The 258,698-nt window shown below is 48.4% G+C and overlaps 4 protein-coding genes across 9 annotated transcripts; 2 read left to right on the top strand and 2 right to left on the bottom strand.

Moving 5' to 3' along the window:
• Nucleotides 1-11,450: 11,450 nt before the first annotated feature.
• On the top strand, nt 11,451-11,887 carry LOC125365196 (40S ribosomal protein S26-like). The gene has a single exon (XM_048365116.1). It carries the CDS (start codon nt 11,468-11,470, stop codon nt 11,813-11,815), a length of 348 nt encoding a protein of 115 aa, XP_048221073.1. The 5' UTR covers nt 11,451-11,467; the 3' UTR covers nt 11,816-11,887.
• Nucleotides 11,888-17,990: 6,103 nt separating this feature from the next.
• On the top strand, nt 17,991-225,111 carry Rap1gap2 (RAP1 GTPase activating protein 2). 5 transcript variants are annotated; one of them, XM_048365115.1, is made up of 25 exons: nt 17,991-18,080; nt 48,531-48,566; nt 126,348-126,432; nt 165,204-165,239; nt 170,550-170,594; nt 171,311-171,343; nt 171,725-171,937; nt 173,547-173,650; nt 181,253-181,331; nt 182,151-182,204; nt 184,968-185,051; nt 198,930-199,030; nt 200,621-200,750; nt 203,069-203,224; nt 207,042-207,113; nt 207,702-207,788; nt 209,560-209,694; nt 215,264-215,401; nt 217,001-217,119; nt 220,481-220,594; nt 220,872-220,989; nt 221,419-221,545; nt 223,323-223,399; nt 223,772-223,810; nt 224,608-225,111. In XM_048365115.1, exons 2-24 carry the CDS (start codon nt 48,544-48,546, stop codon nt 223,778-223,780), a joined length of 2,139 nt encoding a protein of 712 aa, XP_048221072.1. In that variant the 5' UTR covers nt 17,991-18,080; nt 48,531-48,543; the 3' UTR covers nt 223,781-223,810; nt 224,608-225,111. The 5 variants fall into 5 exon arrangements, 4 of the variants coding, with proteins under 4 accessions (XP_048221072.1, XP_048221070.1, XP_048221069.1 ...); XM_048365113.1 differs by lacking the exon at nt 17,991-18,080 and adding an exon at nt 44,291-44,379; XR_007213665.1 differs by lacking the exons at nt 17,991-18,080; nt 48,531-48,566 and adding an exon at nt 83,947-84,115 and having other exon boundaries at nt 221,424-221,545.
• A 13,325-nt stretch (nt 225,112-238,436) lies between these two features.
• On the bottom strand, nt 238,437-239,402 carry LOC125365829 (olfactory receptor 1D2). The gene has a single exon (XM_048366078.1). The coding sequence runs from the start codon at nt 239,400-239,402 to the stop codon at nt 238,437-238,439; it is 966 nt and encodes a 321-aa protein (XP_048222035.1).
• Nucleotides 239,403-246,307: 6,905 nt separating this feature from the next.
• LOC125365611 (olfactory receptor 1P1-like) lies at nt 246,308-254,754 on the bottom strand. Of its 2 annotated transcripts, none has more exons than XM_048365791.1 (2): nt 254,621-254,754; nt 246,308-247,478 (listed from the first exon to the last, which is right to left on the bottom strand). In XM_048365791.1, exon 2 carries the CDS (start codon nt 247,367-247,369, stop codon nt 246,425-246,427), a length of 945 nt encoding a protein of 314 aa, XP_048221748.1. In that variant the 5' UTR covers nt 247,370-247,478; nt 254,621-254,754; the 3' UTR covers nt 246,308-246,424. The 2 variants fall into 2 exon arrangements, 1 of the variants encoding a protein (XP_048221748.1); XR_007213727.1 differs by lacking the exon at nt 246,308-247,478 and adding an exon at nt 250,865-251,162.
• Nucleotides 254,755-258,698: the final 3,944 nt, after the last annotated feature.

The following is a 258,698-nucleotide window of genomic DNA, read 5'->3' as shown; positions in this document are numbered from 1 at the left end:
CCTTTCAATCTTGATATTCTGCCCGGTGGATGCCTAGAATAGGACTCCCGGGGAAGGCCGGGGCGGGGGAGGTGCGGAGACTGAGGAGGGCAGGGAAGAGAGGCGCCCGAGGGGCCAAGAAAGACAAGCAAAAAGGAGACTTGAGTGGAGGGAAACGCAGGAGATAGCAAGGCTCGACCACGGCTGATCTAGGCCTCCCGCCAGCACCGGCCCGGGCCCGGGGCCGGGCGGTGGAGGACAACTTCGGCCGTCGGCCCGCGTCCCGTCCGCCTCCCGCGCGCTGCGGTGCCCGGCTCCGCGCCAGCTCCCGGGGCGGAGCCGGGGCTCGGCCGCGCTGCTGCCAGGCCAGGCCGCCGGCCAGCGCCCACCCTCCGCACCCACCGACCGGCCTTCTCACCTTCGGGACCTCCGGGAGCGCCCGGCCGGCGGGGCCCGGGGCCGGGCCGGTGTGGGGAGCCGCTGTGCCCCCCGCGCTAGCTGCGTCCGGGGTTCCGCAGCGCGCGCCCCGGCTGCGGCGCCATCAGCTGCTGCGAGGCCGCGGGGCGTTCGGGCCGGGGATCCGGGGAGGGGTCCGGGGGGCTCCAAGAGCCCCGAGACCGGGGGGTTCGGGGCGGGCTCCGGGCGTAAACACCCAGCAACGTGACCGGAACTGGCGAACGAGCAGGAGAGGGCGGGGGGCGGGCGAGATAAGGGGGGGAAGGGCGGGACCTGCGGCCGGCGGGGAGGGGCCGGGGGCGGGGCGGGGGGAGGAGGCTGGCTGCGCGCGGGCGGGGGAGGGGGGTCCCCGGGGGCCGGGGAGCCCCAGGAAATGGGCCTAAGGACCCTGACGGGCGGCGCAATTAGCCGAGATGCTTTTGGATGGGGAACCCAGGGAACCCGGGGATTCCATTGGCGATTTTAAGACTTGGAGAGCGAGGGCGAGGCGACAGATCAGCACCGCGGACAGCGCCCAGGCCCGCAGGCCGCGCTCGGCGGCGCTTCTCCGCTGCCCTGGACCAGGGGCGGGGCGTAGCAAGGGGAGACAGTTCCTGGCCGCCTAGGGGAGGGTTAGGGTGGGGGCCAGGTATTCCGGGACTTTGAAATCGGTCCTTTGTTTAGGCACCTGTGAAGCCGCGCCAGACCTGTGTGACCTTGGGTGAGTCATAGCACCTCTCTGGGCCCCAGTTGATAAGACACCCGTTTTCTTCCCAACATGAGAGTCCCCAGGGAAATCATTTACAAACCCTGAAGTCCATTACCAGTGCAAGACACTGATGTTGACCAAGTGCCACATACAGGAGCCTTCCAGAGCCCCACTACATGCTTAGACTTCTCACTTCCCCAATATCTTCTTCTTCTCTAGGCCTTAGGCTCCTTTTCTATAAAATGGAGGTGTTGATGGTCTGTGTAGCTCATAAGATCTTTGGGTCTTATGAAGATTAAATGAATCATTACTTGTAGAGTGCTCATTAGACATTTGTGTTCACCACCGCTGATGACAAGGGACCAGGTGTATTGTGTGAGTGGCAGGTGGTTCAGACCTCCCTCTGGGAGAGCTCATTTTCAACCCTAACCTGAGAGACTGGAGGAAAAGGCAGAAGAGATTTGGATTAAAGGAATGACTTGGCTTTTCCCACTCCATTGCCAGCTACATACTTCTTTTTTTTTTTTTTTTTGGCCAGTCCTGGGGCTTGGACTCAGGGCCTGAGCACTGTCCCTGGCTTCTTCCCGCTCAAGGCTAGCACTCTGCCACTTGAGCCACAGCGCCGCTTCTGGCCGTTTTCTGTATATGTGGTGCTGGGGAATCGAACCTAGGGCCTCGTGTATCCAAGGCAGGCACTCTTGCCACTAGGCTATATCCCCAGCCCAGCTACATACTTCTTGATCTTTCCTCTTAGGCCACATTTTCAGAGAAGCCCTTTCCCCATATGCGTGTGTGTATGCGGGCCCGTACACTCACACATATCTCATTATGTAGGCAAGATGGGCCTAGAACTCACCATCCTATCTGAGCCTCTGAGTGCTGAGATTACAGGAACATATCACAATACACCACACTGTACTTACCTGTAAATCTCTAAGGCTTAACTGGATTTTGGTATCAATGAATAAAAGCTTCAGCTATTCCTAGTATTCTAAACCTCAAAGAGTTGAAGGAATGGCTGTCTTAGGTAGCTTGACTGGCAGTAGAGTTTGTATTTGGTTCAAAGTCCTCTCAAATGCCATCTGTAGGAACTCTAGCTTCTAGCTGTGCTGAGGGTGGCTCCTCTTCATCCTTTCCAGCAAGGAATTCCTGGGAGAAAAGTGGAAAGGCCAGCCTGGTCCTGCTTTCTAGATCCTTGCTGTCTTTCCTACAGGACAGTTCCTAGGTTGAGTGCATCCATCAGGGGAATGGGTTCTGATGAATCACCTGCATGCTCTCAGTCTTATGAGATACATAGATAGATAGATAGATAGATAGATAGATAGATAGATAGAGTAGGGCACTGTGGCTCATGCCTAAAATCTCAGTTACTCAGGAGGCTGAGATCTGAGGATTGCATTTTGAAGCCAGCCCAGGTAGAAAAGTCTGTGAGACATTTATCTCCAATTAACCAGACTTTTTTTTTTTTGCCAGTCCTGGTGAGGTGCCAGACTTTGAAGTCAGGCCCCACCACGTGAACCCCATTTTAGAATCGAACCCTGAGCCAATCAGATTTGTACCTGTGTGCTAATCTTGCTTGCACAGCTGATTGTTGTAACCTTGTTCTTTGCCTTTATAAGCCCTGTGTAATCACAGCTCGGGGCTTCCTCCTAACCTCCGCTGTGTCGGTGGGTAGGACGAGGCCCGAGTTGGCAGCTCGTTAAATAAAGCCTTGCCTTGCTTTTGCATTTCGGAGTGTCTGAATCTCGGTGGTCTTCTTGGGGGTGGTCTTGCGTCTTGGCACAACATTTGGGGGCTCGTCCGGGATAGCCCCAGAGACCCCGAGATCCCAGACTCCGAAGGTAAGAAAACAGCGCTCTTCATTTGTCTTGTCCTGTAATTTGTCTGTTTGTCTGTTTTGCTTTTGCTTATACTTGTAGGGCACGAGTCAGTTTGGTTTTTGGCCGGAACTGACCAGGAGGGCCTCCTAAACGAGACTCAACCCGCCCACCTTGTACTTGGGTCTGCTCCTTCTGCTTATCTGGCAGGAGGTTGTGGGCCAACTCGGGTCCACTCCTCCTGTACCCTGGCAGGAGGTTGTGGGCCAACTTGGGAGATCTCCAACTCGTAACTCGGGTCCACTCCTTCTGCACCCTTGCAGGAGGTTGTGGGCCAACTCGGGTCCACTCCTTCTGCACCCTTGCAGGAGGTTGTGGGCCAACTCGGGTCCACTCCTTCTTGCAGGAGGTTGTGGGCCAACTCGGGTCCATTCCTTCTGCACCCTTGTAGGAGGTTGTGGGCCAGCTTGGGAGATCTCCAACTCATAGCTTTTCTTAGGCCTGTGTGTTTTCCTCCTTTTGTATTAATTGTTTTGTTTTTGTAGCCTTTTGGAAGAAATTTGGAAGTAAAATTGTCCTAAATAATTATTGCAAAGTGAGAAAAGGAGAATTATGGCTACCAAAATGTTTAATTGCCATTCCAGCTTCTTTGTAGGTTTTTTTGTAACAGTTTCCAGCAGGCCCACAGAGAAGCACAGGTGATTCCTACAAGTTTGTCAAGATCTAATACTGACCCTTAATAAGTTCCAGGTAAGAGAGCATGCTTAAAAACTACTTCTGTGTGGACCACCTTGTTGCTTATAATTGGAGTAAAGTGGCCCCTTATAAGACTCATTGATCTGAATCTGCGGTTCGAAGCCAGCCCGGGCAAAGAAAGGTCCCTGTGAGAGACTTGTCTCTAATCAGCCAGCAGAGTGCTGGGAACGGAGTGGTGTGGAGCTCAAAAGTGGTACGGTGCTAGTCTTGAGCTGGAGAGCTGAGGGACAGCACTCAGGCCCTGAGTCCAAGTTGAAAGTCACTCCTCCTGGGACAAAAGTGATGGAGCATCCAGAGGCAGTAAGCCACTGCTTGGATGGCAGAGATGATGTCAGATCCTAGAGTCACTACTGTTGGCCTTTCAAAAGTTAAAGCCGGGAAGTCCTAGAAGAATAGTTCATAAGCATGCCTTTCCAATGCCCATGTCTGTCTACTGGGCAGGAATTTGCCAGTCATCTGTGATAGTGGTTAGTAAGGGTAAGTTTGTCAAATGAGAGGATAGATTAAAATCTCACCCCCCGCATTTACTCAAAGCCCTGACTGGCAGTAAGAATTTTAAGTTGATACATCTGTTTAGGAAAGAAAGCTTGTAGACCTGAGATTGTGTTGTCCTTATTGAGATCTGTTAAAGGCCTGTCAGCTTGCCAATGCCCCCAATCAACAGATTAACCATGGTGGAGGGGACCCTGGATGGCATCGCCACTTGGGTTCATTGCTTCCACGCCAGGCCAGCTGACCCCTTTGCACTGGATGACAACTACCGTGATGGAACATGGGAGGTCTCCAAGCACCCAACTCAGCCGCTTTGCCTTCGTCTCAAGACTGAGACTAAGGTTATAGGTTCCTGGCTAGGTAAGGTCTACGCCCCTGAGTCAGCCTGAAGAAGTTACAGAAGATGGATGATCTTCAGCCATCAGCCCCCCTTTAAAATCAAGGGACCAGAGTTGTTTTTGGGAAGATGAGGCAGGATAAACTAGAGGCATGCAAAACAGAGGTACAGAGACTATTCTTGTAAGAAATGGTGACAGGCCCTTTGGTTACTACATTGGGCCCTACTGGCCCATGCCTTACCTCTATATCATCCCCTAGACATGCAAGCCATTGAAATGGACAGAATGGAGCCATGATTGGCTCCCAAGGTACCAAAAAGAAAAAGGGGGAAATGAGGTGCCAGACTTTGAAGTCAGGCCCCACCACGTGAACCCCATTTTAGAATCGAACCCTGAGCCAATCAGATTTGTACCTGTGTGCTAATCTTGCTTGCACAGCTGATTGTTGTAACCTTGTTCTTTGCCTTTATAAGCCCTGTGTAATCACAGCTCGGGGCTTCCTCCTAACCTCCGCTGTGTCGGTGGGTAGGACGAGGCCCGAGTTGGCAGCTCGTTAAATAAAGCCTTGCCTTGCTTTTGCATTTCGGAGTGTCTGAATCTCGGTGGTCTTCTTGGGGGTGGTCTTGCAACTTGGCACAACACTGGGCCTTGAACTCAGGGCCTGAGCACTGTCCCTGGCTTCTTTTTGCTCAAGGCTAGCACTCTGCCACTTGAGCCACAGCGCCACTCCTGGCCGTTTATCTGTATATGTGATGCTTGGGAATCGAACCCAGGGCCTCATGTATATAAGGCAAGCACTCTTACCACTAGGCCATATCCCCATACCTTAATCAGACTTTTATCTCCAATTAACCACCCAAAAGCCATAAATAGAGCTGTAGCTCAAGTGGTAGAACATCAGCCTTAAATGAATAAGCTAAGGGGGATAGCACCCAGGTCCCAAGTTCAAGCCCTAGTACAGACAGACAGACAGACAGATACACACACACACACACACACACACACACACACACACACACACACACACACAGATTCTAAGGGATTCCAGTGTCTGAAATCCTTTCATTTCAGGTCAGATTCCATGATCTTGGGCAACTAGTTTCACCAACTTTTGGGTGAGCTAAAGTAGGTGATCCCACTAGGGCTGGGAATGTGGCTTAGAGGTAGAGTGCTTACCTAGCATGCATGAAGCCCTGGGTTCAATTCCTCAGCACCACATAAACAGAAAAAGCCAGAAGTGGTGGTGTGGCTCAAGAGGTAGAGTGCTAGCCTTGAGCAAAAAGAAGCCAGGGAAGCTCAGAAGCTCAAGCCCTGAGTCCAAGCCCCAGGACTGGCAACAAAAACAAACAAACAAAGTAACACTAGTCATTTTTTCCTTTATTTATCTTTTTTTTTAACTGATGAGTTCTTTATGTGTGTGCTTTCACTACCAGGTAGCTTGCTCCAAATCATGCAACAAATGATTAAATTTCTAAGAGTTGCCGTGGTTATCTGGGTGAGATTTCCGGCCTGCTCGGATGGACCTTACTGCTGCAGGGCTCCTTCTGTGTCTGGACAGGGGAGCCCGTGGCGGCGGAGGCAGCTCAGCTCCTGTGAGGGGCCAGGAAAGTCCTTTATTTCTCTTAACTCTCTCTTGGTTTTGCCACATGATGCTCCATAATCCATGTTCTGCTTAAATATACCATTCTGTAGCCAGTTCTGTTTAATATTATGATTAATTAGACAAGCATTATAATTATATTCTGGAAAGTTAGGAAATATAGTAACAAAAAGCTTCCCACAAATCTACTCCATTGAAACAGCTCTTTCTGGGTGGTTTGTGGGTGATGAGTCTCATAACCTTTCCTACCTGGGCTGGCTTTGAACTGCAATCCTCAGATCTCAGTCTCCTGAGAAGCTAGGATTACAGGTGTGAGCCACCAGCACCCAACACAACTGGTATTATTTTTGTGTTGTATCTCCTAGCTCTCCTTTCTCCCTCTTTCCTGCCTTTCTTTTTTCCTTCTTTCTTTTGTTTTTCTGGTGCTGAGGATGGAGCCTAGGCCTTTGCACATACAAGACAGGTGCTATACCACTGAGCTGTGTCCCAATCCCTCTTCTAGTGTTTTCATATTCATTCATGACTGATATTTTTTAAATTGTATCATAACATTTTTTCAATTTCTATATATCTTAACAATTCTTGGGCCCTTTTAAATATAATTAGTTTGTTGACATGGTTCTTTTTCCTTCCTTCCTTCCTTCCTTCCTTCCTTCCTTCCTTCCTTCCTTCCTTCCTTTCTTTTTTCTTTTTTGTTGTTGGTAGTGGGGCTTGAACTCAGGGCCTCATGCTTTCCTCTAGTTTTTTTTTTTTTTCTTAAGGCTAGTGCTCTACCACCAAGTGTTGATTATGTTCTCATCCTCTGTTTTTCCTGTTACTTCAGTAGTTGGGACATAGTGAAAAGCCTGGCTGGAGTGTGGGGATTTATATAATCCTGGCATTAAATTTCTCTGCTAGCCAGGTGCTGGTGGCTCATGCCTGTAATCCTATCTACTTAGGAGGCTGAGATCTGAGGATCATGATTCAAAGCCAGCCTAGCCAGAAAAATCTGTGAGACTCTTATCTCCAATTAACCATCAGAAAACTGGAAGTAGTGCTGTGGCTCAAAGTGGTAGCACACTAGCCTTGAACTAAAGACCTCAGAGACAGCACCCAGGCTGAGTTCAAGTCCCACGACTGACAAAAATTTTTTTTCTCTGCTACCAAGGCTGTTCTGGGACTTCTAGGCTCAATCTATCTTCCTCCTGAGTAGCTGGGACTGCAGCCGCACACTACCATGACCTATTTTGTCATCCTTCTGAGATAGGGTCTCCCTACATAGCCCAGGCTGATCTTGAACTTCCTCCTACCTCAGTCTCCCAAGTAGTGGGATTACAGGCATGCATTGACACTTAAGCTTTCATAATTCTGTTTTTTTCTTGACATTGAAGAAGGCATCTATAGATAAAATGACAAAGGTCAGTAGCAGTGCTCTTCAACTTTTCCAGTGATCCTGGGCAGGAGCCTACAGTCTGCACAGGGAGGGAGGTTTCCAGGATCTCTCACCGGGTGCCAGGCTTGTTCTACAGTCTCCATAGTCTCTCTCCTGCAAAGCATGTAGTTCATTCAGCTATGGGAAGCAGGTGGACTCAATGTGTAGACAATTAGTTATTTAATGCTGGTACTAGAACTTGAATTCAGAGCCTAGGCACTGAGCTTTTTTGCTCAAGGCTGGTGCTCTACAACATAAGCCACAGCTCCACTTCTGGCTTTTTGGTGATTATTTGGTAATAAGAATCTTACAGACTTTCCTATCTGAGCTGGCTTTAAACCTCAGATTTCAGCCTCTTGCCCAGCTAGGATTGCAGGCATGAGCCAACCATGTTTTGCTCATAGCCTCTACAGTTCTAAACATTCCGAACTCAGCTGTTCCATGGGAGATTTGGGCGGCATGTGTTCAGCCAGGCTGGTCTCTGCTGCCCTCCGCGAATGAAATTACTCTGGGGTGAAGGGCCCGAGTAGAGCTGGTCCTCGATATGGCAGCGTGCTAGGCCCAAACCATATGGTCTTTAATTGCTGCCACTTACAACACTTTAGTCGTGTGTAGGACACATCCTCTTTTATTTTAGCCATGGAGAGTAGTTTAATTTCTTGTGCATAACTTTCTGGGTTGGTAGAACAAATGTTTTAAGAGAGTAAGGCACAGAAGGATTCAGAGTCAAACTTCCCTCCCAGAAGGACTTGGAGCGAGCGTGGTGGCCGGGCTGTGTCCCTCTCAGGGGCGGGGCGGGCGGCGTGGCGTGGCGGGGATGAGCGGAGCTGAGCGCTGCGCACAGCTCCGGCCGCGCCCCGACACTGGTCCTGCGGCAGTGGGAGCCGGAGCCGCCTCCGCCGTGCGGCCCTCGGTGGGGCTTGGCCCGGCACACGGGCGAGGCATGGCGGGCCGCCGGGCTCCAGGGGAGAGGCGCTGGCAGCTGGTGCGCTGGTGAGTGGACAGCGGGTGGTCGCGGGGCTTGGCGCAGGCGCGAACCCGCGCCCCTGAGTCCCGAGGACCGGTGCGCCCGGGAAGGATTTGGGACCCTGGCCCAAACTTTCTTCCCGAGTGGGAGATCGCGCGGCAGGGTTGGCAGATCGGTACTGGGCTGCGGGATGAAAGTCGCCCGGCGTCCCCGCACGCGCGTCTTTGCCGCTCTCCAGGGAGATTGGCGCGGGCACCCCAACTCTGGGCGTGACGTCAGGCTCTGGAGCGACCCGGCCCCCCTTCCATGGGCACACAAGCGAGGTTCCCCCTCCTTTCGCATCTGTGTACTAGGGGTCCCTGCCTCTCTCCTTTCCTTCGACTGCCCAAAGTAGGGGTCGTGGTCATGGATCCCAAAAAGCCACAGCCCATCCCTGCGTTCAAAGACAGGGCCCAGCTCGGGGACCTTCGGGGAGGAGACTCTGATAAGAGGGTAGGAAGCATGAGGGGGGGAAGGGATCCAGGTGCAAGGGACACTTGTCCCTTCCCCCATCGCAGTCCTGGGAAGGATGGGAAATCAGAGCTGGCCAGGGTCAGGTTACTGCCCCCCCCCCCCCCCCCCCCCCGCGCGGACTTGGAACTCACTGCAGCCCTGTCATGCAGGGCAGGCCAGGCCCCTGGAACTACATGCCCACCCCTACCCGCCATGTCCCGATGGCCTAACGTTCCCAGGTGCCAGAGGCTTGTCCTCTGAATGGCAAGGCTTGGAACACAGGGCAGGCTCCTAGTCCACTATGGCCCTGGGAAAGACTCCAAGACCCAAAGCAGAATGTCTGGCTGGGATTTCACCCCATTGCAAATCATCCCACTCACACTGGGGCAAGAGACCCTGAAGCAACATCCCTGGTACATTCTGTAGCTAGAATACAAACCACAGTAATAAAACCTTCCCCATCCCTCTGCAGGAAGCAAGATTTAGGCATCAACTTGATGGTAATAGCACCCCATTAAAGTTGAGGAAACTGAAGGTCAAAGAAATATTATTAAAATCACACAGTAAACGTGGCAGTCAGGATTTAAACCTAGGTTTTGTTCTAAGGATTTTTTTGGGGGGGAGGCTGATAACTGAGACTTGAATTCAGGACTTGCACACTGTTCCTTAGCCTTTTTTTTTTTCCTGGTTCTAGGGCTTGAATGCAGGGCCTGGGCATTGTCTCTGAACTTTTGTGCTCAAGGCTAGATACCACTTTGAACTACAGCTCTACTTCTGCCTTTTTGTGGTTACTTGGAGATAAGACTCTCTCAGACTTTTCCTGCCTGGGCTGGTTTTGAACAAGGATCTTCAGATCTGTGCCTCTTGAGTAGCTAGGATTATAGGCACAAGTCCCTGCTCTCCCAGCAAACTCCTCCTTTGTTTTGCTTGTTTCCCAGACTGTCCCACCACCTCACTCTGGTTACATGTCAGTTCACGGCATGCCAGAACAGGAAATATCCTCAATGCGTTTCCCATTTAGCAATGGAACATTTTTTTCAAGTGAAACTCCAATATATAAGGTGTATAAATGTAGGATTAAAATTATAGTGTTAAATTAGTAGTTGATTAGAGCCATCAGCTCATTATTGAGTATGTGTGATTTGGGTGGGGGGAAGGGGAGCATTCTTATTACATCTGAGGGTCAGCCTGTGGCTCTGTCCACTTTCTACTATTGAGTCTTAAGAATCTAAGACAGGGGGCTGGGAATATAGCCTAGTGGAAGAATGCTCGTCTCCTATACATGAAGCTCTGGGTTCGATTCCTCAGTTCCACATATATAGAAAAAAGCCAGAAGGGGCGCTGTGGCTCAAGTAGCAGAATGTTAGCCTTGAGCAAAAAGAAGCCAGGGACAGTGCTCAGGCCCTGAGTTCAAGCACCAGGACTGGCAAAAAAAAAAAAAAAAAAAGAATCTAAGACAGGGAATTAATGGAGACCAGAGGCTAGAGTTGCATGAATAGCTAAAAAGCAGTGCAGAGGGGCTGGGGATATGGCCTAGTGGCAAGAGTGCCTGCCTCATATACATGAGGCCCTGGGTTCGATTCCCCAGCACCACATATACAGAAAATGGCCAGAAGTGGCGCTGTGGCTCAAGTGGCAGAGTGCTAGCCTTGAGCAAAAAAGAAGCCAGGGACAGTGCTCAGGCCCTGAGTCCAAGGCCCAGGACTGGCAAAAAAAAAAAAAAAAAAAGCAGTGCAGAGTGTTCTGCCAACATTCTTTTTGCTGGTAGCAAAGTCCTCCATTATAAGTTTGAATAATAATGTCTTTACCCTGCCTCTGCTGATGATCTTGGGAGTGATGGTGGTATTGTGGTTGGAACTCAAGGTTTTGTGCACTCTAGGCAGAGACTGCTGAAGGACAGAGTAATGCATGGTGAGGTGATTTTGCCATTGTGTGCACTCACACAAACCCAGGGAGTACAGACTACTGCACACCTAGGCTCTAGGTAGCCTGTTGCTCCTAGGGCCAAGACAAATGAAATATGACAAGGAAAACTGATGCAATTAAGACACATCATATGTTCAGAAGGACTCTAATAACATATCATGTAATTTGATGACTATACTAAAGAAATCAGGGGGGAAAAGACACATTATAAGGATAGGCTGGTGCTTGTGGTTCATGCCTGTAATCCTAGCTACTCTTAGGCTCATGGTTTGAAACCAGCCCCGACAGATACATCCAAGAGACTTTTATTTACAATTAACCAGACAAAGGTTGCAAGTGAAGGTGTGGCCCAAGTGGTAGAGCACCAGCCTTGAATGAAAACGCAAAGAGAGAACATGAGGCCCTGAGTTCAAAGTCACAGACTCACAAAAAAATAAAAAGACACACCATAAGGAGATGTGTGAGCTGCTGCTGGCAGATTACACAGCATACTGTTTTACCATTATAGAATTACCATATAGGGCTCTCTGGCCCTCGCTTCCAAGATGACGAGAAAAAGAAGGAACAACGGCCGAGCCAAAAAGGGCCGCGGCCATGTGCAGCCTATTCGATGTACAAACTGCGCCCGTTGCGTGCCCAAGGACAAGGCCATTAAGAAGTTCGTCATTCGGAGCATTGTAGAGGCCGCTGCCATCAGGGACATTTCCGAAGCGAGTGTCTTCGACGCTTATGTGCTTCCCAAGCTCTACGTAAAGCTCCATTACTGCGTGAGCTGCGCCATTCACAGCAAGGTGGTCAGGAATCGATCTCGTGAAGCCCGGAAACACCGAACACCCCCACCCAGATTTAGACCTGCTGGTGCTGCTCCACGACCTCCACCAAAGCCCATGTAAGGAACTGGATACTTAGAGAGTGAAGAAAAGCTGTTTTCTGGGGGAAAATAAAGATCAATGGAAATTATACTTAAAAAATAAAAGAATTACCATATAGGGGGCTGAGAGTATGGCCTAGTGGTAAAGTGCTCGTCTAGGATACATGAAGCTCTGGGTTCGATTCCTCAGCACCACATATATATAAAAAAAAGCCGGAAGTGGCACTGTGGCTCAAGTGGTTGAGTGCTAGCCTTGAGCAAAAAGAAGCCAGGGACAGTGCTCAGAAAAAAAAATTACCATATAGGTTTGTTTACCACATAGGTTTATTTATCGTATAGGCTTGAACTCTGGTCCTGGTGCTTGTTAGGCAAATGCTCTTATCTCTGAGCCATGGCTACAGCCCTGATTTTTGCTGGTTATTTTTGAGATGGGTGGGGGACGTCTCACTTCCTGCCCCAATGTGTGCTTGGACTCAATCTATCTATCTTAGGCTACCCATGTAGCTAGGATACCCTGTACCCACCACTGGGTCCAATTCTTCATTGAGAAGTGAGATCTCAGGAGCTTTTCTGTCCAGACTGGTTTTGAACTGCTATCCTCTTAATCTTAGTCCCCACAGTAGCTGGAATTATAGGCATGAGGTACCAACATCAGTCTATATAGTAAGCTGTGTGTGTGTGTGTGTGTGTGTGTGTGTGTGTGTGTGTGTGTGTGTGTGTACACTGGTCCTGGGGATTGAACTCAGGGCCTGGGCACTGTCCATAAGCTTCTTTGGGGGGGAGAGGGGGCAGCCCTGAGACTTAAAATCAGGGCCTGAGCACTGTCCTTGAGCTTCTTTTGCTTAAGGCTATCCCTTTACCAGTTGAGCTACAGTGCTACCTCTAGCCTTTTCTATTTATGTGCTACTGAGGAATAGACCCCAGGGCTTCATGCATGCAAGGCAAGTACTCTACCACTAAGCCATATTCCCGGCCCCTCCATAAGCTTTTTTATACAAGGCTGGTACTCTACCACTTGAACCACAGCTCTACTTCAGAATTTTTTGGTGATTAATTGGAGATAAGAGTTACATAGACTTCCTGCCCAGGCTGGCTTCAAATAACAATCCTCAGATCTCAGCCTCCAAAATAGCTAGGATTACAGGCACCAGCCTCTCACAATTGGCTGCAGTAAACTTTATAAAATTATTTTTAACACTATCAGATGCTCTAGCCCATCTTGTATATTTCCGACCCCAATTCCAGAATCAACCATTTATCCAAGGAGCCATTTTACATTGGGGAATGGTATCAGATTAGATTTCAGAACAGATTTGCATACTATTTATACTCAGTCCTTTGACTTTTTTTCTGTTGCAAATAATTTCTCCAAATTTGTCCATCTATATGCATACATATAGTTTTATATATACATAGATAGACACATACCTGTATATTTATGTGTGTACACAAATGCAGTTGTATATATCTGTTATATTTTAAAACCTCCTGGAAGGATAGCATTTTGGCAGGCAGAGATGGGTAGATGAAGACAGTCCAAGGTGAAGAAGACAAAGCCAGTTGCATCACTGAGGATGTGTTTGGAACAATAGAGCTGGCTGAGGATTAGACCTATGTAGGAGAGAAATATGAAATAAGATTCTAGAGGGTGGCAGGAGGGTTTGAGTGCCAAGCCAAAGAGTTTATATTTAAGTTGAACAATGGGAATCACTGAATATTCTTGAGCATTGAGGTGTGTGTATGTGTGTGTGTGTGTGTGTGTGTGTGTGTGTGTGTGTGTGTGTAGGTATACATGTTTGTGAAGATCCATCCCAGGACTTCATGCATGCTCGGTCCTACTACTGTCATAAAGAGAGAGAACCATATGCATTGGGTGGTTTGGGTTGGAGGCTGGGGGTACAAGAGCATATCACCAGCAGATCTGGTGTAGGTACATGTTCTGGTTCATAGATAATACCCTCTCACTCTATCTTCTCTGGCACAGCTAGCCCTCTAGAGACTCTCTCTGTGTCTCTGTATCTCACTGTCTTTGTCTCTGTTTCTCTCTCTTCATGCTGGTACTCAGGAACTATTCTGCTCAGACTGGTCTTAAACTGCAATCCTCAGATTTCAGCCTTCTGATTGTAGCATGAGTCATAGCACTAGCCTGCTACTCTTCCCTGAGTGTGTGTGTGTGTGTGTGTGTGTGTGTGTGTGTGTGTGTGTGTATGTGTACCAGTCCTGGGGCTTGAACTCTGGCCAGGGCACTGTCCCTGAGCTCTTTTGTTCAATGCTAATGCTCTACCACCTGACCCATAGCTTCACTTTTGATTTCTTGGTGATTAATCGGAGATAAGAGTTTCATGGACTTTCCTACCCCAGCTGTTTTTGAATTTGATTCTCAGATCTCAGCCTCCTGAGTAGCTAGGATTATAGATGTGAGCTACCAACCAGGATAAGGTTTTTTTTGTTTTCATTTTTTTTTGTCAGTCATGGGGGCTTGAGCTTAGGGACTGGACACTGTCCCTGAGCTCTACCACTTTGAGCCACAGTTTCATTTCTGGTTTTCTGGTGGTTAATTGGAGATAAGAATCTCATGGACTTTTCTATCTGGGCTGGCTTTGAACTGTGATCCTCAGATTTCAGTCTCCTGAGTATCTAGGATTACAGGTGTGAGCTACCAGTGCCTAGTCTGTTTGTTTATTTATTGCTGGGGATTAATCAAAGCCATATCAAAACCCTGGCTTCATCTTACTCACACTGGTTTCAGATGTGCAGTGTAACTTCTAATCTAGGAGGTGTTAGTGGACTCCAGAAGGTCATTGTGAGAGCAGCAGAGTATGGCAAAATGATCAGCTTGTTGTGAGCCACTGGTGCCTGGCTGATTATTATTTTTTGGTGCCAGTACTGGGGCTTGAACTCAAGGCCTAACCACTGTCCCTGAGCTTTTCACTCAAGGATGGTGCTCTACCACTTGAGCCACAACTTATGGGTTTTTGCTGGTTTATTATTATTATTATTATTTGCCAGTCCTGAGCTTGGACTCAGGGCCTGAGCACTGTCCCTGGCTTCTTTTTGCTCAAGGCTAACACTCTACCACTTGAGCCACAGTGCCACTTCTGTTCATTTTCTATATATGTGGTACTGGGGAATCGAACCCAGGGCTTCATGTATACGACACAAGCACTCTTGCCACTAGGCCATATTCCCAGCCTGCTGGTTTATTATAATCTGCAAATTTCCTTTACTTTTTTTTTTTTTTCCAGTCCTGGGGCTTGAACTCAGGACCTGGCCACTGCCCTTGACCTTCTTTTGCTCAAGACTAGCACTCTACCACCTGAGCCACAGCGCCACTTCTGGTCTTTTCTGTTTATATGGTACTGAGGAATTGAACCCAGGGCTCACGCATGCTAGGCAAGCACTCTACTACTAAGCCACATTCCCAGCCATGCTAATGTTTTAATGGCTACTAAAGTTTAAAAGGTTGGTCTGTGCAGTTTTTAGTATCCTTCAGTGTACTATTCAGTGGGATTTCCAATATATGGTAGGTTAAAGTGAAAGTATTTGGGATGACTGGTCTGTTTTCTAATTCAGGAAACACATTTACTAAGCTAGCAAATTGAAGTTGTTAGTGATGCTAATCTGTGGCTCACATTCCCTGGGATGGACTGAGTTGATTACTGTTGCTGGTGTGATTTTCATGGCAGGCTGTAATTTCACACACTCTCATACACATACACACAGCCCTCCACACAGCCCAGCTAGCAGGCTGTGGGGCTGTTCAGAGATCTCAGAGCTGGATCAGACTCAGTCTTTTCATGCCAGTGAGGAGACAGACAGACACATAAATAACACATGTACAGCAAGCGAGAATATCACCATGCTGTGATCAAGGTTAAGCAAGGCATCCTAGGAACCTTAGCACAACCTCAGCGTCTGGCTGGGACATGGGGAAGATTTGGAGGCAGAGATGGGGGCTAGGCAGCTTGGTTAGGAGCACAGCTGGAGCAGAGGCTCTGTAAGAAGGATAACTGCATCAGGAATACAATACAGGTCTGTATATGCTGAAGCAGAGAGGGCAGGATGTCATGGTGGTAAGGTTGGAACAGAGCAAGCAGAGCTGGTAGTGTCATGGCACATGACTATAATCCCAGATACCTGGAGCACTGAAGTAGGAGAATCACAAGATCAGCTTGGGCAAATTAGCAAGACAGTCCTAATATAAAATCACAAAGCATACACACACACACACACACCACACACACACATACATAATAGCACTTTGCCCAGTTCGTAATTACACACACACACACACACACACACACACACACACACACACACACCCTTTGGAGAGTTAATAGCTCTGATATGAGAAGGTACATTGTTGAAAGATCACTTTCTCACGCCCTCACTCACCCCATTTTCTCCTCCCCCACCCAGGGAATGACTTTTTATTACTTGTTAATTCCCCAGAATTGTATATATAAAGATAAGCAAGTACAAATTTCTACTTTATTCCCTCCCTTTATTCTCTCTTTTAATGTCAGTTGCCCTCACTGCTCTGCACTCTGTGTGTGTGTGTGTTTTAAATTTCCTTTTAACAATGTATCTTGGCATGATAACATATAGGAATACTAGTCTTTAAAACCTTTCTCAGAGGCTGGGCCCCAGTGGCTCATACCTATAATCCCAGCTACTCATCAGGCTGAGATCCAAAGATCACAGTTTGAAGCCAGCCTGGGCAGAAAAGTCCATGAGACTCTTATCCCAATAAACTACCCAGAAAAAAAGCTGGAAGTGGCACTGTGGCTCAAGTGGTAGAGTGCTAGCCTTGAGCAAAAAGGAACCCAGGGACAGCACTTAGGCCCAGAGTTCAAGCCCCAGGACTGGCAAAAAGCAAAAACAAAAAAACCCAAATAACCTCTCTCAGAGTTAGAGGTGTGGCTCAAACAGTAAAGCCCTTGTAAAAGATCCTGATTTCTAATCTCAGTATGGCTTCATCCTGCAAATTAAGGATGAAGGTGAAAGGACTGGGTGGGAGGGGTGAATATGGTTGCGGTACTTCATATAAGTATATGAATATAGAAAGCCAGGAGCTGGTGGCTCACGCCTGCCAGAAAGTGGAGGTAGGGCTTGAGTTAGAGTGCCAGCCTACCAGAATGTGAGGCCCTGAGTTCAAGTCCCCATATCAGCACACACACACACACACACACACACACACACACACAAACACAAACACAGAATAATGAGCCTGCTAAAGGTGTTTAAAAAGGGAGAGAGGAGGACAAATAAGAGTAATAGAGGGGGGCTGTTTGCTGGTGCCTCAGCCTGCAATCTTAGCTAATTAGGAGGCTGACATCTGAAGATCTCAGTTTGAAGCCAGCCCAGGCAGGAAGGTCTATGAGACCCTTTTCCTCCAAATTAATCACCAAAAAGATGGAAGTGGACCTGTGGCTTAAGTGGTAGAGCACCATCCTTGAGCAAAAAAGCTCAGGGACAGCATCCAGGTCCTAAATTCAAGTCCCACAATTGACACAAAATAAACAAACAAACAAAAAACTAACAAAAAAAGAGAACTAGAATGAGTGAGTTTAACCAAGGTACATTTATGTACATGTAGGGAAATATCACAAAGAAACCTGTATAATGAATGTAATTTAATATATACTAATAAAAAAGAGATGAAAGAAAACCTTATGTCTGTATATCTTTTTGTTTGGTTGGGTTTGGTTTGGTCCTGGGACTTGAACTCTGGGCCTGGGTGCTGTCCCTGAGCTTTTTTTTGCTTGAGGGGTGTGCTCTATCACTTGAGACACAGCGCCACATCTGGCTTTTTTGAATAGTTTCATTGGAAATAAGAGTCTTGTGAACTTTCCTGCCCAGGCTTTCTTCAAAGCGCAGTCCCCAGATCTCAGCCTCCTGAGTAGTTAGGATTACAGGAGTGAGTCACCAGTGCCTTTCTAACTTCTAGACTGCAGTTTTGTCTACCAAGCTGAGGTTTCCTCCTTGTATCTGCCTCCTGTTCTGGGCCTCTAAGTGTAGACATCTTAGTGTAAATATGGCTTTCTGGAAGATGGGTAGGGGGAAGGATATTTGGAGATAGGTCCTCACCTCCAGCAAGTGAGGTCACCTCCAAAGCAGCTCTGCAGAGCCCTGGTCCCCAGTTCACTGCTTCTTGTTTCTGCCCACAGGTATGTGCAGGAAGGGCGGTTCCGAATGGAGGAAAGGACCCTGACAGCCTTCCAGTGGCTCTACAGCCCCCAGCAGCACCGCATTCTCAGCCGAGCTGACCTCGAGTCTCCCTCCAGGTAAAAGGACCTTCTGGTCTTCATTGAATTCTTGAATCTGGACATTTGGCTGTTGTCTCTGCAGCTAGCCCATACTGGCTCATAAATTCACAGTGGAAAACTTGGCCTTCCGTGATGGAGAGGCCTCCCAAGGTCTTGGATGGAGTGAGCTTATCAGCCTGGCCACTGGTCCAGCCTAGAAGGCCCTGAACAACTGGAGAGGTAACTCTGCCTCCACTTTATCCTCTGTAAAATGGGCATTAGCATATATTCTCTGCCTTGTATTGGGGGATCATGAGTCTTCAGTGAATGATGCCTGCAGAGATTTCTTAGGCCTGGAGATCAGCTGGTTCCTCTTTAAAAAGGATGATGGCTGGAAAGTTTGTTGGGCAAGCTGGATGTCCATGAGACATCTCTATAATCCTAGCTATTCAGGAGACTGAGATCTGAGGATCACAGTTCAAAGCCAGCCCAGGCAGGAAAGTCCATGAGACTCTTATCTCTAGTTAACTACCAAAAAACCTGGAAGTGGAGCTGTGATTCAAATGGTAGAGCACTATCCTTGAGCAGAAAAGTTAAGGAACAGCACCCAGGCTCTGAATTTAAACCTCAGTATTGGCACAAATTTTTTGTTTTTTTCAGTTCCAGGGTTATCTTGAATGGAATCAGTCTGCCTTCCTTGTCTGCCTTCTCCCCGTCCATGCCAGACAATCCAGCTGGGATCCTGAATGCGGGAGGGGAGGGCTTTTCCTAACTTTGAGTCCCTAGGCCCTGGCCCACCATTCTTCCATCACTGTGAACAGGTTTAATCAGCATTAGCAGCTCAACAGAAGCATTCTGGGTGACCTGCTGTTGCCACACCCCTTCCCAAGGTCCCTACTGGACCTCGCCCTGACTTTTCTGTCTACAGCTTCCATCAAAACCTTGCAGCCATTTCTAAATCAGCAGAAATCTCATAGCCAGCAAGGCTCACTCTTGCCTTCCAGTACTGGCTGCATGAGACAGGAAAGGAGGGGATGTGATGGTGTGATGGTGTGATGGTGTGATGGTGTGTGTGTGTGTGTGTGTGTGTGTGTACATTACATGCTCTTTCAGAAGGTACAAGGGCAAACAGCTTCTAATGAGGAAGCATTAAAAAATTGCATCATTTAAAATGAAAATTGAGAAGAGACAGGAGCCCTAGCAAGGGTGACTCAGGCCACTTGGGAATTCTTGGTATTTATGATATGTCCTAGACTTCAGAGAGTGGATTTCAAATAATGTAGAGAAAAGACACCAAACTCCCAAGAGTTTGATGCAAGTGTATTGAGATATGTGCAAAAATGAAATTCCAAGCTGGGCGTTACTGTAATCCTAGCTACTCAGGAGGCTGAGATCTGAGGATCATGGTTCAAAGATAGCCTGGGCAGAAAAGGAAATAAAAGTATTTATTTCCAATAAACTACTAAAAAGTAAAGCTGGAAGTGGAGCTGTGGCTCAAGTGGTAGAGCACTAGCCTTGAGCAAAAGAAGCTCAGGGATGCACTCAGGCCCCGAGTTTAAGCCCCAGGACCAGCAAAAAGAAAAAGAAAGAAAAGAAAAGAAATTCCAAGCTGGTTACATAGTCTCTAACCCCAGCACTTGGGAGATTGAGGACTGAGAGGCCAGGTCAGCCTGGGATGTATAGTAAGATCGTGTGTGTGAAAAAAAAAAAAAAAAGATCGTGTGTGTGTGTGTGTGTGTGAGAGAGAGAGAGAGAGAGAAAGACAGAGACGTGCACGTATACATACACACAGACAAATGATACAGAGAAGGAAGTAGAGAGGCGAGGAGACAAAGAGAGGAGACAGAAAGAGGAAAGAGAAAAGGAGAGGAGACAGAGAGGAAGGAGAGAGGAGAACTAGAGAGAGAGAGAAGGTAGCAGAGACAGAGAGAGAGATAGAGAGACAGAGATTAATTCTGTGATTGTGGCTGTGACTGCTTGTGGGGAAAGAGAAAGAGGCTGCCCCAGGAGCACCCTAGCGAGCCATGTACGAGAAGAACACACAATCTAATTTATTTTCAGGCCACCTGCCAAGCCCTCCTGCATGCCAATTGCCAGCTGACATAAGGTGGCTTATTTCCTTTCCTTCAAAGCTCTCTCCATGGCAGATATTATCTTATCAGTCTATTTGTCATTGTCTGTGTCCCCTGCTGGTTGTAAGCTCTCTGGGGCGGGGACTTTTCCATCTTGTTCCTCCTGGTGCCCTAGCACTGGGAGTGACTCAGTGATGGAGCTCATTAAATAAGCAGTGAATAAACCACAGATGAGTGCTGCCAGGCTTGGAAGGCCAGCCCCAAGCCCGAGGTGGGATTGCCCAAGGTAATAGGGAGGGCAAAGTAGGAAGGCCAGAGGTCCCGCCACACAGGTGGTCTGAGGCTAGTGGGGCTGTTTAGCTTTCTGAGCCAGAGAACAAGAAAATCCTTCACAGTCCCAGGAACAAAAGCCAGTTCTCGGGGCTGGGAATATGGTCTAGTGGCAAGAGTGCTTGCCTCATATACATGAAGCCCTGGGTTCGATTCCTCAGCACTACATATATAGAAGAGTCCAGAAGAGATGCTGTGGCTCAAGTGGCAGAGTGCTAGCCTTGAGCAAAAAGAAGCTAGGGACAGTGCTCAGGCCCTGAGTCCAAGCGCCAGGACTGGCAAAAAAAACCCAAAAAAACAAAAACAAAAAAAAAAACCCACAAAAAACAAACAAATAAAAATAAACAAAATAAACACAGCAGGGCTGGGAATATGGCCTAGTGGCAAGAGTGCTTGCCCTCGTATACATGAAGCCCTGCCTTCAATTCCTCAGCACACATATATAGAAAGTTGGAAGTAGCACTGTGGCTCAAGTGGTGCCAGGGACAGTGCTCAGCCCCCTGAGTTCGAGCCCCAGGACTGGCAAAAAAAAAAAAAAAAAAAAAAAAAGAGGTGTCTGGAGCCAGAGGAGATATGTGGGGAGGTTAAGCCAAAATCTCCAGTGCTACCACATCCCCAAATAAGACCCAAATCAAAGGCATCCTGAAGAGGCATGGCTGATAATCACCTGAGTTCAGGGAAGAGGAAGTGGAGAGTTTCAGCTCCTTGGGGACCAAGCTCATAAAGGCCGTAGAAACTTCTGCGTGACCAGGACTGGACCTGGGGTGTCCCCCATGCCCAGGGGTGGGGAGCGGGGGACCCACCCTCCCCCCTTGGTTTTCATTTTGAATCTCTTAGTGGACATCTCACCATGGGGCCCAGCTCAAGTTTACAGCCCAATGTCAGGCCTCCCTGCTTCTAGAAGCTTCCCCGGCCCCATCCCCTGCTCCTATTTATTATTAGTAAATACCACGCAACCCAAGGGAAAAATAGTAAACAATTGAGCAGCTGAGTCAACCCTCACACACACACTTCTTTCTCTGCTTGTCCCTTCCCCCTTCTATATCATATGCAATAGTTATCACTTTTTCTACATTTTGGTCAAAATAAATTTTTACATAGGGGCTGGGAATATGGCCTAGTGGCAAGAATGCTTGCCTCGTACACATGAAGCCCTGGGTTCGATTCCTCAGCACCACATATATAGAAAACTGCCAGAAGTGGCCCTGTGGCTCAAGTGGCAGAGTGCTAGCCTTGAGTAAAAAGAAACCAGGGACAGTGCTCAGGCCCTGAGTCCAAGCCCAGGACTGGCAAAAAAATAAAAATAAAAATAAAAATAAATTTTTACATAAACGAAAAAAAAAAAAAGAAAATGGCCAGAAGTGGTGCTGTGGCTCAAGTGGCAGAGTGCTAGCCTTGAGCAAAAAGAAGCCAGGGACAGTGCTCAGGCCCTGAGTCCAAGGCCCAGGACTGGCAAAAAAAAAAAAAAAAAAAAAAAAGAAGGATAAAGACAAAATAAACACAACAAAAACCATTTATCACTGGAGGAGAGCAGACATCTTCATCCAGGATGGAACCATTTGAAATAACTTTGGATTTCATCCTGGGGAAGGCTACATCCCAGAGAGGTGTTTGCCATAGCATAGTGACAGCTACTTTTCTTTCTTCCTTCCTTCCTTTCTTTCTTTCTTTCTTTTTTTTTTTTTTTTTTTTTGGCCAGTCCTGGGGCTTGGACTCAGGGCCTGAGCACTGTCCCTGGCTTCTTTTTGCTCAAGGCTAGCACTCTGTCACTTGAGCCACAGCGCCACTTCTGGCCGTTTTCTGTATACGTGGTGCTGGGGAATTGAACCCAGGGCTTCATGTATAGGAGGCATGCACTCTTGCCACTAGGCATACCCCCAGCCTTTCTTTCTTTCTTTCTTTCTTTCTTTTCTTCTTTCTTTCTTTCTTTCTTTCTTTCTTTCTTTCTTTCCTTTTCTTTCTTTTCTTTCTTTCTTTCTTTCTTTCTTTCCTTCCTTCCTTCCTTCCTTCCTTCCTTCCTTCCTTCCTTCCTTCCTTCCTTTCTTTCCCTCCCTCCCTCCCTCCCTCCCTCCCTCCCTTCCTTCCTTCTTCTTTTTCTCTCTAGTTGGTCATAGGGCTTGAACTTAGGGCCTGGATGCTGTCCCTGAGCTCTTTTTGCTCAAGGCTGGCACTCTACCACTTGTGCCACAGTGCTACTTCCAGTTTGCTGGTGGTTAATTGGAGGTAAGAATCTCATAGAGGAAGTGGTGCTGTGGCTTAAAAGTAGTAGAACCTGAGCCTTGAGTGAAAGAGCTCAGAGACCAAGCCTGGCCCTGAGTTCAAGCCCCATGACTGATTAAAAAAAAAAAAGGATCTCATTGACTTTCCCGCCTGGGCTGGCATTGAATCTCAATCCTCAGGTCGCAGCCTCCTGAGTAAATAGGATCGCATGTGTGAGCCACCAGTGCCTAGATGTGTGTGTGTGTGTGTGTGTGTGTGTGTGTGTGTGTGTCTGTGTGTGTCTGTGTGTGTATATGCTATGACTGGGGCTTGAACTCAGGGTCTAGGTGCTTTTCACTCAAGGCTAGTGCTCAACCATTTGGACTACAGGTCAATTTCCAGGTTTTTACTGGTTAATTGGAAGTAAGAGTCTTGTGGACTTTCCTGTCCTTGCCTGGTTTGAAACTAGATCCTCAGATCTCAGCCTCCTGAGTAGCTAGGATTGCAGATGTGAGCCACCAGAGGCCTGGTCTGCTTGTGTGTTTTTGAAATAAGGTCTCACTGAGTACACCAGATTGCCCTTGAACTTGTGATCCTCCTGCCTCAGCCTCCCCAGTTTGAGACTACAGGCATGCACCACCATGCCCACCTATGCTTTGTAGGAATGAATCTTCAGAGCAATGCTATGATCTCAGTACTACTCTTCTCCACATTTAACACAGAGGCCAAACAAGCAGTGACTGGCAGTGCTCACAACCACTTTCCTCAAAGACCAAGCACAATCTTGAGGTGGGAGACAGGAGGATAATTTCTACCTCTACAAAGAAGGAGGTACCATCCACAAGCCATGAGTAAATGGGCCCATTATCAGTATTAATGAAGTTTCAGAGTCTGATATTAAAGAGATGATTTGGGGACATTTGGGCAGGAAAATTATAAGTGATCATCAGAGTCCAGTGAATTCCCTGAGAACCTATCCTGCAGAGAAGATTATTTGCTTTTCTGTTTAATTTTCAGATGGGGGGGGGGGCAGCACAGGAGACAGTGCTTGTGGGTTTCTGCAACAAATTCTTCCCATTTCCCATGGAAGCCTTGTAGGTGACCCAGAAGAGTAGGCTGGGGACAGCATAGTTCATGAGGCTGCCGAGTTGGTGGCTGTTAGCTGAGTCTGCTCAAGTGTTTATTGAGCTGGGTGCTGGTGGCTCACGCCTGTAATCCTAGCTGCTCAGGAAGCTGAGGTCTGAGGATGGCAGTTTGAAGCCAGCCTGGGCAGGTATGTCCTTGAGACACTTGTCTCCAATTAACCACAAAAAGCCTGAAGTGGAACTGTGACTCAAGTGGTAGATCACTAGTGTTGAGTAAAAAAACACAACAAAACAACTCAGGGGAAGTGCCCAGGCCCTGAGTTCAAGCCCTAGTCCTGGTGTGTGAGTACACACAGACAGACACACAGACACTGAATCAGTGCTTTGAGGAAGGATAGGGATCGCAAACTCATGACATTTCTTCTGATGGCTGGGACCTGGGCATCATCCTTGCAGGGAAGATGGAAACACTAGGAGCCTCATATGCCATAGAAGCTACATCGAGGTCACCATCAAGTACAGCCACTACATTTGCCAAGAGTTCATTTCCCCATGATTTCAGTTACCTATAGGTAAACATGGGCTTAAATTAGATACTTTTTTTTGTGTCGGTTGTGGGGCTTGAACTCTGGGTCTGGGCACTGTCCCTGAGCTCTTTAGCTCAAGGATAGCTACAGTGCCACTTCTGGTTTTCTGGTGATTAATTGGATATAAGAGTCTCATGGATTTTCCTGCCCGGTCTGGCTTTGAACAGTGATCTTTAGATCTCAGCCTCCTGAGTAGCCAGGATTACAGGCATGAGCCCCAGGTGCCTGGATAGCTACATTTTTAAAAATTGTGTGTAATTCCGAGTAGCCTGATGAAACCTTGTTCCAGAGTACCTTGTCCTGGCTGGGCTGTGAATCCTCCCTTTGACAGTGTATCCAAAAGGTATAAGCTGCCTGCCTGTTAACCAGTCCCCATTTTGGTGATCAGATCTCGGTATCTGTCTAGGTATCATAGTGCTTGTGTTCAGGTAGTCTTAAATGACTCCAAAGCGGTAGTATAGAGATTCTGGCTATTTGGATATGCTGAAGAGAAGCCATAGGTGCTTCCTTAAGTGAAAAGATGAGGGTTTTCAACTTCATAATTGATATGTATAAGTACTGCTTCTCATGTTCCAATGTGAAAACATTAAGTACATTTAGTACACTCCATCTACTGAACATCATAGCTTAGCCTAGGCTATCTTAAAATGTTTTTGGGACACTAACATTAGCTTACAGTTGGGCAAAGTCATCTAACACAGAGCCGTGTGTGTGTGTGTGTGTGTGTGTGTGTGTGTGTGTGTGTGTGTGTGAACTCAGAGCCTGGGTACTGTCCCTGAGCTTTTTTCACTCAAGGCTGATTCTCTACCACCTGACACACATTCCACTGCTAGCTATTTGGTAGTTGACTGAGATAAGAGTTTCATGGGCTTTCCTATCCTGGCTGGCTTTGAACTGTGATTCTCACATCTCAGCCTCCTGAGTAGGTAGGATTTCAGGTTTTCAGGTACATGTCACCAAGGCCAGGCTCCAAAGCCTTTTTTTTTTTGCCAGTCCTGGGGCTTCGGACTCATGGCCTGAGCACTGTCCCTGGCTTCTTTTTGCTCAAGAGTAGCACTCTACCCCTTGAGCCACAGCACCCCTTCTGGCTTTTTCTGTTTATGTGGTGCTAAGGAATCAAACCCAGGGCTTCATGCATGCTGGGCAAGCACTATACCATTAGGCCACATTCCCAGCCCTGGAATGCCCCAAACCTATTTTAAAGTAAAGTATTGGCTGTGTCCTGTCATTTACTGAATGATGGCTGGTCAGTACACTCTAGTATTTCAGTTGTTTACCCTAGCTATATTGTAGTTGGCTGGAAACTACAGCTTTCTGCCACTCAGCATCTTCATGAAGTAGCTTCTGGCATGTCTCCAGTCTGAGGGAAAAAAAAAAAGATCCAAGTTCAAAAAGTCAAAGTAGGAGCAAGGGGCTGGTGGCTCATATCTGTAATCTTAGCTACTCAGGAGGATGAGATATGAGGACCCACATTCCAAGCCCACTTGGATAGAAAAGTTTATGAAACTGTCTTCAATTAACCATGGAGGCATGGTTCAAGTGGTAGAACATCAGCTGTGATTGAAAAAGCTGAGTGGGAGTATGAGTCCCTGAGTTCAAACCCCACTATCAGGAAAAAAAATCCAAGTATGGTTTCTACTGAATGCTTATCACTCTTATACCATCTTAACCTAAAATGGACAGCTTGTAAGGAAAGCCACTGTCAGTGGACATCTTTGTAGAAAAATCATAGCATATGAAGGTCTGGTTTCGGTCATCCTCAGAACATGACCCTGACATTCAGAGAGGAACTACTGTAGGTACAATTTAACAGGGATAAGGTTCAGTCAATGCTGACCTGGAATCCTTTTTGCATCGAAGTGGCCAGACAAGGGAATCAGAGCAGTCTGAAACTTGGGGTTGCCTGCCGGGCCAGCCGGCAGGGGAACAGAAATCCTGACTGAGGGGCGGCAGGGATATGGAAAAGGAAAAATAAGGCAAGAGAAAAAAGACAAGAGACAAAGATGGGGGTACGGGAGGTCTACAGCCGTAAGGTTGAACCTCAAGACTGCAGCAACAGTTTATTCCAACTCCCAGCTTATATGCGGTTTTGGAACCAGGGAATAGCATAGGATTGTTAAAATTCCAGAACATAAAGAGGCTTTGAAGTTTGCAACATTTGATTACAGTAAACACAAGGTAACAAAGCAATTCCGGACAGTGGCTGTGGACTTTGCCTTTAGCATATCCTGGTGGTAACAGCACAGCCAGAGGTGAAAATGAACCTAGGTGCAGGTTTGGCTCGCGACATCTTGGCGACATCGCCACAGCCAGAGGTCAGGATGAGCTTAGCTGCTAGCTCGGCTCCCGACAGGGTTGGTGTGTTCAGGACAGAGCCAAGAGTGAAAGATGGAAAGATCTTTTTGTTTCAGGCTCAGCCAGCCTCTAAGACAAAGACACCTTCCTTTTAGTCAGTGAGCAATGGTAAGCACCTTTCTTCTGCTAGAAATTGTGTCCAAGGTTACCTAGGAATGGCTGGGCTGTTTGCACTTCAGGACCAGCTGCTGAAAGGATGCAGACCATGCTTGCCCCTCCCTCCTTCCCCCCTTCCACCTTTCTCTGCTGTCCATGATGATTGGGCTCCTGCTCCTGGGGTTTTAGTTCCTGACAAGAGTACTGCTGGTATGGGCCACACACTATAGGAGGAGAGACATACATCAGGCATGAACACAAGGAGGCAAGAGACCATCAGCTGGTTGAAGAAAGAAATCAGGGCCCCAGCAGCCAGGGGGAGTGTGGGGACTGAAAGAGGTAGAAAATGACAGGAGAGCCAAGTCCTGGATTTCTTGGTGGAGAAGGTGCTGGTGAGGGATGCTGAGGGGGGAGGCGTTCCCTGCATGAGGGTTGGGTCAGCAAGTGCAAGGTCCTGGGTATGTTCTAGATGCCAGTGTAGCTGGCACAGAGTGAGGCCACGACTTACAAGCAGAATCAAGGAAGATGAGTTTAAGGGCAACTAAAGGAACGAAAGGAAGGGCTTCTTAGGGCTCACAGCCTTCTGGAGGGGGTGAGCTTCTCCTGACTGGAGGTGTGCAAAGCCACAGTCAGAAGCTGCCCTCTGCGGAGGTTTCCAAGCAAGATCCTTAGATTTCCCTCCCCCCCCCCCCACACCCACCCCAAGATTGGGTGGGGGACACGTCTTTCTCTCAAGTCCTTCAAGCTCAGGAGTAAGTTTGAGTTAGCAGAGAAGCTGGGGGGGTGAATGACGAAAGGCGCTGGGCTCCCAGGTCCAGAGGGGTTGGGCGGTCTGCGTGGGTCCCCACTTGCAAGTTCCTATAGTACTGACCCACTCTGGGATCCCCAAAACGAAGGGCCCGATCTTTTCCTATTTTGCTCCCAACCGCGGGGGTCTCCATCTTCTCCGAGCCTTTATAGAAAGGGGGGCTTCTCCTTCCTTCCCCGACCTGAGCCTTTGTTCCACGGGAGCCGTGTCAGGTAGTCCCCAAGGCGGGGCCCGGGACCCACAGTCTCCCCACCGCGACGCCTCTGCGCCCCTCCCGCCCCGCCCCCGCTTCCCGCAGCTGCGCGGTGCGCGCCTCCCGGACCCGGGCGCGGACTGGCGGGCGGCGTCGCGAGGGGCGCGCCTCCAGGTCCCCCCAGTCTCCCTCAGCCTGGTGGGGCGGGGGGGCGGGGAGGCAGGTGTGCGGCGGCGGCGGCGGCGGCAGGCGCGGCCTCGCGCGGACCGGTGCGCGCGTGCGCGTCGCGGTGACGGTGCAGGCGGCCGGGCTGCGGAGGACCCCCACCCGGAGGAGGGGACCCGGGCTGCGATGGAGAGCGCGGGGCGCCGCCGAAGCTCGCACGCCCTGGGCTGAGCCGGCGGGACCGGCTGCGACATTCCGCCTAACGCGGCCGCGGGGCGCGGAGGTCAGTGATTCCGGGGCAGGCGGGCGGACGGGGCTGGGAGTCCATCACCTGCGGGGGGCTGAGGGGGGCTTGGGGGACCGAAGGAGGACCCTGGGGGGGGGGTCTTGAGGGCCTTGGAGGGGAGCTGATGTGAGCGCATGCACTGCAGAGCGCGGTGGACGCGGATGCCTGTGTGGACTCCGTGCCGGGGTGGCCTCAGTCTTGTTTGGAAGGGGGTGACTTGTGTTTGGGAGGGGGGTGACTTGTATTTGGGAGATGGGGTAACCGTCCTCGGAAATCCCGGCCGCGCGGGGCACCGCACGCGTCCCTCTGCGCAGGGGCCCGCGGCGCTCCAGCAGGGAGGTGCTGGCCAGCCCCGGGGAGTCTGCGGAGAGACCCAGGTGAGACGTGGGCGCTTACAGGTGGCTCCAGGAGGAGGGGGAAGCCAGGAGCCCCAAGAAAACCCTGTGAGCTAGGCTGGGTGGGTTTGGTTGTTTGTTTGTGACAGGGCATAAACACCAGCCGGTCCTCACTCCAGCCTGGGCCTGTTGCAAAGGGGGGTGGGGTGGGGGGGAAGATGGGGGTGCTGCTGCTGCCTGGGAGGCCTTGGAGGACCAGTGGTGTTAGGCCAGTCTCCGCTTCCAGCTCCTTTTCAGAGGCCTTGGGTGAATGGGTGGGTGGGTCTGTGATGTGTAGTTTGGGCCCCGGGGTGTCGAGGGCATGTGTTCAGGGGACTCTGGGAACCTGTGTAGACTCCTTACTGCCTGTGCCAACATCAGATACTGTGTCTTGATCTGGGGGTAGGTTGGGGGGCAGCTTCTCTCTATAGCTCCCCTTCACCCTTCTTAAGTCTGAAGGGCATTTCTATGTAAGTGGAGCTTAAGCTCTGAATTCAGATATCTGCTTCTGCTCAGGGCCCCCCTCATCAAACAGCCTCTTTAGAAAATCACAGAGAATAATAAGGCTGACCTAGACCAAGTATGAGCCGGGGAGATCTGCTTTGGGACCTGCTATGGGGCTGAGCTCCATACAGCCTTAGTTTCCCTTGGAGAAAAAGGCTCAGCCCTCCCTAATCCATCCCACTGTGTGCCAAGAGTAAACAGAAAGCTCACCCAGCTGTCTGGGGCCGGGAGTGACTCAGGGCTGTGAAGACCTGGGCAGTGATTTGGCTCCAGGACTTGGGCAAGATTTGGGGGAGGCTCCATCCTCATTCCTGAACAAAGGTGCTAGGTTGCCAGTGCTCTGGGGGTGGGGTTGGTGTTGTCTAGATCTGGCTGTTCAGACTCTGGAAGTTGCTTCAGGTGCCTCCTTCCTGGCCAGGGGTTGAGGAATGGGGGAGGGAGTGGAGCTTGGGACTTCAGGTGGGGGTGGAATGGGGGATGAGCAGGAGACCCCCTATGGTTGATGCTTCTGGAAAGAGGCAGATGCTAACCTTGGGTGGGGCTAGGGCATGTCCAGTAGGGCTTGTGCTCTGCCGAAGATGTTGAGGTGATTTGCCAGGAGGTACTTCCAGTCCAAAGAAGGGACCACAGCCCCCATCTCCCTCTTTCCCCTGATCCTGACTGATCAAATGTGGCAGAACCTCAGTGGCTAGATCTGGGCTAGAATTGAACCTTCAGGGAAAGTGGCCCTAGCCTGGGTTGTGGTAGTTAAACCTTCATCTTAACTGTTCCTGGTGACCCTGTTGATGACTCCCTGCTGTCACACCTCAATGTGGCTCCAGATGTCTGTTCACCCACATTCCCCCACTCCGCTTCCCAAGCAGTGCTTGTGAGAAAGCCATCTCAGGAAACAAGGGGAGGGGGGCAAGGGTATGAAAGAGGAGGAGGAAGGCAATACAAGGGGATACTGTTTTTATTAGTGCCTCCACTCAGACCTGGATAGTGTCCTGAGGAGCTTAGGGACTGCATTTCAGAACTTTTCTGTTGAGGTGAGAAAAAAGGCTGCATTTACCCATTGGTCATCCTCTCCCTCTCCCCTCCCCCTGTCCCTGATACCCCATAGGCCTCTAGTGGTTTCCCATGGGCCCCACATAAAGCTTCAGAGCAGATCTGACTCAGGCTTCAGGCAAATGGTACCTGTAAGATGCTGCTCAGAGCTCACAAGGGATGCAGAAGTGGCTGGAGTAGGAGGAGGCTGCTAGTGTTGGTAGCAGAAGGTTGAGATGCCCAATTTACTGTACAGCCCGGGGCAAGTTATTTCATTCAGCCTCGGTTTCTTTTTTTCCCCCCATTATTTATTTTTGTTAGTCATATGGCTTGACCTAGTGCTCTACCACTTGAGCCACAGTGTCACTTCCAGTTTTCTGGTGGTTAGTTGGAGATAAGAGTCTCATGAACTTTCCTGCCTGAGCTAGCTTTGAACCTGGATCCTCAGATCTCAGCCTCCTGAGTAGCTAGAATTATTGTCAGGAGCCACCAGAGCCCAGCTTACCGGATTTTTAGCTCAAGGCTGGTCCTCTTTGATTTGAATCATATCTCTACTTCCAGCTTTTTGTTGGTTAATTGGAGTTAAGATTCTCATGGACACAAGGCTGGCATGAACTGTGATTCTTAGATCTCAGCCTCCTGAGCAGCTAGGATTACAGGTGTGAGCCGTAAGTGCTGACTTAAAATTTTTATTTTTATTTTTTGAGATGAGGTTTTTGTTTTTGTTTTTTGTTTTGTCAGTCCTGGGTGTTGGACTCAGGGCCTGAGCATTGTCCCTGGCTTCTTTTTGCTCAAGGCTAGCACTCTGCCACTGAGTCACAGCACCACTTCTGGCCGTTTTCTATATATGTGGTGTTGAGGAATGGAACCCAGGGCTTCATGTATACAAGGCAAGCACTCTTGCCACTAGTCCATATTCCCAGCAGAGACGAGATCTTATGTTGCCCAGGCTGGCCTCAAACCATGAGTCTCCTGTCTCATCCTCCCATGTAGCTGAGATTATAGATGAATAGCAGCACCCTGCCTGGTTTCACTGAATTTCTGAGTACAGCAATAGGGTCGTGCACGGGGTCTGGTGGAGTAGATATTCATGCATTCAAGGTGACTGAGTAAGGTGACCTTGTTGGCCCCTTCCTGGTGGTGTCATCTGGGGCTCAAAGGCCAGGCTCCAGCTCTGATCAGTGCCCCTGGGCTGACTGAATCTGTCTCACAGGTTGTGAATTGGAGCCAGTGATGCCCAGGAGGTCAGAGGAACCCTGCACTGGGCAGAGAAGGATGAGGGGACCGGGAGGCTCTGAAGCAGGTGTTTGAAGGAGGAGTGGAGGCAGAGTGGATGCTGGCATTTGGAGCTGGCAGATGGTCGTGGGCACTGGTCTGAGCCACCATCAATAGGGAGGACAGGGCAGGGGGAGGGGAGGACTAGAGAAAACACAGAGCAAGAAAGGAGAGGAGAGAGAGTGGGCGGAAGTAGGCAAGAAGGTTGAGGAACCAGGGCTGGGAATGAGTTGTCGATTAGAGGTGTCTGGGGACAGGCCCGGCTTAATGGAGAATGGTGAGGGGGGCAGGATACAAGGAGGGGAGGTGGTAGCTGAGGAGTCCTAAGGCATGAGTCACAGCAGGCCTTATATTTTGGGGTCCAACTTCCCCAAGCTTTCTCATTCTTCCTCCCCCCCTCCCCCATATGCCCTCATGTCTCATGTCCTCCCTGGCCACCACCCACTTTGGCAGGGGAGATGCCATCTATGCACACTTAGGTCTTGATATGAATGACGAATGGAGAAGTTGTGAATGTGCCTTGCTTGGCCAAGGCCTGTTGCCATGGTACCAGGTGCCCTTGTCTCTCTATCCTCTCCCAGCTCTGAGCCACAGGCCAGCCCCTCCCACCGGGAGAGCTCACAGGGCTGGGAAGGTGTGGCACGGTCGGCTCAAGCTGGCATGACAAAGGTCACTGCCTCCCGCAGGCAAGGCCACACACAGAGGGCTGGGGGAGGGGTTGGTGTCAGCTTGCTCTGGCTTCATTTTGGTCATTTTAAAGACTACTCTGACCTCTGCAGTTAGGGGTGGCATTTGTTCTGAGAAAGTTTAGTAAAAACAAATTAAAAAAATAGTAATGCCAGTCTTTCTGTCTACTCATTTCATGGACGATATTCTTTTTTTTTTTTTTTCCAAGTAAAAAGATGGATTTATTGGGGAATTAAAAAGTATACTGACTGGCCAGGGCCACAGCCCAGACTCGAGAGCTGAGACCACGTGCCCCAGGCCACGCTCCAGGTCGGGTTATAAAGGCAAATACCACATGGTCAAAGCCTGCCACACACAGGTGGCCAATGATCATGGACAATATTCTTGTTGCTTATATCTCTTTCAATGCTTTGGTTCATTTATACTGGGAAAATCTACCTCAGGTCTGATCTCAGCCTGCCATGCTACTTGTGTGTGAGTGTTGTGTGTGTTTTTGTTTTTCTCTGTTTGCTGCCACTTTGCAGGACTTCCAGATGGGGACAGGAGATTCCTATCCATCTGCTGGCAGTGTGAAGCAGCCATAGGGACTTCCGAGGCAGGTGGAATGCCAAGGCAGAGACTGTGTTTTGGGTCTGTCTGGAGACAGGCTGTGATGAGCCCCCATCCCTGGCCAGGCTCTGCTTCTGGACTTGCGTCTTGCTCTCAGGGCCAGGTTGTATCCCATTTCTTTAGTTTATTTTTTTTTCTCAAATTTTTATTATCAAACTGATGTACAGAGAGGTTACAGTTTCATACGTTAGGCATTGGATACATTTCTTGTACTGTTTGTTACCTTGTCCCTCATGCCCCCCTCCCTCCCCCATTTCTTTAGTTTAGATCCTGGTTTGTGGGTCTCCATCCTGGATCTTGCTGGGTGAGCCGGCTGAGCCCTGCCAGGTCTGGGTCAGCAGATGGCATCAGACATGGGCACCAGGAGGACCTTGGCATAGTGACTGGAAGTGAGCAAGAGCAGGGAGTGGTGTCAGGTAGAAGTCAGGCGGATTGAAGTATGCTTTGTGTGTGTATTGTGCTCGGCACTATCTGTGCTCTGAAGACCTGGATTGCTGTCTATGTGGCTCCTCTGAGGATGTCTGTGCACTGAAGGCTCTATCGTTTTTCCTGGCCACTTTTCTTTGGCTGTGTGTTGGCCCCCTGCTGGGCGCTCTCCAGGGTCCTGGAGGGGGAGGGTGTGCCTGTTTGGATGGCAGGTGATTCTTTACCCAGCAGGGTTTCTGGTCCCCAGGGCTCTCTGAGTCTTCTGCCTGGCCCAATTTTACCTTCTCTCTAGGCTTTCTTCCTGCTCCTCCTGCTGTGCCCTTTACTTCTCTCCATCTGGATGTGTGGGCATCCACTGCCTGCAGTGTACGGTCTGGGGAGAGCTGACCCAGTCCAACCTCCCGCCCTACCCGGAGCTTCTGAAGGCAATGGGTGTGGGCCCTGGGTTGAGATGATGAGTCAGGATGGCTGCGGGGTGTGTGTGTAAGCAGCTTGTGTATCAGCATGCTTCAGGGAAGTGTCTGTGCACCCGGACACCTGTGCACTTTCAGTAGCTCAGGCGTCTGCCTGGTGGTGGGGGCTCTCCACTATCTGTGGTAGTTTCTGACAGGCTGCAGAGTGGTTCCTGGGCTCTGGGAATCTAGCTGGAGGAATCTTTGGCCTCTGTGGAATTCAAAGTGTAATCATTGTTATTTATGTAGCAGGCTCAGGACTGCACGCTGCACCTTCGGCTCCCTTGCTTCTCAGTGATGGTCCTGGCCTAGGAGGATGGCAATCCTGAGAAGTGTCTTCTAAAATCATGTCTGCCTCCCAAGTGAGAGGAGGTCACTTTCCCAAGGTCACCTGGCTAGTTGTGGGAGCCCAGATCTTCTTGGCTCTTGCTGCCTGCCATTCCCTGTGTTCTGTGTGCTCCTCTCCCTCTCAGAGAAGCCATCTCAGCTCACCCCCTTACAGGACTCCCAGACATTTGGTCCCTTGTGGGCCACACTAGCCTGTTGTAAATACTGGCTTCAAGTTATCCACCTCTCTTCCCCTACATGAAAATATGTTTTATTGTTCCTTTAAAAGTGCAAAGTTAACAGCTCTGTATGTCACCTTTATAATAACAATTTAAAAAATTCTGGGAGCAAAATGGAAAAAAATGACATATTGAACTGTAACTACTTTGTTTAACTACTTAAAGACAATTAAAAATAAGCAAATCTTAAAAGATATTAAAAGAAGTTCAGGGTATATTTTTTATGGCTTAGTGGTAGAGTGCTTTGCTTAGCATGCATGAAGCCCTGGGTTCAATTCCTCAGCACCACATAAACAGAAAAAGCTGGAAGTGCCACTGTGGCTCAAGTGGTAGAGTGCTAGGCTTGAGCACGAGAGGCTCAGAGACATTGCCCAGGCCCCGAGTTCAAGTCCTTGGACTGGTCAAAAAGTAAAAAAAAAAAAAAGAAAAAATTCCGTTTGACACCATTTTTCTTTCTTTCTTTTTTTTTTTTTTTGCCAGTCCTGGGGCTTGGACTCAGGGCCTGAGCACTGTCCCAGGCTTCTTTTTGCTCAAGGCTAGCACTCTACCACTTGAGCCATTGCACCACTTCCAGCTTTTTCTATATATGTGGTGCTGAGGAATGGAATCCAGGGCTTCATGTATACAAGGCAAGCACTCTTGCCACTAGGCCATATTCCCAGCCCTCACTTTTTTTTTTTTTTTGTAGCCAGTCCTGTGGCTTCATCTTACCTGGGCTGGCTTTGAACTGTGATCCTCAGATCTCAGCCTCCTTAGTGGATAGGATTACAGGTGTGAGCTACTGGAGTCTGGTAGGCATTTTGACATGTCCATATAGGCACATAATGTACCTTGCTCAGTCACTCTCCCCTTCCCGCCCACTTTCCAAAACAATCTCAGCGGCTTCATTGATCTATTTTCTCACAGGGACATAAAGTATTTGACCATACTGCACCCCCTTCACCTTCTCTGTTCTTCCTGCCACCTCCCACTAGTACCCATACCCCAGACAGGACTTATTTTAGCTTCCAGTCATTCATTTTTCAAAGTGTATGCTAATTAGCCAAAGGAGCTTCACCCTAGCATCTCCCTCCTTTCCTCCCTCCCTCTGCCCTCCCTTCCTTCCTTCCTTCCTTTTTTCCTTCCTTCCTTCCTTCCTTCTTTCCTTCCTTCCTTCCTCCCTCCCTCCCTCCCTTCCTCCCTTCTTTCCTTGCTTCCTTCCTTCTTTCTCTCTTCTCTTTTCTCCCTTTCTCCCTCCTTTCCCTCTCTCGCTCTCTTCTCTCTTCCTCCATCTCTCCCTCCTTCCCTCTCTCTCCCTCTCTCCCCCTTCCTTCTTTCTTTCCTTCCTTCCTTGCTTCTTTCTTTCTGCCTGCCTTTCTCTCTCTCCCCCCTCCCTCCTTCCTTCCTTCCTTCCTTCCTTCCTTCCTTCCTTCCTTCCTTCTTTCTTCCTTCCTTCCTTCCTTCCTTCCTTCCTTCCTTCCTTCCTTCCTTCCTTCCTTCCTTCCTTCCTTCTTCTTTTCTTCCTTTCTCGCTTGCTTTCCACAGTCTCACTATGTAGCTCAGGCTGGCCTAGAACTTGCTATGTAGACTAAGCTTACCTTGAACTCAAGATCCGCCTGGCTCTGCCTCCCAGATACCAGGATTAGAGATGTACAATTGTATGCATGGCAGTTTCTTATCCCTTTTTGTTTGCTGGTAGTGAGATTTGCACTCAGGGCCTTGCGATTGCTTAGCTTGCGATTGCTTACATTGGTTGGTGCTCTGCCACTTGAGCCATGCCTCGAGCCTGGATTTTTTGCTGGCTAATTGGAGATGGAATCTAGTGGACTTTTCTGTTTGGGCTGACTTTGAACCTTGATCATCTTGATCTCAGCTTCCCAAGTAGCTAGGATTACAAGTGTGGGCCATTGACTAAGTTATCCCTTTTTAAAATGAAACCTTTACCTCCTCACTCCTTACCCAGAGCAGGGGTATGTTTATTCACCCAAATATCCTGAGTGCCTGGGACACAGTAAGAAGCAAAACAATTTGCTGAATGAATGGATTAATGAGTGAAGATATGTGGGTCTGACTTGTCACGCTTGCTCTGTGTTGTCTCCTACATAGCAAGGCAATGGTAGACTGGCTGTGGGCACAATCTCTGGAGCCTGCTTGGGTCTAGCCTTTGCCATTGTTCCAGTTATTGAATGCTATGTGGTAAGCCACCCAGAAGCCACTGGGTTCCGGCAATGGTGACATTTATTTTGTTTATACTCTCCAGTTTGGATGGGATGTCCACCCAGTGCTGTCCAGAGTGGTTTAAGACCTAGGGATGGAACCACTTGCAGCTCCAGCGCTCACCTCTGGCTGGCTATTGGCACGGGGTCTCAGCCCCTCTCTTCATGTCCTTTCCATGAGCCTTCTACTTCTGCCTTCCACATAACATGGTGTCTGGATTAAAGGCCAGGATCCCAAGGAAGAGAGAGAGGAGCAATTGCATTTTTTCTTAGCTAGCTTTGGACAGAATGCGGCAGGACTTCACACATCCTCATATACTCACCCAGAATTGAGGGGCAGGAAAAGAGCCCAGCACTCAGTGGAGGTCTGTCAGCATCACATCCTTTTTAGGAGTGTGACCTGGAGCACTTAGTCTCTCTGTGCCCCAGTTTCCCCATCTATGAAGTGAGGTCGTCACTGCATCAGGTTATTCCTGGCTCAGTTTTATTCTACCACTCCATGAAAGCTCTGATCCCTTCAAATGGCAAGGGGCAAACGTCCTTGAAGGAGATGCCCTGAAGCTGGAGCTCTAGCAGACTTGCTGTAGGGCTGGGGCAAGGCTGAGCCCCACTGCTGTCCCCAGTGTTATCCAAGGACATCAGATAAATGAATCAGGAATGTGCTGCTTTGCCATTGTAGGCCTTTTTCTATTTTCAAGTGTCTGAAGGAGCTCCCTGCCTCCGCATTGCTGCCTGTACCAGAGCCCCTGTTCATTTGCCGGAGTCATGCTCCCTTAAGTCAGCTGTCCTGGTCCAGGTTGGGGCAGTTCCTCTGTTGCACATTGGTCAGGGGCCCAAGGATAGTAGATAGTCTTGGGGTTTTCTGGAGCCCAGCTTATTGACAAGTCACATTCAACAACAACCTTATTTTGAAGCCTGCTCTGCTGTGTGTGAACCTCAATTATAAGGAAGGTAGAAGGGCTCTAAGAAAAGGCTCTGGGTTTGAATTCTACCACAGACACCCACCAGCCCGATGACCTTGAGCAAGTCTCTGAACCTGAGGCTCTACCTCTTCATCAAGAAACTGGATATGGTTGTGGTTAAGGCTTAATGGAAAGTTAATATGATCCCCCTGGTCCATAGGAAGCTCTTAAGAAGTGAACGAATGAAATTCCTTACAGATGAAAAACTGGATATAGAGGGAGTTTGAGTGATTTCCCCATAGCTACATTTAGTGATGGAGACAGGCCTGGGACCCATGTATTTTTGGCACTATAGAGTTATTGCTTATTTTTTACAACATGGTGAAAGTGACCCCATCTTTATCTCTGTTGCCAGAAGGCAATATGGTTGACGGTCTAGAAATAGAAACAAGATTTTCCCTTGTTCTCCTTGCATCACTCAAATTTGTTTGCAGAGGGCCCTAATTGGTGATTCTCTCTGCTGTGGTATGGGAGAGTTGAGAGGAAACTAGGGGGATGGGGTGGGCAGATGGAAGGAGGACAAAGAGCTGGTCATGTGATCTCCTTTACTGCTGAAGCCCCTTCTGGTACTGCCTAGCGCTCAAAGTCTTCCTGCCCACAGGTAACTACAGGGCTGTCAATGATGAGAGTCTCATGGTGTAGTTTGTTTTAGTATTTTTTTTTAACGGCATCACTATCTTCTGGAGATGATTTTCTAGCTCATGAACAATGGAATATATATATGTATATGTATATATGTGTATATACATATATACACATATATACATATATGTATATGTATATGCATATATATGTATATGCATGTATATGTATATATGCATATGCATATACATATATGTGTATGTGGAGAGAGAGAGAGAGAGACCAGGTCTTGTTTTATGTAGCTCAATTATCTGGCCTCAAATTGCAATTTCTCCATTAGCTTCTCCAGTGCTGGAATTAGAGAATGCCTAGTCCTATCCTTCCTGTCTTCTCCTCCCCTGCTTTCCCCACCCCTTCCCTCTCCTCTCTCACTTCCCTTTCTTCTTCCCTCCCTTCTCTTTTGGTCTCCTCTCCTCCCCTCCCCTCTTCTCTGGTCCTTTTCCCTTCCTTCCTTTTCATTCCCTTTTTCTTTTCTCCTGAGATAGGATGTTGTTATGTTGCCCATGCTAGTTTCAAACTGGTGGGCTCAAGCCCCTCCTGCCTCAGCCTCTCAAGCAACGAAGACTTACAGATGTATGCCACCATGCCTGGCATGGAATCGGATTTTAGCAGTCACACTAGCCAACTGACCCACAGATCAGTCCAGGAATGGCCATGAAGGCTTAGCATATATCATCCCATGTTCCCCCACAGTCCTGTTAATGAGGTGCTACTGTAACCTCCATACACACATATCTGTCTGTCTGTCTTTGTGTATAGATAGATAGGGAACTGAGGCACAGGCAGGTTAAAGACAGGGTAAGGACATTGCCTAAGGTCACATTACTGGTAGTTCTCATGCTCAGCACAGTCAGAACCTTGATGGCTGGATTGGTGCTGGGAAATGAAGCAGGGGTCTGGGCATGCTAAGCATACATTCTACCACTGAGCTACTACCTCAGCCCCCAAGTACATTGACAAACTGATAACACTGAGCCTGTCTGTTTATACTTCCTTTTGTTTGCCATTAACAAATGAAGCTTCTGAACCCAGGGACTCACTCATGTTAGGCAAATGCTCTGCCACTTGAGTCTCACCCTTATCTATTATTATTATCATTATTATTGTTAAAACTGCTTCCCCCCTCCTTCCCATTTGGCCCAAGGCTTGAGAGGGGCTCCAGGACCGTTAAGAAGCACCCAGTGACTGGAGAGAGAGGCTCAGGCAGAAGTGCTGATGCCAGGCTACAAGAGGAGCCCTTCAAAGGCTTCTGGGCTCTGGAACTGCCTATTCCTGCTTAAGGGTGAGATACTTACAGAGAGCTGGCCAGCCAGGCCTGGGGAGCTGCCAGCCTACAGAGTGTAGTCCTCCCATGTTGTAGTTAAGCTTCAGCTCTTTATCTAGGAAGTGGTTTTCCAGGTGTGCTGTAGAACCCAGGCATGAAGATCCAGAATGGCTCCGTTCAGGCTCTTCAGGCTGGGCAGCTCCATGGAATCCAGGGTTCTACTCCATCGTGCCAGTCCTTGAACTCAGGACCCAGACTCAAGGCTGGCACTCTACCACTTGAGCTATGACTCCACTTATATCTTTTTGGTGGTTAATTGGAATCTCAGGGACTTTCTTGCCCAGGATGGCTTGACCTACAATCCTCATATCTCAAGCCTCCTGAGTAGCTAGGATTACAGTTGTGAGCCACCAGTGCCTGGATCTGTCTCCCCTTCTGATGAATGGGGGGACTGTTGCCTCTGAGGAATAGGCCAAATTGCTCACAGTGGAGTTCTGGGGACCATAGCTGAGCTGCACAGCCCAGCCGTCTCATGCCATCTGCATGGGGGCAGATCTAGGCTGCTCCATAGAGTACAGTTTCTCTAGGGGCAGCTGTTTCCTGAACTTCCTGTGACTGCCATATCCCGGCCTGGGGAAGGAGCCTGTCTCATCACTCAGCTCTCCCTGGTGGCCACAAGGTCTGAGCTTCCCAAGCACAGGAAATTACAGTGTTCCTTCCTTCCCTCTTGCCCCAGGGGCCTGGGGACATGATAGATGGGCTGCTACTGACAGGAGTCTGGGCTGTGTCTCCTGTGGTCCCCTCCAGCTTTCAGCTTTTCACTCTAGAACGTCTAGACAGCAGGGTGGGTCCCTTGGAGCTCTGTCCTGGGGCTGGGGCTTGTATTCAAGGCTGCTTTTCTGGGATCACCCCCAGGGTGGGAGAACTTGGCATTTGGCTGTGTCCTGCTTCATCATTGTTCTCTTCCCATTGTTGAACTATGCTCTGCATTCAGGGCCTTCATGTTCCCATCTGTACAACGGGTACAGCAGGAATCATGCATGTATGTAGATTCCATGGGTTCAATGGGGCAGCGGGGTGATGGGGTCAGTACCAACCATCCAGTAGCAGTGCTCTCTCACCATGCAGCAGGACAAATTTTGTGGGGTTCCTTAGTCTTCATGAGAACATCAGGGGTACCGTCTTGATGGTGGGTGGTGGTGATGTGTGGCCTCAAGGCATGGGGGGCTGCTTCTGGACCCCTTGTTGCTGTGGCTCATCCTCATATCCACGCTTCCTGGCTGTAAGTCAGCACAAATCTGGGAGGAAACTGGGTTGGGCTGGGCTGAGGCAGGAGGGCTGGGCTGGGCTGACTTAGGACCTTCCCGCCCCCCCTCCCCCCCCCAGTCTTTCCCAGAGAACCTCTCAACTTCCCTACCCTTTAGAAGAGGAACCAAAGGGTCAGGGTGTTTGTGTGTGGGGGGAGGGGAGAGGTTGGAAACTGAGAGGGACAGAGGCAAGGGGCGGGGCCATAGTAATCCCAACATCTACCACAGCAGGGTGGAGCCTGGTGCAAGTGTTTCAGTCCATTGACAATCTTGTGGGGCTGGTGGCAACCACCTTGTATCAAAGGAGAAAATTGAGGTTCCACCCCACCCCCACCCCAGAGGTTAAGTAACTTGCTTGAGGTCACACAGCTTCAAAGGCTGCAAGATTGCTGAGTGGAGGAGAGTGAAAATGGCTCTAGAATGTTCTCCATCTGCCTTAGAGCCCTTAGAGAGAAATGGGTGTGTGACCTTCCCTCTTCTCCAGGTCCTTGTCCTGAGGATGAGAGGTTCTGGGTCTTCCGGCCTCTCCAGGGTTTCTGAGAGCACCATGTGTGGCTAGGTGTGAGCTCTGTACCTCCCTGCCAACCCATCAGCTTACTGTGGCTCCTTGGCTAGCTGTTTGAATCCCGCAAATGTTTTAGTTTTGTTTTTGACAGTCCTGGGTCTTAGAACTCTGGGCTTGGGCGCTGTCCTTGAGCTTTTATGCTTAAGGCTATTACTTTACTATTGGAGCCACAGCTCCATTTCTGTTTTTTCTTTTTTCTTTTTGGTGGTTAATTGGAGATAAGTGTTTCAGGGTCTTTTCTGCCTGGGCTGACTTTGAATTGCGATCCTCCTATCATAGCCTCCTCAGTAGTTAGGATTATAGGTGTGAGCCATTGGTGCCCAGACACATGAATGTCTTTTGTGACAGCCAGGATGGCATTCCAGCCTCAGGGTGGCAGTAGCTGTGGCTTTGAATGCACTGTCCTGCTCCCAGGCTGCCCTGCTGTCTGTCCTTCTGGTTCTTTGACTGCATCTGAGTCCTTCCTGGCTCTCAGGTAGCCTCATAACTGTGTGTGGTCTTGTCTCAGAGACTCTGTCAGCTGCCTCCTCCTCAGAATAGGTGTGATGGGTATTGTTCACACATGGATGTTGTGGGTACTGGGGTGTGCCTGAGCCTAGGGTGACTGTCACCCCACCTTTTTTTCTCACATACTCACCAGCACTTCTAACCCATGAGTGTAAGTAATCTACAGAAGGGGCTCTGTCCCCAGTAGCCCTGGGACACCACCCCAGCAGTCTCTGGCTGAGGCTGTGGGTGTAGCAGGCTGTCCAAGGAGCTTCCTCTGCTCCCAGCACAGTGCTCAGCCTGGGGGAAGTCTCAAAGCTGTCAGAAGGATCAGGCAGAGCAGGCTGATGGGTTGTTGGTTCTCATCTGTGTTCTGGCCCAGCCATCTCTTCCCTTTAGTCAGGACTTTCCTACTAACTTTAGGAATCAAGGGGTAATTGCTGATTCTTAGGTACTCAGGGGTCAACTGGCTTCGGGCATAGCTGGATCCCCCAGATGATGCCTTTAAACCTCGGAATGGATTTATCTTCCTGAGGGTCAGCTTCATTCCCTTGCACTCCTCACAGCCCCTGGCTTCGGCAATGTGGTTTAATAATTGTGGAGGGATGGAATCCTGTGGGTCTGTTTGGGTGTTCTGAACTCCTCCCTGGGACCAGGAGATCAGAAGCTGGGTTGGGCAAGTCTGGTTGGGAGGCACTTCTGATGTAGAGGTGAGGTAAACTAGTGATGTTTCTCTGCAAGGGAGGCAGGGTGGGAAGATACCTGATGGTCTGTGGGACCTGCTGAGAATCTCTTGGGGGTGGGTTGGGCACAGCAGAAAGAAGAGGTGCTAGTGACTGTATTCAGTGGTCATCCAACAGTAAGCCAGGGGGCTAAAGCCATCCCAAACTGGGAACTTTCCTTCCCAGGGCACAGGTGGGCATGGGGGACAACCTGAAATGAAGACCTTGGACTCCAGCTGGGGGCCAGCTATCTTATTGAAGGGAGCTAGCCCTCACCTCTGCCGTGGGCCAGATCCCTGGCACTGCTCCCACAGCCGAGCCAGTGGCCACCTGACCCCACTGTAGTATCCTCTGCTTCAGAAAGGCTAAGAAAATTAGGAGCCAGGAGTGGTGGCTTAAACGTGTAATTGAGGCAGAGGTTGGAGGATTGTGATTTGAGCCCAGCCTTGGTGAAAAGTTCATCAGAGTATACCTTTTAAAAAATTAAAAAAAATTGTCATTATAAAGGTGATGTACAGAGGGATTGCAGTTACAAGGCAAGCACTCTTGCCACTAGGCCATATTCCCAGCCCGGGTTGCAGTTACATAAGTCAGGTGAAGAGTACATTTCTTTTTGAACAATGTCACCCTTTCTCTCCAGGAGAGTACATCTTAACCATTCAATGGGTATGGTGACACATGCTTATCATCCCAGCTACCCAAGGAAGCACAAATAAAGATTTCAGTTCAACTTGGCCCAGGCATAAAGTGAGACACAATCTAAAAATAACCAATGACAAAAGGGCTGCCTAGTAATCATGAAACCCTGAGTTCAAATCCCAGTACTGACAAAACAAAACAAAACAAAACAAAACAAAAAAGTATAAAAGAGAAAAACAAGAAGGAATCCTTGTGCTCCTTGTCCATGGCCTGGCCTGGCACCTTACACCTCAGTATAGAGCGTCTGTCTCTGACTGCAGGACATTGGGGAGGAGGTGAGGGGTTTCAGAAACAGAGGCTGGAGGAAGCAGCTGGGACAAGTCTATTGCTCTCTCTCTCTCTCTCCTTCCTGGGGTGGAGCCTGGTGTTCAGTCAGTGCCCACACACCCAGAGGGCTGTCATCAGAGAATGCCCACTGTGTCTCTAGTGTGATCAGTGCTGGTGCAAGTGGTGAATAGAGCCCAAATCTGCACCTCCAAATGGAATAGACACAGGTGCCACCCTTCCTTGGCACCCCTGCCCACACAAAGCAGGAGAACCCTCACCTTTGCCTAGGCCCTGCAGAGGGGCTAAGAAGTACAAAGCAGTGCCCACATGTGTGTATATGTGACTGAAGCTCACAGGCATGTGAGCAGTCTGAGTGTGTGCAGGTGCATGGTGATGTGTACGTGTGGATTCTGGCCCACATCAATCTGTGTGTACATGCACATGTCTGTTTGGTCATTTGTAAGTAAGAGTAAGGAGCAGGACCTGCGTGTGTGTGCATCTGTGTAAGTACAGGTGTACTTGTATACGCAGTGACATGTGAGCAGGCACGCGCTCATGTACACCTGTGTGTGTACCTATGTATTTGCACATGTTACACATGTGTAATCTGTCTGAGCCTCAGTGGAGCAGCAGGCAAAGGCCTGTCTCAGGCAGTTCCCAGAAGAGGCATGAGGAGTCCTGGGCTCTGAGGTCCCCGAGGCTTCCAGCTGGGTGCCCTTGCTCTTCCAGGCATGCCTTGGACTCGTTAGTCCTCCCCTGGGTTCTGGGGGGCCAGGGCTATGCAGGGCCAGTGGCCCAATAGGGGCTGTGGTGCAATCTGCCGGCTGAGCCCCTTCCGGAGCTGTGGGTTCCTCCGGGTGTGGGGAAGCTGCCCTGTGTGACCCTGCTTGCTTGCTTGGGTGCCTCTTAGAGAGCAGGACACACCTCCCAGCCTGCAGCCTCACCCACAGGAAGCTCGGCGAGGAGGGAGGTGCCACGCCTGGCACCCCGCCCTGTGCTGTGGCAGAGATCGAGCCACCACGGCCCACTCAGCCCACTTGCTGACAGCCCTGGGGCCATCGCTGAGACCCTGGGCCCCACGACCGCAGCCATGTTTGGCAGGAAGCGCAGCGTCTCCTTTGGGGGCTTCGGATGGTGGGTGACAGATGGATGGGCTGTGGGTGGGGTGGGGGAACTTGGAGGTGGAATCTTGTCCAGGGCTTTGGAGGCCTCTAGAGGTGGAGGTTGTGCAGGGGCACTTTGTGATGCCCAGGTGGGGGACACATGGGAGACCGTGAGCCCAGGGATCCAGAAAGAGCTGGCTGCCTGTGTGGGTGTGGTTGTGAGTGGGGGTGAATACAGTTGAATGTGTGTATCTCTGTCAGTGTTCTTGTAGATGTGTGTGCATGTCTGTGATTACTTGTGTGTGTGTGCGTGCAAGTGTGTGACAGTGGTGACCAGCCTGTGATTGTGTATGTGAGGTGTCTGGCTGGGTAGACAGCCTCCTGTGTGTGATCATGTGTGCACTCAGTGTGCCAGAACATGGTAGGGGCCCTCTGGGAAGGAGTGAGTCATGACAGGAGGGGGGCAACCTGTGTCCAGGCACTACTGTGTGGGGCCTGAGCAGTCCAGTCTGCGTTTACCCGCCTGCCTGTCTTCTGTGCCACCTTTTGCCTCTGAGCTTGTGGGTGGGATAAGGGAGATGCTCTTTCCTCTCCAGGGGCCGTGAAAGTGGTCGCAGAGGTCAAAGGCTTGTCTCTGGTTGCCAGCTGGTGGCAGCTTCTCCCCAGCTGGGAAGTGAAGCCTAGTGGTTTGCATTATCAGTTTCCTTTCAGCTTCTGGGTCTGGGGCGTGGTCAGGCTGGGAAAGGGTGGCTTGGGTGTCAGAGTGGGGGAAGGTGGAGGTGGTATGGAGGGTGGGTGGGAGACACAAGGGGGCTGGGAAGGAGTGGGCTCTGTTCCTCTGGCTAATTACTCGCACCCCTATGTACACAGCTTTGCTGTCCCCTACTTTGATGCCTCTTGGCCCTCCATCCTCCAACAGGAAGGGATTAGGGACTCTCCATATTGAGTGGATGGGACAGTGGCAGGGGTGTCTGTGCCTGTTGAGTGGCTGGGCTGGAGGCCACTGTCCTGGGCTAGGATCCTGCAGGGCAGAGCCCAGGTGTGAGAGAAAGACCCACCTTTTGCTGTCAGATGAGGGGCTTGCAGATTGATGAGCACTAGAGAGCTCCCTCGGCAAAGCTCAGCTCAATCTGGTAATCCTCAAGCCGAAGGACTCCCCCAGCCCTGGGGAACAGTGCTGGGCATTGTGGACTGATGCTCTAGAGCCCCCAAGCAAATCTGGGACTGGGGTTCGAACCTGGTCAGGTGAGGGGAGGCCACTTAGGATGCCTTGATGGCAAAGAGGAGTTGGGGGAGGAGACCTAGTATGCCCACGGGACCCTGATGTGTTCACCAATGTCAGCTAGGCTGGCTTCTGGGAGAGCAGGCCCCACTCCATCACCTTCGCTATGGTCTTTGGGCCTTGGCCTGGCATCCATTCTCAGAGGGTGCTGGTGGGCTAAGCCAGGTGTTTTACATGCAGCAACGGGTTGGGCCTGTGTCCGTCCCCCCCCCTTCTGAGAGGGTGTGGCTGTCAGCTGAGGTGGGGGTGTGTCACAACTGGTTAGCTGGTTGAGGTTAAGTTACAGATTCCTGGAACTCTGGTCTTTTATTCAGATAGCCAGAGAATCTTGGAGTGGGTGTGTGTGTGTGTGTGTGTGTGTGTGTGTGTGTGTGTGTGTGTGTGTGTTTCCTTTAAATTATATTTTTATTACCTTAAAGTAGTTGTACAAATGGTTTCCCATTCAATAAATCAGTTTATAAGTACCTTGCATCTTGACTGATATGACCTCTTTCATCATTCTCCCCCATCTTGGGTGCTGTTTCAAAAGCCCCACAAGCTGCTAGGCTGGACAGCAGGGTAGACTGGGTGAAAGAGGACAGGATGGACCAGGGGAGGGAGGAGCACCTGGCTTCCTGAAAGGGCTAGGCCCAGTCTCACAGCCACTGCCCATCTCCCCTCCAGTCCTGCCCAAACCACAAGCCCTCCACGCCCCAGCCTGGTAGCCCTGGTGGGCAGGTTCCTGGGTAAGGGAGGGATGTGGGCACTGAGGCATGGCCCCCTGTGCCCTGAGCACCAAGGCAGAATGGTGGTCAGGGTGCCCAGAGCCCAGAGGGCACACAAGAGGAGGTCTGGGTCTAGTGCTGGCTCCACCTTGACTCTTGAGAAATGCCAACAGGACACTTCCTCTCTCCGGGACTCAGTTTCCCCATGTGGGCATTTTGGCCTTCCCCATAGCACAAGGGTGCTTGTAAGCACCAGGATAAAATGTAAGAGGTAAGGGCTTATTTTCAGGGGGTGGCAATTGAGTTGCTCAGGTTACAGAGATGTTTCCTGGTCAGATCTGGGGATCTGAATGAGAGGAGGAAGGGCTGCATTCCAGAGGAGTAGGGGTCTTCAGTGAGCCCCCCAGGAACCAGGAAAGGGACCTAGGATGGAGTTTGCAAACCTGGATGTGTAGGGTACAATTTGTTTTTCCATTGGGAGTTGAGATCAGAGATTCTTGGAACTGGGGGTGTGTGGAGAGGAGGCTGAGAGAGAGGAGGAGGGAAGGAGGGAGGAAGAAAGAGAGAGTGTCAGTCCCTAGCTCAGTGCCTCTGTGGGCCTCAGAAAACTTAGGCATCTCTGAACTCACCCTGTGACCTATGACCTTGCCCCTCTCCCTCCTCTTCTCGAAGTTACTCTGGGGAAGCTAGAGGCAGAGCTGAGTTCCCTAGATGGTAGCCCTGAAAGAACTTCTCAGGGCTTTGAGCATCCCAGAGATGGTGGTGATTTTCTTTTTCTTTTGAACTCAATGCCTAGGCTCTGCCCCTTAGCTTTCTTGTCCAGGGTTGGTACTCCACATTTGAGCCATGCCTCCTCCTCTTCTGCTTTTTTGTGGTTGATTGGAGAGTCTCATATACATTTCTGCCTAGGCTGGCTCTGAACCATGATCCTCAGATCTCAGCCTCCAGAGTAGGTGGGATTACAGATGTGAGCCACCTCGCCCTGTCTGCATGGTGATAATTTTAGCAGCACTGAAAGTAATGGTGATACTGCTGGGGTTGTGACACTGTCGTGGCACAGTTAGTGATAGTGATGCAGGTGGTGGCGACCCCTAAGCTGGAGGAGAGCAGTGGGAGCATGGGCCCTCTCTGTCTCTGGAGGGGGAAGGGATCTGTCTTTCCAGCCATAAGGGCTGGCATATGTGGGGGTAAAATAGCAGCTCACACACGCCTCCTCTGCCAGTGTGGGTGGGCGCGGGCTGGGCGGGGGAGTGGCTGTGGGAACGGCTGCTGCAAACCTGATCTTCCCTGATCCCAGCTCCTTGCCTGCTGGAGTCCACCTGCCAGTTCTCCCTGGGGCCTGCTGTTGGTTCTGTCCTGGGACTGGCAAGTACCTAGGTGGGAGGTTTCCCACTAAGGATGGGGGAGGGGGGCTTGCATCTTCCCGGTGTTGAAGGCTAAGAAGTCCTGCTGGGTTGATGATGTCCCTGACCAGTGGCAGAGCCCCCTTGTGTGAGGAAGAGGGTCAGTGGCAGTATCCTCATTCTCTAAAATGGGGAGGAGCCCGGTGCTGGTGGTTCACACCTATCCTCCTAGTTACTCAGAAGGATGAGATCTCACAATTGAGGCTCAAAGCCAGCCCAGGAAGACAAATCCGAGAGATTCTTATGTCTAGTTAACCCTGCAAAAAGTTGGTAAAGCCCTGGGAATATGGCTTGCCTTACATACATGAAGCCCTGGGTTTGATTCCTTAGCACCATATATACAGAAAACTGCCAGAAGTGGCACTGTGGCTCAAGTGGCAGAGTGCTAGCCTTGAGCAAAAAGAAGCCAAGGACAGTGCTCAGGCCTTGAGTTCAAGCACCAGGACTGACAAAAAAAAAAGTTGGTAGAGTGCCAAACTGTGAGTGGAAGAAGCCAAGGAAGAGTGCAAAGCTCTGAGTTCAAACCCAGTACCGGCACACAAGAATATAAATAAATAAGGTGAGGAGAATGACATGTCATCATCAAGGCTACGTGTGCCTCTGCCCTCCCAGATTCAGCCTTCCTTTGCTGGGCTGGAGGAAATCTTGCCCCGTAGCCTCTGTCCCCAGCAGGGCCCTGCCAGTTCGTGTGCTAGGCCGACCCAGGGACCCCTCTCCTGCCAACTCCCTCTCTGATGGAGTCTTCAGCCCCCCCCCCCACCATTGATCACAGTCTTTGCTTTTCTCTTTTCAGGATTGACAAGACCATGCTGGCCAGTCTGAAGGTCAAGTAAGTGCCATTTTCTGTTCTGTGGAGGTTGCATGTGACAGGAGATCTCAGCTGGGGCAGGGATGTGTCGCGTCTCCTCCTCCCCATTGTGAGGAACATAGTAGATGGTGGATAGTTCAGTGCCAGCTGTTGGTCTTCTGGATTGGAGGAGGCTGAGTGGGGATCCTGATTGCTGGCTATCTGTGTTATAAACATGCAGAAGAACAAAGAATTGTCTCATCAAGGCAAAATTTACTTATATGACAGGATGTGCAACCGGGCAAAAATCTGGCAAGCATGTATACAGAGCGGGAAGGCTGCTCCTCTATTTATCCCTGCCACAGCAGACCCTGCCCCCCCTCTCGTTCAGATTGGTTGAGCTCAGTTCATAATCTGCTCAGGATTGGCTAGATTGAATAGGGTATTTACATAAAGTGACCATTAAAAGACTGAAATACGATTAACCATCACAAGTAATCTCAAAGCATACTCACACCCTCTGCTATTTCTTTTTTTTTTTTTTTTTGGCCAGTCCTGGGGCTTGGACTCAGGGCCTGAGCACTGTCCCTGGCTTCTTTTTGCTCAAGGCTAGCACTCTGCCACTTGAGCCACAGCGCCACTTCTGGCCATTTTCTGTATATGTGGTGCTGGGGAATCGAACCCAGGGCCTCATGTATATGAGGCATGCACTCTTGCCACTAGGCCATATCCCCAGCCCCCTCTGCTATTTCTTGAACAAACTGAGGTGTGCCTTCTGAGGCATACCTGAATTCCATCTTGGAAAAACTAGTTAAGACACAGCCTTACATTTCAAAAATCCTTCCCTATCCCAAAGCAGCTCCTCTTTTCCTTTCCCCACTTGCTGATATTGTTTTAGCACAAGAAGCAACGGAACTCTGCTGACTCATGCCTGTAATCCTAGCTATTCAGGAGGCGGAGATCTGAGGAATGTGGTTTGAAGCCAGCCTGGGCTGGAAAGTCTGTAAGACTCTTTAACTACCTGAAAACTGGAAGTGACACACACCATGGCTCAAAGTGGTAGAGGGCTAGTGCCCAGGCCCTGAGTTCAAGCCCCACAACTGACAGAAAAAAAACACAAAATCAACCAAAGCCAAGCCACCAAGCTAAAGCAGGAGCTTCTATGCAACCCACTTTGGTTGGGATGGGGGCTGTAGGATCCAGATGGTGGGAATGTCAATAGACCTAGCAGTGAGAAAGATAGTTGTGTTTCCTATCTCTTTAATTTTTAGCTGGGCTCTGGTGGCTCACGCCTGTAAAGCCTAGCTGCTTAGGAGGCTGGGGTCTGAGGATTGCAATTCAAAGCCAGCTCAGATAGGGAAGTCTATGAGACACTTATCTTTAACTCTCAAAAAGCCAAATGTGGAGCTGTGACTCATGGTAGAGCATCAGTCTTCAGCAAAAAAGCTAAGGAACAGCTAGCTCCTAGACTGAGGTTTAAGCCCCAGTACCAGCATACTTTTTTTCATCTTTTTTTTTTTTTTCTTTTGTTGGTCTTGGGCTTGAACTCTAGGCCTGGCTGTTGTTCCTGAACTCTTTTGCTCAAGGCTAGAGCTCTGCTACTTTGAACCACAGCATGATTTCTGGTTTTCTGGTAGTTAATTGGAGATAAGATCTCATGGGCTTTCCTGCCTGGGCTGGCTTGGAACTGTGATCCTTACATCTCAGCCTCCTGACCGGCATCTGGAATCTATTTTTTTGTTTAACACTATACTCATCATCATCAGATGATCTTCCTGACATTTCCCATTACACAGCTGTAGACCTTCACAAAGCACCCTTGGGGTGTGTGTGTGTGTGTGTGTGTGTGTGTGTGTGTGTGTGTGTGTGTGCGCGCGCGCGCACAGGGATTGGCTGATTTTGGGTCCTTGTTGCTTGTATGTGTGTCAACCAGCTCAGCCCTGAGTTGCGATGAGGCTCCCATGCCAGAAGTCTTGGGGCTGGGAATTACCTGCCTCCATTTGCCTTGTGGCTGCTGGTGTGTTTGTGAGCCTTATAGGCAGACACAAATCTGTCCTGGAACTGTGCCCTCCCATCTGTCCCTCAATACTTCTGCCTTTCTTCTGTTCCCCTCTCGGATCCTGCACACCATTTTGTCTATATCCTCATTTTGTCTATATCCTCATTCTCTTTCTCTCTTGAGACTTAACCAAAGTTTAAGAAACTTCCATTTGCATCCTTCTCTTGAGACAAAGAAGACTTACTGACCACTGCTCTAAACTGAGTGAATTGAAAAGGGGTAAAGGTGACCCTTAGTCACTAGCTCTGAAATATTCTCGTTACATGTGAATTACCTCCTGCATGAAAATCTACCTCCTTCTTTCCTTCCTTTCTCCTCCCACCCCTCCTCTTCCCTCCACATTCCTTTCTTCCTCTTCTCTTCTCCCTTCTCCACTAATCTATTTCATCTCTAGGGATTTTCCTCTTCTAGGCATTGCACATGTCTTTGTCCATGCTATTGTATGTATGCATGTATACATCTCTTTTGATGGCCAAATAATATTCCACTTATAGATATGCTATATTTTACTTTTCCATTAATTTACTAATAGGCATTTGGGTTGTTTTCACTTTGGGTGATTATTAATAATGCTGCCATGGATATTTATGTACAAGCTTTTGTATGGGCATACATTTTTGTTTTTCTTGAGTGTATACCTAAGAGTGATCATATGGTACTCTGTTTTAACCTTTTGAGGAGCTGTCAGATTGTTTCCCCAGGCAGTTGCTCCATTCTGCATCATCACCAGTCATGTTTGAGAGTCCAGTCTCTCCAACTCCTCAACAGCACCGATAGTTCTCTGCCTTTCTTATTGTCACCCTCCTAGAGGGTGAGAAGTGGCACCCACTCCCTGTGGTTTTTATCTACACTTTCCTAGTGGCTATTAGTAGATGAGTGGTTGCATAGGGCTTTGGGCTATGTTGGGAAAGGGGACAGGGGAGTGACATCTAAAAGATGTAGGCTTATTCTGGAGATGATGAAAATGTTTTGGAACTAGATATCATGGTAATGAGAGCAGTAATGGTGGCAGAAACCTGTGAATATTCCAAGAACAATGGGATTGTACACTTGAAGTACTATGTAAATTCTCTCTCTCTCTCTTATGAAACCAGGAATCATATTTGGTATCTGATGCTTTTGCTCATTGGCTAGAACTCTGCTACCTGAGGCACACCTCCAACCCTATTGGTTATCTCTTTTTCTTTCTTTCTTTCTTTTAAAAATTATGTCTCAATAAAGTGTCTAAAAAGAAAAGCTTCTAGGGCTGGGAATGTGGCTTAGTGGTAGAGTGCTTTCTTAGTATGTATGAAGTCCTGGGTTTGATTCCTCAGCATCACAGAAACAGAAAAAGCCAGAATGGCGCTGTGGCTCAAGTGCCTTGAGCAAAGGAAGCCAGGGACAGTGCTCAGGCCCTGAGTTCAAGCCCCAGCACTGGCAAATATACATATATATATATATATATACACATATATATACACACATACATATATGTATATATATAGCTTCTAAAAAATAAATAACAGGAAAATCTGAGCCAAGTGCTGGTGGCTCATGTCAGTAATCCTAGCTACTCAGGAGACTGAAATATGAGGATCTCAGTTCCAAACCAGTTTGGGCATGAAGTCCGTGAGGCTTTTATCTCTAATTAATTCCAAAAAAGCTGGGAATGACATTGTGGCTTAAAGTGGTAGGGCATTAGCCTTGAACACAAAAGATCCTGGACAGTCTCCTGGCCCTGAGTTCAAGCCTTAGGACACACACACACACACACACACACACACACACACACACACACAGAGGTGGGGGTGGGGGTGGGGGAAGAATCTGATTGGTCCAGCCCTTGTCAGTTATGTAATCATGGTCCAATCCAATTAGCCTACGAGATGGTCCTATGAATAAAACATGGTATACCAGGTTACCTCTTTATGTGAGAAGGGTTAGTTTTCAGAATAAGGATTGGTTGTAGGCTGTGCAGATACCCTAAGAGGTTGTGTCCAGTTGTCCCTACTGTCCTTGGAACTAAAAAGACTGCTTCTCCCACCTCCCTCTCTCTACCTTCCTCTCCCCACCACTGGCATGGGATCATCTGAAACTGACTAAAGTTGGTTGTAGGATTTGGCTCTCTTAAGGGCAGCTCATCTGGGCAGCTCACTTGGTCAGTTCAGTGCACACTACAGCTCTTCCCCCTGGCACTAAGGTATTTCCTTCCTCCAGCCTCGGCTGCCCCCGGCACCTTCCCTCCTATAGCCCATTGAATTCTCTGCTGACAGCAAGTACTCCTGGGCTATGGCCTCTGCCACCTGGCTGCTTTGGCTCCCACCCAGGGAGCACTTGTGTCTTTGACACAAATCTGACCAGACATGCTAGTCCTGGAGGTGCCCCTGAGGGCCACAGCTCTGAACACGAATTCTAGCCCTGCTGCTCTTTGGCACATGCTTTATGTTAAGATTCATCCATGCCTTTCTGCCCCCTTGTAGAGAAAGGGACCTTGGCACTGAGAATTTGAGACACAGAAAAATAGAGGCTTGGAGAGGCCAGGAAATGTGTCCAAGGCCATCAGCAAGGAAGCCATAGAGTTGGTATTGGAATTTGGGTCTGAGTTTTACTCTGTCCAGCATGGGTCTGTGGAGTTCTCAGCACCTGCTTCTCACCCTACTTCCTTCCCCCTCCACCTGTTCCATGTATTTTTGGGAGAGGGGGCATTTGTATAGACTCCCTGGCCCCCAAATGCACCACTCCCTTTAACAGTGGCTGCCTGGGGCCCATCTCTCTGTAGGAGGTCCGGGTTGGAAGACTGTGTGCCCAAATGAGGGGGTCCTGAGGCAAGGCCTTAACTGCAGGGCCACACAGGAACATGGGGGGGGGGGGCGTGCTGGCTGCGCCACGCAGGAGAAAGAGGTGTGAGCCGTCGTTCGGCAGACTGCACTTATAGCCCAGGTTAACAAATGAGAAAATCATTAACCTCTCTGGGCCTTGGTTTTCCAATGTGTAAAATGGGAGAAGGGGACTGGGTTAGTGACCTACCTGCTCTCCCCTAGCTTCACCATGCTGCTTTACATGTTGTCAGGGTGGCAGGAGACAGCAGGGGATAGCAGGGGATGGCTGGTGCTCACTGCTGAGATATGCACAATCCAGTGTCTGGGAGCAGGGGCTTTGCCTCCTCCAGCTTTGGCTCTCTAAGGTCTAATGCAGTAGGGTTGGCACACAGCAGGTTCTGCTTGGTATTTGCTGAATGACTCAATTACAGCCCATTACATACATGTGGATGGATGGAAAGCAAAGGGCAGAGGGCATTGAAGAGAAAAGGAAGGGGTGGAGAGAGGCAGGGACAGGTCGGGGGTGGAGCGGTCCAAATGTGAGCCTTTCCTTTTCTCCATGCTGTTCTGAGCATCAGCTGGGGACAAGGGCACCGGCAGTCACTGAGTCATAGTCAGCCTAGGTTCCTGCAGAGGTGAGCCAGGCCGGGCCAGGCCAGGCTTCCTCCTCCACATCCTGAGGCAGAGTGCAGAGAGTGAGGACCAACTGTGGGCCTCAGGTACTTTCCTCTGCTCCCTGCCCTCCTTCAGAGACCCCTGCTGTGTGTGTGTATGTGAGTGTGTGTGTGTGTGTGTGTGTGTGTGTGTGTGTGTGTGTTTCTGCCTGGCTGATGCCTGGCTCCAGCCAGGGACTGGCCACAGGAACCAAAGAGCTTGGAGGTGGTTACAGCATCTGTTTCCTTTGCAGGGTACACAGCATGATACAGGCATGGGATGAGAGTGGGAAGAAGAAATCTACTGAATCTGGGTTTTTTAGACTTCAGGCTTAAAGTCTAGGAGTCCCAGGTTAGGTCCAGCTACTTGCTCCATATGCCAAATAAAAGAGATGTGAAGGACAGAGAAGGGAGATTTGTTTTATGGCAGCCATGGGAAGACAGCACTTCAGTACATCTTCCACCATCTTCACAGGGCAGATTTGGAGGCACAGAATGAGAAAGATATGCACAAGGTTCAAGCTACCCCAGGTCACAGGTGTGTAGCCTGGTTGATAAGTAGCTCTGTCTTTGTCTCTAGAGGCCTGGCAGGTGGTCCTGAGCTTTTGTTTGTCCTCTTCAAGGTGATAAGAAGCTGGCCTTGTCTATCTGAGGGCAAATTGTCTCCTATAACTTCAAGCTTATCAATAACCTTACCTTTCCTCGCCTCCAAGATAGTTGTTAAGTGACTGCAGGAGGAGATTGGTCAGAGAGCACAGATGCAAAGTATGGGCTGGCAGCCCCGTGTTCAGTTAATTCACAGGCACAGCACAAGTAGCTTTAAAGTTTTGCCTCTTCCACAGCTCTTTAATTGGTGGGTACTAGGCTTGGTCCTTAGAAATAGCATGCCTGGTAGGGAGAACATGCACAGGCCCTAGGTGTGTGTAAGAGACGAGTCAGCCTCCGAGGTTCTAGAACAGGAACTGGAAAGGTAACTTAGTGGTAGAGTGCTTACCTAGCATGCATGAAGCCCTGGATTTGATTCCTCAGTACCACATACACAGAGAAAGCCGAAAGTGGCACTGTGGCTCAAGTGGTAGAGGGCTAGCTTTGAGCAAAAGAAGTTTTGGGACAGTGTTCAGGCCCTGAGTTCAAGCCCCAGGACTATAAAAAAAAAGAAGATCCTAGAACATATTTTCAGTACCTGGAGGGTTCTTATCCTTTGGGGATGGCTGGGGTCTTGGAGAGGAGTGGCCTTTCAGATATACTGTGATTTGGCCACAAGAGAGCCTGCCCTCTACTTAAGTTTCAGTTTAACCAGCTAAAAATGGAAGATTCTATTAGAAAGAAGGAGGCCATATAGGGCAGGGGCAGGCCTTTTGTCAGGGTAGCTCCCCTGGGCCCTGAATCACTAATGGAAGCTATACAGGATGCTGGCCACGAAGGACAAGGGCTGTCACCTCTAGGAAGCTCCATTTCTTGCTCCGTGAGAGCCTTTTAAATTCAAGATTTCCACCCCTCTGAGAATGCCATGCAAAGTCTAGGTGATTGTGTTGGTTTCTTCCTGTGTTGGCTCCCCCAGTGTTAGCTAGCCATGTTCTCTTCTGAGAGGGAGTGAATGGAATTGGAGCTTTGCTGTCTGGGCTTGGAGTCTGTCTCCATCTTTCTTTCCAGATTGTAGGTTTCGCTGGACACCAGTGGTTCACAGCTGTAATCCTAGCTACTCAGGAGGATGAGATATGAGGAACATGGTTTAAAGCTAGACCAGGCAGAATATTCTGTAAGACTCGTATTTCCAAATAACCACCAAAAAAGCCAAAAGTAGAGCTGTAGCACAGGTGGTAGATTGCTAGGTTTGAGTGGAAAAAGCTAAGGCTCAGTGCACAGGTTCTTAGTTCAAACCCCAGGACTGGCACAAAAACAAAATCAAAACCTCTCAGAAAACTGGTCTCTTCACAATTCACCCCTGGATTCCAAGTTAATGGCTGTGATCATGCATTGGTTGAAGGCCAAGATCATGGGTTCATTTTTCCATCGTATCCCTCAGGTACAACTGACAAGGTGTTCTAGAACTTTCTTGTGGCCGACTCCTCTCTTACATACTTAGGGTCTCTGCTGAGAGTTTCCTAGGGTTGTCAAGGGCAGGGAAAGCTAGATTTTGGCGGGGGCGGGAGGGGAGGGAGGAGAAGCTTCAGTCTGTTCAATTGACATTCACAAGGTTCTTATATTCCAAGTCCAAAGCCAGGTCAGGGGTGGAGGGGGTGAGGACGGAGGTAAAGAAGACAATCTCTGCCTTCACGGGGAGACAGACACATGGACAGTTGTGGCATGTGACAAGTGCCCAGATGCCCTCCCTTCCTGCAGACCTGGGGCCGCCTGTCCGATGAGCCAGGCAGGGCAGGCTGGGCTGTACTGGAGCCCGGCTGGGCTGTGGGAGCACGCGGCACTGTGGAGGGATTTTGGCAGGGGTATGAGTGGGAAGATTGGAGGATTTCCTAGGACTGTAATTCAGGTGGGACAACCAGGCTGGAGACAGTGGACAGATGGACCAAGTGGACAGTGGTTCCATTTGTGGAGGCAGGGACTCAGCAGCTGGGACTGTGTGGGGGTGGCGTAAGACTCCGCACCTTCCACTCTGTGCACCATGTGTCTCTCCTGGATGCTGACTTGGAAGGGGGCAGAGGATCGTTGTGGCATTGGAGCCAGTGCACGGCAGGGCAGGGATGTGGCAGGCAGTGTCCTGCTGGTTCTGCAGACACAGTGGGGTGGCCTGGCTCCAGCCCTCACTCTGCAGTGCCTGAGGTGAGCCCTGGTCCCCTGGGCAGCCTGGGAACCTCCCTTTGCAGCAGCCTTGCTCCAGGCGGCCCCCACCCACCAGGGGAGCACAGTAGGGGAGCCCGGCTGGTGCTGTGCCTGGCATGGGACCCTGGGTCACCTGTTCCTTCAGAAGCCTGAGAAAGGGGTGTGTGTGTGTGTGTGTGTGTGTGTGTGTGTGTGTGTGTGTGTGCATGTGTGCGCTCACCCGTGCAGGTGGACATGAGCCTCCAGTGCCCACGTGGGGGCCTGTGTGGTGCCTTTTTTGGCTTTAGCAAGTTCCTATGGTAACCACGAACATGTCTGTTTTGGGATCTGGAGTCTGGGGCGTGAGTGACTATGGGGAGAAGCCAGGCAGGCGGGCGTGGAGCTGGCAGTCGGGCTGTGGCCTGATTTCATCTCCAGGCACTGGGGATGCAACCTGCAGGGGCCATTTCCTAGGCGACAAGGTCTGCGAAGTCTACGGACCTATTTGCTCCTGGCCTTCCAACCTAGCTAGAGGCCACCATGCCCAGGAAGCTCTGGTGAGTCTGTGTTCTGGTTTCTGGGTGGACAGATGGCTCTCTGGGCTTTGGCCATGGCTGGTGGATGTCTGATGTGAGGACAGCAGGCGGCTGGCAACCCTGGCTGGTAGATCAAGGGGGTTGGGGGCTTCAGGTTCTTCTGAGATGGGTGTGGACTGGCTGACAGGAGGTGCCCTTCTTGTTCCTAGAGTCCTGTGAGGGTGTTTTCATGGGCTGATGAAGCAGAATGGGACATGGCAGAGGTGTAGGATAGGAGTGTGCGTGCACAGGGTATGGCCTGCCTCACAGCCCAGGGGGTTCCCCAAATCCTTGCACACCCCACCTCAGGCTCCTGACTGTGCACTTGTGCCCCCCCCCCCCCCATGTCTCCCAGGCGTAGGACTGAGTTAGAGGCTCCTGGTTCTGTGGGAGAGGCGGAGGCAGCAGGACCCTGCCCTATGCACAGGGGCTGGATTTGGTCAGGGATGGGGGAGTAATTGCTCCCTTGGGGCTTTGGAACAAGGCCTTTGCTGTTCCAGATTGTACATCCTTATATCCACTTGCTGTGGACCCTGGGGTGTGTCACGACCCACACCCCTCATCCCCCAGCCAGCACTGGAGACCTTCCTAATGGATAGGGGTTCAGGTGGCACCATTCAGAGCAGGGTTGGGGGCTGGGACCAATGGTCCCTCTTCTCCTTCCTCTTGTTGGTAGAGGAATAGGGAATGGGGGGTGCCTCTGGCTGGTGCTGGGTGGGGCCTTCCTCCAGGAGTTGCTCCCTTTGTCTCGTAGGGAGCCTGGAGGCTGTGTGGCAGGAGTTGATGGGTCTAGCTGTGTGTCTGTGGTCCTGGTGAAGGCCAAGGGGAGCATGTTCTTGACATTATCTGGGCCTCCCTGGGAGGCAGAAGCCAGAGCTTAATTCCTAAGAGCTCTCGGAGAAGGAAAGGAAAAGGGGACCTTCAGGAGAGACCTCCAGATCTTTGCAGTCTAGCAGTCTGAAGGCTTGAAACAAACAAGTCCTTATGTGGTTTCCTATGCTTCTGGAGCTAGTCCTAAGCTTGGGCTTGGTTACCTCTAGTGATGGGGAATCTTATTACCTTGTAAGGATGCCTCGTCTACAGAAACACAGCAGCTCCACGTCAACCTTTGTTTCTTCTGAAATCTCTGAAACCGCAACGCTTAGTCAGTCTTATCTTTTGGCCCCCTCTGAAGTCCCACTCCTGAATGAGACGAATCCCAGTGTCTCCTTCATATTGGAAGGCAACTCTTGTGGCCTGAGTTTTCTCCTTTCCCCTGGCTGACCAACTCTGCACCCATCACGACTCCGAGGTTCTCAGTGTCTGGGCTGAGCTTTGCTGGAAGGGTTCAGATTTTCCAAGTAGCCTGTGATAGCCCCACCGAGAGAGGACAGATGGCTGAAGGTCACAGGCTTCAACTTCCTTAGTTAGAGGTCAGTGAACAGAGCCCCCATCCAGATGTTCTTAACTGACAGCACAGCAGGAAGGTGGAGGATGCAGAGCAGTTCGGGAGATAGGAGATGGCTGCTTGCCAGCCAGCCACTGCACTTTTCCTGCTTCTCCATCCACAACTCCATTTTTGCCTCTGTCTGACTTAGGACCTCACCTTCTCTTTCTGAAAACAGACTACCCAAAGGGATCTAGCCATGGAGAGGGGGTCTGGGGACGCTGGAAAGCATACGCCTTGTCTGAGACTCAGCAGCCTGGCTGGGCCCTGGGTGCTTTCCCTAATGTGGCTCACCTCACCTCACCTGACCTCTCCCCACTCTCCCCCTACTCTCACCTCCCTCTTTCCTTCTCTCCACCTCCTCCCTCCCTCCTTCCTGCCTGAGGCATGAACTCAGGTCTTCTGGTCTTTTCTTGTTAATTGGAGATAGAGTCTCATAGACTTTTCCTCCCAGCATATCTTCAATTCATGATCCTCAGATTTCAGCCTCCCAAGTAGCTAGAATTATAGCCACTGGTGCCTGGCCTGCCTCCCTCCCTCCCTCCTTTTCTTTCTGTCTTTCTTTCTTTGCCTTGCATTTGCCAGGCAGGCCTTCAACTACTTGAGTCACATCCTCAGCCCCCTTTAGCATATTATTATTATTTGGATAAGGCTTCTCAATTTTGTTTCAGCTGGCCTCAAACCACGATCCTTCTTTCTGTCTTTGGACCAGCTGGATTATAGGCACAAGCCACTAACTGGCCACTAATTACTTACTTTCTAGCAAACATTTTTTTTTTTTTTTTGCCAGTCCTGGGCCTTGGACTCAGGGCCTGAGCACTGTCCCTGGCTGGCTTCCTTTTGCTCAAGGCTAGCACTCTACCACTTGAGCCACAGCATCACCTCTGGCTGTTTTCTATATATGTGGTGCTGGGGAATCGAACCTAGGGCTTTATGTATACTAGGCAAGCTCTCTTGCCACTAGGCCATATTCCCAGCCCCTAATTACTTACTTTCCAAGAAGAGCTGGAGATAAGGAGTTTTAGGCAAAAACCTGACAACAAACTCAAGATGGAGCAAAAGCAGTTGTGTGTTGCCTATGGAGTTCATCCCTTGGGGTCAACACGGGCCACCTCTGCCCTGGCCAGCCACCTCCCTTTAGGACCAGACTTCTGTTTCTCTGTGACTTTCCAGGTTGTCCCATTCCTTTCCCACTCCAGTCCCTTCAGTCTCAGCCTGGTCATTTCCGCTCTGTTCCCAGACAGCTCTTGTTCCCAGGCTGTGCTCCCTCTCAATTAACCTTTTCTCTTTCAGATCCACTTCTTTCTCTGAGTCATGGGGGGGCTGGTTCTCCTGCCTTCTGGTTCAGCCCATTATCTCCCTCCCAGACAGTGACAAAGGCTCTCTAATTAACCTCCTCTTTCCGTCTCTGCCAGCTCTGACTAATTTCTCATTCCCAAAGCCAGCCCAACTCTGCCCTTCTGTGCCTCCAAGGAGCCAGATCCATGGCGACCTCATTAGTGCCACTTCCACAGGTTGCTGGTGTGGGGACGGCCCCCAACCGCCAGTGGGGCGCCTGGCTGTGACATTGTGTGCACCCCCAGAGACTTCTCTTTATAATATAAGCATATGAAGTCCTAGGAACCACAGCCAACAGTTTGCTTCTAGCTCTTTTCCCCAAGGTAATGACCCCCAAAGTCTTCGGAATTCTGGTAACATCTGATGCTTAGCCAGATGTGATAGAACACACCTGTCATGTCAGTCCCAGACAAGAAGAGGGAGAATTTGGAGCCAGACTGGACTACATTACATAGAAAGGCGCCGTATCCCAAAACAACCAACCAACCTGGCACTGGTGGCTTAAGACTGAAATCCTACCTACTTGAGAGATTCAGAGGCTCATGGTTCCAGTCCAGTCCAGGCAGAAAAGTCTGGGGGAAGTCTGAGAGGGAAGCTGGTAGCGGGGACATTTTCCTGTTATTCCAGCTACAAGGAGCAGCAAAAAAAGAATCAACCATGCCAGTGGCTCATGCCTGTAATCCCAATTACTCAGGAAGCTGAGATCTGAGGATCGCAGTTCAAAGTTATCCCAAGCGAAAAACTCTTGTGAGACTCTTATCTCCAATTAACCAGCAAAAGTCAGAAGTGGAGCTGTGGTTGAAGTGGTAGATCGCTAACCTTGAGCAAAAAAGCTCAGAGACAGGACCCAGTCCCTGAGTTCAAACAGTGTGGGTACAGCTCAGGCATAAAGTGAGACCCTACCTCAAAAATAAGTAGCACAAAAAGGGGCTCCTCCCTAGAAAGCACAAAGCCCTGAGTTCAAGTATTGACAACATGTGGTGGCAGCTCAAGCCTCCACCCACTAGTTATGACGTGAGGAAATGTCTCCAGATTTTTCATTGCTGAACTTCTGGGGTGACAGAATAGAATCCTTCACAGCATTCTTGCACATGGGCAGGAAGAAAAGGGCCTCACCCAGCAAGTCCCATCTGGGCGGGTAGTGTGTGCACTTCGGGGTCAGGCAGCCTCTGTTGAAACCCTGACTCCACCAGCTGAATGACCTGAGGCGCCTTAGCCAGCTTCTAGTTTGATTTGGTTTTCTTGCAATGGTGTCTCCTTTTGGATTTGAGTGCCTGGCCAAGATGGGCTTGGCTCCAGCTTTTCTGCAAGAAATACTTTTACTTCTCCTTCTCATATGAGTGTCTGGTTTTGTACAACACCTGACCAACCTTCCAGGGCCAGCTTAGACTCTGTACCCCTAGCATCCCTTCCTAGGGTGGAAGTGGGGGTAGGGGCTGGAGCAAGGAGAATCTCAGCCCTGCCTACACTGTGGGGGTCAGGCGGCTCCTATCTGTGTGATCTCCCCCTAGAGGTCTGAGCCTCTAAGGTGCCCTGGCTCCCTGGGGAGGGGGAAGCTGTTTATTTCCCAGGGGAGGTTTCTGCCCCCTCCCTGACTCTGGCTGGGCTGTGAATCTGCGTGTGACCACAGTGTCACCCTGCCGCCCGTGCCTAACTCATTCTGAGAGGGTGGAGTGGGCGGAAAGCGGTGCCTGGCATACCACAAAGCCACATAACTGACTTCTGGGGCGCCACCCTGTGGGGAGGTGGGGGTGACAGCCATGTCCCTTTCTTGCATTGTCACTAGCTGACACTAATTGTTAACTGAGGAGCTTTTGGCCATGGGCTCAGGAGCTGGACTCAGGAGGGACAGCCCCTGACTCTACCCAGCTGTGACCTAAACAGCTGGCTGGACCAATTTGCTGCCCATGGTGGAGAGACTAGGTTCAGATGTAGCCTCCAGGATCCTGTGGGGGGTGGGGTGGGGTGGGGGGGATTCTGCTTTGCCACACCTGGGTGGGGCTCAGGAAACCTGCCTGTCACCAGGGTCTGAGATGGTTGTGAGGCAGCTGTTTGGGAACAGTCCATTTGAAGGTCCCTCAGCCTGGCATGGGGGTGCACACCTATCATCCCAGTATTCAGGAGCCAGAGGCAGGAGAGTCATGAGCTTGAGGACAGGGCTGGGAATGTGGCTTAGTGCTAGAATGCTTGCCTAACATGCATGAAGCCCTGGGTTCGATTCCTCAGTACCACATACTCCGAAAAAGCTGGAAGTGGCGCTGTGGCTGAAGTGGTAGAGTGCTAGCCTTAAGCAAAAGAAGCTCAGGGACCAGGCCCTGAGTTCAAGCCCCAGAACTGGCCAAAAAAAAAAAAAAAAAAAAAAGAGTTTGAGGACAGCTTGTCCTACATAGAAAGATCCTATCTCAACCAAAAAGGAAAAAAAAGCCAGGCGCCAGTGGCTCACATCTATAATCCTCGCTACGCAGGAGGCCGAGATCTGAGGATCGCGGTTCAAAGCTAGCCCAGGCAGGAAAGTCTGTGAGAGTCTTGTCTCCACTTAACCACCAGAAAACTGGAAGTGGTGCTGTGGTTCAAAGTGATAGAGCTCTGGCCTTGAGTGAAAAATCTCAGGGACATTGCCCAGGCCCTGAGTTCAAGTGCCATGAGCGACAAAAAACCTCCAAAAAACAACAACAAAAAACCCCACCTCTCTCCCCCTATGATGCCAATTTGGCAGTTAGGTTCATGTGCTGGGGGTGACCTTGAACAGGCCGCCCCCTCTGTCTGTGGCCCAGTTTCTTTACCTAAGGATAACAGCATCTTCATCAACTTACTATTGGGATGTTTAAATGAGATAAACCAGGTGAGGCCTGTAGCATGGTGCCAGCCAGTACACATACTTGGCAAATGTTACCTGCTTTAATATTCCTAGTATTCTTTTTTTTAAATTAAATTTTATTGACAAGGTGTTGTGCAAAGTGGGTACAGTTACATAATAAAGCAGTGAATACATTTCTTGTGATATCTTACTCTAATATTCTTAATAATGATGCTGGGCATTTGATCACACATGGAGCCATGTGACATGCCCTCCTGCGTGCACACATATGCACATATACCCACTCCGATTAACTGGAGTGATACTGAGGACAGACACTCGGATACACAGGACACATGGTCACTGGATGCACACGGCCACGAAATTGAATAAATACAGATATATGGGAATGCACAAAGCCCCACAGATCTCAGCTCTTCTCTTCTTTACTCAGACATTATTCCTGGAGCTAGCAGCACCTGGGCTGAGCACTGGGAGCCCAAGGTGCCCCTTGTTTCTATGGAAACCACTGTGCAGCAAAAACAGGAGGAGGGAAGAGATGCAGAAGCCAGCCAGCTTCCTAGGGCACCCTGTCTGTGACAGCCCTTGGTTCCCCTGGTTCCCTCCTTCTTTCCCTCTCCTTCCCCCCTTTCATCCTCTTCTCCTTCCTCCTCCTCTGCTTTTTGTGTTGGTCTTGGGGCTTGAACTCAGGACTTGGGTATCTTCCCAAGTACTCTACCACTTCTGATTTTTTTTTTTTTGCTGGTTAATTGGAGAGTCTTGAGGATTTATCTGTCTGAACTGGCTTTGAACCCTGATCTTCAGATCTCAGCCTCCTGAGTAACTAGGATTGTTGGCACGAACCACCAGCACCCAGCTTGAAAATGTTTTGTTTTAAATTGTGTCTGAACTGAATATGTTCAGAAGCTTTTTTTGTCCATTGTGGGACTTGAACTTGGGGCCTGGGCACTGTCCCTGAGCTCTTTTTGTTTGAGTTGTAGTGCTAGCACTCTACTACTTTGAGCCACAGCACCCCTTCTGGTTTTCTGGTGGTGAATTGGAGATCAGAGTCTCACGGCCTTTCCTGCCTGGGCTGGATTTGAACGGGGATCCACCGATCTCAGCCTCCTGAGTAGCTAGGATTACAGGAATGAGACAATAGCACCTAGCTTCTTCTTCTTCTTCTCCTTTTTTTTTTTGGTTGTGGGGCTTGAACTCTGGGCCTGGGCGCTGTCCCTCAGCTCTTTTGCTCAAGGCCAGCATTCTACCACTTGAGCCACAGTACCACTTCAGTTTTCTGGTGGTTAATTGAAGGTAAGAGTCTCATGGACTTTCCTGCCTGGGCTGGCTTTGAACCATTATCTGCAGATCTCAGCCTTCTAAGTAGCTAGAAATACAAGTGTGAGCCACCAGCACCCAGCTTTTTTTTTTTTTTTTTTTTTAACTGCATTTCTTTTCTTTTCTTTTTTGTTGCTAGGGACTGAACCCAGGGCATTGTACTTGTTAAGCAAGCACTTTACCACTGAGCTACATCCCATCCCCAGAAGCTTTTCATTGCCATTATCCCCTACACACTGCAGCAAACAAGGACACCCATGGCATCTCCCTGGCTCATGCATTTCAAGTAGTAGAGAAATGATGTAGTGCTTTAGGAGAGAGACTTGGATTTCGGAATTTCTGGAGGTTCGAGAACCAATACCTTGAGGATTCCGAGGGGCAACTGTGTTAAAAACTTACATCTGTAACATTCTTTTACATTTTTACTTTGCTGTGATTTTTCTGTTGTCATATCACCTAGGTTAGAATCTCAGCTCTATGGTTCAGGGCTCTGAGACCTTGGGCAGGTTTCTTAATCTCTCCATGCCTGATTTCTTCATTTTAAAGTGAGAGGAATCATAGGAAAACCTGAGGTGTTGTTTCTGGAATGAAGAAAGTCTGAATATGTCCAGTGCCAGGACAGTGCATGGACACAGTGTATCAGCTGGATGAGTTGTTACTGTTATAGTGGTTTTTATTTTTTATTTTCTATTTATTTTTTGCCAGTCCTGGGCCTTGGACTCAGGCCCTGAGCACTGTCCCTGGCTTCTTTTTGCTCAAGGCTAGCACTCTGCCACTTGAGGCACAGCGCCACTTCTGGCTGTTTTCTATATATGTGGTGTTGGGGAATTGAATCCCGGGCTTCATGTATACGAGGCAAGCACTCTTGCCACTGGGCCATATTCCCAGCGTTACTGTTATAGTTTTACATTTGTACCTTCTACATAGGTTTTGGCATCTGTCAAGTCTCCTTACGAACAGGGCTCAGTAGCCCATGTCTGTAATCCCAGCTATTCCTTACCACCTATTTGTATTCCTTACTGAATCCATTATTGTTCTATTGACCTTTGCATCATTTCCTCTTCTTCCCTTGTCTCTTCTTTTTTTGAGACAGAACCTATGTAGCCCAGGCTGTCCTCCAATCCTCAGTCCTCCTGTCTCTGCCTCCTGAGTGCTGGGATTCCAGGTGTTCACTTTCCATCTTCTACTTGACCCTGTGTGTGTTTGTGGCAAGGCCTCAGGAAGGCCCAGAGGAGCTGGGGGAGGGGTGGGCTGCCACTCTTCCGGGTGTCACCAGATGCCCTCTCAGCTCCTCTAGGCACAAGGAGGATGTTACGAGCGCCCTGTGCCCAGTCCCTACCCACACACTGACGCTCACACTTTGGACTGACAAGAGTTCCTGGCCTCTATTTCCTCTATAATTCTGAATAAGTGAATGAAAGCGCTTCTGCCTGCACACATCCTGACCTCAGTGCCTGTGGCCGCCCAAATCCCCCCGTTTCCCCAAGGGGCTGGAGGGGCCAGAGCAGCCGAGGAGCTGCTGGCTCCTGTTCTGGCTTCTTCCCTCACACACACCACAGCATTATTGCTTATAGTCTCTTTCCCTCTTTTAAAAATAGGGTTCCCCCCCATTATAAAAATAGTAAATGCTCACAATAGACGATTTAGAAAATATGTATGCATGTTGCAATGCAAAAATAAAAATAACCCACGATCAACCACCCCGAATGTTATCATTTCAATGTGTCTCTGCGAGTCTCGCATGCTTCTCACTTCCTTTTAAAACTTGTTATATAAAGGCATGCGAAACCTTAGCTGTTCTTCTAGAACCTGACTTCAAATGTGCTGGACTATGCTCTCATCACTATGTTGGAAATTTAGTAATGATGGCTTTATCTTTAGATATTATTATTATTAAGGCTGTTTTCAATTTCGGACTTTAGATATTATTGTTATTATTATTATTATTATTATTAAGGCTGTTTTCAATTTTGGACTTAAAAAATAATGTCACAGCCAGGAACCGGTGGCTCACACTTTGTGATCCTAGTTACTCAGGAGGCTGAGTAAGTTTCAGAGCCAGCTCAGGCGGGACACGGTGGGATTCTGATCACCAATGAACCAGCAAAAAGCCAGAAATGGAGCTGGGGTTCAAGTGGTAGAGTGACAACCTTGAGTGAAAAAAACCAAGTGAGAGCATAAGGCTCTTAGATCAAGACCCAATACCAACACACACACACACACACACACACACACACACACACACAGTGTTGTTAGAAATGTTACTTAACCAAGATTTGATTATTTCTTTTGGGCAGCTCCTACTAAAGGTAACTACTTACATTCCACCCACCCACCCCCTTCCCTTTTGGTGCTGGGGATTAAGCCCAGGGTTTCATGCTAGGTAAGAGATCTACTACTGAGCTACATGCACTTCTCTTCCTATCACATCCTTGGTTTTCTTTCTTTCATTCATTCTTTCTTTCTTCCTTCCTTTCTTTTTTTTTTTTTTCTGGCTAGTCCTGGGCCTTGGACTCAGGGCCTGAGCACTGTCCCTGGCTTCCTTTTTGCTCAAGGCTAGCACTCTGCCACTTGAGCCACAGCGCCACTTCTGGCCATTTTCTGTATATGTGGTGCTGGGGAATCGAACCCAGGGCTTCACGTATATGAGGCAAGCTCTTTCGCCACTAGGCCATATCCCCAGCCCTTTTTTTTTTTTTTTTTTAAGAAAATGTATTTTAATATCATTGCCTTTTTTTTTTTTTCCTCAGTGTGGGGGCTTGAACTCAGGGCCTGGGCACTGTCCCTGAGCTTCTTTTGCTCAAGGTTAGCACTCTCCCACCTAAGCCACAGTGCTACTTCCAGTTTTTTCTGTTTATGTGGTACTGAGGAATCAAACCCAGGGCTTCATGCATGCTAGGCAAGCACTGAGCCACTACTGCATTGCTTATTTTTTTAATTGGGCTTCCTCCCTCCCTCCCTCCCTTCTTTTTTGATTGGCCATAGGGCTTGAACTCAGGGCCTGGGCTCTGTTCATGAGCTTTTTTACTCCCCCATTTTGAGCCACAGTGCCATTTCTAGTTTTTTGGTGCTTGATTGGAGATGAGAGTCTCATGACTTTTCTTCCCAGGCTGGCTTTGAACTGCGATTCTCAGATCTCAGGTTCCTGAGTGGCTAGGATTACAGGTGTGAGTCACTGGCACCTGGCTTTCTTTCTTCTTCTTTTTTTTAAAATTTGTATTTATTTATTGTAGGTACTGGGGTTTGAACTCAGGATCTGGGCTTTGTCCTTGAGACTCTTTGTGCTCAAGCTAAGCATTCTATCATTTGAGCCACAGCTCCACTTGTGGTTTTTGAGTACTTAAGTGGAAATAAGAGTCTCACTGGCACTTTTCTGGTTTTTAATCTCCTGTTAAACAATAGATTCCCAAGTAATCTTTCTCAGTTTATTCTTTGCCCATAAATTTGGCTCTCTTTTCCCCCTCTGTACTAGGATTCCAACTCAGGGCCTTGTTTTTGCTAGGCAAGCACTCTATTACCACTTGTTCCATTCCTCTGTACTTTTCTTTTTCTTTCTTTCTTATTATTTCTTTTTGTTTTGTTTTTTGGTCCAAGACTGGGACTTGAATTCCATATCTGAGGCTTGCTTTCTCTCATTTCCTGGCACTCTGTGACCTGAGTCACGCCTCCAACTCCTGTTCTTTTTATTATTTATTTATTTATTTTTAGCTTTTCAGGTAAGGTCTTATGATTTGGCCAGCCTTGGACTTTGATCATTCTACATCTGCCTCCCATGTAGGTGGGATTCTAGAGTATATAACTATGCCCTGACCAATAGTACAGAGCCAAAGGTTTCAAAATTTAGGTAGTAAAAGCTTGCAAGTCTTTTCATTTGTCACTTTTTTTCTGTCAGGCATGCATTTTTAATAGTGTATTAAACATGCCCCAAATTCATTATACAATATGATTAAGGGAGCCAGATTGATTGAGAAAACAATGTTCATAATGACATAATAGTAGCCATGTTTGTTGTACATTTTTTCAAGTCTAATTTATAAAAATTCCATGCAAGTTTTGCTATTTGCCTGCTCAATAGACAACCTCATGGAAATTCAGGTCAATATTCAGGTACTAAGGCTTAGGAAGGCAGGCAGGCAGGCAGGCAGACAGGCCTGCATTTTAAAAGTGTATACAGCATGTCCCCAAATCCTTCATACATTGTGTTTAAGTACAGCCAGACTTGTTGAACAAATATTGTTGTTGTTATTATTATTATTATTATTATTATATGTTTTGTGCCATTCCTGCAGCTTAAACTTATTGCCTGGCCACTGTCTCTGAGTGTTTGTGCTCAAGGCTAGCACTTTGAGCCACCACACCATTAATCAGAGATGAGTCTCCTGGACTTTCTTGTGTGGCTGGCTTTGAACAGCAGTCCTCAGATCTCAGTCTCATGGGTTGCTAGGATTATAGGTGTGAGGTACCAACGCCTGACACATTTACACTTGCCTTTTTCTCTTTCCTGGATGATATCTTACCACTTGAACCAGGCCTCCATTCCCATATTTGTTTAGTCCATCTGAAATTTAGTTGGAGAGAAGACAAGAGATTACATTATAAATGTAATTTTGTTCTGAAGAATCATTCGGTTGTTCTAGGACTAGACTTTGCTACATTGTTCCGCTACAAAGTTCTACACATCCTAACTTGTGTTTCTGGGTTTCTGCTTGCTTCCATTTGGTCTGCTTGATGAATGTATATGGTCAGAGGTGAAAAGAGCAAGGAATGCTCAGAGAAGAGGGGGTGAGGCTGGAGTCTGGGAAGAGTGAGGAATGCGGTCCAAAGAGGGGGTTCTGGCTCTGGCAGGGGGCCTTGAGTCAACATGGGCATATGTGTTTGTTGAGCTGTGGAAGACAATGGGAGGCTTTGAACCCGGGGTGAAGGAATTCTTTCCTTCTTCCCTTTCTAGGAAATTGCATGGCTGCTGGGAAAGAGAGAGAGAGAGAGAGAGAGAGAGAGAGAGAGAGTGGAAGATACACACACACACAAACACACACACACACACACACATACACACACACACCCCATGGAAAGCAAGGAGAAAAGAAAGAGAAAAGCAGAGTCCTCCACAGGCCATTGGTGTACCTGGGGTTCTTGTTTCATTAATCAAGACTTCTTTTTTTTTTGGCCAGTCCTGGGGCTTGGACTCAGGGCCTGAGCACTGTTCCTGGCTTCTTTTTGCTCAAGGCTAGCACTCTGCCACTTGAGCCATAGCGCCACTTCTGGCCATTTTCTATATATGTGGTGCTGAGGAATCGAACCCAGGGCTTCATGTATGCGAGGTGAGCACTCTACCACTAGGCCATATCCCCAGCCCCTAATCAGGACTTCTTTAGATTGTGGAAGTTTGGAATGATAATCATGTTAGCTAAAATGAAGCTGTGTAAAATGGTTTATTTATTTATTATTTTCTTTGTGAGATAAGATCTTGCTATGTCATCCAGGTGGGCCCAAAGCAACTCTCTTTCCTCCTGTGTTGGCTTCCCTAGGGCCGGTATTACAGGTGTGTGCTCCCACACCACAACCAAAGCATGTGAAATGCTCTTACACGGACCATCTGATCCTCATTTTATCTCTGCAGGATATTTGCACTGATTCTTCTTTTGCAGATGAGAAAAATGAGTCTCCCAGAGGTTATTACTTCCTAGCAGGTTGCCCGTGTCCACACACGGGCTGGTATCTAGAGGAAGGAGGCACAACATGTCCGCAGTAGCCTTCAGCCATGTTGCATCTCTGTTTCTCCAGGACTGGAATGTTCAGCACCTTAGGAGAATTGCGTGCTGCCGGGACTGTAGCCCTGCTGGAGGTCTGTCTTTCCAGGCCTCAGCACCAGCGGTCTGTGCTTTGTAGTGCCTTCCCTGAGTGTATTTCATACTCAAATGCTCCAGAAAAGGACTTAATTGATCAGGTGGTCATTGTCTGGTTGAAGTCTAGGTAAAAAGAAGACATCTTGGTTGCATGCCTGGGAGGTTTAGACTTGGGCTCTCTGCCTTGAGCCAGACAGCCCAGCACTCCAGCTGTGCTTCTGACTGTGGCTGCCTAGTATCACAGCCTCTGGTGACAAGCAAGTGCAATGAGAAGTTCAGTTCCTAACTCATGCCTGTAATCCCAGCTACTCAGGAGGCAGAGATCTGAATATCACAGTTTGAAGCCAGCCTGGGCAGGAAAGTCTCTGAGACTCTTTTCTTCAGCAAACCAAGAAAAAGATGGAAGTGGCACTGTGGCTCAAGTGGTAGGATGCTAGCCTTGAGCACAAAGAAGCTCAGGGACAGTGCCCAGGCCCAGAGTTCAAACCCTAGGACTGGCAGAGAGAGAGAAAGAGAGAGAGAGAGAGGGCAAAAAGCAAAAATTCAATCTTTAGTGGCACCAGTTACAAGTGCTCAGAACCCTGGCGTGGCTGGGGTTACTGTATTGGGCAGAACACCTCCATCATTGCAGACCGTCCTGTTGGACAATGCTGGTTGAGGCTGAAGACTAGACTCCCCTGAGAACTTCCAAGGGCTGGAGGAGCCCAGAGGCCTTGCTCAGACTGTGGTGCATCACCTGCTGCAGGAAGGCCTCCTCCACCCACAAGAAGAGGTGTGTGAGTTGTGCAGGCCCATTGCCACTAGGTGGTGCCAAAGAGGCAGCCGCTGCTGGTACCTGATGGTCCAGCACAGCCTCTGCCTTCTGGGGCCTGAGGGTTCTAGGCCCCTGGCCTATGTCCAGGCCCAGTGTGATGGAGGCTGGCCCTGGCACCTCCTGTAAACACATTCAGATATATCATGTACACACATACACACACACATGCACACAGACACATGCTTCATTCAGATACGATCATTCAGGTCAGTCAGGCCATACACACAGTTACACCTTATCCCAGAAACATAGTTCCTTAAGCACTCGGCAACATTGCATTCCATTCCCATGGTGACAAAACAGCTGTAGTTCCACAGGGCCTGCCAGGCCCCCTTCCTCCCTCTCTCACTTCCTCCAAAGTGGTTTCTGTCCTTCCCATTTTGAAATGGAAGCAACCTGCCCTGGTCATATGGCTGGTCTTACTGTCCAGTATGTGTTTACTAAATCAGGGTCAGAGCAAGAGGCTTCTGTTCTGTAACCAGTGAGGCAGCTGGAAAGAGTGGCAGCAGGGCTATGGTTGGGGAGTAAGTGAGCCCACAAAATGGGAAATGAATGGAACCAGACATAGTGGATTGGGCAGGAATTCTGTTGTTTAAGCAGAAGTAAGGAGGAGAAGGAGCAGGAGGAGCTAGGCAGGGCCACCTATAGTTTGGAAGGGAATGCCTGGGATGGGGACTCCTATATATAGTTTAATTTCTCCTAAGAATTACTGGACATGGTGGCACATGCATGTCATCTCAGCTACTCAGGAGGCTAGATCAAGAGGATTGTGAATTGAGGCCAGCCCAAGCAAAAAAAGTTATTGAGACCCCATCTCAACAAACAAGCCTATCATGCTGGTGCATATCTGTGATCCTAAATGTTCAAGAGGCAGAGGTAGGATGGTTGTAGCCTGAGGTTGTCCCAGGAAAAAGTCAAGACCCTACTCCCCCCAAACCAAACCAAACCAAACAAAAAAAAACCCTAAAGCAAAAAGGACTGAAGGCTTGTGCAAGTGATAGAGTATCCACTTAGCAAGCATAAGGCCTTAAGTTCAAATCCCAGTACTGCCCAAAGAATAAGATAATATAAACCTTGTCATTTCTTTCACCTGTTACAGCAGGGTCTTTTTGTTTGTTTTTGGTCTCACAATTTGGCAGGAGGAGGGAGGGAGGGGAAGACACATGGCTGCGTGGTAGCTGGGTCAGAATTGGCACAGAAGCAAGAATGCTGATGTGCGGGCCCTTGGGCTGTCAACCGCAGGTCAGAGGCAAGAGAAATGAAGCCTGTCCTTTAGCTCATGAATATTCATTAGCAACCACTTTTAGCCAGCCACTGCTTTAGGTACCCTTGGGGTCTGGGATCCCTTTGTTGAGTCCTGGCTCCCAGTCCACACTGAGGTCACCCAGGGCAATGCAGTGACCCTCTCTGAGCTATTCCTTCACTCACTGGGATGTTTGGGGGTTAGATGAGCTCACATCACACACCATAGGCACCTCGCATGGTCCTTGGCATGGTTAGTGCTCAGGACTCTGGCTGTTACTGAAGACAGCATGGTCATGTGGGAACAGGGTCTGGTGTTGGCATCTAATGGACTCTGATGCAAGACATTTCATAGCCATCGGCAAAGTACCTGGCAGTCCTGGAGAGACATGGAGGATCACGAATTCCTCCCGGTGCAGTTGGGACAGGCTTCCTGAAAGAGGGGGGCCTGTGAAGATTGAAGGGGGATTTCCCAGGAGGGGGACACAAGGGGCAGTCACCGAATGAGGACCTGCCAGGGACAAACAATGGGGTGAGGGTGGGGATGTAAAATGTCTAACAGTACATAAGAATTTACCATGCTCCACCAGCAGGGGACAGGGCAGCGTGGCCATGCTGCTGAGGAGGGCAGAGCCGGAGGCTGTGCTAGGGATGGGTGAAGCAGGGCCATAAAAGTGTCCCATCCAGTCCACATGGAATGTGACAGGAGGAGTACCATGGGAATTGGAAATGGCATCACAGGTTCCAGAGAATTTGAAAAGTAGTAATGCTTTTGACTTTGAACATGTTTTTTTTTTTTTTGGTATGTGTATGTGTTGGTACTGGACTTGAACTGAGGAGCTAGTGCTCTTGTTTAGCTTTTGTGCTCAAGGGTGGTCCTCTACCACTTGAGCCACAGCTCCACTCACACAAGTTTCAAAGTGAGTCTTTAAGTCCTGGAGAGCTCAGATGGATGACTATGGAATCCTCATTGCCAGAGCCTGTCCTGAGTGCAAATCACACCACCACGTCAGGCCTGGTCGGGGCTGGTGACACTTTTCTGGTTGATGTGATATAGACAGGAACAGAGTAAAGAGCCCTGGGGTGGGACTCATGCCTTTAATCCTAACTACTCAGGAGACAGAGATATGGGGGCATGGTTCAAAGCCAGCCCAGGCAGGAAACTCCACGAGATTCTTTTTTTTTTGGCCAGTCCTGGGCCTTGGACTCAGGGCCTGAGCACTGTCCCTGGCTTCTTCCCGCTCAAGGCTAGCACTCTGCCACTTGAGCCACAGCGCCGCTTCTGGCCGTTTTCTGTATATGTGGTGCTGGGGAATCGAACCTAGGGCCTCGTGTATCCGAGGCAGGCACTCTTGCCACTAGGCTATATCCCCAGCCCCTCCACGAGATTCTTATTACAATTAACCACCAAAAAGCTAGAAGTGGAGCTGTGACTCAAGCGGTAGAGCATCAGCTTTGAGTGGAAAAAGCTCAGGGACAGTGCCCAGGCTCTGAGTTCAAGCTCTAACTCGCACAAAGGGGGGGGGCATTAAAGAGCATTGGGAAGGGAATGTATGGGGTTATGAGGAAGAAGATAGGACTAATTCGATTTGTGACTACTGTACTGACTACTGTACTGGCCCTCCAGATGGTGGAGGTGGCCCTCCTTACCTGCTTCCTGCTCTGGAGATGTCTTCCCTTCTTTCTTTGCCTGTCTTATTCTCTGCTACTCCCTCCCAATGACCCCTCCAGGATAATGACTGGCTTTCCTGTTGCAGCTCAGATGTGTGTGTGTGTGTGTGTGTGTGTGTGTGTGTGTGTGTGTGTGTGTGTAATTTAGGGTGAGGAAGCAGCTGTCTCTTGCTTAGTGCCCATCCCTCCTTTCCATTCTCTGTTAAGTGCTGGGGATTGAATCCAGGGCCTTGAGCATGCTAAGTATGCCCTCTGCCTGCATGGATCTGACTTGTCAGTGGAGATGGCCCTGGCCAGAGACTGTTATGGACTCCTGCTGTCCTTTGCCAAGGTCAAGGCTACAAGTTGCAAATCTCAGCCGCCTCCTCCTCCTCCTCCTCCTCCTCCTCCTCCTCCTCCTCCTCCTCCTCCTCCTCCTCCTCCTCCATCATGGGGCTTAAACTCAGGATCTGGGTGCTGTCCCTGGGCTATTTTTGGTCAAGGCTAGTGCTCTACCACTTGAGCCACAGCATCACATCCGGCTTTCTCTGAATGTGTGGTACTGAGGAATCGAACCTCTTTGGTTTTTGAGTGGTTAATTAGAGATAAGAGACTTTTCTACCCTGGCTGGCTTTGAACCACATCCTCAGATCTCAGCCTCCTGAGTAGCTGGGACTACAGATGTGAGCCACCGGCACCGAGCACAAATCCCAGCTTTCTGAGTGGCTAGGATTACAAGTGTGAGCCACTACTGCCCAGCTAAGAGCTTGATTTCTTTATTCTACTTGGTTTAACTTCACTTCTTATTATAAAAGGAAAGTTTATAGGACAGTCCCAGTTTAATATTTTTAACATATAAAACGAATTTTCAATTTTACAATGATGTGAAAAGGACCTGTGTTCAGTAGAGACTGCATTCCACAGTTTGAACTTGGTCTTTTTCTAGGCAAATGGTATCTGTGCTCTGATCCTCTCTTGCCAGGTGGGGTGTGAACAGGCAGCCCCAGCTACCGGCCAGTACTCAGTGCCTCAGTGTCGCTAAGCTAGGCTGTGCAGTAGGTGAGTATGTTCAGTGCGTTGGAACCTGCAGCAGTTTAAGCTTGCAGTGGGTTATTGCAATCCCATTTTATCCTAAACTAGGAAGTATCTGATTTCTTTTGGTTTATTGTGGGTTTGAACTCAGGGCCTAGACATCAATCCCTTAGCATTTTCACTCAAGACTGGTGCTCTATCACTTTGAGCTACATGTAGCACCAGTTCCATATTTTTTTCCTGGTGGTTAATTAGAAGTGAGAGTCTGACAGACTTTTCTGTCTGGGCTGGCTTTGAACTGTGATCCTCAGATATCAGCTTCCTGTGTAGCTAGGATTATAGGCGTGAGCTACCAGCACTCTGCTGAGTATCTGTATTTATTTTATTTTATTTTATTTTTTATTTCAGTTTCCTGAGTAGTTAGGATTATGGGCCTGGCAATATGAGGATCTGAGGATCATGGTTTGAAGGCAGCTTGGTCAGGAAAGTCCATTAGATTCTTATCTCCAATTAACCACCAAAAAGCCAGAAGTGAAGCTGTGGCTCGAGTGGTAGAGCACCAAGCAGTCTTGAGTGAAAATACTAAGGGATCAGCATCCAGGCCCTGAGTTCAAACCCCAGTACTGTCAAAAACAAAATCAAGCCAAAAGTGTTGAGTTGGAATAGGTGACTTGAAAGAAATAGGCCAGGGACAAGATGCAGAATGAACAAAGGTAATATACATTATGGTGCATTTTTCAGCCCTAAGGAGGAATAAATTACATCATTTGGAGGAAAATGGATATAAAACTGGATATCATCATGTTAAGTGAAATAATCCAAGATCAGAGAAAAGTGCTGTGTGTTTTCTGTCATAGGTAAAAGCTAGATCTAAAGAAAAAAATGGGCTGGGAATGTAGCTTAGTGGTAGAGTGCTTGCTTAGCATGCGTGAAGCCCTAGGTTCAATTCCTCAGTACCATATAAACAGAAAAAGTTGGAAGTGGTGCTGTGGCTCAAGTGGTAGAGTGCTAGCCTTGAGCAAAAGAAGCTAAGGGACAGTGCCCAGAACCTGAGTTCAATCCCTAGGACTGGCAAAAGAAAGGAAGGAAGGAAGGAAGGAAGGAAGGAAGGAAGGAAGGAAAGAAGGAAAGAAGGAAGGGAAAAAATGGACATGAACTAATTAAATGGGAGGGTACTTGAGGGCATAGTACCAGCAGGAAGTGGGAGAAATACAGAGAGGAAGGTGAGAAGAGAGAAAGGAAGTCTGTTGTATGCATGTATAAGGTCATAATGAAGCCCATGTAATAATCCAAGAAAGATACAAAAAGGGGAGTGGAAAGGGGCTAAGAAAAAATAAACCGAAAAAAGCTGGAAGTGGTACTGTGGCTCAAGTGGTAGAGTGTTAGCCTTGAACAAAATAGAAAAAAAGAAGCTCAGGGATGGTATCCAGGCCCTGAGTTCAAGCTCCAGGACTGTCAAAAATAAATAAGTAAATAAACAAATGAATGAATGCAGGGGTGGATATGCATGAAGGGTATCCATATGCATGTAAGGAATTGTCACAGTGTTATAATTAATGTGCACTAATAAAGATTGGGGGAGGAAAAACCAAGAATAAGCAAATGAGTATGTGTTAGGTGAGGGAACAGAAGGCTTCACTAGGGAGGTGCCAGGTCTACAATGGAGAAAGCAGATCAGTAAATTTCCCCACAGCAAGCTGGACTTGTTGGTGCCCGTCTATAGTTCCAGCTGCTTAAGAGGCTGAGGCAGGAGGATTGTTTGAGTCTAGGACTTTGAAGCCAGGCCCTGACTTCCCCCAGCACGGCAAACCCCGTGAAACCCCAAAGGGACAGCTTTGTAGGGCCAGTCCTGTGTCTGCAATGATTGGCACTTCAAGGACAGCCCACATTGTGGGGGTGGGGCATTTTATTCCTCTGCACACCTCCTGGTCCTGTGCTGTGGCTCAGTGAGTGAGAGGCCAGGGGAGGGAGGAAATGAAGAGAAAGGAGTTTGGTGCCCTGGGCTGAACAGGAAATGCCCAGCCTAACCAGCCAGGGCTGTGTCTGAAGCTGCTTGAGGATTTGGGCAAGGTGGGGAAAGTAGGAACCACTTTCTTTTTCTTTATTTTTTGATGCCAGTCCCAGGGCTTGGGTGCTGTCCCTGAGGTGTTATTTATTTACTTATTTGTTTATTTTTTTTACTCAAGACCACTGATCTACCATTTGAGCCACAGCTCCACTTCTGGAATTTTGTGGTTAACTGGAGATAAGAGTTTCATAGACTTTCCTGCCAGGGCTGGTTTTTAAGCATGATCCTCAGATCTCAGCCTCCTGAGTAGCTAGAATAATCCCTTACCCTCCACAGAATTGAGAGGTTGCTATGTACAGAAAGAGAGCTTAGACTACAGGAGCAAAGCAGACTAGACAACTGGAAGAACTTTCCTGGTGGATGGGCTTGGGAAAGCAGGCTTGGGAGACAACTTGCAAAGTATAGCTGAACACATGCCCTGGGTGGTTTGGGGTTGGCTTTGAACCTCGATCCTCAGATCTCAGACTCCTGAGTAGCTAAGAGTATAGGTGTGAATCATCAGTGCCTGGCCTAGTTTTTTTATTGTGAGAATTACCCAGTATATTAATAATAATAAAAGAATATTATGAACTTTCTGCTCCTTCACCCAACTTCATCTTGCTATATAGCACAGTCTGATTTTGAACTTATTATGATCCTCTTGTCTCCATCTCAAGTGCTGGGATTATAGGTATACTACCACTTGGCTAGTGTGCCAGCCTAGTTTTATTTATCTGACTACCCAGCCCATCTCCACTCTATCATTATTACTATGGTTATTAGTTTCAGCACAGTTTTTTTTTTTTTTTTTTTTGCTAGTCCTGGGGCTTGGATTCAGGGCCTGAGCACTGTCCCTGGCTTCTTTTTGCTCAAGGCTAGCACTCTGCCACTTGAGCCACAGCGCCACTTCTGGCTGTTTTCTGTATATGTGGTGCTGGGGAATTGAACCCAGGGCCTCATGTATACGAGGCAAGCACTCTTGCCAATAGGCCATATCCCCAGTCCTCAGCTCAGTTTTTTGAAGTATAATTTTCATACATTGAGATGTACACAAATTTAATTATACACACACATACAAATCAAATGTATACAAAAATTGGAATCTTACATTTTAAAGAAGTGAATTTTCCATTCCATCCTGGCTCAGAGTACTTCCTTCCATTTCTGATGTTCTATGTTTTGCACCTTATATTGGCTATTTAAAAATTTCTTAGAAGGGGAGTCATAAAGGGAATATCTTTTATATTTGTCTTCTCTCCCACTAGCATAACATTTTTGAAATTTCTCCTGATAGCTGCCAGATCACTAATTTTTTCTTTTTTATTGCTGAGTAATAATCCACTGGCACATGTATCACAAGTAGTTGAAAGATGCCTGGGCTATTCTAAGAATAGCTATTTTGATTTAAACTACTGTTCATATGGTCATACAAGTCTGTGGACCATTTCTTCCCCATCTCCCCCCCCCCCCCTTTTTTTTTGCGTGGGTCCAGAGCTTGAACTCAGGGCTTGGTCACTGTCCCTGAGTTTTGGCTCATGTGCCACCACTTTGAGCCACAGCACCATTTCTAGCTTTTTGGTAGTTAATTGGAGCTGAGTCCCATGGACTTTCCTGCCTAGGTTGGCTTTGAACCATGATCCTCAGATCTCAGCCTCCTGAGTAACTAGTAGATGTGTGTCACTGACCCGGGGTTTTGTGTGGACCATTTCTGTTCATTCAGTCTATACAGTAGCCCAAGGAGGCCTGTGTTATAGTTCTCTTCCAACTTGCAGATGGGGAGACTGAGTCACAGAAAATTCCTTTTTAGACTGAGGTCACACAGCTAGTGAAGACTGGAGGTGGGATTTGAATTCAGATTTGTCTGTCTACACTATACTCCCTCCCAGGGGTGGGTTGGAGCCATAACTATTTGGGGCCAGTAAGTACAGAGGGACCTGTAGGCCTTTGCTTCCATGGTCTATCAGGTCAGATCTGCATTTTTGGCCCACTGCAGTTGTGATAACTGATTATATGAAACCTGTCTTTGAAAAGGACGATGGTGTGTAAGACACTGGAGAGCAATGTCTAACGAAGGTCATTACAATAACAGCAAGTGAGCAAGCACACACCAAGTTGCGCTACCCAAAGCTCTGGTTGTCTGGAAACCGCTTACGAGTGTCATTCGTCATCTCCCGAAGATGCCAAGGCTCAGACTGCGTTACTGGGCATATAAAATAGGATATAAATAATACATGTAGAAGAATCTGCTCTGTTCTTTTAGAGCCAAACAGAATAGGGTTTTGGAGAGTCTGCCGGTGTTTGCTGTTGCTCCGTGCTGCTGTTGACACAAGCAGACAGTCCCTCATGATCAGTTTCTCAGCCCTGAAACTCCAGCTTGGGAGCAGACCTTAGGGGTAGCAGCAGCTAGGAAATTTGGTAACCAGTCAGATGGGGGGGTCAGGGTGCTGGGCCTCCATGCCCCCAAGCCCTTCTCTATGTTCACCAGGAGTTTCATATGCAGGGGAATCTTTTTTACTGCTTCCATGATGGGAGAAATTATAGCCAAGCAACAGAACAAAAATTTTAAAAGTCCAGCAATGAGCCAGGCACTGGTGACTCCCATCTGTAATTCTAGCTACTCAGGAGGTTGAGATCTGAGGATTGAGATTCAAAGCTGGGGGCAGACAAATCCACCAGACTCTTATTTCTGATTAACTAGCAAAAGAAGCTGAAAGTGGACTGTGGTTCAAGTGCTAGAATATTAGCCTTGAGCCAGAAAACTCAGGGATAGCACCCAGGCTGAGCTCAACTTCTAATACCTGTGTGCACACACAGTGTGTGCAATGAACAAAAGAAAAAAAATTGTGCTATTACCAGGGCTTGAACTTGGGACCTCAAGCTCTTACTTAGCTTTTTTCCCCCCAAGGACGATGTTCTACCACTTGAGCCACACCTGTGTCTGGCTATTTTTTTTTGGCCAGTCCTGGGCCTTAGACTCAGGGCCTGAGCACTGTCCCTGGCTTCTTCCCGATCAAGGCTAGCACTCTGCCACTTGAGCCACAGCACCGCTTCTGGCCGTTTTTTTCTGTATATGTGGTGCTGGGGAATCGAACCTAGGGCCTCGTGTATCCGAGGCAGGCACTCTTGCCACTAGGCTATATCCCCAGCCCTATTTTTTGTTTGTTTGTTTTTGCTGGCTAATTGGAGATAAAAATCTCATGGACTTTTCTTCCCGGGCTAGTTTTGAAGAGCGATTCTCAGATCTTAGCCTCTGAGTAGCTGGGATTACAGGCGTGAGACACCGGCTCTCCACTGAGAAAAATATTTGAAATACCTTCAGTCAGTCAAGCAGTATTTGAAGAAATCTTCTTCCTGTGCTGACTCCCAGCAGGAAAGCAACACACTTGTGATGGACATCCTGCCTTGCAGGCATCCTCTGGTCACTCTGGGTACCAAATCCTGTGCAGCCTCAGGGCTGAATGCTGCTGTTGAGCAGGGCCTGAATTTCCTCAGAGAACCTTCCTTGCCCTGGGCTTTGGAAACACCACACAAGTTACTAGGATCTGCTTCCAAATCCTGAGCCAATTTATCCTCAGAACCTCTGCTTAATAGATGTATGGCTCCAGGAGAGGCAGGCTGAGCTTCGGCTCCTCAGGTTTGGCTTTAAGGCCTCCGGGCTCTGCCTGGAGGTGTGCCAGATGCCCTCTGCTCTCCCTGTCAGACTGGCCAGCCCCTCTGGAGCTGGTCATAAGCTCTGGGAGGGGATGTTAGAAGCTGGGAGGAAACGTGGTATGTTGGCAACTACTGTTCCTGCATCTCTCTCTCTTTTCAAAATAGAAACTGCTCTCCCACCTCAAATGACCTTTTCAGTCTTTGCCTCTCCCCAGCCTGCCTCTGCTGTCTCTACACCCTCTCGCCATCTCTTTTCCTCATATGGTATTCTCCCAGAGACACGGCTGTGCCGTGGGCCCAGCAGAGGGCACTGGTGCACCTGCCAAGAACGAATATCAGGCTGGTTCCTTACAAGTCTGTATGGGAGTGCCTAGTACCAGTGTGGAGGGTGAGAGGGGGGTTTCTGAGTGAGCAAGTATGTGGATGTGTTTACTCCCCAAAGGAGGAGAGAGTGGATGGAGGTTCATAGTGTAACTGTGGTCTTGTGATCCAGAGGATAGCTGGGGCCTCCCCTCACCCTCACCCCCCACTAGGCAAGGCATCAGAAGACATCTATGTGGCTTTCATCAACGCCCTGGTCACACTGGTCTGCCTCAGTCCTAGCCAGGAGTACTGCAGTCATTTTGCTGCACCAGGAGTGTAAGATCAGGTGGGGCTGGGAGGGGCTCCGTCCGAAGCTCTGGCAGTGGGCACTGTCTGGCTTTCATGCAGCCCTGTTTCTAGAGTGGGTTCCCAGGCACAGAAGGCCCTTTTCTTCAGGACCAAGCATGCGTGTCCATGCCTCATCCCAGTGGCCCCCGAGGAGCAGGCTGTGCAGCTGTCTGCCCTGGGTTCATGATTAACTCCCCTGTCCCTGCCCTCACCCTTGACTCCCGCCCATGCTCCGCAGGCTTCAGGCTGCATTGGGGCAGAGACTCAAGCTGGCAGCCACCTGGCACTTTGTCCTCTGGCACTGTGGGCTTGGGGGCCTGTGAGGTTGATGCTGGGGCTAGCGATGGGGTGGGCTGGGGCCTGACTGCTGTAGTCCTCCCAGACCTCCTGTTCTGTGGTTCTATTTTTTTTTTCTTTTCTTGGTTTCCCCCAGAGTGGCTATGGACACCTCCAAAAATGATCCCCTTTCAGTTCTCTTCCAAACTGATTTCTTCAAGCATGTTGGGTTTGTTAGCTTACCTTTTACATGTGACTATCTGTTTTGAATTCAGGGCCTCATACTTGTTCAGCTGACTTTCTTGGTTGGTGTTCTACCACTTGAGCCATGCTTGCAGCCTGGCTTTTTGCTGGTTCATTGGAGATAAGAGTGTCTCATATTTTCTGCTTGGGCTGGCCTCTAACCATGGGCCTGTGAATTTCAGCCTCCTGAGTAGCTTACAGGCATGAGCCACCAATACCTGGCTATTAATCTTTACTGGGAAACTGCACTGAAGTAGAACTTAATAAATCTGTGTTAGTTTACATCACATATATATGTATATGTGTGCCCTGGGTAGAGGGGCATTGTGTTTACTGCCCTTGTGTTTCTGTTTCCTCTGGGCGTGGGGTGTGGAGTATGCTGGCAGGGACTGGAGTAGCTGTTCAGTAGGGGTGGGTGGGGGGTCCTCTCAGTTCCCCAAAGGCAGAGGGCTTGTAGGGTAGGCAGAAGGAAAGACCCACCTCTTAGTGTAATCATAATCAGAGAGGTTTTCCATCATGTTGGAGTTGGGGAGGATTGGAGAAGGCCTAGAACAAGAATGAATAGTGGAACTTGCTTGATGGAAAGATTTCAATGTCTTGTTCCCAGTTGTGCACTTAACCTGACAGTGGAGGATGGGTGGGTGTCTTCCATCCACTCTATCCCCTGCTGCAGCGGTTTCATGAAATCCACTAGGATATACAAAGTACACCCACGCTGAGCCAGGCCTCTGGCCTGGGACTCCACCACCCTCCTTGCCATCCAGCTGAAGTTTACCTGTGATACCCGTGATACTGGGGGCTGGAGGCCTAGTGCTGGGGTTCGTCCCTCTAAGGACACTATTTGCCATTCTTTCCCAGATACACTCTAAAGCCACTCTTGATGTACTCCTGGCAGCTGGCCTCAGCTGCCCATCCCAGGGGTGGGTCCTGGGTCACTTCAATCTGGTTATAAATAGATGTTCATGGTTATATCTGTGATCCCCCTCCCCCACAGGGACAGGGGGACCCAAGGCCATTGCTAATGATGCTTTAGAGCACCAGGTGCGATTTGGAAGCCCTCAGAGGCTCCCTCCTATCACTGCCGCTTCAGAGTTGGCAAGAAGCTGTGCCCGCTGGAGAGACAGGGCTTCTGCCCCAGGGCCCTGGAATTCATTTGCTGCCCCCTCCCCTCTCCAGGGCGGTGCCCTTCCCTGCCAGTGTTTTGTTTGCTTGAACACCAGACTGTACAGAAACAGGGCAAATTGCTTCAGGGACCTCTTTGGCCCCAACAGGACTGTTTCCAAAGATGGACTAATTGGCTTGTTTTAATTCCCTCCAGCCCCCCACCCGGTTCCTGTTCCCTAGGGGCAAAGCAGTTAGTCAGGGCTTCGGAAGGGTGGGAGGGGTCTGAGCAAATGGGAGAGGAGGTGGGTACTTTTGCGCTGAGGGCTTTTGAGTGAGGGGCTGTCCTTTTCCAAAGTCCCTGGGTTCCGTGGCTTCCACGGTGGTCAGCGCTGTGGGGGCGGGGTCGCCCCCAATCTGTGTCTCCGGGGCCACCTGGCCCTAGACTGCAAAAGTTAGTGGGTCGCAGCAGCCCCTCGCGACAGTCGTCTCGCAGGATCGGGGTGAGGGGGGCAGGGAAGAACGTCTTGCCTCACCACAGCTTGGGACCTGGCCTGGGGAGGACGCCTATGGCCATGCCATGCCCGGCCCGGGGCAGGGGCGGCCCGCGGCGGAGGCTGCGCGCGCGTAGGCAGTTTCGCTGGGACGAGGGATTGGATTAGCTCCCGGTCCTTGCTTTTTCTCCGGTTTTAAGCCGGTGACAGCATCGGGGAAGTATCCCGGCGGGCCGGGCTGTGTAGCGCCCTCCGCCTCCGCCTGGAGCAGGACAGGGAGGCGCGAGCCGGCCGCCCCGCCACCGTCCGGCGGGGCCCAGGCGGCCGGGGCGCTGGAGGCGGGGTTGGGGAGGCACCGGGCGCGCGGCCGCCAGAGCCCCGGGAACCTCAGATCTGCCCGCGCCCGGGGAGCGGACGCCGGCGGCCCCGCGGGCCCCGGGAGGCGCTGAAGGTCGCGGGGAAGTGAGCGCCCGCGCGCCCGCCCGCGTCACCTGACCCCGGGGCGCACCTCGGCGGGGCGGGGCGGGGCGCGGGCGGCGGGGCCGGGGTGCACCTGGGCGGGGCGCGGGCGGCGCGGAGTGCAGCGCGCGGGGCCGGGCGGCGGGGACGCGCGGCGGGCGGCAGGCGAGGGCGCGGCGGGCACCGCGGGCGGGAGAGGGCGAGGGCGCGGCCGGGCGCCCCGGCGGCCTCGCCATGTCTCAGCCGGCCGGGAGGATGCACTGCCGGAAGGCGGGGATCCGCGCCGCTGTGGTGCTCATCGGACTCCTGCACAAATCCCGAAGGCAGAATAAGGAGAAAAGGTAAAGCGGCCGCAGCGCCTCCCCGGCTCGGCTCTCTCGCTGGAAATTCTTTGGGATGCACTTCGCCCACCGGCCCTAGGTTCCTTTCCAGGCGCCGTCGCGGGGCGAGCGAGTTGGGACCTGCGCCTCAGAAGCCTGGAAGGACATTGGCCGAATAGTCGGGCGGCCGGGAGGGAGCTTCGGGGTTCACTCCCGGCGGACAGAGGGACCCCAGGTCCTTCGTCCCAGACCTCGCCTTTGCAGATCGCGGCACCCCCGCAGCGCGAGGAGCTCAGCTCCCGCCCGGACCGCCGGCCACCGCTAAGCCCGAGCGGCGCCAGGCGCCGGCGTTACCGTTTGCTTCTCGGCAACTTGGCTGAGCCCTGCCCGAGCCCCGCCGGTTCTGCGCTCGGGGCCCCGAGGTGAGGACCGAGTTTGGGGGTTACCCCTCTCTCGCCCCCACGCCCTGGCTCTCTCTCTTTCTCTCTGGTCGCGGGGTTTCCGTTTGCCCTGCGCCTTGCGTTTGCCTTCCTGTCTGCCCCTCTTGGGTGTTGCAGAGCCCTTCTCCTTGGTGAGAGGTGAGGGGTTGGGGATAGAGTTGGGGGAGAGACAGTTCTCGGGGGGGGCAGCTTCCTGGGCTCCAGTCTCCAGCGGCAGGTGTGACACCCACCAGCCCCCAGGGAGCAGCTTGTTGGCACCGGCCTCCCTCTTCTGCCAGGCACGTGGCAAAGCTGCTCCGCGTGGGGGGGGGTGAGGGGGGGTGGGAGCTGCTGCTTCGGTTCGCAGCCGCCCTGCTGGATAGTAATTTTCAGAGGAGTTTGACGGTGGTTAGAGCTGCACACTGCTCAGGACCTGGGCTTGGACAAGGGCACACGGGCGTCAGATCCACCTGGGTGGTGACTGGAGCGCCTGGGGCAGTGTTGGGCAGCGCAGAGGAGGACCAGTGGGAGGACAGGAGTGGGTGTGGGTGCCCTTGGGGTGGGCTTGTTTCCCATCTTCTCCTCCTCCCTTCCCAAATATCCGCCTAGGACGCTACCCCGGGGGGATGACTTATGCCCGGGAAGCCTGAAATTACGTTGAGTCAGTTCGGGCAAAAGCCCTTCCCTTCGCATTATCTACCAACCCTCCTGATTTCTCCAAGGGGAAAGCTGCAGGTTGATGCTCGTCTGGCTTCAACACTTCTTTTCTTCTTCTTCTATTTTTCATTTTAATTGCCCTCTCTTTTTTCTTTATAGCACTTGTTATGCTGCCTTTTGTAACAGAGAGTGTAAGCAGGCTAGAAGTCTGTAAGTCAGAAAGGGTACCTCATTTTGTTTTTGGAGACTTGTGGTGGTATAGTTTTTCTATTTGTGGCAGTAATATAAAGCTTTATTATTTATTTATTTTTGGTGTTGGCACTGGTGCTTAAACTCAGGACCTCATGTTCTCTCTTGGCTTTTTCACTCAAGGCTGGTGCTCTACCACTAGAGCCACAACTCTGTTTCCAGCTTTTTGGTTGTTCCTTGGAGATAAGAGTCTCTTGGACTTTTCTACCTGGGTTGGCTTTGAACCACGATTCTCAAATCTCAGCCTCCTGAGTTAGCTAGGATTACAGGTGTGAGCCACCAGTGCTCAGCTTTAAAGCATTTTTAAAAATTAAATATAGGCAGTTACTAGAATAGGTGTATTATATGGAAATAATAGTAATAAAGTACAAGTAGCATTGAGTTTTGCAGAAATCTCACAGGTGGGATAGAAGTGGCTGACCTTGAGGACATGTGTTTAAGAGAAAAAGCTTCTTGCAGACTTCTGGGGCCCAGTGCAACAGGCCTGGGCCTCATTTGTCCCTGAACGTTGATTCCTTTCCATTCCTTGCCCTCCATTCCCTGTCTGATCTGTGTGGTGTTGGGATGAACAGCCCAGCCCTCTGGCGTCAAGAGGCTGCCTGGGATGGTTGGTCTGAGACAAGTTGGAGCTGTTTTGTGGCTGGCAAGCGAACCTGCTGGACACAAAGGCAGATGCATGAGCCCAGTCCCTGTACTGGGGACAGAGGGAGTGGTGTGGCTGGAAAAGCCCCTCTGCAGGAAGCTGGAGCCCCAAGCCCTGAGTATCCATGACACTGCCTAGTCACATGCCCCAAGCCTCAGTTTCTGCCTGTTCACAAAGGACTTGTGAGGCCCAAGTGGGGTCTGAAAATGCTGCATGATGATTTGATGGAGAGGCTTGATGAGAGCTGCTCCCCTCTTCCACCATTGGCCTGGGGCCACTGGTGATTAAGGAAAGATATCTGGTGGTGACAACCTCATTCATTGATGGTCAAAGCTAGCCATGTGCAGGACAAGGAGGCAGCCATCAGCTAGGCCAGAGCCTGAAAAGCAAGAATTCCAAGAGAGAAGGAAGAGGGTACAGTGAGGTACAGGGAGGGCTTGGATAGGGGACACAGTGGTAGGTCAGGCCATGATGCCCTGTGACAGCCTGTCTTTCTCCTGGGATGCCTTGGGCTTCTTCCTGTAATGCATGATGACAGTACTGGCTCTCTTGGTCCTCAGCAACTTCATCCCAGTCTTCTGTTCTTATAGCCATCTTTCATGCTTTGGCCATGAACTTACCCCCTCTCTCAGATAGGCTGGTTTCATCTTGTTGCTAACTGACCTTTGCTTCTCTGCCAGTTATCTGGAGTTTCTGTGTCTTTAAACGCTTTAAGCATCTGAAATCAGTGCAGTGCACACTATTGACCCTTGCTCTGCGGGTGCTAGATGCCCACAGCAGACAGGGGCCAGGAGCAAGCTGTGGCTGCCAGCTTTCCTTAAGCTTCCCCCAAACTTCGTGCTGGGTGTTAAATTTGCTGAGTTCTTCCTTCCTCTCCCTCCTCATCAGAGGGTAAACTCAGATTTAGCGCCCCTCCCCCTCATCTTTCCAGAAGCCTCGATCCATCCATCGATCTTCCCAGCACCTCTAATTGACAGGCCTGTCCAGATAACACCCTGGGCTATTTGTCTTCAGGGTTGAAATGGTCACATGTGGCTGGCTGGCAGGGATGTCCCTGTGGTCCTCATCATCCTTCTGTTCACCCTGAGCCACTTAGAAATGAGCATGGGGGGGGGCAGGTGGGTGTGCCAGGGTGGAAGGTAATGGGATGGATGTCACATTGAGGCCCAGAATCAGTAGGACTCCTAGATTCCCTTGGTAGATCCTGGAGTTGTGATCAGAGATCCAGCCTCAGTTTACCTGCTGGAGAAATGAGTGTATGTCTTGGCTTGGCAGTTCTCTGCTGGAATTGTGGGATTGCCACAAGGGAGCCTCTGCCCTTCCCTCAGGGGTCTCCAGGGTTTCAGTGGGAGGGGGATCGAGTGCTGGAATGACCTAGGTTGGGAAACCATGGCAGTACTTTCTTCTCCATGAGGTGGATGAGGACCTCTGCCACTCTGGACCTCCAGAGTGGCAGAAATGGATGGTGGAGAGTCCACCCTGTGTGTGGGGGCAGTGGGCCCTTGGGTAGAAAGGAAGGTGGCTGTGGCGTACAACAGGGACGGATGTTCTCAAGGATGGGGATGAAGTCAGTGAGGCTTTGGGTGTGACATTCTGAACCAGAGAGCAGTTTGAATAAAGGAAAAGAAATCCTCTTTGTGTATGGTTTGAGACCACTCTCCCACTGTGGGGTTTATCAGGAAACAAATAAGGATTCTTGCCTGGTGCTGAATGGCTCATACCTGTAATCCTAGCTACTCAGGAGGCTGAGAGCTGAGGATTGTGGTTCAAAGCCAGCCTGGGTAGGAAAGTCTGTGAGACCCTTTCTTCAGTTAACCAACAGAAAACTGGAAGTGGCACTGTGGCTCAGAGTGCTTGCCTTGAGCAGAAAATCTCAGGGACAGTGTCCAGGCCCTGACTTCAAGCTCCATGATTGACAAAAAAAAAAGAATTGTTTTATAATTAGCAGTTTCTTGGTGGCAGGTACCCAAGTGCATGTGAATCTGCTGCATGGGCCCTGGTTGTGGAATGTGTAGGGTTGGTCGTGTGTGTGTGTGTGTGTGTGTGTGTGTGTGTGTGTGTGTGTGTGTGTGTGATTAGAAAAAGTCTGTCCCCTAGGTTTTTATTTCTGTTTTTAGTACTAGGGATTGAATTTGGAGCTTTGCACTTGTGAGGAAGGAAGGCGCAGTACCACCTGAGCCACGCTTCTAGTCCTTTTTTTTTGGCATTGGTTATGTTCAAGGCATAATCTCAGTTCATGCCTGGGTTAGCCCTGCCGATCCCCCTGCCTGCGATTCCCAGCCTCACTGGGGGTGTCAGGCACAGAGGATAGCTTGGTATGGCCACAGTTCCAGCCACTCTCAACTCATGGTCAGCCCTTGTGGTCTGTCCTATTGCAGTTATTTACCTACCACCCCACTTCCCCAGGAATTATTTCAAAGTAAATCCCAGACATTTGATAAATTCATTTTTTTTTCTTGCCAGTACTTGGGCTTGAACTCTGGACCTCCCACTCTAGCTTAGTTTTCCCACTAAAGAATGATACTCTACCACTTGAGCCATAGCTCTACTTATGGTTTTTTTTTTTTTTTTTTTTTTTGCTATTAATTGGAGCTAAGAGTCTCATAGACTTTCCTGCCCAAATAGGTTTGGAACATCGATCCTCAGCTCTCAGTCTCCTGAGTAGCTAGAATTACAGGTGTGAGCCATGGGCACCTGGCCAGTGGATCAGTTTGTTCTTACTTCAGTTTGCATGTACAAGATAAGGATTATTTAAAAAAAATTGTATCATACCCTTCCACATGAACAGTAATTTCTTAATTTCATATCTAGTTAATTCAACTGTCCTGTACTGTCTCATACAAGTTTTCGAAAGGTTTTCAGAGGATTCACGTAGTCAAATGTGATCAACCTACCTCTCCTAATCTGTAACTTTTTTTCCTCAACTCCTTGTTTGTCTCCCTCATAATCTATTTATTGGAAAGTTAGATTGTCCTTCTTGTTTTCTTTCATGGCACTAGGAAGAGGGTGTGTGTTCACATCTGTAGGCAAACAAACAAGCAAACAAACAAATGTTCCTCCACAGAGCTCCTCACCCAGCCACTGCACTCTTTATTCTGGGGAGAGTGCCACAGTCAGGATGGTATCACCAGCCTTGTGACATTCCTACAGCCTTGTGACATGTTCAACTTACACCAAAGTTGGGATACAGGTCTAGAGGCATCATCACTTTGCTTTTCTATTTCTCCTCCTCCTCCTCCTCCTCCTCCTCCTCCTCCTCCTCCTCCTCCTCCTCCTCCTCCTCCTCCTCCTCCTTCTCCTCCTCCTCCTCCTCCTCCTCCTCCTCCTCCTCCTCCTTCTCCTCCTCCTCCTCCTTCTCCTTCCTCCTCCTCCTCCTCCTCCTCCTCCTCCTCCTCCTTCCTCCTCCTCCTTCTCCTTCCTCCTCCTTCCTCCTCTTCTTCCTCCCCTTCTTCTTCCTCTTCCTTCTCCTCCTCCCCTTCTTCTTCTTCCTCCTCCTCCTCCTCCTTCTTCCCTCTTCCCTCTCCCCCCCTTTTTTCTTTTCCTCTCCTTACTCCTCCTCCTTTTCTTCCCCTTCTCTTTCTTCTTCATCTTTGTCTTTTCCTCCTTGTCTTGGCCAGACTGTGGAGATTGACATTCTGTTTTGTGGGGTTGATGACCATGGATGGCTTTGTTCTGGGGTTCGTACCTGGTGTTCAGGAGGAGGCTTGCCTTTGGGGATGGCCCTCTGAACTAGCTGGACCTGAGGGCTGAGCTGTGGGGCATTCAGGAGTCCTGGCCTCAGAGCTCCAGAGTCCCGGAGCTTGGAGGGGCACCGGGCAAGAGCTGGTCCACTCCCCTGCTCCAGAACAGATGGTGGCTTATTCTCTTGTAAGGGGAGGCTGGGTCCTGCCACTTCTGAAGGGCCTGTGCCGGCTCTCCTTGTCTGATGTTGGAATGTCACCCAGCCTCTCCTGTTGACCAGCCTTCTGTTATTAGCCTCCTTGAGAGTCTGAGAGCTCTACTCTGGGAATTTAAGGGGGAAGAATTTGAGGTATAAATGACATTGTCTGATTTTTCTTGAGCCTGGGCTACTCACTGATAGAGACTGAACTCATGATTCTCCTGTCTCAGTGTCCTGAGTGCTGGGATGACAGGTGTGTGCTGCTATCCCTGGTTTGAGTTACTAATATAATGTCTTATTTGGTATTCTTGTTTCTAGTTTCTCTCATCTAGTGGCCAGAGCAGAAATTAAACAATTCAAATATTCAAGCCTGTGTTTTGTAGAGAGTTCTCTGTAGGTTGATGAAATCTAATGACCTTATCTCCTACCACTTCCCTCCTCCCTCTCCATGATGTCTGTATTTTTACTTTAGAAGCCTTCCTTCTGCTCCTGGAACCTGCCAAGTGTGTTCCTGCCCCAGGCCCTTTGTACTTGCTGTTAACAGAGTCTTAATTGGCTTGTGCTCCCTACCCTTGGATTCTTAACTCCAGGGTCACCTTCTTTGAAAGTATTCCCTGACCATTTCAATCTAAGCAGGTCATTTGGGTTGTCATCGATTTACCCTGATTTATTTTCTCTGAGGTACTTGTGGTTGACTGATGTTATCTGGTTGTTGCAATAAAGCAGCTGATTACCTGTCCCCCTCCCCCCCCAAGAATGTGAATGGAGTCACCTTTGTCACCTCTGAGTCTCCGCTGCTTAGTAAGGGGTGTTCAGTGGATACTGGCTGAGTGATTGAAGACAAGATCAAGCGAAATGTGCCAGTGTCCCTGAGCACTTTCATGATGTAGGTTTTGAGGTGCCTTTTTCTCGTCTGGGACTGGGGAACCTCTCCCTTCATGTTCCTTCCATGAGATCTTGGACAGAAACGCACATGACCGCTTGTACATTTTGTCCTAATTTCTTCCCCTCCCTTCCCTAAGCCTTCTCTGCATGGTCTTGGGACCCTAAGACCAGAGGAGCAGGGCTCAGGGACGACTGTCCTGAGGTTCAGGCTGTGCCCCAGGCTGTCTGGGTCCTTCGCTCTCAGGTCCTGAGGCTGCGGCCTCACAGGCAAAGACAGGCTCCCTTCATTTATGCCAGAGAAGAGCCGGTGGGTATCTGAATTAGTGAACAATGGCCATTAAGCAATATATATATGTAGACATGTAATTTTTTTCTAAATACAATTTTATCTTTGGAATCTGAGTGGTGTACAGATGGCTGCTTACCAGGATGTTGCCAAATAGAGAGCCTGCCAGGCTTGTTTGGTTCAACCAACGAGAATCACTGCTGTGCACAGGGGGGCTGCCTGAGGGCTCAGGAAGTTCCTCAGTCATTGTAAGCAGACAAGGCTCCCCACTTCTGTGTCCTCCATTCCCCCACCCTGCCCCAGAAACTCCGTTTCTTGCCCGCCGAATCTGTATAAAGTAAATGAGGAGGAGGCCTGAGGCTAGCAGGTGGACACTGCTTTTTGTTTTAATCACCATTTAATAAAATAATGAATCCTGACGAGGGATCCTGGTTTTTCTACGCCTGCCAGTTATATAACTCTTGAGAGGAAATTTGTTTAAGTAAAAAACTCAAGTCAGTTTGAAGAAGTAATTGTCAGGTGGTTCTGGGTTGTGGAGAAAGTAGGGAGGAAGCTGTAAGAAGGCCTGAGATTGGAAATGTGCTGCAGGAAGGAGGCATCTTGCACAGAAGCCCAAATAACACCAGGACCCAGGGTTATGGAGGGTTGTGTGTGAGGGTATAACAGGCCAGTACATTTCCTTCCTTATTTTGTAGTACTGAGGTTTGAACTCACAGCCTTGAGCTCTAGCACTTGAGCCATGTCTCCAGCCCATGCTAGATTTGTGTGTGTGTGTGTGTGTGTGTGTGTGTGTGTGTGTGTGTGTGTGTGTAGGGGGGCGGTGGTACTGAGATTTGAACTCAGGTTCTCACCCTTGCTAGGAAGATGTTCTGATACGTGGGCCATGCCTCCAGCCTTGCCAATACATTTGTTTTGCCAGTCCTGGGGCTTGAACTCAGGGCCTAGGCACTCACTGTCCCTGGCTTCTTTTGTTGAAGGTTAGCACTCTACCACTTGAGCTACAGCACCACTTATGGCTTTTTCTGTTTATGTGGTACTGAGGAATTGAACCTAGGGCTTCATGCATGCAAGGCAAGCACTCTACCACTGAGCCACATTCCCAGCCCTCAACAGTACATTTTGAAGTTCTATATTTGCTAGGCCCTGTGCTCAGGATGTATGTGCACATCTGCCTTAATTCTGCCAGTTATTTAATTAATTGCTGTCATTTGCTGTGCTCGAGATGGAACCCCGGGGCCTGAAACATGTTAGATAAGCACTCTACCATTCAGCTACCCCCACCCCCCCCAGTCCCTTTCTATCAGTTTACTGTGTGTATTATTTGGTGCCAGTCCTGGGGCTTGAACTTAAGAGTCTGGATGCTGCCCCTGAGGGTTTTTTTTTCTCTCTCCTCAGGATTAGCTCTCTACCACTTGAGCTACAGTTCCACAGCTCCACTTCCTTTATTTTGGTGCTTAATTGGAGATAAGTGTCTCATGGACTTTCCTGCCTGGGCTGTTTTTTTTTTTTTTTGCCAGTCCTGGGGCTTGAACTTAGGGCCTGAGCACTGTCCCTGGCTTCTTTTTGCTCAAGGTTAGCACTCTACCACTTGAGCCACAGTGCCACTTCCAGCTTTTTCTATATATGTGGTGCTGAGGAATTGAACCCAGGGCTTCATGTATACAGGTGAGCACTTTACCATTAGGCCATATTTCCAGCCCTGGGTTGGTTTTGAACTGCAATCATTAGACCTCAGCTTCCTCAGTAGCTAGGATTACAGACATGAGTGATTGGTGCCCAGCCCATATTGATTCTTAAAAGGAAAAAAAAGAATTTCTTAATTTGTGCTAGTACTGGGGCTTGAACCTGGGGTCTATGAACTCTCTCGTCTTTGATTTTTTGCTGAAGGCTGGCATCCTACCACTCGCCACACAGCTCTAATTCTCCTTTTTGCTGGTTAATTAGAGATAAGAATCTCTTGGATTTATCTGCCCAGGAAGGCTTTGCACTTTGATCCTCAGATCTCAGCCTCCTGAGTAGCTAGGATTACAAGCATAAGCCACCCACGCTGCCTTGTACTATGACCGTTCTTCAGCAGAGGCATTGAGGCCCAGGGGTGAGACTGTCCGCTGGTGCAATCAGAGGCAGCACAATAGGTCTCTAGCCTGGTTCTAGAGGCCATATGCTGTTTTTTTTTTGTTTTTTAGCCTGGGTCTATATTGTTCAGGTGAGTTGGCTTTGAGCCCTTGATCCTCAGGCTGGGATTACAGGTGCCTGCATCTCCATGGGCAGAGACAGTGTTCCTAATTATGACATGATCATGGTTGTCAGTTTTCTGTCACTGTGACAGAAGACTAGAGGAAAACAACCTAAAAGAAGAAAGATTTACGTTGGCTCATGGTTCCACAGGTTTTAGTTTGTGGTCAGTTGGCTCTCTGTTTTGAGCCCAAGGTGAAGTACAGCATGGTGGTGGAGAAGGGCTGCCAACTCCATGGCCACTAGGAAGCTGAGAGACAGAGAGGGCACAGGGGCAAGATTTACTTACTTTTTTCTTTTTTTGGGGGGGGACTTGAACTCACCCCCACCTCATCCCCTCCCCTTCCAAACCCTGTCAGCTGGTGACATGAGCATAGGAGCCATCAGGAGACATTTTTATATTCAAACCATAACAATGATTCAGAAGCTAAGACCAGGCCTCAGTGCAAGCCTGGCTTGTAGTAAATGCAGATCTTAAAAGTCCAGCTGAATGAATTTTCACATGTGTACCCACCCGTGTGGGCATAACTTTCCTGGTTTACTTAAAGTCTGAGCCTCACTCTGGGGGTCACACTGGTGTGACCAGATGGGACCCAGAGCAGCCTTTGTATTCATGAGAGCAGGGCAGGTAGGGCGGTGCTGCCCTGAGCTGGGATTTCTGAGTGGGGACGTCAGGTTTAAGCTGGAAGAGGATGGTCCTGAAGAACCCACGCTGGTTTCTAGGGCCGAGTGAACTTGACCATTCTTCTTGAGACCTTTGTTCTCCTTCCAGACACACTTAGTGCAAACCTGCAGCCGCTACTGTGATTCCTCACTGCCTTTGGAGCAAGGGCGGATTGAAAAATTGTCACTTGCTTTTAAGCTCATCAGTTATGAACATTCTGTTTCATAAAGGCTGGCATACCAGCCAAGTCCTTCCTGGAGGCCCCCTCCCCCCTGCCAGGAGCTGGAGACGTCCCTAGAGATGTGTGGTCCCCAGTACATCCTGAGTCAGCTCACCTGGCCAGTTCTTATGGTCAGTCCTCTTTGGAGACAGGAAGGGGAAGGCCCATGGATGAAGGCAGCCCTTTCATGTCCTTTGCCACTTTCTACTTCCTTCCTTCCTCCCTCTCTCCCTCCCTCCCTCCCTCCTTCCCTCCCTCCCTCCCTCCCTCCCTCCCTCCCTCCCTCCCTCCCTCCCTCCCTTCCTTCCTTCCTTCCTTTTTTATGGGTATGCTACTGGGGCTTGAATTCAAGGCTTCATGATCTTGCTTATTTGTTCTACCACTGGAACGGCAGCTCTGCTTCTGGCTTTTTTGATGGTTAACTGGAGACCAGAGTATCATTGACTTTCCTGCTTGGACTGGCTTCCAACTTTAATCCTCAGATCTCAGCCTCTTGAGTAGCTAAGGATTACAGGCAAGAGCCACCAACACCAGCTGCCTTTTGCCCTTTTCAATCTCCCTCCCTCCCTCCCTCCCTCCCTCCCTCCTCCTCCTCCTCCTCCTCCTCCTCCTCCTCCTCCTCCTCCTCCTCCCCCTCCTCCTCCTCCTCCTCCTCCTCCTCCTCCTCCTCCTCCTCCTCCTCCTCCTCCTCCTCCTCCTCCCCCTCTCCCTCCTCTTCAACTCAGGGCCCAGGCACTGTCCCTGAGCTTCTTTTTTTTTTCCCCCCACTCAAGGCTAGCACTCTACCACTTGAGTCACAGCACCATTTCTGGCTTTTTCTGAGTAGTTTATTAGAGATAAGAATATCATGGACTTTTCTGCCCCAGCTGGCTTCAAAACATAATCCTCAGATCTCAGTCTCCCAAATAGCTAGGATTACAGGCTTGAGCCACCAGCACCCAGTCCTTTTTCTATTTCTTTACTGTGAAGATCTTCTCCAACCAAAAGGAATGCTGTATTGTAGAATCGGAGCACTGGGGTGGCACCTGTGGACACAGCACTTCCTCTCCCCTGACAGCCCCATGAGGGAGGCACAGCGCTCATCCCTGGTTCACAGACAAACATGGGTCACAGGGTCTAGCTTTCCATGGTCCTCTCCTATAGTGATGCCCATCATCTAGCATGAAATTTACCGTGTGAGAGGTAGGAATCTGGGGTGAACTCTAGGGGTGCTTCTCTGAACCCGGATGCTGGGTTTCAGCTTATCTCTGGAGGTCTCTCAGGGCCCCTGTGCTTGTTGAGGGGGCCTGGCTGGGTTCCTGCGGGCATGGGGGCTGCAGAGTGGCTCCGTGGCTTGGCCTTTGGATAGTCGTCCTCCTGGGTCCCCCTGGATTCTCTATATCAAGATGACAGAAATTACGGAAGGGCTTGCATTTGCATGGTGGTAATGCTCAGGAGTTAGGAGAGAAGGAGCAGGAGTGGGGGCCTGGGTGGAGCTCTAAATTGGGGCCTGTGCGGGGCTGGCACTCAAGCCTCTGTTCATTTTGTTCTCTGCATGGCACTTATTACGCTCATCAACTCACTTTTCAATGTCACCCGGGTTGTAGAGTGGGTGCTGGGCTTCAAACCTCACCATGATGCCAAATGCTGTTCTTTCTCCCATGATCTGGGCTGTCTTGACCCCAGCTGAAGTACTTAGCTCCTTGTACTTTGTTTTCATTACCTGCACCCGGGGTTGCGGGCAGCTGGAGGATGCCAGGTGCTTTCAGATGATGAGACCTGTGGCATCTGACCTTGTTCTTGTGTTTTTATTTTTATTTTGGAGGTGCTAGAGTTTGAACTCAAGACCTTGTGCTTGTTTGGCTTGCTTACTTGACCTGGTGCTCTACTATTTGAGCTATACCTCCAATTCTACTTTTTTTTTTTTTTTGCTGGTTATTAAGGATTTTTCTGCCTGGGCTAGCTTTGAACCATGATCCTCTAGATGTCAGGCTTCTGAGTAGCCAGGATAACAGGCATAAGTCACTAACACCCATCTACAATCCCCTATCTATCTATCTATCTATCTACCTACCTATGTTGGTCATGGGGCTTGAACTCTGGGCCTGGGCACTGTCCCTGAGCTCTTCAGCTCAAGGATAGCACTCCAGCATTTGAGCCTCAGTGCCACTTCTAGTTTTCTGATGGTTAATTGGATATATGAGGAGCCTTACAGACTTTCCTGCCTGGGCTGGCTTTGAACCATGATCCTCAAATCTCAGCCTCCTGAGTAGGTAGGACTACAGGTGTGAGCCACTGGTGCCCAGCTATTTTTTTTTTAAAGGCAGAAACAGGACAGATATGGAGGAGCTGAATGTCTTCTGAGTTCTTGGTCTGACCTGGAGCGTGGTGGAGGCTCACACTGGGGAAGGGTGGACCCTGGCAGACCCTACTCAAGCTGAAGTATGTCCCGGCTGCTCAGGTTACTGTCCTCAATAATTAGGACAAACATTCTATGTTAATGGTGCAGCCTGGCTTACCTGCACTCTTATTTTAATAGAACATTTGTTTTCATGTGATATTTAATCCAAAACGCCAAAGCAGAAACAAGTGTATAAATCAAGAGGTAGCTGAGATATAGCTTTTTGAAAACCAGATCTGCCAGTGTGCTGGGAAAGGCTTTTGACTAATGTTCATAAAGGCCAATTTCTGAGAGCTGGCAAGATCCCCAAAGGGCACAAAGGCTGTGGGGTGAGTGATAAGAAGGGGGCTCCCCCTTTTCTGGCTGCCACCAGTCCCCTTGGCAGCCTTTGCCCTCTTGCCCTTCCAAAAACTCAAATCTGCCGGGAGCTGGTGGCTCATGCCTATAATCCTAGCTACTTAGGAGGCTGAGATCTGAGGATCAAGGTTCAAAGCCAGCCTAAGCAGGCAAGTCCATGAGACTCTTTATCTCCAATTAACCACCAGAAAACCGGAAGTGGCTCTGTGGCTCAAGTGGTAGAGCGCTAGCCTGGGGCTGAAGAGCTCAGGGACAGCACCCAGGCCCAGAGTTCAAACCCAGAGTTCAAACCCCTCGATAGAAAAAAGAACAACAAAAAAATCCTCAAATGCTTGCAGCAGTCCTATGTGTAAATGGAGGCATCCCAAGTGTTCATTTACGTTTGTTCCATTTGTCTTCCCTCTCCCATAGGTGTAGTGGGTCCGTGTGTGTGCCAGGTGTTAGACAGCCTGCACTAGGAGATAACATGATCCTCTCTCTTTCCCCTGAGTCTGTCCTTCCTGCTTCAAGCAGGATAGAGCAGCCACATTGTATAGACTTAAGGTGGAAGATTGAGTGTTGGAGAAAGGGTGTGGGGTGGCCAGGAGGCTCAAAAAAAAGGGAAGACCACCAAGGAAGGTTCTGTGGAATTGGCAGCATTTGAGGTGGACAGGATTGCCAAAAATAGGAGGGGTGGGTTGGGAAGGGTGTCCTAGAATGGCTGAACCAGAATATGGGGGTTGGAAAAGCAGGGGGCAAGCGCAGATCCCAGTTTGTGCTGTGGATTTCAGATTGGGGAGAAACAGGAGATACAGCTGTCAGGGCGGTGGCCTGAGGACTCATGTTGGCTTCCCTGCTAACTCATGTAACATGCCAGAACAGGACCAGTCAATATCACACACAAAACAGCTGTGACATTGCTCTTACTGCAATTCTTTTTTTTGCCAGTCCTGGGCCTTGGACTCAGGGCCTGAGCACTGTTCCTGGCTTCTTTTTGCTCAAGGCTAGCACTCTGCCACTTGAGCCGCAGCGCCACTTCTGGCCATTTTCTGTATATGTGGTGCTGGGGAATCGAACCAAGGGCTTCATGTATAAGAGGCAGGCGCTCTTGCCACTAGGCCATATCCCCAGCCCCCTCTTACTGCAATTCTATTTAACAGATTTGCCATCAGATGATCTTTGCCTTGGAGGGGTGGAAGGTGGTATTCTCCGAATGGTAATAGAGTTGTAACCCAGTTCAAATGGATGTAAAAATAAGTTCTTTTTTTAAAATTTCTATAACTTGGACTTTATTTCGTTTAGGATCATCTTATGTGATCATATGTACATAGCTATCGAGCTATTGTGATTGTGATAATTTTTTAGGACCTAAACATTTGCTAATTATTGCAAATAAGGGAAACAGTGGCGTCTATGTTTTAAAGATAACTTCTGTTTAAGTAACTGGAATGTTCAAGGGGAATGGATTCAGGCATGGCTGGATCCAGGTCTTGACTGGACTCCTTGGGAGCTCTACTCCTCTTTTGGGTTGGATTCAAGCCTCAGATCATCTACAAAGATATGCAGTCACGGCTCTAGATTTGCATTCTGTATTTAAACAGGAAAGGCAAATCTATTTCCCAATAATTTCAGCAGAAGTCCCAGAGACTGCTCATGTGGGATACAGTGGGACCCTGTCCCATTTCTGAGCTTTGGCTAGAGGGAAGGGAGGCACTGATGAACCATCTCTGGGTTTTGTGCTCACTCCTGCTCCTGGGAATAGAGCTCTTTGGCTGAGGGCAAAGGAGGGATAGGTCACAGAAGGGAATTTGGTATATTGCTCTCAGAAGGTTGGGGCTGGAAGCTGCGCAGGGACAGCAACACAGCTGTCTGCTGCACTGGTCCTGGTGGCCTAGTTGCTCTTGGTGTTGGCTCAGCCTCACTACATTGGTGGAAGGCTCAGCTCCCATGTTCACTTAGACACAGGGACACGAGGGACACACAGGGACAGTCCGTCCGCCTCTGCTGGGTGAGGCGTTCTTTCTCCTTTGCTGAGGCAGATTGCGTCCCTTGGCCTTCAGCGGTGAGCACACTTCTGGGCTCCTTCTCCCTGCCCCCTCCCCCCAGTCTATCCTAAACATGGAGGCCATTGGACACTGCCTGAGACCTCAGAGGAGGGGGGGGGGCGGGGTGGGAGGGTGCTACCCCAACCTTTATCATGGATGCAATATTGGGCCCTGTTGTCCTGCACCCAGGAAGGCCCTAGCCAGTCTTGTGTGATGCAGTCCCCTGATGGAGGGCAGGGTCCAGTAGAAATCTCAGAGGCAGCTAGAGAACTGCTGTCTTCTAACATATGGTCTGCCGTGGTCCAAAGACAAGAGAACTTTTTTTTTAAATTAAATTTTATTGACAAGGTGTTGTGCAAAGGGGGTACAGTTATATAATAAGGCAGTGAGTACATTTCTTATGATATTTTAAACCCTCATTTTTCTTTCCCTTCCCTAGACCAAGTAGGCATATATACAATATCCATTGTACAAAAATCATATACAGTAACCACGTAGGGTATGCCAAAGGAAATTCACCTAGAACTTTCACGGTAATGTCAACAATAGAATCCTCCTGTGCCCTTCTCTTGGAGTTGTTTTTGCTTATCCTCGTCTTATATGATCATATGTACATAGCTGTTGAGTTATTGTAATCCTCTGATAGGTCTATTCTAGACCTTTTTATGTTTAGTAGTTGTTTGGTTTTAGATACATAATGTAAAGTTGCTGACCCAAACATGTGGAAATACCATTTGAAAAGAAGTTTGTTGTTTTGTAGACTTGGTCTTTATTGTCCCCTCCCCCCAAAAAAAACCAGTCATATATCAAGGAGACCATGCCCCTTTGTTCTCTGTGTTCTAGGCTTGTCTCGCGCAACATTATTTGTTCAAGTTCTGACCATTTCCCTGTGAATACCAATATTTTATCATTTCTAATTGCTATGTAGTAGTCCATTGTGTATAGGTACCACATTTTTTGAATCCGTTCATCTGTAGTGGGGCATCTGGGTTGTTTCCATATTTTGGCTATTGTGAATTGTGCAGCCATAAACATGGATGTGCAGATGTCTTTATGCTATCCTGAGACCTGTTGTTCAGGATAGATGCCTAGGAATGGTATGGCTGGGTCATAGGGTATGTCTATGCTGAGCTTTTTGAGGAACCTCCATACTGTTCTCCAAAGTGGTTGTACTAATTTGCACTCCCACCAACAGTGGAGAAGGGTTCCTCTTTCTCCGCATCCCCTCCAGCATTTGTTGTTGCCTGAGTTCAGAGTATAGGCCAGTCTAACTGGAGTGAGGTGGTATCTCAGGGTTGTTTTTATTTGCATTTCCTTTATGAGAGGACTTTTTTCTTGGGTATGTTTGCCAGTGCTGAGGCTTGAACTTGGGCTTTGTGTTTTCACTTGGCAATATATTTTGCTCAAGGCTGGTGCTCTTCCATGTTTGCCATACTTCTGGCTTTCTGCTGGTTAATCAGAGATGAGAGTCTCATGGATTTTTTTTCTTTTTTGCCAAACTGTGACCCTCAAATCTCAGCCTCCCGAGTAGCTAGGATTACAGGTGTGAGCCACCATTGCCTGGTGTGGATCTCTTTCATAAGGGAATTTATTCCACCCAGGGATGCTCTGAATTTATGACTTAGTCACCCCCCCCACTCCCTAAGTGCAGGGGTCCCTGCACCCCAGGTGCTCTCCCAACCAGCGGGAGAGGCAAGGAAGCGCACCCTGTCGAGTGTGAACGCAGAATAGGTAACGAGCTGCCAGTCGCCCGCACCCAGCCCAACCCAACCTTTTGCTGGCAGTTGGACAATCAGACAACTCGGGAGAGGTTCAAGACTGCTCTCAGTTTTAGTGGGGCAGACCCGATCTTAAGTATGGGCAATGGCAGCAGGAAGAGGAGGGTGTAACATACCTAGCCAGGGGCGATGATTGGCGGGCTGAGCTGTCAGTCAAGGGTGGAAGGCCATGGGACCTCCCTAAGGGGCGGCCTAAGTACTAGCAAGATCTCCCCCAGGTTACTGCTGGCAGCCATCTTGCTGCACATGGTCTTAAGACTGGGAGGCGTGGCCAGCTAGAGCCGCCTTTCCAGTTCTGAACCCGGAAGGCAGGTGGGGCTAACCGGGATCCCTCTTCAGAGAGGCGGTGCAAGCAAGCACGCCCCCAGGGACTGAGGCAGGCCGGGCTCTTCAGGGCCTCACTCCCGAGGCACAACAGCCACACACCTCCGGGGCGTGGACAGGCGGGGCCAGTCCGTGTGCCCCACACCTAAGAACATCCTGTTGGGGGTGAGGGTTTCAACACAGCCCCTGTAGGGGAAGATAGGACCTCTTCAGTCTACAGTGCCCTTTATAGCAGGCACCGAGAATAGGCAAGTTCATGGAGGCAGAGAGTCGAAAGGAAGTGCGCAGAACCTGGAGGGAAAAGGGGAGAGGTTATTGTTTTCTGGGTACAGAGTTACTATTTGGGGTTGTACAGCCCCATGACTCTTGGTGAATCCTACACTCACTAAAATGGCTGAAATCACACAAAAAATCTGAACAAGCTTTATTCAGATCCGTAGTCTGTGGAAGCAGCATTGCAAACACGGCGGATTGGGAGGAACAGCCAAGTGGTTGTGGAACACGGTGGATTGGGAGGAACAGCCAAGTGGTTGTGGAAGGCACAGCCCTGCCCCCATCCCTAACGGTCCAGGTGCTGAGGCTGGGGGCCCACAGGGGCCCTGCTTACCTCCTGTGGATGGTCATGTGTTGCAGGGGCGAAGTCAGGCCAGGGCACAGCTGAGGATCTGGGCTACCCGGTGTGAACTCTCAGGTCCACCTGCGTTTTGATTTGTTGTAGTTGGGGGTCACAGACAGCGCTTTGCCACATTGTGGGTCTCCTTGCAACCTGTCAGCCTGTTTAGAGATGGACAGCAGCTTCCCAGGTGTGCTGACCCTGAACAGCTGCCCTCAGGGTGGCTGCACTGACCACCACTGGGGCTCAGAGTCTTCCTCCAAGTGTGTGTGTGTGAGTGTGTGTGTGTGTGCACACACGTGTGTAAGTGCTGGTCCTGGGACTTGGACTCAGGGCCTGGGTGCATTCGAATTTTTGCTCAAGGCTTGTGCTCTACCACTTGAGTTACAGATCCATGTCTGGATTTTGGTGTTTAATTGGAGATAAGAGTCTCACAGACTTTTCTGCCTGGGTTGGCTTTGAACTGCCATCCTCAGATCTCATCCTCCTGAGTAGCTAGGATTATTGGTGTAAGCCACCAGTGCCCAGATTTTTTTTTTTTAAAGCAGAAATGTGTATTATATTTTTAGAATCCAAATTTCTTTCAGACACCCTGGGAAAACATAGAAAAGTACAGATACTAAAATAAAAGTCATCTGTAGTCCCCAGATGGGGAGATTGCTGAGATAACCATTATTAACATTTAATGTTTTCTTCTGGTCTTCCCTCCCCCGCATCCAAATACACACTCTTCTACACAATGTATTCACATCTGTACCTATTTGTTTTTCTATATTGTAACCAAATTGAGGTTATAGTATGGAGTCAGGACTCTTGATGGCAAGTGACCGAAAGCCCTAACGTGAATTATCTAAACAAAATAGAGACATTTATTGGCAGACGTGACCTATATGTGGAAAGGATTATGCAAGCCTCAGGCACAGCTGGATCTAGGACCATCCACAGTAACTTTCTCTCTCTCTCTCTTTCTCCCTTTCTGTCTCTGTATTGCCTTCATTCTCTTGGACCATCTGGCCTCATGATGTGACTCTAAAGTTGTAGACTGTGGGCTGAATATTTTAACCCCTTTTCCTCCAGAGAGGAAAGAGAGCTACTTTTCTACAGCTCCAGTTAAATTCCAAGAAAGAGTTCTGATTGGCTGGGGTCATATGTCCATCTCTCAGCCAATCCCTGCATCCTGGAGTGGGATGGGGAATGGTGATTGCTCACCTTGGGGGAAGGGCTCATCCCTATGGACAGAGTATGGGGGGTATGGTGATAGAGTCCTTTCTGTGGAGAGGGACAAACTCCTTGAAGTGGGGAGTCTACCAGAGGAAGGGGCCAAAATGAATTGGGGAGACCAAAACCCCAAATGAAGCTGATTTGGCATTGTTTCCAGTGTGGAGGGCTAGCCCAGTGTGTTGGGTAAGGCCTCTGTATCTTACTGATTCCATGGGAGTTCCGTTTGTACCATCCCCCATGCAACAGTTGGCAACAGCAGTCACCGTGATGTGTGTATAGCTAGGTCTGGAGTCTTACAGGTATACCTATTTGCATACATGCTGGATTGAGATGAGGTAGTTCCAGGTCATTCAGCCCAGTTTATTTGAGTGCTTCTTTTTTTTTTTTTTTGGCCAGTCCTGGGCCTTGAACTCAGGGCCTGAGCACTGTCTCTGGCTTCCTTTTGCTCAAGGCTAGTACTCTGCCACTTGAGCCACAGCGCCACTTCTGGCCGTTTTCTGTATATGTGATGCTGGCAATTGAACCCAGGGCCTCATGTATACGAGGCAAGCTCTCTTGCCACTAGGCCATATCTCCAGCAGCCCAGTTTATTTGATCAAAGTAGCAAAGCCCTGGAAACAGCCAAAAACCTATCCAGAAGGCGCTTGGTTACCTTAGCTATTTCATATAAAGGGCACAGACTAACGCTTGATTTAAGAATGAATGGTCTGAGAGAAAGTCACTTCCGAGATATTGCAAATAGTGGAAGGGATGTGCAGAATAGAATAGAGCAGCATACTGCCCTCTGTGTGCAAAAAAGGGTAGTAGAGCTGGGAACCATGGCTCATACCTGGATTCTCAGCTACTTGAGGTAGAGATCAGGAAGATTGTGGTTCAAAGTTAGCAAAATAACTCCAAGTGAATAGTTCAAGTGGTAGAGCACCTGCCTGAGCCCGATACCACTAAAACAGAAAAGGAAACTAGGATTCCATGTTTGTGCTGGCATATATAGTCAGCTTTGTGTGTCCATGGGTTCTGCACTGGTGAATTTAACCAGCCTTGAATGAAAAATATTCTAAAAAATTGAATGTGTACTGAACCCGTCCAACCTTTTCTCTTTCCCCCCTTCCCTAAATGACATGATGTAACAGTAACTGTTGACACAGCATTGATAAGCAATCTAGAAGTTATTGGAGCAGATTACCTAGTTAAAAATCAGCAGACCAGATGTGGAGGTAAGCACCTGTAATCGGCTGCTCAGGATGCTGAGGCAGGAGGATGGAGAGTTCCAGACCAGCCTGGAGAGAGAAGGTGGGGGTCAGGTGGGTGGGGGGAAGAAATCAGTGTACTCACTTGCAACTTGTAGGTGTTGAAAGCATCCATCTTCTGGGGATGACATGAGGTGTTGGAGAGAGCTGGATCCCTGGGGGAGTACTTGGATTCCCCCACTTTGGGGAGAAGTAATTGGCTCTTCTCTCCAGCCAACTTGGACCTTCACATTTAAATGGAGACTCTTGAGGACCTCACTCTTTCTTGACTTAAAGGGAGGAATGGTTGGAATGTTGGAAAAACTTCATAACTCCTCTGTGGTAAGGAAACTGGGCTTGTTCTTCTCACCTGTAGCTCTGCAGGGACAAAGGGAAAGCTTGTGAAAGATTTGAGATGCCTTATTTTCATTATTTTTAATTAATTAATTTTTATTTTTTGCCAGTCTTGGGGCTTGGACTCAGGGCCTGAGCACTGTCCCTGAGCTTCTTTTGCTCAAGACTAGCACTCTACCACTTCAGCCACGGCTCCGCTTTTGGCTTTTAATGTTTCTGTAATACTGTTACCGGATGGAGGTGAGGTTTGGTGAAGTGTCCCTTTAATTGTAGGAACTCTTCACTTAGGGTCCTTGACTTCGATAGCAGAATAAGAATTTCTGGACAAGTCACAATGGTAAGAAAACTTGGCAGAGCTTTATTGACTAAATAAACAAGCAGGCAAGCAGACAGACAAAAAGCAGGCAAACAAAAGGGCTGGGGCACTAGCAGAGTATGAGTGCTCTCATAGGGAGATAGACAAACACACCGAGAGACATACATGGAGAGACCCAGACCCAGACTCAGACACACATACACAGACACCCCCCCCCACACACACAAGGAGACACCCAGATAGACACAGAGAGGCACAGAGACACACACAGCTCCTTGTGCTGTTGGAGTATTTATAGGGTAAAGGCAGAGGGTCTGGCTTGTTCTAACCACACCTGGTGTTATTATCTGAGTTTCCAGGTAAGAATGCATCCTGCCATACAGTTGTTAATCCCTGGGTGAGAAATGCAGCTATTAATGGGCGAGAAATGTATCATTAGGAAGGAATACATCCTGTTGTTTCTCTTTGAAGCAAAGATGGCACTTCTGTTTTTATTTTTATTAAAAAAAATTTTTTTTTTTTTGCCAGTCCTGGGCCTTGGACTCAGGGCCTGAGCACTGTCCCTGGCTTCTTTTTGCTCAAGGCTAGCACTCTGCCACTTGAGCCACAGTGCCACTTCTTGCTGTTTGTGAAATCTCCAGGAAGACTGCAAGCAGGAACCCAGGTGGACAGCCCAGGTGTGCATAGTGTGGAAGTGTGGTGGCTGTGTGGAGGAGGAGCCTGTGGGAAGGAGACTCCTAAGAGGAATTTCAGTGCTGTGCACAATGTTTGGGAGAGGTGAGGAAGGGAAGCGGGAGGGGAAGGAGCGGGGGCTGGATGGAGCTATCTGGACAGGAGGGGAGGAGGCTCCAGGTGGTGGGGCTCCAGGGGGTGGGGTTCCAGGGGGTGGGGCTTGAAGGCGTCAGAGTGGCATTTGAGCCAAAGGGCAGAGGAAACTGTTAAAAGAAGGATGATAAAACCCACTTCATTTTCTTTCTTTTTTTTTTTTTTTGTCTTTTCTTTTTTGGTACTGGGGATCGAACCCAGGATGTTACACTTGCTAGGCAAGCGCTTTGCACTGAGCTACATCCCAGCCCTCTCACTTCATTTTCTTTGATCTTTTGAACCTGTCTGCCTGTGTAGCCCAGGCTGGCCTTGGATTTTTAAAGTACAATTTTATTGTTAATATTAAGGTATCATACAGAGGGGTTACTGTTTCATAAGTCAGGTTATTGGAAAATGTCATCTCTTCCTTTGCTTTCCCTGTTTTCTCCTCCTGTCCCTGCCCCACAAGTGCACAGTTCATTTCCCACATAGTGTATGCTAAACACCATAACTGCATTTGTTTATCTTTCCTTCCTCCATTTCTGCACCCCCTTTGCTCCCCCTAAAAATCAAAACCAAAACCAAAAGAAAATCCAAAAGCAAAAATAAAAACAACGCTACCACCACCACCACCACCACAATTACCACCAACAAAACCCATGTTTCTATTTCCTGGAATTTGTTTTGATAAATAGTATTTTAAATGTTCAGAGGAGTTACTCCTTTGGTTTCCTCCTCTAAGAATAATCCTCCTTTAGTCTGACTATATGTGAATGCCTATAGTCCTGTATAAATTATCATGTCCAGTTGTATTTTAGATCCAACTTCCACATATGAGAGAAAACATGAGCCATTTATGTCTCGGAGCTTGGCTTACCTCATAACATGATTTATCCATCCATTTCCCTGTAAATGACATAATCTTATTCTTTCTAATGGATGAGTAAAATTACACTGTGTATATATACCACATTTTATTGATTCACTCATCTGTGGTGGGGCATCTGGGCTGTTTCCATAACTTGGCTATTGTGAATAGTGCCATAGTGAATATAGAGGTGCAAGTGTCTTTATCATGTCCTGACTTGTAATGATCTGGTAGATGCCCACGAGTGGTATGGCTGGGTTACAGGGAAGTTCTAGGTTTAGTTTTTGGAGGAATACATATTGCTTTCCAGAGTGGTTGTACTAGTTTACATTCCCACCAACAGTGCAGTAGGGTTCCTTTCCCCCCCACATCCCTTGCCAGCATTTGTTATTGTTCCAATTCTTGATGTTGGCCAATCTAACTGGGGTGAGATGAAACCTCAAGGTTCTTTTGGTTTGCATTTCCTTTATGGCCAGGGACGTTGAGCATTTCCTCATATGTTTGCCATTCGTACTTCTGAGAAGCCTCTTTTTAGCTTCTTTGCCAATTTGTTGATTGACTTATTAGTTTTGGAGAGGAGGGCTTAATTTCTTGAGCTCCTTGTTGACCTTGAAATTCTTGATCCTCCTGCCTCTGTTTCCCATTGCAGGTGCGTGCCTTTATGCCTGGTAAGAGTTCACCTTTTATTTTTCCTCTGCTGAAATACACAAAACACATAACTTACCTTTTAACCATTTGAAAATGCACAATCGATGGCATTAGGTACACTCATGACCTTGGGTAACTATCACCGTTATGTTCCAGAACTTTTTGCTGCTTCAGACAGAGGCTCTGCCCATTAGCAGGAATGCCCAGTGCCTCCTCTCTCTTGCCCTGGCAGCTACCTGGCTTCTTTCTGCCTCTGTGGATTTACCTATGTTGAGCATTTCATAGTAAATGGGATCATACACTCTGTGGTCTCTTGGATCTGGCTTCTGTCCCCGAGGATGGCACTTTCAAGGTTTACATGTGGCATGGTGTGTCCCAGCACTTTCTTTATTCCTCTCTGAGTCTGGATGGCATCCCTCATATGGCCACAACATGTTTCCTTATTTCTTCAGCCAATCATGGACATTTGGATCGTTTCTTCCTTTCAGCTATTGTGATCCACATTTGCTACGAACATTCCCGTGCATGCTTTTGTTTTGAATACCTGCTTTTTTTTTTTCAACTCTCTTTAGGGGTGGAATCACTGGGTCACATGCTGACTCTATGTTTAACCTTTGAGGAGTTGCCAAACTGTTCTTCAAAGAGGCTGCACCATTGTACATTGCCACACCCTGGATGTGTGGTCCAGTTCCTCCATCATCTTGCCAACATTCACTACTTTCTGGTTTTGTTGTTGTGTTTGTTAGAATAGTTGCTGTATTTTCCTTCCTAGGGAAGGGTTTGGGAAAGTGCCTGGAATGGATACCTTCATCCAAGTGAGGGATAGTGGGGTGACACTGACTTTGAGTTGTGGGTCAGATAGATGAGGGGTGATGATGACTTCGTGATGTCCGGAGGCCTTGGGTGAGGAAGAGAAGGGCTCCAGCAGGACCTGTTCCTGTCCCAGCCCTGAGTGGTTAGCACTGTACGCACCTGCCTCAACCAGTGTCTGTGGTCTTGGATTGGTAGTCTGACAAGGCCTTGGGCAGCACATCTTTTGAGCAGGCTGCAGGGTTACCATGGACAGGGGTAGGTTAAGGTGGGGGGTAGGTATAGAAGAAGTCTGTAAGGATCATCCCATCTTTCTCTCCTCTCTCTCTCTCTCTCTCTCTCTCTCTCTCTCTCTCTCTCTCTCTCTCTCTCCTCTCTCTCTCTCTCTCGATCAACACAGGCCTTTCTGCATTCTACATAGGCTGAGTATACCCCAGTTCTCCATTTTGCCTTTATTGCAAGATCCTCAACACCCAGAGAGACCATGTTGATGGTGCTAGGAGCTGAATAGAATGGCCTTTTGAGTGTCCTAATGGTCTCATGGGTGGGGGGCTGAGCTGGTAGCTCTGAGGGGCAGGGAAGTAATTTCTAAGCCCCCAAGGCTGGTGTAACACTTTTGGTTTGCAGGTTGACCTGGGATGCGGGGTGCAGCCTTCTGGAGGGACCTCCCAGGGAGCACTGGGCTTTCCTCTGTTCTATGTCCAGAAGGAGCCACAAGGACCTGGCCCAGCCCTCTGTGTGGTTCTTATTAGGTCATCCCTGCCCCCTATCATGCCTCCTCCAGCTAGGCAGCATTTTAATAGATGGATTTTGGCTCTGATGGGGAGTGAAGTGTCTTCTATCCAGAAGCTTCCAAAAGTCTTGGTCTCTTCTCTGAGTTTTTCAGTCTAAATTCTCTCTCCTCTCTCTATTTCTGTCTTCTCTGGTTTTCTTTCTCTTTTTTCCCTTCTCTAGCATAAGTCTGTAAGACAAACACTTAAAGAAATCTCATTTATCTCTTCCATCTGCAGCTTGGCGCAGAATAAAGATATTCTGAGCTGGCTTTTGAGCTGTGGGTATTAGTCAGCCCTGCTCTTGATGGCCACAGGGAAATTGGTATAGATGCCAGGGTAGCTGGGACCCCCAAAACTCTGACCCAGAGAGGTGGGTGGGAGGCCCTTTCTCTCTGTTCCCTGCTCATCCTCTGCTCCAGAGAGAGACCTAGGAACAGCTAGCAGGGGAGTGGGAGGTTTTAGGCTAGCCTTTGAGCAGCAGTGAGAAATGGAGAGGCTCTGAGGGCTGAACCAGAGTAGTGGCATGTAGTACGTTGGAGGCTGGCAGAGGTGAGGCTAGGTGCCCGGATGTCCTGAAACTGGGACCTTGCTTCTCTGCTAGGAAAAGGCCCTGGGACCTCCCATTTCTCCTGCCCATGCCACACCCTAATTTCTGCATCCAGGGCCTCTGTATCCAGGGACTTTTCTGGCTGGTTCAGGAGTGGCCTCTTCTTTATTACCATTGGATCTTGCAAACAGGGTTGGAGAGTGGATCAGGGAGGGGAAGACAGAGACCCTGGGTAGGGACTCTTACTTCTCAGTGGTTCCAGCTGTCTGTGGAAGCTGACTTCATGCCCCCTGGGAGACCAATACTGTGTCCATGGCAGACCCTTCCAGTGTTATTGATGTTGATGCATCGTCCTGTCACTTGAGTAACCAGGGCAGCTGGAAATGATTCTGCAGGAAAGGCCTTTTCTCAGCCCTGTTTCCTGGCGGCAGGTGCTGGGTCTGCTTTCTGGGGCCTGGCGCTCTGGTTTGACATATTGCTTCAGAGAAGCACAAGGCACATGTGGCAGGGCTCTGTCCCCCACACAGACAACCTCATTCGATATCGCTGAGAAATCTTGTTTCCCCAATGAATACACACACACACACACACACACACCACACACACACACATACATGTACACACACACGTATCAGTACTTATAGTACAGATGTAAAGCTCTGAAATAGAATGATAAGTCTGTTTTGCTGAGACCTTTATGTCTCTGAAGAACAGGGCAGAGGGAAGCTTCCAGAGTTCAATCTTTAGGTTCCCTTAGAATCCCAGCTCGGCCACTTTCTTGCTCTGAGACCTCCTATAAATCATTTAGTCTTTTCTGAACTTCAGTTTCTTCTTCTATTAAACAGGAGAATAATTGTGTACCTGCCCTGTAGAGTTGTGGAAAAGATTCAATGAACTAAGGTATGTACAGGGTTTTGGTAGTGTGAAGTCAAGGTGGCAATGGAGGTCTGTCCTCTAGGATCCATGGGAGGGAGCAAAGCAGAGGTCTGCCCAAGGAGAAATAGTAAATAGACCAATTGTGGTAGAGGCAAGACTCAACGGATCCCTCTGACTCTCAGGGGTGTGAAACTTTCCATGCTCTTATTTCTTTTTCAGTGTACTCAGTGCCAGGATGTGCTGGGGGCAGTCAGTGGTCTGGATGCCCATGAGAGACCAGCCAAAGGGCACAGCAGGGGCTCCTGTTCTGGCTGGGTCAGGAAGTGGCTTTCTCCTCATTGCCTGGGGATCTTGTTTATCTAGGGATGCTCCAGCCTGCCCCATCTCTGTTACAGAGGATAGGAGGGGTCAGTCCTGGCTTCTGGAGTGCTCTGAGCCTCTCACAGTCTCCCATCTTTCCACTCTTGTTAGCCTGTGTAGAGAGGAGGCAGAGGTTTACTGTTGGATCTCACCCACCTTCAGTGGGCTTCCTAGGTTGGGGTAGAGCATGGTGTGTGATGGGCATGAGATGGTAGGCCTGGTCCCTGGGCACACAGCCAGCTGTGTTTGGTTGCTTGGCCAAAGCTAGAACCTAGTGCCCTTGAAGTTCATGTTCCAGTGATGTTCAGGTCATAGGCGTGCGCGCGCGCGCGCACACACACACACACCACACACACAGACAAGAGTGACAATGGGCAGCTTCCTGTGTCTTAGTGCTGGGAAACAGCTAAAGGTTGCTTCTGTTTTTGTGCTGGTATTGGAGCTTGAATTCAGGGCCTGGGTGCTATCCCTTAGCTATCTTCTCTTAAGGCTAGCATCTACTCCTTGAGCCACAGCTCCACTTGTAGATTTTTGGTGGTTCATTAGAAATATGAGTTTCATAATTTCCTGTCTGGGCTGTATTTGAACTGTGATCCTTAGATTGTAGCCTGCTACAGTAGCTAGGATTATAGGCACGGGCCACAGGTGCCTGGCTAAGTTATCTTTTTAACAAATGGAACTCTCACAGGTAGGAAATAGCTATCGATTGACTAGACCAGACATGCTTACTTTGAAATGCTTTGGTCTGTCCCCACCTGCATTATTACTTAGCTTGAATCCATGATGAAAACCTCTAGTCTGGCATGTCACTGAGTAATTACTTACTCAGAAGAGTTCAGAGTTGACTGACAGAGTCTTAGAGTGGAATGATGGCTTGGTTGGGAGGCCCAGCAGCCCGGAGGCAGGGCGACTCCTAGTACTTAGATTGCAGAGTGTTTTCTTAGCAAGGTAGTTTCACACAGTCTTGTATGGGCGCTGTGAGAGGGAGACCTACTCTTTGTGCTTTTACTAGGAATTCATTGACAACATGAGGCCCCTTAATATGCAGTATCTACTCCCGGTGGCACCATTTTTTGGTTCAGTGCAATAGTCAATATTTAGTTTTTTATGACTGTGTAACTGTTGTTTGTTATTGAGTCATGGAGCATGCTATGATAATGTTTTCCTTTCTTGTATAGCTTTTCTTTTCATTCTTCTTGGAATTAATGATTAATTCATGTTTCCAGGTTTCCAACATAGCATGGTTTTCTATATACCTATCTATCTTTTTATTGTTTATCATTTTTTTCCTGTTATAATTCTTTCTTCCTCCTTCCTCCCAAGCCCCACTTGTACCTATTGACTATCTATTCCCAGGATAGATAGATCCTAAAATCTTCTAGAATCTTCTATCCTTTAGTGGATAGTTGCTTGTGTGTGTGTGTGTGTGTGTGTGTGTGTGTGTGTGTATGTGTGTGTGTGTGCCAGTCCTGTGGCTTGAACTAAGGGCCTGAGCAAAAAGCTCAAGGCTAGTGCTCTATCACTTGAGCCAGAGCTCCTCTTTTGGCTTTTGCTGGCTAATTGAAGATAAGAGTTTCATGACTTTCCTGTCTAGGCTGGCTTCAAACTATGATTCTCAGATCTCAACTTTCTGAGTAGGATTATAGATATGAGCCACTAGTGACTGATGACTGTTACTGTTTAACAGTAGCCTCTCAAAAAAGATACAAGAGGGTAAACATTGTTTTGAGCTCTTTTATATTTCAGAATGTTTGACATTTGGTTGACAGTTTGCCTGGGTATAAAATTTTAGACTCCAATAATTTTGAGGGTTATTGCATCATTACTCACTAGATTCTAGAATTGGTCTTGAGAAGTATGCTGATGTGCAGATTTACACCTGTGAGTATGGTGTGCATTTGTTCACTGGAAGTTTTCATTTATGCCTATGTTCTGAAAGTTTCTGAGACTGTTTGGGGTGGCTTGTACCTCCTGCATTGTTCTGGGTTCTTGAGGGACTGAGGAATTTGGAATCTTCAGTCCTAGACATTCTTCTTGTACTGTTTCTCTGATAATTTTCTCCTATTATGGTGAGTCAACCACTTTTATTATTTTGTCAACTTCTGTGGGTTAGTAAGTCAGTTGAGGCGTGTTGAAGGTGGGAGCTTGTCTTTGCTTTCATCCTGTCTGTCTGGGAGCTTATCTTAGGTATCTGGGATGCTTTTCTGGGATTGTATTTCAGCAGCCTTAGCTCTGGCTTAGTTCCTAGGTTCTTCTAGTGGCATCGGCTGGGCCTGAGGGTCCAAGATGAGTTTTTTCTTACTGAGGGACTGAGATAGCTGGCACACGTGGCCTGTGTAGCCCCTTCTCATGGAGCCACAGCCTGGCAATCTCAGTCAGATGTTATGCATGCTGGCTTCTTTTCCTAGAGTAAATGTTCCTAGAGATTGGATGGAAGCTAAGAGAGTTCTATGACTCAGCCATGAAAGTAAAGTCGTTTTTTTTTTTTTTCCCTGCCCCATTATCTTAGTCAAAACCAAGTCACTGGGCCAACAGAGATTAAAGGGAAAGGGACCATGGAAAGGCTTTAGTATTGAGAGATAAGGATTAGCTTTTATCAGGAGGCTGAGGTTGGATGCTAGCTACCACCCCACTTCTCCCTTCTTTCCCTACCACTTTCTGAAGCTTTTAAAATTATTATTTATTTTTTGTTGGTTATGGGGCTTGAATTCTGGGCCTGGATGCTGTCCCTTTTGCTCAATGCTATCACTCTACCACTTTGAGCTATAGTACCACTTCTGGTTTTCTGGTCGTTAATTGTAGATAAGAGTTTTACAGATCTTCCTGCCTAGGCTGAGCTTTGAACTTCAATCCTCAGATCTCAGCCTCCTGATAGCTAAGATTGCAGGCATGAGCCATGGGTGCCCGGCCCATTCTATTTTTTTTTTTTAAACATTGTCTTCTTGTGTCATGGACACAAAATACTGCTTTATCTCTCAGAATATTGATTTATAGTGGGCTTTATTTTTTTGCATGGTTTCTTTTCATTGTCTGTTCCCTTTGGGTTCTTCTTATTTATTTTGGCATTTGTTGTGTTCAAGGCTTCCTCAGGTGTCTGACCACCCTTGGATTTCTCTGTATCCAAGAGTGAGGCAGGTGAGAGGGAGTGGATGGGGTGGAGCCCTGTGCGGACTGCCTGGCTTGCTGCCCTGGACTTCCATGCTAGAGATGGTGGGTCAATCAATGGTTGATAGTCAATAGCAGCTGTCCTTTCTGTTGGAAGAATTCAGATATTTTTTTCTGAAGGGTTGTTCAGTTTCTCATACTGGTGGGGGTTTGGAGTATTATTTGATTGGCAGGGGAATTAGTAGGGGATCCACAGGCTCAGTGTCTAAAGCATCCTACTCCCCCTCCCCCACCTTTGGTCCTCAATCTCAGGTGTAGGACATGGAGTCTTCCTGGGGCTCCAGGGTGAAGCAGCCTTTGTTCCTGCACCCTGAAACAGTCCTCCGTCTGTTACCCATCTTTCAAGCACTTACAATCTCCCACAGGCTGGGTTTTCCTCTTCCGGTACATTCTCGCTGTCAGTTCCAACTTTTTCTCTGACTGTTATTCTCTGGGGCTTCAGAGGAAGTAAAATTAATGCATGGGATCAATGTGACATATTCATCCTGGAGTCTGAGGAGGCTTCAAGAATCTATCTCTATTTCCTAAAGGAAGTGAAAGGGCATACTTAGCACTACTTAAAAAAAGATGTTTTATCATGATCAATGTCATATACATACAAAGAATGAACATTCATACCCTCATCATCCAGGTGAGGAAATGCCAGCAGGCTGGAAAATGCTAATATTCTGTGCCTCAGTGACTCTGTGCTTTTGTGTTTGTCTCTAAGCCTGACTGTGACCTTGAGAGCTGGCTGCTGCTCTGACCATGATGGAACTCTCCCTTGGTAGAAGCCAGGTCCTGCCCAGCACCATGTGGGAGCACAGAGCCTGTGAGAAAGCTGCACAGTTGGCAGTTTTGCAAACAGTGCAATGCAAGGTGTTGGCTGCAGGGCAAGGCAGGGCGTGGGGAGGGCGTGTTCTTCAGCACAGAGTGATGGAGCCTCTTGAGTAGCTGGTTACTTGCAGGCTGTTTTTTTCTTGGCACTTGCCCTTCCCTTCATTCTCTCTACTCCCTCCCTCCCTCCCTCCCTCCCTCCCTCCCTCCCTCCCTTCCTCCCTCCTTCCTTCCCTCCCTCCCTCCCTCCTTCCCTTTCCTCCTCCTCCTCCTCCTCCTCCTCCTCCGCCTCGCCTCCTCCTCCTCCTCCTCCTCCTCCTCCTCCTCCTCCTCCTCCTCCTCCTCCTCCTCCTCCTCCTCCTCTTCCTCCTCCTCCTCCTCCTCCTCCTTTTCTTTTTTGTGCCAGTATTAGGGCTTGGACTCAGGGTCTCTCACTAAATCTGGCCTTTACTACTTGAGCCACAGCTCCACTTTCAGCTTTTTTTCTTTCTTTTTGCTGATTAATTAGGTTTTTCCTTCCTGAGCCGGCTTGAATCATGATCCTCAGATCTCAGCCTCCTGAGTAGCTAGGTTGACAGGTGTGAGCTACCAGCACCGGCTTTCCTTTTGGCCTTCTTAGCTCTCCAAGTACTCCCTGGAGCTTCCCTTCACCTCCACCTCTGTTCTCGTTATACCTGTCTCTCTTGCTAGGGGTCAGGTCCTTGTTTCCTCCCCACTTTGGTGTTCTAAGTAAGGCTTTGACTTGCTCTGTGTCCAAAATAAATGCCCTATTACCTGCCTTTTTTTTTTTTTTTGCCAGTCCTGGAGCTTGAACTCAGGGCCTGAACACTGTCCCTGGGTTCTTCTTTTTTGCTCAAGGCTAACACTCTACCACTTGAGCCACAGCACCACTTCTGGCCTTTTTCTGTGTATGTGGTGCTGAGGAATTGAACCCAGGGCTTTATGCATACTAGGCAAGCACTCTACCAGTAAGCCACACTCTCAGCCTATTACCTGCCTTTTGCAAACCCACTTCTCACTGGTCTGTATCAGGGTTGAAACATCAGTCATTCATTTTCTGAAACCTGAGCCTTTTGGGGTGTTTAACTCACTTCTTCCTTTCCCTTCAGCACTAAGATCTCTCAATTTTGCCCCTTACATGTCTTAGGAATCTAACCCTTGGCTTTTACTTCTGCAGTCATAAACACAGGGGAGCCTCCACTGTCATGTTCCTCCCTCTGCCTCTGGTCTTCTGGGCTTTTCCTTCCCCTTTGTGCTGTTGGGGATTGCTCTGTCTCAAAGCCCTGCTGAACCCCCAACCCTCAGGCAGAGCTCAGATTGTTTAGCCCACTTTCCCACTTCACCATCCTCAGATCTTTTCATGGTTCTTTTTTTTTTTTTTTTTTTTGGCCAGTCCTGGGCCTTGGACTCAGGCCTGAGCACTGTCCCTGGCTTCTTCCCGCTCAAGGCTAGCACTCTGCCACCTGAGCCACAGTGCCGCTTCTGGCCGTTTTCTGTATATGTGGTGCTGGGGAATCGAACCTAGGCCTCGTGTATCCGAGGCAGGCACTCTTGCCACTAGGCTATATCCCCAGCCCCTTTTCATGGTTCTTCTCATGTTTGTTGGTACCCGTGTCAGTTTCTCAGTGTTTTCCTTTGATTGGATCTCTTTTACTTTTTCTAGAACACAACCAGCCATAAAGTTTGAGTAGGGTGGCCTGCCTCAAATAGGTCACTGTAAAAGGTCCATCAGTGATGATCACAATGCAGACTTCTCTAAAACACCCCGGGTATCAGCACAGCTGTATGCTCACCACTTGGGAAGTCTCTCTCTAGTCAACTCCTTGTCTTTCTCCTCAGAGGCAGGGGAGCCAAATGATCTGGGTCATAGCCTCTGGGGTCAGAATGCCCCAATCCATGCTTTGCTCTTTGACTGTCCAGCACATGATCTTGGGCAAGTTACTTAACTTCTCTGACCCTCAGTTTCTTCATATGCCTGGTATAGTTGCTGAAGCTGGTAGCCCTAGCTCTTTGGGAGGTGGAGATAGAAGATTGTAGTTCAAGCCTAGCCCAGGCAAAGAGAAGTTTGCAAGATTCCATCTCATTGGGTAGCCGGGTAAGGTGGTATGTGCCTGTTATCCCAGCCACGGGGGAAACACATGGCTGGGTGAGATGATTCTCCCTGGTCTCTCTGCTTGCCCCTCAGAAATGTGAGGAAGCATACAGAGCAGGGAGGATCATAGCCAGTCTAGCCCAGGCATAAACTGAGAATTTACCTTGAAAAGAGCCAGTGCAAAAAGGGGCTGGAAGCTAGGTGCCAATGACTCATCATGCTACTCAGGAGGTGAGACCTGAGGATCGTGGTTTGAAACCAGACTGGGCAGGAAAGTCTGTGAGACGTTCATCTCCAACTAAGCACTAAAAAGCCAGAAGCGGATCTGTGGGTCACGTGGTAGAGTACTTGCCTCACAAGCTGCATGTCAGTGGTTCAAACCTCAATATCACACACACATATGAAGATAGGTTCAATAATATTTTCTCCAAAGGAGCCTGGTGAGTCATCAACAAATAGTATCCACTGGTCATTTCAAATGGGCCCTAGGACCTAGGCAGCCTTTGGGACTATTTGATGGGGTTCCAGAGGGCCTGCTTCCTTTGCACCAACGACTGTCCCCTGACCACAGTGCCACTCACTCCCCCTGCAGCCTCAGCTCTGTGCCTCTTGTCTTTCTTGCTTCTCTTCCAGTAAATGCTGGCCTTTCCTTCTGGGTCCAGAGCAGCTGTCTCCTTTGGGATCCCTTAGCTGGTCTTCCTAGAGGGACAGCTGTCCCCTGCACTTTATCTAGTATCTCTTTGAACTATACTCCAATTAGTGACCTTTGTGTGGGTGGGTGATCTCAGGAGAGTGGCTTGTGCTTTTCACTTTTGTCTGGATCACATTCTCAGATGATTGTGAAGAATACAGGCAACACCACCCATGCTGAGACACAGCCCACCCAGGCCTCCAGGAACTTGAGCTTAGAGGGCACTGGCTGGTGTCATTCCTCATACTCCACAGGAGCACGGGGTCCACATAGTGATGGGAGAGAACAGTGGAATCTGGGAGCAGGCTATCGCAGGGGTGTGGCCCCCTCTGCGTTTTCTAACTTCAATCTCAAGCCCACTCTGATCCCTGGAGTCACCACCTGTTCATGTGTGAATCTGTAAGGCTGGGGTCAGCTCTAAAAGTTCCTTTTCTGGGCCTTGAACTCAGGGCCTGGGCAATATCTTTTAACAGGCTAGTACTCTGTCACTTGAACCACAGCTCCACTCCCAGCTTTTGGGTGGTTAATTGGAGATGAGGGTCTCACAGACTTTCCTGTTTGGGCTGGCCTTGAACTGAGATCTTCAGATCTCAGCTTCCTGAGTCACTAGGATTAAAAGATGAGCCACTGGCTTAGCATATCCTTTGAAGCCGCAGCACATAGTCTCTGCCCAGGCCTCTCCTCTGGCACAGCGGGCCACCTCTTGTGCAGCCCTGGCTTCTTGCTCCCCAGCCCAGGCCTCTGTCATCTGCTCACTCACCCTTTCCCCACCTCTTGCCAATTTGGGGAGCTTTGTTTTTTTTGTTTTTTTGTTTTTGCCAGTCCTGGGGACTGGACTCAGGGCCTGAGCACTGTCCCTGGCTTCTTTTTGCTCAAGGCTAGCACTCTGCCACTTGAGCCACAGCGCCACTTCTGGCCACTTTCTGTATATGTGGTGCTGGGGAATTGAACCCAGGGCCTCATGCATGCGAGGCAAGCACTCTTGCCACTAGGCCATATCCCCAGCCCCAATTTGGGGAGCTTTGAATCACCAGTGTTCAGTGCTGTGCTTTGAGTCTCAGGGATCTTTTCAGGCTGTGCACAGGGGCTGGGGTTCATTCAACTGCCAGGAGCCACCTGGTGAGCAACACCTGTGTCTTCCCAAGGGGCTTCTTGGGGTGACATGGAGACCCAAACATTCCTTCCAGAGCCCCTCACTCCTGAGTCCTGTGCTCCCTGTCCTTCTCAGCCCCCACGTCTGCTGGGCTTGTACCATTCCTTCCCCTTTCACATTATAGTGAGTCCCTCACCTGTGCCTTTCCCCAAAAGGACTTGGAATTAAGTTCAGGTTCACATGCTCAAGGCCTCTGGCCTTCCTCTGCTCAGAAGCAGGACACTCCTGCTACTCTGACTCAGAGCACATGAGGCATCCAAGCTACCCAGATATGTAGCCAGCCCTGACCCTCATCCACCTCTGCCTTTGGACTGACTTTCTCTCTTGGTGCCTCCTCCATCAGACCTACTTTTTCCATTTGGGTTGACTCTAAACTTGGAGCAAGAACAGCCACCAACCACCCTGGCGATGGCAACTGTGTACTGTGTTTCTGCTTGGTACACTAGGCACTGTGTCATGGTGCTCAATAGCCTTGTTCAAAAAACAATGGGGAGGAAGTATTACGGCTTTCATGGAGGAGAAAACAGAGACATACATATCTTACCACTGATCCGTGGGGATGGTGGAATTCAAGTCCAGGCCTAGTGCCCTGGAGCCACGAACACACTACCTTGTCTGCCTCCCTCGAGGCCTGAGCCTGGGTCTCTACTCCAGCCTGTTCTGCCTGTCTTGGGTAGATGGTCTTGAATAATTCCTGCACAGTTGGGGGTGGGGGGAATGCCCCAGCAATGCAGGATGTGTGATTGTGCTGCTGGACCAGGGGCTGTGTATGTGTGTAAGTGTGTACATGCATGCTGGTACTAGGGCTTGAACTCAGGGCCTGGCACTGTCCCTGAGCTTTTTTACTCAAGGCTGGTATACTACCACTTGAATCACAACTCCACTTCCAGCTTTTTGGTGATTAATTGGAGATAAAAGCCTCATAGACTTTTCTGTCCCTCCTGGCTTGGAACTGATCCTCAGACCTCAGCCTCCTGAGGTGTGAGCCACTGGAGCCTGGCTTAGACCTGGGGTCTCTGTAGATAGCCAGGTGTACTTTTCTGAGTATGAACCCTTCGTGTCCACCTAGCCTTGTCCTTGCTGTTCTGAGAGGTCACTAATTCCTGGCCACTGTGAGAACTAAGGCACGAGTCCTGTTGAGGAACTGAGCACCACTTTCTGAGTCCTGTGGAGGGGCACAAGTCGTGGAGTCCATTGTGCAGAGGAGACAGCAGATGCCTGGCGAGTCAGGGCCTGAGCTGATAGCCAGCGGGACTGAGTCCTGATTTCTCATTCACCACTTTCTCTTCTGCTGACTGTTTCTTGTGATGACTTATCTTGAAGCCTTTGGTTTTATAGACCATTTATTTCCAGCTTGGTTGGTTGTAGAGGATGGGAAATATGGAAATTAGAACTCTGAGTATCTCTTCCGATGAATGGCAGTGCTAGGAGTTCCTAAGAGTGTTGGATGTGAGACAGGAAAATGTGGCTGTCAGCACGTGGGAGTAGAAAGGAAGCCCCAGTCAGTGTCAGTGCTGTCACCAGCATGGTCTCAAGGCCTGAACATGCTCACTGCTCGGGGACCTTGGGGCACCAAAAGACAGTCGGAGAGGAAATTAAGTAGTGAGACTGACAGAAATGGAGTCCATCCAGTCCCCTTTGGATTGTTCCTTTTTCTAAAATTGAGAGATAATTCACATACCATAAAAGTCATCCTTTGAAAGTATGTAATTCAGTAGACTGTAATGTACTCACAAAATTGGGCACCTATCATCACAATCAATCTACCTACCTACCTATCTCTTTATCTCTTTATAAAGAAACTCCATACCCATTAAGAGATATTCCTTCTGACCTCATTCTTCAGGCTCCCAGCATCCACAAATCTATGTCTTGTCTCTGCATGTGCTTGATCTGGATTTTTCTCATAGATATGGAAGTGTAGTCAGCCCTTGGTGACATTTCTTACTCCAGCATAATGTTTTCAAGATTCATTCATATTATATCAGAACTTTATTCCTTTTTTTCTTAAAAAAGCTGGCACTGGGCTTAAATTCAGGGCATGGGTTCTTTCTCTTAGCTTTACCCCCTTGAGCCACAGCTCCACTTCTGGCTTTTTGGTGGTTAATTGGAGATAAGAGTCCACAGACTTTCCTGCTGGGGCTGGCTTCAAACCATGATCTTCAGATTTCAGTCTCCCGAGTAGTTGGGATTACAGGCATGAGCTACTGGTGCCTGGTGAACTTTTTAACTTTTTATGGCTGAACAATATTCCATGGTTTGGCGAAACAACAACCCAAACCACCACCACCACCACCACCACCACCACCACCAACACGTTTTGTTGATGCATTCAGCCATTGGCTGATTGACATTTGGGTCATTGCCACCTGTTTTGCTACTGTGAATCATTTCTCATTTCTCATCCTTTGCTTTTTCTGAGAAAGCTTCTCACAGTGTCCTGCTGTCTGTATTGCTGGTTTGGCTACTTGGAAAGCAAGAGAAAGTATATCTGTGTTGTGTGGGTGGGAGGAACTGCAGACCCTGGATCATAGGAGATATAAAGGAGAGTTTGAAGGTTTGTTACAACTCTCTGCCCAAGGGAGGCCTTGTACCTGGCCCCAGAACCATCTGCTGCTAGGTGGGTATTTTTCCTGCTGTTGCTTATTAACCAATGGTTATGGCCCTGAGAGCAGATCCTCAGGGCTATGACTGGTACTTAATTGAGATGCCAGAAATGTTTTCAAAGAACATATGAGACACACACACACACACACACACACACACACACACACGTGTGTGTATTGGAGCTTGAACCTGGGTTCTGTTCCATAGCTTTCTCCACTTGAGGCTGATACTCTAACACTTGAGACATACCTCCATATCTCGGTTTTTGGTGGTTAATTGGAGATAAGGATCTCATGGACTTTCCTGCTCAGTTGGCTTCCAATCACGATCCTCAGATCTCCACCTTCTGAATAGCTAGGCATGAACTACCAGTGCTTTTCCCAAGACATTTGAAGAGTCCTGGACCTTTGCTTCTTTGTCTCCAGTTAGAGGCTAGGTTATCACCACCACCACCACCACCACCATCTACATTCATGTAGGACTTCATGTTTTGTTCTACAGATGCTACTTTAACTTTCTCAGCATAGTATTACTTTAATCTTTGTGGACAAGAAACAAGGAGACCTGGAGATGTGAGACACATTGCAGAATAGCGAGTGGAGCCATACTTGAACCCAGGTTTCTCTTAATTCCTAAGGTAGGACATTCTCCACAGCAATGTGCGAGACAAGATGTTCTGTTGTAGACTTCAAGGGTCTGAGTGAGGTCGGAGGTGAGGGCCCTGTTGCTGTTGTAGAGGCCCTCCCAGCTCTGCCAGGCCTCTTGATCCTTTCCTGAGATTGCATTTGGTTAAAGCCAGCTGTGGTGTTCTCTCGCCACCCTGAGCCCTCCTCTCTGCTGCTTTGCTTTCATGCTTTTAGGGACAGATTCTCACAGTGGAATCTTCAGTGCCAAGTGGCTCTAGAGAGGCAGGGAGGTTGAGTGGACAGTGTCTTTGGATTCCCCAGTTATCTGCTCATCCAGCCTCCACAGCTTTCTCTTTCAGCTGAGTGTCTAGTCTTCCTCCTCCCCTTCTGCCTCCATTGGTTGGTATCACCAACACCTCCACTTTTGGTGTTCCCTCCACCCCCGGGGCTTTATGTCTTTAGGGCATGTGTTCAATATGTTTGGCTGGGTTGGTAGAGAGTGAGGGAAATTGTCTATCTTAGGAACATAGCACATGGCATGATTGCTGTGTCCCAAGAAAGTTGTCACCTCTGCTAATGATTTACTTTTTACTTACAAGAGATGATAGCAGATTGAAGGTCGTCCCTTGATATAGTCATATCATTTCACTTAGTCCTATGTGATGTTTGCCTATGTGGGGAGAGAAAGGTTTGGAATTGCACTGACTCAACAGTCCCACTCTTATCTTATCTCTCTACCAGCTGGTGGCTGGGTTTGGTCTGTCTTTCTGGAGGCAGAATGGCTCACATGAAAATGTCATTGTCATGAGGACTGGGGCAAGACAAGGTTGAACATAACTGGTCAGACCAGGAGTAGTGAGGTAGAAGCAGAGCTTTCACCTTGCTTTTGGTCCTTCAACCAAGCCCAAGGCTAGAACTGGGAATTTAGGCTCTATATTGCTTTCCTAGGGCCACCAATACCAAGTATAATATCTGGGCCTGACACTGGTGGCTCACATCTGTAATCTTAGCTTCTCAGAAGGCTGAGATCTGAGGATCACTGTTTGAAGCTAGCCTGAGCAGAAAGCTGGAAAGTACAGCTGTGGCTTAAGTAGCGGAGTGCTAGCCTTGAGTGAAAAAGTGAAGAGACAGCATCCAGGCTCTCAGTTCAAGCCCCATTACCAGCACAACAAACAAACAAAACAAACTTAGTGTCTTCAGGCAGTGAGTATTTATTGTCTACATTCTGGAGCCCAGAAGCTCAGCAAGATGGCAGCAGGGCCACCTCTCTCTGCAGGCTTTAGGGGAAGAGTCTTCTCTGCCCAGTATAGCTTGTGGCGGGGGCCATAAGCATTGCTCAGCTTGCAGTACATCACCCTGACCTCTGCCTGCATTGTTACCTGGCATTTTTCATGTGTCTGTGTCTTTACATGGGCGCCCTGTCTTCTAAGGATGCTGGTTATGTAGACCTAAGGTCCTACCTCATGGCCTCATCTTAACTTGACTCTCTCTGCAAAAATAAAATAAATGCTGTTTTCAGATAAAGCCCCATTTACAGTTACTGTGAGGTAGAAGGACAGCACGTCTTTTTTGAGGGATGTGTGTGCACTATTTTGGAGGACATAGTTCAATCTATAGCAGGCAGTTAGTTCTTAAAGAATGGGCTGGAGCCAAGCATATGACAATACAATGCCCTTCTCACAGATGCCACATGAACTATCTACAAATGATATGATTATAAGTGATTATTTGTGACCGTGTGTGTGTGTGTGTGTGTGTGTGTGTGTGTGTGTGTGTACTGAGATTTGATCTAATAGCCTTGTACTATCACTTGGCTTTTTCATTCGAGGCTGGCATTCTACCACTTGAGCCATACGTCTGGATTTTTGCTGGCTAATGGGAGCTAAGAGTCTCACAAACTTTTTTTCCCTTGTTGGTTCCTGTGATGTCACCCCAGACAGATCTCAGCCTTTTGAGGAGCTAGGATAATTGATGTGAGCCTTCTGCATCTGGCCTCTGTTATCTTTGGAGGTAGATACTATGCCTACCCTATTTCTGGAGTTCTGGACACAGCGCTGGAGTTAGCAGGAGGCTGTTGGCCAGGGGTGTCCACTCCTGCTCCTGGGTGTCACTTGGCAGATTTTCTGACTGGGAAATGCCTTGGGTTGTCATCACTCTCTGGGGACTGGTCCCAGGAGCCCATTCAGCATTCAGGGGAAACAGACTGGTGCAGAGCAGAGGGGCTTAGCCCAGCAGGGGGTGGGGTGGAGCCCTCTGCTTGGGGACTCAGAGACCCTGGACAGTATTCACATGTGGGGTCCCAAGGATTTGACAGGACCAGACAGCATGACTGCTGATATGTGTCCCCTCACCAGTGATGTCAACAGCCTTTATGAGGCTTGTGTCTCTGCATAGCTAGGGTCCGCAGTCATGGTGTCCACAAACAGTTTCCGGGGAGCACTGTCTAGAGGGCCTCATCTAAGCCCAAAGCAGCTCTGTGGCCTTTTGATTGGGGTTTGCCTTCCTTCTCTTTCTAGCTTGCTTTTCCCTGCCAGGCCCCCAGTCCTCGGAGTAAGCTGTCTTTATCTTTGCCTTGGGGACCCCAGGGCGGGGCAGTGTTCCCTGTTTCTGTTCTTCCTTCCTTGCTTGCTTCCCAGCTCCTGTCCTTTAGGGACCAGGCTCATGGGAAGGGAAGGAGCAGTGTCTGCCAGGTGGACGGATGGCAGAGCCTGTGCTGGGCTAGCTCTGCTCCACAATTTGGTAAGGGCAAAGTAGCAGGCTAGATCCCACAGTAGTCAAATCTAAGGTCATTCTCAGAAGGGAGGCTGAGAGATAGACAGAGCTAGTGCATTCCTCAATCTCTCCCCTCCCCTCCCCTCCCCTCCCCTCCTCCTCCTCCTCCTCCTCCTCCTCCTCCTCCTCCTCCTCCTCCTCCTCCTCCTCCTCCTCCTCTTTCTTCTTCTTCTTCTTCTTCTTCTTCTTCTTCTTCTTCTTCTTCTTCTTCTTCTTCTTCTTCTTCTTCTTCTTCTTCTTCCTCCCTCCCTCTCTCTCTCTCTCTCTCTCTCTCTCTCTCTCTCTCTCTCTCTCTCCCCATCAAGGAGCAGAGGAGGTGGGTAGCCAGGGCTGAGGTTAAGGGAGTCATGTGGTTCTTGTGCCAAGCCAGATGTTCACCAGCCTCCTAGTCTAGCTTTGGAGGACGGTGAAGGGTTTCTGTAAGTCAGCAGTCAAGTTGCTATGCCAAGGTAGCATGGCCCTGTGCCCAGCCTGGTTCCTCAGGAGGTGTTAGATTGGCCTGGTATGCAGGTATTGAGGTGCCAGCTTTGGATGGTGCCTGGGCCCTGAGGCCAGGGCTGGGCCCTCTGGCAAGCCGGAATGAGGACTTCCTTCAAGTAGAAGGCCCGGGTTGGGGTAATTGCCCCCACTGGCAGGGTGTGGGCTGAAATGAGATGCAGATTCTCTAGCAGGTGGTAGTGGGGGGTGGCCTTTGGTCATTTGACATGGACCTGAGTGTCAGGCTGGCTCTCTTGGTGGGTTCCATGGCAGGGCTCTTGTGGAGTGAGGGTCTCTGATGGCTCAGCGTGGTCCTTGTAGATCAGTACTGTTCTCCTTGCCTTCCCCAGCTAAAGCCAGGATAGCAGAGTCCCTTGCCTAGGGATTCCCCGGGCAATCCGGCTGGCCCTGTTGCGCAACCTGCTCCAAAAGCTTTTCCCACCCTGAACAGCCTGCCTGGTAATGGGACAGCAAACAAGTTCTCCCTGGTCACCAGCAAGGGCCAGATGGGAAGTGGGGAGTGTGTGACTTGTCGCAATCATGTTGCTATGGCGACACAGTTCTGTTTAGCTGCCTCTCTCTGGTCTAAGTCTACATGAACTAAAATAAGTTTAACCCACAGCTTTCACAGCAGGAAGCCCTGTCCTCCCAAGGTCAGTTCTCTGGCCAGGGCCTGTGTGTGTGTGTGTGTGTGTGTGTGTGTGTGTGTGTGTGTGTGTGTGTGTGTGTGTGTGTTTTGTATGTGTATATGTGTACTTGTGTGGATAAAGATACCCAAGGAAGAATGAATCCTGCACATTGTGCTCTTCCCCTTTTCCCTTGGGGCCCCAGTCCTGTGTCTCTTGGACTGGTGCTTTGAGACTTCCAGTACTTCAGTACCTTTTGAATAGCTTGGTTGAAACAGATTCTCTTGGGTAACCAGTAGCTCATGTCTGGAATCCTAGCTACTCAGGAAGCTGAGATCTGAGGATAACAGTTCAAAGTCAGCCTAGGCAGGAAGGTCTGTGAGGCTCTTATTTCTAATTAACCAGCAAAAAGCTAGAAGTGGAGGTATGGCTCAGGTGGTAGAGCACCCCCTTGAGTGAAAAAGCCCAGGCCTTGAGTTCAAGCCCCAGTACCAACACAAAAACCCAAATCCTTAAAACAGCAACAATAACAATAACAAATTTTGGGGCTTTAGCCACAGATTCTGTTGCATACTTGAGAATTTGCATTTCTAACAAGTTGTCAGGGTTGCTGATGGTCAGGCCTACCTTGCACTATCACTACTTTAGATGTTAACATCCCAGTAGAGAAATGCATTAATCTATTCTTTAGTTTAGTTTTTGCTGTTGTTTGTTTTTTTGCATTGCATGTTGAACTGTCTGTCCCCTGGCCACTGGGAAGGTCCTGACTGGCCCTGGCTGATTGCTTCTGTGTTCTTTGGTCTTTTTACAGGAAGCAGGAGCTGGCCAACAGCTCAGATGTAACCCTTCCAGACAGGCCCTTGTCCCCTCCTCTCACTGCACCTCCCACCATGAAGGTAAGAGGCTCAGCAAAGGAGGGGGGAGAGGGGGGAGGGCTCCAGGCCCAGATGCCTCTGTCCTAGTGGAGGCTGTGGAAGGCTGGACACCTCTGGAGGCAGTGTCTAATTAAGGTTACCAGTGAGGGAGGAAAGTGTGATTGAGACTCAGGCATGGGCCTCTGGTGTCTGGCCCAGCTGGTTATCTTAAGGGGCTGTTGCCAAGGACTTTGGGAGGATCTCTTAGGACTCGAGTGGCACTTATATGCTGTTCCACCTGCCTGTGACTGGCCCCCTGGATGGCCCTGACACTCCAGTCCCTATGGGAGAATTGCTCTGGAGACTCTGGAGCTGGGGACTGGCAGTTCCCTGTCGATCAGCACTTTAGAAGCCTCTTTCCTGGGGAGACTATCCAAGGACCCCAGGTCTAGGACCCTTCCCATCCTGGAGTGGGGAAAGTCCCTCCTTCTGACCCCTACTTCCTTCCACCCTTCAGTCCTGCTAGCTGGTTAACCACACAGGCCCAAGCTGGCCCTCAGAGAGGACTTTTGGATCAGTCATGCCCCCCTCCCAAGGCTGCTGTGCATCCCTTCTCCTCCCTCTCTCCCTCCTTCACGCTTTGTCAGGTGAAGACTAACTCTGAGGAAGTCACCTGCCTCCTGAGTCATCTGGGGGACATCTAGGCCAGCTCCCATCTCTGTCCTGGGGCTCTGTGCTGAAGTGACTCACTGGGAAATAATTAGGCATCTCTCCCCTGCTGCTCCATACTGCTCTCCCTCTTCCCTGACCTACTCTCGTGGAGGTGACACTCCTATAGGTAGCAGATGACCACTGTCTGTCTTCCTGTCTCCAACCCATAGTGCTTTCTGCTCCACCCTCCAACACAGAGCCATGTGGCTTACACTGAGGGGCAATTCGTTCAGTCTCAACAGAGCTTGCCTTGGTTGGTTTGGGTGTTTGCAGTGGGACAGAGCACAGGGGTGTCCAAGGACAGCTCTCCTTGCTTTCTGGTAGGGTGCTGGGGGGGGGCACTGAGAGACCACACTAGTCTACAACTGGTATGTGGCCCCAGACATAGGGGTAGTTTGTCACTATGTTAAGTTGCTACTACTGGGTGTTGGAAGGTTGTCTCTGTGCTTGTGGATGGTGGGAGTTTGTAGGGAGAACTCAGAAAGCCTAGAACGAGTCACCAAGTTTGCTTGGCAGGCTTTACTCACAAGCCAGCTTAATTGCATTCAACATGCAGTACTTACCTGATGTTATTATGTTAGTCAGAACACTTGGTTGCAAGTGACAGAAACATAACTTGCTTTCACTTAGGCAAAAGATATTTATTTGACCATTTGACCTTTGTAATGGAAAGTATAGATGCCAGGCATGGCTCCACCTGTGAATTCTGTTTCTTTCCCTCCTTTTCTTCCCTCCTTTCCTCCCTTCCTTCTTGGTCTGTCCCTCCCTCCTCCTCCCTCCCTCCCTCCCTCCCTCCCTCCCTCCCTCCCTCCCTCCCTCCCTCCCTCCCTCTCTTCCTCCCTCCCCCCTAAACTTAGCTTTTCACTCAAGGCTTGTGCTCCACCATTGGAGCCACAGCATTAGTTCCATCATTCTGCTGGGTAATTGGAGATAAGAGTTTCATGGACTTTTCTGCTCAGGCTGGCTTTGAACCTTGATCCTCAGATCTCAGCTTCCTGAGTAGCTAGGATTACAGGCATGAGCTACAGGTACCTGGCTAAGATGATGGGATATTTCAATGGTTACCCTGGATGTTGTGTGGAGAATTTGTGAAAAGGAACAGACTAGAAAATAGGATATGAACCAAAGGCCATTTGGGAACTAGGGGAGAAGGCCTGACTCACCCGGTGGGCTTATTTGGAAGTAATTTGACCTTAGATTTCTCAGGCAGTAGATTGATGAGACAAGAGCATTTGAGGAGGGACCCAGGAGATGAGAGTGGACTCGAGATGTAGAGCAATTGGACGTGATACAGCCATATTCTGAGATAGGAGTGGCCCAGGAGGGAGGGAGGGGGGTCAAGGTGTTAAGTGTTGGGCTGGATATGCCTGCAAGAGGAGGAATGGTCATGTTAGTGAGTAGCTGGGTGTTTGGGGTCAGGCTTAGGAGAAAGGTCTGGGTAGGAGGTTGAGCTCCAGGAGTGGTTCTCAAGAAGAAGGGAATGGAAGGTTTGGGATGGGTCAGCTTTTCTGGGAAAGGGTGGAGTGAGAAGAAGACGGGTTCTTGGGCTTCTCCAGCGGTTTGCCCAGGTAAAATGAGTGCTGGGCCTCTGGGGGGAAAGGCCGGACCTCAACAGGGAGGAGAGAGGGAGGAGGTCCTTTCACAGTGAGGGATGGACTATGGATTCCCATGCTGTAGAGAGGCCAGGTATAATGTGGAATGTGCAGAGTAGCTTCTGGCTGCTGAGATGTGGCTGAGACCAGCCACAGGGGTGGCAGCAGATGGCAGAGGGAAGGTGGTGAGAGTTGGAGGGTGTGGATGGATAAACCCTGGATGGGGAGACCTGAATGTGGCTGTGTTGAAAGGAGGGAGCCAGAGGTAGGAGGAGGTGTGTGTGTGTGGGGTGGGGGGGGGGGGAGATCTGCTCTTCATGGCAGTCAAAGGCAAGGTGGTTGTGAGAGAGGGGTCTCAAGAATTCCCAGAAGGGCCACATCCTTCAGGGAAGCCTCAGCTGCCTTGCAGTCAGAAGGCATTCCCTGTGTGTGCTTTCCACCTTTGAACTCAACTCTAAGATTCCCATCCTTTGATTTTTCCATCTGTATCCAAAGGGTGGGGTGAACAGGGGAGAGAGGAGGATGTGAAACTTGTTTGGAGGGTTCAGTCTGAGTGAGAGACCTTCTGGGGTCGGTGCTGATGTCAGGATGTCATTTCCTGGGTCTTGAACTCAGAGCCTGGGTGCTGTCCCTGAATATTTTTTTTCCCCCTCAAGACTGGCACTCTACCACTTAAGCTTTATTTCTGGATTTTGACAGTGAATTGGAGATAAGAATCTCATGTACTTTCCTACTTGGGCTGACTTCAAACTGTGGTCCTCAGATCTCAGTCTCCCGAATAGCCAGGATTATGAGCCACCAGTGCCTGACTCTTCAAGGATTTTAAACTTCAGCTCTACTTTCTTTCTTTTTTTTTTTTTTTTTTGCCAGTCGTGGGCCTTGAGCTCAGGGCCTGAGCACTGTCTCTGGCTTCCTTTTGCTCAAGGCTAGCACTCTACCACTTGAGCCACAGCGTCACTTCTGGCCGTTTTTTATATATGTGGTGCTGGGGAATCGAACCCAGGGCTTCATGTATGCGAGGCAAGCACTCTTGCCACTAGGCCATATTCCCAGCCCTCAGCTCTACTTTCATACCAGTCTGCTCCCCACAGAGGAGCAGCCCTGTCTCATTTTGGCTGTGTTAACCAATAGTGTAACCACTTTGGTCTGTTTGTCCCCAATTGTGAGTCCTGGAGTGTAGCATCCTGGTCTTTGGTACTCCAAGTCCTGGTCAGAGCTTGGGTTTGGGAGATGATGGTTGACTGAGAGTGCCACATTGGAGATTCTTACTCTGGGCCTGATCCTCCAGCTGCCTCCCTCCTCTCGCCCTCCCCCCCAGCTCCCCCGCTACCCCTGTGGCCCAGCTTTGCCTATATCTCATATCCCAGCAGACCTGGCTTCCCCCATCTTCAAGGTGGGGATCAGGCCTCTGCTTTGTTGACATCTCTTCTGGTTATTTTTACATATTGAGGTCTGAGATTCCACCCCCCCCACCACTTTCCTTGGCCAGGCAGGTTCAGGGTGGGGTGAAGGTGTAATATGGAATGCCTCTTTGATTGGTTAGCTTGGGAATTGGAATTCTGGGGTGAACAGTCCATTTTATTTACAGATGAACGGGACGGGAGTCTCAGAACTGAGAAACTCAGTTCCATGGAAGGTAGTTGTTTGTGTTCCTTCTGGGGTCCATTGAAAAAGCTTAATTCTACACCCAAAAACACCTTTGGTAGAATGCTTTTCTTATCCCACCCTGCACATCAAGGGGCGGCCCCTCTTCTAGTAGCTTCTCCAGGAAGAAAGAACAGCTATGCCTCCAGCCCCTGCCTGTCACCTACTGCAACCACTCCATACATGCTCCTCTCGCTGTTAATGTTTTTCAATGGGATCCTTCTCCTCCTCCTCCTCCTCTTCCTCCTCCTCTTCCTCCTCCTCCTCCTCTTCCTCCTCCTCTTCCTCCTCCTCCTCCTCCTCTTCCTCCTCCTCTTCCTCTTCCTCCTGTGCTGAGGAAAAGCATCCAAGAGAAACAGAGCAGATGGGCTGAATGGGAGCCCAATTCCTGGCCAGAGCTCCAAGCATGGACTGGCAGGGTGGGCTGAGAGGGTGGCTGGGGGCTGCCTTGCTAGGAGAGCTGTCGACTGTTTCCAATGCCACCGTTTTCCTGTATCTGATTTTCATGCCCACAGGTTATCAGGAGTTTAGGAGGGCCAGTGGTGCCCTCAGAATTGGGACACGTGGAGGCAGGGGTCCTTGAACTCTCAAAGAGCTTGCTGCTGACAGGGCACCTTAGCTGAGCAGAAGGAACCATATGGCCCAGCGTGTGAGAAGCTCACATGGGAGATGTGGCTTCTCAGCATGGTGGAGAGGAGAGAGGAGTTGGGGTGGGTTGGGGAATGGGAACCTGGGGTGGGTGGGGCTGGGCCTGCTCCTGAGACTGTAGACCTCAACTTTTTCAGGCCCTGAGAAGGGCAGGAGTTGCAGATGACCCTCTGGATCCTCTAAATCAGAGTCTTTCATTGAGGTGATCTATGCTGGGATTCGATCTGACCTTGACCTGAACTGTCAGACTTGCCTGTGGAGCCCCATGAGCATCTGGGTTGCTAGGGGTTGCTAGGTCAGCTTCTCCATCCATTCCTGTGCAAGTCAGAGGTGGCCCTCTGCCAGACCTTCTTTCCAGAAGAGGACAATCAATGGGAGGTGGGGCGGGGTTCCCCCAGCCAGTGAGGTGCCACTTTTATGAAACTCTCTAACCAGGCTCCAGGGCCTCACACCCATGATTCTAGCTACTCAGGAGGCTGCAGTCTGAAAGCCAGCCAAGGCAGACAAATTTGTGAGACTCTCATCTCCAATTAACCAGCAAAAAGCCGGAAGTAGAAGTGTGGTTCAAGTGGTAGAGCACCAACCTAGAACAAAAAAGCCAAGCATGAGTGTGAGACCATGAGTCCAAGCCCCAGTACTGGCACCAACTGCCCCCCCAAACCCCCCCAAATAAAAACAACCAAAAACAAACAAAAGACAAACCCAGAGAACTTTGTTTCTGAAAGACAAAACTTTGTATCTAGGATAGCAGTGACTACTCACTAGACACTAGGTTGAAAATGAACTATACAACTTACAGGTGGGGACAGGAGAGAAAAAACTGGGAGAGAGGGAGGGGAGGGGTGACAGTGTCCAAAAAGAAATATACACATTACCTGACTTATGAAACTGTAACCTCTCTGTATATCACCTTTCTAATAACAGTAAAAAATAGGGAAGGGGGGAAGGTAGCAGTGCCTAGAAAGAAAATCTGGAAGGAAGTCTGCCACAGTCTTTCCATGGCTAATAGTTACTCCTCAGCAAAATACCATGGTTTCTGCCTAGCCAGGTGTCCATAGTTGAGGAGCCTTACCCCGTGGAATGTATCAGAAATTGTGTTCCATGTAAATGGTTTTTTTTTTGTGTGTGTGAACCTGTATGTCATATACAAACCCCTGGCAGATAAATGTGGGTGATAAAGGAGGCATTTGGAAAAGAACTAAACCAAGGGTCTCATCTAGCAAAAGGAAGTTAAACCTGAAAGAAGAGGCTGGGGCCAGCCACATCTTTCTGGACATGGCTCCCACCTTCTGCTTCCTGATCTACGCAGGTGTCACAGGCTGGGAGGTCCCCATGGTGACAGGAAGAGCGGAAGGCCAGCACCCTCCTTGGGTTTCTGAGATTGGGCTGTGTAGAGACTTTGATAGTCCAGGGCCACAGAGATTTCTTGATCTCTTGGTCTCTGTCACTCGTTTCCTTCCTAATTCCTTTTGCCTGCAGCTAATATTAAAATGAGCCTGAATTTCTGGGCCAGATGCTCACTTCATGGGAAACCTTGGAAGTCAGGTAGGGGCTCCTCAGGGACACGGCCGCCCTCTCTGCCTGAGTGGTCTGTTACCTAGGGTGTCCTGATGCCTGTGGAGGTGCTCGATTATCAAGCCCTCCTTCCTCAGGCTTTCTCTTCCTGTTGGTCCAGTCTCAGCCTGGGCTGCCTCTCTTGTGCTCAAAAGCCCCCTGACAGAGTGCTTGGTGTTGAGGACATCTCCCTGACAATGCTTCCTAGGATGCTGCAGCCCCGATCCTGTCACATGCCTTTGCAGGCCTGAGTAGCTGCCCCACCCTGGTGGAGCAGCCTCTGCCAGGACCTGCCTCTTCTCTGATGGAGTGTGCCAGGCCTGGCTGAGAGCCCAGGTCCTGGGATTTAGTAACCATCGATGTGACCTTGTGCAGTTTAGTAATCTTCAGAGAACTCAGCTCCTTCATTTGTAGGACTGTGCTCACCCACCAGATTTTCTGGGAGGAGGAAGTGGGCAGGCCAGGGCTTCATAAAGGACTTGGCATCATACAGGCATTGGATAATGATACATGGGGGGTTCAGTGGTTGTCATGGTCAGCAAGCCAAACCCTTGGAGGATAACTATAGTGACAGGCTCACCTGGGCAATGCCAGATTCCAGGCCTTTCTCCTCTTCCCATCCCTGCACACAATATCATTTATGAGATATTGAAGCCTGATGTCTAGGGCCTTGGGACTCAGTGGGCAGTGGCTTCTATTTGTTTCCAAAGGGATGGAGGTACACCCTCGTGTGTTTTCCTCATTGACTTTTCCTCCCCCCTCCCCCCAGACCCCTGGAAGCTCCCCGCTCTTGGCTGAGTTGTGGAGATGGAGTTTCGGGCCTTGGCATGTGTATTGGTTTCTATAGTCACTGTAATGAATGACTGCAGACTTGGTGGGCAGCTTAAAACAACAGAAATGTATTCTCCCACGGTTTCAGAGCCCAAGGAGGGCGTCCATAGGGCCTTGCTCCTCGCAGAGGCTCCGGGGGGGAGAATCTTTGCTCACCTCTTCCAGCCACTGGCTGGTAGCCCTAGTGGGTCCTGTGTCATCTTCACACAGCCTTGCCTTCCCCTGGGTGTCACTGTGCATGTCTCTCTACTGTAAGGACACTTGCTGTCTATAGAGCCCACCTGGGTGGTCCTGCAGAGTGAGATCACCTTGAGATCTGTATCTTCATTATATTTGCTATGCCATTCCCTATTGCTCCTGTAACAAATCTTTACACAGGGAATATTTAACCATTAGGCATTTATTTCTTATTATATATTCTTATTATTTAGTTTGTATTAGTTGTCGAGGCACTGGTGGATTTGGGGTCTGGCAGAGGCTTGCTCACTATTTCTAAGATGGTGTTTTCTTATTGTGTCCTCCCAAGGTGTGAAGTGGAAAGCCTCCCCCACACCCCCACCAGGCCTTTTAAAAGGCCATTCATCTCATTCATGATAGTGGAGCCACTGACTCAAAGTCCCACCTTCTGACACTGATACTGTCACCTTGGGGGTGTAGTTCCAATGTAAGAATTTGGTGGGGGGGACACATAGCTCAAACCATAGCATCCACCAAGAACCTTTTATTTATTTTTTCATCCAAATAAAGCCACATAGACTTTGGGACATGCACATATATTGTGGGGGTTAGTACTTAGCCTATACTGTGAGTACCTGGTGGGAGCGTGGTGAAGCGTGGTGAGCTGCCAGCACCTGCTTCTCCTTGTAGTTGGATGTCAAGTGCATGTGGGTCAGGGCATTGCCGGGCTGGGAGGAACTGGCCCAGGGCAGCTGCAGCACAGGCAGTTTGGTTGGGCCTGGTTTTCATCTCTGTTTTGCCAGAGAGCCTGTAGGGAACGACTCATAGTTACTGCTTGGTAAATAACAGTAGGTGACTGATGACATCTGATCAGCTCATCCACCTTGAGGATGTGACAAGGAGCGGAAAAGGCCCAAACTCTCCCTCTACCTCCTCCTCCTCCTCCTCCTCCTCCTCCTCCTCCTCCTCCTCCTCCTCCTCCTCCTCCTCCTCCTCCTCCTCCTCCTCCTCCTCCTCCTTTTCTTCATCTTACTCCTCCTCCTCCCCTTTCTTTGGTACCTTAGCTCAGGGCCTTAGCTTTTTTTCCTCACTTCTAGTGTTCTACCACTTGAATGAACCACAACTCTACTTCTGTGTGCTTTTAATTTTTTTCTGGTTTAATTGAAGATGAGTTTCATAGACTTTCCTGTTCAGGCCAGCTTTGAACCTCCATCATATCTTAGCCGAGTAGCTGGGATAACAGGTGTGAGCTACTGACCCTTGGCTTCTCTTTTCTCTTTCTTTCTTTTGTTTTTCCTTCCTTCCTTCCTTCCTTCCTTCCTTCCTTCCTTCCTTCCTTCCTTCCTTCCTTCCTTCCTTCCTTCCTCCCTCCCTCCCCCCTCCCTCCCTCCCTCCCTCCCTCCCTCCCTCCTACCCTTCCTTCCTTTTTTTTGGCCTGGGGCTTGGACTCAGGGCCTGAGCACTGTCCCTGGCTTCTTTTTGCTCAAGGCTAGCACTCTGCCACTTGAACCACAGTGCCACTTCTGGCCATTTTCTGTATATGTGGTGCTGGGGAATCAAACCCAGGGCCTCATGTATATGAGGCAAGCACTCTTGCCACCAGGCCATATTCCCAGCCCCCCTCCCTTCCTTTCTTCCTCTCTCTCTCTCTTTCCTTTTTTTTTTTTTTTTGCCAGTCCTAGGGCCTGAGCACTGTCCCTGGCTTCCTTTTTGCTCAAGGCTAGCACTCTACTACTTGAGCCACAGTGCCACTTCTGGCTTTTTCTGTGTATGTGGTGCTGAGGAATCGAACCCAGGACTTCATGAATGCTAGGCAAACATTCTACCACTAAGCCACATTCCCAGCCCTTTCTCTTTTCTTTTTTGAAGATAGTAAAGAGAGATTTATTAGCTAAGTGGTGAGGCAAGGTTAGCATTTGGTTAAGGACAGACCACCTAACTAGTGGCAGTGTGCCCCAAGGGATATAGTGGGCTGTTGGATAAACCTTGATTGCATGTAATATCTAGGGATTTAGGGTTTTATGCAGTAGGGTGGGGGTACTAGGTGGTTAGTAGGTGAAGTCCTCCCCTTATGGCCCCAAATCCAATGGTTTGAGACTATGCAGTGGCTGCCCAGGCTTGGGAAGACATTTGCCTGTGCATTAGACTCTTTCTTGCCCTCCTCTGATCAGTGCTGCCTGCCTGAGCAAGGTCCCATTTGTCAATCATTCCCTCAGAGGCCCTGCCTGCCTAGACACTGAGCACCTTCACCGGGAGGAGGCAGGACCATTATCTTAATTGGTGGACCAGCATGTGGGCCACCTGGGGCTTCAGAATGCAATCTTAAAGCCTAGAGTATTCTCCATTCCTGCTCATTCATGCCTACCCAGATGCCCACATTAACAACCCCCCTTCAAAACCTCAAGACCATGAATTCTTACAAGGGTATGGACTCCACTGTTAATAAAAAAGCCTAGTGTTTTCCTCAAAAAGACTTATGACTTTTCTTTTGTGTCAGTAAACAAAAATAATCTTCAAACTATATTATATAAAATGATATGTGCTTGCTATGAAAAGTTTAAGTGATTTTAAAGTACAAAGAAGTATATTATTAAAAATTAATGATGCCCTAATGACCCTGTGAGCAAGAAATATCCATTATTACTGTTTGCTAAGCATGTAGATAGCTTGGCTCCTTCACGCAGATAGAGTCACTCAGTTGATGATCCTTTGAAATACGAGGAGTCCAATTTGGTTTCCTTTGCATTTAGCCGATGTTTTAAAAAAAAAACAACATTCAGTGGCTCAGAGGAATTGCTGAAGATGAGAGAAGATGTTTCTTCTCTATAAAAGATATTGATTTGTACCAAAGAAGAATATTATTATTATTAAAAACTCCAACCTTTGAGAATAGAAAAAAAAGTGTGTGTGTGTGTGTGTGTGTGTGTGTATGTGTATGTGTGTGTGTGTGTACTGAAGCTAGAGCTTGACTTTAGAGCCCCACACACTTGGCCTTTTCTGCTCAAGGCTAGTACTCCACCACTTGAGCCACAGTTCTAACTGGATTTTACTGGTTAACTGTAGATAAGAGTCCCATAGACTTTACTGCCTGGGCTGGCTTCAAACCTCAATTTTCAGATCTCAGATTCTTGAATAGCTAGAGTTACAGATGTGATCCACCAGCCCCCAGCAAGAGTATAAAAACTTTTAAAAGTGAGTTATTTCAACTCTTGTACGCTGTGGCTCAATTCCTACTTTGAAATATGAGAAGCTGTGATTTTGGAGGGAAGATGAGGTGGCTGTGAAGTGGGCCCTCAGGAGTGTGTGCTCCTTTTGAGATGCTTTGCTGCTTTTAGAACAGGAGGCTGGGTAACAGGTTTGTCTCTCCAGCTATGTAATGGGAGCTTTCCAGAGCCTAGGCTCTGTTACATATCCAAATCAAGCTGAGCCCATCCTGGGGGTGAATCGAGATTGTGAGGAAATTACACCAGCTGAGCTGATTTGATTTGGCAGTGGGACTGAGAAGTTTCTGAAATGTCAGATGTTAATATGATGGCTGGCTGGCTTGACACGGAAAGCCAGGAGTGGGGGGCGGGGGGGCGGTGGATGGTTGGCTGGGTAGCTGGGTAGTGTCATCTGTTGTATTGAGGGAATGTGGGTAAAAGGAAATGGGAGGGGGGGAGAAGGGAGAAGAGGCAAAGGGAGTGAAGAGGGAAGGAAGGTAGAGGGAGGAGTGGGGAGGCTAGTAGTGATGGATCAGGAGGAGTGGTTGGAGATGAAAGGGGAGGTGGAGGAGTTACCAGCTGTAGGACTGAGCTGACTTTGTATGAAGACAGGCTTGGTTTTACCAACCTGATTCATCTCAAGCTGGGTTCAGTGGCTCACACCTGTAATCCTAGCTACTCAGGAGGCTGAGGTCTGATGACTACCCATTTGAAGCCAGTCCAGGAAGGAAAGAAAGTCCATGAGACTCTTATCTCTAATTAACCAGCATAAAGCTGGAGGTGGAGCTGTAGTTCAAGTGGTAGAGCACTGGCCTTGAGTGGAAAAGCTCAGGGACAGCTTGGAGGCCCTGAGTTTAAGCCCTATATTGGCATGTGTGCAGGTACACATGCATACATATAAATACTACTACTACTACTACAACTAACAATAATAGTACTGATGTATCTCAGTACTGTGGGGGATATGCTCTCTCTAGTCATTTGCAAGATGGGGTGTTACATGTTTCTTTCTGGAGTTCTTTCTTCTCAGAGGCTGGTTCTGATGTTCTTTCTTCTCCAGGTGGCCAGGCCTCTGAGGTGACCAGAATAACTTCAGAGATGACATAAGGATTTAGGATGATTCTGAGTCATATCAGATCACTCCACTGTGATGGGGCTCAGGAGTACACTCAGGGGCCCCGAGGGCTGCTCTCTTGTGTGGGCAGCATAGGGATGAGAGGTATCTGGGAGGCAGGAGGCTGCGAGTGACTGAGGCCAGACCTCATGCTTCATGGCTCTGGTAGAGCTGGGACTACAAGAGCTCTGTGATTGGAGGGCATAATGGCTGTGAGGGGTAAGGAGTACAGAAACCAACCTCTGGAAAGGACACAAGGTGGTTCGTGGTCTGCTCTCTCTGTGTAGCTATTGAGTTAAAGCTTATCCAGATACGCTTTAAAACAAGACAAACAAACCCGGAAAAAGTTGGGAAATCCTTAGACTTTGTGCTCCCAGGCATTTCTCCAAGGAATTGATTTTAGGATCTGTGAGGAGGAACCTTTCAGGCCACAGCACACTACCTACACCCCACAATAGCAAAGCAGAGAGCCAGTCAGGAGCCATGGTCAGTTCAGAGAAGCTAGAAAGTGGATTTGCAAAGCCTGAGGGTGGGGGTGGAGGGGATCTAGCAGGCATCGGAATCTTGTCGTGGGAGAGCCAGGCTTAGCAGGGCCTATCCAGAGGCCGGAGGCACCTGAGATTGGTGCTGGTGGCAAAGGTAGGAGCCTGGAAGCCAGGCTTAGCAGACCACTAAGTGGCCCAGCCTGACCAGGGGTGGACAGCTTCACCTCCTACGGGCAAATCCCACATCTTGGTGGGATAATGGATTTGGGTTTCCTGCTTGGGCTAAGTGGAAGTTAAGAGTCTGTTTCTGGTTTCTTGAGAAGAGGGCAGAGCTTCAAGGCAGTTGTCAAAGTTCACCCCTGACTGGGAATGCATGTCGTAGTGTGACTCCAGTTTTGTGCACTGAGGGAGGATTACCAGTTCAGAGCCAAAGTGTCAGGTCTTCTTTCTTCGCTAAGGCAGGAGGGACTTGAACCTAACAAGAAGACTCTGATAGTTTCTTACAGATGCTGTAATAAATGACTACAAGTTTTGGGTCTTAAGACAATGTGAGTTTATTACCATATGTTTCTGGAGCTCAGAAATCTGAAATGGGTCTTCTTTGTGCTGACATCATGGTACTGGCACACTGCATTCCCTCCATTGACTCCAAGGAAGAAATGATTCCTTCATCTTTCTCAGCTTCTAGAAGGCCCAGCAGCATGCCTGGGCCCCTGGCCCCATTCTCCTGCTTTTGAAGCTAGTAACGTCTCACCAGGTCTTTCTCATGCTGCCATCTCTGGTTCTTGCTCTTCTGCCTTATACTTCTAATTAAATAGGCTCCTGGGGTTGGGTGCCAGTGGCTCACATATATAATTCTAGCTACTCAGGAGGCTGAGAACTGGAGGATTCAGACTTGAAGCCAGCCAAGGCAGCAAAGTTGGCATGACTGTATATCCAGTTAATCAGCAAAGAGCTGGGCTAGTGGCATGGCTCAAGTGGTAGAGCACTGGCCATGAACAAGAAAGCAGAGCAAGGATGAGGCCCTGAGTTCAAATCCTAGTCCAGTGGGAGAATTCTTGGTTATGTTGGGCTTACCTGAGTCAGGCCGCGCTTCCCATCTCAGCATCAGTTGATTGTTGGCCTTGATTCTGACTGCAACCTTAGTCCCCAGTGCTGTGTAACCTTACATCTTCACAGGCATAGGTGTAGGTGTAGGACAAGCTTATCTGTGTGTGTGTGTGTGTGTGTGTGTGTGTGTGTGTGTGTGTGTGTGTGTGTTTGTGGGGGACGTATGGGTTGTTATTCAGCTCATTCCAAGGCCAGGCCACTTTCAGGGTTCAGTGGGAGGGGTTGGGCCTTGTTCAGACCTGGGTTCCTCATCTGTAAAGTGGCGATCTTTACCTGCTCCTTAGAAGAAGCCTTGTGGGTCTAGTATGTAGCCAGTCTTCTTTCTGTGTGATTCCATGATTCTGTGGCAGGGCCTCCATCCTCTGTGACCCTGGGACAGTTTCTATGGGTTCTCGGGTCCCTTTTCCCCTTGCACTGGTATTGTACAGCTGTGAGATGTGAGCCATGTCAAATGTCCCAGACTTCTCCTGCTGAGTAAAGGAGATCACATCACCCTCCTGTCACTTTAGACATTACCTTCATTTCGTAACCTTTTGTGGGGAGCTTGTCAGTCTCTCATCCAGGTGAGAAGGTCATGAAGAAAAGGTAATAAAAGGTAATGAAAAAAAGGTAATAAAAAGGGACACATGTTACTTTTATTCACCCATCTTTGAGAGGGACTTGTTTAATCTCTTCTTGAAAGAAGGGGCTATCCCTTGCCTCCAATCACACATTGTCAGCTTCCTCTAACTGGAGCCTTCCTTGCTTCAGTTTCAGCCTGCTACCTCTAGGTTGGCAGGTGGGAGAGATAGCAAATGACTTGTCATCAGTTTCTGTCTTGTTCTAATAATGCTATCTACCACTTTGGTTCCAATTACCGGGGTTACCCTCTGCTGCTTCCTGCCAGGGTGGGCATCTGTGGGGAAGAATACAGATCCAGAGACATCAGGGCTGAGTGGGGGAGAGGAAAGGGGGCACTTAATCCTGCTCACACTAACTGTGTTTAGATAATCTTCCTCAGGTGACCTGCCTGGCATGAAAAGTCCCCCTCCTGGTCCCCCAGGCCAGATAGTGTTGCCTGGCTACTGGGAGGCTCCGGCAGGGAGAGTAAACAGGCACACATGTTTACAATTCAATATTACTGCCTGGCAAACACTACATCAGGGCCTTCCAGCCCACTGAGAATCTGTAATTCTCCCTGCTCCATGTGTGGGGGGGCCCTGAACCAAGACCCAGATGCTCTCTTCTGGGAATTGGCCATCAGCTGTTGTATGGGGGAGGGTGGGGGGTGGGCTTAGCCCCAGGAGGACAGTCACTCTGATCACACTGGGCCGAGATCCTGAGAGACCCCGAGAGACCCTGGTTTGGGCTTTCAGCTGGCTACAGTGTCTGGTGCTCCAGGCTCCAGGGACAGCTTGTTGTGATTTCTGAATGGCTCAGTCTGGGAAGAGGTGACTATGGTGGGGGCCAGCCCTGGGGAAGGTGGGCATGGGTGAAGGGTGAGATCCAGCCAAGCGATGTCCTCTGATAAGACAGCATCTGTTGAGATAGAGGCACATCTTTTTCTAGTCCATTCTGAGATCCATCTGTGTATAGTTCACGCAGAGGCACTTCATAGGCTAGCCTTGGTCCTGCTGGGTGGGAATTCATGTGGGAATACTGAGTGGCACGTGGTTAGCTTGCTGGCAGCCTTGCTTCTTCCTGAGGCAAGGCAGGGGTCCTAACAGCTGGTGGGGAGTTGGGGGAGGTGGGCAGAACACTCTATCTATAGAAGGTGTGGAAGTTGTCTGGTCTCCCCTTGCTGGAAGTACCCATGAGGCTGCTCGGGGCACATCTCTCAGGCCATTTGATGGAATGGTGGCCAAGTAAGGTTATTCTTGGCAGAGAGCTTTGGGAATCAGCATGTGCAGTCTACAGCAGGCCAGAATGATTGTTTTCCATGCATGTCTTGTGCTATGTAACCCAGGCTGGTCTGGAACTCTCACTCCCCCTTCCTGAGATTACAGGTGTGTGTGACCTCTTTTATAGGACAGGATTTTCCACCCCTAATCTATAGCCTCCACCCTTCCTTCCAAATATCACTCCAGGAACAGATGGGGAAGCCTTTTGTATACCCCTAGTGAGAACTGGGTTGTACTTGCTAGGCAGGTGCTCTGACATTTGAGCCACATTCCAACTCTTTTTCCTTTCGTTACTTTTCAGAGTCTCATATTTTTGCTTGTGACTGGCCTCGGACTGCAGTCCCTCTACCTATGGCCTATGCCTGCCTAGGCATAGACGGATGGCAGATGCCACCACATCCAGCTTATTGACTGAGATGGGGTTCTTGCTAAGTTTTTTGTCTGGGCCAGCCTTGAGCTATACATCTCCTGATCTCTGCCCCCTGATGACCTAGGACTATAGGCATGAACCACCCTACTGGCCACGATGCAGCGTCTGATAGGTGCTCTGAAGGAGAGACAAGAAAGGTGTTTTGGTACTATGACTTCAGGGGAGACATTTGAGAACATCTGTCTGTGGGAGATATGGCTTATCCAGGGTGGAGCGGACAGCAAAGAAGACTGGTGGAGGTGACAGGTGAGCTGTACTCAGAAGGTATGGCTGTATGAAGGGCCAGGAATGTCCCTGGACTCTGGAAATGACGAGTACGAAGGCACTGGGGTAGAGAAAAAAGAGTGTTTGCATCTTTAGGATGGAAGGGAAGCAGGGGCTTGGCTGAGGGGACTGTGTAGAGGCAGAACACCCTGGCCACATGTATCCTGGGAGGGGGTTTGGATTTTCATTCTAAAAGTCACTTGATTTACATCTGGCAACCACTAGGAAAATCGGTTATTGTTATCAGATATAGGAGGAGGGAGACCCAGCAGGAGGCCATCGCTGGCAACTGGCAGGCAGTGTTGAGGGCTTGGTCTTGGTGTTGAGAGTGGGGATGTTGAGAAATGTGTGGGTGAAGGTTACGTTGGGGAGATCAGGACAACTGGGTAGACTGGTGGATTAGACAGAACTGGTGGAAGAGAAGGATCTCGATGCTTCACCCTTGCAGGTCTTGAGCAATGGGTAGGCTTCCCTCCCACTTTTCTGAGATAGAGGTGGGAGGGGAGGGGAGCTCCCCATGCTCCAGATGTGGCCTGGTCCTTCCTCTTGCCTCACTAGGCCCCCTTGTGGCCAACATCCTCAGTGCGAGTTTGCCTGTGGCTGGGTCAAGCTGGAGAGATGCAAAGTCCCTGCTTGCCTGCTGTGCCACTTGGTAGATCCAAGGACCCAGACCCTGCCACGGTGCCCATCCCTGGTAGAAGAATGACTCATTAGTCCCTGGAGACCAGGCCCCACAGCCTCCTCACTCACTGGGGGCTGCTGGGTCCCTACTTAGCTGCTACCTTCATCTTGTTCAGCTCTCAGCTTCAGTCCTAGGCCTGAGAAGGTGGTGCCTGCCCTAGGGACCAGGCATCAGCACCACTTAGACCTCCTGCATTGTAAACACAGATCTCTTTTGCCAACAAAGGAATTTGTTTGGAAGAAAAAGGTCATGGTCTCTAACCTGGCACTCCTTCACTATGCTTCCCTCTTCTGCATTGTGCGGTGTGTGTATATGTGTGTGTGTGTGTGCGCACACTTGTAATACTGGGTCTTGAACTGTGAGCTCAAGGCCAGCATTTTACCACTTGGGCCACAGCTTTTCTTCTGTCTTTTGGGTGGTTAATTGGAGAGAAGCGTCTCATGGACTTTACTGCCTGGGCTGGCTTCGAACTTCAGTACTCAGATCTCAGCCTCCTGAGTAGCTAAAGTTACAGGTGTGAGTCACCAGTACCTGGCTTGCGGTTGTGCTTTTGAATTGGGACCTCTGAGAAGACAAATTTGGAACAATCACACCTAAAAACTGCTTATGGCAGGAAAGTCTGTGCATGCAGCTAGTTATGGCCCTTGCCTTTGGGGATCATAAACTTCCTTAGGCCTGGGGGGGGGTGTTTGCACATTTGTGTTGAGTGTGTATGTGTTCTGGGTGTCTGTTTGGGGGTGGATAGTGCAGGACTTCCCAGAATGATCGTCTTTGTACCTGAGTGATTTCTCCAGCCTGAAAGTAGGACAGGCAGCCCAGGGTCCTGCCATAAACCTTGTTAGGGTTTCTGTTTGCCTCAGCACCCCACTCATCATCCCCAGCTGGCAAAGTAGGGGTAGGGGTGGGACAGTTGTGTTATTTGACATATGGTCTATGAAGAAGAGCTGCTTAGCATGGAAGTCCCCCCTGCGCTTGTACTTGTACATGTATAATTAGGCTGTTGGAGCTTGGGGAATGAAGTATTTATTTAGGCAATCATTAACAAGAAAATTGGGAAGGAAAAGAACATACAATTTGTAGACATTGTCTCTCTCCTCTTCCTGCAGTTAATTTGAAATGAAACCTCCAGCAAGAAGGGAAGCTAGATATGCCCCCCATCTCCCCTCCCCCCACCCATATTGCTGTGGTGAGTGGAAGGCTGGGATCTTGTAGGTAGGGGCCACCACGACTGAATTAGGGTGCTGCAGATGGCATCTCCTAGGCCTATCAGAAACATGAGCCCCCCAACCCCAACCAAGATACCAGCTCCCCACAACCGCTTTTCCAACACCAGTGACACTAAAATATATTGATTTCTCCAGTTCTCACGTTGAAGGAGCACCTACTATGTGTCTGGTAAGGAACAGGCTTCTGGGAAATCCAGTAACCTGTTGTTTCAGGTAAGGAAGTGCCCAGACCTGCGAATGTTTGCATGTGTTCACATCTACCCATGCTGGTGTGGGCCTGGGGTGTAGGGCGCTTTGGTTTTCTTCTTTGCCTTAAAGCAGATGGTGGGCAGCTGGGCAGAATCTCCGAAGCAGGAGGCTGGAGTTCTGATGGGGCAGTGAATGGCTCCTCTGGGGGAGACACTCATGGCTCGATGGAGGGGAAGGGAGAGTGGTCAGGAGCACACCCCGTGATGAATGTGGAAATGGAGGTGCAAAGAAAGGGGGAGGTTCCTCAGGAAGGCTGTGGGTATGTGGTGTATCTTGGGAAATTGTGTTTGGTGTTTTATTTTATTTTATTTTTTTTGCCAATCCTGGGGCTTGAACTCAGGGCCTGAGTACTGTTCCTGGTTTCCTTTTGCTCAGAGCTAGCACTCTACCACTTGAGCCACAGCACCACTTCTGACCTTTTCTGGTTATGTGGTGCTGAGAATCTAACCCAGGGCTTCATGCATGCTAGGCAAGCACTCTACCACTAAGCCACATTCCCAGACCTTGCTTGGTGTTTTAGAAAGTGGGAAGTTTCATCCTTGGACTCAGTTTTCCCTAGACAGCCCAGGAAAGAAGTAGAAAGTATGCTTTATGTTCAAGAGCAATGAATGGGGCTGTGGTTCATAGCCAAGTCTCTGGCAGGACTTGATCCCCTTCCCTGGTGATCACTGTGTTCACAGTTCCCTGAGAGGAGGCTGACTGTGTCTATAGGGCATGAAAGATGGAGGGGGTCCCCAGAAGGGCAGTGGGGGCTCTGGACCGGCTTAGCCACAACTTCCAGTCCTGTGATGAGCTCTCTCTGGACATACAGAGGTGGTGGCCACCAGGACTGAATTAGGGTGACCTCTTCCTTCTCTAGGAAGGAGTCCAGGCTGGGACCAGGGAGGAGGCTGATGAGTGCTGGGTCCATAGTACTTTGGTCTCCAGGCTTTCCAGAGGAGGGGGAGGAGAGAGGTGGCAGAAGGCCTCAGAGGTTCCTGCTGCCATGCTCAAAGCCAGAGTGCAAAATCAGGCTCTGGTGGCTCACACCTGTAATCCTAGCTACTCAAGAGGCTACAATCTGAGGATCAGGATTCGAAGCCAGCCTGGGCAGTAAAGTTTATGAGACTTATCTGCAATTAGCCACCAAAAAGCCTGCAGTGGAGGTGTGATCAGATCAGGTGGTAGAGTGCCAGCATTGAGTGAAAGAGCCAAGCCAATGCCCTGAGTTCAAGTCCTAGTTCAGGTGGGCACACCTGTACATGCACACACCCCACTGCCACACAAAGCCAAGGTCAAAGCTGGAGTCCCAAGTGCACAATGCATTGTGGTTGTACATTTCATTCTAAGACAGCATCAGGAAAAGGGGGCAGGAGAGCAGGGAAGGGAAGCGAAGTGAGGGTGAGGGAGAGAGGTGGAAGGTGCCCTGGTTTCTGCAGAGACCACTGTGGAACAGAGACAACCTCAGAATGTGGAATGAGGCAGCCAAACCCCTCTGCACCCAGCCGGATGCCCACCCACCAGGGCGGCTCAGGGGACAGCCAGGGACAGGGGAAAGTGGGGGAAAGCAGAGATTTTCTTGGCTCCACCGTCTTAGCCTCTGGAGTTTCCTTTTTCCTTCTTTAGGTTGGGACCCAGCAGAGAGACCCCAGGGCTACTGGTGAGACCAAAGCCAAGCCAGCCCCTCCTCCCCTCCCTGCCCCTGGGGTCTTTCTTTAGGCCATGGTCTCCCTAGGAAGGTCAAACCCACTCTGTCACATGCTCAGCAAGGTTTGTCTCAAATAACCTGATGAGATTTCCACAGCTGTTTTCCCAATTCCTTGGCTGAGAACATGTTGTGGGGAAGACTGGAAGTTTCAGGCCACAGGCTGGAGTCCTGCCATCAGACACCACAAAGCCTGGCTGGGAGAGTCTCCAGGGCACAGACGCCTGTACCTTAACCAGTGCCGCACAGCATGCAGGCTGGAGCCCCAGTTGTTTCCTTGAAAGTGGGACTAGTTGCCCAAAGGCAGCCTTGTGCCGACCTTGCCCTTTGCAAACACCTTACTGCTTTCCTTCCTTTTTGAGGGTGCTGTCACTGAATGTCTGTGTTGCTTTGACACTATAGTGAAATACCATAGGCTAGATAACTTTCTAAAGAAAAGAGGTTCTGGAGGTCCAAGATGGAGGGCCTGAATGGTGGTGGGTTTCTTGCTGGCAGAGTCCCGGGGTGGCACAGAGCATCAGCACAGTTCAAGAGGCAGGGGGCTCATGTCCTTTCTCTTATCATAAAACAAACCATCAGGAATTAGTTATGGATACTCTACCCTGGTGACTTTATCTAATTCTAATCAGCTCCCCAAGGTCCTACCTCTAAGCATTACTGTTTTTTAAGCTTACCTGTCAATACTTCACAATAGGGGTGACATTTTTATTTTTATTTTTGTTGGTCATGGGGCTTGAACTCAGGGCCTTTGTGCTGTCTCTGAGCTTTTTTAAATCAAGGCTACTGTACCACTTTGAGCCACAGCTCCACTTCTTGTTTTCTGGTGGTTAACTGGAGATAAGAGTCTCATGGACTTTCCTATCTGGGCTGGCTTTGAATTGTGATCCTCAGATCTCAGCCTCCTGAGTAGCCAGGATTACAGGAGAGGGCCACCAGTGCTGTGCTAGTGGGGGTGAAATTTAGTCCCACGAACAATAGACCATATCTAGACCTTAGTAGTTTCTACAGTTTGTCCTCATCCTGTTAGTGCAATGCTTTTCAGTTTATAAATCACTTACTTGAAGGCTTCTGGTTCTCGCAGCTATCCTGCAAGAAAAGAAGGATGTCTCTTCTTTACCGATGAGGAAACGGGGACATAGAAAAACGAAGCTCTCACTCCCCTGAGCCAGCTGCTAAGACCTGGACCCCCAGGCTTTGTGATTTGAAATTCAATGTTCCCTCCAGTACTCCAAGAAATAATTACTGAGTACAAATAATTACTGAGTGTCTTTGCTGTATTTCATTGCTTCTGAGATACGTTTACATTTCCATTTCCCCCTCTCATTTAACAACGTTGTTAAGTGAGTATTTCACAAGCCAGCGTAAGCTGCAGTTTAACTGCCAGTGGATTTTTTTTTCTTTATTAGTGGCCCATAAAATAATGTGTATCTTACAGTGGTTGTTTGAAATTCATTGCAGTCTGGTGTGTGCACACCTCAGGTGTGCGGGGATAGGGCTTTGTGGTTTTGAGGAAAGGCCAGGCAGTCCCAGCCATTAGCATAAAGAAGAATGGGACACTTGGCCCAACCAAGCCAAGGGCCATGACATTATGGCTGTGAACTTCAGAAGGGAATTAAGGGGGTGGAGGTGTGGCTTAGTGATATGAGGCACTCCTAGCACTCTCGAGGTCTTGGGTTCAAACCCCAGCACTGCTAAAAAAAAGTATGAAAAGAACCAAGAATTAAAATCAAACTTGAGTAACTGTTCTTTCTGTGTGAACCACTTGCCCTGTAACTGGCAAGTGTGGAAGTGTGGTGGTCCAAAACTTAGATCCCAGGGACGGCCTTCGGTTGGCATTGCTGCCCACTGGCCTTGTTGACTTACCTTTGAGCCTGCTTCTCCAGCTGCACAGTGGGGTCGTGAGAGTCCCCACTGTACAGGTACAGGTAATTGCAGCATTAGGCAAGAAAACATGTGGGGCGTGTTTAGTCAAGGGCCTGCCTATAGTGAGAGCATATAATGACACCAATAGATGTCATCCCCATCATTATGGAATCATGCAGTTGATTCTGAAAAGTCATCAGATTTGGAGCTGTCAGACATTGATTGATTGATTGCTTCTGTTCTGTCTGTTTGTCATCTTGGGTCGTCTTTGAACACATACCAGGGTGTGAGGCGTGGGATGATTAGTTCAGCTTTCCAAGTGAAGAAGATGAAGGAGGCTGGAGGAAGTCCCAGGGCTATGATCTGGATGCTAGTGTGTCTGACTGTCAGGGTGGCGTTCTTTTCCCTGGACTCCAGCTCCTGGAGAAAAATCCCAGGGACTGAGTAAGATCATCCTTTCCAGAGCCACACCCCCGCCAGTGCCTGGCCCAGAGATCGGAGACAGTTCTGTAGCTCACGCCTTGCTTCTTGCTTCAGTGCACTTCTGGTCTGGGAGTAGGGGCTTGGACACCGGGGTACCGGGTCCAAAGGGATGGCAGAAGGGTGCCTGGGTTCAGGAGGGCCAGAGACACCCATGGGCTTCACCCATTCCTTCCCCAGAGATGGACTTTTATGCCAGAATTTGAGGACTTGAAAGAGACACCACCAGACTTCTCCACAGCCAGGTTTCCCTCTTGTATGTGGCACCTTCAAACCTCGAGGTGGCTCCATTAACATCTGGAACTCCGCCCTCTCTTCCCTATCCCATTCGACCTCTCGTGTCATTTCAAGCCCCAGAGATGGACCCTTGCTGAGGCCTTCTTTACTGAGCTGTGCCTTCCTCCAGTCCCCAGGGACATCTCCTGGCCTCCATCCTCCTGTAGGATGCTAGCAGATTGGGTGGATTGGAGAGAGTGAGCTGTGTGTCTGAGTGGAGAAAGTAGAGTCACGAAGAGCTTTCTGCCTTGGGACCTGGGGTGTGAAAAGCCAGCCTGGATCAGGGAGGGAAGATGGCTGACCATCACCTTGTAGTGGACTTAAGACCTATTTCACATCCTGTTCTGCAGCTGACTCACAAAGTGGATGGATCGCTCCATTTTATAGATAGGGAAACTGAGGCTGAATAGCCAATCACCTAGCTCATGAGTCACAGAATCTTGTTAAAAGCTTGTCTGTTTCAGGCGCTGGTGGCTTACCCATATAATCCTAGCTACTGAGGAAGCTGAGATCTGAAGATCATGGGTCAAAGCCAGCCCAGGCAGGAAAGTCCATGAGACTCTAAGCCACCAAAAAGCTGAAAGCAGAGCTGTGGTTCAAGGGGTAGAGTGCCAGCCTTGAGTGGAAAAAGCCAAGCAAGAGCGCAAGGCTAGGAGTCCAAGTCCCGGTAGTGGCATAAAAAGCTTGTCTGCCATCCACTAAACCCAGCACTATTTCCACCATACCATATTCCTTTCTTGATGGATTTAAAAATTTGTGCCTTTCCTTTGCAGCCAGGGAGGCTAGAACTGAGGGCCCTGGATGAGTGTAGCGCATGATGTGCTTAGTGTTGGGAAGACACTGCAAGACCCAGGGCAGGGCTGGCTCCCTCCTGCACTGTGCGCAGAGCCATAACTGCAGTGCGAGTCTCCCCAAGACATTCACCTTATTTATTTTTAATTTTTCTCATGGGATAGCTGTGGGGCAAGACAGGACAACCTTCTCTCTTTTTAAAAGTATATTTTAAAAATAAAACACAGAGTAATATACATAATAGATGTTAAAAGAATCAAGGCTATTCCTGGCAGTAAATAGTTTCCCATGTCTCTGCCCCCATTCCCACAGCACCCCCCTTCCCTCCTCCCCACCTTTTCTCTCCCTTCCCTAGAAGGCAGGGCTTACTCTTTTAGCTGTAGCTTCCTTCAGGCTAGGGCAGAGACACTTGCTCATAGGATACGTTAGCTCCAGGGATTCACAGGAATGCTTTTAAGATGCAGGCACCTGGTGGGGTCTTTTACTTCATTTTTATTGTCTTTGCACAGAATGGGAATGTTGAGGCCTCAGTCAAGTGGCTCCTGCCTCGAGTCCCACAATAGACAAGGTCTTCAGTCCTGCCCAGCCCTACCTTCAGCAGGTCAATGAAAGGCCATGGCCCCTGACTTTCCTGGGCCTGTGGAACCATAACCAGCTGGCGGGATGCCTCTCCCTAGGGAGGGACACACGATGTGTGGTGACTCTGCCAGCCGTGGGATCCCCAGAAAAACAACCCTGGCAGAGGATGGGTCAAAGGTCACGGCTAGTCAATGCAGACTAACAACTCTAGGCGGGCGTACACCCAAATCCTTCAGTTCCTTGTTTGATCTTAAGGAAGTTGTCCAGCGTCAGCTGCCGCCGTCATTGTCCTGTTGCCGGGTGGCAGCAGCCTTCGTGGCTAGAAGGCTGACCTGGCCCCTGACTCCCAGGGGGGACAGGCCGAGGGGAATCTGATGGACTTCCTAAAGAACTTCCTGGTGAGTGTCCCAGCTGTGGTAGGGGGAGTTGCCTGTCAGGTCTGCTGCCTGGAGGGGCTGGGGGTAAAGCCCTTCCTCCTGTCACCTGGCAGAGAGCCCCAAGTCACTGTTTGCTTACTGTGGGGCCTGGAAGCCTCTTTCCACTCAGGGAGGGAAGAATAGAGGTCAGGGACAGAGGGGATTCTGTGTGTGCGTGTTGGGGGGGGGCATGGGAGAACAGGTGCCTGAGTCAGGAACCAGGCCTTTTCTTACCAGCCTGCAGGTTTTTGAGGTGGGGTGCTAGCCTGAGGCAGGACAGGGCTCCCCTGTGTGTTCCTCTGAGAAGGCTTTTGTCCCCTAGCCAGGTTCCAGCAGACCCACTGCAGGCTCAAGGCCATGCTGAAGCTGGGGGGCTCCGAGGTGAGAGGGACAGAGAGAGTCTTCTGTTCATCTCCCACCTCGTCTGGACACACTTGGAGCTGGCCAGCACAGCCCAGTCCTGTGGGTCTCCAGTCTTTTTATTCTGGTCAGGGACTACAGAATCTCCTAGTAGGTGACAGCAGAATGTGGCTGGTATGAGACCAGGTGTCCAGCCAGATGGGTCCCCGATGGCTTTGTGGATCCTCCATTTCAGCTCTGAGAAGTCCTTTGTGATTCTCTTGCTGTCCAATTGAGGACATGGGCTGGGCCCCTGCATCCGCACACCTGCTGGCTGGGGACTGGTTACTTTCTTGTCTTTCTTTCCTCGGTTGTGTCACCCCTTGTCTTCAGGGAGCTGAGGGGAGAGGGATGTGAGTGGAGAGTGACAGGATACATATTTGTGGGTTGGGTCTAGAGCACCCCGTTCTCAGACTGCACCATCACTGGCTCTGGAATGAGTGTCACAGGGACAAATAAATGATCCTCTGATGAAACAGGAATGGCCTGCTCTTTCTAGCTCATGGCTGGGTGTGTGGGTAGTGGGGAGTTGGAGGGTTTGAATGGGGACCAATGTCCTTGGCTTTATCATCTCAGAAGGCCGAGTGACTGTTGTTTGGGGGAACTGATGAGAAGGGTATGGTGTCATGGGGATAGAATGTAGGGAGTAAGGTGAAGTTGTTGAATGGTCCAGAGGGGTTGCAGTCAGACCTGGGGTGCAGGCTTGTAGGAGGAGTTGATGTGGGGCAGGAGGATGGAGAAATGAAGGACAGCTCTTGAGGGTTTTGTTTTGAGTTTTAGATGGGTGGAGAGACAGCTGGTGGGATTGGGGAGAATGACTGAGGTAGAGAAAGGTTTTCGAGGAATACTTAATGAGAGTTCTGGATTGGCCTTGGGAAAAGTTGAGATGCCTATCAGACCTGCACAGGAAATGTTGACTTGGCAAAGCCAGGTAGATCTGGTCTTGAGTCTAGTGCTCACTCTGGGCAGGTTGCTTTACCTCTGTAACGTGCCCTTCCTTCCACAGTGCTTGGGAGACTTCTGGGGGACATTTGTCAGGTGTCTGATTCATGGCCCAAATGCTAGCACACCGAAAGGTCCCCAACAGAGGACACCTTGGGACTTGCTAAACATGTCTCGTATCATTTCATTTTCCATCTCCACTGTTGTCTAGAGTGAAGCTTGACACCTGTCTTACAGGATGATTTGGTCAGAGATTTATTGGGTTTGATCCATTTGTAACACTGAGTTGATTAGCAATAAATTGATTATCAATGTATTAAAATCAAGAGAGCTCACATACAGATTTGAGTTCTGGTCTTTCTTAATAAACAGCAGTTATGCCAGGCACCCGTGGCTCATGCCTGTAATCCTAGTTATTCAGGAGGCTAAGAAGTGAGGATCGTGACTCAAAGCCAGCCCAGGCAGGAGACTCTTATCTCCAATTAATCACCAAAAAAGCCAGAACTGGAGCTGTGGCTCTCTAGTGGTAGAGCACTATCCTTGAATGAGAAAGCTAAGGGACATTGCTTGGGCTCTGAGTTCAAGCCACAGTACAAGCACAAAACAAAATCAACTATGGTTACATTGAGCTTTTATTTCTACTTCAGCTTATCTAAATAAGTAGTAGCTATCTCTTTTGAGCATTTAACAATGTCTTATTCTCTCATTCTTTTTTAAATCTTAATTGATGTGAAATTTATATAACATAAAATTAGTCATTTTGAAGTAAACAATTCAGTGGCATTTTGTACATTCACAATGTTGATCAACCACCCCCTCTAGTTCCAAAATATTTTATTTTCATCATCTCCACCTAAACCCCCATTAGCAGTTCTTTCTACCCTCTCCTCCCTCTACCCCCACCGCTGGCAGTCACTAGTTTGTTTTCTGTCTTTCTAGATATTTTATAGACATGGAATCATTATGCTTTGCTACTGCAAAAGAAATAGTCAACAGGGTAAAAAGACATCCTACAGAGGGGGAGAAAATATTTGCAAACTGTTTATTATATAGGGAAATAATTCCAAAAGATGTAAGGAATGCTTACCTCTTGATAGCAAAAGAAAAAGCCTAATAACTGATCTAAAAACTAAGCTAAAAGCTTGAATAGACATTTCTCCAAGGAAGACATCCAAGAGCTATATGAGAAGATACTCAGCACTATTATCCATCAGGGAAATAAAGCAAAGCCACAATGAGATAGCATCTCATACCTGCTAGAATGGCTAGCTAAAAAAAAAATAAAACAACACTAAAAGATAAGTGTTGGTGAGGATGTGGAGAGAGTGGATTTTTCTTTTCTTTTTTTTCTTTTTTTTTTGCCAGTCCTGGGGCTAGGACTCAGGGCCTGAGCACTGTCCCTGGCTTCCTTTTGCTCAAGGCTAGCACTCTGCCACTTGAGCCACAGCACCACTTCTGACCGTTTTCTGTATATGTGGTGCTGGGGAATCGAACCCAGGGCCTCATGTATACGAGGCAAGCTCTCTTGCCACTAGGCCATATCCCCAGCCCCAAGAGTGGATTTTTCTTGAACAGAAGGTCCTGTGATCTTGCCTGACTTTCTCATTCAATGTTGGAGCTCTACCAGTGGAATGACAACTCCATTTCTGGCTTTTTGCTGGTTGATTGGAGATAAGAGTCTCACAGACTTTTCTGCCCCTTCTGGCCCAGTTCCTCAAATGTCTCAGCCTCCTAAGTAGCTAGGATTATAGGTATGAGCCACTGGTGTCTGGCGGAGACTGGAATTCTTATAACACCGTTAAGTGGGAATGCAAAAGCAATATGATAGTTACTTTAAACACTTTGAAAAACGAAAAAGAGACTTCTAGCTTCATTCTTTTTGCATGTGTATATATTCAGTGTTTTTAGTAACATTTGCTGAAAAGGCCATCCAGATGCATCAGGCTCTATGGAGCCTGAAAACCACTTGGCATTCTTAGTGTTTTGTTTTGTTTTGTTTTTTGTTTGTTTTCTTTTTCCAGAGCTGAGGACCAAACTCTGGGCCTTGCACCCACCAGGTAGGCACTCTTCTGCTGAGCCAGATCCCTAGCCCCCACTTGGCACTCTTGTAAAAAACCAGCTAGCCATTGTATATAGAGTTATCTCAGAACTCTTGATTCCGTTCTGTGGACAGATCTGTCTACTATTGGGCCACTACCATGCTGTTTTGATCACTGGAGCTATGAAGTAAATTTTGAAATTGGGGACAGTGAGTCCTCTAACTTGGGTTTTTCCTTTTCAAGAATGTTTTTGTTCTTCTGGATTCTTTGAGTTTCCAAATCAAATTTAGGGTCTGTATTTTAGCTAGGATTTTGATAGGGACTGTGATACATATGTGGATCACTTTACTTGATGTTGCCATCTTAATAATGTTAAGTCTTCCAATCCATGAACATGGGATATCATTCCATTCATTTAGGTTGTCTTTTTTTTTTTTTTTTTTTTCCAGTCCTGGGCCCTGGACTCAGGGCCTGAGCACTGACCCTGGCTTTTTTTTTTTTTTTTATTTTTTTGCTCAAGGCTAGCACTCTGCCACTGAGCCATAGCGCCCCTTCTGGCCGTTTTCTATATATATGGTGCTGGGGAATCGAACCCAGGGCTTCATGTATACAAGGCAAGCACTCTTGCCACTAGGCCATATCCCCAGCCCCCATTTAGGTTGTCTTTAAGTTCTGTAAGTAATGTTTGGGAGTTTTCACTGTGTAACTCTTTTGGTTAAATTTGTCCCTAGACATTTTGTCCTTTTTTTTTTTTTTCATGTTCCTATGAGTGGGATTGTTTTCTTGTTCTCCTTTTCAGATAGTTCATTGTCAGTGTCTGGAAATGCGTCTGACTTTTGTACTCTGCTGTATTTCTGGGTTTCTTTATTCATCCTAGTAGCTCATGCTCTCTGTCTCTCTCTGTCTCTTTCTGTCTCTGTCTGTCTGTCTCTCTCTCTCTCTCTCTGTGAGATCATGTCCTCTGGTAACAGTTTTACTTCTGCCTTCCATGGTGGTTGCTTTTTATTTCTTTATGCTGTGGGGCTTTCGGCATCCTGAACAGTACAGGTAAAGCAGGCATCCTCATCTTGTCAATCTTAGAAGGAGAGAAGGCTGTTGACTTTCACCATGGAGTATGCTGATACCCATTTAAAAAAAAGTGCCTTTTGTCTTATTGAAGAAGTTCTTCTATTCTTAGTTTTCTGACAAAAAAGATTCTGGAAGGCGGCTTACCATGGATGGCACTCATTGGTAACAGGGCCAGGTATTCAAGGTGACTGGGGGGAATCAGGAGCAAGGGGAGAGCTGGTGGTCAGAGAAGATGCAGCTCTTACTAGCGGGGATAGGGGCTTGTTCACACCTGACTCTAGCCACCCAAGCCCAGCTACACCCAGACTTGAGAGTTTCTATCATTGGCATCATCTTCATCTTGCTCATCAGAATATTCCTTTATTTATTGATTCGTCCATCCATCTGTCCATCCATCTGTTCATCCATCCATCCCTTGAGCACTTGCTGTGTGGGAGGCACTTCGGGGTCCAGGGGAATACCATAAACCAAGACCTGCCCCAGATGGCCCTCTGTCTTGATGAACTTCCCTTTGTGGGAAGAACTCTGACATTGCCTGCAGACCTCAGCCTTGGTCCTGATCCTGCTCACCCTTTATATGGGGCCTTGGAGGCAGTCACAGAACTGGGCAGCACAGTGTCCTTGAATCTCAGGCAACAACATGCATGTCTGCTCAGGCTTCTCCCAAGGAAGTGTTCCCTTGGCCTCCAGCTCCCCAGCTTTCCAGAAACCTCTTTACCAAACAGCAGAAATCCTTTCTTTTTGGGCATTCTTCCTCTCTGTGAGGACCAGAAACTCACTATCACCTTAGTTTTTCTCCTCCCTCAGCACTGCGCATCACCTATCCACTCTTCCCCGGACCTCTGGGAGTGGATCACACCATCTCCTTCATCCTGGGCTTGATGTGAATTTTCTTTTTGTCATTGATTGCATGTCCTGGATTGAGAGGGCCAGGGCAAATAAGAGGGTGGCTCTGGGCATCAGTGTCAGTGTGTGTGTGTGTGTGTGTGTGTGTGTGTATGTGTGGTGTTGAGTGTTGTGCCAGGTGTTGCACACTGGTTGGTGGGGTTCTGCACTGCCCTGGGGATTGGTGCTGCTAGCAGTCCCTTCCAAGGTACAGAGTACTCAGATAGCATCGTCCAGCTGTTGGAAGCAGGGTGTGGCAAGGCTGCTCATATGTAAACACATTTCTCCAGGAGAGAAATTGTGCCTGGAGCTGGGACAGGTGGCTCAGCAGGGACATTGTGAGCAGCAGGTGGATTGTAGGAGGTGTCACTTCTCCAAGTAGAGTGAGAGCAAAGGAGGAATGAAGGGGGAAGTGTGCTGACAGGGGTCCCATGAGCTGTGTACAGTAAGGACGGAAGACCAGATGGCTGTCCAGCTGCAGGGAGATGCCATGTCCATGGGTGAAGCTTCTCAGGACCAGAAGGAGCCAGGTGGGCTGCTTCAGCAAGGGCACAGGGGAGAGAGAGGCTGCCACTGACCTCTCATAGTCAGCCTCTTGTGTGTTGACTTCAATCAACCTTCAATCGAAACTGCGTACACAGCTGGGCTGGTGGCTCATGCCTGTAATCCTGACTACTCATGGGGCTGAGATCTGAGTGAGGACCTTGATTTGAAGCTAGCTTGTCAGAAAAGTCCATGAGGCCCTTATCTCCAATTCCCTATCAAAAAGCCAGAAGTGGAGTTATAGCTCAAATGGTAGAGTGCCAGCTTGGAGTGAAAAAGCCAAACAAGAATGTGAGTCCCTGAGTTCAAACCTCAGCACCACCACAAACAAACAAAACCAACAAAACAAAAAACAAGCAACTTTCACAAAAAGCTGTCTGTATTAAATATGCACGGGGCTGCTTCTCCTCTTCCCCTTTCCCTACACACCGGAGCAGACCATTTAAACAGCATTCACATTGCATTCAATAGTATACTTTATCTCAGAGGAGAGTTAAGTTGCCTGAGAGTATGTGCTTGGATCCCTTGCAAACACTGTGATATTTCAGATAAGAGACATTTTCCTATCCCCTGATTTTTGTGGGAGGTCCTGGGTCCAATCCCTATGGATGACTGTCTTACACAAATGCTATAATCCTTCCATTCCTTTTACTTCACTGCCTGCGCACTGCACTGGCAGAATGGGCAAGTAGGAGTGTCAGAAAAGATTTCCGAAACCTAAGTTTGCCCTGCTTCCTCGGATCACCTCCAGCATTCTCTTCCCCAAGGACTCGCATTGCCCTTCGGGAGGGGAGACCAGGAAGTTTCTATATTGGGAGGCGGGGAGGACAGAGATTGAACTGGATGGAACCCCGGGGCCCAGCCTGTGACTTCCTTGGCTGAACTGGCTTGTGTGATTATTTCATGGTCTACTTGACCGGCTGTTAAAGCAGAGCCGAGGGGTAGGATGGGGAGGGGGGAATGCTGGCTGCTGCTTTGATTTGGGTGGCAACAGCTGTTGCTAATAATAAATCAGACAGCTGAGCCGACCCGGTTATTGATGAAGAGGCTGAATTCCATTCCTTTGAAAATGCAGGGCTGGTTTCTTGGTGGAGGGTGATTCCCTGCTGAAGGATGCCCTGGGTAGGGCTTCAGTCTGTCCTACAGACACTTGTTGGAGACTGCCAGTGAGTCAGGGAGCATTTATTGAGTGCTTTCTGTGTGCCCTTGGCAGTGGGAAGTAGTCTCAGGGTGTGTGGATGAGGGTAGGTCTGAATGGTTTACAGCTGCTTTTCCAGGCTGGTCTGAGTCACCCCTGCTTCTGGGTGGAAAAAGAATCTTGCTTGTTGCCAAGCTTGGAATGGTCGCACTGGAAAGTTGAACGCATCACTAAGTGGAGCCAGCTCAGCTGAGGCCAGCTTGCCTCTGGCTGATTTCTGGGCCTGGGCACCGGCCTGCAGGAATCGTCCGCCCAGCATCACCCGGCGTGTTATTCATGGCTCAGGGTGAATCATGGTCCTGTTTTCTTACCTCTTATACCAGCCTCAAGGCCCCTGGCTTCTTCATCCAGGAAACACACTCATCTTCCACAATCATCCCCAAACACCATCCCCAGGAGGATCGCCAAAGACAAGAAGAGCGAAAGTACTCTCAAGCCCAACCGGGTAAAAGCTGGCTTCCCCAGCAAGCTTTCCAATCATTTTTGCTAACAGATGCTGTTGACTGGAGTATTTGCTGTGGACCAGGCCCTGGCTGGGCACTTCCTGTATATTTTATCATTTCATCCACATAAAAGCTCTCTCTGGAAGTCAGGGATTATTTGATTCAGTTCTCAAGGGAGGAAATTAAGAGAATAAGTAATCAAGATTAATGTATGCCAGGCCCCCCAGTTGGGCAGTAGAAGGTCAGCCACTCCCCAGACCTAGGCTCTGCCACTGGGCTCTTCTCTCCTGTCTTTCTACTTCACCTAGCCTGCTCTGCAGATGAAGCCTGAGTACTGGCTATCACAGTCTTCCAAGCCTGGACCTCAACTCTCTTTTCCCAGGTGAACTTCAGGAAGTGTGACCCATGTGGTACCATTCCCACTTCATCCTTTTCTATCATGCGACTCTCTCTCTGTCTCTCTCTTTCTTGGTGTTGGTACTGGGGCCTGAACTCACGGCTTCACTCTCTTGCTTGGTTCTTATGCTCAAGGTTAGTACTCTACCACTTGAGTTCTGCTCAGGCTCCTGTGTCTTTGCTGGTGTGTTGGTTTGAAAATGTATCTGCACATTCTTTGATAGTTCTCTAACAGGTTCTCCCCTTGAGGTAGGCTGGATTTGGACTCTTGCTTCTAATGAGTAGATAAATTAGAAGTGATGGAGTATGATGTTCCAGGGAGAAGTTTTACGGTTGGGTGGCAGTGGCCCACTCCTGTAATCCTACCTACTCTGGAGGCTGAGACCTGAGGATCACAGTTCAAAGTCAGTCCAGGAAGGAAAATTCACGAGACACTTATTTCCAATTAACCAGCAAAAAGCTGGAAGTGGAGCTGTGGTTCAAATGGTAGAGCACCAGCCCTGAGTGAAAAATCCAAGAGCAAGAGGCCCTGAATTCAAGCCTCAGTATGGACACAAAAGACAAACAGAAAAACGGATGAAAGTAAAAATTTAAAGAAGCAATTCTTCTGAGTTCTTATGCTCAACCTGTATGTGCCTCCAAAATGCCTTTTTATGTTTAATTGGAAAAATAGGGATCATCTTACATCTTATTCACAGCCCTGTGTTTCCTACTTAGTGATGCATTGTGAATCTTCTTCACACTAGCCTAATTCATACAGATCTCTTCCAGATTTGATCATATGAGTGTAGGGTGTGCTCCTGCATTATTTTCCCCTTCCCACTTGTGAGTGTATATATATACCTCAGCAATGCTGTGATGAACGTTCTTGTCTTTGTGTAGTTGCTCAACTATCGCCTTAGGGTAAATTCCCTAGAACACCCAGGTTTATCAGATGAAAGGATGCAAACATTTTTAAGACTTTGGACACACAGTGACACAGATTGCTCTTTAGAAAGATCATACATTACCTGCAATTCCTGTGCCCTTGGCTCATGTCCTTGCTAACACTGGCCAGTCTGATGGGGGAAGATGTGATCTTATTATCTCTCACCTCAGTTCTTTTAATGCATAGGGAGGCTGGGCACATTGCCATGTGTTTGTTGGCCTTTTTCTGTTTCTGCTGTAGTAGTTGGTTCATGTCCTCTGCACACTTTTCGTTTCCCTTACAAGACTTCCTTATGTATTTAAAGTGTAATTACACAAGCAGCATGGGTCTGCATGTTGATGAAGTAAGCCAGATATAAAGCTCAACTTCCCTGCTGCTCTTACCCTCCTTTTGGGTATGATAGCCTCCTTTTTGCTTACTTGGCTGGTGCTCTACTGCTTGAGGCACACCCCCAGCCCAGATTTTTTTCATCTGTTTATTTTGGACTGTGAATAAAAGTTATTCACAGACTTTTCTGCCTGGGTTGACCTTGAGCCATGATCCTTCAGATCTTAGCCTCCTGAGTAGCTAGGGTTGTAGGCCTGAGCCACTAGTGTTCCACTTTGATAGTTTGGTATTTATTCTTCCAGATCATTTTTATGCATGCATATGCATATAGGTAGTTTATTTATTTATTTAATTTTATTGTCAAGGTGATGTACAGAGGGGTTACAGTTGCATGCATAAGGTAGTAAGTACATTTCTTGTCATACTTGTTACCCCCTTACTCATTTTGCATGTAGGTAGTTTTTGATTTTGCTTTTAAGGTTGTTCTCATAGGAGTGGGACCATATACCATGTGGTATCCTCAAATTTGCTTCCTTTCCTCTCCCAACTTGGAGAGTTTTTTTTTTTTGTAAGCAATACAAATGTATCACTTTTTTTTCCTGCTCAGTCATGGGGCTTGAACTCAGGGCCTGGGCACTGACCTTGAGCTCTTTTGCTCAAGGCTGGTGCTCTACCACTTTGAGCTACTGCATCACTTTGGTTTTCTGGTGGTTAATTGGAGATAATAGTCTTAACAGACTTTCCTGTCTGAGCTGACTTTGAACAGAGTAGCTAGGATTACAGATGTGAGCCACCGGCTCTGGCTTTCTGTTGCACTTTCTGAATGTTTGAGTAGTTGTTTTCTTTTTGAACAGTGAAGCTGACTTTACATACAGTAAAGCCATCCATTGGAAATGTATACTTTTGTGAGTTTTGGTGCAGCTACAGACTTGGGTAACCATCAGTATAGAATATTTCATCACCTTGTAAAGAAATACAGTATGTTTTAGCTCTCACCCTTCCAGGTTCCCAGTCCTGTCAGCCTCAAGAAGCCACTAATCTACTTACTGTCTCTAAGGATTTGCCTGTTATGGACATTTCATATGAATAGAATCATTTAATACACAGTTTTAAAAATGTTTGTTTTATTTCACTTACTATGTTTTCAAAGTGCATCCATGTTGTAACATATGGCAGTACTATGTACCTTTTACAGCTGAACACTATTCCACTGTATGGATGTGCTTCATTGGGTTATCCATTGATGGACCTTGGGCTATTGTGAATAATGTAGCTGTGGATATTTGCAGACAAGTATTCCTTGGGTTCCTGTTTACCGTTTTTCCGAATATACACAGAAAACAAATTTCTGGATCATGATAACTCTGTTTAGTTTTTTGAGGAACTACAAAATTACTTTTCACAGTGGCTGGGTCATTTCACATTTCTTCCAGCAATATCTGAGGGTTCCAATGTCTCCGCATCTTTGCCCAAACTAATTTTATGTGTTTTTTTTTAAATTAATGGATTATAATGGTATATGTGGAAACCCATTGTGTAATTCCTGATGATTAATGACATTGAGGGTCTTTTCTATGGACTTAGTGCCCATTTATACTAATTGTATGTGTGTGTGAGGAAAAATCTATTAAGACTTTTCCTACCTTTCCCCACCCCCGCCTTTGGTGATACTGGGATTTGAACTCAGGGTCTTGTACTTGCTAGGCAGATGCTTTTCCACTTGAGCACTTAAGCCATGCCCCCAGTCCTTTTTGCTATAGCTATATTTGAATAAGGTCTTGTATCTTTGCCCAGGCTGGCCTGGCTTTGTACCTTTTTTTTTTTTTTCTCCAGAGTTGAGGACTGAAATCAGGGCCTTGCACTTCCCAGGCAAGTGCTTGTCCACTGAGCTAAATCCCCAATGCCTGGCCTGGACTTTGATTCTGTTCTTCCCACATAGCTGGGATGGCAGGCACAATGTCCTGCTTTTTTTTTTTTTTCCAGTCCTGGGGCTTGAACTCAGGGCCTGAGCACTGTCCCTGACTTCTTTTTGCTCAAGGCTAGCACTCTGTCACCTGCGCCACAGCACCACTTCTGGCTGTTTTCTATATATGTGGTTGAGGAATTGAACCCAGGGCTTCATGTATACAAGGCAAGCACTCTTGCCAGTAGGCCATATTCCCAGACCAATGCCCAGCTTTTTATTGGTTGTGATGGGATTTTACAAACCACAGTCCTCCTGATCTCTGCCTCCCACATAGCTGGAATGATAGGCTCATGCCATCAGCTATGATTCAGATGGTGGTCTGGAGAACTTTTTCTGGGCTGACCACTAACTTCAGTCCTCCTGATCTCTACCCAGTTAGCTAGGATCGCATGCTGAGCCACCATACTCAGACTCATTGATCATTTTAAAATGTAGTTATCTTTTAAAATTATTGAGTTGTTGGAGTTCTTTATATAGTGTCTATTGAAGTCCCTTATCAAATATATGGTTTGTAAATATTTTCTACTACTCTGTAAACTTTGTAAATATTCTCTACTACTCTATAAAGTATCTTTATATTTTCTTTAGAGTGAGCATGAGAAATTAATACTCATTCTTTAAATATTTGCTAGAATTTACAAATAAAACTGCCTGGGCCTAGGATTTTCTTTTTTTTTTTCTCAAATTTTTATTATCAAACTGATGTACAGAGAGGTTACAGTATCATACGTTGGGCATTGGATACATTTCTTGTACTGTTTGTTGCCTTGTCCCTCATGTAGGATTTTCTTTATGGATAGTTTTTTGTTCACTAATTCAATCTCTTTGTTATATTTCTCCCTCCCTCCCTCCCTCCCTCCCTCCCTCCCTCCCTCCCTCCCTCCCTCCCTCCCTCCCTCCCTCCCTCCCTCCTCTTTCTTTCTTTCTTTCTTTCTTTCTTTCTTTCAGTCATGGGGCTTGAACTCAGGGTGTATCCCTGAGCTCTTTTTGCTCAAGGCTAGCATTTTACCACTTTGAGCCAAAGCTCCACTTCCAGTTTTCTGATGGTTAATTGGAGATAAGAGTTTCATGGCCTTTTCTGCCAGGGCTGGCTTTGGACCATGATTCTCACATCTCCGCCTCCCAAATAGTTAGGATTACAGATGGGAGCCACCAGCATCCGGCTTGTTATGTATTTGTTTCTGTGTGTGTGTGTGTGTGTGTGTGTGTGTGTGTGTGTGTGTGTGCATGCCGTGTGTGTGTGTGTGTGTGTGTGTGTGTGTGTGTGTGTGCATGCACTTGATTGAATTCAGAGCCTGGGTGCTGTTCTTTAGCTTTTTTTTTTTCTTTTTAAATACTGTTACCCCTTCCTTATTTTCTCCTGCTTACCACTCCCCACTACCCTTCCCCTGAGTTGTAAAGTTCATTTCCAACATAGTGTCTAGTGAGTATCATTGTTGTGTTCATCCTTTGTCCTGTTCTTTCTGTGATTCCCATTCCCTTCCATGGATCATATAAACTTATATATGAGTCAAAGCTTTTTTTGCTCAAGGCTGGAGATCTACCTCTCGAGCCAGTTTCAGTTTTTTTTTTTGCGGGGGAGGGCCCATTGTGGGGCTTGAACTCTGGGCCTGGGCATTGTTCCTGAGCTATTCAGCTCAAGGCTAGTTAGTGCTCTGCCACTTGAGCCACAGCACCACTTCTGATTTTCTGAGTGGTTAACTGGAGATAAGAATCTTACAGACTTTTCAGCCTGGGCTGGCTTTAAATCACAATTTTCAGATTTCAGCCTCCTGAGCAGGTAGGATTACAGACATGAGCCTGTAATAGCCAGTTATTTGTTATATTTCTTTTTGAGTCAATTTGGTAGTTAGTGTTTTCCTATGAATTTGTCCATTTTACCTATCTGACTTATTTACTTAGGGTTGTTTATACTATTTGCATTTTCTCCTGTGAATGTAGCTTACTCTAAACAATTTTTGAAAAATATAGATTGGTGTTAAAGCTGTTTCCATTTTGTGCTGGACACACAATGCAGCAGAGAACATTTTGCATGTCTTTGTGTGTATGTGGAAGTGTGCTAAGCTGTAGATTCCTAGCTGTGTAGTTACTGGACTGGAGGTGTGTACATTTCAAATGTGGATGATTTCTGTCCTCTTGTCTTTCCTGCTCATATTTCTGTCTTTGTGCATTCGTGTGAGCTCTTTCTATTGACAGTCCTGGTCTCCTGGAGACTAGAGCTGGTGAGAACGTGCTGTGCAGCTGGTGCATTTGTATCTAGAACAAGTGGAAACACTATGCTTGGGATCTGCTCATTTGGTAGCTTCCCTGGCCAAAGGTGTTGGGTGGATGCCCCAAGCCCAGTTCTGTATGTACACATACAGGGTTTGCAGACTCTAGATCCTTAGTTTCTGGGAGGTCAAAGGCTTTCTACCTCTACCAGGCCTGATTTGGCCTGGCAGGGGCTTGAGTCTGCAGCAGGAATGGGTCTCTCCAGGTGATTCCCTTCTGAACTGTGAGGGCCGTGGGGAGATCCTGGGTAGTTGTGGCTCCTACAGAGGCAGGGAGAGTGTTGGGGGGTCTACCTCTGCATGACAGGGATGGGCTCATTTGTCATCACTGTGTTTTCTCTGGGCACTCACTGATTGGGATGCCAGTGCCTCGTGTGGGCAGTGACGGGATGGTGGGAGAGGAGTGGGAAGTGGGGGCTCCTGAGAGATGCTTGCTTGCCCTTTGTAGGGGTGGAGCCACCAGCCTCTCAGCCATCCTGCTACTTCCTTGTTCTCCTTCCTGACTTTACCTGTGCTTACAAAGGTGGCTCCAAAGTGGGTTAAAGGTCTGGACAGAAGCTGTTGGAGGGCAGTTTTAAAATAATTGATCCATGCTGGGTTTTGGTGGGTCATGCCTGTAATCTCAGGAGGCTGAGATCTGAAGATCATGGTTCAAAGCCACCTTGGCAAGGAAGTCCATGAGACTCTTATCTCCAGTTAACCACCCCAAACCAGAAGTGGAACGGTGGCTCATGTGGTTATCCTTGAGAAAAAAAAAGCTCAGGGACAGCACCTAAGCCCTGATTTCAAGCCACAGGACGCACGTGCGCTTGTGCACGCGTGCGTGTGTGTGTGTGTGTGTGTGTGTATGGTATGTGTATGTGCACACCCCCCCACCCCCCACCCCCACACGTTTTATCCACATCCTGGGAGGCTCACTGGAATGAGTTTCAGGCTTCACTTTACCAACAATTGGGTCTCACTGTGTGCCTTGGTGACAGAGGTTGTGTATCCCCGGGGTGAGGGGGTGCTCATCAGGGACTCAAATTGACCCTGGCTGGAATGGCTCTGTGCTTATCAGCTTTCTCTCTAGTAGCCTGAGAGAGATTTGACAAGAGACAGAAAAAGCCCGTGTTGCAGGGGCTATGGACAGCGACCTGTGGGAGACGTCTTGCCTTCAGTGATGGACTGAAAGCATCCCACACCTGTGTCCTGCTGGTGCTTGAGTGCACCTGGGCATTTTGAGAACCTTGGCTTTTTCCAGGGCCTTTGCTGCCCCTTGCCAAGACCAGAGATGGAGTAGCCGCTCTCCCTGGGCTGGGCCAGCCCAGGCCTGTTTTTATTTCCTCTTCTGCTGATGATGTGTTCTGGCCCTCCAGCTCTGTTAAGGCAAAAATCAAATTATCTTTCCTCTTGACCCAAATGAACCTTGTCCCTGGGGAAGCCCGGCCTGGGTTTCCAGATGGTTGAGCAGGAGACTTTACCAGCCCATCACCCACCTGACTGTGCCTTTCTCTCCCACCCTGTTTGTATCTTTCAGTCAGCAGAGTTCTTCGAGATGCTGGAGAAAATGCAGGTAAACATCACCCACATGGGAGGCTATGCAGACCTGGGGGTGGGGTGTGGCAAAGGGGCCCCTCAGCCCCCACAACCGAGGCCACTCACGGCCAAGAAGTACAGAGCCCTTGGGAAAACTCCAACTTGGGGACCAAATGGGGTGCCATGCACCCCATGGTGTGGGGGAAATGCTTGGAAGGGCATTTCTTCTTACAGTGGGTTGGAAAGGAAGCCTGCAAAGGCAAGCCCTGTCTCAGTGGTGTCAGTCGTCTTTGGGAGGCAGAGCCCCAGCTGGGAAGCAGTCCTGAGTTCAAATCCTGATTGGACACTTCCTTACCATTTCCAAGACATTTTAGATAAATAAGAATAAACATTTCCACTGACATTGAAAGGAGTTTTAGCCTCTAGCCCCAACTCCAGGGTTCTACATATCAGGGTTCCAACACACCAATAGAGAGAGCAAGAAGAAGGGGAGGAAGAGAAAGGAGCTTTATTATGAGGCACATTACTATGAAAAGAACTAAGTACTAACACTTCAGCCTGCTTAGAACTAAGTACTAACACTTCAGAAGCTAAGTAGTAGGACTTCAGCCTGTCTTTAAAGTATAGACATGAGCTTCAGGTTTAAGTAGAGAAATAATAGGGGTGGGGTGGGGGTAAGACGTGTGTGGACAATCCTAGTCCAAGGGTGGCCTGGCTGAAGCATTATCTCACGTCTAATTTTGGGAGGGATTCCCCCAAAAGAAGAAGTTATTGCCATTATCAGCTGCTATTGATAGTAGCTGGACAGGACAGTCTGGACAGGACCAGTGAGTTGTTGCTGCCTGGCTGGTGATCTGTCCTGAGGAGGTTGGGCGGGGCAGATGTTAGAGAGTAGGCATGCCCTTCCTGGACTCCAAGGTGAAGGGCTGCATGGCTCAGAGCACAGTCAGATACAAGACTAGGGACTGAGAATGCCATGATCTCAGTGAATTCCTAGGCCCAAGCAAGAAGTCAGCGCTTTTTTTCTGTGTGCAAGTACTGGGGCTTGAACTCAGGGCCTGATGCCTTTGTATAGCTTTTTTCACTCTAGAGTGGCACTCTACCACTTGAGCTATGTATGACTCCACTTCCAGATTTTTGATGGCTAATCAGAGATGAATTCTCATGGTCTTTTCTTGTCCAGGCTGGCTTTGAACCATGATCCTCAGATCTCAACCTCCTGAGTAGCTAGGATTATAGCTGTGAGCCCCTGTACCTGGCCCCCTTACCTATTTTTTGTTCTGCTAGTCCTGGGGCTTGAACTCAGGGCCTGAGCACTGTCCCTGAGCTTCTCTTGCTCAAGGCTAGCACTCTATCACTTGAGCCACAGCACCACTTCTGGCTTTTTCTGTGTATGTGGTACTGAGGAATCGAACCCAAGGCTTCATGCATGCTAGGTGAGCATCCTACTACTAAGCCACATTCCCAGCCCCCCTTACCTATTTTTAAATTTTTTATTTTTTTTAGCAGCTTTCAGTGGGTCATCTCAGGCTATCTTCCTGGAAGGTTCTTTGTAATCACAATTCATGTCTGCAGTTCTAAAGCTGCAGGTTAAATCAAATGCACATCAGGTGTGGGGGATTGTGGCTGTACCACTTAAGTACAGGTTTTTGCCTCCTCATTCTTCTGTGAACAGCACAGTTTAATAACCATTGACACAAGTCTGTATCCATTAGGTCATAGATATAATCTAGAAATGGTTTAAAATAACAGGAGGATGATGTAGGTCTGAGGAAAACACCAGGCCTCTTTGTATCAGGGAACCAAGCATTTGAAATTTTTTTTTTGGTCTTTTTTTTTTTTTTGCCAGTCCTGGGCCTTGGACTCAGGGCCTGAGCACTGTCCCTGGCTTCCTTTTGCTCAAGGCTAGCACTCTGCCACTTGAGCCACAGCGCCATTTCTGGCTGTTTTCCATATATGTGGTACTGGGGAATTGAACCCAGGGCATCATGTATATGAAGCAAGCTCTCTTGCCACTAGGCCATATTCCCAGCCCGCATATGAAATTTAAATTAAAAAAAAATCTATGGCATTTTTAGAACAAACATGCACTATTGCTCCAGGGTGTATGAGCAGAGGTACAAGCTTAATTGATATTTCATGGACTTATTCAAGATCAGGGATGGGTAGGGATTCATTGGTCCTGAAAAGGTCACCCATGTGGGTATGCCAGTGTGCTTCTCATACCCTAGGTGAGAAAGCTGGGGTCCCAGTTATTATTTCATAAAGCCTGGAAGGATGCACAATTAGTTAGTGCTTCAGAGCCACAGGGCTCAGCTATTGTGTGACAGCACTTCCCATTCTAAGTAAAAGAGGAAGATTCTGAACTGCCAGTCTGGAAGCTTCAGGATGAGGAGCAAGTGTAGCGTCCGGGGGTGGTCCTGAGCTGCCGAAGGAGCTACCAGGTGTCCCTGAGGGTAAGGAAGGGGTGGAAGGATTGTTGGACAGAGAGGGATTTTTTTTGGTGCTTGGGACATTACTGGGAGTACATCACTAAGACCCTCCTCTGTGCCCAGCAGTGTGTGGACCACAATTCATTTTATTTGCACCAGTAAGTTATAATCCAGTCTCCGAAACAGGGCCTGCACATGTATCACTGAGTGGTGGAAGACAGGGTGTAATTAATGGCTCAGTTTCTTGAAGCAAAGCTGGGATTTTCCCCTTAAGCCAATGGGATTCTAGCTGGCTAGAGGGGGGCTCAGCAGCTCCCCTGGCCTTCTTGAGGGTTCCTCCTACAAGTCTCGGGCCTCAGCCCCACCTAGAGGCCTTCCCTCCTCCAGGAAGGGAGCGCGAGGAAACCCAGGTTCAGTGTGTAAGGCTCTCATGTTTCCCCTCAGAAGGCTCCCAGTTTTCAGAAGCCGTCTTATGGGAAAGAGCTAGCCATGAAGCACTGCCTGAAGTGGCGGGATTCTGTCTTGGGTGTGGGCTCCATTTTTCCTCATTATGCCATTGTGGAAACTGAGCCTCAGAGCAGTTTAAGTGCCCGGGTCCCATTTGCAAATTGTGAAGAAACTAAAACTAGAATCCTAGATCTTTGACTCCCAGCCCCAAGAGTCTCGGAATTTGAAGGAGGTCTATTCCTTGTTACCAGGGGCTGGAGCCCCCGAGAAGCAGGAGAGGACAAGGGTACAGGCTTTGGATCTTCCTGTCTTGGGTTCAAGTCTCAGCCTGACAGTCTGCTCTAGTTGAGTAAGTTTGGTCAACCTACTTTCCCTCTCTGAGCCTCCAGTTCTTCAAGGGAGGGAGAGGGGAGAAGAGGAAATCATAACAGGTTAATATAAAGAATATGTGAAGGGGAGAGAGCCCAGCTTGAGGTAGGGAGGGAGGGAAGGAGGGAGAAAGGCAGTGGCCCAGGATTGTGAGGAAGGTTTGTGTCCTGCCCTAGGGACTGTTCCCAGACAGCAATGACTCACGAAGGACCAGCCAAACAAACTCCTGACATCATTCTCTTTTGCCCCCTTCCCCACTTGCCAATCTGGACAGAGTGTACAGGGCCACCCAGGTGGTTTTCTGCCTGTGTGTGAGGAACACCTGTTTGGTGGGTGGGGCCCTCCCACACCTTCCTGAACAGTGTGTCTCCAGGTTGACTCAGCCAAGAAGTCCAGAGAAGCGGCATCTAAATCCACCTAGCAGTGGGCCCCGCTGCCCGGGGAGCATGGGGTGTGGGCATGCACCTGGCGGCCAGGGAGCCTGCTTTCAAGTCCAACCCCTGTCACTCACTAGCTGAGGCATACAGCCTCTTTTGGAGCCTCAGTTTCCCCTGCTAGTGGAAAGGTGATGTGAGGACCAGGCAAGGGCTGCTTCCCACTCTTCTCACTCCAGAGGGGATTGTTTCCCCCCCCTAGCTTGTTCCACCAGTCCATTACCCCCCCACCCCCCGATTTTTCAATCTTGGGAACACCCTGTGTTCACCTCTCAAATGACCTAGCTAGGTCAGAACCTAGCTTTGGGGCTACTGGACGAGGAGCTGCTCCCAGAAGTGAATTCCTAGACACCTGCAGGTGGGCCTCTTTACTCCAGCCCCAGGGTTTTTTGTTGTTGTTGTTGTTTTGTTTTGTTTTGTCCTTTGTCAGTCCTGGGGCTTGAACTCAGGGCATGAGCACTGTCCCTGGTTTATTTTTGCTCAAGGCTAGCACTCTACCACTTGGGCCATAGTGCCACTTCTGGCTTTTTCTATATATGTGGTGCTGAGGAATCGAACCCAGGGCTTCATGTTTATAAGGCGAGCACTTTGGCACTAGGCCATATTCCCAGCCCCAAGCCCCAGGTTTTGTATCTGACCTCTTGTATCTGACCCAGGTTTTGTATCTAACCTTAGCCTTGACAAGGCTCAGGGTTGGCTCTTACACCAGCAGATTCTTTTCCCTCTTTCCCCATTGCCGGCTATAGATACTTAAGCTTTAGTGTGACAATGGTGCCAAGCCATGGCACTGGCAGTGCATAGCATCTACTGTCCACCAGTCAGGGTTCATGGGCTTCACCCGTGCTCAGCCCCAGCCCTACCGTGGGAGAGGCTGCTGTCATTCCCATTTTACAGACAGGACCATGAGTTACACCGAGGTTTCTACAACTGCCCATCAAGCTAGCCTCAGTGTTGGCATTTGGCATCTAAACTTGAGTGATCTGGTCCAAGTTCAAGTTCATGGTGGGTTTTTCTGTGTGTTTTGTTTTTGCCAGTCCTGGGGCTTGAACTCAGGGCCTGATTACTGTCCCTGAACTTCTTTTTGCTCAAGGCTAGCACTCTACCACTTGAGCCACAGTGCTATTTCTGGCTTTTTCTATTTATGTGGTACAGAGGAATCAAACCCAGGGTTTAATGCATGCTAGGCAAGCACTCTACCCACAAGCCACATTCCCAGCCCTCATGGTGTTTTTGTTTGTTTAGTGCCAGTACTGTGGCTTAAAATCAAGGCCTTGCTTGACTTTTTCACTCAACACTGGCGCTCTTCCACTTGGACTGCAGCTCCACTTCATGTAGCTTTTTGTTGATTAATTGGAGATAAGAGCTGACTTTCCTGCTCTGGCTGGCTTTGAACCAAGATCCTTAGATCTCAGTGTCTTGAGTAGTTAAATATGAGCCATTGACACCCAGCACAAAGTTCATGCTTGTAGCCAGCTGCTCTGCTGCTGCATCTGGGGTTACTTTGAGGACTGACAGCAAGCAGGAATGGGAGGTGCTAGGCCCTCCCCACCTGCCAGCTCTTGCACTCTGGTCATCACTAGCCCCTAGCAAGGTGCCCAGAACCCTTCCAATGGGCCCCTTTTGTGACCTTTGCTTCCATGAATCCTCTCTTCCTTGGTTCCACAGGGGATCAAGCTTGAAGAACAGAGGCCAGGACCCCAGAAGAACAAGGTGGGCTGGGTGGCTGAAGTGGTGGCCAGGTGGCTAGGTGGGGGAGGAGAGCAGAGAGCAAGGAGAGCAGCGAGATGATGGCCTCTTCTCTCTTGCATCTGTCTAACTCTGCTTTTTACCAGGAGCACTTAAGTGACTGTGTCTTTGTTAGACTCATGTCCGGAGGGCTACATAGGGTGCCAGCTCACTGCTTCTACTGAGCGGCTGGGGGTGGAGGCCTTGGAGGGGACCTAATGATGGTTTTGGCCTGACTCCTTCCCTTGTGTTCTGTGCATGCATCTGTTCAGTGTTTTGCTGCTTGGCTTTGGGTTTCTCATAAGATTACACTTAGAAGGCCCAAGGGTGCAGCTCTTGGAGGTGAGCACTTTACCTGGGGAGGGCTGCTTGGGGGAGTCTAGGAGTCCTCTTTCTGTTCCAGCATCCTATGGTAAGAAGGCGGCATCACTGGGGGCAACAAGGGCTGTAACTTCTGCTCACTGCATTTGCATTTTGGTGGTGTCATTTTGGAGAGAGAGGGGCTCAATGGATGCCAAAGTCAGACTCAAAGCTGCCTCTAGGCTGCCCTTCCATCTTGCATGATTTCCCCAAAGCAATGGTGCATCCCACTAGGTCCTGAAGTGTGTTCTCCCAGACCTGGGAGAGAGACGTGGAAATGGTGATCAGACAGTATGGGCAGTGCTGGGACTCACGGTGGTGTCATATGGCTTGTCTTGCAGGATGACTATATCCCGTACCCCAGCATTGATGAGGTAGGACCCCTCCACCCCCCAACCAGCTGCACTGCAGCCTCACCTGGGTCCCCTCTCTGGGAGATGATCGTCTTTCCCAGCCCCACTTAGGAGAAAACCTTGGCCTCTCCTCATCTTTGCTGTGACCTCAGCTTCTCCATGTTTAAAGGGGGATACCTATATGGGCTTTGCAACCATGGGGCTACAGGGTCAGCGGTGAAACTGGAGATGCTGTGGAGTTCAGAGGAGAGGCTCATGTTACTGTCCTTGGCCTTAAATCCCAGGCTTCCCTCCCTGGAGCGGTTCAGAGGCGGGTGGGGGTACCACTAGGCCCCTCTTCCCCCTGCAGTCCCTTGTAGCCCCAGAACAGGTTGCAGAGCAAGACCTTCTCTCTGCCTCCAGGTTGTGGAGAAGGGAGGCCCCTACCCTCTGATCATCCTGCCCCAGTTTGGGGGCTACTGGATCGAGGACCCAGAGAACGTTGGCACTCCGACATCACTGGGCAGCAGCATCTGTGAGGAGGAGGAGGAGGAGAGCCTCAGCCCCAACACATTTGGCTATAAGCTCGAGTGCAGGGGTGAAGCCAGGGCCTACCGCAGGCACTTCCTAGGGAAGGTGAGACCCAGGGGCACTGCCAGGTGGGGTGGTCCTGGAGGAGGGGGCTCTGTTTTAGGTGGAGAGGGATGACTGGCCATGTCCTGGAGGCCTGCAGAGCCCGTTGAAGGGTCCTTGGAACCACCCCAGCTAGCATTGCTGGAAGTGATGGATGAGTGGTGAGGGGCGAAGGAGGGTGGGATGGGTCTGAACTGTCCCCACCTTGGATGCCTCCATTTTCATCTACACAGCACACATCTCTCGTGGCCTCACTCAAGTGAGGCCCCAGACTGAGTGATGTGCTATGAGTCTCTGATTGTCTCACAGTGAAATAATTCTATTTCTGTCCTTTAGATTTGTTAGATTCCCTGAATCTCAAGGGCAGAGGCCGGAACTCTGTAGCCTAGAGTGGCTTTGCGGTGTCTCCCCTAGATAAGGCTGCTTCTGACACCTAGGAACCCTGGGAGGTCTTGTTAAAATGAAGACCCCAACATCCCACTGTGGTCTGGCGGCCTTGGTGGGGCCCCAGGAAGCTTGGGTGGGTCCCCCTCCTGCAGAGAGGCTCTTGCTCCTCTTGGGGGTAGGTGCTGGGATCCCCTTGGCTTTCTCCCATGATCTGTATTGGTGAAGACTCCTCCTGGGAGTGAGACAGTAAGGCCAGGGTGTGGTGGAGAAGAACCTGAGCTTCAGAGTTCAACAGACGTGGGCTGAGCCCCGAATGTGTCACTTACTTGTATGGCATGAGGCCACACACAGATTTCCCATCTAGGGAGTTGGAATGGCAGTGCATCTTTCTTATAAAGTCGTGGTTATAGTTAAAGGTGATAAAGGGTCTTAAATTCATAGTATAGTACCCAGAACATTCTGTGTACTTGATGGCTGCTCTACCATCAACATTGCCACCACCATCACCATCACAACTACAATCCCCACCATCCCCATCCCCACTATCAGCACCATCACAACCACAACTATAATCACCACCACCACCACCATCACAACCACAGTCACCACCACCACCACCACTAGAGTCACCACCATCACCACCCCCAGCACTCTCACAACCATAACTATAATCACCATTATCACCATCACAATCACCACTACCACCACCACCACAATCACCACCACTACCACCACCATCACAACTAAACTATAATAACCACCACCATCCCCATCACAACCACAATTACCACCATCACCATCACCCTCACCACTACAGTCACCACCACCACCACCACCACATCATCACATCACCACCACCACAATCACCATTACCATCACCACCATCACTCTCACCACCACAACTATAATCACCATCATCACCATCACCATCACTATCAACACCACCACCATCAATCACCACCACACCACCATCATTACCACCACCATCACCACCACCACAATCACCACCACACCACCATCATTACTACCACCATCACCACCAGCAGCAGCATCAACACCACCACTACCAGCAGCAGCAAGCAGCAGCAGTGGACGCAGTAGTACCTCTCCCTTCCTCATTTCTGTGGGGCTTCTCCCTCCTTGTGAAGGAGGTAATTGGGTGTGGGGGGGGGGGGACTGTGTCTGAAGGCTTGCATCTCCACTTACACCTCATTTCTATTTCTAGGACCATCTAAACTTTTATTGTACCGGCAGCAGCTTGGGGAACTTGATCTTGTCCATCAAGTGTGAGGAAGCGGAGGGGATGGAGTACCTTCGGATCATTCTCAGGTAGGGCTGTTGCGCTGATGGAGGCCGTACCTCTTCCAGGAGAGGCTGCCATCTGTGGGGACAGGGAGGGTAGAAATACCAGTCCGACCAGTCTAGTCTGGGTGCGCTGGAGGGATTGACCTTCTGGAATCCTGAGGCTATACAGGAGGTTGCCAGACAGCATGATCCCTGTGATCCTGCCAGCTGTCTGATTCCCAAGGTCACCCCCATCAGACCCCTTGCTGTTTCTCTTTCTAGTACAAGACCCAGAGGTTCATGGAGCTGAGCCACAGCTCCCTGTTTCAGGAGGGTGTTGGACATAATGTTGCCCTTGGTGACCACATGGTCGAGAAGGTAGATCCAGTGTGTCTGTTGATCGGGGGTAGGGGGCAGGGTTTTGGCTCCAGAGTTACAGCAATGTTGTCAATGGGAGCCCTGGTGTATGGCTCCAGCCAGGGCGCCTCTCCTCAAGGGCAGTCACTGGAACATGTTTCCTTTGGACACATCTAACATGTTCTAGAACATGTTCCTGGGCCTTTGAATCAGTTCCTGGGATAGGTGCTGGAGACAATAATGGCTGATACTTGCTCTCTAAAGGCTTATGGTCTAGCAAGAGAGAAAAACAGAATTTTAATATGTGTCACAAGTATTAAAGTAGTCATTTTCACAGGATGCCGTGGAGGCCCAGGGAGTCTAGGTCTTGTTTTCTGGTCTGTAACTGGGCTTGTGGGGGAGAAGCCAGAAGACCAAGATGCTGAGTAGACGGTTATGAACCTACCAAGCTCCCAGCCTGTACTCAGGCAACCTAGCCAGAAGTTCTTGAAGTTATTTGGAAAAAAGCAATTACATTTTTTTCCTGCCTAAATTTTAAAATAAATGTGCAAAGGACCAAGTGCACATAATCTGGCTTTGGGAGCATTAGGAGGGTTCACTAACCTTGGTTCACTCCTTTATTTAGAAAGAAAACAGGTGTCCTTGTGGAGGTTTACCTGGGTGGACATAGTATTTTCAAGGCACAGAAGAATCCATTAAGAAGCTAGAGACAACTTTCTGAAGCAGCAGTACCTGGATCTCCATCTTCAAATAGGATGTGTGCCTAGATCAGCCTCTGTGTTTTCGTGATGAGAAAGTTGATAGAGCTGGGCTTGCCTGTAATCTGGGCTTGAGGCAGGAGGATCACAAGCTCAAGGTCACCCTGGGCTACATAGGCAATCCTATCTTGAAAGAAAGGAAGAAAGAAAAGGAAATTGCCTCCTTTCTTATTAAGACTGCATGGGACTTCTCAGTAAGATGTTGATGGTACACCAGGACTGAAGCTCTTTCTTCTGACACTGTATCCCATCTGATAGGCTTATCAGGACCGAAAGCTAGTAAGGTGCCAGGCTCAACAAATACTTTGCCTTTTTATTTATTTATTTTTTAATCTATGGGACTGTTAGGATCAAAATGTGGGTGATACTGAGTTGAACCCATTCCTTTTCCTTAGGCAGCAATGTAGTATGAGACTGTGAAAAACAAACAAACAACAACCCTGGAGGCTAAAAGTGGAGCTGTGGCTCAAATAGAGGCAGACCAGTCTAAAATGAAAAAGTTCAGGGGAGGCACACAGCCTCTGAGTTCAAGCCCCAGTACTGGGACAGAAAGAAGGAGGGAAGGAAGGAAAGAAAAGAAACAGGAATTCCAGAAGAATTTTATCATTATGAGAGGGAGAGGGAGCCCTGAACGTCAGACATCTTTTTCCATGAGCCCCTTTGTTGTTTAGGGTCAACAGTATTTGAAATGAATGTCCTGGGAACCCCCAGGACAAGCTCCAATGTGGCTCTCCCCAGCTGGAAGCCAGTGCACAGGGTGGCAGAGAGAAGCCATGTATGTCAGTTAGGACACTGGACAATCCGTCATGTACTTGGAGTGTCTGCCAAGCCAAATTGAAGACCAGGCATGAAGAACTGGTCGTGTGGCTCAGAAGCTTTACCACATACAAAGGAGAAGTAATGCTGAGATAGCACTCCCTGGATGGCAGTGATGGCTGTCCTGGCCTCTTGCTCACTCCCATAGACTTCGAAATTGTTACCTGGTGCCTCCCAATCGACAGCAGCCAGCTTTGCAGCCTCAGATCTGAGAAGAGCATGCCAATAATCTCTGTGTGTGCCTTGAGATCAGCCATGTAAAATCTACCCATTATTTGGGACCATCTCTTCTTGTATATACTTGTGTTTATTAGCTATGAAATTTCTGTTCAGAGGCTTGGCTATTTTGTTTAATTGGGTTGCTATTTGAAATTTCTATTAAAAAAATCTTGTGGGGGGCTGGGGATATGGCCTAGTGGCAAGAGTGCCTGCCTCATATACATGAGGCCCTGGGTTCGATTCCCCAGCACCACATATACAGAAAATGGCCAGAAGTGGTGCTGTGGCTCAAGAGGCAGAGTGCTAGCCTTGAGCAAAAAGAAGCCAGGGACAGTGCTCAGGCCCTGATTCCAAGGCCCAGGACTGGCAAAAAAAAAAAAAAAAAAAAAATCTTGTGGGTTGTAGGTAGATTCAGGAACTTTTGAACCATAAGGTAAATCTAAGTTAATTTAAGAGCAAATACTGCTGAGTATGTTCATCTCTACTTTGATAATAAAAGTAGGAATTAACAACAAAAGAAGGTTTTTTTTTTTAAAAAAAACCCACGTAACTACATAGAAATAAACACCTCAATTCTTTTCGAAATAACTTTTAGGCCAGAGAGGAAATCAAAACCGTAGTTATAGAATATTTATAAAGTAATGACATTAAATTATTCTATGTAAAAACTAATAGATTACATGTAGAACTGTACTTAGAAGAAAATTTATCAGCCGAGACAGTTTATTATTAAATAAGAAAAAGTGATGCTGACAACAGAAGTAACCTCTCTGTACCTCATTTTCCTCATCGTGATATGGTAATGACTGTCTCTATCTTAAAATGGTTGAGCATTGTGTACCTCTTTTCTCTCCCCTCCCACCTTTGGTGCTAATAATAGGCCTTGAACTCAGAGCCTCTTGCTCTTATTTGGCTTTTTTGCTCAAGGCTGGAACTCTACTATTTAAACCACATTTATACTTCTGTCTTTTTGCTAGTTAATAAGAGTCACTCAGATTTGTATGCTTGGGCTGGCTTTGAGCCACAATCCTCAGATCTCAGCCTCCTGAGTAGCTAGGATCATAGGTGTGAGTCACCAGCACTTGGCCTGCTATGTACCCTTTTGAGTAGCTACTCAAAAATGGTAGCTGCCATTCTTATGATCAACATAATTATCTCAAAATAGTAAGAGGAAGGAGTAGACAAAGATTATACAAGTGAATAGATTATAAATAAAAGAATACAGACTTGATAAAATCTTGGGTCCCACTAGGGAGAAAAAAATGATGTAGATAACTGGGCAGTGAATATAGTTAAGAAAATACAAATGTGCAAAATTACATGTAAAAGGATAGATGACTACATGTTAAGATTTAATAATTACTAGTGGATGGCTATTAAGTTGGAAATGTTGAGACAGATGCCTTTCTTGGAAAATACCCATTATTAAATGTAACTCTAGATGAGATTAAAAAAAAAACAACTAACCCTCAAATGCACTGATAACCATGGAATATATTAGATAAGTTCCCAAAGACTTCTCCAAGTGTTTCTAGGTTAGATGGTAGGCAGGCAGGTATTTTAAACTTTAAAGGAACAGATTTTGTGTTACTTAAACTGTTCAAGAGAATAGACAAGTATAGAAAGATTCCTGGTTCATTTGATAATGCTTAGAAGAGCCACATTGAAAAAAAAAAAACCAGGCAAATGAAATTCAAGTGGAAGAAAATAGAAAAAGAAAAAAAATAGGGCTCAGTATTCCCTACGAATGTAGAAGAATGTTTTAAACAAACTATCAGTCTGAGAAACTCAAATCCAAGCAGACTTGAGAAAAATGCAATGGTGGTTCATATGAGGGAATGCAGTATTCTTTTAAAGTCTACTTAAAGTCTGGTGGTAGGGATACAGTGAGGAATAAACTCTCACCTTGTTTCTTTCTTTTTATTTTCTTTATTGTCAAAGTGAAGTACAGTTTCATATGTAAGGCAGTGAGTACATCTCTTATCAAACTTGTTACCTCCTCCCTCATTTTTCCCTGCCTCCCCCCTCCCTATCACCTTGTTTCTTGAACATAGAAAGTAGTCAGTATATTCTCCTCCCCTACTGTTCTCCTCCCTCCGCTTCCTCCCTCTTCCTCCTCCTCCTCCTCTTCCTTTTCCTCTTTCTTTTTCTTCTTCCCCAGAGCCTTGTGCATGCTAGGCAAGCACTCTGTCAGTGTGCTATATCTCCAGGCCCCACTTTAAATATTCTTAGTCCTCTTCTTAATTTTTATTTATTTTTTAAATAATTACTTATTTATTGTCAAAGTGATGTACAGAGGTCTTCTTAATTTTTCTCAGTCTCTTATGGACCTGGATTGTCATAGGGTAGTGGGGTGATGCAAAAGGTAGATGGAAAGGAATAACAGAAATTCAAAATGGCTTGCAGGTGGAATAGGGTTTGAATGTGTATAGAGTTGAGAGGTCACACTAGACAGGTAGGAGAAAGCTTGGGCATGTACAGATGATGTTTAGGAGTTTGACTGTTTTTTAATTAATTAATTATTTTTTGCTGGTTCTGAGGCTTTAGCTCAGGTGCCTGGGCTCTGGCCCTGATCTTCTTTTGTTGAAGGTTAGTGCTTTACCACTTGAGCCACAGAGCCACTTCTGGCTTTTTTGAGTAGTTTATTGGAGATAAGAGTCTCATGAATTTTTCTGCCTGGGCTAGCTTCAAATCTCGATCCTCAGATCTCAGTCTCCTGAGTAGCTAGGATTATAGGCGTGAGCCAACTGTGCCTTACTTAGGAGCTTGAGTTTTATCCTAAGAGCAATAGGAGAGTTACAGAAGAGAGAATATCACAGTGGCCACTCTGGCTAGATAGTGTATTGAAAGAAAGGGGAGGCCAGGGGCAAAAAGGTAGATCAGTAGGCATCTGGGATGAGCCTGGTCACCAGACTGCAGAATGCAAATGGCACTCGGGTGTTGGGCAGATCTGTAGCCATGATGGGGACTGAATGAAGGTGTCTTGCACTTGGACTAGAGAAAAAAACAGAAAAAAAAACCACAGATAATTGCAAATATCTTAGTAGTTCTAACAAAAGTAAATGGATTAAATGGATTAGCCCATCAAAATATCAGACTATCATATTGAGTTAAAAACCCAGTAATGAGAGGCACACTGAAGGAAAAATGATATGGAAAGTAAAACAAAGCTGTCATGGCAATATGAAAATCAGATGAGGTAGAATTTCAGGAAGAAGACATTTAGCATAAAGGAAGCACTCCTGTATAATTTGGGAGTGCTTCTTTCTGACTCTTGGTGTTTCCTGCGGTGTGGAGCAGGTGCATTCGGGTAGCATCTTTGGTTGTCTCTGCTCTCCCAGATAGCTGTGTTTGGGAGTAAGCATGGGATGTGCTGTGCAGCCTGGGGTTCTTGCTCCCTGCTTCTCTTGGACGTTTCTCCTGAGCAACCTCCTACCTCCCCAGGAGGAGTCTTGGTCCTCCTAGTAATTCTTGTGACTGGGTGGGAAATTCTGGGGTTTGGGAAGAGAGATTCATTTCCCATTCACACTCAGTTGTGTGTTCTCCCGTGGTCCATGTATGAAGTCAATAAATTTAAAATAATGAATATAACATAGATTATGTTCCTTGAATATGAGGCAGTTTATAAGTCAATAGTTAAAATATCAAAGGAAAATTATCTCATACTTGGAAAATTGTTTTTTTCTTTTTACCTTTTAAATAACTCATAGGCTAATGAGAATATCCAGACTGACAAAATATTTAGAACTAGGTGGCAGTGAAAGTACTACCAGGCAGAATGTGCTGGGGTGCAATTAAAGTGGCACTTACATAGAAATGTATACTTCCAAATGCATTGGTTTAAAAAATAAAAAAAGTTAAATGAGTAAGTGTGCAGGCTAGAAGGCAGAAAAAGAATAGAAAAAAAGAGAACAGAGGAAGGAAATAAAAAAAGACAAGAACTAGTGAGTGAAGTAGAAAGCAAAAGTAAAAAGGAATAGAGATGATCACGAAATCCAAAAGATGACTGAAAAGATGAATAAAACAGGTAAATCAGTAGTTAAGACTTCTTTTTTTTTTTTTTGCCAGTCCTGGGCCTTGGACTCAGGGCCTGAGCACTGTCCCTGGCTTCTTTTTGCTCAAGGCTAGCACTCTGCCACTTGAGCCACAGCACCACTTCTGGCCATTTTCTATATATGTGGTGCTGGAGGAATCGAACTCAGGACTTCATGTATATGAGGCAAGCACTCTTGCCACTAGGCCATATTCCCAGCCCTAGTTAAGACTTCTTAAGTAAAACAGAGAAACAAGTTACAAACAAGGACTGAGGATGCAGCTCAGAGTGAGAACGCTTGCCTAGCATTCGTGAGGTCTTAGGTTCAATCCCCAGCATGTGTGCGCGCGCACACACACACACACACACACACTCACCCTAGTATTTACAGCAGCAAGGAGGGACAAAACTAGATGAAGAAAACCAATTTTGTATCAACTCTTACAGAAAAACTTGAATTGCCAAAATTGACTTAACATGGAATAAAAAACCTAAACATCTACTCCTGAAGAGATGCAAAGAATCTTTGTATAAAGATACTTCGGTGAAGTATCCTTTCAATAAAGAGTAACCTGCCTAGAGATGTCATAACAAATGTTTAAAGAACAGGGGGAAAAATCCCTGTATTATAGAAACCATTCCAGAGATCTGGAAGCGATCCTGCCATGTTTCTTGGCTGGAATAACACCTTGCTCTCAATACCTGCCAAGAGAAGTACAAGGGTGAGGAAAAAAAAGAAAATAGGCGGGCGCTGTCTTTGAAAATAGATGTGAAAATCTAAATAAATAATTAACCAATTAAATTCAGCAGGATGTTAAAAATAATACATCCTCAGCACCACCCCCCCGCCCCAAACACAAAGATGGTTGAAAAGAAATGTAATCCACTAGGTTAGCAGATTAAAAAAAAAAAAACCCATATGATTATCTAAGCAGATGCAGGGAGCATTCAGTAAAATTCATCACTTTCATAATGTGCTAAATGAATCAAGGAACAGGCTAAATTTAGAGTCTTATATGGTGAATCCCTTTATATTTTGAGTCAATCCAGATTTTCAAATATTAGATTTTATCTTTTCATATAGATTCATTTGCATGGCAAAAATCTAAATAGCTCTGAAAAAGCTGGGACTCAGTTCTTTGGAAGAACATAAAACCTACAAATAGGCCAAGCAACAACATAAAAACAACAACTTGGTGACCTGGAAGGGGACTAGTTGAGTTTTCCATACTGCAATGCAGGCAAATTGACCAGAAATAGTCTTGGTGTCACTTCCCCTGGGATGCCTTTTCCTACCGTGTGGGGGGGGGGGTGGGGGCAGGAGAGATGCCTCCTTCTTTTCCTGGGTTGGGTGAAAGGTGGCAGATCTGCAGTGAGTACCCCAGCCAGGAGTGACCCTGGCCACCTTCCTTACTGATTCTGCTTTGGGTGGAAGCCTTCCTCTCACTTCATCCTTGTGTGCAGGTCCAGATTGAAGACAGTGCATGAGCGGATCCCCTTGGCTGGACTGAGCAAGTTGCCCAGCGTCCCTCAGATTGCAAAGGTAAAACTCAGTGTCACAGGAGAGTAGATGGCTTCCCCTGTCAGCCCAGGGCTGTTCTGGAGTGAGAGGTAGAGGCTGCACCCCTGAGGAGAGGGAGGCTACATTTCCCTGGCATTTGACCCTATGGATGGAAGTGTAGGGGGCTGCCTCCATCCTCCCTTCCCCTCCCCAGCTAATCCTTGCTGCTGAGGCTGCTCAGGGAATCATAGAATCTCTGGCCTCTGCCCCAAGTCAGCATGGCTAGTTCTGGAGACAGGAGAAATGGAAGACAGGGCTGGCCAATCAGAGGAAGGCAGGTAGGGAAGTGTTCACAGGAGAAGAGGCACCTAAGCTGATCAGAAGGAGGATCCAAAGCCATCACTATCCTGAGGCAGGAGCTGGCAGTGTGTGTGTGTGTGTGTGTGTGTGCGCGTGCGCGCGCCGGGTGGGGTTGGGGGAGGTCCTGTGTCACTGCTAGAGTCACAGGGGATGAGTGTCCAATCAGCAAAGTGGAGTCAGAAGAGTGGCTGACTGGTTGATTTGGCCCCTTACTCTGGGAGAAGGAATGCTGGCAGAATTGTGCTTAAATACTTTGACCAGAAACTGGAGTAGTAGAAGGCTTTCTGGTGTCAGGTGTCTTCTTCTTCCTCCTCTCACTTTAGCAGGAACCCCTGAAAGGTTAGCTTCTGGCCTGGGTGTGTGTTAGCAAGCAGCTGAACCTGATTGGAAGGAAGCCTTGCTCTACGCTGTGCCCTACCCCATGGTGCTTTCGCTTGGTGGGTAGAGGAAATGGTGTACTCTACGGAGATGGTCCCTGAACTCTGTGTTTCTCTCCCTCAGGCTTTCTGTGATGATGCAGTGGGGCTGAAATTCAACCCTGTCCTGTACCCCAAGGTGAGAACCTTCATACTCACTCTTGCCAGTCACCTAGGGTTTTGCAAATGGGCGTGGATCTGCATGGCAGTAGCTGTATGGACAAGCTCACTGCATTGTGTGTAGGAGGTTTTGTGGTGTCTCCATGATAAACTTCCATTCCCCCTTTCTCCCTGCCCACCCCTTCACAAACTGCTCCAAGGGAGCCCATCCTCAGGCATGTCTGGTTCTCCAGACCTGCTGAACAGGTGTGAAGATGGAAGAGCTAACAGTTTGGTGGCTTTTTTTTATCTCGCCTTAGTAGCAGCCCCTTGAGGCAAATGCTGAGGTGAGGCATAAGTCTGGGAGGGTGTGTGTGAATCTACTCAGCCATCATGGAGGGGGTGTGATGGTGCAGGGCACAGAACCACCCTAAGAAGCTCAGCTTCCCAGGAACCATGTTACTGTAACACTAAGGCCTTATAGCCCCCTGCTGGCCTTAGTTAATAAACTGGCTCATTCTTTGATAGCAATTTCCTTAAGACTGGCTGGACGGTAACCCCAGTTCAGATTTAGGAGTGTGAGCGCAGAGAAGAGCAATAATAACAAACCAACAAAGAAACCCACTCAAGAACAATTATGGCATGACAGGACTTGAATCATCCCGATGGAAAATTGCTTGAAATTAGCCACAGGAAAAGCCCCTGTGTACTGACTGCTTCTTCATGAGGCCAGAGGGAGAAAGTAGGAGCAGAGGTGTGACCTGAGCCACCACTGGCCAAGGCTGTGGCAGCTGAGGTTTGCTGGGGATAGCTTTCTTTATTTCCCGAGTCCTCCGTGTGACAGCCAGGAGCCATGAAATGAGCTGCCTGGTGGGAAAGGGAGGCCCTCATGCTGCAAGGACGTCCGGAACCCCTGAAATGAATGCCCTCAATGCCCACAACTGGGCCTGGCACTCTCCAAAACATCTATTTGTATATCTGCAGTGGTAGGGCTGGGGGAGGGGAGCCCGTGTCTGCACAGAGCTCTTCTTTTTCCAGATGGCTTTTTGCAACCATTTCCATCAGTAGGCACTCACCAGTCCTGCGCCACACTCCACTGAATGTTTCCTGTCATTCAGACTGACCTCCCTTTAAACTCAAAGCTGAATTAGTGAGGTGTAACCACACATTAAAAGCCTATCATAAAGGTCTAACTGAACTATAGGTTTGGCAGTTTTTGTTGTCACATCACATCCGCCATGAGAACCCAGTGATATGCTTTTATGTAATTCTCTCTTTAACTTAGAAAGTTCTGGCCTTGGTAATAATGGAAGAGCAGCTGTATTTTCATGTTTTCTATATTTGAAGGAGTGCTTGAGTGTGGCTGGGATGTGAATCTGAAGTGTGTGTGTGTGTGTGTGTGTGTGTGTGCTTCAAGCTTATAGAATTAAGAATGTTCTTTGGAAGGCCTCTGTGGCTTGGTGCCTCTCTCTGGCAGGGCAGTTGTTTCTCCTCTTTGGCTCATCCCAACTAGGACTGGAGGGCTTTCTCCAGGGCAGGGCAGCAAGGGCTCTTACGGAGGTGGGGGGAGTGGGGGGAGGCGGAGAAGGCAATCAAACATGGGCTATATAGTCCAGCTAACAAGTTACTCCCAATTTGTTCTTTCCTTATCACAATTCCTAGGCAGATCTCTCCTTAATGTTGTGAAATGTATTCTAATCATACCCAAATGTTCTTTCTCAATAAGATGGTTTAGTTCTGATTTTCTGGAAGGTTGGTGGTGGTGATAGTGTTGAAGATGATGTTGCTGTTGCTGCTGCTTTTGATGATAATGTTGTAAGAAGGTGGTGGTGGTAGTGGTGATGATGATATTGGTCTTAGCTGCTCTGTGCCCTGCACTTTATGTTTGTCTCACTGAATCCTCATACGTACACCTCTCCATTTAACAGAGGAGGAAGGTGAAGGTAGTTAAATGACTCACTTAAAGCTGTGTGAGTCAAAGCAGCAGATTCAGAACTTGAGTTTGGTGTGTCTGAACCTGAATATCAACTCTCCAAGGCAAAATGGAAAGTTCAATGGAACCAGTGGTCAGGGTTTTATTTATTTATTTATTTATTTATTTATTTTTGGCCAGTCCTGGGCCTTGTACTCAGGGCCTGAGCACTGTCCCTGGCTTCTTCCGGCTCAAGGCTAGCACTCTGCCACTTGAGCCACAGCGCCGCTTCTAGCCGTTTTCTGTATATGTGGTGCTGGGGAATCGAACCTAGGGCCTCGTGTATCCGAGGCAGGCACTCTTGCCACTAGGCTATATCCCCAGCCCAGGGTTTTATTTTTGTTTGCATATCTTACTATGGTGTGTTTCTCCTCAGAGAGTCTTTATTTTACGGATGCAGGGATTGAAGTCTGGGCAGGAATAGTGCCTTGCTTTAAGTTATATTTCTGAAGAAGTAGAATTAGAACCAAAGCCATCTTTACTGACTAGTTTGGGTGTTCTGGCTTTACGTCTTGATACTATGGTTAAGACTGGGACGAAGTTGGCTCTTGAGTCTCACTGGACTTGTGACACGCTCAAGCCAGGGCTGGCACATCTGGATGGGCTCAGAGTGGCTGATGCAGAGGTATAGTTACTGCTGGAGAAGTCCAGATGTTAGGAGCCAACCAAGACCTTTGAAGTGGCATCCTGACCATCTGCCCGCTGGTTCTCTCCTTCTCTGTACACGTGAATGACTCCCATCGGGGTGACGTTGTAGGCCAACATGGGGGCTTCCCTTAATGTTTGCTTCTTCATTTGCCTCCAAATTAATGACCATCTTGATTTTTCCAGGCCTCTCAAATGATTGTGTCCTATGACGAGCATGATGTGAACAACACGTTCAAGTTTGGGGTCATTTATCAAAAAGCAAGGCAGGTAAGCAGGACAAATCTCACATGGTTGCTCTCAATTTTTCACTTGGGACTTCCCCCTCCATCTCCCCTCCCCCCCCGCCAACCTCCCCACTACCATCAGCAATAGCATCTAAAGGAGATTCTTAAACATTCTCAGTGATCGCAGTACAAGTATGAATCGGACTGGAAAGAGCAGAGTCTTCAAGAAATGTTACTCCTTACCAAAAGGCCTGTGATGGTGGTGTAAGTTTCCATACAGGAAGGACTAACCCTCCCTGCTGTTGAGGCTTCTGTTTGTCTATGAGGAGGGGCAGGGGAAAGCTCTCTCCTTGCTCATCATTTTCCAGTCTTTAGGGGGATGTCATGTTAGTAGTTTGAAATCAGCCATGGTAGAAGTATTTACCCCCACGGACAGTGAGAAAGATTTTCTCTTTTGAAAATTTGTTATTATTTGAACACCATCACTGCCCTCTTCCATCTCATGTAATTCTTTGGGGCTCATTGGCCCAAATAATGTTTCTCAGATTGTAATTCTGTGAGACCCGGGTTGGTGAAGCACTGTCTGTTGTGTAGAAATGTTTCAAATGCCCTAAGAATGCCTTAGCTACAGACACCTATAACTTCTTTATTTTTATTTGTTTTTGTTTGCCAGTCCTGAGCACTGTCTCTGTCTTCTTTTTGCTCGAGGCTAGCACTCTACCACTTGAGTCACAGTGCCACTTCTGGCTTTTTCTATATATGTGGTGCTGAGGAATTGAACCCAGGGCTTCATGTATGCAAGGCAAGCACTCTACCACTAGGCTAAATTCCCAGCCCACCTATAACTTCTTTGGATGCAGTGTTTTTCCTATGTTTATTGGACCACAAACTTCCCATCTTCTCTACTTATTTGCTACAATGAACATTAATTAGCATTCTGTGCAGAATGATCAGGTAAATGTACTGATGTCACCCTGAATAGGTTGTATAGGAATCATTCAAGAGCCAGGCATGGCATATATATTTGATTGTCATGTAAATGAGCAAATGAATGAAAATCCAATATGATCTGTGGAGTTTTGTTATTTTTGCGTGATCAACCATTTCTTTTTTTTGTAATTTATTTATTAATTAAACAAAAAATTTTTGACAAGGTGTTGTGCAAAAAGGGTACAGTTACATAGTAGGGCAGTGTGTACATTTCTTGTGATATCTTACACCCTGTTTTTCTTTCCCTTTCCTAGGTCAGTTAGACATATATATAATACACAATGTACCAAGAACATATACAGTAGCCACGTGGCCTACGCCAAAGAAAATTCACTTAGGGCTTTAAATGTAATGTCGACATTAAACAATATGTTGACAGTAGTCTTATATGAACGTATATACATAGCTTTTGAGCTATTGTATTCCACTGAGAGGTCAATTTTTGACCTTTATATGTTGAGTAGTTGTTTGGTTTAATTACATAATGTTGGGTCGCTGACCCAATCCTGTGGGAAATACCATTTGACAAGCAGTTTTTGGTTTCACAGACCTGGTCTCTACTGTCTCCCCGTCACCCGATCTTAACAGTCATATATCAGGGAGATCATGCCCCTTTGTTTTCTGTGTTCTAGGCTTGTCTCGCTCAAAATTATTTGTTCAAGTTCTGACCATTTCCCTGTGAATAACAATATTTCACCATTCCTAATCGCTGTGCAGTATTCCATTGTGTATAGGTACCATATTTTTTGGATCCATTCATCTGTGGAGGGGCTTCTGGGTTGATTCCATATTTTTGCTATTGTGAATTGTGCAGCGATAAACATGGAAGTGCAAATGTCTTTTTGATATCTTGGGACCTGCTGTTCAGGATAGATGCCTAGGAGTGGTATGGCTGGGTCATAGGGTAGGTCTATATTGAGCTTTTTGAGAAACCTCCATACTGTTCTCCAAAGTGGTTGTACTAATTTGCGCTCCCACCAACAATGAAGAAGGGTTCCTCTTTCCCCGCACCCGCTCCAGCATTTGTTGTTGCCTGAGTTCAGAGTATAGGCCATTCTAACTGGGGTGAGGTGGTATCTCAGGGTTGTTTTTATTTGCATTTCCTTTACTACCAGGGATGTTGAACATTTCCTCATATGTTTCTTTGCCATTTTTATCTCTTCTCTTGTGAAGTCTCTCTTTAGCTCCTTTGCCCATTTCCTAATTGGTTTACTGGGCTTGGAGGGGCTTAGTTTTTTGAGTTCTCTGTAGATGACAGATATTAGGCCTTTGTCTGTTGCTGCGCTGATAAAGATCCTTTCCCATATGGTTGGCTGTCTTTCTATTTTGGTGTCTATGTCCTTAGCTGTGCAGAACCTTTTTAATTTGTAGTAGTCCCATTGTCGAGTTTCTCCCCTATTTGTTGTGCCCCTGGGACTATATTCAGGAAGTTCCTTCCTGTGCCTATAAGTTATAGCGTCTTTCCTACTCTGTCCTTCAGTAGTTTCAAGGATTCAGGTCTGATATTGAGGTCCTTGATCCATTTTGAGTTGATCTTGGTGCATGGTGATAGGCTTGGGTCTACTTTGAGTTTTCTGCATATGGCTGCCCAGTTCTCCCAGCACCAGTAGTTGAAGAGGCTCTGTTTATTCCATTGTATGTCTTTAGCTCCTTTGTCGAATATCAGCTGACTGTAAGAGTGCGGTTTTATTTCTGGATCTTCAATTCTAATCCATTGGTCTTCAGGTCTGTTTTTATACCAATACCAGGCTGTTTTTGTTATGATGGCCCTATAGTAGAGCTTGAAGTCTGGTATTGTGATACCTCCTGCACTGCTTTTTTTGCCTAGAAATGCTTTGGCTATTCTAGGTCTTTTGCTGTTCCATATGAATTTATGGATTGGTTTCTCTATTTCAGTGAAGAATGTAACTGGGATTTTGATAGGGATTGCATTGAATTTGTATAACAATTTGGGCAATATGGCCATTTTCACTATATTGATTCTGCCTACCCATGAGCATGGAGGTCTTTCCATTTCCTTGTGTCTTCTTTGATTTCCCTTATTAGATTTTTATAGTTTTCATTAAATAGGTCCGTCACGTCCTTGGTTAGGTTGATCCCTAGGTACTTTATTATTATTATTTTTTTGGCTACTGTAAATGGAATTGTTTCCATAATTTCCTTTTCTGCTTGTACATTGCTGGTGTACAGAAAAGCTGCTGACTTTTGTGGATTGATTTTGTATCCTGCTACTTTGCCAAAATGGTTTATTAGGTGTAGGAATTTGGGGACTGAGTTTTTTGGGTCCTTCAGATATAAGATCATGTCGTGTGCGAATAGGGATAGCTTGATTTCTTCCTTGCCGATGTGGATCCCTTTGATGTCCTCCTCTTTCCTTATTGCTATGGCTAGGAATTCCAGCACTATGTTGAACAGAAGTAGGGAGAGTGGGCATCCTTGTCTTGTTCCTGAGTTTAGGGGGAATGATTTAAGTTTCTCTCCATTTAATACAATGTTAGCAGTTGGTCTGTTGTATATGGCTTTTATTGTTTTGAGGAATGTTTCATCTATTCCTGTTCTCTCCAGAGCTTTTAATAAGTATGGATGTTGTATTTTGTCAAAGGCTTTTTAGGCATCGACTGAGATAACAATGTGATTCTTGATTTTAGTTCTGCTTATGTGGTGAATTACATTGATTGATTTATGGATGTTGAACCATCCTTGTGACTGTGGGATGAAGCCTACTTGGTCATGATCTATAATTTTCTTGATCAGTTTCTGGATCCTGTTAGCTAATACTTTATCGAGGAGCTTTGCATCTGTGTTCATTAGTGATATTGGTCTGTAGTTCTCTTTTTTTGTTGGGTCTTTGCCTGGTTTGGGAATGAGTATGATATTAGCTTCATAGAATGAGTTTGGGATTTCTCCCTCTGTTTCTATTTGAGTTTGAGGAGTATTGGTATTAGCTCCTCACTAAAGGTTTTATAGAATTCGTTGGTGAATCCATCTGGGCCTGGGCTTTTCTTTGTTGGAAGGTTCTTGATTACCCCCTGTATCTTGCTGTAAGTTATTGGTTTATTTAGTTGATTTATTTCTTCTTGATTCAGTTTGGGCAGTTTGTACTTCTCTAAGAATTGATCCATTTCTGTAAAATTATTGTTTTTTAGTGAGTAGAGGTTCTGGAAATAGTTCCTTATGATTGTTTGAATATTGTGTATACTTGTTGTTATTTTTCTGGTGAAGTCCCTGATTTTATGTATATGAGTCTCTTCTTTTTTTTGTAAGTCTTGCAAGGGGTCTGTCAATTTTATTTATTTTCTCAAAGAACTAGTTTTTAGTCTTATTTATTTGTTGAATGGTCTTTCTATTTTCAATCAGATTTATCTCTTCTTTAATCTTTGTGATCTCTCTCCTCCTAGTCATTTTAGATTCAATCATTTCTTGTTTCTCCAGTTGTTTTAGTTTCATTGTGAGGTTATTCATCTGCTCTGTTTTCATTCTTTTAATGTGAGTGCTGAGGGCGATGATCTTGCCCCTCAGTACTGCCTTAGCTGTGTCCCATAGGTTTCTTTGTGATGCATTTTCATTGTCATTGTGGCTTGTGAATTTGTTAATTTCATCTATAATTTGGTCTGTGGCCCAAGTGTTGGATAACAGTGTAGGGTTTAGCCTCCAAGAATGTGTATAGCCTCTGTGGTAACCATTGTTATTGACGGTTACCTTTAATCCACTGTGGTCAGATATAATACATGGGATGACCTCAATACTTTTGTATTTGCTGAGGTTCTTTGTGTGGGCTATGACATGGTCTATTTTGGAGTATGATCCATGGGCTGCTGAGAAGAAGGTGTATTGGGTCTCTGTAGGGTGGAAGATTCTGTATAAATCTGTCAGATCCATATGGGATATGGTGTTACTTAGGTCCTCAGCTCCCTTGCTAATCCTCTGGGTGTTGGATCTGTCTCTTGGAGAGAGGGGGGTATTACAGTCACCCATTATGATTGTGTTTGGGTCTATCTTGTTCTGTAATTCTGTGAGAATTTGCTTGACATATGTAGGGCCTCTTTTGTTCGGTGAGTATACATTTATCACCGTGATGTCTTGATTCTGGATTTTTCCTTGAATTATAATATAGTGCCCTTCTTTTTGAGTTGATTTTAATGAGAAGTCCAGCTTGTCTGAAATCAGGATGGCTACTCCTGCCGTTTTGGTAGGTGCGTTTGCTTGGAAGATCTTGCTCCATCCTTTCATTCGGAGCCTGTTTTTGTCCCTTGCTGTAAGGTGGGTCTCTTGTACACAACAGATGACAACTTTTTGTTTGCGGATCCATTTTGCCAGTCTGCTCCTCTTTATTGGAGAGTTTATGCCGTTTATATTGAAAGAGATCAAGGATAAGAATGTTTTTTTCTCCTTCCATTTTCTTGTTGGGCTGTTTATCCTCTTTTTTTTTTTCTTGTCTTTAGTGAGCTGCTCTTTCTGTTGGGCTCTGGCTATTGTAGTTTCTTTCTGTTTCTGTCTGTGTATCCTGTACGATTTCTGTTGGGTGGGATTCCCCTCTTAGAATTCGCTATAGGGCTGGTTTTTTATTCACATACTCCTTTAGATCTATGCTATGGAAAGATCTGGTTTTCCCCTCGAATATGAACTCCAGCTTCGCTGGATATTTTATTCTCGGTTGGCAGTGGTTGGCCTGTAGGACTTGGATGGTGTTCTTCCATTCTCTTAGCACATGGTAGGTTTGTGTGGAGAGGTCTGCTGTTATTTGGATCCTCTTCCCATTGTAATAAATTTCTTTCTTCGCTTTGGCTGAATTCAAAATTTGCTCTTTATTCTTGAGGTCTGAAGTCTTGAATATTATGTGCCTTGGCGTGGCTTTTCTAGGATCTAGTCTGCCAGGTGTCCTATAGGCTTTGGTTACCTGGATGGGGTCCCTTGTGAGATTGGGGAAGTTTTCTGCAATAACTTTATTGAAAATATGTTGAAGCCCTCTGCTCTGGTATTCAGCTCCTTCTTCTATTCCAATTATGCACAAATTATATCTCTTGTCTTTGTCCACTAGCTCCTGGATTAGTCTGCCCTGGAGCTTTACCGTTTCTTGGAGTGTGGTAATTTTCTGGTTCTTTTCGGCTGCATCATCGTCCAAGAGAGAGATTCTGGCTTCAATATGGTCAATTCTTTGTGCTGTGGATTCAAGTGTGGAGTGTATGGATGTCAGAGAGCTATTTATGGTTGCCAGATCCGCTCTGATCATGGCAATTTCTTCCTTTAAAGAGTTGTATTTTAAATCTATTTTTTCATGCATTTCACTTCTCAGGATGTTAAGGTCTTCTTTAACGGAGGTTTGCATTGTGTCCATTTTTGCTTCCATTTCTTTCTTGGCTTCCTGGATGTCCTTCGAGACTTCCACTCTAAACTCCTGGAATTGTTTTCTGATTTAGTTTCTGAGGCTTTCCATCATTTCTGCTAACATAGCCTCAGTTGTTTTTTTATTCTCCATCTCCTCTTCAGTCGTGCTGCTTTTTGGAGCTGGCGAGTTGGCTTGCCCTTTGATGAAATTTGTTATATTTCTTTGTGATTTGCGCATCTGGAGATCTGTGGGTGGCTTCCCTGGTTTGGCTTTGTGCTGGTTCCCGCTGGCCCATCAGTGGGAGACTTGTTTGTGTCCTGGCTCTGGGTTTGAGTTTGGCTCTTGAACCTTACTGCCCAATGGGTGAGCGTGACCTTCTCGATTGTTGCTGAGGTGGTCACCCTCACTTGTGCCTGCTTGTGCGCTCCCGCGGGGGTTTGGGCAAGAGGTCCTCCTGCTGGGGGGCTAGCATACTGGCCCACGCTGGCCCTCCAGGGGGCGTGTGCATGTGCACTCTAGTGCTTCCTTTGGGGATGAGTTGCCCGAGTTGTTGGAGGGTGCTTGTGTTCTCTCGCAAATTTGTTGTGGGGGGACGGTATGCCTGGGCCCCTGCAGGATCAAGTGTCCAGGCGCAGGTTGGTGTCCGCAGACTCTCTGTGCCTCCGCTGTGAGGGGGCTGGGGGTGTGTTCGGGCCCAGGTGACCCTGCTGTGCTGGTGTTGCTCACCAGCGTGCCTGGGGCTTCCAAAGCCTACCAGTCCCCAGGCCCCTGCTGGGGAAGGGGCGGGACCAGTGCGGCCAGGTTCAAGTGGCTCTGCTGGGGGGGGGGGGGGTTAGGGGGTGGGATGCCTTGGCGCTGTTCCACCTCTGTTAGTTCCTGTGTCCTCCCAGAGGTCTTAGCACCACCAGCTATGGAGCTGCTTTATTCCCTCGGGGTAGGGAGGGGGAGGGAGGAGCTCTAGCTTTTTTGTAGGGTTTGGGTCTCTGCTAGAACTGGTCTCTCATTTGGGGGGTGGGTAATGGGGAACTTACTGGTCCTGGGTTGAGTGTGTGTCCCGCGCTGCTGTGGATTTTTCGGGGCTGTGGTGCTGGTGATCGGTCGTTTGGTGGTGGCGGCCCCGGCTCTCCCCATCTGCACCTCGGGTTCCCCTACTGCTTACGTCTGATCCCAGCCATTCGGTCCCCGCACCTCCGGTCCTTTGCTGCTGCCGTCTGTCTCTGCGGTCTGCACTCCGGGGTCCGTGGAGCTCTTGCTGTCTGGGCTCCGTGCTCCTGGCGTGACTTTTCGGCAGTCGGTTTGTTGGCACCGGGTCCCCTTTCCTAGCCTGGCCCTGTTTGGGCCAGGGTCGGCGGGTGGGGGGGGGGTACCCCGGAGATTTTCCAGGTCCGTGCAGGTTATAGGCTCTTCTTTTTTTGTTCTTTTTCGTTTCCTGCATTTCTCTGTTGCTTCTGGATGCTGGGTTTGCTGGGTTCTTGATGGGGTGTTGGGTGCTGGAGTTCCCAGCTCGCTATTCAGTTGGAGTGAGTTGGGGTGCCTCCCTACTGTGGCGACACCATCTTCCCTCTTCTCCTGATCAATCATTTCTTTCTTAACTAGATAGTAGCTAATTTCCTTGTCTGAAAATATTAGACCACAAGAGACACATATTTTGAAGCCCTGGGTTGGATTCTTCAGCCCCACATATATAGAAAAAGCCAGGAGTGGTGCTGTGGCTCAAGTGTTAGAGTGCTAGTTTTGAGCAAAAAGAAGCCTGGCACAGTGCTCAGGCCCTGAGTTCAAGCCCCATGACTGGAGAGAGAGAGAGATGTTTGCTTAAAAGCACTAATTACACAATGAGTTTAGACTCTAAAAGACCAGTACTGATGAATATTATCATTTAAAGGATATTATTTTCACATATTACATTTAAATAAGTTTTCATACAACTTGGCTAATATCACCCCCATAATTAAAATCCTTTGCTTGTGAAATTTACCAAAACAGATCTTCTTAGGTGATTACAACCCAATGTTCCAGCAAAGTTCTAATTACTGAGCATTAACCGACCACCTCTGAGAAGGATCCTGCATGCTGTTTGTGTACCTGATGTCGTGGGAGTGGGTGGGTGGAGTGGCAGGGTAGGGGGAGATCTAAGAAGATAAATTTCTTTTTTTGAAAAACCTAGGCAGATTGTTGTTTTGAAAACCTACAGCTGGGGGACATTTTGTAGGAACATTGGTTGCATAAAAGCCCCGTGCTGGTCTTTGGGTATAAATAAGCCTCACCTAACTCTGCAGCTTGTCATGTACTGTGATAAGCACTGTGGGGGAAATGGTGATGATTAAGAGCCCCTCCTTGAGGACATGGTCAAGCACAAAGCCAATGTGACAATGACAGCCATGCCAGTAATACCAGGCTGGGCGAGAGTTCTGGAAGAGAGGCACACCCAGAACCCACGCTGGATAGCTTTTTCCATTATCTGAAGGCATTGAGCTCTCCCACACTTGGCCTTATGACCTGGAGTAGGTGGGACCCTGGGGTAGATGCACAGTGACTCTGTGGCATGCAGAAGAATAGGGATTAGTAAACTTTTGCTAGGAAGGGCCAGATAGTTAATTTAAAAAAAAAAAAAAAGACTAGCTGGGATTTGGGGTTTCGGTCACAATTACTTTTTGTTTGCCTTTGTAGTACAAAGGCATCCATAAGTAATAGGTGAGTGTCCATGCCTATGTTTTAATAAAACTTTATTTGTAAAAACAGGAAATTAGCTAGACTTAGCCCATGGGCCATAGTTTGCTAACGCTGCCCAATAGCCTTACTGAACCTCTGACCTTCAGAGGTCACACCAATGATCCAGAGAGCATTGTGTCATAGGTCACGGGTATAATTTTTCCCTTTTTTTTTTTTTTTGGCCAGTCCTGGGCCTTGGACTCAGGGCCTGAGCACTGTCCCTGGCTTCCTTTTTGCTCAAGGCTAGCACTCTGCCACTTGAGCCACAGCGCCACTTCTGGCCATTTTCTGTATATGTGGTACTGGGGAATCGAACCCAGGGCCTCATGTATACGAGGCAAGCTCTCTTGCCACTAGGCCATATCCCCAGCCCCCTATAATTTTTCCCTTTTAAAAAATATATATTTTTATCCTGGAGTTTGAACTCAGCCTTGGGTTGCTAGGCAGGTGTTCTATTGCTGAGTCACACTTCTAGTCACATTGTTACAATTTTCATCGCATCCATACTATTAACTACTAACCTTTTTCTCTGTACAGTAGATACATACCTGTAATTTTAGCTGCTCAAGAGGATGAGATCTGGGATTGTAGTTCAAAGCCAACCCTGGCAGAAAAATCTGCAAGACTCTTATCTCTAGCCACTGAAAAGCTGTAAGTGGAGCTGTGGCTTAACTGGTGGAGTGCCAGCCTTCAGCAGAAAAAGCTAAGGGATAGCACTCAGGCCTCAAGTTTAAGCCCCAGCATTGGCACCAAAAAAATAAAAATAAATAAATAAATAAAATAAAAAGAAAGGAAAAAATGGAAACTTAAGTTTGTTTTCAGGCTTTCTTGCTTGGGATTGAACCCAGGACTTGTGCATCCTAGACAAGTGCTGTACCACTTAGCTATTTCTCAAGCCCTTAGTATATTTAGTTAGTTTTTGTTTTCTTGAGACAATATGTGATAGTCCAAAGTGGTCTAAAACTTTTTATGTAGCCCAGCATGGCCTTGAACTTGTGATTCTCCTGCCTTAGCCTCCCACATGCTGGGATTACAAGTGTATAACACCTCAACCAACTAGTGCATTTGTATATATGTATGTATGTATGTATGTATGTATGTATATATTGTGGATCCGGGGCTTGAAATCAGGGCTGGGAAAGTAATTTTTGCTTAAGGCTAGTGCTCTACCACTTTGAGCCACAGCACCACTTCCAGTTTTCTGGTGGTAAATTGGAGGTAAGTCTCACAGGTTTAACTACGTGGGCTGGCTTCAAACCGTGATCCTCAGATCTCAGCCTCCTGAGTAGCTAGGCTTACAGGCTTGAGCCACGAGCACCTGGCTAATTTACTTATTTATTTATATTTTTATCGTGCATTTGTTTTAAAGGGAAACTCTAGATCAGTATCTTAACTGGAAAACCAGTGTCACTTGCCACGAAGTGAAGTAATTCTGAAAAGAAATTCTAAAAACAAAGCTATTGTCATCCACTAAATTGGGTTGTCTGTTGAACGTTTGGAACCTGAGGTCCACTTTCATTCATTATAGCGTTAGATAAAGCACCTGTTTAGCATGAAGGAGGCCCTAGATTCTATTCCTGCTGTGACCCATAAGAATAGCAGGAATTAAGGAGGTGTGGAAGAACTTCCTGGGGGGGCTGGGAATATGGCCTAGTGGCAAGAGTGCTCACCTCCTATACATGAAGCCCTGGGTTTGATTCCCCAGCACCACATATATAGAAAATGGCCAGAAGTGGTGCTGTGGCTCAAGTGGCAGAGTGCTAGCCTTGAGCGGGAAGAAGCCAGGGACAGTGCTCAGGCCCTGAGTCCAAGCCCCAGGACTGGCAAAAAAAAAAAAAAAAGAAAGAACTTCCTGGTAGAGATTTCATCCTTGAAGCAATTAGAAAAAAAACCCATAAAAATAATAATAAAGTGCAGCCTTCTTTGCAGTCTATGCATGTTTGCAGATCCTCCTGCGGTTTGCAGATCCTCTACTGTGGAGAGAGCTTGTCTATCAGATGGGACCAGTCCATGTTTTAAGTCTATTGTTGTTTGCAGAGCTTGCTACTGTTCTTAGCTTTTCCATTTAACTTTTAAACTTTTTAGTTTCAGATATTGGTAGACTCATCTATAATTATAAAATTATACAGGGAGACGTGGTATGTGTTTTACCTGGAAGTCATGTCTTGTAAGAACACAAGATCACAGGCAGGAGATGGAAATGGACACAACCCACAGAGCTTATTCAGGTTTCCTCAGTATCCATGGGCATATTTGTGGGTGTGTCTTATGTGTGCTTCCTTCTGTGTCACTTTATCCCTGTGTAGGTTTCATAGTCAGAAGCAGAAGACTTCTGAGACTATAGATAGAGCTCCCTGCAGCCCTCCTGTATCTGCTGTCCTTTCCCCTGGCAGCCATGAATAAAAAACTTTACTTGCAGATACTATAGAAATGCAAGCATGAAGCATAACTTTCAGGATTGCTTTTTTCTTGCTGAACAGATTCATCCATGTTCTCAAGAGTGTCACTCATTTTATTTTGTTATTGCTGAATAGTATTACATGGTATACCCATGATGTGGTTTACTTATTCATTCACCATTTATTCATTCAAGGACATCTGGGTTGTTTCCAGCTCTTGGCTATCATGAACAGAACGACAATGAAAGTTTGCACACAGGCTTTGGTTTTACTTGATCTCTGTTTTCACTGCTTTGGGATACATGCCTAGGGGTACAATGGCTAGTTGTTTGGTAATTCTATGTCTAGTTTTGTAAGAAACTGCCAAACTCCTTTCTCAAGTGGTTTCTCCCCACTACTTGTCGTTGTAAGAGTTTCTCTACATTCTGTCCAGATGTGGCTTGTTGTTAGTGTGTGCGCGTGTGTGTGTGCGCATGCACATGTGTGCTAGTACTAGGGCTTAAATTCAGGATGTGTCTACTGTCCCTGAGCTTTTTTGCTCAAGGCTAGCACTGTACCATTTCAGCCACAGTTTCACTTTTGATTTATTTGAAGATTATTGGAAATACTTTCCTGCTGAGGCTGGCTTCAAGCTGCAACCCTCAGATCCCAGCTTCCTGAGTAGCTAGGATTACAGGCGGGAGCCACCAGTGCCTGGCTGTCATTATTGTTAGTCTTAGTCTTTAGACATTCTTATACACATGTGGTGATATCTCATGATTTTAATTTGCATTTCTCTAATGATTAGTGATGTTGAACATCTTTACACATGTATATCCTCTTAGGTGAAATGTCTACTGATGATTTTCTAATTAAAATTATTTCTTACTGTTGAGTTAATTTTAAAATAAGAACTTTATTGACATAATTCTCATGTCATGCAGTTCACAAGTTTGTGAGTTATATCTTCATAAGGTGGATTCATTAACTGTCTAGTTCCAGAACATTTTGTCCTTCTCAAAAGTGGAAGCAAAGGCTACGCGGCCTTTTGTGTCAGCCTTGCACGTAGCAGATAGTTTCCATCTCTGTCATAGATACATTAGCACTTTATTCCTTATTTATGTTCAAATAATATTCCATTGTATGACTGTACCACCTGTTTACCCCATTCATCAGTTGCTGGAGATTTGGGTGTTTTCTGCTCATGGGTGGCTTTGGTTAGTATTGTGACTGATAGCCATGTATGAGAATTTTGGTGCAGATGTATGTTTTCCTTTCTCGTGGGTGTATGTCTGGGAGAAGAATTGCTGGGTAATATGGTAACTCCACATTTTGTCTTTTTTTTTTTTTTTTTTTTTTTTTGCCAGTCCTGGGCCTTGGACTCAGGGCCTGAGCACTGTCCCTGGCTTCTTCCCGCTCAAGGCTAGCACTCTGCCACTTGAGCCACAGCGCCGCTTCTGGCCGTTTTCCGTATATGTGGTGCTGGGGAATCGAACCTAGGGCCTCGTGTATCCGAGGCAGGCACTCTTGCCGCTAGGCTATATCCCCAGCCCCCACATTTTGTCTTTTGAGGATCTGCTAGACTGTTTCCCAAAGGAACTGTGTCACTTTCCATTCCCATCAGCAATGCATGAAGGTTCTGATTTCTCCCCCAAATCACCCACACTTTTGATTACATTTCTTTTTTATTTTACTCCTCATAGTGAGTGTGAAGTGGGATCTCATTGTGTTTTTGTTTACTCTGGAGCTTTGAGATTGCTTTATATATTCTTGATCCTAATTCTTTGTTGGAAACCCAACTACCAATTTTTCATTTATATATCATGTTTTTGGTATCTTTGCTCAAGTAGAAAGGTTTCATTGCCAAGTGTCATAGCTCACATCTGTAACCCCAGCAACTGGGGAGTCAGAGACTGTATCTTGAGTTGAATCCAACTGGGGCAAAAAGTTAGTGAGACCCCTTCTGAACCAATAGCTAGGAGTGGTGATGTGTGCCTGTAATCCCAGCTGTGCCGGAAGCATAAATAGGAAGATTATGGTCCAGGCTGATCTAGGCAAAAACTCATGAAGCTACTTAGAAAAATAATTAAAAAGGGCTGGGACATGGGCTCAAATGGTAGAGCACTTGCCTAGCAAGTGCAGTGTTCTGAATTCAAACCCCAGTACTATACACATTTTTTCTTTTTCTTTTCTTTTTTTATTTTTTTTACTAAAATAAGAAAAAGAAAAGGTCTTATCATTTAGGTCCAAGGCTCCAGCATTAATGAATAATCCTTTGTTAATCTTCCTTCTGACTGAAGAAAGATATGGGGAATGGATTGGGAGACAGGGAAGAAGAAACCAAGTGACAGAGATTTAGAAAATCCTATATCTTCGCTTGGCACCAAGAAGGTTTATTATTTAGTAGTACTGGGATTTGAACTCAGGGTCTTCTGCTTGCTTTGCAGATGATCAACCACTTAGCCATCTCTCCAATCCCAAGAAGGTATTTCCTAACTCTCCTCTATTTTTCTTTCAGACCCTGGAGGAGGAGCTGTTTGGAAACAACGAGGAGAGCCCAGCTTTCAAGGAGTTCTTGGACCTGCTGGGGGACACCATCACACTGCAGGACTTCAAAGGGTGAGTCTCAGCCAGGGGGGCTGCAGCCTACCTATGAGGCCCTGGAGGAGGTATGGGGGAGAGAGGCAGGAAGGGGAGGGGAATGGGACAGCTCTGTCCTCAAGGGAGCTTGTGAGGGTTAGACACACATCAGGATCGTGGGGCTGCTATTCAGCTTTGGATCTGTATTCCTGAAGAGCCAGCAGAGACAGAGAGGATCTAGCATGACAGGATGTCTGAGAGCATTGGCCCATAGGTGTGTGATGACTGCTGCTGCGATTACAGGTATGATTACAGGTGTGATTACAGGTGTGAGTCCCTTCGAAGTTGCTGCCCTTGAGCTTGGTCTTCCCAGTTGCCTTTGGCTCAGACTGAGAGTGAAATGAACCCACCTTTCCTACCACTCATCTCCTTGAGCTTGGGGCCTGAGCACTGTCCTTGAGCTTGTGTACTCAATACCAGCCCTCTACCACTTGAGACACAGCTCCACTTCTGGCTTTTTAGTGGTTAGGAAATAAGAATATTACATACTTTCTTGATGGAATAGCTTTGAACTGAGATTCTCTAATCTCAGCCTCCTAAGTAGCTAGGAATACAGGCATGAGCTACTAGTGCCTGGAAGATTTTCTTTTCTTTATTCTTTCATCTGTTTCCTCCCTCTCTCCCTTCACCCTCCCTCCCTCCTTCCCTTCCTCTGTCCCCTTCCTCCCTCCCTCTCTTTCCTCTCTCCTCCCTCTCTCCCTCCACCCTCCCTCCCTCCCTCCCTCCCTCCCTCCCTCCCTCCCTCCCTCCTTCCCTCCCTCCCTCTCTCCCTCCCTCCCTCCCTCCCTCCCTCCCTCCCTCCCTCCCTCCTTCCCTCCCTCCCTCTCTCCCTCCCTCCCTCCCTCCCTCCCTCCCTCCCTCCCTCCCTCCCTCCCTCCCTCCCTCCCTCCCTCCCTTGCTTTTGTGTCAGTACTGGGGCTCGAACTCAGGGCTTGGGCACTGTCCTTTAGCTTTTTCACCCAAGGGTGGCATGCTATCACTTGAGCCACAGCTCCACTTCTTATTTCATTTTCTGAGGAAAACCTGCAGCTGCTTTCTTGTCCCCTTGCTGAAGCCATGTTTTTACAAGGGCAGAAGCTCAGTTCCCAGAAAGGCCACGGCTCTTTCCTGCTTCTCTTTGCTGCCTGTGGGGTGTCAGCTGGAGAAGGCCGCTTCCTGGGTGCCCTTGGGCCTTCATATCAGGGGCTAGCTGAGGAGAAGTTGAACATCTGGATATTCTTGTCAACTCACCATCATCTGTGGTTGCCCCTGGCTCTGGGCTAGTGATGATTTGGATATGGTGTTTCAAGGCAAAGGCCTGTGCCCAGCCTTGGGGGCCACCTGGCAGCTCTGCTGGGCATTTGGCTGGTGTTGTGACAAGCTAAGGCTTGAAGCCTTTATCTTGATATTGGTTAGGGCCAGCACTCATCAGATCAGAAGACCACTTCTCCCTGGCTTCCTGCCTCCTGTGGTCCCCTGTCCCCAACACTCTGTCATCGCTCTCATTGCCTGCCACATGTGCTCAGGGAAGGTGGCACTGTGTTGCCACTTGGTCTCATGCTCTCCTCTCTTGTGTGGTTTTACTGGCAGTTTCCGAGGAGGCCTGGATGTGACCCACGGACAGACAGGGGCGGAGTCAGTGTACACGACCTTCCGGGACCGCGAGATCATGTTTCACGTGTCCACAAAGCTGCCATTCACTGAGGGAGATGCCCAGCAGGTACCTGGCTGAGGGAGGCTTTGGGATCTGACCAGTGGGAAACAGCAGCCTCCCTGGAGGCCAGGCATAGCTCTTGGTGGCAGAGTGTTTGTTCTGTGCAGGAGGCCAGGTTCTAGCCCTGGCACAGGGAAGAAGGAAGACCTTGAAGTTTCCCAGGCAACAAGGGGCTGGAAGGAGAGTGTACATACAGCACAGGTGGTGGTGAGGGGCACGTAGTGGAGTTGTCACAGGACAGATGTGCATCCACATGTTCCTGTCCAACATGTGGCTGCTTCCTACATACCACTTCCTACATACCTGGCCAGGACACTAGGCTTCTGGCCTTCTTCTTGTCCCAGAACATGAAGCTGTGGCTGCATGAGGACCCCTTGCCCGACTGCTTATCTGGTCTCCCACCTCATAGCCTCCAGAGCTTGGAGACTGAGCCTGTCCCTCACTTGGGGACAGGCATGAGACCTGCACCCCAGGCATTTGCCTGCTTCTCTCCCAGTGGCTCACGCCTATAATCCTAGCTGCTCTAGTGGCTAAGATCTGAGGACTGAGGTTTGAAGCCAGTCCCAGCAAACAAATCAAACAAATCCAAGAGACTCTTATCTTCAGTTAATTAGCAAAAAGCCAGAAGTAGAGCTGTAGCTCAAGTGATAGAGTGTGCCAGCCTTGAGTGAGAAAGCTAAGGGAGAGAGTGAGGCTATGAGTTCAAGCCCCAGTACAGGCAATGTACATATGATTACATGAGATGATGCTAAATGAAATGAACTCCAAGTTATTGAAATAAGTGGTTTATCATTGCTGTTATTTTCAATGTACCATGTGAAACTATGTCTTTTTCTTTTGTTTTTCTTCCCTATGGTTTTACCCCTGTTGTCACTGGTACCCTGGGTATTGTATATACATTTATCTGAACTAGGGAAGGGAAGGGGAGCATCAAAATGGAGAGGCAAAGGGTAAAAGGTGAATCAATGCAAAAGCAATATGCAACAAGACAATATGCTGTAAACCAACTGTACACGGGGAGGGGGGAGGAGGGGACTAGGGAAGAGGGAAGGCAGGGGAAAAATGAGGGAGGAGGTAACAAGTTTGATAAGAAATGTACACTGTAACCCCTCTGAACATCACCTCAAAAATAAAAAAAAACCCTGAAAAAACAAAGCGCCAACAATTATCTGCCCCCATGTTATTGTGACAACCACAAATCGACAGGGAGTTCTCTGACTCTTCTGAGCAGCTGCCAGCCCTGGCAGCCGACCCGGACACAGGTCATCCCACCTCACTCTTTGCCCCTTTGCCATCTCTGGGAAAACAAGAGGGGCAGATGGGCCTTCGTCCAAACTCAGACCGGTTTGTTTCTGAGCAGGGAGCTGGGCAGGGAGCAGTGATGTAAAATGGTAAGCATCATGCCTGGCTCCTTAGGAAAAAGGAAATTGGCAAACGAAATTACCATTTGATATTCAAATAATGACAATGACGGAATGTTCCAGAAAACAAATGGACGCAGGATTCTTTCATAAAGCCAGATTGAGTTTTCTCTCACGGTCTCACCTTTGGTCTGTGCTCCCTCACGGCCCCTGTCACCTGCTGTCCAGGCTGGGGCCATTGAGGCCCAGTGTGGGCTACTTGGGACTGTGTGCCTTGGCAGGAAGCCCCTGGCAGGGCTGAATAGAGACTAGTTTTCTCTTCAGAAGACACAGCAAGACAACTTGAGGGAAAGCATGCAGCCTGGTGCTCGGTATACAGAAGGTGGTCAGTAAATGCTAAAAGGATTGAGCATAGGGCCTGTGTGCAGTAGGTACTTCATAAAAGTCCCTCCCCCACCCCAGCTCATCGATATGTTCATCAAGACCCTGCTCTACTTCCTCCTCGTCCGGGAAGCCCTCTCAGGTTGCTTTCAGGCCCTCTGGCTTCACACTGTTCTGTCCTCGGTGCTGCCAGGCATGTTGTGTGCAGCTGCTGAATTAGTGATGGCAGGCAGCTTCAGGAGTGTTCTTGGGAGGCTTCTCCAGTGTGTGAGTTTCTCCCGGATCAGTTACAGGCTTTCCCCGGGCAAGGCCCAGCCTCACCTTTGCACGATTCTCCCTGGGGTTTCGAGTCAGGGCTCTGCATGCTGTTGAGCTCAGTAACATGCTCACTGTTACTTAATAACCCGAGTCTCTACCTCGGCTTCTCTTTCTTCTTCTTGGTTTTCTGAGGACCGGAAGAAGCTGTTCTTTGGAGAATTCAGAGATTATGTAATAATACAATGAAGACACTCCCATACTGCTCTTGTCTGCTCTCAGGATGTATGAAAGTGGCTTTGTAACAAGGAGACGCTTTTTGTTTAGCTCCAGAGGAAGAGGCACATTGGGAATGACATTGTGGCCATCATCTTCCAAGAAGAAAACACACCATTTGTTCCCGATATGATTGCCTCCAACTTCCTACATGCCTACATTGTTGTGCAGGCTGAGAGCCCGGGCACAGAGAGCCCATCCTACAAGGTAAGAACGGAGCCTATTGGAGGAAGCTGTGAGTCCACCCGCCAGAACACTAGTGCTCCTCCATGTTGGAGTTGCCATGGTTACCAGGTTTCTGGGTACTAAGTGGAAGGCATCTTCCAAGGTCGTTTCATCCACCTTGCTTTCTCCAGGCTCCAGGACATCTAACCTGAGAGTCCAGACACTCTGAGCTCTGTGTTTGGAAGCTGGCGATGCCCATGTGCTAGATGAAGGTGGAGCGGGAGGGGAGAAAGAGGAGAAGCAGAGAGGATGAGCAGGAAAGGAAAAAGGAGGTGGAAGAGGAGAGGGAGCCACCATCCTGTGGGAGACGGGAGACACTGAGGCCTGGCAATGCACCCCATGTTCTGACTTGAGCCCTGTTGGTTCCAAGGTCCTTACCACACCACAGCAATTCATGGCCATCTTCATAATGGGTTTTAGGACATGGAGTTAGGTTACTATGACATTAGCACAGACCCATATGTATTAAATCCAAAATTCACACCAGCTTGTGTGTGTGTGTGTGTGTGTGTGTGTGTGTGTGTGTGTGTGTACCAGTACTGGGGCTTGAACTCAGAGCCTGGCACTGTCTTTCACTTGAGCCAAACCTCTACTCCTGGCTTTTTTCATGTTAATGGGAGACAAGAGTCTCACAGACTTTCTGTCTGGGCTGGTTTTGAAGCTCCCTCCTCAGATCTTAGCCTCCTGAGTAGCTAGGATTATAGGGCACAAGCCACTGGTGCCCATCTTCACATCAACGTTTAAAATCACATTTGAGACTAAAAACTGAAAGGCAACAGAACACAAAACAAACCCACAACACAAATCGAATCTCTCCTGCGAGGTCAGCTGATTCCATTCCACGCATGCCTTTGTGTTTTCTGGCCTTGGCTGAGTTAACCAGCTGTGTGGAGAATGTGTTGGTGGAAGTGAGTTCCCCGACTCAGTGCCTACTGCGTGCCAGGCTACCCACTGGGGAGGGAGTGAGGATCTGCCTTGCTCACCTGGGATAGTGAGGCACCGGGGAGCCGGTGCACATAGTTCAGTCACTGGGTAGCTCAAAGAGCCAACTGGTTCTGTCTTCTTTTCCTTCCTCCTTTTTCTTTAAAACATTTTTTTAAAGGCAGTCTCTCTGTAGGTGCTGGGATTATAGTTGTGTTTGTTTAACTACCTATAGAGGTAGACGAACCTAAGAGAAACTTCCCTGAAATAAAACTAGGTGAAAGGACAGTTCTCAGATCCAGACCCTGCATGGCAGCCTGGTGCTCATGTCCTGACCCTGCTTCTGGATGCTGTGTGACCTTAGGCCAGTTCATCCCCTCTCTGGGCCTCTGTGTCTGTCTGTGTGACATGAGGAAGTTGGACTGCACGACCTATGGACTCCGTCCAGCCCTGTGGGAGAGGATGGAGAAGTTGAGGCAGAGACCGGATGTGTGTGGTGGCTGCTGAAGTATTTTGAGGGAACTCTGTATTTCAGGTTCTTATTTCTAGGCGCAGATCAGCCTGCAAAGCTAAAATAAATAAATAAATAAAAACCAAAGCCACACAACCACAGCAGATTATGACTTTTATCCCTTTCCGGGGTTAGGTGCCAAGCCCTGCATTTAGAAAGGTGTTGGTTCTTTTCTTTTTTTCCTTGGTTACCAATGCTGGAGCTTGAACTTGACAGCCTGGGTGCTATCTCTTAGCTTTTCTTTTGCTCAAGGCCAGTGGCCTACCACTTGAGTCACTGTTCCACTTCCAGCTTTTTAGGTGGTTAACTGAAGTTAAGTCTCACAGACTTTCCTGTCAGGGTTAGCCTCGAACCACAGTCCTCAGAACTCAGCCTCCTGAGTAGTTAGGATAATAGGCCTGAGCCACTGGTGCCCGGCTAGAAGTCTTCTAGAACGAGCCTGAGGGCATGGAGAGAAGGCTGAGTCTGATGACTTAGGTCACAGAGAGCTGAGGCCACAGGACCAGGGAACTGGAATTCCTGCCCAGGAGTCATTGGAGCAGGAGGGAAACTGACCCTCTAAATCCAGGTATGTGAGAAATACGATGCTGAGTTATTTTCCAGGTGGACATTTAGTTTCCTCTCCCCAGATTGGCCTGATGCCGGAGCTCAGCCACCATTAGAATTCCTCTTATTCCCACTCCTGAGGTTCCCCTGAGGTGTCTGCTGTCTGTTTTGGAGCAGATCACTAGGGAAAGCCTCTCTCTCACCAACACACTATCCATGGTCCTCGCAGGCAGCAGGCTTACCTGGGCTTGGGGAGGGCTTGGGGACTAGGGCAGGCTTCTGGTCTCCAGACCGCCCCTTCCTGCACCACATGGCCCCTACACTTCTCACAGCCCCTGCTGGCAACATCATCCTCTCTGAGCTCACTGGATTTAGAAACAGGAAGGTGGGACCATGCTCAGGGAACTTCTGCTTTCAGAAGCTAACCCAAACTGTTGTCTGGAGAGGAGCAGGCTGCCTCGTTGGGATGGGTTCAGAGGAAGGACCCTGCCCCTGCCCTGTGCTCCTGTGGGACACTTGGTGTATCTGAAGCCATTCACCCTGTCAGCCATAGGAGGAGAAAGAGGATGGGGGAGACACAGCTGGGCCTGCCCCCTGTCTTTTATCCCAGGCACCCCAGATGCCGGCAGTGGGCACCCTCGCAGTACCCCCTCCCTTCCTCTTCCCACCGCAAGCTCTGGCTCTGTGTGTGTGACATTTCTTGACTCAGGCTACCAGTGTGGTGGAGGTTGTGTTGAAGCTTAGCCAGCAATGGCAGCAGTGACCGCTCCACCTCCTGACCCCAGCTATGGAAATTTGGGCCAATTTGGGTGGAGTAGAGAGCTCTGAGCTTGGGGAGAGAAAGCCTGCATTGACCGCTCTTCTACTTCCTTCTCTCTGCCCTTGGCAGGGTCTTGCCTTGGCTGGGCCCCAGGATGCCTGCTCTCCCGGTCTGGCAGCCTCTCGCATCTGGCCTACTTCACAGGCCAGGGAGACTGGCAGCGTGCCAGGGCACTCACGTCAGCTGCTGCCCGGGGAAGGGACAGGGCAGCCTCCTGGCAGCTCTGCAGCCTAGTGGACTGCACAGGTGAAACCAGGGCACCTCTGCAGACAGGAGATGAGGATCAGGGCCTGCTCTGAGCCGGGGTGACCTCCAGATTGAGTGCTTGGATGCCTCCAGTTATGTTTCAGGCCTCTCAGATTGGCCAAGATGTCCCCTACCCTCAATTCCATGCCAGAGCTCTGGAGCTGTGTTAGCTTGAGTCTCAACTGGACTGACCAAGCCCATGTATAGTCCCAGAGCCCGCTTCACTGGCAGCACCAAAGCCCTCGGGAAATACAGCAAACATTTCCTTTCAAATGCCTGAGGTGAGGTTGATGTATGGCCAGCTTGCAAGAAGCCCAGAGCAGGGTGGGAGAGGTCTGGTTTCTCTATTCCTCTCTGTGTGACTTCGGGGGCGGGGGGCCTCATTCCATGTCCCCAGACGTGTTTACTCATCTGTAAAACAGGGGCATTTCTCCTTGTGCCATCTCTGTGAGATTAATGGCAAAATCGTAATGAGACAGGACAAGCACTGTGTTATAATCTGGGCCCCACTGCTCCTCCACCCCGCCTGGTCATCTCGCCAAACTTACTTCTGTTCCCCCAGGAAGGCAAAGGAGAGGACGTGACGGCTCCACACCAGGCAGCCCACTGGTGGGACAGTGGCCTACCGCCTGTGTTGGCAGTGGTCACAGGGACATTGATCTGGAGCTTGGAGGGAGGAGAGCATGAATCGATGGGCTGTAAGAAGCGTGGCTCTGGAGAGGCTCTCGTTGCCTACATGTGACTTTTCCTTCCAGGTCTCTGTCACTGCTCGGGAAGATGTACCTGCTTTTGGCCCTCCGCTGCCTAGCCCTCCTATTTTCCAGAAGGTAAGGAACTCTTCTCTTGTCTCATATGTGAACCAGAGTGGGATGGAATGGGGCAGAATCTGGGCCGGGGACATCCCTCTGCAGGTCGAGGCAGGAGAAGGGGGGAGAATTTCCTTATTTACTTACTATTTTTTAAAACCATGCTCTGATCCCAGTACCCATGGGCAAGGATTGCCTCCAGTTACGGTGGTGCCACGAGGAGAGAGGACTCCCCAGGACTGGAAGCTGCTTTCCATAGGCAGGGGAGGAGATGGGGCTTGTCTGGGCTAGGAAGGACGAGCTGTCAGAAGGGACCTCTCAGGGCTGGGGATATAGCCTAGTGGCAAGAGTGCCTGCCTCGGATACACGAGGCCCTAGGTTCGATTCCCCAGCACCACATATACAGAAAACGGCCAGAAGCGGCGCTGTGGCTCAAGTGGCAGAGTGCTAGCCTTGAGCGGGAAGAAGCCAGGGACAGTGCTCAGGCCCTGAGTCCAAGGCCCAGGACTGGCCAAAAAAAAAAAAGAAGGGACCTCTCAGGTGGTGTCCTGGAACTCTTTCAGCAGTGGCTGGAGATGGGCCAATTCTGAGCCATCTTGTCTGTTCCAGGGCCCGGAGTTCCGGGAGTTTCTACTTACCAAACTTACCAATGCAGAGAATGCCTGTTGCAAGTCGGACAAGTTTGCCAAGCTGGAGGTGAGAACGTAGGTCTGAAGTCTTCCTCTCAGCCTGCCCTTGTTCAACTTCCCTCACTGTGTGTTACATCTTAGGGGCTTGTTAAGTTGAGGAGCAACTCCCCTCCCCCTCCCCCCCAAAACCCTCCGCCTCTCTCCCCTAGTCTAGTGAATCTGTCATGGATGGATTGAGCACCTACCATGTTACCTGGAAACACAGGGATAAATGAGACATTGTTTCTGCCTTTCTGGGCTCCCGGATGGTGGGAGGAGCCATTTTGATCTGGTGTGCCAGCTCTGGGTCATGATGGAGACGCCATTGCTCAGAGGATAAAGACTGCTTCTTTTGGGGGCTGGGTGGGGCAGGGGAGTGAACACTAGAGGTATCTTCAGGGAAGGCTTCTTGAAGGAGGTGGCTCTTGAGCTACTGAATCTTGATGCCTGGTGGAGTTTGGGGCAGGAGGAAACAGTGGTGGGTTATTGCTGGCACAGAGACTAGCATGAGCAGTGACCAGGCAGAACAGCAAAGAGTGACTCAGTGAGGGACTTCCCTCAGTCTGGTATGCTGATGGAGGCTTCTCAGGGCTGGGATGTTGAGCCTCTATGGCCGATGAGAAGGGCGGTGGGCGGGACGCCAGTGGCTCACCCCTGTAATCTTAGCTACTCAGGAGGCTGAGATATGATGATCGTGGTTCGAAACCAGCCTGGGGCAGGAATGTTGGGAAGAATTATCTCTGACCTGCAAAAAGCTGAAAGTCTCAAATGAAGGAGTGCCAGGCTTGAGCATAAAAGCTAATGGACAGGGGCTGGGGATATAGCCTAGTGGCAAGAGTGCCTGCCTCGGATACATGAGGCCCTAGGTTCAATTCCCCAGCACCACATATACAGAAAATGGCCAGAAGTGGCGCTGTGGCTCAAGTGGCAGAGTGCTAGCCTTGAGCGGGAAGAAGCCAGGGACAGTGCTCAGGCCCTGAGTCCAAGGCCCAGGACTGGCCAAAAAAAAAAAAAAAAAAAAGCTAATGGACAGCGCTTAGACTCTGAGGGCAAGCCCCAGGACCAGCACAAACAAAGCAAAAACAAACAAGATAAAAATAAGATGAAAGGCTGTGAGCTAGAGGTGAGGGGCACTGTGAAGTTGCTAGGCAGGAGAGTGACATGTTTGACTTTCTTGGTGGAGGGATTGCTGGCCGGCCAGTGGCGAGGACAGGTTGGAGGGGAGGAGGGACAGGAAGGATGGCCAGTTCAACATGATTCATAGGCAACCAGGAGAGAACTTGAAGGCGGACACCTCACAGGAGGGAATGATTTAGGGCTAGGCCTAGGAAGACCTGACAGACTCCTGCAAGTAGGAGTAGGGGGAGGTAGAATTGGAGGCAGCTCCTAATTAGGCCCGGGGTTGGGCTCAGGGGCCTGCTGGTAGGACTTGCTGCTCTGGGTGCCTGCTGAGGCCGGTTGATGTCTGTGGGAATGGCACCCCCCGGAGGCTGCGTGTACGCATGCATGATGGGTGGCTGGAGAAGAGCCTCCGACAAAGGTAGCTGGAAGTGGAACTTGGTAGTGATCTGTGCAGGGTGTCAGTCACCAGGGGAGAGCCATGGGAGAGGAGGGAGGGCTGAGGGGAAGGGCAGAAGACCATCTCTGTGTGAACGGAAGTACTGGTATATTTGAAGACCAGCCTGGCTGTGAGTCCACACTGTAGCAGACTAGTAGCCCCCAGCTTGAGTAGGGAACCTTTTAAGGAAGGGGCTCCATGTCAGTGCCAGCTCCTCCACCTGTGCTTTTGTCCCCTCTAGGACCGGACCAGAGCTGCCCTCCTGGACAACCTCCACGATGAGCTCCATGTACACACACAGGCCATGTTGGGACTGGGCCCCGAGGAGGACAAGTTTGAGAATGGGGGCCATGGGGGATTCCTGGAGTCTTTTAAGGTATGGACAACCCTGGTAGCTGGGGATTGCTGTGGTGGATGAGGAGCGGGGAGGAAGGAAGTCTTCTGCTCCCTGAGGCTCCAAGCCCAGAGCCCAGGGCCAGCTCCAGGTGGTGATAAGACAGCTGGAGGGGGGAGGGAGGCTTCAGGTGTTTGCAAAATGGCAGAGATGTCGGGAATGAGAAAGATCAGAGTGGCCGACACTGTGTCCAGCCTCCCCCACATCCTTCCAAGGCTTGAGGCCTCGCTTCCTGGCCCGGAAGTCTGATAAACAGGGACAGGTAGAATTAGTAGTGGGGAGGAGCCAGTGCGAATCAAGCATGGGATTGTTCTCATGTGGTAGAGTATTTGCCTTACAAGCAGGAGTTCTGGGGTTCAAACTGTAGTATTGCCAAATGAAACAAAACCAAAAATCAAAACAGAAAGTTGTAGAGCTTTTACCTGTCTGCAATTGTGGCCGGGAAGCTCAGGGCAGGATGACAGGAGCAAGCACTCAGCCTGACGGGGCTCCAGTGGTTGCTATGGGGGTGCTGTGATGATTGCTCTGGCTGGTCTGGTGGGATGGAGTCACAGACAAATGCCTTTGGGCATTTCAAAGGAAAGAATTTTTTAACCAGAATGAGCTGATAGGAAGTAGTGAGATCCTTGACCCTGGTAGTATTCAATTGGACCTGGACAGATATGGAACTGATATGGGGCGGACAAAGGTGGAATACCACTGGCTGAGCACTTCTTGGTCCACACAGGACTTGTGTCCAGCATGTGTTTCAGCCTGGCTGTAATTAGCCCTTTGCAGTTGGCTACATGGTTATTTCTTGTGTTTCCACTAACACACATAGGGACAGACTGGCTGAGAAGCCATGGACCATTCAAGCCCTTATGTCTTGGAGGTAGTGTGTCTCTCAAACCCAGGATTTCTGGTTGATCACTAGACTGAAGATCCCCTTTGGAGACAGTATGTGTAGGATTGGGTTGGGTATGAAATCCCAGCTCTATATAGTGCTATGTAAGGTCTCTTGAAACTCTAAGCTGCAGAGTTATTGCTATACAGAGTTGTTAATAACTCATGAATGAGAAAGTGGACATCTACCACCAAAAGGTGTGTGTGTGTGTGTGTGTGTGTGTACGCACCAGTACTGAGTTTTGAACTAAAGGCCTCATACTCTTACTTAGCTTTTATGCTCAGGGCTGGCACTCTACCCCTTGAGCCACATATCCACTTTTGGTTTTTTTGCTGGCTAACTAGAAATAAAAGTCTCAGATTTGTCTGCCCAGACTGGCTTTGAACTCAGAGTAGCTAGGACTACTGGCATGAGGCACCAACACGTCAAGTTGTTTTTGAAACAGTGCCTGGAAGTGCACAACATTGCATTCAACACATTAACAAGGTTCTGTAGGCTAGATTATACCCCCTCTTAAACCTCTGACTGTCCTTACTGCCTTAATAGAGAATGCTATTAATATGGGTATAATAATTTTGGTCTAATAATTCAGGCTTAATTTTATAATTAGAGAGATAGGTTTACATATGAGGCAATGAAGATTCACAGAGACCAAATAATTTGCCCTGGAGACAGGGCTGAATTCCAGTCTCCTGGACTCTAAAACTTCACAGCTACCTGATGCTCCTTCCTAGCATCTGACTTGGTGATGATCCCACACATGCTGGGGTCCTGGGTCTGGGCAGGTTGGGGGCCATGCCTCACTGGATGGACCATCGAGAGCAAGGCATGGCTCTACTGGCCCTGGCTGGAGCCAGCTGCCAAGATTCCTCACAAGGAGGGGCAGAGCCGGGCTGCGTGTCCAGGCTGGCAGGAGATTCCTGGCATATTAGTTTTAGTCCTGATGGATGGTGACGGCCAAGGTGAAGGAGGATAAAGGGGAATCAAGATGCAAGGTGGATGAAGGACAAAATAAACCGGGGGGGGGGGGGAGGAGGAGCGAGATGGGGTAGTTGAGAGAGGGGTAAATGTGAGGCAGGGGAATAGGAAAACAGACTGGGGACTGGCAGATCAGCAGGGCCACTTACAGATTTGCAGGAAATGTGATTTATGCAGAACTATCAGGGTTGACTAGTGAACTTAATTCTGTAGTATGTGTGTGAGTGTGTGTGCGTGTGCATGTGTCCTCACACACGGACACTGGGGCTTGAACTTGGGGCATGAGTGCTGTTCCTTAGATTATTTGCTCAAAGCTAACACTCTATCACTTGAGCCATACTTCCATGTCTGGATTTTTGGTAGTTAATTGGAGACAAGAGTTTCTTGGACTTTCTTGCCAGGGTTGGCTTCAAGCCTCAGTCCTCAGAGTTCAGCCTCCTGAGTAGCTAGGAGTACAGGCGTGAGTCATGAGAACCAGGCTAACGCTCTATTTTTCAGACATTGAATGAAACATTAGTCACTTTGAGTTCCCAGGTTTCTTTTTTTGTATTTTAGCATTAACAATGGCCATTTCAAGCTTCAGATAGTTTTATAACCTAGACCACCTTGTAAGCTGGGGACCTTGGCCCATGGTGTCCAATAAATAAGATGGCATACGCACTCAATGCAAGTGGCCCGCGCCGTGTGTCAGGTGTCCTGCCTCGGCTAGAAGTGGTCTTGACCCCAGAGTCCCTGGCATACTCCTAGAGATATTTCTAGGAGAGGAGATGCTTCAAGAGCCCAGATGCTGAAAGGTTCTTCTTACCTCTAAATCCTTGAAATTTTGGCTCAAGACAGAGAGACCTGCTTCTCCATTCAGCCCTCGTGCTTGTCTCCATGGTTGTACTGTGGGGAAGGGACTGTCACCGTCAGGCATGCCAAAGGAGCCTTCAGAGCCCTGGTGGCTATGACCAGCTCGTTTCTCCTCCCTGATGGGGCATATAGGTGCCCTTCCATTTGCCCTTGTCCTATTGCGCTCATGGGTGGGATGAAGGAGGAGTAGACGCATCAGGTGAAGTGGAGGGGGGATGGTATAGGCCTGATTCTGGCTTAGCTCAGGTATTTGTCTCTAGTTGGTTTTGTGTGCATGTGTGTGTGGGAGGGGCGGGGGGGGGGGATGTTAGTTATGGGGCTTGAATGGGCGCTCTCCCTGAGCTTTTGGGCTCAAGGCTAGCACTCTTACCACTTTGAACCACAGCACCACTTCTGGTTTTCTGGTGGTTAATTAGAGATAAGAATCTCATGGACTTTCCTGCTCAGGCTGGCTTTGAACCGTGATCCTCAGATCTCAGTGTCCTGAGTAGCTAGGATCTCAGGTATGAGCCGTTGTCACCCAGCCATAGTTTTGGGTTTTGTTAGGTAGGGCTATGATGTCAGAATGACGGGTGTTGCTTATGGAATTTACCCATGAATAAGATCAGCATATTGGATCCGCTTCCTAGGAAAGTTCCTTTCTGACAGGAAGCGGGAACCGGAATAGAATGCTCAGGGCTGAATGGGACCTTACCATCTGTTCTCTAACCTCCCCAGGGACTGGTCCTTCCCCACCCTGGTGGGCCAGGATGCTTCGTGCCCCAGGAAACAGCCTCCCCATGGTCCTAGGCTCACTGCCCGGGACTTTGTGTCCTGTAGAGTAGCGCCTCACATCTTGAGGCAGTTCTACCGCTGTGATCGAAGCTTTCCTCCATGAGACACAGCCAGTGCATGTCTTGCGGGATAGCTCGACCTGCTTTTCAAACTGAGCTGTTTGAAGAGATTCTTGGGAATCTGCCTGTCCTACCAACACTTTTAAAGTTTGCATTTCACTTAGATGAAAACCTCTCGCTCTCTATATATATATTTCTAATGATTAAAAACTAAGCTTTTATAGTGATGCTGCCCAAATCAAAGCTGCTTGTGCAGCATAAGAGGTGGGTTGTGATGTCAGCATTGCAGACTGTAGCCATGGGGATCTGTGGACATATATCTGGGATTCTTAGTGGAACATTGTCTTCATAAAGGAGATAAGTGTTAGACACACTCACCTTTGAAAGACATGGATCCCTAGACTCGTGGCCGTCAGTGAAGTGCACACATGGTGAGATCCACGTAATATGGACATAAAGCATGCGTGTGCTACATTTTGAGAAACACTGAGCCATCCACTGAGCTCATCATATGGAATGGACAAGGAAGGAGGACTGGCAAGCCAAAGCATGTCAGGCTGGATTTCTCTCGGCCTTTGAAGGCCTGGGCTGGTTAATGGGTTGGTCTGCCCTGACCCCTAGTGGCAGAAAAGGTGACAATCATCCCGTTAAGCGTACAGAGGAGTCCTTGCCATACCTGCAAGACAGGCAGGGCCACCTGAGCAGCACTAGTGATGACGGATGAAACTTGCCAGGGCCAAGTGGGACCCTTCCCCCCAAACCCAGCTTTCGGCATCTCCAGCCCCCCTTTTCTCCTGAGACAGGAAGTTGTGATACCAGGATGGCCCCCACTTCCTTTCATGGTCCAGTGAGAAAGCTCAGGTTTTGTACTTGGCCTGCTCTACTCATGGTTTGGAACCACAGTCATGTAAGTTTGAATGATCACCTTCCTGCCCTTTCCATACTGGAAGGGACAGAAGCCTCGTACCAGACCTTAGACAGCACCTAGATTGGAGCCATCTCAGCATCTTTGTCTTGAAGGGTCCCTTATCTACTTCTCGTCTTGGAAGCTCTGCATTATGAATTCAGTGTGATTGTGTTTGTGAAGCTCAGTAGACCAGGCAGGACCACACAGTCACACAGGGATTCCTAACCCACCCTGGATTCTTCATAGGAAAAAGATGGCTCATCGCAGAACAGAGCATAAATGGTGAGCTTGGGAAGCCATTGTTGATAATGGTGGTTGACCGCACCTGAGGCGCATAAAGATGCTGAGCTTTATGGAGCGTTTACCTCGTGGAGGAAAGCTTTGTTGTCTAAGGATGTGTTAGTATCCTGCCATTAGTGTCTCCAAGGGTGCGCGGCTCTATGCTTGGGTGGTGATGTGAATCACACATGCTGGCTGGTGCATCCTTGTCTCAGGAACACTGTTGCTAGGCAACCATTCTATGGTCCAGAGAGTGGAGAGGCAATGACTTCACCCCCAGGGGCATCTTTGATTCAGAAGAGAGAGGCCGAATGACCCCAGGGGCTATGAGACTAGTGGGCTCGCCTCATTCTTGGTGTCTCACCTCCAGGGCTGTCATAGTTACAAGTGGCCTTGGTGTGTAAGGTGCGGAGGCACTGAGCCCTCAGACTCCTCTGCCTGGTGCTCTGTCTTGTCAGAACATGGGAATGTGGGGGGACGCTTTACATGTGCTAGAGACTCACATGCGAGCACACATATACTCATGTATGAGCACACACAATTGGAGATTCATGTGTGTGAGTGTGTACATGCGTGCACTGTGTGAATATGTACATACCTGTGTGTGTGCATGCTTGGGCATGAGTGTGACTGAATACGTGCTCATGTAGGTTTGTGCATGTACATGTATTATGCACTTGGGTGTGTGTGTAGGCGTGCATATCCACATGTGGGCATGCTTATGCACATGTATGCGAGTGTGTGTGCACTTGCACATACATGGCAAAGACAAGGTCCTCATCCAGAGGGAGCCTTTGTCACCTCCTGCTGTCCCCATAGAGGGCCATCCGTGTGCGCAGCCACTCCATGGAGACCATGGTGGGCAGCCAGAGGAAGGCGCATGGTGCGGGCATCCCCGGCAGCCTCAGTGGGGGCATCGTCCACAACAGCATGGAGCTCACCAAGGCCACCTTCTCGGTGAGTGTGGTGGGCCCTGGGCCTCACCAGGGCTGGTGGAGGGTTCCCCCAAAACCTTCGGAGGAAGTACACCCCCACCCATTGCTTGGCTAGGTGGATTGAAGAGGGCAAGCTGGATGATGGAGAGACACTGAGGCTGCTTGGGGTGGGACCCAGCCTCGGCCCTCTGAGATGAAGCCTCCCTCTCAGTGGGCTGCAGCACTGGGATGGATTAGCAGCCCTCTCATCCTTTTCTCTCAATTTCCTTAATACCTGGGCCTTCTTCTTTGGACCAGCCTTGCAGAATGGTTCCAGGTGCATTTCCCTGTGGACTCGCTGGTTATTGTTCAGGCACACAGTGGCCACCCTAGCTTGCTGAGCAACCAGGCCCCGAGCTCACTAGATCTCGCCTGATTGCTGCTGGATGTGTGGAGCAGGAGCTGCATCCAGTTCCTTTCCACAGTGGAGGAACAGGAGGCTCTCAGAGAGTTTAAGAAACTTGCTGAAGGCCTCCCAGCCAAACTGAAGATCTGGGATGATAGCTAGGTCTGCCCGAGTCGGTCTACCCTCTCTGTCCCTGTGGGCACAGCCCCCCCCAGGAGAGAGGGCCCTGGGGTCTGCAGGCATGCGTCTGGCTGGCTTGCACCTGGGGCTGGGCAGGTAGGGAACACAGAGCTGGTGTGACGATAAGGCAGAGGGACTTTGAACAGGCATAGCCTACTATTTCCTTTCCTTCTTCTCAATAACAGGACAGAGTCACCCTGATACGAATTTTAGAAATAATAAACAACCTTGCACAATTAATTTATTTTCACCAAATAGTTTTATACCTATTATTGTGTTTATCCCCAAAGGGCCAGGGCAGGGTGATGTTCCTCATTCTGTGCTTGAGGCATCTGAGGCCCAGAGAGTGTTGTCATTTGTCCAAGATGGCATAGCACATTGTGGCAGAATGGGTTACCCAGCACAGGGATGAGGCCTGGGTTAGAGGCCCAGAAGGCTCTTAATATTGATTCTAGGCCCCCATCTCTCATTCCTTAAACTGTTCTCCCATTGTTGTCCCCCTGTGAGGCCAGGCAAACGTCTGAAGCAGCAGCTTTGATTGACTGATGCCCCATTGTTCACTGAAACAAGTGGACCCGGCTCAGCACCTCTCCTCCCATCTTGTTATTGTGACCACTGCCTGCATCCAGTGGTGGAGAGCCAGGAGCTCTGGGTTCAAGTCCTCATTCTGCCAGTGATCTGTTAGTTGACCTTAACCAAATCTCCCTGTTCTCTGGTCCTTTTTGGTTCAGTGAGAGGTTGAAGCAGGTCATTCCAAGGGCTCTCTAGCTTTGGGCTTCTCAGTCTGTGACCTCTAGATCTTCCTGCCTTTCTTCATTGTGAGGACTCCCTGTGCTAGTCCCAAATCTTTGCTCCTCTTCACTGGATCATGACCAGGGCCAAAGGATAGGCTTAAGAACCCAGGAAAAGGCCCGCGAATGACTGACTCTGAGCTTGTCAGCCGCATTCTGCTTTCTGGGCCCCCACCCCCTGACCAGGAGCCAGGGGTAGGCCAGAGAGGAGAGGGAAGGGACCTGGGCTGGGGGTGTGGACTCACTCTGGTGGTTTTATTGGCAGCCTCCCGTGGCAGCGGCCACCGTGAAGAACCAGTCTCGGAGCCCCATCAAACGGCGATCGGGGCTCTTTCCCCGCCTGCACACAGGCTCTGAAGGCCCTGGGGACAGCCGGACACGATGGTAACTGTCGGGACCCCAATGCCACCCAGTTTTGCGGTTTGTTAGCTTTCTACTTCTTGAGAGATTTTCTCAGTGTTGGGAGATGGCTTTCGTCAACCCCCTCTCCCCCCGCCCCACATGTACACTTCTGGCAGCTTGCACACTCATCACCCACACAGCTGTCATCCTTGGATTCCAGTTGACCCTTCCCAGCATGCAACTCTGAAGTTGTGTGTGTAGCATTGTGACCCACACTGGAACCTTGCCTGTCTTTCTTTGTCTTCTGTTTTTCAATGCTCCCTCACACATGCGCGTGTGTCCCGTGCTCTCCTTCCCATCCCCTGTGCTGGAGATGAAACCCACGGGCTTATGCATGCCAGGCAAGGGCTCCAGCAGTGAGCTACACCCTCATCCCTGCTCCAGGTGTCCCCTCTCATCCTGTCATGGAAGCCTTCCCTGATTCTGACAGGTAGAGTTAATTGGGCTTTTAGGATGATCTTTTCATTGATGAGCCCATTTGACTTTTTTTTTTTTTTTTTTTTTTGTCCTGGGGCTTGAACTCAGGGCCTGGACGCTGCCCCTGAGCTCTTTTTGCTCGAGGCCATTGCTCTACCCTTTTGAGCCACAGTGCCACTTCTGGTTTTCTGGTGGTTAAGTATAAACAAGCATCTCACAGAATTTCCTGCCTGGGCTGGCTTTGAACTGTGATTCTCAGATCTCAGTCACCTGAATAGCGAGGATTACAGGAGTGAGCCACCAGCACCCATCTCCCATTTATCTTTTAAAAACAAATATATTTGGTTTTGGCAGTACTGGGGTTTGAATGTAGGGACTTGGGTTTGCTTGTTGGGTGCTCTACCACTTCAGACATGTCCCCAGAACTTTTTTTTGTGCTAGTTAATTTTGGGTAGGGTCTTGATTCCTGCCTGGATGTGTACCTGAACCCTGATCTACCTATTTTAGGCTTCTTATTGTAACTAGGATAATAGGTGCATGCAACTGCATTAACTCGGGTGAGAAGAGGTCTAATGATCTTTTATGCCCAGGTTGTCCTTGAACCATGATCCTCCCAATCTCAGCCTCCCAAATAGCTAGAATTATAGGCGTGCACTATAATCATATAATGGGCCCAGATGAGTCCACTTGTCCATTAATTCATCAAGCAGCTTTATTGAGTGCCTGCCCTTTGCCAGGCATGGTGCTATGTGCTCAGAGGGTTGCTATCAAAGACATGTTCTGCCTTCCAGGAGCTCATGGTCCTGTGAGGGAAAGGAAGACATTTAGGTTGGCTTCTGGGTTTCCAAGCTCTCTGGCTATAAGCCATGGGTGGCATCCCACCCCCTGAGCTGGCATGCAGGACAGGTGTGGCTGTACTCATGCCTTCCTCCTTGGTGAGGACGATCACATTCTGTGTTCGGAGCCTGCTTAGGGGTGTGCTGGGCCAGTCAGCAGAGATACCCAGCTCTTCATCTCTCAAGACAGGCCTGGTGAAAGTGAAGGGGGGGCAGCGTCAGGACAGAGGTACAGAGACCGTGGGGAGACTGGAAATGAATATCCAGAAGGAGAATGTGTGAACCCCAGTGTTCAAGGTCAAGTGGAGGACAGAGCTGGTGAAGGCAACTGGGAAGAGAGGGGAGGAGAGGCTGCAAAGCCAGGAGGGAAGAAATTGCCTTTGTTATCCAGATGTGTAGACAAGTCGCGCATAGTGGTTGGGGTGGGGGGGGGATGGGGGGGGAGGCTGACAGCTTATCAGCTACTTTGTCAAAAGTGCAGCAAGGCCCTGAGCATCTCCAGGGGAGCTATGATTAAAAAAATAAAGACACATCATAGAAATGGCTAGAGAGGATGTGGAGACATGGGAGCCTTGCTCACTGCTGGTGGGAGTCTAAAATAGTGCAAATGCTTTGGAAAGCGTTCTGGCTAAATAGTTACCCCAGGAGCCAGTCATTCCACCCCTAGTTATAGGCCCAAGAGAATAAAGCAATGGTCCATAAAAAACAACAAACAAACAGCAGGGTGCTGGTGGCTCATGCCTGTAATCCTAGCTACTCAGGAGATGGAGATCTGAGGATCATGGATCAAAGCCAGCCCAGGCAGTAAAGTCTGTGAGACTCTTATCTCCAATAAGCTACCAAAAAAAAGCTGGAAGTGGAGTTGTGGCTCAAGTGGTAGAGCAAAAGACGCCCAGGGACAGCTCCCAGGACCTGAGTTCAAGCCCCAGCCCCCCAAAATAAAAATAGAACAAACTTGTAGCCCAGGGTGCTTAGAGGCTCATGCCTATAATCCCAGCCACTCAGGAGGCTGAGATCTGAGGATCACAGTTTAAAGCCAGCCTAGGCAGGAAAACCCATGAGTGGCTCAATCTCCAATTAATGATCAAAAAACCAAAAGTGGAGAAGTGACTCAAGTGGTAGAGCTCCAGCCTAGGGACAAAGCCTAGGGCTTGACTTCAAGCCCCACTACTGGCATACACACACAAACAAGCAAAGGAACAAAAACTAGCTTGACTAGTTCACATTTGCTGTAGCATTATGCATAGTAGCCCAAAGTAGAAGACATTTGGATGTTCATGACTTGATAGCTAGATAGATAAAATGTATTCTGCCCATAAAACACAATATTCTTGTAATACAGACAGCTGAGGGACTGATGCATGCTACAGTGTAGGTGAACTTTGAGAATATTGCGTAGCTGGGAATGTGGCTCAGTGGTAGAGTGCTTGCCTAGCATGCATGAAGCCCCTGGTTCGATTCCTCAGTACCACATAAACAGAAAAAGCCAAAAGATCAAAGACCACAAAACAGTGTATGGTCCTATTTCCACAAAAAGTCCAGAGCAGGTAAGTCCACAGGGCAGGGGGTGGGCAGTGGTTGTAAATGGGGCCAGGGTTCCTTTTTAGATGCTCTAAAAATGTTCTAAAATTAGATCATGGTGATGACTGCATGATTGTGAGCCCTCTAGAAACCATGTACTTGTCCACTCTCACTAGTTGAGTTGTGTGCCACGTGTATTATTTCTCAATAATGAAGTTATATAAAGTACTACCTCAAGGGCAGAGCCATCATGTCCCTGACAGCCAGTATTGGGTCCATGCTTGGCACCTGTGAATGGCGCATGGTCTCTGCCATCAAACCAGAGTTGGGGTTTGGTGATTCTAGGCTTTCACCTCTGAACCTAGTGTGGCCTTTACTACAGGAGCCAGGTAGCCCCTGTGGTCTGTGGCAGTCTTGGGGGCCTGGATGAGGAAGGAAGTTTCCACACCCACACTGTGTAGAAGGCATGGGGCCCTGTGATCAGCGCTCTGTCTGGGGATTAGAGTGGGCCTGGGCCTAGGGGCTTCCTCCATGACCTCACTCACTCCTCTTCCCATCCCTTCTCACAGTGACAGTGTCTCCAGCACCCCCAAGACCCCGGATGGCGGGCATTCTTCTCAGGAGATAAAGTCTGAGACCTCATCGAACCCCAGCTCTCCTGAAATCTGCCCCAATAAAGAGAAGTAAGCGTGGGGGGCGGGGGGAGGGAAAGGAGAGAGAGGTTAGCATTTGCTATTTGGAGTCCTGAATGTGCCCTATGCCTCTAGGCAAACAGAGAATGACACCTCTCACCTCTGGAACTTTCTGGAACTCTCTAGAACATAAAGGGAGCCACTGTGGGCAAACTCTGATCTCTGCTGGGCTTGTTTGGCTCTAAGTCTGGGGAGGGCCTGAGGCCTGAGAAGACCTTAGTGCCCCCTGTGACTGGGGCTTGCTTGCCTTGTGCCCTGTTCCACACAGGCCCTTCATGAAGTTGAAAGAGAATGGCCGTGCCAACATCTCTCGCTCCTCCTCCAGCACCAGCAGCTTCAGCAGCACCGCAGGGGAGGGCGAGGCCATGGAGGAGTGTGACAGTGGGGTAGGTGTGCCTTGTCCTGCTGGCGACAGCACTCTGGGGCCTAGCTGGCTCCATGTGGCTTCAATAAGAATAATGCCATGGGCCACAGGTGGCCACAGGTGGCCCAGGCGGCTGTCACCACCTGCAGGGGGCAGTGGTTGAATGTGGAGTGTCTCTCAGGGGACGGCCAGGGCCATCTGGGTGCTGTCCCTGCCATGGGACCCTGGCTTGAGAGGGGACAAGGTCAAGGTCCCAGGGGGCTGTGACCGATGCCCTTCCTGGAGGGGGCGGGGTGGGAGCAGCAGAAAGGAGAGAGTAGGGACAGGTGGGGAGCAGCACCTCTCCAGGGCTAGGAGGGTCGCTCTCAGGTCTATTTGGCCCCCCCCACCATGGGCAGCCAATGTGCTGGCCTCGCTCACCCAGCCTTGCTCACCCGGCCTCTCTCCTCAGAGCAGCCAGCCGTCCACAACCTCACCCTTCAAGCAGGAGGTATTTGTCTACAGCCCATCTCCGAGCAGCGAGAGCCCCAGTGTAGGGGCCACCGCCACTCCCATCATCATGAGCCGGAGTCCTACAGGTCAGTGGGGGTTAGGTAGGTGGCCCCAGGGGCCTGACAGCTGTTCTTGGGGTACAGCGCCCCAGGCAGGAGCAATTGGCCGGTTGCCATTCCTGCTTTGACCTCTGCTAGCTCACTCCTGTCTGTCTGTCCATCAAGCTTTAAAAGGTTGTGCTCTTACCTTCTCCTTACACATGGGGAAACTGAGGCTCAGTGAACTGAGTCCTTTGAAGGAGGAACCTGTAGTGGAGGAGCTAGGGTTGTGTGGTTAGAAACACATGCTTTCTTGGTTGCTCCCTTGCCCCACCCAACACTTACCCAGGGCTGCTAGTCCTGCAATGGACTGAATCACACAAGGGACAGGGGACAGCGTGGGGGAAGGCTAGAGGGGTGAGTGGAAGAGTGTTCTGGAACCATGCAACGTCTGGGGAGGCATGAGAGAGGAGAGTGGTTGCAGCCACCTCGGGTGGGCTGCCTGGAGACCCTGGTGAGGTTTGTGGCATTGTCCTGTGGGTACTGGAAACCTCTGGAGGCTCTTCAGGGGAAAGGCAATGACTGGCGTGGAGAAAGACCCGTTTTGGTACTGAGCTGTGTACTGAGGGGTAGGAAGGACAGGTGGGAGTTGGTGTGGAAGGGGCCCTGCACAGAGTGTGCCAGAGAACATCAAGGAGAGAGGATGTTTGGGATGGGTAGTGGGGTGTCAGGGAAAGCAGCAGTCCTTGCTTGTTTGCCTGGCACTCTACCACTTGAGCCAAACCACCAGCTTGCCGTTTTGCTGGTTATTTCGGAGATGGAATCTTGAGGACTTTTCTGCCCAGGCTGCCTACAAAACCTTGATCCTCCAGATCTCAGCCTCCTGAGTATCTAGGATTATAGGCCTGAGCCTCCGGGGTCCATCTCCATTAGTTTCTGGAGTCGAGACAACAAAGAAGCAAATGAATCCCTGATTGTAGCCCTGATTGCCAGCTTAGGTGGTGTTGATTCTCTTTCTGTGGCAGATCTCAAGCCGTGACACACTGAAGACAGGGCTGGGGTGGGGAGGAGATGGCACAGCCCACTCCCACAGTGTATTCTGCCTCTCAGTTGCAACAACTGTGAGAGGAAATGATGAATGATAAGCCTTCTTGAATATAATTTACCTACGTGTAAGCTTATGTAATTTAATATTTAAAATGACTTGGAGCCAGTGAGAGTGGCTCACACCTGTAATCCTAGCTACTTGGGAGGATGAGAATGGGAGGATTGTTGTTTGAGGCCATCTTGGGCAGAAATGCTCAGGAGACTAATTTTTCAACCAGTAGCTTGGTGCAGCAACTTGCAACTGTTGTCCTAAACTACGTAGGACACTAGATTGGGAGCATCATAGTTCTAAGCCAGCCCAGGCAGAAAAGTCCAGGAGACTCCATCTCAATAGAAGGATACTAGGGGTGGTGGTGCACACTGGTCCTTGTGTAAGCCTCAACTAGGCAGATTGGAGTCCAGGTGCACACCTAGGCAGGAGATGAGATTGCATCTCAAAGAGAAGCAGTGGAGGAAAGAGCTAGAGGAGCAATGGAATTGCCCGTATGGCAACCATGAAGTTCCCGAGGTCAAATTCAGGACTTTCTTTGTTGGCCTGCCAAAAAGGAAACCAATGGCTGGGTTTAATCACTGGCACATGGTATCTGCAGGAGTTTAGCCTTGGCTGGTGAGTGAGTCCTGGTCAGCCAGAACATCCTGATGAAGGGCGGCATCCCCTTTGCCCAGACCTCCCCCTCCAGCGTGAGTGACTGCCTTTCCTTGGGTCTTCTTTCCTTAGATGCCAAGAGCAGAAATTCCCCGAGGTCAAACCTGAAATTTCGCTTTGATAAGCTCAGTCACGCTGGCTCCAGTACGGTGAGGATCCGGTGCAAGGTGGGGAGGGGGGGACAGAGGGGAAATGTTCCACGTCCCACACCCCAGGTTCCTCCGAAAGCTGGCCTTCTTTCCTATGGACTGCGGGAGAGAGGGAGATGAGAGTGGGCTGCCTGTCTCATATAGGGGAGGGGTCCCTTGAAGAGACAGGGAAGGAGAACTCTCTGGGGGGGGCGGATTCTGTCTGTATCCCACATGGTTCAGGCAGGGTCCTGCCTTTGCTGCTCCTGGGGCCCCAAGTTCCTTCCAGAGTGCCCCCCACCCCCATCATTGGAAACCCTCCACAGAAACAACAGGGGGAACTCACAGTTGTCTGCTTCTGAAAATGTCTTGCATGGATGTTTCTTGAAACAGGGTCACTAATGTGAAGGAGGCTTCCTTCTCCTGAGCCAGGTGAGTGTGTGTCCTGTGGTGGGCTCGAGTGGGGAGTGTGTTCCTTAGGAGCTGGTGGCTTTATCACCTGATGATGGCCAGCTGGCGAGGCCACAGACTGGCCCGGTCCCAGAAACCTCTCTGATGGGCTCCCCCAGGTCTGTGGAGGGAAGCGGGCAGTGGCTCTGGTGTGGCTGGGAAGGGCTGTCCTGTGGAACTGGGGCGATCTCAGTAAATGGCCCTCAACCCCAACGTGGAGTCTGTTGCAACAGGCAGAAGGGGCCTCAGAGCCCATTTCCCTCCACGGAGGGAGGAATTCCTCAGTTTACTTGCTTTGCAGGTAAGCCTCTCCCTCCTTGGGTGTTACTTCAAGGCTCCAGGCTGGAGGACATCCTCCTGGAGGCTTGGCCCGAGGGAGGCTCCAGCTGAGCCCACTCAGCTCTATGGAGGCCTGAACTCTTGCTAGTGGAGTTAGGAGCCCCAGTGGCAACTCCCCTGGGGCTCTTGGGGCTTGAGTCACAGATGGGACCCAGGGGAAGGTCACAGCTGATCCTTCTTGCTGTTAAACTGGTATGAAAAAAAAAAGGGAAGGGAATGGGAATGCGGCCACCTCCACTATCGCCAGGGCCTTTAAGGTTCTGCTTGCCTAAGTAATGTTTATGCCCAACTTCCGCAACCCTCATGTTCAGTACCCTTCTCATCCTGAGGTAGTGGAGCTGTACCCCACTCTTCCCTCCAGCTGGCCACACTTGCATTTGTTCTCGATCCTTCCTTTGCCAAGTACTTGCTCACCATCTTCTTTCTGTTGTCTCCTCCAGGAAAGCCTCGATTCTGTCCTACAGAAGGCTCATTCCAGCCACTTGGGGCGCCGTCCACTACGCTGTCCACGGGCCCGCTGGACCATCAGCCACCTGCCCAATGGACCAGCTATTTGCCCCATGTCCCACCCGGCCAGCTCCTCCAACCCCGCACACACAGCTCCCCTCTCGGTCTCTGGACAAGGCCTCTTTCCTGGAGGTCCCCCTGTTCCTGACTCCTGATGATGTCTGTCTGGGTCATTTGTCATCTTGTTGTGTCTGCAGGAAATAGAGTTGAAGGGGAGGGGTGGGGGTGGTGGTCCCGGGGAGTTTAGCCACAGACTGGGAAGCTCATTTGCCTCAGTGACAAGAGGCAGCGGTAAGGGAGAGGGCAGAGTTGACTGCAGGTGGTAAGGGGCCCCTGGGCCACAGAGCAGAGCCTTCCCGGATGTGGCAGGAGCTCTGCCACTACCCATGCATTTAGTGGCAGTCGGGGGAGGGGGGCTGCTTTCCCAGGAGCCGAGATTCCCATCATCCTCCAAATGGTCCTCCATGGCTCCAGACTTCTAACTCCTCACAGGCTCCAGATTGTCCTTGCTCTGGGAGAGTCCCTGGGACACCACTCCCCTTGGGGCAAATGATTTTTCCATGAAGGGTGGCAGAGGAAGGAGGGCAAGCAAATGAGCCTGCACTGGGAATGCAGCCGGGGTGAGGGCTCACCAGGGCCCTGGGTTGTGGAGTTCCAGGAAGATGTAGATTTTTAAACCCACTGCCTAAGAAGAGGGAGAGGTATGGTGGGGGAGGACTCGGCAGGTTCCGGTCAGCCCAGTCTGTGTGGGTCAAACTTAGGTGAGGAGAAGGACACAATGTCTCCAGCAATTTTTGTTTTTAATAGTACTATGGTTTGAGCTCAGGGCCTCATGCTTGCTAGGCTGGCGCTCTTCCACTTGAGCCATGCCTCCAGCCCTGGTTTTTGCTGGTTATTTTTGAGCTAGATTGCTTCCTAAAGCAAGCTTTGTTCTCCCTCTTCCCCAAGCTGTCATCTTGCCCACTTGAGGCTTCTTGTCGTTGCTGGTCACCGGTTGCAGCCAGCTTCCTTCTGTGGAGATGGAGCTTCATGGGCTTTGGCTTGGATCTGTGATTCCCCCCAATCCCAGCCTGGGATGACAGGCATGTGTCACCGTGCCCAGCTATGGGTGGAGCAGAGGTCTCAGGAACTTCTCTGCCCAGGCTGACCTGGTACAACCACCTTTCCATTCTCAGCCTCCCACGTAGCTCAGATTACAGATGTGAGCCATCAGCCCCCTGTCCTTCTGCAGTTTTGTGTGTCTGGCCTCTATAGGAGGCTCGGTGAGGGGGCACTTCTGACCTTTGTGACCTTTGGCCACGTCTAGGGGCTTGAACTCTAGACCTCCTCTTAAGCTCATTTCCAGCTGTAGGTCCTCATGTAGTTGTCACTTCCGTTGGATTCCTGCAAGCCAGGTCCTGGGGGGGGGGGGTGCCATGCCTGAGGCACCTTCTAGGCCAGCTTGTGCTAAGGAGAGCCCTCTGGCTCCTCTCGTGCCTGGGTCTGCAGGGTCGGTTGTGTTGCTGGATGTAGAGGTGGGGGTCATCCAAAGAGCAGGTCCCCAGAAGTCCTGCGGCTTCAAGTGCTCATGGGCTGGCACGGGGCTGCTGGGTGACACTGACAAGATCTCCAGCTAGGCGCTTTATTGGTGAAGGGAAAGGGACCATTCCTAGGCCAGGCACAGAGATGGGGCTGTTCTAACTAGCGTCCCATTGCCCACAGCTGTGCTATGCTGTCCTGGCTGTGCTGTCAGTGGCAACTGAAAGGTCAAACGCCAGGACAGGCATTTTCTCTGGGAATGGTGATGGAGTTCTGGCTCACCTCTCCGGGCACCTAGGGTTCATAGTTGCTTGGTGGTGGTGTCATGTATGCAACATCAGAGTCTGTCCTACTTGGTAACTTCATACCCCCATCTCTACTGATCTGGCTGCTCCTCCTATGGCCCCCTGTTTCTGGGCTGGCCAACAAGATGCCTAGGTATGTTCAGAGGAGCTGAGAGGCTCCAGGGTGGTTTGCTATTGGGGGTGCACTTGGAGAAGCCCCTCTCTCTGGGTCATGCCATGCTAGCTCTAGGAATTCCGCCCCCTAGTGTCCAGAGTGTGTGCTGGCAGCCTGGCCGTGGTTCCAGGGCTGGAAGTTGAGCAAGAGGCCACACTCCCTTCTTCCCCTCCTCCTGTCCTTCTGTCCCTCTTCCCTCCTCTGAACTGGGGCAGCAGCTCCAGTCACCCCTGTGTTTGGATCCAGAATGTCTTTCTGTCATCACTGTGGGGCCTGGACCCTTGCGAGTGGACTCGTGGAGGTAGTGCTCATTTTTTTGGGGGGGGTAGCCTTTCCACAGTGACCTCCATGAGGGGCTCCCCCTTTCTTGGTCACACCTCTGGTTCTGGAGATGCCTTTCTCAACGAAGAAGTTCCACTTCCTGGGCACCGTTGGAGTACCCAGACACCTCACGCTCTGTTAATGCTTAAAAACAGAACCTCCTCCCACTCGCTGAAGATGGCAGGCCTCAACCTGAGCTTCTGTCCACGCCAAGGAAGGTCAGACAGTGTTTCCCGGAAACAACATATTCCGTGTCTCCTCAGCTTTGTGGGTGTCATCTCGACACCCAGTCCTTCTGGCATCCTTTTAGCATCTCCTCCAGACATGTTGCCATTCAGATGAGAACCCCTGAATGCAAGGAGGGGGAAGAACTTATTTGGGGGTGCAGCCTTAGTGAAGAAAGCTGGGAGCGAAGGACGCATGGTGAGCTGCTCCCTAGTGACCTCAGCCCTTCTGCCCCGGTCTGCAATGGAGGCAGGGGCCGAGGCAAAGATGAGGTCAATCACCCAGGCTTCCTTGTTTGAAGTTAACATGGAATGTGGTCAAAGATAACTCTTCACTTCTTCACCATTCTTTATTTTCCTTTTCTCCTCTTCCTTCTCCTTTGTCTTCTGTTTACAGTGCTGAGGATGAACCCAGAGCCTAGCTCAGGCTGAAATCTGGCCTTAAAAATGGAGATGGTGAGGAGCTGGGTGCTGGTGGCTTACGCCTGTTAATCTTAGCTACTCAGGAGGCTGAGACCTGAGGATTGTGGTTTTTAGCCAGCCCTAGCAAGAAAGTCTGTGTGACTCTGATCTCCAATAAACTACTCAAAAAAAGAAAAAAGGGGCTGGGAAGGTGGCCTAGTGGTAGAGTGCTCGCCTTGCATGCATGAAACCCTGGGTTCGATTCCTCAGTACCACATACACAGAAAAAGCTGGAAGTGGTGCTCAAGAGGTAGAGTGCTAGCCTTGAGCAAAAAGAAGCCAGGGGCAGTGCTCAGGCCCTGAGTTCAAGCCCCAGGACTGGAAAAAAAAATAATAAAAAAAGCTGGAAGTGGCATTGTGGCTCAAATGGTAGAGCACTAGCCTTGAGTGAAAAAGCTCAGGGGCAGCATTCAGGCTCTGAGTTCAAGGATCAGCACAGGAAAAAAATGGAGATGGTTAATAAAGCCCTAGACCCAAGAGAGAAGGAAGGGGATACAGCTGGTTTCATAGCCCTCACCCTGACCCTTTACGGTGCCAGTTCAAACACTATCTTTGCATTTGTGTTTTAGCACATGAGACATAGCTTGTGGGGAGAGTGGCTGGGGTTCTAGCAGATCTTAGGACTTTGAGGGCAAGGACCTGGCACAGAACCTGTGGCCCTTCCTCCACCTCCAGCTTCTAGCTGCCCCTTCCTAAGGGCAAGGTTTAGTATGGCTTGTTAAGGCTGTACTACAGGCTGGTTTTGGGGTTGGGGGGTGGTTGGGTGTTGTACCGAGCTTCACCCCCAGTCCCTTGCCCACCAAAGCTTGGTGCCCTCTCCTCTCATCTGGGCCATGTGCCCTGTTGGGAGGTTCCAAGACAACTTGCTAGGGCCAAGGGCAGCTGAGAGTCGCACTACCCTGCTGGGACAGTGGCTCTGCCCTGTGCCTTACCAGCCCTGTGGAGAAGGGGGTTGGCTGGGAGACTGGAATTTGTTTGCCATTGTCTTTGTGAGCTGTCCCCTTCCCCACTCCTTAGTATGTGTGCCAATGCTCCCTTGTCACTGTGCCCCCCTTCCCCACCACTGCCCCCCTCCCCCCCAGCTTGGGGAGTGCTGACGTGTTGTGTCAGAGATTTCTGCAAGTAGAAGCTAGGACATATAGCTTGGAAGTGGCCCTTTCTTTCTTTCCTCTTAGTGAGGAGGTGATTTGTAGGTCTCTGCCTATGTAATGTAAATAGTGTACATTTAATTTATTGCTATGGTAGCATATTGTATTTGTTAATGTATAAAACAAATTCTCAAAGGTTGACAAAAATGTATATTTTGTTGCTTAAATGTGTCTTTGCAGAAATTGACAATAAATAACATATTTTGTGTCCATCAGTGTTGAGATTTCTTTGCATGATCTGGACCAGGTCTGGGCTTCATTTTTTTTCATTCCATGGAGGTTGTGGGGCTGGGAATATGGCCTAGTGGCAAGAGTGCTTGCCTCCTATACATGAAGCCCTGGGTTCAATTCCCCAGCACCACATATATAGAAAACGGCCAGAAGTGGCACTGTGGCTCAAGTGGCAGAGTGCTAGCTTTGAGTAAATAAAAAGAAGCCAGGGACAGTGCTCAGGCCCTGAGTCCAAGGCCCAGGACTGGAAAAAAAAGAAAAAAGAAAAAAAAAGATATGTTATTTGAGTTTGAAAGGTGTTTGAAACTTTTCTATGAATCACGCATTGATGCTTTAAAAAAACCAAACTAGCCACAATTTAAAAAAGAAGCAGCTAGCAATTGTACATAAAATCTCGTGTTTTGGTTTTCTTTGTAACCTTTTACAAACCAGATACTGTTATCTTTTACTTCTCAGGCATGAATTGGTCAGAACTCAGTGGAGTTTGTCCTTTTGGGTGAGATGTAACTAGCCCCCGCCACTCCCTCCTGTCCACCCTGCCATATATTTTATTCATTCCTACTTGCTTAGCCTCTCTAAGTGTAAGTCTGAGATCCTTGATATCCCCCAATTTGTGGTCTCCTTCCTGCCTGTTCCCCCCACTTCTGCCCATTTTATTTTTGGAATTCCTGGTTCCCTTCCTCACAGATTCTCTCAAGATTACATGCTCCCTCTTCCCATCTTCCTCTGCCTCTTGAATGATGAGGCTTGTCCATGCTCTTTGCTTTGCATTGTGTGGTTGTAGATCTAGAAGTAAGATCTTGCCACATTTTTTTTCTTAAGAGAGATTTGAAGGCAAGGAACAGCACTGCTCAAGGACTTGGTTTTGTGATCCTGGGTAAATAACTTCCTATGATTTGCATTTTATTTTATGCATTATTAGAAATATAATCTATAGCTAGGCACATATTGGCTCATACCTGTAATCCTAGCTACGTAGGAGGCTGAGGCCTGGAGGATGTAGATTTGAAAGCTAGCCAGGTCAGAAAGGTCTTGAGAAATTCCATCTCCAGCTAGCTAGCAAAAAGCTGGACGTGAGGCATGGCTCAAGTGGTAGAGCACCAGCTGAGCAAGCAAGCCACTCAAGGGCAAGGTTCAAGCTCTAGTTCCTTACACCACACCAGATGCAATGCATAAGGCTAAAAATGAATTTAAATACAGGGAAAAGCTTTGGGAAAAAACAAAACAAAACCCTGGAGGTTCAGTAATAGTGATGGGAGCAGCTGACACTTATTGTAAGCTGATCACATGTTTTACATACATAGGTGTGTTATGTGTTACCTCCTACTTCCTAAAAATGCAATTGTGTAAACAGAGGGCTTATGGGATAAATGGAGTCAGGTGCTTTGCACTCAAAAAGTTCATCCATGCTACATAAAAAGAAAATGGCAACACAAAGGCTGGCGCTCTGTCACTTGAGCCACAGCTCCACTTCTGCTTTTTTTTTTTCTTAAGCTGGTTCATTTGAGGCAAGAGTCTAATGGACTTTCCTGCTAGTCTGGCTTTAATCATCAGATCTCAGCCTCCTTAGTAGTTAGAATTACAGGTATGGGCTGTGGCTCAAGTGGTAGAGTGTCAGCCTTGAGTGAAAAAGGCAAACAATCACAGGGCTTTGAGTTCAAACCTCAATACAAGCCAATCAATCAAACAAGCAGAACTGACTCTAGTCTTGTTTAGCCATCTCACTGATTCATTATTATCATCTCACTTAAGGGCTTATGTCACATTGCAGTTTGTGGCCCAGATCAGCTAGGCAGATCCTAACACAAAGGCCAGCTCCTGCCTACTGGGAGCCCTGGATGCCCCGGAAAGCAGCCGGTCAGCTGCGTGCTGCAGCTCTGTGGTTTCTTGGCCCGGCTTGAACCCCTGTCCTGAAGTCCCCTTCTGCAGCCTCCTGGAATGAGGGTGGCCGCCACGCTGAGCAGAGCCTCTCAGAGCCCTTACTTCCCAGCTCACTAGTTTTAGATTCCATCTGCTCAGTCCCCATGGCTGCAGGTGCAGCTGCATCCTTCACACGAACACCCTGTGCCTCAGGGAGGCTCCTTCCTGGCTTCAATCTTCCTTCCTGGAAGCTGGGATGTTATGCCTGGAGCCTTGTAAAGGCTGGACACTTCCTGGGGGTGGGGGAGAGCAGGGCTGGAGGAGAGGAAGGTCCTGCCAGCACCCTGCCAGCTCCCTGGTTAGTCTAGGGATCCAGGCCCTATCATTTGAACCACAGAATTTTGGTGGTTAATTGGAGAGCAGAATCTCAGGGATTTTATTGCTTGGAGTTGACTTTGAACTGTGATTTTCAGATCTCAGCCTCTTGAATAGCTAGGATTGCAAGTGTGAGCTACCAGTGCCTGACTTTTATCCTTGTTACCTAACCACATTTCTGTCAGTATTTTTTTCATCTAAGACACATCCCTGACGCTGAAAACTGGCTCTAAACTTCCCCTAATCTGAGTAGTGTTGAACTGGGTTAGAACCCTCCCTTCCTGTAGCAATAGTTTGGAATAAAGTCTCCTTTGCCTGTTTGGTGCCATGTCTTCCCTCCCACCATGACCCTCTAAGGTCTTCCTATAAATCCACAACAGTGTTGGGGAAGGGGGAGGGAAAAGAGACCTGAGACTGTCTGGACAAGAGCACTGTTTTGGGCACTGAGGAGCAGTGCCCAAGCAATACGTTAGGAGAAAGACCTGAGAGGCGGAGTGAGGAGCTGCAGAAGGCTGGACAGCTGTTGTCCATGAGACCAGTCTGACTCTGAATGGAAGATAAACTAATAAGGAAAGGAGGTTGGGCAGAGATGGCAGGGCAGTGCTCAGATGTCAACAAGGCCACCAGGGAGTTTTCTATCCAAGGCTGTCATCCTGAGCTGCCTGAGGAGGCGCCTGCAGTGATCACCCTGCCACACCAGCCATGGGAGAGGGGCAGCCTTGGGAAGCTTGGATGGGGTGTAGTTCCAGTCCAGCTCAACGGGGAGAACGGGTGGACTGGTGGCCTCAATGGTGGTCTGAAGGCCTGGGAACCCAGAGAGCAGATGTCTGAAGGAGGAGATGAGGGCTGTCACCCAGGTGGAGTGAGCGAGATGGTGCCTTCCTCATTCCGCTCGCTCCTTCTGGGTCCTCAGTGAATGAGATGATTCTTACTTGTTCTGGCAAAATGGTGCTTTACTGAGGCTCCGGACTCAAAGGCTAATCTCTTCTGGCAACCCGGTACAAGACCCAGGCAGAAAGAATAGCTTACCAGCTATCTGGACATCTCTTAGCCCAGTCAAGCTGACAGCTACCGCCCTCACTCAAGTCAGATGTCTCCCCTCCTTCATGAAGCCAGCCCTTTTGCATTGCCTGGCCCATGAGGAGAGGCTATTATTTTATTTTACTTCTTTTATTCATTTTCACATCGCTAGGGGTTGAACTCAGGGCCTCCCCCTTGCTAGCCAGATGCTCCCTGCCACAAGGGGCACAGGTTTTACTGTGGGTGGTTTCGGATGCCCCAAGCCCTCTCTGCACATTGGCAGGGACTCCGGCTGTGTGCAGTGACTCCAGTGGTTCTTCAAACTTGAAAGGTGACTTTGGTGAGTCGTTGTTGGAGTCCATTAGAGCACTGCCTCTCTATTATTTAACCACACTCCTGTGCTCCCATAGCAGGCACAGTTTAGGGGAACCAGACACTGAAAGAACTTAACATTCAATTAAAATCAAAATATCCCTGCAGCCTCTTGCTCTAAACCCCAACAGAACGAGCTGAGGAAAGGTGTAGTCGGAGGTGTAAGCTAGACACAGAACAGCCTCCGGAAGGAGCCGTAGCACAGCTCACCCCCTTGGGGGAAGTGTTCCCACTGTTAATGATGTTCAAGGCAGAATAAACTAGTAACACAGTAAATCGACTAAAGAACGAGCTGACAATTGGCTCTCCCGAGTGGAATAATAACCTGAAACAACCTATTGAGAGGAAAGAATGAGAACAAGCGCTACCGTAACCAGCTCCATGGGAAATGATGCAAATGACTAGACAGATGTGTACGAGATTGTCCTAGAAGCCACACTTATGCTTCACAGGAAAGAGAGTGGAAAGTTTGCTTGGATTATTGGATTGGTAAAATCTTACTGATCCTTCCACAAGACGCTGTCTTTCTTTAAAAAAGGACAAGCCAAGGGAGTTGTTCTAAAGTACTAATTGCTAAGTTTTCTAAGAATGTATCACTACTAGGAGATCTGAGGAAAGGTGCAGGGGAAATGGGTGTTGGGGTGGAGGGAAAATGGTGAATGTAATGGAAAATACTTTATCATTTTTTGTTGTTGTTGTCGGTTGTGGGTCTTGAACTCAGGGCCTGGGCGCTGTCCCTGAGCACTTCTGCTCCCACTTTGAGCCACAGCACCCTTTCCAGTTTTCTGGTGGTTAATTGAAAGGAAGAACCTCATGGACTTTCCTGCCCAGGCTGGCTTTGAACTGTGATCCTCAGATCTCAGCCTCCTGAGCAGCTAGGGTTACAGGTGAGAGCCACCAGTGCCCAGCCACTTTTTTCTTTTAACATTATAGAATTTTCCACTAAAGAAGAGTGTCTCCAAGTATAGGAAAAGATAAAATGCTAGCAGATGAAAACAACTATAATCCATTTTATGGGCTGATCAATGGGCTAACATTTTAATCTAAGATTTGAAGGCTACATCTTGGTCATGGCGGATGGCTTTGTTGCAGGACTGGAAACCATCTCACACTAGCTTAAGCAAAAAAAAAAAAAGAGGATTAAAAAATAAGCATATTAGATGTTTTCTAGACTCAAAGGATGAGGTTGCCGCTGTGCCCCCCAAAGGGCAGCAAAAGTGGGGAGCCTGTTTTTACCCCCAGCTTTCAGTTTTTTCTCTCTTGCTTCTTCATATTTCTTTTCTTTTTTTATTTGCACATGATTTTATAGTCATCTTCATAAAAGTATGATATCAAGCAATTAAAACAAAATTACAATACAACAAATGAAAAGATAAACAATGAAATAATGCTAAATTATACACATCACTTCACTAAGTTTGCAGTGTATTATTAGCATACAAAAACCAAGGAGAAGTGTACACGTGTGGGCACGCGTGTGGGCGTGTGCGCGTGCACACACACAGACACAGGGAAGGAGACAGCGAGTTGGCATCCACTTCCTTGCAAGAAATAGATAATTGGAGTTGTTCTACCTAGCATTGTTGTAAGGAAGAAATCAGGGTACATAGTTCACAAGGGAGTTTAAGGAATTTGCCTCCATTTAAGGCATGTAGAGGCTAGTGTCTATTAATATAACAACATACTTGATCTTCTTCTGTATGGGTCAACAGCCTTCCATGTTTATCAGTGTTTGGTAATGTTCAAGACCTTGTACGTTTGCAGGGAAAACTTGTAACTGGCCAGTTCCCAGTTAATAAAGTCACCCGAAATTACTCAGTAGTGACAAAGGGGGGAAAAAAAAATCTAAGAGAACTTACAGACCCTGCACTGTTTGTATTGAGGAGTTTGTTCCAGTTTCACAGATATGAGCCTGTACTTTTATCTTAATACCAAACTAAGAATTGGCAAGTTAGGACTTGTCTGAGTGAGAAGTTGATACTGTTCTCCTCGGTCAAAAGAATGCTGGTCACATCCACAAACCAGAGAAAGCAAGGTCAGGATACCACTCGAAACCTTTCAGAAGGACACAGCCCTGTAAACAACAGAGTTCAGACTTCCATCCCTACAACTAGAAGAGAAAACAAAAAGTGCAGGAATTCGTTAGCAACCAAGTTGGTGGAATGTTGCAATAGGCATAGGAAACTGATAGGGGACCCCTCAGTGACTCGGGGAGTACTAAGTGCACGGTTTATCCTCAGCAAGCCCCTGTGCCAGGTCTTATAAGAAAGATAAATTCCCTATAAGAGAGGTAGTTTATTGCCTTTAGTTTTGATCATGGTATTGGGAGAAAGAGAGTTTGATTAACTCTACAAAGGAGTCCATGCCTGTGTGACCCCAATTTCCCACACAAGCAACAGACTGAATCATAACCTGAGACCTTGAAATGCCCAGAGTTTCATCACAAATATAAGGAAGGCACAGATCCTGATGATGGCTGTATCTTACATCAACATGTCCCACACAGTGAAAATACCTTACAGTCTGTCCACATCCAACTACAATTCACCAAAATAACATCAGTTCACACCTTCCTAACTTGAAGTTGTTCTCTTCCATGTTTTTCATGCCTTGAATTTCTATTTAATATTTGTACTTTTATACTTGTAAAGTAACAAAGTACCCAGTAGGGGACAAGTATGTATTAAGATGAATAACTGCCAGTCTTAAAGTCATCAGATAAAGAAGCCAGTTGATATAGGAAGTCCTTAAATGGGTTCCAGTTGTCTGTCTGTCTTCCCTTTGTGGAATGTGTTGTATTTCTTTTCTTACTATTGTGTTACTGGCCTTTTCTTTATAAATGTGTGGTGACTTTTTGTTTAGTTTTCATTCTCTTCCCTAACACCATCTGATGTGGACTCAGGACTAAATTACCCTTCACTGTCTGGATCGGAAAATGAATCTAAATGTTAACTTTTAATATATAACAAAGTGTGTTCTTTGCCCACTGGTGTAATGCTAAACGTTGCCAGTAGATGGGGCAAGGGAGACCCAGCCGGAGGGGAAGAGGTTTGCTTTCAGGTTCTTTGGTACTTGGCAGGCAAGCTCTTAAGTCAACTTTGGCAGGCTCTCACAGGCTGCATCTTAAGGGCTGGCTCCCGCTGGGTGAGCACCTCGTTCAGAACCAGCTCCTGACAGAGCACACAGCTTCTTCAAGGAGCAGCTCTTGCAGTGCCTGCATCCTATGGTCAGAGGCTTCACCTGCCAATAACCCCTTCTGGCCCGCATTCCCTCAATGGCCAGGTGGCTCCACTCACTGGTGTGCCTCTAATCAGATACCTCCCAGGGAACACCAGTGGGTTTCTAGTAAGTTCCGCTCATCTAGTAACCCAAGACCAGGCAGACCTAGATCTTAGTCCTGGGGTGGGAGTGGCTCTTCCTTGAGCATTCTATCTCATCCCTGAGGATACTGGCTGTCTTGTTTCTGCCATTCGTGGTGTGTGCGTGTGTGTGTGTGTGTGTATGTTGACAGTCCTGGGGCATGAACTCAGGGCCTTTCACTTAAGCCTGGTGCTCTATCACTTGAGCCATATCTCCAGTTCTGGATTTTTGCTGGTTAATTGGAGATAAGAGACAAATGGACTTTCCTGCTAGGGCTAGCTTCCAATCACAATCCTCAGCTCTCAGACTCCTGAGCAGCTAGGATTACAGGTGTGAGCCACACGTACTCGGCTTATTTCACTTTTCTTTGTGTACACCATCCATCACCCTTTTGGTGACCACATGGTTGCTAATGGCTGCTGGACCTCCTGTTCTTTTGTCAGCATTCCAGATGGGGAAGGGCCAGGAGATGGGGTCTGGGTCTGTATGAAGAAAGACAAGCTTTCCTAGCATCTATTTCTGTGTATAGTTCACTGTTTACAATTCCATCATATAGCCACCTCTGAGTATGAAGGGATCGAGAAGGAAAATATGATTTTCTGTGTACAGAGTTTTGAGTGTGGAGGAGGCCTCTATTTAAGGTGACATGGCAGAGAGAGAGAGAAACACTCAGGTTCAGGGGGAATGAGGAAGTGTGTTTAGGCCAGGATATGGGCCAGATGGGACATAGATATGTAAAACCATGGCTCGAGTTGTTCCCTCAAGAGCAAAACTTAAACAATGATGCAAGAGATAGCCAATAGATTCCACAAAACAGAAAACAGCCAATCAAAAGTAGCCTAATGAAAGATGTGATCCCTCCCTTCTAGGCCCTGTGGGCACATTGGTGTTCAGGAACTCTGGTGGCTCACTCTTGTAATCAAGTTACTCAAGAGGCTGAGATCTGAGGGTTGCAGTTTGAAGCCAGCCTAGGAAGAAAAGTCTTTGAGACTTTTTTTTTTTTTGCCAGTCCTGGGGCTTGGACTCAGGGCCTGAGCACTGTCCCTGGTTTCTTTTTGTTCAAGGCTACACTCTACCTCTTGAGCCACAGCACCACTTCTGGCTTTTTCTGTGTATGTGGTGCTGAGGAATCAAACCCAGGGCTTTGTGCAAGCTAGGCAAGCACTCTACCACTAAGTCACATTCCCATCCCCTCTTTGAGACGATTATCTCCAGTTAACCAGCAAAAAGCTAGAGTGGCAGAATGGTAGTCTTCAAGCTCCAGTAACTGGCACACCACAAAAACAACAAAACAAAACGCATAAATGAGCAATAGCAGCGACAAAAATCAGTGACAGTTGGGGTATTTGGATCCATCTTGACTTTAATAAGTGTGCTTAAACTCAGTGTTTTGCAGAGTGAAATTCTCTGTATTTCTGAGTCTTTACTATGAGGTTTTAATTCCTACTTTACTGGGAATTTCATTTTTGTTTTAAAATCAGTTATCAACGTTGAGTTTTATCAGATGGTAGTGGTCCTGTAATGAATGGTTGTTTCATGTTGTTCTTTTAATTTATTCCTAAAATTAGTCCAGAATTAACAGAGAGAGAATTACAACCAGAGAGAGAGAGAGAGAGAGAGAGAGAGAGAGAGAGAGAGAGAGAGAGAGAGAGAGAGAGAGAGAGAGAGAGAGAGAGAGGAGAGAGGAGAGAGAGAATGACAACACTTTAGTTTCCAAGGAGACGCTGGAGAGTTCTGTAGGCTGCCACTGGAGGGCGCACACAACCCGCGGAACTTGAGGACAAGGCCCGCGGCGGCCGGAGACCGGGAAATTCGAGGGCCGATCTCTCTCGGTGTTTCATTAGCTGGTTCTGCGGAAGGCCCGCCTTCTTCCTATCCTCATTGGCTATCAGCCTAGAGTGGCTGTACTGCCTTACCACAGCCTGAAAGCCATTGTCTGCCGAAGTCTAGCTAGCTCAAGTCCTGGCTCTCCTGATTCACCTCTTAAGGATCAAGATCTCCTTCAGACCATCATAGCCCAGCGACCAACCCTTCCATCAGTTACCATTCACTGTCTATGCTCTTGATGGATGGAAGATAACTCTCAAGAGACACTTTTAGACCGTAATGGAGTGTATCTGCCTGTAGCTGAGAATGTGGCCCTGTCAGGCACGCTGACCAGTTCAATCCTGTAAAGATTTAGTATTCATGGGACTTTATTAATTACCAGACTGGCAAAGTTTTTTTTTTGTGTGTGTGTGTGTGGGGGGGAGGATAGCAGGTGAGACTTCCGTGTGTGTGTGTGTGTGTATGTGTGTGTGTGTTTATCGCTACAACACACAGGCTGATTCTGGACTGGAGTGATGTTCTCATTACTGCAGTATAAACTGCAGGACAATGCCTTTGCATATCTTCAATGCCACTTTCTCCAAATTACCCCTTTATGAGTCCCTGACAGGGTTTCCTCAAAAGTCTTCCCAGTGCCCCGTGCATGTCCTTGTTCCTCAGGCTGTAGATGAAAGGATTCATCATGGGGGTCACCACAGCATACATCACCGTGGCCACTGAATCCTTCATGGAATAGGTATGGAGGGGCTGCAGATACACCATACACAGTGTCCCATAGAAGAGAGAGACCACAGCCAAGTGGGAGGCACAGGTGGAGAAGGCTTTGTACTTGTTAGAGGATGAGGGGATTCTGAGGATGGCTCTAATAATCCACACATAAGACGTGATCATGAACCCTAAGGGAATGAGGAAGACGAAGCAGCCCGTGACAATCAGCACCATGTGGTTGACCTGGGTGTTGGAACATGCAAGCCTCAACAGGACATACATCTCACAGAAGATGTAGTGGATTTTCTGCACTCCACAGAAGACCACCCTGGTCATGAGGAGGGTGTGGATGAGGCCGTAGAGGACAGACAAGACCCAGCACAGGGCGAGGAGGGAGACACAGAGCTTAGGGCTCATGGTGGTGGTGTAGTGGAGGGGGCGACAGATGGCCACGTAGCGGTCGTAGGCCATCACTGCCAGGATGAGGTTGTCCAGGGCCACTAAGGAGACCAGGAAGTAGAGCTGCGTCAGACACCCTGCGTAGGAGATGGCTTTGTTCTGGGACTGAAGGTTCACCAGCATCTTGGGGATGGTGTTGGTGACGAAGAAGAGGTCGGTGAAGGAGAGGTTGGCCAGGAAGAAGTACATGGGCGTGTACAGTCGGGAGTCAGAGGCTATGGCCAGGATGATGAGCGCGTTCCCCACCACGGTGACCAGGTACATGGACACGAAGGCCCAAAAGAGGATGGACTGCTGCTCGGGAATCTCTGAAATCCCCACCAGGAGGAAGCCAGAGTCCCCACTCTGGTTGCCACCATCCATTTCCTGACTCTTCTGCAACATGAACATAAATAAACACGTGCTCGCCAAGTAATCTCAATTGGTTAAGAATGTGAAGATCAGTCGCATCAACTTGTTCATTAAAATAATAAAAAAATCTTAAGAGCTGGGTATGGTAGCTCGTGGCTCCTGGCTACTCAGGAAGCTGAGGCCGTAGGATTGCTGAGACCAGGAGTTCCAGCTAGACTGGGCAGCACAGACAGAAGATCCCTGTCCTCTGTCTTTCAAATTCTTGTGGTACATAAAATCTCTAAGATAAATAGCAGGAACCAAGAACCATTCTTTTGAGTCTTCTCCATTCCTATTGTACAAAAGATGGTGCTCTTTCCCACTTGCCTACCTTCCTGCCTTCCCTTTCTCACTTCCTTCTCTTCCTTCTTTCCTTTCTTTTTAAAGAATTATCTTTATGTAGTTTTACAAAAGCGTTTGGATTCAACAAATCAGTGTATAAGTACAATGTATCTGGGACAGTCTCACCCCTTCTATCTTTCTTCTCCATCTCTCCCAACTGCACCCATCCCCCTCAAGTAGTGTGGTTCCATTATCACACATGTACATTGAGTATAAAAACTATATTCATCTGCTCTTCCTCTCTCCATTCTTCTGTCCCCACTCCCCTTCATTCCCTTTCCTATTTCTCCCTACTTTATTCTGCTTTATTATAATAAATGCTCACTAAACTTCTAAAATGCTTTTTTTTGGTGTGGTTCTAAGGACTGAATCCAGGACAACATTGCTCATGCTATGCCAGTGTTCTACCACTGAGCTACCTCCCAAACCTGAACTTAAAACAAATAAGCAACCAACCACTGACTATAAAATAAACATGGCAAGTGTTTATGCAGTGTGATCGTTCTAGAAACTCCTAGTTTCAATGTTGTATGAATTTTTTTTCTTCTCAGTTGGGGGTTTGAACTTGGGGCCTGGCATTCTCCCTGAGCTTTTTTCACTAAAGGCTAGCCTTCTATCACTTTGAGCCATAGTGCCATTCCGGTTTTCTGGTGGTTGATTGGAGCTAAGTCTCACAGAGTTTCCTACCTAGGCTGGAATCTCAGATCTCAGCCTCCTGAGTAGCTAGGATTACAGGCGTGAGCCACTAGTACCAGGCTTCCCTGAGCTTCCTATCTGCAATTAACCATCCAAAAAGCTGGGAATAGAGCTGTGCCTCAAGGGTAGAATGCTCATCTTTAGCCAAAAGCTAAGGGACAGTGCTCAGGCCCCAAGATCAAGTCCCAGTACTGGCACACACACTCACTCACACACACACACACACACACACACACACACACGTATTGCTTCTGGGGGAACCATTAGATCATTAAATTTGAAAGTGAGTTCCAATCAATTTGCAATTGACTTCCAGTGTATAAGAATTCATGGACTTACTCTTCAGTAGAGCTGGTGAACATTGTTAAAAAAACAACCCAAACAACAACAAAAATAAAACAAATTATTTAAAGCTTCTGAGAATGAGTCAAAGGGAAACTGGCAAAAGAACAGGTATTTAAGTAGATAGATGATCAAGAGAAGGTCAAGGCTGGCCTGACCCTCAGTGTGGGGAGGCCGGGGTCTGGTCACCCTTGGCCAGGTTCGAGAGCTGGAGGCTCAATGGCAGGAGAGGGCTCTGGGGGGCGCTCATGCTGCTGCTGTCCTCCAGGAGCTCAGTCTTGGAGAGAGGCTCACTGCGAGAGAAGATCCTGCACGTCACACCCAGCTCCAGAGCTTTATCACCAAGAATTTGCTTGGGAGTAGAATCTGCCCAGCTTGGGGGGGGTGGGGGTCATGCATTTCATGATGGTACCAGGGAGACTGGGGAGGTGAGCTAGAGAGGGGGGCGGTGTCTGTGGAACCGCAGCCACTAACTGCAGACAAACAAACAAACACAACCACTCCTTCAAAAGAGTCAATTTTGATTGGATTAGTTCTCTTTTCTTCCTTTCTTCCTTGCTCCTTTCCCTTTCCTTTCCTTTCTCTTCTTCTCTCCCTTCCCTCTCCTTCTCCTTCTGGGCTGGGGAAGGAAGGCCAGGAAGGAGGGCCAGGGAAGCAGGGCCAGGGAAGGAGGGCAGGGGGGAAGTGGGCTGGAGAGCCCTTCCAATACCGGACAGTCAGCACTTGTAGACTGTGGATCAACAAATAGATGAGTAAGTAATAATAAGCCCCAGAAGAGGAGATGGCCACGTCTGAACTGCTATAGTACAAGATCTATACTGCCCAGATTCTAATACAATTATTAGGCCTGGAAGGGTCCAGGGAAGGGGCTGACATGCTGCTTAGGGGGATATTTGCTTAGCATATTCCAAGTCCCGTTTGATCTGCAGCATGGCAAAACGGAACACAATAAAACCCCCACCAAACACCGAAACCAAAAAAAGGCTCTGAGCTGCAACTCATGGGAAAAGAGCACAGGAATGAGTTATCCTAGGCTTTTAGTGCAGAAGGGAAAGGGGCTGACCAGGTTAGGAATTAGAAACCAAAACCAGCCAGAAAGCCGTGCTCACTTTAGCTACTGAGATCTGAAGATTGTGGTTCATAGGCAGCCAAGGCAGGAAAGACCATGAAACTCTTATCTCTAATTAACCCCTAAAATAACTGGAAGTGGAGCTGAGGCTCAAGCAGTTGAGTGCTAGCCTTAACCAAAAAAGCAAAGCAAAGCTAAGGGATGGTGCCTAGGCTTTGAGTTCAAGCCCCAGGACAACACCTCTTCCCTTCCCCCAGCCCCCCCAAACACACACACACACACACACACACACACACACACACACACACACACACACACACACACACACACGGGCTGTGAGGAAGTGAAGGCATTCATATAGGTTTCAGAAGCCCATAGGTAGAGTGATTGCTTTGGAGCAGGTTTGAGCATTGAGTTAGGGGCAGGCGGTAAACAAAGGTTAACTAAATCTTACACAAAGCTCATTTACTTCTTGCAGCCTGCCAGTGTAGCTCCGGGCTGAGGGTGTGCCTAGCGTGGCAGTGTGACGTGATGGCGGAGACAAGCCTGCACAGCCCTGGCTTTAGGTGAACTGGGCCGCCATCTCCCTCCTGCCACGCAGAGGAACTTCACACACCCAGCACAGGGAAAGGACTTGGTTAGAAACGGCTTCCCTAGATGGTCAGCTCACCAGAGCTCAGGGTGCAGTGGGACATGTGGACAGGAGGGAGGGTGGGGGGCAAATGAGGGGGCTGGGGAAAGCTAAGGCACCCTCAGGGGCACAGGGGGAATTGACAGCTTTGCTTTCTAGTCATCCATCCAAGAGTTTCCTAAACTCCAGTGTGTATCGGGATGACCTGTGATGCTTAAAACAAACAAACAAACAAAAAAAACAGAGCAACCATTTTTCGGATCCCTTTCCTTGAAGCATGGGCTCTGTTATGAGAGCTGAGTCGTTTCTATTATCAGTAATTCAGTGATTCAGATCAGAGCTTACATTTTTGGAAACACCTTTGATCCATAAGGGTCAGTGGGTTTGGGCCCTGGTGTGGACAGGTGGTCTGAGAGACACAAGCCCTCTACTGTGGGATTTGAACAGGTAGGGAGAGAAGGGGAGGGCAGGAGAGGGAAGGGCCCAAACGTGGCAGCTTCCCTCTGTTCCCTAGCCATGTGACCTCAGCAGGAAGCCCACTTATCCTGAAGGTCTTCCTTCATCCCAGGTGGGCGGCTCTGGGGCCATCTCTTGGGACAGAGCCTATGGAGCACTCGGAGAACCATTGAGCAATTCCATGATTCGAAGGAATCTTCTGCTACCTGAGGCAGCAGAAAGATTGCAAGTTTGAGCCAGCCTGGGATACACAGTGACTATCCAAAGAAGGAGGAGGAAGAGGAGGAGGAGGAGAGAAGGAACAGGAGGAAGAGGAGAAGAAAAGGAAGAACAACAAAATACCATGTTTGGAGGCAAATAATGTCACCTAGCTCAATGTGTGTCTCAATAATTTAAAAATACAATATCTCATTCATACATAAATATGTGTGTATGTGCATGAGAAAATGGAGATAGAGGAGGAGGGAAGGGGAGAGAGAGAGAGAAGAGAGAGAGAGAGAGAGAGAGAGAGAGAGAGAGAGAGAGAGAGAGAGAGAGAAACACCTCAGATCTTACCCACTACTTGGAGTGGCTCTCAGAGTGCTCTGGTTCTTCTGCCTCTACTTTTATATCACATAGGATGAAACTTCAGTCAGAACATAAAAGATTCTGATCCATTATTTTCTGATTACAAGGTGATGACTTGTCCTGTTGCCTAAGAACAGGAGGCAGGGAGCTTGTTTCTTGTCTATTAAAAAAAAAAGAGAAAAAATCCTTTAAAAAAAAGCCTTAAATTTTGTCTTCAGGTCCTTTATGCCCTAATCAGTGCAGGGAATCTGCAAACGGATGCTTAGATCCCAGATTCACACAGACAGGGGCCAAAAGGGACCACATCAGCCTATTTATCAGTTTGGGAGAGGCCTTGGGGAAACAATCCCAAGACAGCTTGAGGTGAATGAGAATAATTGCTCCAGTGTTAACGTGGAGAGGCAAAAGTCTAGGGAAATGAGTTTTGTTTACAGGAAGGAAACCAACCACTACTGCACAGCAATGCTTTAAGCTGCCCTAGGAGCAAGAATAAGCCAGAAACAAAGAGAGCATATGTCTCAAAGCCTGGATTTTGAGTCATTGGAGATCTGGAAAACCTCAAACACTAGTGGCTTCAAATACTAAGTAAAACAAACTGGTGCCAGGGATGTGAATCAGTGGGAAAGCACTTGCCCAATATGGGTGAGACCCTGAGTTTGATCCTTAACACAAGACACTGTCCCCCACATTGTTGATTCTTTGCCAGGCCTTGCGACATACTTCTATAATCCTAGAATGCAGGAGGCTGAGCCAGCAGAAAGATGGCAAGTTTGAGCCAGCCAGGGATACACAGTGACTCTGTCCTAAGAAGGAGGAGGAAGAGGGAAGAGAGAAGGAACAGGAGGAAGAGGAGAAGAAGAAAAGGAAGAACAACAAAATATGTCTGGAGGCAAATAATATCACCTAGCTCTCAATTTATCTCTCAATAATTTAGAAATACAATATCCAACACTCATTCACAGATAAGTAGATACACAATGGAATAAGATTCCAAAAGCAAGAACTAACCAGTGAGGCACTGGTGGCTCAATCCTGGAATCCTAGCTACTCAGGAGGCTGAGACCTAAGGGTAGTGATTCGAAGCCAGTCTAGACAAAAAAATGTCCTCATCAGACTCTCATCTCCTACTAACCACTCAAAAACCGGAAGTGGAGCTGTGGTTCCAGTGGTAGAACACTAACCTTGTGCACAAAAGCTCAGAGACAGCACGTATGCCTCGAGTTCAAGCCTCAGAACTGCCACAAAACAAAACAACAACAAAACAACAAGAACTAACACGTGGGGGGGGGCATGTGGCAACTCCAAATAACATGATTATCATATACAGAATGAAAAAAGTAATGTTTATGCTTTAGAAAAGCAGCAGCAGCTGAGTTTTATTTTTGTTTTTTACAAACCAAATACTCACGAGCACTTAGACTACTTAAAAGAACAAACAAGACATTTCTGGATCTCCAGAAGTTATTTTGCAGTCCCTCCACCTCTACCATCACCTTTTGTGTTTAGTACTCCTGGGCCTCATTTTTTAGGCAAGTACTCTACCACTTGAGCCATGCCCCAGTCCTTTTTGTTCCAGTTTATCATACTAACTTTGCTTGGGTAAACCTAGAATCTGGATCCTCCTATCTCGACTTCCCAAGTAGTTGGGCCACAGGCATGTGCCAACACGCCCAGCTTATTTTTGGAATGGGCCACAGACTTTATTCTTCCTGCTTCCACTTTGGAGTAGTGGGGTCTTGTGGCCCTTTCCAGACACCATTCCCGCAAAGGCTTCCCTACACCATAGCTAAACTGAGTATTTCCTGTTGTTGGTAGTGGCTATTCCAACAGGTGTGGTAGAGACATTTCACTGTTGTGCAATCTCCTTTCTTATCAATGTAGTGTTTGATACAACTACCCTTTAAAATTGTTGTACTAGGTATATATTTGTGTTCCATTTTGCTGTATATGTATATATTATACTACATAATGAATGCATTGCACTTTATTTTAGTGATTTTGTATTATATATACTAATTTCTCCTACCCCACAATTTTGTGAGTAGTATTCTTTTTTTTTTTTTTTTTGCCAGTCTTGGGGCTTGGACTCAGGGCCTGAGCACTGTCCCTGGCTTCTTTTTGCTCAAGGCTAGCACTCTGCCACTTGAGCCACAGCGCTACTTCCAGCTTTATCTGTGTATGTGGTGGTGAGAAATCCAACCCAGGGCTTCATGCATGCAAGGCAAGCATATAAACAGCAACATAGTCTTTTATTGTCACAGGCATGACATACTGGACATATTTATACTTTAATACAACTGACAGTGCAGCAGACTTCACCCCAGGATCACAGCGTGTGAGCGAAGAGTTGAGCTATGATGTTAGGATGCAAGATTACTAGGGAATAGGAATTTTTCAGCTCCAAATTTTCTTTTTTTGGTTGTGTGTGGGGCTTGAACGCAGAGCCTGGGTACTGTCCCTGGACTTCTGTTGCTCAAGGATAGTGCTGTATCACTTTGAGCCACAGCTCCCCTTCCTGTTTTCTAGTAGTTAATTGGAGATGCGAGACTCATGGACTCTTCAATGCTTGAACTGGCTTTGAACCATGAGCCTCAGATCTCAGCCTCCTGAGTAGCTAGGATTACATGCGTGAAACACCAGTGCCTGGCTTCTAAAGTAATCTTATGAAGCCACTGTCAAATATGTAGTAGGATTAAAAAATAAATGCACAAGGAAGCAAACTCATAACAAGTGGACTTTAAAACCCAATATAACAACTTTCCACATTCCTCAATCACATCAAAGTCATGGAGGAGAGTCGAGGAGTGGCGCGGTGTTGGGCTTAAGACCTGAGATGTCTGATGGCGAAATCTCTGGAAGCCCCTCACCAGAGGAGGCTAGAGGATGCCTTCGAATTGTCTGAGGTTATGGGCATTAGGAGAAAGAGATTTTGCCCCCAAGCAGTCTGAGCAGTGCCCCTTTCATGTCTTTGTTCCGCAGGCTGTAAATGAAGGGGTTGAGCAGAGGCGTCACCACGGTGTACATGACAGCAGCAGCTGTGTCCTCCACCACGGAGTTGGAGGAAGAGGATGAAGGACACAGATAGGCCCTGATCACCGTCCCGAAGAACAGGGTAACCACGGCCAGGTGGGAGCCACAGGTCGAGAAGGCCTTGAGCCTTCCCTGTGCAGAAGGGACTCGGAGCACGGCGAAAGTAATGCAGATATAAGAAACCAAGATGAGCAAGAAGGGGATTAAGATGACCGCCCCTCCCAAGAAGAGAAGCACGAGCTCATTGACATGGGTGTCAGAGCAAGAGACCTTCATCAAGGGCTCCAGGTCACAGAAGAAATCGGGAATGATCTTCTTGGAGCAGAAGGAGAGCCGGAAGATGAGGAATGTGTGGGTCATGGCAACAAGATTTGTAAGGGCCCAGCAGGAAGTCACCATGAGCACACAGCGCCCCCGGCTCATGATGGTCATGTAGTGGAGAGGGTGACAAATGGCCACAAAGCGGTCATAGGCCATTGTGGCCAGGAGAAAGATGTCCATGTCCCCGAAGGTCAAGAAGAAGTAGAGCTGCACCAGACATCCTGCGTAGGAGATGGACCTGCTGTGGGTGTGGATGTTCGCCAGGGCCTTGGGCACTGTGGTGGAGGTGAACAGGATGTCCGCGCAGGACAGGCTGGCAAGGAAGAAGTACATGGGAGTGTGGAGACGGGTGTCTGCGCCGATGGCCAGGACAATGAGCAGATTCCCGGCCACCGTGATGGCGTACATCCACAGGAACAGCAGGAAGAGAAGGTGCTGCTGCTCTGGGCGCTCTGACAGCCCCCAGAGGAGGAACTCAAAGCTACTGCTCTGATTCTCTCCTGCCATGGGCCCAAGAGGCCAGACAGAGAGACAGACCTCCAGCGATTCCCCTTGAAAATGCTGGGAAATGGTTCATGTCAGATGATCAGTGGGCATGCCACTCCTTCTCTGACCTCTGGAGAAGAAAGAATGACAGCTCATTTGTAAAGATCCCCCACTATGTGCATGCAGGGTTTTATTTTTAAATTAAAGCCTACCAAATGCACGATTCTAAGAAAGTCCAGAAGACACAATTTCATGAAGTTGAAATCGACTTCCTGCTTGATGTCGAGCTCTGCCTGTCCTGAGTTGATTTGCCCCTACTTCTTTTCCTTTACTTGTGCTCTCCTAGAGTCACGAAGCTTTCACTCATGCGCTCACTTATTCACATACTCATTCAATGAAGATGAAGTACAACTCTGGACATGTGATGGTGTCAAGTAATAAAGCTGGGGGAATACTGAACCTTAGGGAAATTTTAACCTAGCAAGATGGATATAACTGACGACATTAAAGTTTTATAAAATTTCGCTTCAGAGTCTCTTATACATGCTGACATATATTCTTGAAGCCAAGTTGGACTTTTCTGATGTATTATTGCCCCAAATTCAATATTCTGACGACAAAAATGTTTATTAGCTTATTATTCATTCTACTAGAAATCAGTCTTCCACAAGCAATGTTTGGTAAACACCAATTAAGCTTGTTATTTTTCAAGGCATCAGAGAACCAGCAGAGAGGAAGTCATGGCATTGACTTTCCAGAACCTCAGATCTCTCTGTCTCTGTCTCTGTCACTCTGTTTCTCTCTCTCTCTGTCTCTTTTTCTCTCTCTCTCTCTCACACACACAGATGTGTTTACTGGGTGAGCCAGCTAGTATTCTTCTGAAATTAAATATAATTTCTCTTTTCAGGGAATAGCTAAAAATTGAATGATTAAAAAAGAGATGGTGATTAAAAACATAGAAACTTAATAAGAACCAAAGGCCATGATCTTCATGTTGAACAAAGGCAGAACTCAGAACAAAAAAGCATTAGGCAGTGTACAGTCTACCTTCTAAAAACAAGACCTATATGCACAGTTAAATTATTAAAAGTATAGTATTCATGAAATCTGTGTACCATGTAAAAAGTAGAAAATGTTTTTGAGGTAGAAGTTGAGGATGATGAAAGAAAAAGACATATAATAGTAAAAAGTACTATTTTGGTGTTGGTAGCTCATGCCTACAATCCTAGCTACTCATGAGGCTGTGATCTAGAGCACTGTGGTTCAAAGTCAGTTCTGATTTCAAAAAAGGGCACTCCCCAAGATAACCATGAGAAAGCTGGGCTGGTGGTATAGCTCAAATGGTAGACCACCATTCAAGCAAGCACAAGGTACTAAGTGAAGTTCAAACTCTAATACTGGCAAAAAGAATAAAAAAGACTTCAGTTTATGTCATTTCAAATTCTACTAGGTGATTAACAAGTAAGGTTAGAGAATACTAAAAAAAAAACATGCATGAAGACATGTGCATGTTCCAAGTTCTCATTGAACATACAGAGAAAAAACGGCATGCAGCAGAGAGAACTTCCAATAAGGACCTCAGAGTAGCAATAATTCAACGTATCATCTCATAGCACAATCACAAAATAAAAATGCCTTAAGGGCTCAGGACCTGCATAGCACCTATGCAGTTTTGGGTTCACACCTAATATCATCCCTACCACCACCATCAACTTTTGAATCCAAAGTATGTGTAAACATCTAAATTATTATTTTTCTTAGCAAGGGGATTTCATTTTGACATGTCCACATAGGCCCACAATGTTAATTATTCCAAGGGGTTTTTATCATGGCATTTCACACATGCAGATCTACTGCTCTCTAGTCAGATGGATCTCATTGCCCACTCTGACTTTTCCCAACTGCTACCTGCTAATCTCTCAACAGCTTTCAATGTTCTTGTTTTGTCCTCTTCATTCACTGGTGCAATGGATTCCAGTGTTGTTCTCACATTCTCAATTTCTAATCCTCTCAAACATTACACTGTACCCATGTAGATGTTTGTCTGTGATCCCATGTTTATTTATGTATGTTTATCTTTTAGTCATCACATTTGAGAGAAAACATACAACCTTTGTCCCCGATAATCACAGAGAAAGCAAGTGAAAGGAGGAACACAATTAGATAAAAGAAGAAATGACAGGGAGATTAAAGCTTTTTGAAAGCCATCAGACTACTTTGCATAAGTCCATGCAAGTAAATGTATAACGTGACATAAATATATTATCTCTGGAGAATGTAATATACCAAAAAAATAGCTTGAGAGGGGTGGGAAGTTCAAGTTAATTACATTGCAGAATAGGAAATAAGATCCCATTTATCTTTTTTTTTTTGGTGATAGAAATAACCCTCAAATCTCAAAGACACCTCCAATGCTTGAAAACAAAGGCTTGTTTACCCACTCATATTATGTGTAATCTGGATGTACCTTTGATTAATGCTGTTTCATGTGTTGTCTTTGTTCTGGGATCCAAGCCAGAGGAGCCACTTCTCTTTGGGATGGGACATGTCTTTCTTAGGAAAAAGAAGGGGGAAAAAAGCAAGAGAACTTAACAAAAATACAATGCTCCTTAAGACTTTGGCTTGGAATGAGCTGTGACTGCACTCAGGCACACAACTGGAGTGTCCAAGCCCCTTCCAGGAAAAGTAGCAAACAGCTGACAACAAAAACATAGTAGGGTGGTGGGCATAGTAGTGCATACCTGTAGTTCCTGGGGAGTCTGAGGCTGATCCTCTGAGCCCTGGAGATGGAGTTTGGCATGGACAACATAGCAAGTCCCATTTTAAAAAAAGGAACGAAAGAAGGAAAAAGAAAGGAAAAACAGTCCAGTTTCTCTGTCAAAGAGCTAAAGAAGTACCTGGATCCCATACTGCCACAGGAGAGTATGTCAAACACATAAAAGGCAGACAATCTCCTTTTTTGCCTGCTCAAACTATAGAAAGAAGAACAGCCCACAGTAGTTAATAGAGCATGAATAAACTGATGAGAAATGTACAAAAGCTAAAATCACAGAAGAAACCCCCCTTGAAAACTGATGTAAAACAATTCTCAGAAAGAGTCAACAGAACACCTAAAGAACATGACAAGTTTGACCCATGGGGGCCCTGCCAGGCACAAGAGGCTGATTCTATAGAAAAAATGGTACTCTCATCCTTAGGAATGCTGAAAAGGCACCTGACATCATTCCTGATTAAAATCATTAGTATATCAATGGAAGCTATCTTAAGAAGATAACCTATGTATATCTTTGTTTAAAAGCCAACCTCATAAAGATGAGACCTATGCTTAAGTCAAGACTAGAAAGATTAAAATTATTATTAGCATTGCATGGAGGGTTTTCCTGGGCTGGCTTTGAACCACGATCCTCAGGTCTCAAACTCCTGAGCAGCTAGGATTACAGGCGTGAGCCAGTGACACCAGCACCATGTAGTCTTTGAAGGGTAGGAAGCCCCACACATTTACATGTCCCAGGACTTATCAAGCTTCATGAAACACAAATCCACACATACAGAGAGCTTCCTGTCCAGGATGCTTTCAAATTTCTTTACCTTTCACCTGGTTTAACCTTTGTGATCCACCATGAGGAAGCCATTTTGAATCTCTAGTTACACTTGAGGAAATTGATGTCCAGAGTACTTGTCTAATACTGCTTTTAGGTGGTAAAATCAAGATTCAAACATTATTTCCCCAAACTTTATAAAACTTATGTATTTGTCTTCAGTCATGTCAAATCAATTCCTCCTTCTCATTTTCTGGGAGAACCCACAAGAAGCTCTATCATGAGGGAGGAGACAGATATTTCTAGAACAGTATGATATTGAATTGATACTGAATGATTAGTGTGTTTTCATTCCATGAATATTTGCCAAGTGTGAACTATGTATCTGTGGGTAGAGACTATTTGCCCAAAGAAGGTTGGAAACGAGAGATTTACATACACAGATTTTTCTCAATTTTAGCAACTACACTTTAGAAATAGGAATTCAAAAAATCACAGCAGCAGAATAGCAAAAAACAGAACTTTGCAAAATGCTACAAGCCTAAAGCCTATAGGAATAAAACTAAAATTGAATGAGGAAAAATTCCAAGATATAAAAAATTAAAAACAATTCTGTGTTCTTAGCTGAAAAAATTTATTATAAAAATTAGAACACTCTCCAAGTTGAAGTGTAAGTATACCCTTGTTTCTATTTTTTTTTTGGCCAGTCCTGGAGCTTGAACTCAGGGCCTGAGCACTGTCCCTGGCTTCTTTTTGCTCAAGCCTAGCACTCTGCCACTTGAGCCACAGTGCCACTTCTGGCCATTTTCTATATATGTGGTGCTGGGGAATCGAACCCAGGGCTTCATGTATATGAGGCAAGCACTCTTGCCACTAGGCCATATTCCCAGCCCCCTTGTTTTTATTTAATTACTAATAAACCCCACTTTGTTTCCCCAGTTACTGTCCATTTTATTGTATGTGTTGACTTCATGACAGCCCATGTTCAGACAGTCTTGTTTGGTTATTTGCTATTTTGCCTTTATTCTCTTCCTGCAACTGCATTTTCATTGCCAAAAGCACTAGCCAAGGCAGACAAGAAGCCCAATCTGTACCTATAACGTACTTTAATAAAGCCCCAGGAGCAGCAATGGGAACACAGGGTGCTTAGGACTCTTGAACATTAAAGGGATGGTGAGCTCAGCTTAGTGCAAGGGACTGCGCTCTGTGTCTGTGCAACAGACTGAGACTGAGAGCCCAGCAGCACAGCAGCCATGAGAACAGCTGAGGGGAGGAGGCCAGGACCCCGCAAGATGACAGATGCCAGGAGGTCACTGACCTCCGAGTGCTGGGTGCCCTAAGCTGGACTAAGGACACAGCACATCTGACTGAAAGCCTGGGTCGGCCAGATCATCATCACCCCCTAGAAAGGGGCGTTTACTGTACAGTGAAGCTGAACCCAGGGCTCCTGCCAGGGCTATCCTGCAGAGGCTGCAGGGGGAGGGCGAAGGTCAGGGACATGAGGGAGGGGGTCTGCCTTCAGTGAGTCCTAGAGGGGTTCTGACCTGGAATATCCCAAATCACCTCAAGAGAACAAGAGCGAGAATATCACAGACGTTTCTCCTCTGGGTTGGCTTTGAATTTCTATACTCAGATCCCAGCCTCCAAGTGGCTAGGATTACAGGGGTGAGGCCCACAGCACTTCCCTCTTTTGACTTGGGTTGCTGTGGTCTGGAGAAGGGCTGTGCAGAGCTTCCACTGGGACCACATCGCCACCTGCTGGCCAGCTGATTGGGTCCCTCTCTCACCGACACTCCAACAGAGTCTGTGCCTCTCTTCTGACTTCTTTCCCTCATGCCAGCCCCACCTCAAGTCTCTTCATACCTGACCTCCCAGTGGTGTCCTCATATCTGACCCCCATTGTCTCCTTGTGTCTGACCCTTATTCTTGTCATCATCCATCTGACCCAGGTCCGCTGTCTTAGAACCAAATGTGACATTTTTCAATTCTCCTCCACTTAGCTTGGGACTTGAATTATTGCTTCTGCTTGGAACCTTCCTCCCCTCCATCCCTTTATTATTTTTTTTTATTTATTTTTTTTTTTGGCCAGTCCTGGGCCTTGGACTCAGGGCCTGAGCACTGTCCCTGGCTTCTTCCCGCTCAAGGCTAGCACTCTGCCACTTGAGCCACAGCGCCGCTTCTGGCCGTTTTCTGTATATGTGGTGCTGGGGAATCGAACCTAGGGCCTCGTGTATCCGAGGCAGGCACTCTTGCCACTAGGCTATATCCCCAGCCCCCCTCCATCCCTTTATTGAATACCTATTGATCTCTTAGTTCACAACACTAGCGTCCCGAAGAGGCTTTTTGCATCTCACTGAGTATTGTGACATAACACTTCACCACCCCAGTTACCACTGTCATTGGTCAGTTTGGCTTCGCCAGTAGACTGATGTTTTCTGTGAGACAGGTCCCTGTGTGTTGATGACCACTGTGCCCGAGCTAATGTGGCCCTGGAGCTGTTCAACACACACAGGACGCCTGAATGAGTGTGTGAGCACTGGCTTGCCGCTTGGCCTCTGCCTGCTGTCCTCAGAAAGCTGAAGGGCATAAGGAAGTAAACAGAACACATTGCTCAATGCCCTGAAGTCATGTGGAGGGGTGCATGGAGGTACAATTCACCCACCCTGTATTATAAGCCAGAAACAGGATACAATCTGAACCTGGGTACAATGAATCAACAACAGGCTTGCTTTGATGAACAAATACCCTCAATTCCCACCCAAACCTAATGCAAAGAATTCATTCCTCCAGGAAAGGATTTGTCTCTGGGACATACCACACCGTGCTCAGCTCCTGAGTGAACCCACAAGGGTGAGAGGAGGAAATCCGCAGCCATCCTGAAAGGCTGACCTGGAATTTCCCCCGTGTGAAGGGAAAACTTTCTTCCCTTACCTGTACTCCAGCTCCTGGCAATGGCCCCACACCAAGCCATCCTCCTTGTATGGGAAATTTTTGGGCCATTGGGACCTGTGCAGCCTCCCTCACAGGTGCTTGCCCATCACCTGTGCTCGGTAGCCCTCACCAGGGTGTCTTCTGACTGCAAAGGCTGTATCGGGATCTCCTAGTATTTGGTTGGGAAGACTTAATGCTATTTCCTCTCTTCACCTGGTACAATTGCCAGGGTCTCACTGAACTTTCCTTGTCACATGACAGGACTTTACATCTTTCTTTCCTTCCTTCCTTCCTTCCTTCCTTCCTTCCTTCCTTCCTTCCTTCCTTCCTTCCTTCCTTCCTTCCTTCCTTCTTTCCTTCCCTTCCTCCCTCCTTCCCTCCCTCCCTCCTTTCCTTTCTCTGTTCTCTTTCTTTCTCTTCCTCTCTTTCTCTCTCTTCTCTCTTTGTGTGTGAATCCTAGGGCTTGAACTCAGGGCCTGGGTGCTGCCTCTGAGCTTTTTTGCTCAAAGCTAGTGCTCTACCACGTGAGCCACATCTTCACTTTGGGTTTTTTTGGTGACTTTCCTGCCCAGGCTGGATTTGCACCATGATCCTCCGGCCTCAGCCTCCTGAGTAGCTAGGAATGCAGGTATGATCCACCTGTGCCTGGCTGATGAGTCTCTTCTATCTCCTTCATTCAGGTTCTTTGGAGATGGATCAGACCTTATTTACATCTCCTCTCCCCGGATTTTGGATGTACTAGTTTTGAGGTGATGAACAGGAGCCCTCTATGGTTGCATCCCACCCCCATGGCGACACTTACCATGCTAGCCACATCCATCTCAGCCACCATCACAATGACCCGTGCCACTGGCTCACTGGAACTTGGTGTGGAAAGGCTGCCTGTGTACTGTGAGCTTGTCCCTTTCAGGTACAGTCTGGTAACAAGCTCATGGCTTCCTCCTCTGGTGGCCCAGGGCTGTTCCACAGGCTGTCTGCAGCACGGCCGGGTTCTGTTCATTAACATCGGGAACTCTGTAACAGCCCCAGGGTCCCAGGCCTGGGCTCTAAGAAGAGTCACTTTAGACTTTATTTCCCACATAGTAGCAGTGTGAGCTTCCACGTGTCCTGTGGGAGGCTGGAGCTCAATAATTGTCCTAAGCCCTACACATTCCCACAGGAGCAATTTCTTGGGAGGAAGAAGGATATAGTCCAGTGATATTGGCCTACCTCCAGGAAACATTACTAATTGACTCTTTCTTAGACTGAGCTATCCACCAAAAAGCACCCCTCCTTTTCTCCTAGACATCTGGAATATCACCCTTTAAATTTAATCATGGTAGGCCTCTGCTAAAGCTATTCATTGGGTGGACTTCTTATGTAAAGAGAATAACTCCTTAAGACAGGCATGTATGAAGTCCTTGTCATTTTCATTGCAGCATAATTTTTCTTATAGTCTTCAATCATGGAAACATGTCAAACGACATAGAAACCAACTTTAAAGGTCCTTATTGGCCACCTGTGAGACATTAGCATAACAAAATTATGATAGTAAAGAATTATGACTCCAAGGCTGGTGCTGGTGGCTTATGCCTGTAATCCTAGCTACTCAGGATGCTGAAATCTGAGGATTACATTTTGAAGCCAGTCCAGGCAGGCAAAATCTGTGAGGCTCTTATCTCTAATTAATCACCAAAAGCCAGAAGTGGAGCTGTGCCTTAAGTGATAGAGCACCAGCCTTAAGTAAAAATGCCAAGTGAAAGTGGGAGGTCCTGAGTTCAAGCTCCAGTACTGGTACACACGCATAAAACCTAACTCCAAGAAGAAAATAAAAATAAATACATCATGCTGATATAAATGAAAGGCATGATAGAATTTAAAAAAATATTGCATTTGTTTAGACTCAGAGATGACAGATTGCAACTGCTCACATTTCTAGACCTCCATGAACTAGATGCAAAACCTCATCTATGTGCTACAAGGAGAGTCAGGCAAGTTAGTAAGCCAGGGGAGATCACCAGCAAAAGAACAATTAGTGCTAGAGAAAACAAATTAAAATGTTGATCTTTAGATCTATAAAACAGAGAAAAGTTTGCTGCAGTGGAGCCGAGTGGCTCTGTGGAAACAAGACCTGATCTGCGTCATGCCTAGACTCACTGCATGTTGTGGTAAGAGCCACCCCCGTGCCACCTTGCAAACCAAACACCAGCCTGGGGCACAAAGCACAAGCCAGCAAGCCTTCTCTTGGCCTGATGGCTGGCAGCCAGTGACGGTATGATGGATGGCAGCCCAGGGCACAAGAGTCCTTTGAAACTGTGGTCCTTATGCAGGGAAAACATTGGTAAACACTTGCTGGTTAAATATTTTTTCTCACATTAAAAAAATTAGTATCCATTAGCTGAACATGAGAGTTGTGTCTCTATGTGTACAATGTACCTTGATCAGATTCACCTCTCCAGTCCCCTGCCACCCCCCACGCCTCTGCCCCTGCCCCACTCTCTACTTCCCAAACCAGCCTTCCACCAGTCCCCACATCAGAACCTGCTTATATGCCTGTCTTTCATCTGTAAGTGTATGCTAATTGTTCAAAGGGTTTTTGCCATGCTATTTCACCCACACATGTAAGATATTTTAATCAGGTTGTCTCATTCATTCATAGTAGCCCCTTTATCACGGTACAATTCCTCTGTCTCATGGTGCACTCAATAAATACAACATAGAATTCAATAGATTCTGAGGTGGACACATAGATTCTTATATGCATACTTAGGGGACTTCATTAAATCCATGTCCTGAGCAGAGACATTATCTGGACATAGACAATTCATAACAGAACCATCAGGATGATGTGATCTGAGACTTATCTAGAGGAGAATATAGTTCAGCAAACATTTAACCATCTACTGTGGACAGAGATTGGTGGATATGGAGAGGTGCTGCATGACTTGTAGTGAGACAGGAAGTGGATAGGCAGTCGGGAAGAGGTGCAGAGACAGTCAACAGGAGCAAAACAAATGACAACAGTTACTAAGTGCGAAGCTCATGCAGGTATTGTTGAATAATTTCTCAGCTGGAATTCACTCAGCTCCCAACTTTGTGAGGCTGTTGTTGCTGCCATAGCCACTATCATGCTTATTTCAGTGAGTTTCATAATGGCCCAAGGTCAATTACAGTCAGGAAGTGAGTTGCCTGCCAGGGCTCACCATACAGGTGACACATGCATAAAGAGGGATAAGGAGCACCTAGGTGCTCTAAATCACTAGAAAATTGGGGAGCCTACTACTATCAGCCTGTAGGATTAAAGCAAGAGTGCTCATGCATGAATTTTCCTAAAGTCAAATGCTAGGGAAAAGATGGCAGGTAATGTTTTAATTTACCGCACTAAACAGAAGAAACCCTCAAGCATGGGCTGGTAAAATGACCAAGAGCTCAACCATACTGTTAACCTATGCATGTTCCTGGAGGGGAACCCAGGTAATGCTGAAGAGCAGAGGAGAAGAGCAATGCCTGAACAAAGTGATGGGCAAGGTCAGCCCTGAGCTTGGGCCCTGGAGACACAAGTGCCAGGAAACCCTGGGTTACTCTTGGGACATACTGTGTCCCCCTAGGAAACAGCCACATGAGTTTCTAGGACTCTCAGCAATTACTCTGACTTTGACCTGAGTGAAGATCTGGGAGCCACAGGTTCAGAAGACTTTATAACCTTAGGTTGCTCCATGATGTATGTCCTGGGCTGCATCCATCACTGATGAGTGGAGAGTGACTCTCTGCTCAGACTTGCCCAGCCCCCTTAAGGAGATGCTAGCCTCCATCCAGACAACTCCTTCCATCCCTTCTTCCCATGGGGAAGAAACCAGGCACTCCTCTTTCCAGTCCATCCCGCTGTGTCTTCTCCACCTCAGCCTCATGGCGGTGAAGTGCCACCATTTGAAATACCCATAGCCCTACAGTAATGTGTGCACTTCCAGCCTGGCTGCCTTCACTTCCCTTGTGAGGTAGATGTGAAGGCCACAGGGCCAGGAGCCTTTATGACAAGGTCTGTGCTGACTCCTCAGGTGTTTGTGGGTGGATGCTGGAGAGATTATGACATCAGCACGAAGTAACTGAGCACCAGGACCCACACCCAGCCAGCCGCTCCCTTGACCTCTCAAGTCCCCACAAGGTGAGTAAATTACTGTATTATTTCATTGGATGTTTCTTATCAGGTGAAGTAGACTGACAGAAGTCCCACAGAGAGATATCAGTAAAACTTGGATACAATTGTCTGTCTGAGTCCAGCACCCAAGTCCTTAAGATGCAATGGACAGATGGTAAAGTGAGAGAATCTACTCTGAATGCAGACCTAAATAGAGAGTTCCCTCAGTCCTCAGCTCTATGATTGTCCTGATGTATACGTCCTACCTCCTCCTCCTCCTTCTCACTTTCCTCTTTCTCTTGCTTCTTCTTCTTCTTTTTTTATTTGTAGTACTGGAGCTTGAACTCAGGGCCTTACTTATGCACATCTGGCACTTCAACATTGAGCCTCATTACTAGTCTGGCCTTCTTTCTTAATTAATGGAGATGGAGTCTTGGTGGGTTGTTTTTGCCTAGACTGAGGCATTGGTCCTCCTGGTCTCAGGATCCTGAGTAGCCAGGGTTACAGGTGAGCCACTGGTGCCTGTTTCCTTTCATTATTGAGCTCTATTTTATACCACGAGCTCCATTTTACATTGTAGTTATTCTTATAAGCCAACTTCAGTGAAAAGGCTGCAACATTCATTATCCACTCAACAAATGTGCTCAAATGTCTGTACTCACACTAAATGGAAACTTAGATAACTTTATTGCCACAAAACATCAGTGGAACCCTGGGCCACTCTACTAATTGTTACAGCTTAATGAATACTAAAGTCCTTGCTTTA

This window comes from Perognathus longimembris, chromosome 17 (genome assembly GCF_023159225.1).
Source record: "Perognathus longimembris pacificus isolate PPM17 chromosome 17, ASM2315922v1, whole genome shotgun sequence".
Lineage (NCBI taxonomy): Eukaryota > Metazoa > Chordata > Mammalia > Rodentia > Heteromyidae > Perognathus > Perognathus longimembris.
This window is presented reverse-complemented; position numbering and strand designations above follow the sequence as displayed.

Coding starts and splice junctions, on each gene's coding strand:
- LOC125365829 (XM_048366078.1), bottom strand. CDS start 239,402: ATGTTGCAGAAGAGTCAGGAAATGGATGGTGGCAACCAGAGTGGGGAC.
- Rap1gap2 (XM_048365112.1), top strand. CDS start 84,009: ATGTCTCAGCCGGCCGGGAGGATGCACTGCCGGAAGGCGGGGATCCGC. Junction 126,433..165,203: donor CTGCACCTCCCACCATGAAG/GTAAGAGGCTCA, acceptor TGTATCTTTCAG/TCAGCAGAGTTCTTCGAGAT. Junction 207,114..207,701: donor GCCCTCCTATTTTCCAGAAG/GTAAGGAACTCT, acceptor TGTCTGTTCCAG/GGCCCGGAGTTCCGGGAGTT.
- LOC125365611 (XM_048365791.1), bottom strand. CDS start 247,369: ATGGCAGGAGAGAATCAGAGCAGTAGCTTTGAGTTCCTCCTCTGGGGG.
- LOC125365196 (XM_048365116.1), top strand. CDS start 11,468: ATGACGAGAAAAAGAAGGAACAACGGCCGAGCCAAAAAGGGCCGCGGC.